Source organism: Mobula birostris, chromosome 3 (assembly GCF_030028105.1).
Source record: "Mobula birostris isolate sMobBir1 chromosome 3, sMobBir1.hap1, whole genome shotgun sequence".
Lineage (NCBI taxonomy): Eukaryota > Metazoa > Chordata > Chondrichthyes > Myliobatiformes > Myliobatidae > Mobula > Mobula birostris.
Genome location: NC_092372.1, coordinates 154,432,296 through 154,720,653, shown reverse-complemented (window position 1 = coordinate 154,720,653; position 288,358 = coordinate 154,432,296). Strand labels below are relative to the sequence as shown.

The 288,358-nt window shown below is 39.9% G+C and overlaps 3 protein-coding genes across 6 annotated transcripts in view; 2 read left to right on the top strand and 1 right to left on the bottom strand.

Moving 5' to 3' along the window:
- The window catches only part of tmem245 (transmembrane protein 245), a 115,993-nt gene extending 10,354 nt beyond the window's left edge, over positions 1-105,639 (top strand). The window contains exons 2-17 of the mRNA XM_072253527.1: positions 5,379-5,496; positions 7,476-7,571; positions 12,142-12,255; positions 23,889-24,110; positions 32,817-32,986; positions 54,697-54,801; positions 59,933-60,015; positions 62,204-62,294; positions 68,154-68,252; positions 68,686-68,817; positions 74,962-75,084; positions 82,945-83,090; positions 93,405-93,505; positions 95,120-95,294; positions 97,577-97,771; positions 103,177-105,639. Coding sequence (XP_072109628.1) covers positions 5,379-5,496; positions 7,476-7,571; positions 12,142-12,255; positions 23,889-24,110; positions 32,817-32,986; positions 54,697-54,801; positions 59,933-60,015; positions 62,204-62,294; positions 68,154-68,252; positions 68,686-68,817; positions 74,962-75,084; positions 82,945-83,090; positions 93,405-93,505; positions 95,120-95,294; positions 97,577-97,771; positions 103,177-103,222 — 2,016 coding nt within the window. The 3' untranslated portion in view covers positions 103,223-105,639. The remainder of the gene's footprint in view (positions 1-5,378; positions 5,497-7,475; positions 7,572-12,141; positions 12,256-23,888; positions 24,111-32,816; positions 32,987-54,696; positions 54,802-59,932; positions 60,016-62,203; positions 62,295-68,153; positions 68,253-68,685; positions 68,818-74,961; positions 75,085-82,944; positions 83,091-93,404; positions 93,506-95,119; positions 95,295-97,576; positions 97,772-103,176) is intronic.
- Positions 105,640-125,754: 20,115 nt separating this feature from the next.
- ino80c (INO80 complex subunit C) lies at positions 125,755-159,190 on the bottom strand. Of its 2 annotated transcripts, XM_072253525.1 has the most exons (7): positions 159,026-159,190; positions 158,178-158,276; positions 157,544-157,773; positions 145,356-145,466; positions 138,470-138,581; positions 136,116-136,183; positions 125,756-127,446 (listed from the first exon to the last, which is right to left on the bottom strand). In XM_072253525.1, the coding sequence occupies exons 3-7, from the start codon at positions 157,670-157,672 to the stop codon at positions 127,315-127,317; spliced, it is 552 nt and encodes a 183-aa protein (XP_072109626.1). In that variant the 5' UTR covers positions 157,673-157,773; positions 158,178-158,276; positions 159,026-159,190; the 3' UTR covers positions 125,756-127,314. The 2 variants fall into 2 exon arrangements, with proteins under 2 accessions (XP_072109627.1, XP_072109626.1); XM_072253526.1 differs by lacking the exons at positions 158,178-158,276; positions 159,026-159,190 and adding an exon at positions 150,669-150,823 and having other exon boundaries at positions 125,755-127,446; positions 157,544-157,629.
- On the top strand, positions 158,468-271,353 carry galnt1 (UDP-N-acetyl-alpha-D-galactosamine:polypeptide N-acetylgalactosaminyltransferase 1). Of its 3 annotated transcripts, XM_072253524.1 has the most exons (13): positions 158,468-158,985; positions 188,445-188,565; positions 188,649-188,855; positions 194,431-194,599; positions 204,158-204,324; positions 228,757-228,964; positions 233,009-233,179; positions 236,787-236,904; positions 240,680-240,860; positions 250,740-250,879; positions 260,412-260,510; positions 261,436-261,570; positions 269,981-271,353. In XM_072253524.1, exons 3-13 carry the CDS (start codon positions 188,717-188,719, stop codon positions 270,125-270,127), a joined length of 1,674 nt encoding a protein of 557 aa, XP_072109625.1. In that variant the 5' UTR covers positions 158,468-158,985; positions 188,445-188,565; positions 188,649-188,716; the 3' UTR covers positions 270,128-271,353. The 3 variants fall into 3 exon arrangements, with proteins under 3 accessions (XP_072109625.1, XP_072109624.1, XP_072109623.1); XM_072253523.1 differs by lacking the exon at positions 188,445-188,565; XM_072253522.1 differs by lacking the exon at positions 188,445-188,565 and having other exon boundaries at positions 188,646-188,855.
- Positions 271,354-288,358: the final 17,005 nt, after the last annotated feature.

The window sequence follows — 288,358 nt, the reverse complement described above, 5'->3', positions numbered from 1 at the left end:
GACTGCTCCAACTACCAGGGGATAACTCTTCTCTCGATCGCAAGAAAAATCCTGGCAAGAGTACTCCTGAACAGATTGGTGCCCATCATTGCAGAAGAACACCTCCCAGAGAGCCATTGTGGCTTCAGAGCCAACAGGAGCACCACCGACATGGTATTTGGTCTCAGGCAGCTCCAAGAGAAATGTAGGGAACAGAACAGGGGATTGTACGTGACGTTTGTCGACCTTACCAAAGTGTTCGACACCGTGAGCAGGGAAGGTCTGTGGCAAATCATGGAATGACTGGGATGCCCCCCAAAGTTCCTCAGCATGATCATCCAGCTACATGAGGACCTCCCATTCCTGAAGTCCACAATCAATTCCTTGGTGTTCCTGAAGTTGAATACAAGATTGTTGTTGCAACACCGCTCAACCAGCTGATCTATTTCACTCCTGTACACTTCCTCGTCACCATCTGAGATTCTGCCAATAACAGTTGTATCATCAGCAAATTTATAGATGGCATTTGAGCTGTACCAAGTCACATAGTCAAGGGTGTATATAGAATGAGCTGCAACCTTGAGGTGCACTGGTGTTGCCTGTCAGCAAGGAGGAGACGTTAATTTCAGTCTGTACAGACTATAGTCTCCCGGTGAGGAACTCAAGGATCCAGTTGCTTAGGTAGAGAGGCCCAGATTCTAAAGCTTGTTGGTTAGTACTGAGGGTATGATGGTGTTGAGCACTGAGCAGAGATCAATAAACAGCAGCCTGATGTAGGTATTCCTGTTGTTCAGTTGATCCAAGGCCGAGGGAGAGTCAGTGATACTGCATCAGCTGTAGACCTATTGATAGGCGCATTGCAGCGGGTCCAGGTCCTTGCTGAGGCAGGAGTTGATTCTGGCCATGACCAACCTCTCAAAGGACTTCATAACTGTGGATGTGAGTGAAACTGGGTGATAGTGTAAAGTCAGCGTACGTTGCTGTTCTTGCACACTGTAAGACTGGTTTTCTTTTAAGGCAAGTGGGATCCTCTAAATGCAGCAGTGAAAGATTAAAGATATCCTTGAAAACTCCTGCCAGCTGTTTGGGACAGGTTTTCCGTGCCCTACCAGTTACATCGTCAAGACCTGACGTCTTGCAAGAGTTCACTCTCTTGAAAAATGTTCTGATGTTTGAGACAGAGGCCGTGGAGTCATCAGATGCTGCAGAAATTCACACGTGTAGTTACCTCTCAAAGGGAACTTCTCCCTTTCAAAGTACGCTAAAGTACGCTTTCAAACTCTAACAGAAGGCGCCCGTTGTCATTGCAGTTTCCAACACCATGTTGAGCCCATCTGGGAATGAAAGATTACAGCTAGTCAAGCTGTTAGGTTTCACCTTGTAGGAAGTAATAGCCTACAGACCTTGCCAGAGCTGATGTGTATCCGGTCCTTCTGTAATTTAAATTGGAATTGTTTCATCTGTGGTGAGAGTAACATGCCCAGTAGCCCTCACTGGAAGCAGATTCTGTCCATTTCCATCTCACAATTTCCAATCAATTCTCATGTTTATCGACAAGATTTGCAGACTTTACATGATTCTGTGTGAACCATGCTTACTGACACCATCCCTAAATAATTTGCTTCTTCTCCCCTACTGCCAGGGTACCAAGGTATTCATAGTTTCTGCTGGGTTCTCTTAAAGCACACACCACCACCCCCCCTCAACAAGTTTGTAGATATTGCCAGCAGGATTAGAGGTCTTAGGCTGGCATTCTAAGATGCATACATTTCCTGCCTGAGTCTTCAGTGTTACAATGAAAATGAATATTTGGAAGATGCAATTGTCAATGCTTCTGGGAGCCTTATAGCCTCATAATTTGCCCTTCCTCAACTAAAAATTTTCCTGTCCTCTCTGATTCTATCCTTTTACATGATAATGCTAAAGGCCAGGGAGCGGTGGTCACTGTCCCCCAGATGCTCACCCACTGAGAGATCTGTGACCTGACCCGGTTCGTTACCTAATACTATTTTGTAGATCTATTATGGCATTCCCCCTAGTCGGCCTGTCAACATACTGTGACAGGAATCCATCCTGGACACACTTAACAAACTCTGCGCCGTCTAAACCATTGGAACTAATCAGATGCCAATCAATATTAGGGAAGATAAAGTCACCCATGATATTCACCCTGTTATTTTTGCAGCTTTCCAAAATCTGCCTCCCACTCTGCTCCTCAGTATCTCTGCTGCTACCAGAATACTCCCAACAGAGTAACTGCTCCCTTGCTGTTCCTGACTTCCACCATACTGACTCAAAAAAGGATCCTGCTACATTACCCACCCTTTCTGTGGCTGTAATAGTATCCCTGACCAGTAATGCCACCCCTCTTCCCTTTCTCTTCCTCTCTCTATCTCTTTTAAAACACTGAAATCCAGGAATATTAAGAATCCATTTCTGCCCTGGTGCCAGCCAAGTCTCTGTAATGGCCACTACATCATAATTCCATGTATGTATCCAAGTTCTCAGTTCATCACCTTTGTTCCTGATGCTTCTTGTATTGAAGTACATGCATTTTAGCCCTTCTACCTTACTACCTTTACATCCTTTATTTTGCTTCTCTTTCCTCAAAGCCTCTTTATATGTTAGAATTGGCTTTACTCTATGCACTATACCTGCAGTTCTCACATGACCTTTATCCTCCTCCACCTCACTATCTGCTGTAACACTCTGGTTCCCCTCCCCCTGCAAATCTAGTTTAAACCCCCTCGGGAGCAGCACTAGCAAACCTTCCCGCCTTCCCACAAGGATGTTAGTTCCCCTCCAGTTCAGGTGCAACCCATCCCCTCGGAACAGGTCCCACCTTCCCTGGAACAAGGCCCAATTGTCCAAAAACATTAAGCCCTCCCTCCTGCACCAACTCCTTAGCCACATATTTAGCTACATTACCTTCCTTTTTCTAGCCTCATTAGCACGTGGCACGCATGGCAATCCTGAGATTGCAACCCTGGAGGTCCTGTCCTTCAACTTTGCACCTAACTCCCTAAACTCTTTGCAGGGCCTCCTCCTTCTTCCTGCCCACGTCATTGGTCCCTACATGGACCACGACATCTGGCTGTTCACCCTCCCTCTTGAGAATACTGAGAACTCGATCCGAGATATCGCGGACCTTGGCACCAGGGAGGCAGCAGACCATCTGGGTTTCTCGATCTCTCCCACAGAACCTCTTATCTGTCCCCCTAACTATCTTCTACCCTCTCCTATTAGATTCCCCCTTCTCCAACCCTTTATCTCTTTCACGTATCAGCTTCTCAGCTCTTTACTTAACCCCCCCCCTCCCGGTTTCACTTATCACCTACTACCTTGTACTTCTTCCTCACCTCCTCCCCCCCACCCCAACTTTCTTGCTCTTTTTTCCCAGTCCTGGTGAAGGGTCTCAGCCCGTAACGTCAACTGTTTACTATTTTCCATAGATGCTGTCTGGCTTGCTGAGCTCTTCCAGCATTTTGTGTGTGTTGCTTAAAAATATACAAAAATATTACACTGTTTAAACTCTTTCTTGTTAATAATTGACACCAGTTTGTACAATATTCTCATGCAATAAAGATTCATCTAAGCAGAACAAAATTGAAATTTTACATAAACTTTTTAAAACAAAGAATTAATGGTCAGGCAAGCCAGCCAGTGGTGTACTGGCATCTGCACTGGACTTTGAGTTAAGTGGTTCCAGATTAGAATCTGGACGGCTACTTGCACGCTTTCCATCCATTCTGGCTTGAGCGTCCAGCTAGCAACTTGGCCTTGTAAAAAATCCAAATGCTGAAGAAATGGCAAGGTTGCCACCTGATGCGTCACAGATGCGGAGACGAACAACATACAGGACAACAATGTTCAAGTAATTTCAAACTAAGTCTCAGTCAAAATGATCTTTGTGAAAAATGCATACATGAAAAGCTATCAAAGATATAAGTTACTATTAGAAATGGGAATAATACCAAGCATTTGGCTTGTCTACTTAATGCAGTTTTCCATTGACCATATTGTGGACTCTGCTTTGGTAATTAACCTGCTGATGAAATTTTCTACATAGGAAACTGAGGGCCGGTATGCCATGTGACTGAGTTTTGTCCATCGTTCACCAATATTTTGACTGATCTACAGTATGATGCATTTCATATCTTGCTACTTTCTCATATCTAAGTAACTTGGTTAGCAAAAATCAATCAATCTTAAATCTAAAATAGTTGTTTTCTGTAGTTGTTGGTTCCAAACTTCAGTTGTCATTTAGGTGTGCACCAGATTTTTTTCTATATGAATTCCTGGAGGCCTTGACTGTTTTTTTAGATTTTGTGTCTCTTGTGGTCAATTCTTCATTCAGTGGATATTAATTATTTGTATAGCCAATTAATTCCCCCACGAAGGGTCTCGGCCTGAAACGTCGACTACACCTCTTCCTAGAGATGCTGCCTGGCCTGCTGCGTTCACCAGTGATGTGTGTTGCTTGAATTTCCAGCATCTGCAGAATTCCTGTTGTTTTCTTGAATATATTGTTCATATTACCCATTCTAAATTTCAGGGAATGCAATCCTATATTGTACCACACAAATAGAGCTCTGTAGAGGTTACAAAACAGAAAATGTTGGAAATAGTAGGTAAGATAGTTTCTGTGGAGAAAGAGTTAAAATTTCATGTCAATGATCTGTCCATTTTGCTCCATAGATATTAAAGAGGCATTTAGACAAACATACAGAGAATGGATGGATATGGAACACATTCAGAGAGATGAAATTAGTTTATTTTGATGTTATGGTTGACACAGATGTCATGGGCAAAAGGACATGTTCTTATGCTGTATTGTTCTCTTTAAACCCTTCCTATCTATGTACCTGTCCAAGTGCCTTAAAATGCTGTTAATATACTTGCCTCAACCAGTTCCTCTAGTAGCTTGTTCCATATACAAACCACCCTTTGGTAGTAAATTACTCTCACTTTAAACCTATACCTTCTAGTCCTCAATTCCACAACCCTGAGAAAAAGACTGCAGTCATCCTTTGTATATCTAAAGGATAAACACAGTTGTTACATACAAGTCAATATGGATGCTTGCTTGGCTATCTCAGCTGTAGCCATATATTGGAAGATATTTTGCTAAAGATTTCATATGATTAAAACTTGATAATTGATCATTTATATTGATAATACATAATTTCTTTCAGAAGGCCACCTCCGTTATTTGTAACCAATAACCTTTTGGCAAAAATGTATCTAAATCTTAAGGTCAAAAATGTTTCAAATCCAGTAAGTTCATTTAAAAAAAAGTAGAATTTTCATGGTGCTACAATATTGGTTTTGATTGTCCTGAACTGAAATACCTCTGATATTAACAAAATATTTAAAACAATTATTTTCATTTGATACAGGTCTGGACTCTCGTTGTTGGATATGTATTGGCAGTTTCATTTAAGTGGAATACAAAAACAGAGCGTTTTCTTAAAACAATCTCTGTTCCAGTTTGGACAGTGCTTCTCTTTTACCTAGGTAAGAAACCTTTCTATAAAAATATTTTTAAGTAGAGACTCCTGCAGTCACATCCTAACACAAAAATTTTAAGTAATCCTTAATTGGGAATGAAAAAACGAAATGGAGAGAATTGATGGTCTGTTATTGTTTCTCACAGGATATTGCACATGGTGATTATTCTGCCCTCGCTCAGGAGTTTTGCTTGTTTTGTCAAGCTAGACAGATAGATAACTTCAGTCCCAAAGTAGCTGTAGTTGAAGGTGATTTTATTATTCACCAATGCGTTACAGTATGCAAGGAGCCTGTGTAAAAGGCAGATTCAAATATTGATTGAAATTCCCCGACTTCTAACGAGTGTTTTTAACTACTAAATGAAATGTACAAAAATATAAAATGGACACCTTGATGATGAAAGCTAATTGGTTAACAATGTGATAATAAGTAATCAACAACAGCTGTGAACTTGCAAGTAGTGAGATATGGTAATAGAGATAAACATATCACATCAGGTAAGACGTAACAGTGATGTATATTTTCTTTGCCGGTAAATTCCAAAAGTACCTCAAAAATGTTAACTAAAATACTGTAGTATTTTAGGATAACATATGTAAAGAGAATTAGCTTTTTTTTAATGGAATCTGGTTTTGGGAAACCTATAGCACAATATAATCAAAATATGACCAAAAGCTCTATTTTCCATTCCATTTGCCTTTCTGTTAGCATGCTATATCTGTACATTTAATTTTCTGTGCTTCGTATGCAAAGACACACTGATTCCTCTGTATCGCAGCATTCTTTGGTCTAGATCAAATCCGAATACTCAGCATAACTTCACGTTTATCATTAACTGTTGTGGATTACACTGGAAGAGATTCTGTATTTTTTTGAAATGATCTTTGACAATTTCTCGATGTTGAAATGTCATTTTTTTATATTTTTCAGGCTCCCCATACCAGCAATATTGTTCATTCCTCTTTGGTTTCACATTTCAGCTGAACTGTTGAAACCTCAACTGCACTGTTCTTTTGTAAATATAACGAACTTATTTTTGTTTTTGAATAATTTCAATAGATAAGAACATAGGCCCAAACATAGGCCACTCAACGTGTTTTTCTGAGAATGGCATATAACTGTCTTCACAAGTATTGAATTCTCAATTTTAATTAAATTTGTTATCTTGTTTCACATCCAATCCAGGCTTTACACAAATGATAGCTAAATCCATCTTTCTTATAGGACTTCTACAAAGAAACTCTTATTAAGGTCCACTGTGAAAACCAGTATCAGTGGGAAATTACAATAGATTATGGGAATCTAAGGAAACTATTTAATTGAGTTCAAAAGCCGAGAGGTAATGTTACAGCTATATAGGACCCTGCTCAGACTCCACTTGGAGTACTGTGCTCATTTCTAGTCACCTCACTACAGGAAGGATGTGGAAACTATAGGAAGTGTGCAGAGAAGATTTGCCTGGATTGGGGAGCATGCCTTATGAGAATAGGTTGAGTGAACTCGGCCTTTTCTCCTTGGAACAACGGAGAATGAGAGGTGACCTGATAGAGGTGTATAAGATGATGAGAGGCATTAATTGTGTGGGTAGTCAGAGGCTTTTTCCCAAGGCTGAAATGGCTAACACAAGAGGGCACAGTTTTAAGGTGCTTGGAAGTAGGTACAAAGGAGATGTCAGAGGTAAGTGTTTTTACGCAGAGAGTGGTGAGAGTGTGGAGTGGGCTGCTCGATGGAATGCCGGCAACGGTAGTGGAGGCGGATACAAACAGGGTCTTTTAAGAGATTGGGGGTTAGATACAGGGAGCTTAGAAAAGTAGAGGGCTATGAGTCGCCCTACGTAATTTCTAAAGTATATGTTCACAGCATTGTGGGCCGAAGGGTCTGTATTGTGCTGTAGGTTTTCTATGTCTCTATCTCTAATTTCCTTAGTATCCTGAATCTATAATGAATGTCCAAGTTTGTTGATTAATGATTCATTTTCCTCACAGCATCAATTGCTGGAGCTTGGCAAATTCCAGTTTTTGTGGTGATCGTCATTCTGCTGGTAATGGGAGCATTTCAGGAAGGGACAGGGGATGGCACTGGTGAGTTGCTGTTGCGCAAAGTGATTTAAATTTATAAGTAAACATATATATTGAGATGTTTCATTAGATTATTAACCAATACTCACCCTATTTTGTGAGTAAACGTAACGGTATTTTCCATAATTTTGGAGATACAAGAGACTACAGATGCAGAAATCTAAAGCAATAAGCAATCTGCTGGGAAAAGTCAATGAGTTCTTTGTGCAGAGTCTCGACCCAAAATGTCGACAGTTCCCTTCGTCTCACAGATGCTGCTTGACCCACTGAGTTCTTCCAGCAGATAGTTGTTGTTCCATATCTTTGCTAATGCTGAAGCATGTATTGTTCTTCTATTGCATGGCTGGTTTTACTCACGGTAGACAACACGTCTGGGACACTAATTACAAACCAGAGAAAATCTGCAGATGCTGGAAGTCCGAACAGCACACACAAAATGCTGGAGGAACTCAGCAGACCAGGCAGCATCTGTAGAAAAAAGTACAGTCAACGTTTTGGGCTGAAATCCTTTGGCAGGACTGGAGTAAAAAAAAAAGCTGAGCAGTAGATTTAAAAGCTGGGGGGAGAGGAGAGAGAAACCTGGAGGGGGAGGGATGAGGTAAGGAGCTGGGAAGTTGATTGGTGAAAGAGACAGAAGGCCATGGAAGAAAGAAAAAAAGAGTGGGGGAGCACCTGAGGGAGGTGATGAGCAGGCAAGGAGATAAAGTGAGAGAGGGAAAATGGGATGGAAAATGGTGAAGGGAGGGGGGCATTATCAAAAGTTTGAGAAATCAATGTTCATGCCATCAGGTTGAAGGCTATCCAGACGAAATACAAGGTGGTGTTCCTCCAACCTAAGTGTGGCCTCATCATGACAGTGGAGGAGGCCATGGATGGACATATGGGAATGGGAATTAGAATTAAAATGGGTGGCCACTGGGAGATCCTGCTTGTTCTGATGGAGCAGTCAATTGAATTTGAGTACCTGGGGTCCTCGGAGGTTCCAAATCGAGAAGCTTGAAAATGAATCTGGAAACGATGTGGTATAAGCTGGTGGCAAAGACATGTTCCCAGAAAGGATACTTGCTCTAATACCGGGTCCGGATAAGCACATGGTCAAAGAGTCAGAGAGCAGCAGTGACCACAGCGGGGGAGCAGTGAGAGAGTTTCACTGAACTCCCGTCGAAGGAAAGATTTAAACCTTCAGGGTAGCCATCCCTGGGAGAGACCTCACAGAGTAGTAATCAAATCACTAACAAGAGAAAAATCTACAGATGCTGGAAATCCAAGCAACACACAGAACAAGCATGATCTTCCATTTGACCCTGAACCCTTAGTATACAGGTTTCCCTCACCATCTGAAGGTAGAACATTCCTATGAAACGGTTCATAAGCCGGAATGTTGTAAAGCGAAGAAGCAATTACCATTTATTTATATGGGAAAAATTTGTGAGCATTCGCAGACCCAAAAATAAACTACCAAATCATGCCAAATAACACACAAAACCTAAAATAACAGTAATATATAGTAAAAGCAGGAATGATATGATAAATACACAGCCTATATAAAGTAGAAATACTTCTCTACAATGATTGCCTGCACAGATCTCCGTAGCGAAAATCTCACGCAAGCGCTGTTGGCAAAAACACTCTCTCCGGTAACCTTTAAGCTATGAAGCTGCCAAATCACGCCAAATAACACATAAAAATACACAGCCTATATAAAGTACAAATAATGTATGTACAGTGTAGTATCACTTACCGGAATTGGGATAGCACCGAGCACACTGATGATGGTGTGTTAGACTGAGTCGTCGCAGGTTGGGGTGGTACAGTGGCCCCCACCCTCCAGGCCGCGAACCAATACCGATCCGCAAAGCATGCAGGGGTACAGCGGTAACCGGGACACATTCAGTACATCTTTAAGAAAAAAGCCGAAATAAACATGCTAATTAATTAGGTGCCGCCCAGCACGTAATTGTTGGCCCAGATCAGAGGCAACACGATTGGCAATCGTCTCTGACCTGGGCCGACATTTACGTGCTGGGCGGCACCTAATTAATTAGCATGTTTATTTCGGCTATTTTCTTAAAGATGTGCTGGGTGCTTCCCGCCTACCGCTGCATTCTCCGCGAATCGGTATCTGTCCGCGGCCTGGGGGTTGGGGTGGTGGGACACTGGGGTGTCATCTCATCGTCGATCAGGGCAGGCAGTTCATCTTCTCCTATGACTGCCTGCCTCGATGTCGAAGGTCGAGGTTCGTCATCTGCTGTGGCTGATGTGGAAGGCTTGCTTGACTGCTTAGCCTCGCGCATTTTTCTATCATACAGTTCTTTGTAAGCACTCAAACCATCCTGCAAATATGCCCTAAACTGACGTACCAGTTGTACTTTATCATTGCAGCGAAAATCTCACGCAGGTGCTTCATGTTCCGTTCCTGGACGACTTCACCTTCAGTCCGTTTGCTACTGTATTGGGTTTCGATTGTTATCCTTTCCTCTTACAATTGCATCAGCTCTTCATCTATCATTTCTTGGTCATGGGATGCCAAAACTTCTTCAATATCATCTTCGTCAACTTCCACAAGCCAACCTCACTTTGTCCTTACTTCATTCACCACGATCGAAATGCTTAATTAAGTCTAGTTTTATGCTAAGTGTAACACCTTATAAGCTCTTTCAGGCTTTTCCGATACCTTAGAACTCATCTTGCAAACGGCTGCTCACAGGCACATGTTTAAGCAATGCCAGCTAGAATGCAGTTCTGAATCCGGGGGAGAGCGGCTGCTCAGGGCGCGCGCTGCCTTTTATTGCGCGCTGATTTTTTTTCGTGCACTGTCTTTTTTCCTAACAGTGAAAACACCTTCTGTTAGCGAAAACAGGGAACTAATGTAGGTCTTTTGTAACAGTGAGGTTTCGTAAAGCGAACGTTCGAAAAGTAGGGGACACCTGTATAACTATGTGCCTCCCTTTTAACTATTGTAATTATTCGCCTGTCAATTTCTCACTCCAATTTTTGAGTGGCAAGCAAACAGCATTATGAAGGACCCCACACACCCCTCATACAAACTTTTCCCCCTCCTACCATCTGGCAAGAGGCACCGAAGCATTCTGGCTCTCACAACCAGACTATGTAACAGTTTCTTCCCCCAACCCATCAGACTCCTCAATACCCAGAGCCTGGACTGACACCAGCCTACTGCCTTCTACTGTGCTTATTGACTTGTTTATTATTTATTGTAATGCCTGCACTGTTTTGTGCACTTTATGCAGTCCTGGGTAGGTCTGTAGTCTAATGTAGTTTTTGTGTTGTTTTACGTAGTTCAGTGTAGTTTTTGTATTGTTTTATGTAGCACCATGGTCCTGAAAAACGTCTCATTTTTGCTGTGTACTGTACCAGCAGTTATGGTCGAGATGACAATAAAAAGTGACTTAACTTACTAATCTGTTAGCAATAATTATCAGTTTCACTTTAAATTTGTTAGCTTTTAAAAAGCATGCCATGTCATGTTCTGAAATTCTAGTAATAACATTTGTGCCTTTAACCATCACATCAGGTTTGTAATTTTTTAAGTGTACGGCTTCAAAAGAAGCAATCAGTAAAACGCATGAAAAACCTTTTGCCCACATATTTTGCCACAATCATTGGAGGTTAATGGACAGAAGTAAGCACAATGGATGGTGAGCATCCTCTTTCTGCTGCTGGTTGCAAAATTCCAGCCTTCAAATTTGATATTTGTGATTAGATTGCTGAAGTGTATTCCACTGGAACCCAGGTGAAACATTACCTTGCTAAGATTCCCCAACACTTAAGATGTGGAATCTGTACCACTCTGGACCTGATGAAGTAGTTTGCATATCCAGTGTTTGCATAGGAGTTGTAGAGCTACAAAAACATAAGGATAAAGTAAACAGAGTTTTAAAAAAATGTACTTTGAGGTTTTAAATCATTTAAGCATTCTTAATTGCTTTTAGTTGATTTTTGTTTGTGATCAATCATTTAAATGTTTAAATTTTATTTTTAATAATTTTATATATTTCTATTGTCAAAGGCAAATGTTCTATAATTTGACAGCAGACAGAGCTAGGACAGGTTGTTGTGAGCTATCAGAGTCTTCCAGAAGAATTTAATGTTTAGGGCTTGCTTTCACTATCACTATGCCCATTCCTGCTGCTCAGAGCTCCTGGTTGATTCCAAGATATCGACTTTCTAGATTCAGCTGTGGTGGGAAACAGAATATGAGGGGCATTTATAGCTGATAACCCTGTGGCAGAACAATCCAGACTACTAAGATGGGAAAAAGCAAGTTCTTTTATACGTACGTTCTTCCTGCTTAATAAGGTTTCTTTCTAATGTTTGTGAGAGGAATTGGAATGTGAAAGTATGTGTTTATAAGTCACTTTCAGTTTTTGGAAAAGCTTGGGCAAAGACTTAAAAGGGTTTAAATTTTGTTTTGTCAGTGCCTGTAAGTCTGTAGTTGTTGGCTACAGTTATTGATTTTATTTTATTTGTAAAATGTGCTTAGTTCTATTTTCAGTGTTGTGTTATGTTCAGGCTGCTAGTTGCCTTCTGATATGTTTTTTTTTATCTGCAGGTTTGGAGCTGCCAGGTCATGTGATTCAAATGGTTTTAGGCACTGTTAATATGGCAGTATCAATGATGGGATTCTCGAGTCATCAAGAGGAAAGTCCAGCAAAAAAATTATCAGGTGATTAATTGTACTCTGCCTATATGAATTGAGGAAAGAAAACTTGAAGTACGATTTCTTTTAGGATATTAATAACTAAATTGCACAGTAGCTAAGATATATTAATTATATACTGGTACAGTACAGTTCTACCCTGCAGAGTACTTGATCATTTTAGCACTCTATCCAGGGCCTCACTTGTGAATACATATCTCCATCAAACGAAGAGATCACTTAAAATTTTCATAGTTGGAGAAGTGCTAACTGAACCTTCAGCCAGGCTACAACCTCAGTAGTACTGTTAATAATGCAACTCCCGGGTGTACTATATTGCTGTAATGACTTCTTTTAACACTGACCACATAGATCATGTGGAGATACTGATATACTATATGTGCTCTTACAAATGTGTGCAGAAATTTGAACAACACTCAGTATATATTTGAAGTAAATATCTGACAAAAAGTCATCAATCTTTCGCAGGTGTTGCCTGACTGACTTAGTGTTAACAGCATTTTCTGTACTTATGTTGGATTTTCTACATTAACAGGTTTTTCATTTTCAAATATTTGAAGTAAATTAATATATACTATAACAGCATCTAATTGCCCACCCCTAGTTGTCTTTGAGAAGGGTGGTGAGCTGCCTTCATGAACCATTGGAGTTCTTGACATGTGGGTATACCCACCATGCAGTTGGGGAGAGAGTGCCAGGATTTTGACCCATAAACTCTGAAAGAACAACTATATATTTCCAAATCAGGATAGCGAGCGGCCTGGGGAGCAAATTCCAGGTGGTGGTGTTAATGGATTTTTGTTGCCATTGTTCTAGCTGTGTTTGGAAGGTGATGTCCAGCGAGTCTTGGTGTGTTGTTACTGTTCATCCTGTACTGTACCAACAACTTCTGTCACTGTGTGTTGGTAGTGGATGAGATGCCTATCTGTGCTGCTACATCCTATATGGAGTTGTGTTTCTTGAGTGTTTTTGAAGCTGCCTTATTAAGGTAAGTGAAAGAATATTCTGTCACACTCCCAACTTGAGCCTTGTAGATATGGATAGCGTTTTGGGAGTTAGGAGATGAGTTACTGGCTTCAGGATTTGTAGCCTCTAGTTTGGAGGGGCCACTGCAGAGAATTGGAAAAAGTTGCAGGAAGTTGTAAACTCAGTCAGCTGCATCATGGGCACCAGCCTCCCCATAATGAAGGACACCTTCAAAAGGTGATGCCTCAAAAAGGCAGCATCCATCACTAAGGAACCCCATCACCCAGGGCATTTCGTCTTTTCGTTGATACCTATAGTTCCACAGGAATGTGTACTTTAGATATAAAGTGAGTAGAGCCGGGGTGCTAAGTACTGCTGCAACACCGTATACAAGTTTGCTTGTTGTGGGCTGTATCAAAGGTGGAGATGAATCAGCATACTGGAGGAAGATTGAAAATTTGGCTGAGTGATGTCATAATAACCTCTCACTCAATGTCAATTAGACCAAGGAACTGATCGTAGACTTCAGGAGACGATCAGTAACTTTAAGTGCCTAGGTGTCACTATCTCAGAAGACCTGCCCTGGACTCATCATATAAATATAATAACAAAGAAAGCATGACAGCAACTCTACTTCCTCAGGAATCTGCAGAGATTTGACATTTCATCAAAAACCTTGGCAAACTTCTATAGATGCTGCACTATGGCCTGGTATGAGAATGCCAATGTCTTTGAGTGGAAAATCCTACATAAGGGAGTGGATTCAGCCCAGTACATCACATGTAAAATCCTGCCAACCATTAAGCACATCTACATGAAATGTTGTAGAAAAGGAGCATCCATCAACAATTCTCCTTGCCACCCAGGCCATGTTCTTTTCTCACTGCTGCCATCAGGTAGAATGTACAGGTGCCTCAGGACTCACACCCCAAAGGTTCAAGAACAGGGGTACTACCCCTCAATAATCAGACTTGAACAAATAGGATAACTACTCACTCTACTACTGGTGCTCTCATAACCGATGCTCTTGCTTTAAGGACTTTCATCTTGGTATTTCATGCTTGTTATTTATCGCTATTTATTTATGTCTGCATTTGCATAGTTGTTGTCCATTGGTCCTGTTTACAGTTACTATTCTATAGATAACATAGAACATAGAATAGTACAGCACAGTACAGGCCCTTCAGTCCACAATGTTGTGCCGACCCTCAAACCCTGCTTCCCATATAAGCCCCCACCTTAGATTCCTCCATATACCTGTCTAGTAATCTCTTAAACTTCACTAGTGTATCTGCTTCCACCACTGACTCAGGCAGTGCATTCCACGCAGCAACCACTCTCTGAGTAAAAAACCTTCCTCTAATATCCCCCTTGAACTTCCCACCCCTTACTTTAAAGCCATGTCCTCTTGTATTGAGCAGTGGTGCCCTGGGGAAGAGGCACTGCCTATCCACTCTATCTATTCCTCTTATTATCTTGTACACCTCTATCATGTCTCCTCTCATCCTCCTCCTCTCCAAAGAGTAAAGCCCTAGCTCCCTTAATCTCTGATCAAAATGCATACTCTCTAAACCAGGCAGCATCCTGGTAAATCTCCTCTGTACCCTTTCCAATGCTTCCATATCCTTCCTATAGTGAGGTGACCAGAACTGGACACAATACTCCAAAATTTGCTAAGTATGCCTGCAGAAGAATAATCTCAGGGTTGTATGTGGTGACATGTATGTATTCTGATAACAAATTTTACTTTGAACCTTGAAGTACAGGAGCCTGAAGGCAGGCTTTCAGTGTTTCAGGAACAGCTTCTTTCCCTCTGCCATCAAATTTATGAATGGACAATGAACCCATGAAAACCTATTTTTTTTTTTGCTCTCTTTTTCTATGACTTAATTTTTAATGTATATTTCTTAGTGTAATGTATAGTTTTTCTTTTTATTATATATTGCACAGTACTGCGGCTGCAAAACGACAAATTTCTCGACCTATGCCTGTGATATTAAACCTGATTCTCATAGCAGCAACTATGTTCAAATAAGCCCATATATATCCACAACTGTTGATTTAATTACTTTATAAATGCAAGTTGTTTTGAAAGGAAATCTCTGAGTTGATAAGTACATTGTTTATCACAGTAAGAACATCACAGTGTTGATAATATAATTCTGTGCTTGGTCTTACAGCTGAAGCTCTGTCATAAGAATAATAATTATGGGTGTATTATGCAGTGAAAGATTTCACAGGCTAATCTTGTTTCCCCTAAAACAGCAGGAATCTCCTTAATTGAAACGTACAAGATAATGAGGGGTCTTGGCAGGATGGACATGGAGAGATGCTTCCTCCTATGAGACGGTCTAGAACTAGAGGTGACTCCAGCCTTATAGACTACAATCAACACCTGGCCCTATCCTCAGCCTTTTATACTGTTTTGAAAGAATTTAATATAATCTGCAGAGAGTAAGAATGCTACATAGGCTAATTTTGGAGCTGATATTTCACCCAGTCACTTCCCAGTCATGCATGTTGTTCTGCCACCCTCACTCAGCCTCCATGAAGTCCATTTATCCATCACCTTTGGCCTTGGCACCAATAGCAAGGAAAGTTAGAAGTTTATAGCCCCAACACTCAAAAGAATAGATCTTGCTAAAAGTCACTACATTGGGTTATAATCTCACTGATATAGTGCTGCTTCCAAATTTGTTGTGAATTTGTATGGCCACTTTTCATTAAATAGACAATTATTCACTAATGGGAATAGCATAAAATAAAGATGTGGCCAAAAGGCTCCAGGTTGATCTTGGTGTTTTGAGAGACAATAATTAAGGTTTTGTGGACCTGAATGCATGATGTTCTACGAGATGGTAAATGTCAAAATACAGTGTTGTATCAAATATTTCTTGACCAAACTAAGTTTGATTCATGTGGTGGAATCCACTATAGTAGTTTATTTTATCAAGCTTGTTATCATTAAAATCCTTAAAAATGCACTCCTGCTTAGAAATTGTAAAGTATTTAGGAGAAGAAGTATGCCATTGACTTTATAGTTCGCTTTGCCAGTTCACTCCACAGTTTCTCTACTTGTGTTACCCACTGGAAAACTCAGCAGGTCATACAGCATCTGTGGGAGGAAGGAAAATGTTGACACTGCATGATCCAGAGTTCCTCCAGTACATTGTTGGTTACTCCAGATTCTACTATCTTCCATCTCATCAGGAGAATAACATCATTGGGTTGGAAATTCATTTAAGTCTTACAAAATTCAAGAATTCCTTTGTTAATTATCCCATACATGTTTACTTTTCCCCGTCAGTCATAAAGTAACACTGGACAACAAAGATTTTGTTTCCTGAATACCTTTGGGCAGTAGTCCCCAACCTCCAGGCCGCGGACTGATACCGGGCCGCGAAGCATGCAGGGGTGCAGCGGTAGGTCGAGTGCACCCAGCACATCTTTAATAAAAAAGCTGAAATAAGCAAGTTAATTAATTAGGTGCCACCCAGAAGCCAGTCTTCATTAGAGGAACTGAGGTGAAGAGGGTCAATAACTTTAAATTCTTCGGCATTAAGGATCGACGTTTCTCTCTCTGAAAAGTGTCAGAGGATCTGTCCTGGGACCAGCATGTAACTGTCATTACAAAGAAAGCACAGCAGCGCCTATACTTTATTAGAAGTTTGTGTAGATTCAACGTGTCACCTCGATCCTGACAGCCCTGTCTTTTCAGCCTGTCTGGACTGGCGTTTAAATTGACCAAACATTGGAACAGCTAAAGGCTCCAGCGTCCTGGAAAAAGGAGTGAACATCGCGTGGAGCAAATGAAATTGGCAATCGCCTCTGATCTGGGCTGACATTTAAGTGCCGGGCGGCACCTAATTAATTAGCTTGTTTATTTTGGCTTTTTTCTTAAAGATGTGCTGGGTGCGCTTCAGCTACCGCTGCACCCCTGCGTGCTTCGCGGCCCGGTATTGGTCCGCGGCCAGGAGGTTGGGGACCACTGCCTTAGGGTATATCTTGTGGAGTTTGGGCTGCTGATCATGAAAATTACCTTGAAATTTCCTTGTTACTCACCTTTTTTTTAATCGCCTATATTTGTTATTTCAATTCATAATTCGAGTCTGCTAAAATGTTGCCCACAATGTAAGCTGAAAGTTTTTTTTTATCTTGTTCAGGCATGCTTAGGCAGGGCATGATGCATGGCAGGACAGATTTTAGAAAGGCTGTAAAAGCATCATGCACACACTGTTTTATGCATTGTATTTACATGTATATCGGTTTGCGATCACATTGATGCGCCTGCTCTACACACATAGCATATTGTGTGTACTCATTATAATAAGGTAATTGTGTTTTCAGGACTATTTGCGATAGCAAAATGTCTCGCCAATATTCCAACAGCCGTGACCAAGGCAAAGCCTGGGCTCCCCACATTTGTTGTATAACATGCGCTCCGCTGTCGATCGTAGAGCTTGGCTCAGAGGTACTCGGAAATCAATCTCGCTTGCTGTCTTGATGGTGTGGTGAGAGCAGAAGGATCATGTGACAGACTGCTGCTTCTGCCTGACCAGTGTGTCTGGTTTCTCTGCTAAAAACAAGAAATCCATTGAATACCCCAATCTCCCTTCAGCCATGATACCTGTGCCGCATGACGATAGTCTTGCAGTACCGAAGCCACCAGAGACATGGAGTCTAGAGGAGGCAGATGAAGATGTCATGATGCACAAGCCAGGAATGGAAAATGATACTGATACCGATTTTGAACCTTTATGTTGAGTGAGCCTCATCTGATAACTCAATCTGAGTTAATTGACTTGGGTTTGTCAAAGGTGAAAGCAGAATTACTGTGTTCAAGACTGCAGTGATGGAATCTGCTGTCACCAGGCACAGATATTTTCATAAAGGATTTCATTATTTGAGACAGCTATTTCCCAGAGTAACTGATGCCAAGATTAAGGAAGTCATTTTTGTTGGTTCCCAAATCAAACAGGCCATCAACATCAGGCAATTCGAACAGCTTCTAGAGGGACTGGAGAAAATCGCAAGGAAGGCATTCAAGAATGTTGTTGAAAATTTTCTTGGCAACTACAGAGTACCAAATTACGTGCAACTGGTTGACAATATGTTTCAAGCAAACGAAGACTATGAAGTGCAACATGTCACTGAAGATCCATTTTCTGCATTCCCATTTAGATTTCTTCCCTGCATATCTTGGCGCTGTCAATGACGAGTGTGGTGAAATGTTTCACCAGGACATTTGATCAAGGAGAAACTGTATCAGGGCAACTAAAATTCATCAACGCTGATTATTGTTGGACACTTAAGTGAGAAGCCCCAGACACTGAATACAAATGAAAATCATCAACGAAACATTTTTAGCTAAGTTGAACTATTGCAAAGCGTCAGCAACATTATGCAATTAAATGCATTATATTCAATAAAAGTTAATTTTTAGTTTCTCCAAATTCCTATGTGATACAAGTAGTCTGAAATTATATTTTTGTTCAGCTTCAAAATCCACAAAAAAGTCTGAGGAAACAATAGTTTCAACTGGTGGCTGTAACATTAAAATAATGAATTTAACTTTAAATAAAATCCAGTCAAAATATATTAGTTTTCAGCAAACTTGTATTAAAGTTTCTCGTCATTTGAATATTTATATTTGCATGGTTACTGTAAATTATTTTTAAAATTTATTGATCGGTTCTGAGTTTTTATTTCACTGCTTCTTAAAAACTGCTTTATTGTCAATTTTTATGAAGCAATTGATGCACAAATTAATTACAAGGGATATTTTGAATAAACAACATTTGAGACTGCAGTATGTGGGGACCTTTTGCTTGTTTGGGCATTTATGCTTTTGACTTTGTGATAAGAATCTGTTCAACTTTCATGTGCTTCTGAGTTAACCTGGTGACCAGTTTCCGTTAGGCCTAATGAGAGAAAATTATAGCAGTTCTGAACTTCAATAAATATTGGGAGGAGAAAGGGAGTCAATGTTTTTTTACCTGTTTTTGAAAATTAAAAGCCAAATTTTGGCAGATGCAGTTGGGTCTTATAGGTACATGGAGCTTAGAAAAATAGAAGGCTATATGGTAGGGAAATTCTAAGCAGCTTCTTAGAGTAGGTTACATGGTGGGCACAACTTTAATGTGCCTGTAACGTAACGGGCTGTAGTCGTTTAATGTTCAATACTTTCAGGAAAAAAATTGCTGTCCAGTGTAATTGAGGTCTTCCATTATCACTATACAGGTGGCCCCCGTTTTCCGAACGTTCGCTTTACGACACCTCGCTGTTACGAAAGACCTACGTTAATTACCTGTTTTTGCTAACAGAAGGTGTTTTCACTATTACGAGAAAAGGCAGCGCGCACCCGAACAGCCAAGCTCCTCCCCCGGAACTGCATTCTAGCCGCCATTGCTTAAACACGTGCTTTATCTCAATTTATTTTGTGCATCCGTTAGCAAGTTGAGTTCTGAGGTATTGGAAAAGCCTAAAAGAGCTGGTAAGGGTGTTACACTTCGCGTAAAACTAGACATAATTAAAAGTTTCAATCGGCGTGAACGAAGTAAGGAAATTGTCCGCGTGTTGAACTTGCCTGTGTCCACCATTCATAGAAACATAGAAAATAGGTGCAGGAGTAGGCCATTCAGCCCTTTGAGCCTGCACCGCCATTTATTATGATCATGGCTGATCATCCAACTCAGAACCCTGCACCAGCCTTCCCTCCATACCCCCGATCCCCATAGCCACAAGGGCCATATCTAACTCCCTTTTAAATATAGCCAATGAACTGGCCTCAGCTGTTTCCTGTGGCAGAGAATTCCACAGATTCACCACTCTCTGTGTGAAGAAGTTTTTCCTAATCGCAGTCCTAAAAGGCTTCCCCCTTATCCTCAAACTGTGACCCCTCATTCTGGACTTCCCCAACATCGGGAACAATCTTCCTGCATCTAGCCTGTCCAATCCCTTTAGGATTTTATACGTTTCAATCAGATCCCCCCTCAATCTTCTAAATTCCAACGAGTACAAGCCTAGTTCATCCAGTCTTTCTTCATATGAAAGTCCTGCCATCCCAGGAATCAATCTGGTGAACCTTCTTTGTACTCTCTCTATGGCAAGGATGTCTTTCCTCAGATTAGGGGACCAAAACTGCACACAATACTTCAGGTGTGGTCTCACCAAGGCCTTGTACAACTGCAGTAGTACCTCCCTGCTCCTGTACTCGAATCCTCTCGCTATAAATGCCAGCATACCATTTGCCTTTTTCACCGCCTGCTGTACCTGCATGCCCACTTTCAATGACTGGTGTATAATGACACCCAGGTCTCGTTGCACCTCCCCTTTTCCTAATCGGCCACCATTCAGATAATAATCTGTTTTCCTATTTTTGCCACCAAAGTGGATAACTTCACATTTATCCACATTAAATTGCATCTGCCATGAATTTGCCCACTCACCCAACCTATCCAAGTCACCCTGCATCCTCTTAGCATCCTCCTCACAGCTAACACTGCCGCCCAGCTTCGTGTCATCCGCAAACTTGGAGATGCTGCATTTAATTCCCTCATCCAAGTCATTAATATATATTGTAAACAACTGGGGTCCCAGCACTGAGCCTTACGGTACCCCACTAGTCACTGCCTGCCATTCTGAAAAGGTCCTGCTTATTCCCACTCTTTGCTTCCTGTCTGCCAACCAATTCTCTATCCACATCAATACCTTACCCCCAATACCGTGTGCTTAAAGTTTGCACACTAATCAACTGTGTGGGACCTTGTCAAAAGCCTTTTGAAAATCCAAATATACCACATCCACTGGTTCTCCCCTATCCACTCTACTAGTTACATCCTCAAAAAATTCTATGAGATTCGTCAGACATGATTTTCCTTTCACAAATCCATGCTGACTTTGTCCAATGATTTTACCACTTTCCAAGTGTGCTGTTATCACATCTTTGATAACTGACTCCAGCAGGTTCCCCACCACCGATGTTAGGCTAACCAGTCTATAATTCCCCGGTTTCTCTCTCCCTCCTTTTTTAAAAAGTGGTGTTACATTAGCCACCCTCCAATCCTCAGGAACTAGTCCAGAATCTAACGAGTTTTGAAAAATTATCACTAATGCATCCACTATTTCTTGGGCTACTTCCTTAAGCACTCTGGGATGCAGACCACCTGGCCCTGGGGATTTATCTGCCTTTAATCCCTTCAATTTACCTAACACCAGTTCCCTACTAACATGTATTTTGCTCAGTTCCTCCATCCCACTGGACCCTCTGTCCCCTACTATTTCTGGAAGATTATTTATGTCCTCCTTAGTGAAGACAGAACCAAAGTAATTATTCAATTGGTCTGCCATGTCCTTGCTCCCCATAATCAATTCACCTGTTTCTGTCTATAGGGGACCTACAGTTGTCTTTACCAGTCTTTTCCTTTTTACATATCTATAAAAGCTTTTACAGTCAATTCGCACTATTTATACGCAGAGAAAAAGAATTTTGAAAGCTGTCGATGTTACTGTTGGTTCTGCTCGTAGCAAAGTGGTCTCTTAGTCGGCAATCCAATCTATTGCTTGAGTGGATTGATGGGTGTACAAAGCGTGGTGTTCCGTTAAGTTTTCTTATACCTAAGAAGAAATCAGTCAGTCTTTTTAATAAGCTGAAACAGAAAGCACTGAACGATGGTGATGAAAGTGTTGCGAAGGTGTAACTTAAAGGTAGTCATGGGTGGTTTGATTGGTTTCTGAGGCGAGGGCAGCTTCATAGTTTAACGTTTACGGGAGAGTGTGCTTCGGCTGATACTGAAGCTGCCGAAAAGTTCCCAGCAGAACTGAAGAAAATAATTACAGAAGGTGGTTACTGTATTCGTATAGCAAGCGTTTAACTGTGACGAAACTGCAATTTATTGGATGGAGTCTTCCCGATTCCGGTAAGTGAAACTACACTGTACATACATTATTTCTACTTTATATAGGCTGTGTATTTTTATGTGTTACTTGGTATGATTTGGCAGCTTCATAGCTTAAAGGTTACTGGAGAGAGTGTTTCTGCTGAGAGTGCTGCCGTGAGATTTTTGCTGCACTAGGCAGTGCTGCAGGAAAGTATTTCTACTTTATATAGGCTGTGTATCATATCATTCCTGCTTTTACTATATGTTACTGTTATTTTAGGTCTTATGTGTTTTTTGGCATGATTTTGTAGGGTTTTTTTTGGGTCTGGGAACGCTCAAAAAATTTTCCCATATTAATAAATGGTAATTGCTTATTCACTTTACAACATTCCGGCTTACGAACCGTTTCATAGGAACGCTCTACCTTTGGGTAGCGGGGGAAACCTGTAATGTACTGTTCATCCAGCGGTATTGTAGTTTCTGTATTGTTTAAGTCTAACCAAATAAATTTTGTACTTAAAGCTTCCAAGTCCATCATCGCTTTAATTTTGACCTACTTCCTCTGAAGATGTGGTAACCATGGATCTCCTTGAATACCCTATCTCGCTTACTGCTGCTCAATTTTAGTTCAGTCTGCAGCTACCCCGTTATTGGGATCTATGCTTTTGCACTCAATACTCAAGATAGTCCACCACAAATTTACCTGCTGCCTGATCCTTTCCGCTTTAGAACTTCCTTTATTCTTACTATGTGTGCCCCCAAATGCTCACAGTAGTTTGTACCTTCTCTAGCTTTCTTCATTCTGCTGCATCTTCTCCTCCTAGTTATTTTATATACTCAACCAAAACACCAATTCTCTAGGCAATATTAGTCTTGGTCTTTTTAAGCTGTTCAAATTGTATGAGTCCCTTTTGCTTCTTGACTGTTTTCAGTGTGTCAAGAATCCAAGTCCATCTATTTGCATTGTTTCTGCAGCCAGCATTGACTTCTCATGTATTCCTGCTTCCCTGTTCACTTCTATATGTCACCAGGGGTATGTAACTGCTTTCAAACTTCCTAGCTCCTAAAATTCTGACCCGAATGTGAAACAGATGTGAATCCTTGTTGTTGGTTCCAGTACAGAGCATGACTTCTGGCTCTTTTTTTTTTACATGTTTGGAAATGTTCATTGAGGCAAATGACAAATTGTTTGCTTGGTGACAAAGTTGTGCCAAAGGACACTGTTAAAACTAGGGGTAAGAATAGAATCACTTTAGACAAATATTGTTAGTTGCCATTAATACTATTAAAGTGAACTAAATAATTGAGTCATAATCAAATATTGTTTTTGGAAGGAGCAATAAGATAGTCTGAAAATGGGTAGTTTAGTTGATATTAAAAGAGTCCAAAGTAAGAAATCTGTATGTCCTCCCTATAGAATGCATGAATTTTCTCCGGGTGCTCCTGTTTCCTCACACAGTCCAAAGGTTAGTGGGTTAATTGGTCATTGTAAATTGTTCTGTGATTAGGGTAGGGTTAAATTAAGGATTGCTGGGAAGTGCAGCTCAAAGGGTCTATTCCACACTGCATCTCAATCAATCAATAAATAAATGGATAGACTTTCTTCCCTACAGAAAATCATTGTGTTTCACTTTGGTTTTCATTTGAAATCTGGCAGTTTTCTTGATTTAATTACTGCCTTGTTCTGAATCGTACTTAATAGGGGTATAACTTGGTCATTTAATTTTGTTAGTTCTTGCAGTGTTCCCATTGCTGATTTAATCAAACAGTAATGTATTTTTTTTCTCTCACTAGGGTCTGCTGAATCTAGAGACTTCAGCTCCTCGTCATCTGCCACCTCCTCTGCCTCCTCAACCTTGTTTACTCCAATCAGAGTACCAAGGCCTGGAATTGTGTCATTTGCCAAAAAGAAGAAAACAAGTGCAATCTACTTTGTGATGCTTGTTTGGGCTATTGCTATAGTGCAGATCTGGCTGAATCTTTGGATATTGGAGCTGCTTCCTGTTCCTGTAGCTGGTAATATATTTGACTCTCAGACAACTGGTTGATCTTGTTCTGTTAGATAAAAACACCAGAATGAAAATAATCCCTAACATCATTAGTCCATATGCCAGAAATGTACGTGCCAGTTAATAATGTCCTCTATGACTATTCCTTGTGCAGCTATCAACTGTTTATGAAGTTAATGTCTTATGTTAAATTTAGGCTAAATTAACATTTCAGCCCCAGATCCCATTTTCACCACCTTGAAATTCTTAGTACATAAAGCATTTGTGATATATGATCCCCAAATGTTTTATAGATCTTGGTCGTGAGGTATATGTTAAGGTGTGGCTCTGGTTTTGTGAGAGGGGAATGATTTAAAAGGCAATTTCTGCACAAAAAGGGTGATGTGTATATGAAACAAGCTTTTAGAGGAAGAGGTTAAGGCAGGTATAGTGACAAAACTTAAAATACATTTGGACAGTACTGTGTATGGATGGGAAATGTTTTGAGGGATATGGACCAAACACAGACAAATAGGACTAGGTTAGATGGCTATTTGCTTGGCATGGAGATGCTGGGCCAAAGAGCTGGTTTCCATGCTATAAAAATCTTAGCTTTTAGAAGGGAACTGTGGCAACAATTCAGGGGAGAAAACAATATATGTTGGGGCCCCAGAAAATCAAGCAGTCGACTGTACTTACTACTGTGCACAGAATGGCAAAATTCCAGAGCCGTCCTGAAAAAGATGGCTTTTTCCATAACCAATATCTTAAATTGCCCTAACCCCTCCAGCAATGTTTTCAGGCAACAAGTGTGAAATACTCCAGGTCCTGTTATACATCAAGGTCATTAGCACTCATTCAAATACTACTTTTTCATAATCCTTGCTTCTCACATTTTTCTCACACTACATAATGTACTAGTTGGGCACAGGAGTACATTCAGCCAGAGACTCATTCCACCGAGATGCAACACAGAGCGTCATAGGAAGTCATTCCTGCCTGTGGCCATCAAACTTTACAACTCCTCCCTTGGAGGGTCAGACACCCTGAGCCAATAGGCTGGTCTTGGACTTACTTCCTGGCATAATTTACACATTACTATTTAACCATTTATTGTTTTATTACTACTTAATTATTTATGGTGCAACTGTAATGAATTTCCCCCGGCATAAATTAAGTATGAATATGACTAATGTCACATTTGTCGCAGGATTCATTTCACCTTAGCTTTTAGTCTATGTTTTTCCTACTTTTCCTAGATGGTTTCTCTGATCAAATGTGGCCCATAAGACCCACTTCTTGCTCCCAGTATGCTACTGGTCCCTGTGCTAGTGGACATTATAACTTGATCTCTGTCTCTTGTCAAATTGCCCTTCTTTCACATCACCAGGCTTTTTAAATACATTAACCCATACCCACTTGGTCAGCACTATTCCAGACAAAAACTTTTCCCTTATCTGCTCAGTGATATCAGTGATTGACTATATTCAATGATCAGTACTACAGATTTACAATATAATAACTGCATCTGTTTTCTTGAGATATATTTTTAGCATATTTTTCCTTTTTGTTTTGTGCTTGCATTAATCTCCTAGCCGTAGTTAGGCTGAGAATCAAGGACTTCTTTGAAAAAAACAAGAATCTAGTACGTGCACAGAATGTTCGGTTTGGGGGAATGACTACACTAGGATCATTGTCTCACTGCTGGTGACATTGGTTGCAACAAGAATGCTGGCTGTACTATTTAAAGTAAAGGATTTTCTATAGTCCCTTTTTGATTTTCTGATTTTGTTCTTCAGTCCTTTACCTCTTCCACCTATTACCTTCCAGATTCTCACTTCATTCCCCATCCTCCACCCACCTCACCTGGTTTCACTTACCATTTGCCAGCTTGTACTCTTTCCCCTCCTGGCCCTCCAACTTCATATTCTGGCTTCTTCCCCCTTCCTTTGCAGTTCTGATAGATGGGCTCAGCTCAAAACATTGACTGTTTAATCTCTTCCATACGCGCTGCCGTAGATTGGCCAGGTTTCACATCCTTCGAGGAATGTAGAAATGATGACTATATTATACTTCTGAATCTTGGTGTCGCTGTGTAGATCATGATTGGTGAAAATGTGCTGCAGCATTTTTTTAAAGTAACTACTCTGTGCTGAAGGATCCTGTGACAAATGTCAGAATGAATTTTGGCTCTGAGATGGGTAGCTAGTGAGGTAACAGAAATGGAGTCAGAGAATAATAGAGCAAGTTGTCGATCTAAGCTAATCTCATTTGACTGTTTGGCCCATATCCCTCTGAACTTTCCCTATTCCTGTATCTGTCCATGTGTCTTTAGTGTTATTACTGTGCCTGCCTCAACTGCGTCCTCTAGTAGTTTGTACCATGTACACACAGATCCACTAAGTGAATAGTTGCTACTCAAGTCTCCTTTACATTTTTTCCTCTTGTCATAAACCTATACCATCTAGTTTTTGATTATTGTTCTCTGGGGAAAAAAAAACTGCATTTACCTTTTCTGTGTTCATGATTTTATACACTCTTAAAAAGGTCACCCCTCATCCTCTTAAGATCTAGGGAATACAGTCATAACCTGCTCAACCTTCCCTATAAACTGAGGCCCTTGAGTTCTGGCAACATTCTTGTAAATCTCTTTGCAATCTTTCCTGATTAATGATGTATTTCCTATATCAGGATAGCCAAAACTGTACACAATAATCGAGGTACAATCTTACCAACATCTTGTACAGCTGCAATGTAAATCAACTCCTATGGAGTCATAGAGCACTACAGCACAGAAACAGGCACGTTCCCCCATCTGGCCTCTTTTTCTACCGTGTCCCATCTACCTTCACCTGAACCGTAGCTGTCGATACCTTTGGCATCCATGTACCTCTCCAAATTTCTCTTCAATGTTACAATTGAACATTCATCTACTACTTCCATTGGCAGCTCACTCCAGACTGGCTCCACCCTCGGAGTGAAGAAGCTCCCCCCGTAGAATCCCCTTAAATATTTCACCTTTTACCAGAAACCTATGACCTCTAGTTCTAGTCTCGCCCAACCTAAGAAGAAAAAGTTTGCAAACATTCACTCTCAGTATACACAGTGCCCTGACTGAAGGTCAGCGTGCCAAGCACTGCCTTTACCACCCTGTGATGCCATTTTCAGGGAGCTATGTACTTGTATTCCTAGGTCCCTCTGTTCTAGAACATTCTGTAAGGCTCGATTGTTCATTGTAAAAGTTCTACCTTGATTTGACTTCCTAAAATGCAACCCTCATGTTTATTTGAATTGACAGTCATTTGCTATTACTTGGCCCACTTTACCTAGCTGATAAAGATTCACCCTGTAATTTTTGATTAATTCCTTTGCTGTCTATAATGTCACCTATTTTTGTGTCATGAGCAAACTTACTAACTATGTGTTATACATTCCCATCCAAATAGTTTGTATAAATGACGAATAACAATGGGCTCAGTACTGATCCCTGTGGCACACCATTAATCATAAGCCTCGGGTATGGAAATCGGCCTTCCACTATCACCATCTGCTTCCTACCATCAAGCCACTTGTATATTGAATTAGCTAGCTCTCCCTGGACCCCCATGAGATCTAACCTTCAAGACTAACCTACCATGGGGACCTTGACAAAGGCTTTGTTAATGTCGACACAGATTATATCCATCACTTTGCCTGTACAATCTTTCATGTTTAATGCTCTCCAAAGTCTCAGCAACTCTCAACAGTGATTTGAGGTTGGCCTTAGGCAGCCTTGTTGAGGACTTTGTTTTGTTTGATGTTGAGAGAAAACTTGAGGCTTCCCTAACCTGAGCAAAAAAGATACAGAATAGATTGAAAGCCGTTATCATTGTGCATGTGTCATGGGTATTCTGAAGAGGGCAAATATTTCTGCTCTGAAGATGAAGAACACGACTGAAGAAGTGATATGACCTTGTTTAATCCCAGTTGGAATGAGAGACTGGTTCATCTGCTGCAGCATGTTACAGACAACAGTATGGTCCACTGATCATGAAGAAGTCTTTGGACTTTAACTTATTTGGCGTGAAGCTATTCAGAAGACCGTCACAGTCATTGCAAATAAGTAAAAGTGCAATAGATCCAGGAAGATTGAGGTTATTGCTAATAAACATGGTGATTCCCCTTTCCAAGTTACAAGTTCCACTTGCAGTCAAAGTTTCTTTTCTAAGGCAACACTTCAAACCAAAGATGGGCTCATTTTCCTTAAGGAAAGCATAGCTGGATGGAAGGATACTTAGAACACTGTGCCATGTATCAGTACAAAAACCATCCCTCAATGCTCTGAAAGAGAACCTCTTGCTGACAATCTGACCCACCCCATTATCATTTTCCCTTAGACTCATCATCAAATCAGAGGGAAATAACTGGCACTGAATCTGGTATAAAGAAAAGATTCTAGCATTCTTGAGAAATTATTCCCTTTAAATAAGCATGTACCTATTTATCGATTTTTACCATTTAAACTGGTTAATGATTCATTTATATATTTAGGGATAACAATTACGAAAAAATATAAAGATTTATTTAAAGCTAATTTTTTTACCTTTAATTGATCAGATTAAACTGTTATTTACCAAATGGTCGCCAATCTCTTTGTCTTTGATTGGTCGGATTAATGCTATTAAGATGATCATTTTGCCTAAATTTTTGTATATATTCCAATCAGTTACAATTTTCATCCCAAAATCTTTTTTTGATAATGTAGATTCAAAAATTTCCTCATATATTTGGCAGAATAAAAATCCTAGGTTAGGTAAAAGGTATTTACAGAAGTCTAAAAAGGAGGGGGGGGCTTGCCCTCCCGAATTTTAGATTCTATTATTGGGCAATTAATATTCGATATTTAAAATTTTGGTTACGAGATCTGGACGTATCTTTAAATCCTCATTGGGTAAATCTTGAATCTAATTCATTACAAGGGCTTTCCTTGGGTTCAGTTTTAGGGCCTTCACTTCCTTTTACTTCTTTTAAATTATATAAACAAATGAATAACCCAATAGTTAAGCATACTTTACGTATATGGTTTCAATTTCGAAGATTTTTTGGGTTCAATCAATTTATCCTAGCAAGCCCTATCTTGTCAAACTTTCTTTTTCAACCTTCCACGATGGATCAAGCTTACTCTGATTGGAAAATTAAAGGTATAATATCTTTTCGTGATTTATTTATGGATAATTGTTTTATGTCTTTTGATCAACTTTCTAATAAATATAACTTACCCAGATCTCACTTTTTTAGATATTTACAGATTAGGAACTTTTTAATTACTATTTTCCCTAATTTTCCACATCCATATCCAACGGATATTTTGGAAAAAATTTTAGATTTAAATCTCTCAGAAAAGTGTTGTAGCAATCATATATGATATAATTTTGAATTTATGTCCTGATGCTTCTAATAAAATTAAAGCTGACTGGGAAAGAGAACTTGAGATTAATATACCGACTGAAAAATGGGAAAAAATTCTTCAGTTGGTGAATTCATCCTGTGTGTGTGCTAAGCATAGGTTAATACAGTTCAAAGTAGTACACAGGGCTCATATGTCCAAAGGTAAACTATCTCGCTATTACTCTTATATTAATCCAATATGTGACAGATGTCATTTCGAGATAGCTTCTCTAACCCACATGTTTTGGTCATGTCCCCTGTTGCAGAAATATTGGAAAGATATTTTTGATATTATTTCAACGGTTTTAAATATAGACTTACAACCACATCCAATTACTGCTATTTTTGGACTACCAATGATAGATTTAAATAATTTAACCTCTTCATCACGAAGAATGATTGCATTTCTTACTTTAATGGCTAGAAGGTCTATTTTGTTGAATTGGAAAGAGATTAACCCTCCTAAGGTATTTCATTGGTTTTCACAAACTATGCTGTGTTTGAATTTGGAGAAAATTAGAAGTGCAGTTTATGACCCTTCCATCAAGTTTGGAAAAACTTGGAGGCCATTCATTCAGCATTTTCACTTAATGTAATATCTTTATTTCCAAACCTATTTTATTTCTCTGTATTGTTGTTGGAGGGGAATGGAGTCGTCGGCACTAAGGTTTTCTTCTTTTTCATTTTTAAGTTTTTAAATTTGCCCAAGTCTTTTAGTTTAGTTGATTAATTTTGTCTTTCTTTTGGGTTGGGATTTTTTTTTTGGTTTTGCTTTTTTTTTCTTTTTCATATTTTTTTTAGTTTTTTTTTGATTTGTATTATCCGTTGTTAGTTTTATATGATTGGGAGCTTTGTCAAATTTCAATATTGGACTTTACGATTACTGTTTGTAAGTGTAACAATTTATCTCCTATTATCTGTATCATTGCTATGTTTTGTTTTTTTATATTCTAAAATTAATAAAAAGATTGATAAAGAAAAAAAGAGAAAAGCCAACATTGTTACAATCTTTAAAAAAGGAATTAAATAGGACTATAGAAGTTGTTGTGGCATTGTCTCCTTTTTTATAACAGGAAAATCCCTATTTCTGTATTTGTGAACTAATGGCCTACCATTGCTTAAAGGAAATCATGCCAGAATCTCATTGCAGATTATGATTAGCTCCTGGACAAGGGTGTGATCTTCAATGTCAGCTAAATCCAGGATAAGTATTTGAACAAAGTCACAACTTGTGTAGAGATTTTAAGAAGGCCTTTAAGTCAAAATAGAAATCTGAAATAAAATGGTGAAAGTATTATTTGGTTATTTGGCATCTTTGCAGAGAGGATGACAATTTCAGTCAGTTGTCCTTTTGCAATGTTTCCATCATTTTCTATTTTAATTTCATTTATGGTCTCCCCTTCCTGTTTATATTCTTGAATAAATTATCACATCTTAATCTGTGCTCATCTGCTCATATTTGAATCATTCCTGCCAAATCTCAATATTTACCAGCATTAAAAAAGCCCTATCAAAAGACATTCTCTTTTCTCGTGTCTGCATCCTTTAATCTAATTAACTGCAGCACTCTCTTCCTATGCCTTTCTGCGAGCTAAACATGATTTCCTTCGTTTTTTTTAAAGTTTAAGCAATCTGTATTTTAGGATGCTTATCTTTTATTGGTTTTGGACCCACTACTCTTGAGTCTGCGAGGTATGTTTGTACTCCTGTGTCTTATCAACATACCATGTCTTGTCAACATCATTTCTGACTTTGAGTCAGATTATATATGCATGCTGATAACATTTAGATCTACTTCAGCTGTCTTGCTTCTATCAGTGCTTCTGCTCAAACAGGTTATTTAACACCCTGTTCTAGATGTTTTGCATTTACATAGTTAAAATATCTGTGATTACTTTATCCTGGTCCTGAACTGCTGTTTCAGATTTAGCCAAATTGATTTCTGACTGCTATTAACTCAAAGATCCATTTCAATGTGAATATAGCCTACTTCTATCTTAAGAACACATTAACCTCCTCTATCTAGTCATAACCTATCTGTTAATCTGTCAACTTCTTGTCATCTATAGGGTCAATAATTCTATGTTTTTGTTGTAAACATCCTTCACTCTTCCACGGTAAAAGTCCGCTCACTTGAAGATTTATCTCTCAAGTCCCATTATGGACCTGTGATTAAAACAGTTAGTCGTGTGTTTAACTCATTTTATAGAGTCATTCTTCTGCTTGCTTGGAAACTGTGGTCAACTCTGAGAATTTTGCAGTCTCATTATTTGGACATTTTTGTTCCTACCTTTTTGATAAATAATGTATCTGTGAAGTATTCTGGGATGTATTTCTATTTTAAAAGTTCCGTAGAAAGTGTCTCAAGATGTACAGTGGATTCCGGTTAATTGGGACACATCGGAACCCATACATTTTGGTCCAGCTAAGCGGCTGCCCTATATTAGCCGAAGTTTTGTGGAAATAGGAAAAAAGCATAACAAAGACAAACTACTGTTTAACTGAGTACAAATTGTGCATTTAAATGAAATACAGAACAAATTAGAACACTACTGATACTACTCCAGTATTCTAAAACTGTGTATGAGTTCTCATAGTTATCGATGGAAGAATTCATCACTACAGTGTTCTTTTGATTGACTGTAAATGAACAAAATCAGCACAGACACTTAATGCAGATAATGGACTACCTTCATTGCCTTCCTGTATAAAGTCAAAATAAAAAACAAATAATCAAAAAATCACTGCTTTATCCACCATCAGTCCAAGTGGAGGAAATAACACTGACACATGCAACTGATGCTATTTAAAAACTTTTTACTCCTTATGTCTAATGGCCGTTTCTGGTGCTTCCAAACCCGAATGCCTGAAATCACAGTGAGCAAAACAGTTCTGAATTGTCTTACTGCTATTTCTCACCAACTATCAGTGACAAAAATCACTGCTTTTTGAACACAAACACACACAACTGACGCTACTTAAAAACTGTTTGCTATAAGCATGGCCACACAAATGACACTGGTTAGAAACTGTTTGGCAACAGTCTTCTGCCCCAGTTAGGAGGCATAGTGGCCCAAATAAACAAAGGGAATCCCAGCTACCTTAACGAGTTAGTTTTTGTTCTTTTAGTGTTGACCCAAATAAACAGCTGCCCAATTAATCGATGGCCCAATTAACGAGAATCCACTGTAATATGATCAAAATAGAGGTCTAGTTAAGCATTACAAAAACTGTCATTGTTGGATATTTTCCTATTCAATATGTTGCAATATGTTTATGAAGTATTCTTAATTTGTTTTGATGACAGTTTGGGGGCTTAAGAAATTGGTCCTACGTTTTGGATTAATAAACTTTGCAGAGAGACACATTAGTAGTTATTGGAAGATTCTATCGGCCTTTGTTAAAGACAGACAAGATGCTCTAGCTCCAGGACCCATACGAGGACTTGGAAGAATTGTTATAAAAGCTGACAGTAAGGTACATTTTACTGAACATATTATTCTAACAACGCTATTTTAGATTGTTTCCTTCTTTGCCTAGCTGACCAGTAATAGGGAGGCTGCTTCTGTTACTGCTCTTGATGAAACCACTTATTGAAGCACAAGAAATAAGTTCCTGATAACCTAGACTACCTGCAGGCAATGTTAATCATGAATAAATATTTGAAAATTAGATTATTTTCGAAATAAAAGATCTCCAGAAAAACACTAATTAAATTACATATGTGCATTTCAGATCTAGCTTTAGTTCAGCATTTGCTTCCCATTTTTATCTTTATTTGTTGAAGAAATTGATGCTGAGCTGTTAAATTTTACCTGGAAAAAAGTTAACATCACAATTAGTTTTGAGCTTCGTTCTTAAATCTGCTTTCTTGTGCCTTGCAAAATGAGTCTAATGCATTGAAGCATTTAGTATTGTTCATATTGTTCCAGCCAAAGTATCTTAACATATTCAATGAAATAATAATTTTAACAACTTATTTTAAATATTTGCCACTGATTCCTCTTTCCAACTTATTCAAAATCTCTAATAGGAGGCACTTTGAATTTGTAGATAAGACAATTTAACCATTCACATAACATTTTTGCATATGTGTGTATTCTAAGTTTAATACATCTCTGTATGTTGGATCTTTCTGTATTTTCTGTGTAATATTAACCTAAATATCCAAAAGAAACAAATACAAAACTTTATGCTTTCACCTTGATTCATCCCAAAAGTTACTGTTTTTCGGTTTCCCATTATCTTGAAGAGCAATCTATCACTTTGATACTTCCATACTGATTGCCATCATCACTTGATAAAAATAATTATATGGAAGCTAGACTTTTTATTTTCATTCCCTCAGTTTCAGGTTTACGTCATCATGGTAAATTTTCTAGCTTCACCTTACAGCCTCCTTTGTTGTAAGGTGAACAAACTTTTGATCTTTAATCTCTGCACAGTACCTGCGTGCCTTAAACTGAGTGTTTCCTTAGTTGCTGTTTTCTGTACTGTTAACTGAATGTGGATACCTTTATTGTAATGCACCACCCAGTCATCCCTGTTCTCAGTCACTTGTCTTAAGCTGTGTATTGCATTTATTTTGTTTATGAATACATATTTCAGATTAGGCTATTTGGCCTGTAAGTCAGCCCTGCCATTCAATAATCACTGACTTATTTTCCCTCTCAACCCCATTCTCCTACCTTCTCCCCATAACCATGGGACATAGGAGCAGAATTGGGCCATTTCAGCCCATTAAGTCTGCTCCATCATTCCATCATGGCTGATTCCAGATCTCACTCAACTCCATACACCTGCCTTCTTGCCACATCCTTTGATGCCCTGACTGATCAGGAAACAATCAGCTTCCGCCTTAAATATACGCACAGACCTGGCCTCCACCACAGAGCATTCCATAGATTTACTGATCTCTGGCCAAAAAAATCCCTCCTTACCTCTGTTCTAAAGAGTTGCCCCTCAATTTTGAGGATGTGCCCTCTCGTTCTTGATACCCCCACCATAGGAAACATCCTCTCCACATCTACCCTATCTGGGCCTTTCAACATTCAGTAAGTTTCAATGAGATCCCCCTGTATTCTTCTAAATTCCAGTGAGTACAGGCTCAAAGCTGCCAAACACTGCTCTTATGTTAACCCCTTCATTCCTGAATCATCCTTGTGACCCTTCTGTTGACTCTCTCCAATGACAACATATCCTTTCTGAGATATGGGGCCTAAAATTGTTGATGATACTCCAAGAGCAGCCTGACTAGTGTCTCATAAAGGCTCAGCATTATCTCCTTGTTTTTATATTCTGTTCCCCTTGAAATAAATACCAACATTGCATTTGCCTTCTTTGCCACAGACTCAACCTGTAAATTAAGCTTCTGGGAGTCTTGCACAATGACTCCTACGTTCCTGTGCATCTCTGATGTTTGAACCTTCTCCCATATAGATAACAGTCCGCAGTGTTGTTCCTTTCAACAAAATGCATTATCATATATTTCCCAAAGCTATATTCCATTTGCCACATTTTTGCCTATTCTTCCAGTTTGTCTAAGTTGTACTACAATCACCTTGCTTCCTCAGCACTACCTACCTTTCCACCTATTTTCATATCATCTGCAAACTTTGCCACAAAGCCCTCAATTCCATTATCTAAATCATTGACAATGTGAAAAGCAGTGGTCCCAATACTGACCCCTGAGTAACACCACCAGTCATAGGCAGTCAACCAGAAAAGGCCCCTTTTATTCCCACTGGCTGCCGCCTGCCTGGTAGCCATTCCGCTATCCATGCCAGTATCTTCCCTGTAACATAGGATTTTGTCTTGTTAAGCAGCCACGTGTGTAGCACCTTATTAAGCGCCTTCTGAAAATCCAAGTAAATGACATCCACTGCCTCTCCTTTGTCCACCCTACTTGTTACTCCCTCAAAGAACTCTAACAGATTTGTCAGACAAGATTTCCCTTTACAAGAACCATGCTGACTTTGATTTATTTTATCATTAGTCTCCAGGTACTTTGAAGCCTCATCCTTAATAATAGACTCCAACACTTTCCCAACCACTGAGGCTAGACTAAGTAGCCTGTAATTTCCTTTCTTTTGCCGCCTTCAAGCATGGAGTGATATTTGCAATCTTCCAGTCCTCCAGGGCCATGCCAGAATCAAGTGATTCATGAAAGATCATGTCCATTGCATCCATTATCTCTTCAGCAACCTCTCTCAGGACTCTGGGATGTAGTCCATCTGGCCCAAGTAACTTATCCACCTTAAGACCCTTGAATTTGCATATCTCTTTTTCCTTTGTAATAGCAATGGCATTCACTCTTGCTCCCTGACACTCATGGACCTCTGGCACACTGTTTGTGTCTTCCACAGTGAAAACAGGTGCAAAGTACCCATTACATTCATCTGCTATTCCTTTGTCCCCCATTACCACCTTACCAACATCATATTCCAGATGTCCAATATCTCACCTCCCTTTTACTCTTTATATAACTGAAATCTTTTTGTATCCTGCTTTATATTATTGGCTAGTCTACCCTCATATTTCATCTTTTCCTTTCTTATAGCTTTGTTAGTTGCCTTCTGTTGGATTTTAAAGCTTCCCAATCATCCAAATTCCCATTCACTTCGCTACCTTATATGCCCTTTCCTTGGTATTTTTTGCAGTCCCTAACTTCCTTTGTCAGCCATGGTTGCCTACTCCTGCCATTTGAGGGACATATCTGTCCTGCGCCTTGTGAACTATTCCCAAAAACTTCAGCCACACCTGCTCTGCCATCATCCCCACCATTATCCTCCTTCAATCCACCTGGGCAAGCTCCTCCCTCATACCTCTGTATTTCCCTTTTGTTCCATTGCAGTACTAATACATGTGAGTTATGCTTTTCCCTGTCAAAGTGCAGTATGAATTCAATCAAATTATGATCACTGCCTCCTAAGGGTTCCTTTACATTAAGTTCCCTAATAAGATCTGAGTTATTACACAACACCCAATCTAAGATAACCTTTTCCCAAGGTAGGCTCAAGCACAAGCTGCTCTAAAAAGCCATCTCGTAGGCATTCAACAAATTCCCTCGCTTGCGATCTGATACCAACCTAATTTTCCCAATCTCCTTGCATATTGAAGTCACTCATTACAATTGTATCATGACCCTTATTAGGCATTGTATCATGCCTTTTCCAGATCCCTTTTGTAATCTCAACCTCACATCTTGGCTACTATTTGGAGGCCTATGTATGAGTCCATAATGTTTTTTTTTAAACTCTTGCAGTTTCTTAACTCCACCCACAAAGATTCAATATTCTCTGACCCTATGTCACCTTTCTAAAGATGTAATTCCATCCCTTAACAACAGAACCACACCACCACCTATACCTTCCTGCCTATCCTCTTCGATACAAAGTACATCCTTTGATGTTAAGCTCCCAGCTATGGCCTTTTTTCCGCCACGACTCAGTGATGCCCACAATGTCATACCAACCAATCTCTAATTGTGCCACAAGTTCATCAACTTTATTCCAAATGCTATACACATTTAAATACAGCACATTCAGTCCTGCATTCTTTACTCTTGAATTTTGCCTCTGTGGTACGATTGAACTCTTAGCTCAGTCTGCACTTAACCCAATTGGTGGCTTCCTTACATTCATATTACACCCCAAATCTACTTGTAAACCCGCTGGCTTATCCTCAGCTCTATCATCCTGGTTCCCATCCTCCGACATATTAGTTTAAACCACTCCCAACAGCTCTAGTAAATCTGCCTTCAAGATTATTGTCCCCCTCAGATTTAAGAGCAAGTGCAACCCGTCCTTCGGTACAGGTCCCACTTGCCCCAGGAGAGGTCCCAATTATCCAGAAATCTGAATCCCTGCCCCCTGCTCCAATTATTTGCCACCTCATTCTCTTCCTTTCCTCACTGTTACGTGGCACAGGCAGCAATCCCAAGATTACTACCCTTGATGTCCTGCTTCTCTGCTTCCCTCCTAACTCCTTAATTCTTTTTTTCATGACCACCTCCCTTTTTCTTCCTATGTCGTTGGTATCTATATGTACTACAGCTTCTGGCCACTCACCCTCCCTTCACAGTACATTGCGGATGTCACCAGAAATATCTCGGAGCCTGGCACCTGGGAGACAAGCTACCATCCGTGTTTCCTTTTTGCATCCACTGAATTGCCTACCTGTCCCCCTGATTATAGAGTCCCCTCTTACTGCTGCCGTCTGAGCCACAGGGCCTGACTCAGTGCCAGAGGCACGGTCACTGTTGCTTCCCCCCAGGTAGGTCATCCACCCCTAACAGTACTCAAAATGGAGTACTTATTGTTGAGGGGGACAGCCACAGGGGTGCTCTCCACTATCTGATGTTCCCTCTTCCCTCTCCCTACCTATTTATCTGTCTCCTGTAGCCTTGGGGTGACTACCTCCCTGTAGCTCCTGTCTATCACTACCTCATTTTCCCTAACAAGCCGAAGGTCATTGAGCTGCAGCTCCAGTTCCCTAACACAGTCTCTGAGGAATTGCATCTCGATGCACCTGATGCAGATGTGGCTACTGGGGAGGCCGGGAATCTCCTGGAAATCCAACATCTGACACCCAAAACAGAACAGTATCTTCGTAGACATACTTCCTATTCCCTTTAGAGTTGAATAAGAAATAAGGAATGAACCTGCCTAGACTCCACCTGTTCTCGCTGAAGCCCTGTTTGAGCCAAAGCCTTCCTACTCTGACTCAGACTACTGTCATGATGACTGCTCCGCTAGCCAGTACCACTCTTTTATAGAGACTGTGTTTCCCGTCGAAAATTGTTGTTGGACCTACACAGGAATGCTGCTGTTGCGTCTGCGCAATAGTACAATCAATGACTTCCATCAAAAACTTGCTGCTTTTTCAGCTTTGACACCTTACTCATCAAGAACCTATCAGCCTCCACTTTAAGTATACCCAATGATTTTGGCAATGAATTCCACAGATTCATCACCCTGTACCCAAAGAAATTCCTCCTCATCCCTGTTCTATTCTTCTATTCTGAGGCTGTGCCCTAGACTCTCCCACTATTGTAAAAATCTTGTTCACATTCTCTCTATCGAGGTCTTTAAATATTCAGTCTGTTTCAATGAGATTCTCTCCCCTCCCCCGCTTTCTTCTAAGCTGCACATCACAGAAGTTGCCATCAATTTTCCTACATTATCTGTTGGCATGTTTTTAAAAGTGATACTGGAATCTAACAAATGTTATTTAACAATTACGTTTTTTTCTTGAGTCTATCTAGACCAATATTGTTAACCAATAATCCAAGATAACATCTTCACAAACCATACAAAGAGGCTGTAGGGTGAAAAAAGCCTGGAAGGAACAGGTGATTTCAAAAAGTTCCTTATACTGTACATTCTCAAGATTGGAATTTCCACAACTTTTGTCTAGGTCTGTTTGAAACTGATTAGCAGGGATGGTCAACAACATTGTTACTACTAGGATAGTAGAAAACAAGCTGTGTGCAACAAATCCTCTCTTCACGTCTCAGAAAAAAATTATTCTTTGGTCGCTCATGCAAAATGGGTGCAAGAGTGTTACCCATAGGCTGAACTCGTGGCTCTGCATAAGTACAATAGAAGATTAAATGGTTACTTTTAACCAGAAACATTCTCACTCATTTAGTACCAACCACCAAAGGTTATCACTTCTCCCATTTGTTCCCTTTCAAAGTGTTTCATCTTGTAAAAACTTTGATACTTTCACCTAACAGATACTCAGCTCACAGGCTTGAAGTTCTCCCTGGTTGTCTCTGTGCACAGTTTAGTTTGATGTTATGTGAACTGTTTGCCAATGCTGAGTTAATGCTCCTTTCTGCAATGATCCAACAAAAAAAAATGTTTGTGCAGGTTGAATAGGTAAGAATTTCATTGGCTTTTGACCTAAACTGCCTTTATTACGTTTTGTGTTGTGAATTTTTTTCATCAGTAACTCTCCAATTTGTTCTTCTTCCAAAAGCTGTGGCATTGGCTTAATAAGCAGGTAACTAGTAGGCTGCTGTTTCAGATTCAACGCTTGCTGCTTCAATCTGTTCGCTCATTAATTTAAGCATGGATTGTGTAGTTTTAAGATTTTAATGGATTCAATTACTTTTACATTGTTAGCAGCAAGGTTTCCAATTTCTTTTGTTAACTATCTTGATTTAAACCATGGGAGGGCAGGTTTTAGTATTTCTACCAATGAAACATTGTAGATGGCTGAAATTAATTTTAAAACAAAATATTTGCACCCAGAATTACTTCAAGACTTTGGCTGGCACATTTGTGTTCATAAATTTTTTCCAGCCTTGTGCTGAACGGTTTAAAAATATGTTTCTGTTAAGCCACCAATATTTTATGATGGATAATTGTGTGAACTTGGGTCAAATGTTTCAGGTCAGGTGAATCCTATAGCACTTTCAGAAAATTGTCTTGCTATTAACAGCCAGTTTCTCACAGGAGGGCATATATTAACAAACTAATTTTAATCCCTAACTGTTAAATGCGTATCGGCTGTAAATTCTTCAAGTTTCATTATAATGTAGATTTTTTAAAAACTGTTCTATTTTGAATAGTCCTGAGTCAGTGATTTATTTGAGAAGAAAAATAACAGCCGCCTTGCTTGGGAGGTGGATTTGATGTTTTCATCTACTACAGATTTTTACTTTTACTTTCTGCTTGCATTGCTGACGTGCATGAATGTTCCACATTTTTTAACTGTTAATTGTTGATGTTTGTCCCTTACATTCTAGCAGCCTTAAATGGTGATGGTTTGCTTAGTTTATGATACTGACCCTGATTCAACATAAAGAAACTTGTGCTATTTCAAAAGCAATTGAAGCTGCTGATTAGATGAAAAATATATTACAAATTTGTTTATACATCACAATCAAGAATAAGGGAAAACATTTGTTCATTTATTAATATTTATTAAGAAAAGTATTTCCATTAAGTTTCATAACATACTTAATTTGTATGTGGGAGAGAAGGGCATGTTAATTTGATGTGCTTGGCATGACTGTACAATATTTTAATTGAGGAAAAAAAAGAAAGCAACTTGAACTAACCTTGAAAGTGAAAGAGTTTTTCAGGTGTCTGCGAACTGATGTACTCTGTCGGTTTGCTGTACAGATCAGCCCTTAGTCTTGGAATGATGGAGTCTCTTTGGTGTTAGCCCCACTCTACTGACAACAAGGCGGTGGTCTGTGTGGCAGTTTGCACTGTGATAACTGTGAGTGCCAGGGACAATGTTCAGGTACCTGTGCCCAGTGATGGGTTGAGCTGATGCCAGTGGTGGGACTGTGTATGTCTCTAGGAGACCTTGTGCCATTCCTTACAAGGAAAATGTGTGTTGGTGATGCACAGTCCAGGATGGCAGCACAGCTCAAGCCATCTCTGCCCATTCTCGTTCACCTTGCTGATGCCATGATGGCCAAGGCAAGAAGGCTATGCTTTGTGGTCAGCTCCAACACCAGCATTGAAGTCTCCCAGCAGATACAATCTTCCAGTGCTTGGAATTCCGGATATTGCCTCATCCAGAGCTTCATAGAACTGGTCTTTGGTCTCAGGTGAATAACAAAGTGTTGGGGCACAGTTGCTTAGGAGGTTTATGGGGCAGGAAAGCAACATTAAGCAGAGAGCAAGGATCCTTTATGTTCCACCTGTTGGTGATTCCATGCTGGTGATCATTACATTCTGTAATGATCAATAAACCAAATGACCTTGCCTGGTGTCTCAGGGCTTGGTGTGTCTGCAGCGCTTCCATATATATCTAAGACTTTTGCACAGTACTGTGATAGCAACCACTTTCAGGATGCCAAGTAAAATAGAGGTACCCCTATCTATTCAAATGCAGACTTTGAAAGAAATGGCAAAGTGCTTAATTTATATTGCCCCAAATTTAGCTTACAGATGTCAGGAATTTACTGAGACGAAACATTTATACAAGACACAGAAACGTTTATTATAATTTAGTTACCTCAAACTTCACAGATCTAGGTTTATAGGTCCCTAGATGTATACATTGCACATTTTCAAATGTTTATTCAGGTATCTTTTAAAATAACGAGGATTTCTGTTTCCTCTTTTTTTTTCCAGTAAAGTCCAGTTCCATGTCACACTTCTAATGTATCTACCAAACCTTTGTGTTCACCTGGTCTAAAACCCTAATAATTTTTTTATATACTATAAATAAATGTTCTCGGTACCCTTGTTATACAGAAAATAACCTCATGCTCATTGATCTCTCCTCGTTGCTATAATTTGCTAGCCCTAGTGACATCATAAATGTGTTTAAAGCAATCGCATTCTTCCTGAGATGTGGTGACCAGAGTTAGAACTCTGGCTGTGGCCTAATTAATATTCTTCCCTACTCTTGAGCATTACACACATTCATTGCATTGGCCAACGGAGGGAATATCCCACGGGCCGAATGCCTCATTCTGCTCCTATGTCTTATGGTTTTATCTACCTATATTACTTTCTAGTATTAAACACTTAAAAATATCTATTTCTCTGGGTGAGTTAGTATGCTTCCATTTATCACACATTTTCTCAACAAATGCTCTCTCTTTTCAGATTGAATTATATTTGGCACTCTTGTATGTTTTGAAGCAGTGCCTGCAACCTAGAAATTTCTTCCTCACCATATGCAAATACTTCCATAAATGTTTTAACTAACAAATAATATTAAAATATTTTGAGTTATTCATTAATAACTGAATGCAATCTATTGTTTCATTAGTTTAATTATGGTTAGTGTTCGAGTGAACGTAGATATTTAATGAAATGGAAGAATTATAGGAAGTATATGCAGAGCAATACGATGTAGGTAACTGTAGAAAATAACCGACAATATGATGCAGTAGTGAGAAAAGAAAACGTAGTACATCAGGAAGGGAGGCTTAATTATTTCATGGAAACTGGTTTTTATGTTGGTTTTGGAGGAAAGAATTTGCTTTAGACTTCTTTCCCTATGTAACCAGGGTCTGTCTTTACTGAATTTTATGAAAATTTAACTGAACACAGACATTCTGTCAAAAAAAAGCCTCGACTCTTGTCCTTTGTTTTCTTTTATTGTGCCAAGTTTTAATCCAATTGTCTCATATTCTGGGATACATTTTCTTTGGGGACTGCGCAGGCGTATGACGGCAGGCAGTGAAGTGCGGAAGATTTAAAAGGTCAGAAATCCTGATTTGGGTTTAATTCGGAGAAGGAAGTCTGAGAATTGGAGCCGGAGTGCGGCGGGAGCCATTTTGATTTTTTCTTCTTCTCATTGGAGTTCAGAGAGGTAGGACTGCGCAGGCATGTGATGTCGGGCAGTGAAGTGCAGTAGATCTAAAAGGAACACAGCCTTATACAGCAGGCAGCGTCGTTTTGCGGGCAGCGGAGTGAGCTGGGAGCTGAGTGAAGGCTTAAGGGCTTTGGCTCAATGGGCTTAGGTGGAAACGGGCGAGGCAAAGTAGGTTTGATTTTCAATTTTTCTTGCTATTTGAGGAAAGGGGGAAGTATGAGTGTGATGGCAGCTTGCTGTTCTCGGTGTTGGATATGGGAGGTCCTGGAGTCCCCTAGCCTCCCAGACGTCCACATCTACGCCAGGTGCGCCGAGTTGCAGCTCCTAAGGGACCGTGTTAGGGAACTGGAGCTGCAGCTCGCCGATCTTTGTCTGGTCAGGGAGAGTGAGGAGTTGATAGAGAGGAGTTACAGGCAGGTGGTCACACCAGGGACACAGGAGGCAGACAAGTGGGTCACTGTTAGGAGGGGGAAGAGGACGAGTCAGGTAATAGAGAGTACCCCAGTGACTGTGCCCCTTGACAATAAGTGCTCCTGTTTGAGTACTGTTGGGGGGTGGGGGGAACAGCCTACCTGGAGGAAGCAACAGTGGCCGTGCCTCCGGCACAGAGTCCAGCCCTGTAGCTCAGAAGGGTAGGGAAAGGAAGAGGAGGGAAGTAGTAATAGGGGACTCGATAGCTAGGGGGTCAGATAGGCGATTCTGTGGACGCAGTCAGGAGACCCGGATGGTAGTTTGCCTCCCTGGTGCCAGGGTCCGGGATGTTTCTGATCGCGTCCAAGATATCCTGAAGTGGGAGGGTGAGGAGCCAGAGGTCGTGGTACATACAGGAACCAATGACATGGGTAGGAAAAAGGAAGAGGTTCTGAAAGAATATAGGGAGTTAGGAAGGGAGTTGAGAAGAAGGACCGCAAAGGTAGTAATCTCGGGCTTACTGCCTGTGCCACGCGACAGTGAGAGTGACAGGGAAAGCAATGAGGTGGAGGATAAATGCGTGGCTGAGGGATTGGAGCAGGGGGCAGGGATTCAAGTTTCTGGATCATTGGGACCTCTTTTGGCACAGGTGTGACCTGTACAAAAAGGACAGGTTGTATTTGAATCCGAGGGGGACCAATATCCTGGTCAGCATTGTAAGGAAGGTGGATGAGCTTAAAGCATGGATTGATACCTGAAAATATGATGTTTTAGCTATTAGTGAAACATGGTTGCAGGAGGGGTATGATTGGCAACTAAATATTCCTGGATTTTGTTGCTTCAGGTGTGATAGAATCGGAGGGGCAAGAGGGGGAGGTGTTGCATTGCTTGTCAGAGAAAATATTACAGCGGTGCTTAGGCAGGATAGACTAGAGGGCTCGTCTAGGGAGGCTATTGGGGTGGAATTGAGGAATGGGAAAGGTGTAGTGACGCTTATAGGGGTGTATTATAGACCATCTAATGAGGAGCGAGAATTGGAGGAGCAAATTTGTAAGGAGATAGCAGATATTTGTAGTAAGCACGAGGTGGTGATTGTGGGAGATTTTAATTTTCCACACATAGACTGGGAAGCCCACACTTTAAAAAGGCTGGATGGTTTGGAGTTTGTAAAATGTGTGCAGGATAGTTTTTTGCAGCAATACATAGAGGTACCAACTAGAGGAGGGGCAGTGTTGGATCTTCTGTTAGGGAATGAGATGGGTCAGGTGACGGAGGTATGTGTTGGGGAGCACTTCGGGTCCAGTGATCACAATGCCATTAGTTTCAGTATAATTATGGAGAGGATAGGACTGGACCCAGGGTTGAGATTTTTGATTGGAGAAAGGCTAACTTTGAGGAGATGCAAAAGGATTTAGAAGGAGTGGATTGGGACAATTTGTTTTATGGGAAGGATGTAATAGAGAAATGGAGGTCATTTAAAGGTGAAATTTTGAGGGTACAGAATCTTTATGTTCCTGTTAGGTTGAAAGGAAAGATTAAAAGTTTGAGAGAGCCATGGTTTTCTAGGGATATTGGAAACTTGGTTTGGTAAAAGAGAGAGATCTACAATAAATATAGGAAGCATGAAGTAAATGAGGTGCTCGAGGAATATAAAGAATGTAAAAAGAATTTTAAGAAAGAGATTAGAAAAGCTAAAAGAAAATATGAGGTTGCTTTGGCAAGTAAGGTGAAAATAAATCCAAAGAGTTTCTACAGTTATATTAATAGCAAAAGGATACTGAGAGATAAAATTGGTCCCTTAGAGAATCAGAGTGGACAGCTATGTGTGGAGCCAAAAGAGATGGGGGAGATTTTGAGCAATTTCTTGGTACAGGTTTCCCCCCCACCATCCGAAGGTGGAGCGTTCCTATGAAACGGTTCATAAGCCGGAATGTCGTAAAGCGAAGAAGCAATTACCATTTATTTATATGGAAAAATTTTGTGAACGTTCGCAGACCCAAAAATAACCTACCAAATCATGCCAAATAACACATAAAACCTAAAATAACAGTAACATATAGTAAAAGCAGGAATGATATAATAAATACACAGCCTATATAAAGTAGAAATACTTCTCTACAACGATGGTCTGCACAGATCTCCATAGCGAAAATCTCACACAAGCGCTCTTGGCAGAAAATCTCACGCAAGCGCTGTTGGCATAAACGCGCTCTCCAGTAACCATTAAACTATGAAGCTGCCAAATCTACCAAATAACACGTAAAAATACACAGCCTATATAAAGTAGAAATAATGTACGTACAGTGTAGTATCACTTACCGGAATTGGGAAACCAGCTTGCCGAGCAGACTGTTGATGGTGTGTTAGATTGAGTCGTCGCAGGCTGGGTGGTGCAGTGGCTCCCACCCTCCAGGCCACCGACTCGATACATTGCCGTGAAGAACGCAGCAGTAGCCGGGAGGCACACAGCATATCGTTAAGAAAAAAGCCGAAATAACCATGCTAGTTAATTAGGTGCCGCCGACACGTAATTGTTGGCCCAGATCAGAGGCAATGCAATCGGAAATCGGCACTGATCTGGGCCGACAATTATGTGTCGGCAGCACCTAATTAATTAGCATGTTTATTTCGGCTTTTTTCTTAAAGGTGTGCTGTGTGCCTCTCGGCTACCGCTACGTTCTTCACGAATCGGTACAGTGTCTGTCCAGGACCCGGGTATTGGGGTGGTGGGACACAGGGGTGTCATCTCATCGTCGATTAGGGCAGGCAGCTCATCTTCTCCTATGATGTCGAAGGTCGAGGTTGGTCGTCTGCTGTGGCTGATGTGGAAGGCTTGCTTGACTGCTGAGCCTCACGCATTTTTCTATCATACAGTTGTTTGTAAGCACTCAAACCATCCTGCAAATATCCCCTAAACCTACGTACCGTTTCAAGATTAAAGTTGTACTTTATCATTGCAGCGAAAATCTCACGCAGTTGCTTCACTTTCTGCATTCGGTTTCGATTGTTATCCTTTCCTCTTCCAATTGCATCAGCTCTTCATCTATCAGTTCTTAGTCATGGGATGCCAAAACCTCTTCAACATGATCTTCGTCATCTTCCACAAGCCAAACTCACTTTGTCCTTGCTTCGTTCACCACGATCGAAACGCTTAATTATGTCTAGTTTTACGCTAAGTGTAACACCCTTACTCTTTCAGCCTTTTCCAACACCTTAGAACTCATCTCGCTAATGGCTGCTCAATGCAACATGTTAAAGCAATGCCGTTCCAAATCCGGGGCAGAGCGGCTGCTCGGGGCAGAGCGGCTGCTCGGGGCACGCGCTGTCTTTTATCGCGCAGATTTTTTCGCGCACTGATTTTTTATCGCGCGCTGCCTTTCTTCGTAACAGTGAAAACACCTTCTGAAGGCGAAAACAGGGTACTAATGTAGGTCTTTCATAACAGGTTTCGTAAAACGTTCGAAAAGCGGGGGACACCTGTATTCACTAATGAGAAAGATATTGAATTGTGTAAGATAAAGGAAACAAGTAGGGTAGTTATGGAAACTATGATGATTAAAGAAGAGGAAGTACTGGCACGTTTAAGGAATATAAAAGTGGATAAGTCTCCAGGTGCTGATGGGATATTCCCTCGGACCTTGAGGGAAGCTAGTGTAGAAATAGCAGGGGGTCTGACAGAAATATTTCAAATGTCATTAGAAATGGGGATGGTGCTGGAGGATTGGTGTATTGCTCATGTGGTTCCATTGTTTAAAAAGAGTTCTTTGAGTAAACCTAACAATTATCGGCCTGTAAGTTTGATGTCAGTGGTGGGTAAATTAATGGAAAGTATTCTTAGAGATGGAATATATAATTATCTGGATAGACTGGGTCTGATTAGGAACAGTCAACATGGATTTGTACTTGGAAGGTTATGTTTGACAAATCTTATTGAATTTTTTGAAGAGGTTACGAGGAAAATTGACGAGGATAAAGCGGTGGATGTTGTCTATATGTACTTCAGTAAGGCCTTTGACAAGGTTCCACACGGAAGGTTAGTTAGGAAGGTTCAATTGTTAGGTATTAATATTGAAGTAGTAAAATGGATTCAACAGTGGCTGGATGGGAGATGCCAGAGAGTAGTGGTGGATAACTGTTTGTCAGGTTGGAGGCTGGTGACTAGTGTTGTGCCTCAGGGATCTGTACTGGGTCCAGTGTTGTTTGTCATACACATTAATGATTTGGATGATGGGGTGGGAAATTGGAATAGTAAGTATGTAGATGATACTAAGATAGGTGGCGTTGTGGATAATGAAGTCAGTTTTCAAAGCTTGCAGAGAGATTTGGGCCAGTTAGAAGAATGGGCTGAAAGATGGCAGGTGGAGTTTAATGCTGATAAGTGTGAGGTGCTACATTTTGGTAGGACTAATCAAAATAGGACATACATGGTAAATGGTAGGGCATTGAAGAATGCAGTAGAACAGAGGGATCTAGGAATAATGGTGCATAGTTCCCTGAAGGTGGAATCTCATATGGATAGGGTGGTGAAGAAAGCTTTTGGTATGCTGACCTTTATAAATCAGAGCATTGAGTAAAGGAGTTGGGATATAATGTTAAAATTGTACAAGGCATTGGTGAGGCCAAATTTGGAGTATTGTGTACAGTTTTGGTCACCGAATTATAGGAAAGATGTCAACAAAATAGAGAGAGTACAGAGGAGATTTACTAGAATGTTACCTGGGTTTCAGCACCTAAGTTACAGAGAAAGGTTGAACAAGTTAGGTCTTTATTTGGAGCATAGAAGGTTGAGGGGGGACTTGATAGAGCTATTTAAAATTATGAGGGGGATAGATAGAGTTGACGTGGATAGGCTTTTTCCATTGAGAGTAGGGGAGATTCAAACAGGTCATGAGTTAAGAGTTAAGGGGGAAAAGTTTAGGGGTAACACGAGGGGGAACTTCTTTACTCAGAGAGTGGTAGCTGTGTGGAACGAGCTTCCAGTAGAAGTGGTAGAGGCAGGTTCGATGTTGTCATTTAAAAAAAAAAATTGGACAGGTATATGGACAGGAAAGGAATGGAGGGTTATGGGCTGAGTGCAGGTAGATGGGACTAGGTGAGAGTAAGCGTTCGGCATGGACTAGAAGGGCCGAGATGGCCTGTTTCCGAGCTGTAATTGTTATATGGTTATTATATGGTTATAACCTCCTTAGTTTACTATTTCCAATATTCAGTCTTCCTCTTTTGCATCAAGTCTACTCTTTGTTGGAAGTGGACAGAATACTCATTTCGATATTTGTGTAGGTTCCTCCTTCACAGGAAGGCAACCTTTTTGACTCTCATGGGACCTTTCTTTTGTTATCCTTTATCTTTGCCATGAAAACATACTTGAGTGCATCCTAGATTTTTCCTGACAGTACTTTTTCATTTATCTTTCTTCATTTTTAATCTCATCCAACCATTCCATCTCTTCTAGGTATATGGCAGTTCTGAGCTCACTGTACAAATGCCCCCATGCTGTGCCAGCTTGAGAAACAGAAATTTGCCCTGATAGAATTCATGAACACTACCAGAAATTGGAGATATGAAATAAAAAATTTCCCACCGAATTTATGTCAAAGTAAATAAATCAACACAAAATGTATACTGCACTAACTTAACAAGGACAGAAGTTACAGACTGCCTGTGCACAGTGGGATGCCACATGAATGATTTGCTTTGGAAAATGATAAGGCAGCGATCTCTAATGATACTTGTCCAATGAAACTTTATCGAACAGTGTACATCAATTTCTATTTAATTACAACAACAACCTTCCTGCCTATAACACAATTAGAGTTTTCTTGCCTATAGACTGTGCACTTGTGGAAACATTACTTCTGAGAGAAAAACTTCCAGTAAGAAAGCAGCTGCACTTATTACATGGGATTTGGTAGGGAAAACGGTTTAGCAAAATGTTTCTGGAAATGCAACCTCTCCGAAACTTGGGGCTACAATTTTTGTTTATTGAGGAAAAGGCCCTACCGACCCTTCAAGGTGTTCCACCCAGCAACCTTCAGTTTAACCCTAGCATAATCATAGGACAGTCTACAATGACCAATTAACCTACTAACTGGTATGTCTTTGGACTGTGTGAAGAAACCAGAACACATGAAGAAAATCCACACATTGCATGGGGAGGATGTACAGACTCTTTACATTTATCAAATGTTTCTCTTCTTTTCTTACGAAGTATATACACCAACATTCAAGGGGATCTAGATTTGGAATTTCACTCTTTTTTTTTTGAAGATACAGTAAATTTGGTCTGAATTCTTACTGACTGCTCCTTGAATGTCATCTATTACTCTGATAATAATTCACCACCAAGTAGCTGCTTCCAGCTCATTTGATTTGCTTTCATTTTAATGCAGTTTGCTCAACCATATATTTTCATTACTGATGGATGGGCATGGGGATTTTAATTGTTTATGAATGTCGTATGGTTATGAACAGGTGGTATGTTACTTACAGAAATTTTGAAAGCATGTATCTTAGAATATTAATTGCAATCAGACTAGACACAGGAGTGAGTCAGACCACCAATTTTATTTTGAAAATTTCTTCAATGTACAAATTATTCGGTGTGGCAGAGGAAAGTTGATATTATAATATTGATCAAAAAGAAAAAGAGGGAAAAGCAGTTAATCAGTATATTAGATGATTTTTTACAATCCATATTTTGACATTAAGATAGATACTTTAATGATCCCAAAGGAAATTACAGTGTCACGGTAGCATTATAAGTACTAGAAGAGAAGTAAGAAAAAAATAAATAAGTTACCTTATAAATAAGATGTACAAGATTTACAAGTTTACACTGATAAGATGGTAGTGCAAGAATTACCATAATATAATACAATAATGGGTGCACATACACACTGTCCAGATAAGAAGTGATGGTAGTATTGCACAGGGTGTCTATGATAGCAGGGTGTGGTAAACAGAGGTTAATAACAGTTTAACAGGTGGTGGTCATCACTTCTCCAGCTACAGATTGACTCAATGTAGGCCTAATGGCCTCATATAGTACTCTTTGGAGCAGTGCAGTTGTCTTAGTCTGTTACTGAACATATTCATCATTGTGAGGTGTTTATGATTAAGAACAACAGTATTAATATATCTTGGAAACATTTTAATTAAGCGGGCATGTTTCAAAAGGTGATCATTATTTTTCAATAGGATGTAAGATTTTCTCATTGTTCTTTAAGGTGTTTCACAGGAAAGTTTTGCAGAAGTGAGATCTTGGTACAAGAGTAAATAAAGTAGACTGGAGAATGGGTTTGAAACAATAGGCTTGAATTCTTGATTTAGAGAAGAAATAAAAATGCTGAGATAGTTAGGGATCTAATTGAGGTTTGTTGATAACACAAGCAAAGCATCTGTAAATGGTTTTGGTGGATTAGGAAGGTAAAAGAAAACTGGATATTGGAAATCTGAAAGAAAACAAAAATGCTGGGGAAAAATTCAGCAGTTAAGGTGCTTAATTATTTGTAAGAGTACGTATAGAGTGAATATAGAGTATAAAGCTAACTGACATGGTAAGATAAGTCAGATATTGTTTGTTTTTTATTTAAGCCTATCACCCCTACTGGGCCATAGACTGCTGACAGCAGCTCACCACAGTACTCTGACCTGGGCCAGTTTAGACAAGGATCCTTACACTCTCAGGGATGAGGTCCTTGGAGCGCATATTAGTGTTTCTGTAGCTCTAGATTTTTACAGGATGGGGTTGCTAGCCCTGACCCAAACCTCCTCCGTTTGTCGCTGGGCTTGGGACCATCCATGGCAGAGTTACATCTGGTCTTGGTTGAGCATCCCATTACAAAGTAGCTTACACTATAGCATAGGTCAAAGTGATGGTGCACCACAGAGGCATTTAAAAAGTGTAGCTAATCCTGGAGCAGAGGTTCCTTTCAGGCTTCAATTCTGAAGATCCAAAATTCAAAGTAAATTTATTATCGAACTATGCATATGTCATCATATAATACCCTGAGATTCACTTCCTTGCAGGTATTCATATTCAAGGAAATACAATGGAGTCAATGAAAAACTACCAAAGATTGACAACCAATGTACAAATATAAAATAATATTAGTGATTATTGTAACTGAGAATATGAGTTGTAGAGTCCTTGAGAGTGGTCCGTAGGCTGTGGAATCAGTTCAGTGTTGAGGTTGAGTGAAGTTATCCATGCTGGTTCTGGATCCTGATCAGAATTGTTCATGATCCTGGAGCTGTGGACCTAAGGCTCCTGTACCGCCTTCCTAATGGCAACGTTAAGAAGAGAACATGACCCAGATGGTGGTGGTCTTTGATGATGGATGCTGCTTTCTTGTGGCATCGCTCCCTACAGATGTGCTCAATGATGGGGAGAGCTTTTGTTGTGATCGACTAGGCTGTATCTATCACTTTTTGTAGACTTGACCATTCTTATGCATTGGTGTTTCCCTACCAGGCCCTGATATAACCAGTCAGGATACTTTCCAATGTGCATACACAGAAGTTTATGAACTTTAGATGACCTGTTGAATATGCGCAAACATGTAAGAAAGTAGAGGTACTGCCACGTCTTCTTTGTAATGGCACTTACATGCTGGCCTTTGGACAGATCCTCTGATATGATAATATTTATTAAGGAATTTAAAGTTACTGCCCTCTCCACCTCTGATTCTCTGATGAGGACTGGCTCATGGATCTCCACTTTCTTCCTCCTGTCGTCAATAATCAGCTCTTTGGTTTTGCTGACATTGAGTGAAAGGTTGTTGTGGCAGCATACAGCCAAATTTCCAGTCTCCCTCGTATATGTCAATTCTTCACCACTTTTGATTCTGCAAACAGCAGTGATGTCGTCAGCAAATTTAAGTGTAAGGGGTTTCTTCTTTTATGTTACTGCATAGGCTAATCAAAATGGCTTCTTTGTTATGTTAACTGCGATGTAAGGAGTTCCCTCTCCCTCTCCCCCTCCCTCCCCCTCTCCCCCTCTCCCTCTCCCCCTCCCCCTCTCCCCCTCTCCCCCTCTCCCCCTCTCCCCCTCTCCCCCTCCCCCTCTCCCCCTCTCCCCCTCTCCCCCTCTCTCCCCCTCTCTCCCCCTCTCTCCCCCTCTCTCCCCCTCTCTCCCCCTCTCTCCCCCTCCCTCCCCCTCCCTCCCCCTCCCTCCCCCTCCCTCCCCCTCCCTCCCCCTCCCTCCCCCTCCCCCTCCCCCTCCCCCTCCCCCTCCCCCTCCCCCTCCCCCTCCCCCTCCCCCTCCCCCTCCCCCTCCCCCTCCCCCTCCCCCTCCCCCTCCCCCCCCTCCCCCCCCTCACCCACCCTCTCTCTTTGGGTTATATTGATAAGAGAGGGAACAAACCATTTGGGATAGATGTTATACTTTCTTGTGTGTCTGTAAGCTATTGTGTTGCGTGGGCTCTGGCGCAGAAGGCGCGATGGGGACCGAGAGAGGAGACGCAATGCTGTAAACCGTCTGGTCAACCACCGTGGTTGGTCCCAGACGGCAGGTCGAGTTGGTCGGAGAGAGATGGAAAGAGGACACCGTTACTTGAGCTTCAAATGTTGTGCACGAAGTGGTTGAATTTTGATAAGTTTGGTGCCTTTTACTTTCCTTTTATATTTTACCTCTATTAATTACATAGTTCCAGTAATATCTATAATGTATAATCATTTAATCGCATATGGTGTATTGTCTGTTATTTGGTGGGGTGGGGTACATCACACAGCATCCACACAAACTTAATTACCCAGTCTGGTGGGGCGGAAGGTTGTTCCCCCTAAACAAAAGCGAGTTGAGCGAACCTGAGGCTTACCAGGGGGCTACATAAGTATGGAATTAGAGCTATACTTAGTCTCACAGTCATAAATATCAAGAGAGTAGAGCTTGGGGCTAAGCACACTGCCTTGTGGTGCACCCGTGCTGATGGTGATTGTGAAGGCGTTGTTGCCAAGCTGAACGGACTGGGGTCTGCGAGTGAGAAAATTGAGGATCCAGTTGCTTCATGGAGATATCGAGGCCTAGGCCTTGGAGCTTATTGATTTGTTTCAAGGAGATGATGGTGTTGAATGCTGAGCAGTTGTCAGCGAAGTGCATCCTGATGTATACACTTTCACTGTCCAGATATCTCAGAGATGAGTGACGAGTCATTGAAATGGCATTGCTGTTCACCTGTTGTGACAGTTGGCAAAGCAATCACATTGAAGAAATCTCAGGAGGCAAGTAGGGAACTAACTCTTAAACATCACACAGAGTATTAAATTAATGTTAAAACCTAAAAATAAAATCATGAAATTCTAAAATAGTTTCAAAGAAGCCAGATTCTGGCATGTTCATTAAACAGTAATCATGTATTGGCAAATTTTTAACTTTTCAGTAACACTTTGTGTTACAGAGCAAGACAGTTTCTGGGGTTTTAAGCGGGAATAGTTGTTTGGAAACACAAGTTCTCAGGAGATTGCCATCAGAAAATTATGCCAGATAAGTAGATCCTGTTGAAGATTGGAGTCTTTGACAGCACCTACAGAAATTCAGTATTTACCGGCACATGGTGGCGGTGCAACTATTCAATTACTTCAAACTGAGTCTATTTGAGTCTCTCTAATAATTAAACTCAATTCCTGTTAGAGACTAGCCGTTTGACAACTCTTTTTAATAGGTGCAAGATCAGTGTGCTAGTGGATGTGGATGCTTTCATAGGGGACAGATTTCATCTCTGCACCATTTGTCTTATTTGGCTTTATCAGAGAACAGATTATTAATTTCCTGATTGCATTTGTTTTTGCACTGAGTGCTTTTGAATTAACTCTATTGAGCCTGTAACAGGTAGTGGGACTCTACTAAATAAATAAAATAAAGCTGGATATATGGTCACATACGTACTTTGTTAATAAATTTATTTTGAACTTTGAATACGCTCAGTAGATAAGTCAGTTGTATATTAAACCCCCTCAAGTTATGACTAAAGATTTATTGACTCACGTTTCTAGGTCTATGTTTATGGAAAAATGGAAAAATTATGACAGGTTTGGGTCATTTGCAAAAGTTGTACACTATATCTGATCTTTGTTACAATTTTGCTTAGAAACTTGAATGTAAAGAAGCACTTTTAATTCATTTTAATGTTCAAATTTTGATTTTAGTTCCTTTGAAAGAAAAATGTACACTCCAGAATTTTTGACTTTGATTTAATTGGTTGTGTTTCGTCTGCATCATGATTACAGCATTAACATCATTACTTCATTAGTCCTTCTACATTTGATGCAGTGCTTATCAGATTTATCAAAGGGTCTGCGCTTTCCACCAGCGTTATTCATTTATGAGAGCTGTAGAGGGTTTTGCCTGAACAGTTTACAACATGTTTAATACTCATGGCTGAATTATGTATTTATAGCACAAGTTTCTGCATGTTTCATAAGTACTTAAATTTTCTCAATAGTCACTGATCATAATACTAGTATTTTGCTTTATCTTTCAGATTATTTTTTGTCTGGAGAGATCATTGGATAAGTTGATCAGCGTTTTTATCATCTTTTTGTTGGTTATGGGAACGTTACTTCTGGCTCTGCTCCTAACTGCAAAGGTAAAGATGTGTACATTATTTGAGGAAAAAGAACATTGAGAATGTACGCTCTCCTAAGCTGATGTTTCCAAATAGTGACACAAATGCAAGATATCTTCTGGTGTTACGCAGGAGAAATAGTGCAGTGGTAGTTTGTAAGGTGTATGTATTTGTGTAGGTGGGTGGGGGATGAGGTGGGGATCGTAGAGAAGATGGCAGGGGAGGATGGAGGGTGAGCAGGTGATTGTGTGGTTGGAAAGATTGCAATGAGGTAGGCAGAAAATAATTGGCATTTAAGGAATTAAAATATAAACCATTTTGACAATTCAGTGGGACAGCTACTAAATCCAGAATAAAATTCCAATAAAAAAAAGTTGTTTGCTACTCATTTCCTTGGGTATATGGCATTCTGAAGATATAAGTAACACCCACAAAATGCTGGAAGAACTCAATATGCCAGGCAGTACCTATGGAAATGAGTACAGTCGACGTTTTGGGCCGAGACCCTTCAATGGGACCGAAGAAAAAAAGATGAGTAGAGTTAAAAGTGTTGGGGGGAGGGGTGGGATGGAGAAACACAAGACGATAGGTGAAACCTGAAGGGGCGGGGGGTGAAGAAAAGAGCTAAGCTGGAAAGTTGAGTGCTGCAAGAGATAAAGGGCTGGAGAGAGAGGTTTCTGATAGGAGAGGATAGAAGGCCATAGAAGAAATAAAAGGGGGGAGGAGCACCAGTGGGAGGTGATGGGCAGGCAAGGAGATAAGGTGAATGGTGAAGAGGGGGGGGCTATTACCGGAAGTTCGAGAAATCAGTGTTCATGCCATTAGGTTGGAGGCTACCCAGATAGATTAAAAGGTGTTGTTCCTCCAACCTGGGTGTGACCTCATCACGACATTGGAGGAGGCCATGGATAGACATATCGGAATAGGAATGGGAGTGGAATTAAAATGGGTGGCCACTGGGAGATTCTGCTTTTTCTGGCAAATGGAGCATAAGTGCTCGGTAAAGCGGTCTCCAATCTACGTCAGTATCACTGATATACATTCTATTTTTAGGTACTTAAATGCTTAAACTTTTCTATATTGAATCTATTTTTATTCACAGTAGTCCTGCAAAACCTGTATTTTATTATATGTCTTAACATTTAAAAGAGCAGCTTTCTTTCAAATTTATAGCCACATTCTGATGTCTATCATGATGTTAAGTGTAGAAAAAAAATCACTGGGTAAATCAGTCATAAGAGAATTTGCCTTAATTATTCACTGATGAAACCCTATCCAGGCTTCTATTAGGTATAAACTCAACTATTTGAATACTGTCTCGGGTGGTCACTGATCTTCAACACTATAATGAAAGCTCTCCCAAAACTATCCTGACTCTTTGAAGTCCTCTTTATCTCACTGATATCCCAGGTAAAAAATACAGGTGTTGTATCCTCCACATTTACCGGTGAAGTGCTAAGAAAAGATGGGTAGTGGAATTGGAAGGGAGGACTAAGGAGTTAAACTGTGAATGGTTCATAGTTTTCCAGACCACTTCATGATCCTTCCACTACCTTTCTCCATCTCCTGACACTTGACCCATGCTGTTGTAGTCTTGGTTCTAGCTGAACTCCTTAGCTAAATACCAGATACTCCCACACTATGCATCTGCTTTAACTACTTAGAGATTACTTATTCTGACTTTGCATTCTTTGGGATGATCACCTTACTGAAATGTCTTTTTTATCTATGACACTCCACCATATGGATGCACTATTGCAGCATCAGCTGTACCCCGGGCTCAAAACTTGGAATTTTGGCTCTTTCAGTTGAGGGTATTTTCTGCACCAATGGTGTCCGTACCAGATGTATCCTGATTTCCCATGACAAATTCAATGGGATGTCCTGCCGAGTTTCTATTACTAGAATAAAAATCAAACAGCAATCTCAGGTTTAATCTGTTTGTTTTTTTATCACTAGGCTATTTAATTTCAGATTAAGTAAATCATTGCCATATTCTCAATATAAATATTTTTAATATTTAAGAAAATGTTAGCTGATCTCTCCCCATTTTCTTAATTTAATCCTCCACCCTGTCTTGGAAGGTTTTCAGCATCTCACCTTACCTTGCATGACTTCTGCACATTCTCCCACTCTTGCTGCTTTCTGGCAGAAATATCTACCTGTTTTGGAGAAACAAGTTTCTGTGTGGGTCTTCAGATTTCAATAAAGTCCCTTCCTGGACGCCCCACTCTGGTCTTCTGCCTCCACTGGATCTTTTCATTGCCAACTGCCGACAGGACATCAACAGTCTCGACTTCACTCCTCTCTCCAAATCCAACTAAACTCCTTCCGAATACTCTGCTCTCCACTGTCTCCACACTAATCCTAACTTCACCATCAAACCCACAGATAAAGGAGGTGCACTAGTAGTCTGGTGGACTTACCTCTACCTTCCTGAGGTCCAGCACAACTGCCAGACACCTCCTCTTACTTACCCCTCGAATAGCATCCCAATGAGCACCAGGTCATTGTCTACCACACCATTGCTGACCTTATTAACTCTGGGGATCTCGCATCCACTGCCACCAACCTCATAGTTCCCTCACCCTGCAACTCCTGTTTCTAACCTGTAATCAAGATCCACAAACCTGCCTATCCAGGTAGACCTATTGTTCCTGCTCGTTCCTGTTCCACTGAACTTATATCTGCGTACCTCTGTTTTATCCCCCCAGGTTCTGTCCCTTCCTACATACATGACACTTCACATGCTCTTGATCTTTTCAATGATTTCAAGTTCCCTGGCCCTGAGCATCTTATGGATGTCCAGTCCCTATACAGCCCATCCCACATTCTCCCCCCCCCCCCCCCCCCAGGAAGGCCTCAAAGCTCTCTGTTTCTTTTTGGACACCAGACCCAACCAGTTCCTCTCCACCTCCGCCTAGTGGAACTTGTCCTTACTCTCAATAATTTCTCCTTCGGCTTCTCCTACTTCATTCAAACAAGGTGTAGCCATGCGCACTCACATAGGTCCCAGTTATGCCTGCCTTTTTGTTGTATGTGGAATAGTCTATATTCCAAGCCTACACTGGTGTCACTCCTCAGCTACATCAACATCTGCATTGGTGTTGCTTCCTGCACCCGTGCAGACCTCATCATCTTCAACTCCGCCTCCAACATCCACCCAGCCCTCAAATTTACCTGGTTCATTTCCAGCATCTCCCCCTGCCCCCCCCCCCCAAACTCTCTGTCTCTGTCTCTGGATACAGCATATCTACTGATGTCTGTTATAAATCTACTGACTCTCACCCTGGACTATACCTCTTCCCGCCCTGTTACTTGTAAACACGCTGTCCCCTTCTCTCAATTCCTCTGTCTTCGCTGCATCTGCTTTCAGGATGAGGATTTTCATTCCAGAACAAAGGAGATAGAAACAGAAACATAGAAGATCTACAGTATAATACAGGCCCTTCGGCCCACGATGCTGTACCGAACATGTACTTACTTTAGAAATTACCTAGGGTTACCCATAGCCCTCTATTTTTCTAAGCTCCATGTACCTATCCAGGAGTCTCTTAAAAGACCCTATCGCATCTGCCTCCACCACCATTGCCGGCAGCCCATTCCACGCACTCACCACCCTCTGCATAACAAAACTTGCCCCTGACATCTCTTCTGTACCTACTTCCAAACACCTTAACATTATGCCCTCTCATGTTCGCCATTTCAGCCCTGGGAAAAATCCTGTGACTATCCACACGATCAGTGTCTCTCATCATCTTGTACACCTCTATCAGATCACCTCTCATCCTCTGTCGCTCCAAGGAGAAAAGGCCAAGTTCACTCAACCTATTCTCATAAGGCATGCTCCCCAATCCAGGCAACATCCTTGTAAATCTCCTCTGCACCCTTTCTCTGTAGTTTCCACATCCTTCCTATAGTGAGGTGACCAGAACTGAGCACAGTACTCCAAGTGGACCAGGGTCCTATATAGCTGTAACATTACATCTCGGCTCGTGAACTCAATTCCATGATTGATGAAGGCCAATACACCATCTGCCTTCTTACCCACAGAGTCAACCTGCGCAACAGCTTTGAGTATCCTATGGACTCGGACCCCAAGATCCCTCTGATCCTCCACACTGCCAAGGGTCATCATATTTTGCCATCATATTTGACCACCCAAAATGAACCACCTCACACTTATCTGGGTTGAACTCCATCTGCCACTTCTCAGCCCAGTTTTGCATCCTATCGATATACCGCTGTAACCTCTGACAGCCCTCCACACTATCCACAACACCCGCAACCTTTGTGTCACCAGCAAATTTACTAACCCATCCCTCCACTTCCTCATCCAGGTCATTTATAAAAAAATCACAAAGAGAAAGGGTCCCAGAACAGATCCCTGAGGCACACCACCTGGATCCCATGCCTCCTTACTTTCTCCATAAGCTTTGCATGTGGGGTACCTTATCAAATGCCTTGCTGAAATCCATATACACTGCATCTACTGATCTACCTTCATCAACGTGTTTAGTCACATCCTCAAAAAATTCAATTAGGCTCATAAGGCACGATCTGCCTTTGACAAAGCCATGCTGACTATTCCGAATCGTATTATGCCTCTCCAAGTATTCATAAATCCTGCCTTTCAGGATCTTCTCCATCAATTTACCAACCACTGAGGTAAGACTCACTGGTCTGTAATTTCCTGGGCTATCTCTACTCCCTTTCTTGAATAAGAGAATAACTTCTGCAACCCTCCAATCCTCCAGAACCTCTCCCGTCCCCATTGATGATGCAAAGATCATTGCCAGAGGCTCAGCAGTCTCTTCCCTCGCCTCCCACAATAGCCTGGGGTGTATCTCGTCCAGTCCCGGTGACTTATCCAACTTGATGCTTTCCAAAAGCTTCTGCACATCCTCTTTCTTAATGTCTATATGCTCAAGCTTTTCAGTCAAATGTAAGTCATTCCTACAATCGTCAAGGTCCTTTTCTGTAATGAATACTGAAGCAAAGTATTCATTAAGTACCTCTGCCTTTATTCAATAGGATAAAAATAAATAAATATAAATTTGGCAGTAACTTAATTTACAAGAATAAGTGAATGAAAACGTATTTTATAATCCAGAACATTTTTTATTCGTTCTCTGGTTCTGTGCTTTTGTAGGTTCATGAGGAAAGTGTTCACATCATCAAAGTCACCAGCAATCTGATAAATGAGACTGTTGCTAACCATCCGGAATGGGCAAAGTAAGCAATAAAATCACTCATTGTTTGCTTACAATTTTTTTTAATGTAGTTTGCGTTTCATTTCTTTCTATTGTATCTGCATAATCCTTGATGCAGATGTACCAATGCTTTCTTATGGTCTCTACGCTTACACTCACTTTACACCTATGACTGTGTGGCTAAACACAGCTCCAATGCCATATTCAAATTTGCAGACGACATCACTGTTGTAGGCCAAATCAAAGGTGGTGATGCATCAGCATATAGGAGGGAGTTTGAAAATGGCTGAGTGTGCTGTAACAACAGCTTCTTACTCAAGGTCAGCAAGACCAAGGAGCTGATTATTGACTTAAGGAGGAGGAAACCAAGGGGTCTGTGAGCCAGTCCTCATCAGAGGATCAGAGGTGGAGAGGGACAGCAAGATTGAAATACCGATGCTAACATTTTGGAGGACCTGTCTTAGGCTCAGAGTGTTAAGTGCAATTACAAAAAAAGCACAGCAGCACCTCTACTTCCTTAAGAGTTTGCAAAGATTCAGCATGCCATCTAAAACTATTCTGAACTTCTTTAGCTATGTACTGGAGAGTATATTGACTGGCTGCAGCACAGTCTGTATGGAAGCACCAATGCCCTTGAATAGAAAATCCGACAAAATGTAGTGAATACGGCCTGGTCCATCACGGGTAAAGGCTTCGCCACCGCTGAGCACATCTACATGAAACATTGTTGCAGAAAAGCAGCGCATCCATCATCTGGAACCTCCACTACCCAGTCATGCTCTCTTCTCACTGCTGCCATCAGGAAGAAGATACAGAAGTCTCAAGATTCAGACCACCAGGTTCAGGAACAGTTATTACCTCTCAACCATCGGGGTCTTGAACCAAAAGGGGTAACTTCACTCACCTTCACTTGCCCCATCATTGAAATGCTCCCACAATCTATGGATTCACTTTCAAGGACTCTTCATCTCATGTTCTAGATATTTATTGCTTATTTATTAATATTTCTTTTGTATTTGCACAGTTTTTGTCTCATACACACTGGCTGAACACTTTCATTGATTTTATTTTAATTATTTTATTATGGATTTATTGAGTACGCCGGCAGAAAATGAATCTCAGGGCTGTATATGGTGACATGCATGTACTTTGATAATAAATTTACTTTGAACTTTGAACTTTAAAACAGATCTTTTGTAGAATTGAGTTAAAGGAAGGTGAAGTTCCAGGAGTAAATAATTAAGATGGCTGAGGCAGTAATGAAGAAATCATCATGATCTTAAAAAATTAGGTCTTATTTTGAGACTCTGCCGGACTAGAGAGTGGTAAAAGCCTGTTTTAAAAAAAAAGTGACAAATTGACCTGTATTTTGTATTACCTTTGTTAATAAGATGTTGGGGATTGCTAATTAGGAGTGAAATTACCATTTGTCCGGATAAAAGAGGAAATGAATGGCCAGCATGAACATCCAAAGGAAGAATTGTCATTGATAATTTCTCACTAACTTCTTTGAAAATGTAGAAATGTTACAAGGGAGAGATGTGTCGACACTTTGTGGAATTAAAATAATGAGTTGGACTGAAAATAAATGATATAGTGCATGTAAAAATTGGATATCTGCAACAAAATAAGGATCCATGCAGATTTTAAATGAGGCATCAGCTAGAAAAGTAAGAAAATTGTTAAATCTTTAACTCTGGTTAGATTTTGAATACAGTGTAGGATTCAACTCTGATCATAACCTGCTGTTAGCAAAACAAATTAGGATGCAGAGAATGAGTGGCTTGGCTAGTTAGAGATGAGAGACTTACACATGGCACTTATTTGGGTAGGGAAGGTAAAGGGCAGAATTAAGTGTTAAAAATCACGAAGGGCCTTTGCTGGTAATCAATAACTAAAGAGAGTAATATGGCTAAGAGGTCAGTCAGGTATAAAGTTTTTCGATGATATGGGAAGATTCAAGAGCACGCTGCCAAAGCAAAGTAAGAAGTGCAGGACAATTGATGATTTTAACAAATAATTTTAAATATTAAATGATGTAATATCACCTTGTTTTGAATAATTTTCTTGTAGTTGGTGAATGGACAGTGACCTTATTATGGATAATATGATTCTGCAGTGTACACAAAAGCCGTGCAATCCTGTTTGGATGTGTTAAAATTGCTCTTCTCTAACTTTCATGTCACTTTTTGATCATTGAATTGTTTCAGCTGGCTACCTGAGGCCCAGGTGATACAGAAGGCACTAAATTCTGCTGCTAACAATGTCTACCAGTATGGAAGAGAGTGGATAACCCACAAGGTGAAATTCTAATTTCTAATATCGAGAATTGATTTGCATTTAATTACATGAAAGATAGCCAGTGCTCATTTGTGTAGTAACGTGTTGTGGCAAAGAGCAGTGTTAGTTTGGGTTCCTGTCAAGAACATTAACTTTTGGTTATTTGGTAAAGGGAAAACAAAAAAAAAAGCTTAAGGATAGAACTCTAGGTAGTCTTAATCAGTCAAGGAGTAGAATATGGCACTTAAATCATATACTGTTCTTAAACTATTCTATTTTCTTTACCATGTTTGTTGTTCTTTACATTCCTCAAAAGCAGAATTAGAAGTAAATGTAGCATTATTTTGATGAAAGATTTAAGTGCTTTTATTGTCACAGATGATTCCAAATGGAATCAGAAAGAACCTTTATTCTATGGAAAGAGCAGAACTGACATCTTGGCCATCTGTATACCTCAATTTCTCTGTAATGCTTTAGCCATAAGCTTGGATAGCATGCATACCTTGCTTTTCTGACCATGTTGTCTACAAACAATTGGATAAGGATCTTAGTTACTATCTGTTCTTCAATCAGCTTGAGGATTTTGTATACCACATCGGTTTCCCCTCTCATTCCAAAGATATATGCGTTTAATTGGCCACTGTAAATCGTCCAAGTGAGTGATAGAATCTGGGGAGAGTTGAGGACAATGTGGGGAGAATTTTTTTAAAAAGTTTACTTTAACATAGTGGTTGCCAACCGGTCGGTCTTTGAGACTTTCCCAGTAGATCCCGAAAAAAATGAAAAATAAATAAATACACAAATACTGTTGTAATGTGAGCATTTAAAAATAAGTAATACTAATTAGGATATTGGTAATATAGCAATACTCCAGCTACTGAAAGCTGTTTGTAAAGAGAGATTGTTTCTGGGTTACGGGGTTTTAGTTCTGTTCTTACTGCCCAGTGCGCATGCGTGTATAGCTCCCCCGCCATGCACTGCGGTAGAAAAGACAGGAAGTAAAACCCCGCAACCCGGAAGCAACCTCTCTTTACAAACAGCTTTCTGTAGCCACATAGCGGGAGTATTGCTATATTACCATTATCCTAATTTGTATTAACTGATCTTTATAATGTTTACATTACAACGCTTCTCCCCCTTTAAATTCCAACATTACCCAAATGTAAATAACTGGGAAACAAAAAACAGTGGTGTCATTATCTTGCATACCTCTGAAACTTATACTAGTGTCTCAGTAACAGCTTACTGTTACTACAAAACACCTGAAAAACATGGCAGATTCAACATTCAGTGTAACAAAGGAAACTCCATTCGAATATTCAGTCTGTCAGGAGGTTTGTGAGGGCGCTGTGCTGCAACAGATGAAAATTATGACATCTAAGTACAGGAACTGTCTTACTGACAGACACCTCTCAGACTGGCTGTCTGTAGTTATGAGCCAAATTTCAGGGAACTAACAAAGTATTCAGCCCCAGTCATCACACTGAGTGCAACAGTCAATTTTTATTCGTTTACTTTTCGTGTTGAAATAAAATTAAATAATGAAACATAGAATTAAAGGTGTTGTAATATGAGCATTATAAAAATAAGTAATACTAATTAACATAATGGGAATATAGCAATACTTCCGCTACCGAAAGCCGTTTGTAAAGAGTAGTTGTTTCCGGGTTGTGGGGTTTTACTCCTGGTCTTTTCTGCCCGGTGCGCATGCATGTGACTAAACGATTTAGTAGGTCGATCTTGCCTTTCATTAAGGTCGAGGTAGGGGATCTTGGGCTTAAAAAGGTTGGCAACCACTACTTTAACACAAGTAGTATTAACAACAAGAGTGATTACCTTAGAGCACGGATCTGTACATGGAATTATGATGTGGCCATGGGAAAGGCTTTGCTTTTGCAAGGGCAGGAAATGATGGGCCCATTGTTATGGGTGACTTTATCTTCCCTAATATGGATTGGCAGTTCCTTAGTACATGAAGTTTAGATGGGCCAGAATTTGTTAGATGTGCCGAGGAAGAATTCCTGACATAGTACGTTGGCAGTCCTACCAGAAGAGAGGCTAGACTGGATCTATTAGTAGGAAGTGAATCTGGTTAGATGATAGATCTCTCTGTGGGAGATCATTTTGGAGATAGGGACTACAACTCCTCCAACCTTTTGGCATAGCCATGGACGAGGATAGGAGCAGACAATATGGGAAAGTATTTAATTGGGAGAGGGCTACTTATGATGGTATTAGGTAGAAACATAAGGAATGTAAATTGGAAACGTTCTCAAGGAAATGCACAATGGAAGTGTGGAGGTTGTTTAGGAAGTACTGGCATGGGGTTCTGGATAGGTTTCGGTAGGTTGAGAGAACCATGGTTAACAAGAGAGGTGGACATTTAGTCAAGAGAAAGGAGGAAGCACATTTAAGGTTTAGAAATAAGAATGAAACGGGACTCTTGAGAGTTACAAGCTAGCCAGGAAGGAACTTAAAGAATGTACTTAAGAGAGCTAGAAGCGGACATGAGAAGGCTTTGGTGAGCAGGATTAAGGAAATCCCCAAAGCATTCAATATGAACATAAAAAACAGGAAGATGACTATTATGAGGATAGGGCCGATCAGGGACAGAAAATGAAACGTGCCTGGAGGTTGAGGAAGCAGGGGAGGCCTGTAACGAACACCTGCTTCAGTGTTCCCTAGGGAGAGGAACTGTGACAAGTGTGAAGTCAGATATATTAGGTGTTGTGCTGGAGCATGTTGAAAGAGACAGTGTTCGAGCTTATGAAAAACATTAGGGTAGACATGTCCCTGGAGATACTGTTTTGCCTCTATAAAACTCTAGTTAGGCCATACTTGGAGAATTGTGTTCAGTTCTGATCGCCTCATTGTAGGAAGGATTTGGGATGTTTAGAGAGGCAGCTGAGGAGATTTACTAGGATGGTGCCTGGATTATTTCTTGTGAGGAAAGGTTGCACAAGCTAGGGCTTTTATATTTGGAGCAACAAGGAATGAGAGGTGACTTAATAGGGGTATTTAAGATTGAGAAGCAGAGATAGTGTGGGCAGCCAGCACCTTTTCCTCAGGGAGGCAGTGGCCCATATATTCTTTTAAGGTTACTGGACACAAGTTTAGGGGAGCTGTCAGAGGTCGTTTTTTAGCGGAGTGTTAAGTACCTGTAGTGAGTACTGCTGGGAATGGTGTTTGAGGGTGATACAATTGGGACATTTAAGAAATTCTTAGGGTTTTACATGGATGTAAGAAAATATGGCCAGTTCTAGGCTCTTTAGAAGGGACAGCTTAGATTAATTGTGGAGTAGGTTTATATAGGTCAGCACAACATCATGGGATCATGGGCTCGTTATTATGCTATGTTCTAAATAATAGGGGATTAGTGCAAAATAGGTAGTTGATGGTCAACATGTGCCAGTGAGCTGAAGAGCCTATTTCTATGCTATATCTCTGTATGACTCTTAATAATTACATAAGTAATGAAGTTGCTCAAGATCTTGGGTAGTTTACTAATCTCAAATTTGTCACTATTAAAAGTTTTCAACATGCATGGAAAATTGCCTTCTACTCCTTTCCCTCTTTCCCCTGTTTTTCTTCCTCAAGTGCTGGTCCAGATCACAGTCAACAATCTTTCTAGTTTTACACTCCACAAAAGTGATATTATTTCTCTACAAATTAACTGATCAGTGATTAGCTATGAAAGAAACAGTGTAAATAAATATGCGTAGCCTGTTATGCTAAATGATTCTCATGGGAAAATATTTCAGTAAATGAACTTATTTACTGCCCATTATGCCACTGGTGCTTAGGGCAGCAATGAAGGTCCTCCATCTCTGTCTGTCCTTGCCCATCTTCTCCATTGTGCTCCAGGTGTGCTCAGGGTCCTTATTTCTGCCTGTACAGTACTGGACTAAGTTGTCATAGGTCTCCTGTGTTTCCTCCGCTCTTCAAGGGTCCAATGAAGTGCTATCTTGATGATGGTCTCATCACGTACCCAATCCATCTCCAATATTTCCTCATGATGATGGTGGCCATGTCTTCTTGATGACACTGAAGGAGTAGGGCATGGTTGGAGTTCTTTCTTAGCCAGAAAATACAGAGGGTCCTGGTATGCAAATGACGATAGCTTGGCAAGGTTGCTGTCTGTCATGCACCGGCGTTCTGACCTGTACAAGAGTATGGACTGAACACAGCTCTGGTAGAGTTTCACCTTGATGTGGATGCTGTACCTGGTTATTCCTCATATGCTGAAAGATGCTGCCTGGGTAGGTGAATCTGCTGGTGCTGGGTAACTCAGTGCCATATGGCTTGATGGGAGGAAGAGACCCTACTTTGAGGGTTATGGTTGCAGTCTTTCTCTGCCTGACTCGAAGTCCAGGTTGTCCACCAAGGTTACATAAGCGCTGAGTTTTTTCCTGTATGTGCTGGTATGTACATGTGAGTAACGTGAGGTCATCCACAAAGTCAAGATTTTCTAAAGTAGGGAATAAAGTCCACCTAATGCCTCTCTGCTTATCTTTCATTGTTTGCCTCATAACCTGGTCAACCACCGGCTTAAATAATACCCCTGACATCACACAGCCTTGCCAGAAGTCTTGACTTCAAAGCTCAAATTGTAGTCCCCAACTGAGCAAGTAAAATTAGTATAGAAACTCTGGATAAACTGGACGATTTTGAAAGGATCTTGTATATCTGCGAATTCACTGGAGGCTCCCTCTGTGGGTGTTTATCAAAAGCCTTTTCAAGTCCACGAAATTCATACACAGTTGTCTCTGCCACACACTGCACTGCTGTATGATGTTACGCAGGGTGAAGATCCGGTTGACACAGATTCTGCTCTTCCTGAAGCCAGCTTGCTCTTTCCTCAAGCACACATTGATTGCATCTGTAATCGGTTAGACAATGATTTGGGCGAGGATCTTGCTGGGTACTGACAAAAGTGTGATGCCACACCAGTTGTTGCAATCACTTAGCACTTCTTTCTTGGGGATCCTAACAATGTCTCCCTTTGTCCAGTCCTTGAGTACTTGCCCCATTCCTAGATTATAGTAAACAGTGGTTACAGGATGGCTGCTGCAACTTTTGGTTCAACTTTGAATCATTTGCCCTTCAAATCATTATATCCTTCAATAAATACAGTTGCATGGAAATTGGTAAAAGGCTAATCAAGAATCAGAATTTATCCCTTTCCTAACCAACTTTGGAAATCCTCTTTTTGGAACAGTGAACACATCAGTCATGAAGGGTGAGATGAAAATCAAAAAGCTGCAGATGCTGGAAATTTGAAATAAAATTAGAAAGTACTGCAAACACCCAGCAGTCAGACAGCGCCGCTGTAGAAAGAGAAACAGGGCTTATGTTCCAGGTCCAACGCCCCTTGTCAGATACTCAATGGATCGGGTTCAGGATTTTAATATTTGCAAGGTTATTTTCTCTGTGTGAAGCATTTCTAAACTGTGGAAACATCCTAATTATGTACCTGTCTTAAGCAGTGCACATTTAAAATATCTATCGGACCATGAACAAGAAAGCATCCAGTTTCCCAGATTTGAATTTTGCCTGTTCTCCCTCTTTTTCATCACTTAGTCTCTATAATTTTTCCTCTTTTTGTCCCAACCATTTCAGAATTTGTGTCACAACTTTTAAATTATATAAACCAGGGGTTCACCATCTGTGGTCCACAGACACCTCTATTAATGCTAAGTCTCCATGACATTTTTAAAAAAAGGTTGGTAACCCGATATATAAACTCTTAAATTTCTTCCCTGGGTCATGCATTAGTTGGTTCCTGAAACTTTTGGTTGATTTTTAAATTACTTATATTCTCATATCTCAAAATTGATCCTATTCTGATTATCTTGTGTTTGTATCTTCTATCTTGTTTAGCTTCATAAGATGTTGGGAGACAAGGTGAACAATACAACAGTTATAGAGAAGCAAGTTCTGGAGCTCTGGGATAGGTTATATCAAAATTGGTTTGTAAAGGTGAGTGTTGGTATCAAATGTAACTATATAAAAATGCTCATAAATATGGTCAAGAAAAAGTAATGAAATATTCCACATCTGTGATTACGGTCTTCCTCCTCTATTAATCTGCCATGATCTCAATTTCTCCCATTGCCTTCTGTCTCTAACCTCGTCCCTCATCTATGTGTTTGCCATCCCCAGGGCCCTCCCTGTATCCTCTTGCAGAGCTACCCCACCCATTTCCACAGGTCTTTCCCCTCCCACAAGTGGTTCTGCCTCTCGCTGCCACTTCCTTGGGATAACATATATATTCTTTCAAAGTGTTCATTTGCCAGATAGTTGCGAAGTCTGTGAGTGATCTTTCCATGTGGTCTTGAGCTGTTGCTAACTAATTTTCACAATGTTGTCTGTATTACTTATTTTGACAATCTACTTTTATTTCTTTATCTAGAATGTAACTCATTCTGGAAGGCACAAGGGGCACAAATACACTATCAGTCGGCAGAATAGTTGGCTTGGAGATATGTTAGACTGGCAAGATGTTGTCTCCTTTATTCATGAGAACATTGAGACATTTCTTTCCGTGAGTATCTTGCATGTTAATAGTTTAAAACAAGTCCTTGTCTTTCATTTCATCTACACAAAGTAACAGCAGTTTTTAAAATTGGGATGAGCATTATGCATTGTCTAGTTGTCCTTTAATAATCATGAGGATGGATGACTTGAACTGGTGAAGGTGTTACTGCAAAGCCATGGGAGTTTCTGGGATCTTATCTCAGAATATTTTCAGAGTTTTGGACAGTACTAAAAGAAACTCAGATATTTGGGATGACAAATGAATGTTTAAGATTTTCTAATAGGTGTGTCCTCACTACTGAGTTGCTGAAATTGATGTTGCTTTGGAGAATATGTATGAAACAAAGAGAATTGATCAGGCAATTGCTGTTGATTCCTCTGGAGGGACTGGACAGAATTGGGCTTTAGTCTAAGATCCCCCATGATGGGGCATCTCTCTCCATTCACTATGGTCAACTTTGTAGGCCCAAATTGAATGTTATCTTTACATGAGGTACTTGGGAGCCTTGACCTGTTGGGCTATAACAGGTGCTGGAATTTGGGATTAGGCTAGATAGATCTAGGCTATACACAATGGGTAGAATAATGTATTGTGACAGAAGCATATTAATATTTGATGCAGTGTGAATACATTTGCCCATTCTGTCCATGCCAGGCAGAAAGAGATAGTTGGATTAGCACCCTCCGTATCTCTCAGCCTGTTACCCTGTTGTTGACACTCCAGGTGTCTTTTTGAATCAAATCAAGTTTAATCTGCCTTTCAAACCATACATGGAAACAGTCAAATGAGACAATATTCCTCTGGGACCAAGGTGCATAACATACATTCAAAATAGAGAGAGAGAGAGAGAAAGAAAGAAAAAAACACACACATTGTTACGCAAGAAAACACATGTATAGTCCAAGTGCCTGAGTGACATGCAAATGGATGGTATGGCTCCGGGCAATCCAACCTGTCATTCCACCAATTGAACACTGGAGGGCAGCATTTACAGGAGCGACCAGCTCCCGCCCATGTTACACCACCTCCAGCGTCGTCTCACCTGGACGGCAGCAGGCAAGCCTGCTGTTTGAGGCCTAATCCTCGCTACAACTGAGGCGAGCTGTCTGTCTCATTGTCTGTCTCGCCACCGAACAAGTGAAACAGGCCTGCAGCTTCTTATATTATCACTGTCCAACAGGGTCTTGCGATCACAAGAGAAACGTCCAAGACAATGACTACTTGCTGCTTTTGTGCACCAACTCCGATGTCTTCAAGTAGCAGACAGCAACACGGTCTGCACCCAGCTCAGCTCCTCTGAACCCTCTCTGACCTGTCCGTCGACTTCTCCGAGCCGAGCACCGGCTTCCCCTTTGACATCCCGGCCGGCTGCTCCAAACTAATGCAGTAGACCTGCTGAGCTCATTGTTCCTGGAGTCCAATATAGTCTTACAATCATAAAAAAAATTTTAAAAAGAAAAGTGCACCTTCGGTTGGCCCACTGAGGCCGCTGTCTTACCGGAAGATAAATTCGTTTTAAATCCATTGAAGATTTCTGCCTCTTTCAGGACATTTTCAATGCGTCACTACTTTGTGCAAAAATATTCTTCAGTTTTAATCCTATTACTATTTACCTTAATAGTCACCATTATATTGATTTTTATGCTAAGTAAAATAGATACAGATTCAGGCCTCTTATAAATGTATTCTCAGTCCCTTTATTCTATTGAAGATGGCCCTAGTCTTGTACCTGATACTTCCCACAGTTAGAGTTGTATAGCATAGAAGCTGGCCCTCTGGTCCACCCTGTGTTTGCTAGCTATCAGTGCTTATCTATGCCCATCCCACATGACTGTATTAACTACTTCCTCTAAGCCTTGCTCATTTAAGTTCCTGTTAAGATGCCTCTTAAACGTTGTTATTGTTCCTCCTTCCACAACCTCGGCTGGCAGTTCATTCCAGATATCATCCACTGTGTTTGGAAAAGTTTACCCACAGATGCTCTTTAAATCATCTCCTTAATCCTATGCCTTCTTTTAGACACCCCTACCATGGGAAACCAACATTGGCTATCAACCCCTCTCATAATTCTACATTTCTCTGTCATGTCACCTCTTGCCTTCTTTGCTCCATAGAAAACAAGCCTAGTGTATCCAATTTTTCTAAATAACTCAAGGCCCCCAAACCAAATAACATCCTTTTGAATCTTTTTTGTATCCTTTTGAGCCTAAACAAATCCTTCCTAAAGTGTGGTCACAAATTGCACACAATATTCCTGGCTTGGCAATATCCTCAGAAATCTTCACCTCTAAATTTACCAGCAAAGTACTGCCAATGGAGGTACAGCAGAAATTTGCAGGATCTTTGTTAGAAGATCAGATCACAAAACTTCAAAGTACATTTATTATCAAAGTTTGTCTGCAGTATACAACTCTGAGATTCGTGTTCTCCAGACAGCCACGAAACAAAGAAAACCATGAAATCCATTCAAAGAAAAACATAACATAACCCCTATGCAAAAAAAAACAAATTATGCAAATAACAACAATGTCTTTGTATAATGTTTCCATCTTGATGTCATGTTACATCACTTAGGCTGTTTATTCTGTCCCTCTGACATAGAAGTAAGTTTCCAGTAAGATACCCATCCTCAGTGATACTCTTAAGTATTTCTGTCAATGAATGCAGTTCATCTCTCTTCACTACCATTTAAAAAATTTTATATTTTCAGTTGACATTTAATTAACTGCCCTGTCCCCTTGAGTTTTGGTGATACATAGAATACAAACCAATTTTCTATGAATATGCTATAATTTCACCAAAATTTTGGATTTTCTCCTGTTTTTTGGTGTTAATAATAAAAGATTTTTTTAAAAACTTCATTTTAAAATAGTCTATGAAGATTTTTTAATGGTTCTGAAGAATCTCCTATGTTTCGATTGCATTTTACATTTATTTTGCATCATGTTTGAATATAATGATGCCAGTAGGGTGCAGCACATAGCTATAGCTTAACTTGATGTTATGTTTTAGATATGATTCTCATGTAATTCTGTAAATTCTACATTGTCATTTAATCACAGTTATTGCAAAAGCATATTAAAGCATTAGTCATAGATATTTGACAGCAGCCAATCAGAATGGAGTCTGATAGAAGAGGTGACTCAGACAGGTCGGCGAGTGTGCATTAAAGGCAGCACTTCATGTTTGAACAGTGGCCAATCAGAGTGAAGTGGTGACTCACAGATCAACAGGTGTGCATTAAAAAGTAGTGCTTTACGGGAGTTTCAGTGTTTGAACAGTGGCCAATCAGAGACTGGGATTCATTAGCAAGGGCAAATAAAAATAAGAAAAGGGCAAGTGGAGCAGCCGTTGTTGGAGTGGACAATGCTAGAGTAGGCATTTAAGGCTTCGGCAAGGAGAAGAGAGGCTTGAGTGATAGCAGGTGAAAAGATGCAGGTGGATTTTTTTTTGTTTATTCATTGTTTCCTTCTTTATAATTGCACAGGTAGAGCATTTGGGATGCCAGGCAGGATAGTTGAATGCTCCTCTTGCAGAATGTGGAAAAGCAGGGAGACCTGTGTCTCCAGGACTTTACCTGCAGGAAGGACATCCAGCTGCAGCTTCTAATACTCCGCTTTAAGGAGTTGGAGTTAGAACTGGATGAACTTTGGATTATTTGGAAGGCTGAGGGGTGATAGAGAGGTAATTACACTCAAGGTGCAGGACGTAGGAAATTGGGTAATAGGAGGGTGAAAGGGTTTATACAGCTAGTACCCCTGTGTCCATCCCCCTCAACAACAGGTTTACCACTTCAGTCAGGTCTCTGGCATTGAGTCCAACTCTGTGGCTCAGAAGGGAAGGATGGGGGGATTTCTTAGGGGAACAGAAAGGAGTTTCTTTGGACAAGAATGAGATTCCACAATGCTATGTTGGCTCCCGGGTACCAGGGTCCAGGACACATCAGATCGAGTCCTCGGCATTCTTAAATGGGAGAGTGAGCAGCCAGAGGTCGTGGTCCATATCGGTACCAATGGCATAGACAGGAAGAGGGTTGAAGTTCAACAGTGTGAGCTCAAGGAGTTAGGTGCTAAGTTAAAGGACAGGACCTTCAGGGTTGCTACCCATGCCACGTGCTAGTGAAATGAAAAATAGGAAGATCACATGGTTAAGGAGTTGGTGTAGGAGTGAGGGCTTCAGATTTTTGGATCATTTGGCTCTCTTCCAGGGAAGACGGGACCTTTACCAAAGGCATGATTTGTACCTGAACTGGAGGCGCGGGGGGGCAATACCTTAGCAGAAAGGTTTGCTCATACTGCATGGTAGGGGATTAAACTAGAGGTGCAGGGAGATGTGAACCAGAGTGCCAGAACAAATGGTGGAGTGATTGTAGAGACAGATATTGTTAAGGCCTCAGACAAAGACAGGAATCAAAAGGTTGAGCATGGTGAGACTAATTTTCCGAGCTGTGTATCTTTTAATGCAAGAAGTATTGTATGAAAGACAAATGGAGCTCAGGGCATGGATCAACACTTGGAATTATGATATTATAGCCATTAGTATGACTTGGTTGTATGAGAGGCAGGACTGGCAGTTCAATATTGCGGGGTTCCATTGTTTTAGACGTGACAGAGTGGAAGGAATTAAATGGGGAGGGGGGTCACATTACTAGTCAGGGAAGATGACATGACAGTGCTCAGAACAGACTGGAGAGCTCGTCTAGTGAGGGTTTATGGGTAGAATTGAGGAATAAAAAAGATATGACCGCATTACTGGGGCTATATTACAGACCACCCAACAGTCCTAGGGATTTAGAGGAGCAAATTTGTAGAGATATTGCACACTGTTACAAGAAACATAAGGTTGTAGTAGGTCATTTAACTTTACTCATTTGACTGGGACTCTTATTGTAAAAGGACTAAATGAGATACAGTGTGTCAAATGTGGTCAGGAAAGTTTCCTTAATTAATACATAGAAATCCCAATGAGAGAGTGTGTGCAATATTTGATGTGCCATTAGGGAATGAGACAGGGCAGGTGGCTAAGTTTATGTAGGGGAACACTTTGCATCTAGTGAACATAAAGATATTAGTTTCAAGGTATTTATGGAAAAGGATAGATGTGGAGCTCGGTTTGAGATCCTGAATTGGAGAAAGGCTAACTTTGATGGTATCAGAAAGGATCTGGTAAGCGTGGATTGGGACAAGCTGTTCTCTGACAAAGGTGTACTTGGTAAGTGGCAGACCTTCAAAAGTGAAATTTTGAGGGTACAAAGCTTGTATGTGCCTGACAAAATAAAAGGCATGGGTAATAGGTTTAGGAAACCTTTGATTTCAAGAATTTTTGAGGCGCTGATTAAGAGAGAAAAAAAGGAGGTGCATAGCAGTTATAGGCAGGTAGGAACAATTGAGTTACGAATGAAGATATCTGGGAATACAGATCTATAATTCTTTGAAAGTGGTAGATAGGGTCGTAAACAATGCTTTTGGCACATTGGCCTTCATAAATCAATGTATTGAATACAGGAGTTGGGATGTTGCAGTTGTATAACGCATTAGTGAGGGCTATTTGGATATTGTGAGCAGTTTTGGTCACCTGCCTGCAGGAAAGATGTAAATAAGATTGAACGAGTACAGGGAAAACTTAGAAGGATGATGCCAAAACTTGAGGACCTGGGATATAGGGAAAGGTTGAATAGGTTAGGACTTTATTTCCTAGAATGTAGAAGATTGTGGGGACATCTGATAGAGGCATACAAAATTATGAGCGGCATAGATAGGGTTGGCTGTGTTCTCCATTCTTTTTATTCTGTTATTGTAGACTAATACTCTGGAAGCTTTCTAGTGCTTTCAAAGTTGTGTGTGACCCTTAACTTATTGACTCTCTGTCTGGAGCCCACTTCTTTAATATTGGAGACAATGCATATTTATATAATTAGGTGAGTATGCAAAAGGTATAACATAGAAAGATGTTCTGATTGATTGTTGATTTAAATCTTTTAAACCAAAGGTCCTGTAGACTTTTGAATTTAATTATCCAATCAGTTCTGTAGTTTCAGCTTCAGCTGCACCATAAAATTGTGTAGCTGAATGCTGAGGCCTGTTGGATTGCTTCTATTATTAAGGGAAACGAAGCAAATATTTCTCACATTTTGTATTTGCATTCCCTTAGATACTGGAGTCTCTGTGGATTGTGATGAGCCGAAATGTGAGTTTGCTGTTCACAACTGCCACCACCTTACTGACGGTTTTGTTTCACAGCGGTACAGCGCTCCTCAACTTCGCCCTTTCCTTGGTGAGAAATTACTGATGAGTTGTTTCTAAAAATAGTACTGGAATGAATAAATAAAATTATACTTGTTCTATGTATCATAGAAAGATAATAGTGAAATATTTTCATTTTTGTTATCACAAGAACATTGTTTTCCAGTCCCGTGGATGGTTTTGCTGCATTGTACTAAACCATCGGAATAGTAACCCAGTTTCATAAAGGTGGTGCTCAATAGCATGCATGTAGCTGAGGGAGGAAATGTATTTTAACAAACAACTATGGTACATTTAAAACTGACCACCTGGTTTGGTTTATTAATGCTCCTTTATGACAGTTCTATCTATCTATATATATATATGTGTGTGTGTATATGTGTATGTATATGTGTATGTATATGTGTATGTATATGTGTATGTGTGTGTATATGTGTATGTGTGTGTGTATGTGTGTGTATATGTGTATGTGTGTATATGTGTATATGTGTAAATATGTGTGTATGTATATGTGTGTATGTATGTGTGTGTGTATGTGTGTATGTATGTGTGTGTGTGTATGTATATGTGTGTGTGTGTGTGTGTGTGTGTGTGTATATATATATATATATATATATATATATACACACACACATTCCTTACATGTGATTTTCTCCAGTCCTGCGAGAATAAGTTGTATGCTCCTTGTATTACAGAGCTTTTGATATAAAGATCACCATTCTTCTCGCTCTTTAACATTATTTTCAATGCTGTCGATAGTATTTTAATATTGGGCATAGTAGATGACCACCCCAAGTCTCTGTTTTTAGCTTTTCGTCATTTAAAAATGTGCTGTTCTTTCTATTTTTGTGTCCTTCAGCAATAACCTTGTGTTCACCTGCATTGGTATCCATTTGGGGTTGGTTTGCTCATTAATTCAATATATTGATATTTCTCTGTATATGGAAACATAAAATTATTCTGCTTATAATGAAACCATCCATGCCATCAGCTAATTTTGATTTGTGGCTTTCTGTCCTATTATGTATGTCATTTGTGAACGTTATCAAACATTTTAGCCCTGATGCAGACCACTAAAGAATGGCATTAGTCATCTTCTTACAATTTCAACACCTTTCCTTAACACCGGACAACAAAGATTTTGCTTCCCGAATACATTCGGGTGTATCATAGATCTTTGGGCTGCTGGTCATGAAAATCACCATGAAGTTTCCTATCACACATCTTTTTTATGGAATGGCCTATATTTGTTATTTCAATTAATAATTCAAGTCAATTAAAATGTTGCCCAAAATGTAGCTATAAAGTTTTCTATCTTGTCCAAGCAAGCCTGGGAGTGTTTTGGGTTGCCAGCATGACCCACAACAATGGCATCTTTGTATTGCTTCTTCAGCCTGAAAGCTGTGCTTCCATACAACAGCAGTGTCCACCCTTCAACACCAATGGGCTGTACAGTACACATGAAGATAACACCGAAATTTGTACGCCTTGTTGAAACACAAATAATGATGGAGGCAGCAGCCAGAGAACTGAATGATAATAAATGAATTGATCCACTTGACCCGAAACAGGAGTGTGTGGGCCATGGCAGTCAAAGCTCGAACTGGACATGGCACCTGATGATGATGTTGAAACACATACAGTACAGCGACTACAACTAGAACATCTGTGGTGATCTGAAAGTGTAGCACTGTCACTAGGAATGCAGCTCAGATACATGAAGTAATGTTGTTTCATTTGCGAATGGGACCACTATGCTAAAGAATCTCATTACATTAAAAAGGATTGACCACTCCATAAGCAGTTGGTTCAAGGTCAGAAAAGTATGGCACATAAGTCACTTGCAGACCCAACAAAGATATTTTAGCTCCCCTCCCCATATAAAACTGGGACTTAGGAAAAATTTTGTGAAAGCAATGACCAAGGAAGGTGAAGGATTTTGATATCTGAGACGTGTTTCCCAGAATAACTGATGCCAAGATTAAGGAAAGTATTTTTGTTGGGCCACAATTCAAACAGGTTATCAATGGTAAGCAATTTGAAGAATTCTCATGGGACTGAAGAAAATCACCTGGAAGGAATTCAAGGATGTTCTTGAAAATTTTCTTGGCAACTATAGAGCACCAAACTATGTGTGGCTGGTTGACAACATGCTTCAAGCATACAAATCCATGAAGTGCATTTTCTGCATTCCCATTTAGATTTCCCCTGCAAATCATAGCGCTGTCAGTGATGAGCAGGGTGAAATGTTTCATCAGGGCATTGTGGTCGTGGAGAAACGGTACCAGGGCAACTAGAATCCATCAATACTGGCTGATTATTGTTGGACAGTTAAGCAAGAGGCCTCAGACACAGAGTACAAATGAAAATCATCAACAAAACATTTTTAGTTCAGTGAACTATTGCAAAGTGTCAGCACCGTTATGTAATTAAATGCATTATATTCAATAAAAGTTAATTTTTTGTTTCTCCAAATTCCTATGTAATACATGTAGTCTGAAATTATATTTTTATTCGGCTTCAAGCAGTCTATCATAACCACAAAAAATACTGAGGAAGCAACACTCTCTGAAAAAAGTTTGCTGTCCAGGATAATACATTTATCATCTCTTGCCCTTAGCAAATTTCCTAAGCAGGTTAATGATTTCACCTCAGTTCCACAGGCTTATGCTTGAATTAACTGTTTCTTAAAGGTGACTTGCATATATATGTTCCTAGCAATAAACTTAAGAACAAGAGTCCCTCCCAAACAAGTGTCTTCAAGAAATGAACCAGTAAAATTTGCAAATAAATTTCTATTGTCTTTGATATGGAAGCATAAAAAAACCTTCCGGTAAGTACTTGGATGTCAAAGGTACAACTAGTGTTATGGGTCTTTGGAAAATAGTTTGAAGTTCAAAGTAAAATTTATAAGAGTACATACATGTCACCACATTCAAACATGGGATTCTTTTCTGTGGGCATAATTAGTAAATCTATAGAATGGGAACTGTTAACTGTAAACAAACTCTGCAAACGCAGATGATAAATGATCAGCATGAAATAACAATATAACAGAGTCCTTACGTGACTGGAGTTGTTCCCTTTTGTTCAAGAGCCTGATGGTTGAGGGGTAGTAACTGTTTTTGAACCTGGTGGTGAGTTCCTGAGACACCTATACCTTCTACCTGATGGCAGAAGTGAGAAAAGAGAATGGCCACAGTGAAGAAGATCTTTGATGGATGCTGATTTTCTACGGCAACATTTCATGTAGATATGCTCGATGGTTGGGAGGGTTTTACCCTTTATGTAATCCACTACCTTTTGTAGGATTTTCCACTCAAGGGCATTGGTGTTGCCGTACTAGGCCGCAATGCAGCCAATCAGCACACTTTCCACCACAAATTTGCCAAGGTTTTCTATGACATGCTGAACCTTTGCAGGCTCCTAAGGAAGTAGAGAGACTATAGTGCTTTCTTCACAATAATATTTATATGATGAGTCCAGGACAGGTCCTCTGAAATAGGGACACCTAGGAATTTAAAGTTACTGATCCTCTCCATCTCTAATCCGATGATTACTCCCTCATGGACCTCTGGTTTCCCTCTCCTGAAGTCTACAATCAGTTCCTTGATCTTATTGACATTGAGTGAGAGGTTGTTGTTATTACAGCACTCTGTGAAGTTTTCAATTTCCCTCCTGTATGCTGATTCATCACCAGCTTTGCTACAGCCTACGACAGTGGTGTCATCAGCAAACTTGCACATGGTGTTGGAGCTGTACTTAGCCACATAGTCATAGTTGTAGAGCAGGGGGCTAAGTACACATCCCTGTGGTGTTCCTGTGCTGATGGAGATTGTGGAGGAGATGCTTTTGCCAATCCAAGCTGACGGGTCTACAAGTGAGGAGATCCAGGATCCAATTGCACAAGGGAGTATTGAGGCCCAGGTCTTGAGGTTTACTGTTTAGGTTTGAGGGGATTGATGGTGTTAAATGCCAAGCTGTAATTGATTAAGAGCATCCTGATGTATGCATTTTAGTATTCAAATGTTCCAGGGTTGTGTGAAGAACTAAAGAGATAGCATCTGCTGTAGACCTGTTGCTTCAGTAGGCAAATTGGAGTGGAACCAAGTCACCATGTGGACAGGAGCTGATATGCTTCAACACCAGCCTCTCAGAACACCTCATCACTGTGGATGTCAGTGCCAATGGATGATAGTCATTTAGACAGGTTACCATGCTCCTCTTGGGCACTGGTACAATTGAAGCCTACTTGAAGCAGGTGGGCACCACACATTGCCGGAGCGGGATGTTGAAGATATCCATGAATACACCAGTCAGCCAGTTGGTTGGCATGGGTCTTCAGTACTTGGCCAAGTACTCCATCCAGACTAGATGCTTTCTTTAGATTCATGCTGCTGAAGGAGGCCGGCACATCATCTTCAGATACTGAGACCAAAGATTCATCGGGAGACATTGGGAGTGTGCGATGGTTCCACCCTGTTCTGGTGGTCAAAGTGAGCATAGAAGGCATTGAGCTTAACTGGGAGTGCAATTCTGCTGTCCACTATGTTGCAAGATTTAGCTTTGTAGGAGGTTATGGTATTCAAACCCTGACACAGCTGTTGAGCATCCCTCATAGATTCCAGTCTAGTTTGGATTCCAGTCCACTTCGCCCGAGAGATGGCTTTCTGGAGATTATACCAGTACCTGTAGCATTCTTGATCTCCAGACTTGAATGCCTCTGATCTGGCTCTCAGCAGGTTCTGGATTTCATTGTTCATCCAAGGCTGACTGGGGAAAACCATGAACAATTTTCTGGGGACACACTCATCCACAGCTGTTATAATGAAGTCTGTAACAACCCTGGTGTAGTCATTCAGGTTCTCAGATAAGTTCTTGAACACGGCCCAGTCCACTAACTCAAGGCAATCCTGTAATCGTTCCTCAGCCTCCCGCAACCACCTCTTGGTTGTCTTGAAATTATCCAGTGTAATTGAGTAATCAGGAAAACTTTAAACATACACTACAATTTATTTTACTTTTATTGCACCGGGTTATTCCTTTAAAATTTGAATGTTTTTATGTTATATAAAGTGATAGATATATAAAAATATTCTTTAAAAAAAAGAAACCATTTTGGTTTTTCACCATGTGCTATATAGTTATGGGTCCATTTAATTCCATCAGTTGGCATTATGAGAACACCTTTGTCTTTTGTCTCTTGTTTATTCTGTCTACAGTTCTGTGCAGAAGTCTTAGACTCATGTAAAAAATTCTGTAGAGCGAATATGCTTTGAAAAGTAATGAAATGAAATGTTTCAAAATGTTTTTAAAGATTACTATACAGAGCAGTAAATAGTTTAAAAAACACTTAAGTGTTACCACTCTTTACTTTTAAAACTGCATTAATTCTCTTAGGTACACTGTTGTGTAGTTTTATAAGAAAATCAGCTGGTAGGTTGTTCCAAGTATCTTGGAGGACTTGCCACAGTTCCTCTGCAGACTGTCTGCCTTGCTACCAACTGTCTCTCCAGGTAATTCCAGACAGCCTTGATGATGTTCAGGTCAGGGCTTCAAGGAGGCCATACCATCTGTTGCAAAACTCCTTGTTCTTGTTTTTGCTAAAGATAGTTCTTAATGACCTTGACCATGTGTTTCAGGTCATTGTCCTGCTGCAGAATGAAGTTGGGACTGATCAGACTCCTCCTTGATGGTACTGCATGACGGATGAGAATCTGCTCATACTACTTGCTGCAGACACTCATTCATGTAGTGTTCTCCACTCCTTCTACAGACAATTTGCCACCTGTTTGAACTGAAAAATTCTAATTTTGATCAGTCCAGTGCACTTACTATCATTGTGCAGCACCCTAGTCCATATGTTTCTGTGCTTAGGCAGGTCTCTTGGCTTTGTTTTGCACTTAGGAGAAATTGCTTTTTGGCAGCAATTCTTCCCTGAAGACCACTTCTGACAAGACTTATCTGGACTTTAGAGGAGTGTGCTTGGGTTCCAGTGGTTTCTGCGAGTTCAGAGCTGATAGCAGTGATGGACTTCTTTCCATTTAGAAGGACGTTAGTTTGATGTATCTCTCATCTGCTACACTCAGTTTAGTGGCCAATCACAGTGTTTCTGGTCCTCAACCTTGCTCATTTCTTTGTGCTCCTTCAGAAGAGCTTGGACAGCACAACTTGAAACTCCTGTCTGCCACAAAATGTCTGCTTGGGAGAGATCTTGCTGATGCAGACTGACCACCTTGTGTCTTGCTATGTAAGAATTGATGATTTGAAGGTTAAACTGTCACATCTGCCACACCTTTTAGTTTGCTTGTCCTTCATCCAAGTTGATTCCTTCTACACCCATTTCTGTTAATCAATTAGTTCAGCCAACTCATTATGTCATTGATCATTATTATCCTGTTTGTTATCTTTGTTTAATCATGCACTGGGCTATATACCTACAAAGTGATCAAGTTTTTATTTGAGAAGTGGTCTATTATCTAATATGTTACTTTCTTTAACAAAATACAAAAATTTCTTTGTAACAATTAATTTTTTGGAAAAAGAATGTTTGGAAATCTAAAATTTGCTCTTTTCTACTGCCACACTGATGGACACAACAAAAACTAAACATAAAAAACATATTGGAAAAACTGGGATGCCCAAGACTTTTGCACAGTACTGTATATCTTTTTTCATGTTTGCTAATGTAGTGTCTCCAAGAATCTCCTTAGTAACTAAATTGTGCCACTTAAACTCCTGACAGACACTATGACTATGGTGAACAAATTTAGCTTATCATTGCTTTAACCAAAAGAAAATCAGTTAGCTAAAAACAATTATTATTGTATATAAGTTATAGAGCTGGCTGTATTTTTGTGACAGTGCATACAAACTGATATATCATAATATTTAGGGCCATTATTTACTTGAGATTTTGTCACATTGTTCATCAAAAATTCCCAGTTCAAAACTCTCAAATTTTTTATCCTTCTTCCTGTCATCCCACCTCTTTCACCTTTGAGATACATCCACCAGAGAAAATTTGGAAATATTTCTGGGATATATATAAAGTTATGATAGCTGTGTAGTTTTAACACAGATATTAGGAGCAGCATTTCTCTCCATAACTTAATTACTGTGTAAAACTGGAAGCCCTGAAACTCCAGTCAGCTAATTGTTGCAGTTTTCCTGAATGCTGTATGATGTTGGACTCGTGAGGAAAGGGAGAATTTTAGGGACTCCCTCTACATATAGTGCAGAATGTGCTGGTGCACTAATTTCTCCATTGATTTAAGTGGAGGGTTAAATGCTAATATTTTGAAATTGTTTTCATTTGAGTTTGCTTTAATGTTTTTGTGTCAAATAGTTTCCATTAATTTTAAGGTTTCAAATTTTAAAAAAGAGTTCAAATAGTTCTTCAATGACAAGAAGAAAGCTTTCTCTGGGTTTGACAAGCACTGAAGCCTGAGGTGTGACAGCCGGCTGTAAAATATTTTTAAACATTATTTTGTGGCTGAACACTCACCGCTATCACCACTGCAACCCCCTGCTTCCCCAACCCTCTTTTCTACATTTCAATGTAAGCTTACAAGAAATGTATTACTGAGTTGTTCCATTGCAATACTTCGGACTAAAACTAATAAGATGAATCCATTGGATTTAAATCCTAGAATGTTCATTCCTCTTTCAGCTAATAACTGGGGTAGTAATGTTATCCAAAATGTGTAAAGATTAATTTGTATAATATCCAGTTTGCGATTGTACTGCCTTATTTTGGCAGGCTTATTCACAGTTTTGATTCTGATGTAATTTAGTGATTGTTTTATTTAATGCATCAAATTGTGGTTCAGTTCTGATACTCTTTTCTCCTCCCTTGCCCTTCCCCGCCCCCCAACTCCCTATCATACAGGTCATTTTCTTGACCACACTATTCTATCTGTTAAGTTCAAATGATGAATGCTACAAACCAGTGAAGTGGGTGATTGGCCTGACACCACTTTCCCAGCCAGGCCCTTCTTCCAACATTGTGGGGCAATCTGTTGAAGAAGCTATACGGTAGGAAGCCCAATTATCAATTTCATGCTTTTAAAAGCTTAATTAGTCAGATGACAATTCTTCTGACTATCAAACTAACTGTCCTGTTCAGTATCATTCAATACTTAATTTGTTTTCTCTTGTCCTTGGTTTAACAAACAACCACAATTGCTTAACAGTATTTAAATGTTGCTAGGTCTCTTTATGTTCAAATAATTTGCTTAACTGCAGCTTAGCATTTTCTGTGACATTGTGAGAGATGTAGCTATATGCTTTGAAATGTTTTTAGTAATAGAACCAATGTCAATAATTAAATACACTGCATGAGCATGTGGTTTCATTTGACTTAACCTTCCCTGTTAATTAGCATGCAGTTTTGTATCCTGGGTTGAATAAATCAAGCTCTCATTCTTTATCTGGAGTTCTCATTCTGCCTGCTCAGCTCTGGTGGAGGCATTGCACACTACCAAGTTGCATGTTGTGAGAGCCTCCGTGCAGCTTGGTGTGTGTGATACTTTCATGTGAGTGCATGCACATTGGTATGACTGCAGCTTGTGGAGATAGATAAATGCTCATTGCTCAGTGTTTTGAGAACCATTGTTAAAATCTATCTTTTTTATTTAAAAGCACTTTTGATGAAGCATTTTCATCGCATCACCATATGTCAGTTTTGTCTCAAAAATGATTGTTCTCTTAATTGACTCCATATTCCATTTGACTGTTATTAAAGTTATGAAGTTAACATTTTAATTGTAAATTCAGAAATACCAGAGTCATCAAACATTATATATCTTGCATGTTAATATAGACATGCAGTCCTGTTTTTTGCTTGGCAAACAATCCCATTTTCTCAATCTCTAATCCCACTTCAATTATATTTTCTATGGTTAAAGCCTTAGAGCTTGGGGTAATAAATTACAGATGAGTTTCTAGTCTTGTGATATAAAGTTTAGATCCAAATGTTAGCTCATCAAGTGACCTTTGAAATGTTTTAATTGGTTTTATCAGAATCAGATTCAGATTCTGATTCTGACCATTGGAATGTTTTAACTGGTTTTATTATAAAATCGGGCTTTGATAAAGTGACCAAATTTGCTAAGGATACAAGTGTAAGAAAGGAAATTGTGAAGAGGGTACAAAGCACTTTCAGAATAAAATAGATAAAGGTAGGAAAATATTTGGCAGATGAAAGTGAAATGTGGATGATAAAAACAGAAAAGCAAAATATTATTCACATTGCTGTAAGAAAATACCTAGGTGGCCTCCAAAATGAAAGACAAAAGTTAATATGAAGCTAATTAAATTGAATAGACTTTATTTCTTACATCCTTCACATACATGAGGAGTACAAATCTTTACGTTGCATCTCTATCTAAATGTGCAATGTGGAATCATAGTAATTTATAATAAATAGAACAGTTAATGTAACATAGCAATACACTCAACTCAGCGTGAGTTAATCAGTCTGATGACCTGGTGGAAGAAGCTGTTCCAGAGCCTGTTGGTCCTGGCTTTTATGCTGCAGTACCATTTCCCGGATGGTAGCAGCTGGAATAGACCATGATTGGGGTGACTCGGGTCCCCAATGATCCTTTGGGCCCTTTTTTCATACCTGTCCTTGTAAGTGGCCTGAATCATGGGAAGTTCATAACTACAGATGTGCTGGGCTGTCCACACCACACTCTTCAGAGTCTTGTGATTAAGGCAGGTACAGTTCCCATATTAGGCAGTGATGCAGCCAGTCAGGATGCTCTCAATTGTGCCCCTGTAGAAAGTTTTTAGGATTTAGGGGCCCATACCAAACTTCCTCAAATGTCTGAGGTGAAAGAGGCACTGTTGTGCCTTTTTCACTACACAGCTGGTGTGTACAGACCACATGAGGTCCTCGGTGATGTGGATGCCAAGGAACTTGCCAAGCTGTTTACCCTCTCAACCCCAGATCCATTGATGTCAATAGGAGTTACCCACAACTAGCTCCTTTTTGGCAACGTTGAGGGAGAGGTTTACTTGACACCACTGTGTCAGAGAGATTACTTCTTCCCTGTAAGTCACCTCGTTATTGTTTGAGATTAGACCAATCAACGTAGTATCATCAGCAAAATTAATTAGCAGATTAGAGCTGTGGGTGGTGGCACAGTCATGAGCATACAGGGAGTAAAGGAGAAAGACAAGTGGAATGTTTCCCTTCATTGCCAGTGGTTGAGTACAGTACATGATCTTAGGTTTGAGGGTTTTGGTGAGATTGTACCTCGGCTAATGTGTACAATTTTCGTCTCCTTTTTAAAGAAGTGATATACTTGTGTGGTCAGGAGAGCATTCATCAGTGAGATGAAAGGGGAATGTCTTGTATAGAACATTGGATCATTGTTGGTGTAGTGGCATTCTTAGTGGAACAAGATTCTTAGTGGAATCAATATATTCTAAATCAATATATTCTAAATCAATATATTGAGGGACCAAATAGAGGGGATGCAATATTGGATCTCCTGTTAGGAAACGAGTTAGGACAAATGACAGAAGTGTGTGTAGGGGAGCACTTTGGTTCCAGTGATCATAACACCATTAGTTTCAACTTGATCATGGACAAGGATAGTTCTGGTCCTAGGTTTGAGGTTCTGAACTAGAAGAAGGCCAAATTTGAAGAAATGAGAAAGGATCTAAAAAGCGTGGATTGGGACAGGTTGTTCTCTGGCAAAGATGTGATCAGTAGGTGGGAAGCCTTCAAAGGGGAAATTTTGAGAGTGCAGAGTTTGTATGTTCCTGTCAGGATTAAAGGCAAAGTGAATAGGAATAAGGAACCTTGGATCTCAAGAGATATTGCAACTCTGATAAAGAAGAGGAGGGAGTTGTATGACATGTATAGGAAACAGGGAGTAAATAAGGTGAACTTAAGAAAGAAATCAGGAAGGCTAAAAGAAGACATGAGGTTGCCTTGGCAGTCAAAGTGAAGGATAATCCAAAGAGCTTTTACAGGTATATTAAGAGCAAAAGGATTGTAAGGGATATAATTGGTCCTCTTGAAGATCAGAGTGGTCGGCTATGTGCGGAACCAAAGGAAATGGGGGAGATCTTAAATAGGTTTTTTGCGTCTGTATTTACCAAGGAAACTGGCATGAAGTCTATGGAATTAAGGGAGACAAGTAGTGAAATAATGGAAACTGTACAGATTGAAAAGGAGGAGGTGCTTGCTCTCTTGAAGAAAATTAAAGTGGATAAATCCCCGGGACTGGACAGGGTGTTCCCTCAGACCTTGAAGGAGACTAGTGTTGAAATTGCAGGGGCCCTGGCAGAAATATTTAAAATGTCGCTGTCTACAGATGAGGTGCCGGAGGTTTGGAGAGTGGCTCATGTTATTCCGTTGTTTAAAAAAGGATAGAAAAGTAATCTGGGAAATTATAGGCCGGTAAGTTTAACGTCGGTAGTAGGTAAATTATTGGAGGGAGTACTAAGAGACAGAATCTACAAGCATTTGGCTAGACAGGGACTTATTAGGGAGAGTCAACATGGCTTTGTGCATGGTAGGTCATGTTTGACCAATCTATTGGAGCTTTTCGAGGAGGTTACCAGGAAAGTGGATGAAGGGAAGGCAGTGGATATTGTCTACATGGACTTCAGTAAGGCCTTTGACAAGGTCTCGCATGGGAGGTTAGTTAGGAAAATTCAGTCACTAGGTATACATGGAGAGGTGGTAAATTGGATTAGACATTGGCTCAATGGAAGAAGCCAAAGAGTGGTAGTAGAGAATTGCTTCTCCAAGTGGAGGCCTGTGACTAGTGGTGTGCCACAGGGATCAGTGCTGGGTCCATTGTTATTTGTCATCTATATCAATGATCTGGATGATAATGTGGTAAATTGGATCGGCAAATTTGCTGATATTAACAAAGATTGGAGGTGTAGTAGACAATGAGGAAGGTTTTCAGAGCCTGCAGAGGGACTTGGACCAGCTGGAAAAATAGGCTGAAAAATGGCAGATGGAGTTTAATACAGACAAGTGTGAGGTATTGCACGTTGGAAGGACAAACCAAGGTAGAACATACAGGGTTAATGGTAAGGCACTGAGGAGTGCAGTAGAAGAGAGGGATCTGGGAATACAGATACAAAATTCCCTAAAAGTGGCGTCACAGGTAGATAGGGTCGTAAAGAGAGCTTTTGGTACATTGGCCTTTATTAATCAAAGTATTGAGTGTAAGAGCTGGAATGTTATGATGAGGTTCCATAAGGCATTGGTGAGGCCGAATCTGGAGTATTGTGTTCAGTTTTGGTCACCAAATTACAGGAAGGATATAAATAAGGTTGAAAGAGTGCAGAGAAGGTTAACAAGGATGTTGCCGGGACTTGAGAAACTCAGTTACAGAGAAAGGTTGAATAGGTTAGGTCTTTATTCCCTGGAGCGTAGAAGAATGAGGAGAGATTTGATAGAGGTATATAAAATTATGATGGATATAGATAGAGTGAATGCAAGCAGGTTTTTTCCACTGAGGCAAAGGGAGAAAAAAACCAGAGGACATGGGTTAAGGGTGAAGGGGGAGAAATTTAAAGGGAACATTAGGGGGGGGCTTCTTCACACAGAGAGTGGTGGGAGTATGGAACGAGCTGCCAGACGAGGTGGTAAATGCGGGTTCTTTTTTAACATTTAAGAATAAATTGGACAGATACATGGATGGGAGGTGTATGGAGTGATATGGTCCGTGTGCAGGTCAGTGGGACTAGGCAGAAAATGGTTCGGCACAGCCAAGAAGGGCCAAAAGGCCTGTTTCTGTGCTGTAGTTTTTCTATGGTTCCTAGATCTGGGGCCATTTACAGTAGTTTACAAATAAGGGGTTGACCATTTGAGATTGAAATTGAATTCTGTTTAGGATAGCAGACCCAAAATGTTGACTTTTCGCTTTTCGAAGGTGATGCCTAACTTGCTATTTTTAAGCATTTTCTTTTTTTGTGTGTGGTCCATTTAAAATGGAGATAATAAGGAAATTACCACCTCACAGATCCGTGGAAGCTGAATTCTGAGAATTATCCAAGTAGGGGTAGACTTTTACATTGCAGGAGAGTCAAGGGTTATGGGGATTAGGCAAAAAAATTGGATGAGGCCAAGATCAGATTAGTCAAGATCTTACTGAAAGGTGGAGTGTGTTTAAGGGGTACAGTGGCATGCAAAGGTTTGGGCACCCCGGTCAAAACTTCTGTTACTGTGAATAGCTAAGCGAGTAAAAGATGACCTGATTTCCAAACAGCATAAAGTTAAAGATGACACATTTCTTTAATATTTTAAGTAAGATTACTTTTTTATTTCCATCTTTTACAGTTTCAAAATAACAAAAAAGGAATAGGGCCTGAAGCAAAAGTTTGGGTACCTGCATGGTTAGTACTTAGTAACACCCCCTTTGGCAAGTATCACAGCTTGTAAACGCTTTCTGTAGCCAGCTAAGAGTCTTTCAATTCTTGTTTGGGGGACTTTCGCCCATTCTTCCTTGCAAAAGGCTTCTAGTTCTGTGAGATTCTTGGGCCGTCTTGTATGCACTGCTGTTTTGAGGTCTATCCACAAAGTTTTGATGATATTGAGGTCGGGGGACTGTGAGGGCCATGGCAAAACCTTCAGTTTGTGCCTCTTGAGGTAGTCCATTGTGGATTTTGAGGTGTGTTTAGGATCATTATCCTGTTGTAGAAGTCATCCTCTTTTTATCTTCGGCTTTTTTACATACGGTGTGATGTTTCCTTCCAGAATTTGCTGGTATTTAATTGAATTCATTCTTCCCTCTGCCAGTGAAATGTTCCCCGTGCCACTGGCTACAACACAAGCCCAAAGCATGATTGATCCACCCCCATGCTTAACAGTTGGAGAGGTGTTCTTTTCATGAAATTCTGCACCCTTTTTTCTCCAAACATACCTTTGCTCATTGCAGCCAAAAAGTTCTATTTTAACTTCAGTCCACAGGACTTGTCTCCAAAATGCATCAGGCTTGTTTAGATGTTCCTTTGCAACCTTCTGACACTGAATTTTGTGGTGAGGATGCAGGAAAGGTTTTCTTCTGATGACTCTTCCATGAAGGTCATATTTGTGTAGGTGTTGCTGCACAGTAGAACAGTACACCACCACTCCAGAGTCTGCTAAATCTTCCTGAAGGTCTTTTGCAGTCAGAGGGGGGTTTTGATTTGCCTTTCTAGCAATCCTACGAGCAGTTCTCTCAGAAAGTTTTCTTGGTCTTCCAGACCTCAATTTGACCTCCACCGTTCCTATTAACTGCCATTTCTTAATTACATTACGAAGTGAGGAAACGGCTACCTGAAAAAGCTTTGCTATCTTATAGCCTTCTCCTGCTTTGTGGGCATTACTTATTTTAATTTTTAGAGTGCTAGGCAGCTGCTTAGAGGAGCCCATGGCTGCTGATTTTTGGGACAAGGTTTGAGGAGTCAAGGTATTTATAAAGTTTTGAAATTTGCATCACTTGGCCTTCCCTAACAATGATTATGAACAAGCCATAGCCCTAACAAGCTAAATAAGGTCTGAGACCTTGGTAAAAGTTACCTGAGGGCTCAAATCTCTTGGGGTGCCCAAACTTTTGCATGGTGCTCCTTTATTTCCCACTCTAAAATTGTACATAACAAAAGTAATACACTAATCTTAAAATGGTGAAAAGAATGTTTCATCTTTAACTTTATGGAGATCAGTTCATCTTCTACTTAGATTATTAGATCATGAGGACACTCAGTCCTCGTTTATTGTCATTTAGTAATGCATGCATTAAGAAATGATACAATGTTCCTCCAGTATGATATCACAGAAACACAAGACAGACCAAGACTAAAACTGACAAAAAACACATAATTATAACATATAGTTACAACAGTGCAGAGCAATACCGTAATTTGATGAAGAGCAGACCATGGGCACAGTAAAAAAAAAAGTCTCAAAGTCCCGATAGCCCCAACATCTCACGCAGACGGTAGAAGGAAGAAAAACTCTCCCTGCTATGAACCTCCAGCGCCGCAAACTTGCCGATGAAGCACCCGACCACAGCCGACTCTGAGAACGTCGGAAAACGTCGAGCCTCCGCCACTGAGCACCATCTCTGCTGAGTGCTTCGACTCCAGCCCTGGCCACCAAGTAACAGGCAAAGCCGGGAATGTGGGGCCTTCCCCTCCGGAGATTCTGGATCTCACAGTAGCATCAGCAGCGAAACAGACATTTCAGAAGTTTCTCCAGATGTTCCTCCGTGCTTCTCATGTCAGTCTCCATCAAATCAAGATTGTGCACAGCATCCTACTTGACAGATAACAGATATTCCGGAGTGGCCGCTGCGCGCTGTGTCGCGCCGCCGCCATCTTCTCTTCTCAGATACTTAACTATTCACAGTATCAGAAATTTTAACCAAGGGTGCCCAAACTTTTGTTATGCCACTGTATATCGTCTTCTGCAGCTCCTACTTCTTATGCTCATAAGTGAGGTATTATGTGGCTCCTTGAACACCTGGTGGTCAGTACTCCTACCCATCAGGAGTGCCCTGAATAGCACTTAAACCTTTGGAGCTGACAATTCCCATATATGGTTAGTGAGCTCTTCAAAATTTGGCCATGACATGTATTTTAAAAATATTACAAGGCAGGGATCTATTTTAAGGTAAGTATTGAGAGCCTTCTGTTTCAGGATAACATTAACTTTGTAGCATAGACAAATGTATGTAAGCTTCTTAAGAACATATATTACTGTACAATGATAGAAAGAGGCATTTAGTAGACTTTTGGTAACAGGGCAAGTAGAAGGGTGTGTCTTGAAGAGGAATGGTGATGGTTATGTATTTCTGGTAATTTAACTGCAAAATTCATTAGGTTGACCATAAAGGACTGATTATACATTTGAATTAATGAAACTAGAAATTCTGAGTGAAATCCTGAGAAGAGCATTCAGAGAATCTTGTAAATATGTGTTTATAGTGGACTCTTCTGGTGAGTGAAATATGTTTAGCTTGATCAGAAGTTTAGTGCAGTGACAAGCTGAGACTAAGTAGCTTGGTAAATAAATTTAGGTAGAACTTAGGTAATCAACGTTAATGAACTGTATGCAGAATGCAAGGATTTTGCATGAATTTGTTTCTGAAGTTATTGGAGTCATGGTATGTTTATTGCAGCAAAGCATCTGTACTTTGTAGAAATTCTTTATTGTGGGAATTCTGGAAATTTCACTTCAAGAGTAGTGGCAGACATCACTGCTTCTTAAGGAAGTTTCTGTGAGGAGTGCTTGCAACTTGCAAGTAGGCAGTAGCATAATTTCCTGAGCTTGTGAAACAGTAAGATTGATCAACTGATAAGGTATCTAGGACAGTGATTCATAACAGATGTAGTGAATAATCCCCAGTAACACAGAGGAAATGATTTCTATTGATGATTAATCATTTGCCAGAAATCAATGATAGTGGAAGCTTAGTTACAAAGATAGATGGTCTTTTATCTAATGATAACTATATCTAATATGCTGCCATTATGATTGATTGGAGCTTGGGGGGGAAAAAGAGATCAGCTGGAAATTGTAATTTATGTCAGTGTCAATAACATAGGAAAGAAAAAGCATCCATTACTGGAGGAGGAGTTCTGGGGATGGAAAGTAATTAAGCCAGTGCTCCATGGTAGTCTCGGGTAAGTAGGCTGCTCCTTAATTGTATTGTTGATGATTCCATCCATCACCTAGTTGAATAATATTGAAAGGAAGCTGATGGAATTGTGATTAACCAGGTTAGATTTGTGCACGTGGTATTGCAGGGAAATTTGGGATATTATCAGGTGGTGTAATTGCACTGAAATAGCTCGGCTATGAGCAATGGATGTGAGGGTTGTGAGAAAGTATGTAAATAATTTCTGAGTCAATTATGGAAGCAGAGGCCACATCAGTTTTAAGATTAGGATAGATAAATGGTTGTCACCATTTTAAATGCTTTAGTATATTTGATACTGAAGGGTAGTTCATACCTTTATCTTGGGCTTTAGCATCACAAGTGGGATATTATAAATATACTGCACTCAAGTATTTTAATATCATATGCAGCAAAGAATTTACAATTTTGACAACCTTTTGTCTTATTTTCAAATGTTGAGTGCTCTGTACCACTGTTATTAACCACAGAGATGCATTTCCTATCTTATCAATGTTATTTACAAAAAAGTAAAAATGGGCCATTATTCTTTGTCCAAATTCTTTTCATTGTAATCTGCCTCCTTAGTGATAAGAACATTTTTTACTTTATTACATACCTTCAAAATTCTACTTTATACCCTCACTTCTTTCAATTTCATCATAAGCTCTTCTGAAATATACAACCAGAATTTTCCAAGAAATTTGTTACATTTTTACTTTATCTCATTGAACTACTTTGTTGTGTGGTGCCGTTTTGAGTTTGAATTTGTGGATATCTTTTTTATAGCTCTCATTAAGTGGCATTTCTTCTAAGATTTGATGTGAATCAGTTTGACCTGAATTACTGTGCTTAGAACATACCTTAACTTCTCTTCCGTACATTCTTTTCCAATTTTCTGTTAACTCTCTATCATTTCCTTTGGAACAATCCATTTTTATTTGTCAGTTTCTTGTTAAATGTATAATTTCATTTTCAATCTCCTTTATCTTTTTGTCTCCTTTGACTTCTCTTGCTTTTATTATTGTTTATTGGGTTCAGTGGGAATTTTTACAAACGTGTACATTATCTATAAAATGCATTCACTTTTTTTAATCTGCCCTTTTGTTTGAAGGTATATGTTTACGATTTTCATTTTTAAATGTTTTGAAAAGAATATTACCACTTCTGTTCCTAGAAGAAAAATGGGATTCTACCAATTCATTTAAATAAAGTAATTTCATGATAGTAGTACTACAAAATGAAGGCACTCGAGCAAGTAAATTGAACTGTTTTAGGTCTCTAAGATGGCCATCTTATACCACATAATGGAAACTTCAGATTAAGCATATCCAACTATGATAGACTAAACTATGATAGGTGCATCAGAATGAAATTTGAAAACTTGCAAGTAATTGGATACCTGGTGCCTTTTACAAGGAGAGATTTAAAAAAAACAAGCATGCTTCAGGAATGTGTCAAAATTACCTGACAGGATTGACTGTGTACTGTGTGATGACAGAACCATTTTGGCTCTGGCACCATTCTACGTTAACTGGGAAGATATTAACTAGTTTGCCCATTATAGTGTTTTGGAAGCTACTAAATTTAATTTCTTCAGTTTATTATCACAGCTTCATGTATTACATCATTAGTCATTTTCTTCATTAGACTTTCTGAATATATAAATGCCAAATACAAATAAACCAAATTTATGATTTTGTATCCTCTGCAGCGGTGTGTTTGATGCTTCCCTCAAGATGGCCGCTTTCTACGGGCTTTACACCTGGTTGACTCATACTGTATTTGGAATCAATATTGTCTTCATTCCATCAGGTATACTCATTGGTTTGCCTTTTTCTAAAATACAGTTTTGTAAACAATTTATCAGTTATAGTTGTAGTTCAGCTGTAATATTTTGCCGTGCTTGTATAAACATTCATAAATAATTACTCAAGAATTAACAGCTCAAAAATGAGAACTGGAACAAGGAATGGTAAAGCACATTCAACAAATGTAGACTTAAATGTAAGAGTGTCACCTGTGTTGCATGCAACATTTATTCTAACATAAAAACAAAACTAAAAATTGATGCATTTAGAAAATAGTATAAAAACCATGCAACTAATTTCTAGTTTTTGTTAAAAATATCAATTGACTTTGAAATCTGTCTGTTAAAAATACCAGATTGAGATCTTAGGAAAATGAAATTGATCTCTGTCCATTGGCAACCTATGGCCCACCCTAAATTAAAAAGTGTTTAACTTTATAACTATTACCAGAATGGAAACACCTTTGATACATCATACAGGCAGCATCTACATTCCAGTGTTGAGTGGAGGGGGAGTGTTGCTTTCCTACAGGATAGTTTGTTTCGCAATTTTTCATATCACAAAGCTGTATCACTGCATGTGTCAAGAATTACAAGTTGAAAAAGATAAACATGCTTTACTTACTTAGTCATATAAATTCTGTAAGAGTGAATTTCCATTCGATAAACAGATGTTATGCAGGAGTTTCTTGGATTATCTGTGTTGGAAAAAAGGGTGTACTGTAGCTATATGTTTTAGTTTGATATTTGGTTTTGGAATTACATTGTGATGTAAAATACTTAAAAGTATCTCAACCCTCAAAGCATCTTTTAACTTTTTCTTGACGGTTATGATTTTGAGAGCAAACGATTGACAAAAAAATATAAGATTGTTGTTCTTTGTACCCTTCACCTTCTCATTCCTATTCCTTATGCTATTAGACTTGTGTCTATGCCTCCCTCTTAGATTTACATATCCTTGCCTTCCAACTTCTATATTTCATCCTATTTAAGGTGCCAGAAATGAAATCGGATGCCACTACACTGGATATCATCTCTTCCCTTACAGCATTTTATGGGATCATTCACAAACAACAGCCTCTCCTCTTCCCCTCCCAACTCCTTCTCATGGAGATGTAGGAATTCAGCTCATCTTTTTACCTCATTTTCCACTACCCAGAACTCTGAATGAACTTCACACTTCAACTCAACACTACTATATCCTTTCACGGTCATCATCAGATTTAACTATTTTGGGTAATGTTTTATTTGTCTTTTACATCTCTTTTTTAATTAAATTGTTCCTTCACTATGCTTTTTTCTTTAAACCAATATTCAGTTTTCATTTAAAGCTTCCCACAATCCTTTCACAGACTATTTCCTTTATTCTTTCCTCCAACTTCATTTCCTTTACTTCAATTTCTTTTCCTTTGCTGATGAAAAATAGTCAGTTTGAAACATTTATTTTCTTCACTACTCTGATGCAGGCTGTCTGAATTCCTATGTCTGCTTTTATTTTGGATTTTAAACATCTGTGACATTTTGATTGTAGTAATCATTTACGAAAACTAACCTCAGGATATGGATCTTATTTTGCATTTGGACACCTTGTGGATAAACCTTTTTTTTCTTATTAATAGCTCTAGCAGCTACTCTTGGAGCAGTTCCATTTCTAGGAACTTATTGGGCTGCAATGCCTGCAGTGATAGACCTCTGGTTGACACAAGGAGAGAACCTTATGGCCATCCTCCTTCTCGTTTGCCATTTGCTACCAACCTATTTTGTGGATACAGCTATTTATTCTGATATTTCTGGGTGAGTGTTAAATGCATAATTTCCAGTTTTGTAGCTGTAACACACATACAAAAATGATTTGGCTTTGAAGTTGATTTATGCAATACTGTTGTTATTATTATAGTACTTGGTTCTGCAGAGTGTCTTTCAAAACGAAAGATAGAACGTAGGTAAACAGACATAACCCACTTGATAAAATGTTTTATCTAATATTAAACATTGTCATATAGGTGGGAGACTAGGTCGGATTGAAAATCCGTGACACAAAATTTCCCCATCGTGTTGCCGCAGATTAGGAGAGAGTTACTCAGCTTAATCCCATTTGACAGTGCTAGGTTCATGGCACTGCATGTCTTGGCTCTTTTGTACCATAGGTGGCGCAGTCATGTAGAGGTTATCATAACGCTTTATAGTGCCAGTTGTAAGATCAGGGTTCAATTCCTACCACTATCTATAAGGAATTAGTATGTTCTCCCCATGACCATGTGGGTTTCTACCAACATTCCAAAGACATGGGTGTTAGTGTTACTAGGTTGTGGGCATGCTACTCTGCCGCTAGAAGCAAGTCTGCCCGGCACATGTGCAGACTATGTTGGTCTGATTCAAAAGATGCATTTCACTGCATATTTCGATGTATATGTGGCAAGTAAAGGTAATCAATTTAAGAATTTGTGAAAATATAATTGGGATTTTTGACCCACTGCCCTACATGCATTGAAGTTGCAGACTCCCATCTTCCCTGTGCATCTCCTCTCATTTTCTACCAGTTACTTAAAAGTTATGCCATCTAATTTTTCATCCTCTCACCTCAGCTCAGGGAAATTGGTACCTATGTACTTCATCTAGGCCTTTCAAAATTTATAGTTGTATTTTCTCAATACCCTCTGTTCCAAATAAAACAACACTAACTTTTTCCAGTATTTTCTCAGAACTAATTTTTTTCCAGTGCTAGCAAAATCCTTAATTTTTGCCTACATTCTCTCCAGAGCGTCACATCCTTTCTATAATGTCCAAACAATACAGTACTCATGCTGTGGCCCAGTAGTTCATGTATGAAACTCAAGCACAACTTCCCTTTGCTTTTTATTAGGAGACTCCACCAATAAAGGAGAGAATCCTTTTAACCTTTTCCTTCATACTTCTCAGTATTCTCCCATTTATTGTCTTATCACCTTGCCTGATTGCATTTTCCCAAATGCGTTATGCACTTCCAAAAATGCTCACGCAGGGCGCTCAGACTTGTTCCAACTTGTGCACATTAGACTGTTTCATTAAAATGGGCCCTCTTCTTTTTTTGCTTTGTCCTTACTAACCCTTTAGTCAAATTAAGAATTATAAAGCTAAATCTTTTAATTGTATGTGGTGTACTGTCTGTTATTTCATGGTACTGATTTGTAACAGGATAACAAATCACACAGCGTCAATCTCCCACGTTTGGCAGGGCCGGAGGGTGTCTTCCCCAGACTTACGTGGCCAACGAAACCAGAGTGTTACATATTTGTAATTAGCTAGACTGAATAAAGTTTATGAGTTACGTACAAATATGAACAGTAAAATCATCCTTGTGGCAACTCTACTGACAACAGAAAACATTTATGCTAAACAATAGCATGTTTTCAATGCCTTTCTGCCGTACTGTGCTAGTGTTGTATTATCAATGCCTAATTTTCCTCTTTATCTAAATCTTTGAGTAATAGCAATATTCACTTGAAGGATTGATTCAAATGATCTTTGTGATTTGGATTCTCCAACAGCGTATTGTAGTGCTGTTTTATTTTACAAACTTGCATTCTTCTGATCTCCAACAATTTCACTGGAGTTTGTGGTCACCACACATTGTTTACTTCCAGTTAAATCCAGTTTGTCCAGGGTCGCTTTCTTTTCAATATAATTTCTAAATTTGAAGACACAAATTAAAGAAAATATTACAAATAGCAAAAGAGCAAACCATGAATAAATTTGCTGTATGTGTATTCAGTTGGCAAATGAGTTTCAAAATTCATGTCTTGTGGTCTTATGGTCTTATAAAGCAGATGTGATTTTGGTTAAAAGAATAAGAAAGTCACATACTGCTTAAGTGTCACAGATAATTTGCCATCCATTTTTGTTTTAGAAATACTTATGGTCTGGTATCTGGCTCACCTAGTTTATTCCTCTGTTCTTTGAAGTTCACTGGCATCTCACTCTGCCCCTCCCCTCAAAATTACTGGATACACTTGGGAAGGTGGGAGAGGAGAAGTAAAAACTAAAAAGAAATGCAGTTTGAACTCTTAAAATGTTATCTTTGTTATTTGTTTCCACAGGGGTGGTCACCCATATCTCACTGGTTTGGCAGTAGCAGGGGGAGCTTACTACCTCGGCCTAGAAGGTGCAATCATTGGACCTATACTCTTGTGCATCCTAGTAGTTGCCTCCAACATATACAGTGCTATGTTGATGAGTCCGTCAACTGCCTTACCGACTCCTTCCCAGACTCCTTGGCCATTGCAAATACATCGGTAAGTTCCTACTGGCTCATTAGGCCTTAATGGATCCTTATAAGCTGTGGGTATCAAAATATCCCCACAACTTCTTCAAACAAGTTTAGAATTTAAGACAATATAAGAGTTTCATTGAAGATGGTTTCTATTTAATCCTTGATATGCATATTGTGTCTCAGAAGTTTAATTGATTTCAATATGAGGTACATTGACTGATTAGTTTTCCAGAAGATCCATAATTTCTTCTCTTGGGTCCTGCGTGGACCAAAGGTTCAAAGGTTCACTTATTATCAAAGCATGTATCCCTACACAACTCTGAAATTCCTCTTCTCTAGATAGCCATGAAGCAATGAAAGAACATGAAAGTCATTCAGAGAGAAACATCAAACCAACCCCCCCCACAAAAAAGAATGGCATCCCAATTATAAACCTGCAAAACCCTCCTCCCCTGCACAGAACAGAACACAAACATCGACCCCCAAATGTAACCCCTCCTCTGTATTAAAAAAAAACTATCAGAACATCAAACTGCAAATCACCTCCCCTCGCACAACAAAATGGAAAAGGAACAGGCGATTTTAAGAAAAGCGTAATATATAAAACCGTAAGTCTGAAAATTTCACAGGCCATAAACAGTAATCCAATCCATAAATGCGGAATCATGATATCATCCTACAATATCACTGACGTTCATCAAAAGAGAGGGGCACCACTCGAGAGGCCTAGCCACCTGCCACAGTGAGCCAGACAGCGATAGGCCATTCACAGGCTCCTTCTCTGGCAGGGATCAAAACGAAGGCAGTCGGCACTGAACTCTCATTCACCTCGACGTTTCAATCTTCCTCAACGCTTTAATTGGTGATTAATGGGCGCTTTAAGTGGTAAAATATATATAACCATATATTAGAATGAAAGGGAAATGCTGTGTGTCTCCCATCCACTGCTACCAACCTTGTAGGTCCCACACCACACACTTCCCATTTCCACCTCCTACCCAAGATCCACAAACCTGCCTGTCCAGGTAGACCCATTGTCTCAGTTTGCTCCTACCCCACCAAACTCATTTCTGCATACCACGACACTGTTTTATCCCCCCTTGTTCAATCCCTTCCTACCTATGTTTGTGACACTTCCCACGCTCTGAAACTTTTCGATGATTTTAAGCTCCTTGGCCCCCACCGCTTTATTTTTACCATGGATGTCCAGTCCCTATATACTTCCATCCCCCACCAGGAAGGTCTCAAAGCTCTCTGCTTCTTTTTGGATTCCAGACCTAATCAGTTCCCCTCTACCACCACTCTGCTCCGTCTAGTGGAATTAGTCCTTACTCTTAATAATTTCTCCTTTGGCTCCTCCAAACTAAAGGTGTAGCCATGGGCACATGGCACTTTTCTTTTACTACATCAACGACTGCATTGGCACTGCTTCCTGCACGCATGCTGAGCTCGTTGACTTCATTAACTTTGCCTCCAACTTTCACCCTGCTCTCAAGTTTACCTGGTCCATTTTCGACACCTCCCTCCCCTTTCTAGATCTTTCTGTCTCTATCTCTGGAGACAGCTTATCTACTGATGTCTACTATAAGCCTACTGACTCTCACAGCTATCTGGACTATTCCTCTTCTCACCCTGTCTCTTGCAAGAATGCCATCCCCTTCTCACAATTCCTCCGTCTCCGCCGCATCTGCTCTCAGGATGAGGCTTTTAATTCCAGGACGAAGGAGATGTCCTGTTTTTGAAGAAAGGGGCTTCCCTTCCTCTGCCATCAACTCCACTCTCAAACACATCTCCCCCATTTCACGCACATCTGCTCTCACCCCATCCTCCCGCCACCCTACTAGGGATAGGGTTCCCCTTGTCCTCACCTACCACCCCACCAGCCTCCGAGTCCAACATATAATTCTCTGTAACTTCTGCCACCTCCAACGGGATCCCACCACTAAGCACATCTTTCCCTGCCCCCCCTTCTTTCCACAGGGATCGCTCCCTACGCGACTCCCTTGTCCATTCATCCCCCCCTCCCCCATCCCTCCCCACCGATCTCCCTCCTGGCACTTATCCTTGTAAGCAGAACAAATGCTACACATGCCCTTACACTTCCTCCCTCACTACCATTCAGGGCCCCAGACAGTTCTTCCAGGTGAGGCGACACTTCATCTGTGAGTCGGCTGGGGTGATATACTGCTTCCGGTGCTCTCAATGCAGCCTTCTATATATTGACGAGACCCGACACAGACTGGGAGACCGTTTTGCTGAACACGTACGCTCTGGCCGCCAGAGAAAGCAGGACCCCCCAGTGGCCACACATTTTAATTCCACGTCCTATTCCCATTCTGATATGTCTATCCACAGCCTCCTCTACTGTAAAGACGAAGCCACACTCAGGTTGGAGGAACAACACCTTGTATTCCGTCTGGATAGCCTCCAACCTGATGGCATGAACATTGATTTCTCAAACTTCTGCTAATGCCCCACCTCCCCCTCGTACCCCATCCATTATTTATTTATTTATATTCATTCTCTCTCTCTCTCTCTCTCTCTCTCTCTCTCTCTCTCTCTCTCTCTCTCTCTCTCTCTCTCTCTCTCTCTCTCTCTCTCTCTCTCTCTCTCCTCCCTCCCTCCCTCCCTCCCTCCCTCCCTCCCTCCCTCCCTCTCTCTCTGTCCCTCTGACTATACCCCTTGTCCAACCTCTGGGCTTTTTTCCCCCCTCCCCCATTTCTTTCTCCCTGGGCCTCCTGTCCCATGATCCTCTCATATCCCTTTTGCCAATCACCTGTCCAGCTCTTGGCTCCATCCCTCCCTCTCCTGTCTTCTCCTATCATTTCGGATCTCCCCCTCCCCCTCCAGCTTTCAAATCCCTTACTCACTCTTCCTTCAGTTAGTCCTGACGAAGGGTCTCGGCCCAAAATGTCGACTGTACCTCTTCCTAGAGATGCTGCCTGGCCTGCTGCGTTCACCAGCAATTTTTATGTGTGTTGTGTGAAATAAATGATGTCTTATCAGGGCTGTTTAGTGAATTATATCTCAAATGTTGAAAATCGGCACAACTCTGTCAAAGATGATTCTGATAATTCTCCGGGTTGTTATATTGTTGTTGCTACAGAAACTATTCTTTCTTAATCGATGTTTGTGCAGAAGCTTGGGTTAAAACAGTTCAGAAAATTTGAATTCAGCTAAAAATATTTTTCCATTGATAACCTACTCCCTGATTAAAAATCTGCTCTTGAACACTGCAGCTCTACTCTCCAAATGTGCCTAACATGATTTTGTGACTTGCTGTCATAATCATAATTAGCTGATATGAGGATGATCCAGAATAGCCTGTGGTTTGACGTATTAACCTGGACTAAGACTTGGCTGCAATAAAGAAAGGGGAAGAAATATACTCCCGTGTTTCAATGAGTTAAGTAAAATTACATAGGAATATTCAATACATTGCAGATCGCTGGAATCAAACTCTTTATTCTCTTTACTTCCTCCTCTTTTTGTCCTCTCCAGTACCATGCTTGCCTTGCTGTGGTGGTTCATGTCACTCAGTATACTGTCCTTCAGTCCACCCCTCCATTCCTGTGCTGCGTTAGCCTGTACTCCATCCCCATACGTTTCCAGTCCCAGCAATCTTACAGCCTTTAAAAAGAGCACTTTTTTTTTATATAGAAAATAGGTGCAGGAGTAGGCCATTCGGCCCTTTGAGCCTGCACCGCCATTTATTATGATCATGGCTGATCATCCAACTCAGAACCCCGCCCCAGCCTTCCCTCCATACCCCCTGATCCCCGTAGCCACAAGGGCCATATCTAACTCCCTCTTAAATATAGCCAATGAACTGGCCTCAACTGTTTCCTGTGGCAGAGAATTCCACAGATTCACCACTCTCTGTGTGAAGAAGTTTTTCCTAATCTCGGTCCTAAAAGGCTTCCCCTTTATCCTCAAACTGTGACCCCTTGTTCTGGACTTCCCCAACATCGGGAACAATCTTCCTGCATCTAGCCTGTCCAATCCCTTTAGGATTTTATACGTTTCAATCAGATCCCCCCCTCAATCTTCTAAATTCCAACGAGTACAAGCCCAGTTCATCCAGTCTTTCTTCATATGAAAGTCCTGCCATCCCAGGAATCAATCTGGTGAACCTTCTTTGTTCTCCCTCTATGGCAAGGATGTCTTTCCTCAGATTAGGGGACCAAAACTGCACACAATACTCCAGGTGTGGTCTCACCAAGGCCTTGTACAACTGCAGTAGTACCTCCCTGCTCCTGTACTCGAATCCTCTCGCCATAAGTGCCAGCATACCATTCGCCTTTTTCACCGCCTGCTGTACCTGCATGCCCACTTTCAATGACTGGTGTATAATGACACTTAGGTCTCGTTGCACCTCCCCTTTTCCTAATCGGCCACCATTCAGATAATAATCTGTTTTCCTATTTTTGCCACCAAAGTGGATAACTTCACATTTATCCACATTAAATTGCATCTGCCATGAATTTGCCCACTCACCCAACCTATCCAAGTCACTCTGCATCCTCTTAGCATCCTCCTCACAACCCAGCTTCGTGTCATCCGCAAACTTGGAGATGCTGCATTTAATTCCCTCATCCAAGTCATTAATATATATTATAAACAACTGGGGTCCCAGCACTGAGTCTTGCGGTACCCCACTGGTCACCGCCTGCCATTCTGAAAAGATCCCGTTTATTCCCACTCTTTGCTTCTGTCTGCTAACCAATTCTCCATCCACAGTAGTTCTTTGCCAAGTAGTTCTTTGTGTGTCTGGATTGACTGGACAGACTTAATTTTTCAGCCTAAAAGACAATCTATGAATAAGAATAGTTTACCCCTGATTTCTGATTCTTCATCTAATTTTATTTCAAATTGTATTTGTACATTTCGTTTTTACATTGTATCTTATTTCTCATGATAGCTACATATGAAAAGGAAATACAGTAAAGTTCTGATTCTCCAGATTATATGAATGTTCCTAGTTATCCAACACAGACCAGTATATTAAATTTTCTAGTGAACCAGGGGAATTTAAAAGAAGCGTGGAACATAAACAGTGTGAACCAAATCTTGAAATTTCAGGATTTCTTAAAAGCTCAATAGATTATTGGAGTTCTGTTGTAGTGTATTGTTGATGTAGTGCAGTGTATACCTTCCAGAGCATTTTTGAGAACTACTGCTTCAGAGCACAATTCAGTTGCTTATGTTTGAGGAATTTCTAACTCTAATAGTGCTGGTTCTTAGCTCACAAAACAACCCCTGCACCCTTTGTTAGATCAGGTATTTCTGAGTTGCTTAATTTTTGATGAAAAGTATAGTTTTTTTTACCATCAGTGTAAAGATCTTTTCAAGGTATCAGCTGGGCAGATTGGTCAGTCAGTCAGTCAGTTTGCATGTTGATAACTGATGTGTTTGTTTGCATTTCAGGCCTTTTGGGGATAGTGCTGAGGAAGTAAAGCCTTCTACTGAGTGACCATGTGCGTTTCCTTTTATTACTGAGAGGAGTGTTGGCTCTTCCATCTGTCGCTTTCCTGCACTGTTCAGAGTTGTGGCCTTCCTGTACATCCAAAGATGAATATTGTATTAGCTGCAATTGGCAGGAAGATGTCATTCATACCAGATGTGCATAAGGAATTTGCTTCACAATATTTTGCACATAACTATCAAGAACACAATTCAGAGTTTATCTTTGTAACTCCTGAACCTTAGTTTTCATACGATCTCCAGTTATAGTTCTTTTGCTGTATTTGATATGAAGAAAGGTTGAAATGTATTTTAATTTTATTCTTATGTTCGAAGTGCTTGCTGCAATTATTTGCAGACTTAAGTTGTTTTAAAAACGGAATGTTATGCCGGGTGCTGAAGTATTGAAAACATTTTGTATTGGTTTGTTTACTTTCATTTCTATAAATGTTCATAAAGCCTTGATAGATGGGCGGATGGCCTGATTGAGCCTTAAAACTACTTAGCTGAAGTAGTCTTTATATCCTTCCCCTCAAAAATTAAAATGCAACACCCTTGTGATTAAAAGTACACAAATAATATAGATACTTAAGTTACTAAATCATTCTCTATTTTGATGGCCTTTGAATTATTTCCCTCTTTGATATTCACTCCTTGGTTGCATGCTTCCTGTTGTTTGAAGTTATGCAGTGCTTCAGTTTAATCTACAATAATGATTTATTTGAAGTTATTGTATAATTCTAAGTTGAAGGGAGTGGGATGATGTAAATAGGTTTTACCAGAGATACTTAGGATATAGGACAGTACAGTAGGATTTCATGGTATTTTTGCCAGCCATTGGAAATGCCTTTAATTCCCATAGAGTGCACACTGAATTTTTTTTTGTCGAATACTCAGTACCACAGTTCCAGTGTTCTGGGTACAATCCTGACATCCAGTATTGCCTGTGTGAAACTGGCACATTCTCCTTGTAACCAGGAGGGTTTCTTCATGTTTCCTCGCACATCACAAATATGTGCAGATTAATTTGTCATAGTAACCTGTCCCTTTGTGTAAGTGAATGTTATAATCTGGGGAGAATAAATAAATGAGTACTTCATAGTTGAGGAGTAGATGGTCCAGTGTCTATGTGACATGCCTCTGCCTGAGCTCTGTGTCTCCCAAATAGAACAATTGAGGGGAGAAAGAACAGATTAAATTTGTGCAACCCTATTACCTATTTCAAGCATTTTAAAGAGCACATGTGGAAAGGGTCTTTCTTCAATTTCTCTCCATAGCAAGCTTACTGTTACAAATTCCATACCAAATGTGTATCACAATGAAATCTCTAACCTAGGCACATGACAGTGTCCTTGGGAGTTACATTTCAGAGTTAAAAGGTGGTGCTGCTATATATTGGATTGATTTCAAGTGATTTTCTTTCATATGCATTGGTTTAAATGTATTTCAGGCCACTTTTTAAGTTTGGATTCATATTGCCTTGAATTTGGTATGGAGCCAACAAATACATTCTCGCCAACTCAATGGGATGATAATGGGTGTGATCCTTATTTGTTTCAATCATAATTCCAGCACTACAGTGGAGGTACAGATGATAAAATATGCACTGACTTACAGTTCATTTTTAAAGAATTGACAAATTTTAAGACTATTGAATGGAAGGCTAGGAGGAGTTAGATTGAAATACCATTTGTTTTACATTTTATTTATAAATGTTGAAATATGAATATATTAATTACACAATAGACCAATGCCAATTTATTCTCTTGTCTATAAAGTTGTAAAAATAGGAAAAAGGTTTAATAAGCTAAACAGGTTATTCTATGATTTAATTTAGTAACTGTTAACTTCTGAGGGGATTTAACAGTCACAAATTGATTTGAGGATTACATGCAGAGATGTAGAGCTATATCTGAAAGGGGAAAATTATATTAACATTATTGGAAATATTTGTTACTCATCTATTGTTTTCTGTTTCTAGTCAGACAATAACTATAAAGACATAAAATCTGTAAATACATTATAATTTGGGGCACTTAACTCCTAATATGGTTGAATGCATTAATTAGGATATTGACGGAAGAACTCATTTCCACTGGCTGTTTTTTTTTATTAGCAAACTGTTCCAATTGGTAATTAATTTGTATGGTACACAATCTGAAAGTTTTGTGTAAATGTTTAAATGGTTCAATTTATATCAATTTGTTTTAAGTGTCAGGGGTTCCCAACGTGGGGTTCATGGACTGCTCGGTTAATGTTATGGGGCCATAGCATTGATAAAGGGTTGAGAGCCCCTGATATAGATGTTCCCTTCCAACTGTATTAGCAATGGATCTTGGCTGAGGAATTCCACGTGTGTGATACTGATACTTAATTTTGCTTGGTTCATATGTATTAATATATTTGTTATAAAGTTTTTAGATCATGGATTTATCATGGTTTCTCCAAATTATTTTAATTGTTTGATAAACATTATCATAGAAAAAATAAATTGTGTTATTCAGTTATCTTATTTGCAAGAGATTTGAGGACCTAGCTAACTGTAACCTGTTTAAACAATGGATTCAAAAATAAAATGTAAATGTAATTTTTTCCATGTTAAAGTATATTTATATATCCTGGGCAGCATTACTAACAGTCGTTTGCTATTATCCTTGAATTATGATGCTGCCTTGAAGTGATGGACAGGGCAAAACAGTCCTTAATCCTTTAACACAATGATGGCATTCTCAACCCCCATGATACGATGGGAGAACCATCAACAGAAATACTAGAGGGACTCAGGAAGATGGCAAGGGAAATTAGAAACAAGCAAACGCCAGCCTTGCAAGCACAATCCACATCATTGCAATTAAATCAAAGCTTTGTACATTTCAAATATCACTCCAGTCATTTACATACTTGTAGAAATTTGCATTTTGGCACATTTCTGTTCTTGCTTTTACAGTCTTTCCACTTTCAGCAAGTAATGAAAAGGCTAAAATTATAACAAAGTGTTTTAAAGGACTGCTGCTTTTTTAGTTACTAGAATTAATCCTGAAACATGACAACCAGTCTACTTGAAAGAAAGGCCAACTCTGGAAAATGTCTAACACAGGTATGCAGAGTAAACCTGATTAATTTATTTCTAGAAATAAATTACTAGGTCTACAGATGTCAGATATAAAATTAATTTTAATAACTATTACATCATCTTTTGGACATTATGACAAAGGAATGTATTGTAGCAGATAAATGAAGCCTGGAAATGCAAGCATAATGGTAAAATATTATCAATTATACTTTTGTCACTGGCAAACAAGTAATGTTCTCCAGCCAAACTATTCACACTATAGGACAAGCAGTACTTATTTTTGTTCCTGCCAGCTCAAGCATAGTACCATTGCCAACAATCACCAAGCATCACTTGTATTTCAGCAAATTACTGATGGCTTGGCCTCTGACTCCATAGCTAAACTGAAAACTTCCTTTAGCAGAGCCACAGATGTTCACTTATTTATTTAGAAGTACAGTATAGTAACAGACCTTTCTGGCCCACATAATTACACCCATGTGACCAAATAACCTACTAACCCGTACACCTTTTGGAAAGTTGGAGGAAACCAGAGCACCTGGAGGAAATCCATGGGATCATGGGGAGAAAGTACAAACTCCTTACAGGCAGTGGCGGAATTGAACCCAGGACTCTGGTCCTGTGTGGTGTTACACTAACCACGATGCTACTGTACCACCCTGTTCCAGGGTGCAATCGCTGTAAGATGAACGGTTCTCACTGGCTGTCAACATTATCTCTATTGCCACAGTGCTCAAAGACTCCATGAGGAAATGCAATGTCCCCACTGACAACCAGAAATCTCACTAGGATGGCATTGAAACCTTAGGAACCATAAACAACAGAAGCAGCACACCATCTCAGCGTCTTACCTGCCTGCCACATCCCACCTGTCCTGGGTCCTATAGGTGTTGAGGCCAGAACAGAAGGAAATTATTCAGGAACCAAGGTGATTATTAATATTTGCAAATGTCATAAATACTTAAACAGCTTCTCTGTATATATTTTTCACAGTAATTAGTATATATTTTTATTTATTTTTAATTTAGAGCACTGCAGTTCTCTGAATGGGTAATTTACACACTTCTTGATTTCCTAAACCTGGCTGCAGATGATTTTACTGCTGATCACACAACACATTTGGTCCATTTCCTACTTGAGCTCCATGTTCAGATATATGATTTATGTTGTCACAAACCTAATAATATCAGCCTGTGGAAATGATTATTTAAACCAATACATCAAATTTGTAGCCTGCTTTAAAACCTGGACAAAATTGGTGGAGAGTTTTTCTTTAACAGTCTGGCATTATTCAGATGCCAGCACCATGATATTTATCTCTCTTAAAACCAGCTTATGTTCATACACAAAAGAGATCCACAAAATGGTTCCCAACTAACGACATTCAAAATAACCTTTATTATATGAAATGTTGAAGGACATTTTAGGAAAGGGGAAAAACAGTAGAAGTTAGCAGAAGTACTAGGTAGAGAGAGATCTGTGCAGGCAGAAAACAGATGAAAGTGTTCAGTAGGACAATGCTTAAATCACCTTGGCTACAGACCAAATGCTGGTAAATGGGATAACAGGAGATAAAAATAAACACGAAAAAGCCTGCAGATGCTGGAAATCCAAAGCAACACACACAAAATGCTGGAGGGACTCAGCAGATCAGGCAGCATCTATGGAAATTAATGAACGATCCACGTTTTGGGCTGAGACCCTTCTTCAGGACTGAGAAGGGAGGGGGAAGATGGCAGTACTAAAAGGTAGTGGGAGGGGAAGGAAGCCAGCTGGAAGGTGAAAGGTGAAGCCAGGTGGGTGGGAAAGATAAAGGGCTGGAGAGGAAGTAATCTGATAGGAAAGGAGAGTGGGACCATAGGAGTAAGGGTGTAGATAAGTTCTTGAAGGTCAGCATGGAACATGGGTTGCCTGTATCACTCCAGGACAAGTGTCGCAAAGTCAGTGAAGTGGGAATACATGGCGCAGGTGAAACATGGAGATGGAATAAGTTAGTTTGAATGCTGCATTGTGTTCAAGTGTGATGCTCGGGACTGTGCACCATAAAGACAAAAAGACTCTGCTTGAAGGATACTAGGCAAGACTTACAATGGAGAGTTTTTGAGCAATCTTCACCATGTTTGAGCAGCATCATATACATGTTATGCACATAGTTTGTTGTTAAATTTTGCTTATGCTAAGCTGAAGTTCCAAATCATGTACAGCAGTTTCCAGTTAATTGCGCCATTGGTTATTCGGGGTAACTGCTTACTTGGGACAATTCTTAAAGAAGAAAAAACAACTGAGAAAATAGCCAGGATTCCTTTTGTTTATTTGGGACACTATGCCACCTAATTGGGGCAGGAGACTGCTACATTTTTGTACTGTTAGACACCACACTGTGCATGTTAGTGAACAATTTTGAAATAGCATCAGTTGCATGTGTTTGTGTTCAAATGCAGTGATTGCTGTCACTGATTGCTGTCACTGATTGTTAGTGAGAAATAAGCAGTAAGACAATTCAGAACTGTTCTGCTCACCGTGGTTTTGAGCATTCATGCTTGGTGATGCCAGAAATAGCAGAGTGAAAAATGAGATGTTTTCACTACTTCAACGAGTTAGGAACTGTGAAGGATTTGAAGATATAGACAATCATCTTAAATGTTACAATAAATGTTGAAGATTTGGAAGAGGCATTCATCGCTAGCATCCTATGAAGGAAGTACACGGCCTGAATTCCTCTGTTGATAAATATTAGGAACTAATACACAATTTATAGTACTTTAGTACTATTGATAGTGTTCTAATTGTTCTGTATTTCATTTAAGTATATAATTTGTTACTCAGTTAAACGATAGTTTGTCTTTTTTATTACCTTGTTAACTATTTCCATGAAATTTCGGATGGGCCAAAACATACTGGTCCCCATGTCCAGTCAACTGACATCCAGTGTATAGGGGCAGTACAGTAGAATGCAGTTAGTACAATTGCTTTATAGCACCAGCAACCGAGGTACAATCCCGGTCACTGTCTGTAAGGAGTTTGTATGTTGTCTCCATGACCGTGTGCGTTTTCTACGGTTACTCAGGTTTCTTCCCACATTCCAAAGCCAGACGGGTTAGTAGGGTAATTTGATCAGATGAGTGCTTATTAGACAGCACGGCCACATTGGCCAAAAGGGCCTGTTAGCGTTTGTATCTCTAAGTAAATAAATATCTGCCAGAAAAAACATAGGATACCATTACTCCAGAAGGTATATAGAATATTGACGGAGAACGCAGTTCCACTGAACTGAGAGGAGTCTGGAATATGTTCAAAACTAAGCTAAATCTGTTTAAATCCTGTACTGCCTGAAACATAATATGTTTCCGCAATTCCTCTCTCCATCACTCCAGTTTATGTTTAATGCCAGAAACTCAAATTGAATAAGATGAACCAACCTTGATATTCAGTTCAAGAGATAGTTTTAAGAATGAAAGCTGCCACAAACAGTCCTTCCGTGATCACATTCAAAATCTGTGCGTACCACGTGGGTTTCCATCCACATCTCAACTGCCCACAGCATATATGGGTGTGAGAGAACCAGGAGAGGGTTAACGTGTGTATGAAAGAAAAGGATACAGGGAAATAAGTGGGAGAATGTGAATGTTCAGAGGTAGCAGAGAGATGGCAGTCTGACTAGCCTCAAGTGTTGCAATGAGTGAAAAACTATCAAGCAGAATGCAGCACAATGCCAAGGTAAAATAGAATTCCATTTCATTTCACATCACATCCCTAAATACTCACAAGGCTTAGCATACAGAGATATACAGATGTATGCAAACAGCTACTTAAATAGGCTTATTGAAAATCTGAAAAAGTAAGTTACACAAAACAAATAGGTTATTTACTAAAGATTAGATTCAGGTTCACATTAAACCCACATGAATAAATTCTCACCTTAGGGAAACAGGTTTGGGAGCAGGCTGATTAACAAGACATGAAAAAATGGAAAGATGCATGTTGTTAACAGAGCTGATTTAAGTAGAAATCCCCAAGGACAACCTTATTAAACATTCCAAATAAAATATTGAAAAAGCTTTCTTCTATAAGTAGTACTCCTATTTGTGTTATATAAGCCGCAATTTGGTGAATTACAGGACAAATGCCCAGATTTGTTTTGCAAAATCTGGGAAACAATTAACTATTATGTGTGCAGCTCCAGTAACTGTCAATTTCCAGCAAATGAGTAGATTAAGCAAGAAATCCCATATTGCCATCTGCGATTTAAACCCTCCTCTGCATTGAGCCAATCAAAGACAACTGACGAGAATCCCAAGTATTTACAAATTAGACTCACTGCAAACTCCCTAGAGATACTATACTTGGTTGCACAAATTCCTCATGAATCTTTGAAGGCACAATTACTGCTTAGTAAAGCCTTTGGTTCTTAAATTAATAATTTGTGTGTATGAATTCTAAGATCCTCAAATGTTTCTATTTATAATAGGCAAAATTCTTTTCAAAAAGTTTGAAGTTTCACTTTATTACAGTCACATGAGTCAGCCTCAAAATAATTAACTGCTGAACAAGCTAATGATTTCATATTTGACGGACATGAGAGAGCTTTTGAAATGAAGCACAATAGCAACCATCCTCAGAACAGTGGGAGTTTCACACCACAGTGCTTATTATGTCTTTGTAAGCAGTTTTCCTCAAGATCACAGCAAGTGATATCACTCCACTGCTGACCATAAACTTTAGGCTGAGAAAAGGCATTTCCTCCAAAGCTTCTAAAGTACTTGCTCAGTTATAAATTGATTGTAGTTAACTTGATAAGACAACAAACTGTTGTGGCTGAAAATCGAAAACCAACAGATGTTAAGAAACTAAATAAAAACTGAAATTGCTGATAAACGCAGAAAGCCAGGCACTTCTATAGAAAGAAAAGCAGTGTTAACGTTTTAGACTTGCATGCTGGTGAAGGGTCCTTGACCTGAAACATTATCCACATATTTCCACAGATCCTGCCTGGCCTCCTGAGCGTTTCCAGCGATTTTTATTTTAATTTTATACAGGTGAGTGTACTATCATTTTGCAGCAAGCATTGTGTTGTTGACATTCTCATTAAAACTAAATAGTACAAAAGAGAAATTTAGCCTGAAAGAAAAGTTACATTAAGACAGCATTCACTTAACATTCTATGCCAATTAAATCCTGTAACCGCTAGTTGCTTTTCTTTTACATGTGATTTAATTTTAGATTTCAAGATGATAGTTAATAGACAGCCAATATGAAAGCTAATCACAGAACACCATTGTAGCTTTCTGCAATGAGATGAACATTATAATTTTAAGTACATTTCATTTCTGTGTAAAAGTGGGTCAGCATGAAGAGATAAACATTTGGTATAAAAGAGAAAAAAAACTGAAGATTTGGATTCAGTACTAGTTTAGTGAGGCGTGTGCTTAAAACATGAGCAGTAGTAGATGTTGATTAAGTACATGAGGATTGAATGAAGAAATGTTTTTTTGAAATATCAAAACAACAAGATTTCAACTTTTTCAGGGAACATGGAAAAATTTAAATGAATTGATTTAACAAGTGTGTGGTGAAGAGAATTAAGATATATGCATTCTGTACAAGTAATCAGAATGAAGGATATGGCTTGATGATGCATTAGGAATATCACAAATATCAAAATCAAAAGTAGCTAAAGGATTGATGACCTAGCAAGCCATTGAACTGATAGAAAAGAAGATGGATCCCTAATGTTCGGACAGGTGCTATGAGTTGAGAACAGACTGACTAAGCAAAAGCATAGACTTGATAACTTTATATATATATATATATATAGTACCTTGCTTGAAAACACACAGGAGGAAAGGTTTTCTAAAATTGAAACTATTAATTAGACAGTTGACCTACTCGAAAAAACCATTGCAAAGCACTATTATTGGCTGATCCATTGGAAAGAGCTTAATAATTTGAAATATTTGTATATATTTTTTCAAAGTTCGAAGTAAATTTATTATCAAAGTACTTAAATCTCACCATATACGGCCCTGAGAATTTTTTTTGCAGGCATTCACAGTAGATACAAAGAAACACAATAGAATCAATGAAAAACTACATACATACAGACAGACAAGCAATCAATGCGCACAAGACAAACTGCGCAAAAACAAAAATATATAAGTAGTGAATAAGTAATAAGTAATATTGAGAACATGAGTTGTGGAGTCCTTGGAAGTGAGTCCTTAGGTTGTGGAATGAGTTCAGTGTTGAGGTGAGTGTAGTTATCCACACTGGTTCAGGAGCCTGAAGGTTGAAGGGTAATAACTGTTCCTAAACCTGTTGGAGTGGGACTCAAGGCTCTTGTACCTCTTTCCTGATGGCAGCAGTGAGAAGAGAGCATGACCTGAATGGTGGGAGTCCCTGATGATGGATGCTGCTTTCTTGTGGTAGCTCCATGTAGTTCTGCACAATGGGAGGGGGGCACGTGGGGAAGGCTTTTCCTGTGATGGACTGGGCCATATTGTCAGCCGTTCTATATAAAAGCTTCCTTGAATTGCTTGGATAGTTGAAATGACTTGTTCTACTTAGAAAAGTAGAACTGTGGGGAAGATTTTTTTTTTATCTCAAAATATACTTTATTCAAAAATAAATATATACAATAAACCATTCAATAACTTTTCATCCTTTACATACGTTTCCATTATAGTCAGTACATATCCATATTTATAGCCACCCACGTGACACTCCAGTAGTTCAGCTTACCATATCATTGTTGAGGGGTATACTCCCCGCCCCCTGACACCTCCCACTCCCACGGGTGGAGAAACCTATACTGTGGTCTTTCCCCACCGGGCGTCTCTCAGCACGTACTCTTGTAACCGAGAATGTGCCAGTCGGCAGCATTCTCCCACAGACATCTCCATGTGCTGGTAGATCATCAAGTTTCAGGCTGCAAGTGGTTTGGGATTAACCAAGCTCACCTGGCTGGGTAGTTCAAACGATAGAGGATGAGAGGTGAACCAGTAACAACTTTACACTTCCAACAGGGCCAATGCAAATCTCCCAGGTATACACCTCACTATTCTCACTGCATGGAAGGAAAACACAAGGCTTAAGTTATGCTGCATTAACACTGATCCTTGCAGCTGAGGTTATCGATAAGAATTGAAAGCAGAGATACCCTATTTTGCTCTTCCATTTGAAACTCCACCATTCCACAAGACATTTTACTGCAGCTCCACTTTTTAAGCACCAAACCAATCGCACTCAAATCCATCAATGTATAAAAATTGTTCACTCTCTAATGTGAGCACAATCAGCAATTGAACCACTGCAGCCCTCTTGGACAGAGAATTCGGATAATTCATCAGCCTCTGGATGATGAAATGATGGGCTCCTAAAAATCCAACTCACAACAACCAATTTGCCCTCACCTGCACTCTTTGTTACAGCCTCAGAAAGTTCCCAAATTTGACAAACATGATTTCCCCTTCATAAATTGATGTTGATTGTGCTCAATGCTATTGTTTCTTAAGTGTCCCTTATCACTTTCTTAATAATAGATTCTACCATTTTTTCTACTGTTGTTGCCAGGCTCATTTTTCTACCATTCCCATTTTTTTCAATCCCTTTGCACTTAACTGGTGTTTTGAATTCCAAACAGATGTCAGAGGCTCCGTCAAGGTGGGAGACTATTATCAAGTCCATGCAGCTGACCATTTGCTCTGTGGAGGGCGTAATGGAGTCCAGGCACACCATAAAGCTCCAAGTACATCGAGTCCTCCATGTTCTAAGATCAAGCTCATTCTCAGTGTCACAAACAAGAGACAATCTGCAGATGCTGGAAATCCAAACAACACACATAATATACGGGAGGAACTCAACAGGCCCGAAACATCGACTGTACTTTTTTCCCCATAGATGCTGCCAGGTCTGCTGAGTTTCTCCAGCATTTTGTGTGAGTTGCACATTCTCAACATATTATATTTGCCATGTATTTCCTGCCATATGCCCTGCTCCCTATTGTAACCAGTGTCCTTAAAGTCTACAATACATACAGTTAAGATTATAATCGGGAGGGGATAAGATTATAAAAGGGTGGGGAATAAGATTATAAATTCCAAATTTACAGATTCAATATAATGAAATATATGCTGGATTGGGCGCATCAAGACTGGATCAGGGAGATTGTTAGCTAATTGAGCCTTAAAGTTTGAGGGGCAGTATTAACAAAGGCAATCAGAAAATATGCCAAAAGGCAGCTCACTTTGAGAAATGCTACCAAGAAGTGGCAGTCACTGTACATGCTCGGGTAAAGACACATGGAATGCAAAATCAATTACATGCACATCTATAGATCATAGGGAAACCAATTACATGTGAAACTTCAGATCATAGGAACTCAATGCTCCTGCACAACACTACCAGCTCCAATGTCAACTAATCGATTCTGTCAAAGGCTGCCTTCAACCATTTCCTGACAGGAAAGCTTTCACAGCTGAAACAACTACAAAAGGTAAACAAGTTGTTAAAAAACTCCAGCTGCTTGGAGCACAAATGGTGAGAGATCAGATCATCACAAGCAAGCCATACATACATAAAGTAACTTCTTTTTGTATTAATTACAGTTAGCTTAAGCTTCTCAAAACACTGAGAGGATGCTCTTCAGAAATTGCCATTGACATATATACTTGATAAATTATTTACTTTATACTGTATTGAAATATTTCTGGGAAATTAAAATATTTTGCACATACACACACACAAAATGACCCAACCAGGGTCTTGACCCTTTAAAAGAACATCAGGAGAGTAAATGAATGTCAAATATATTATTCATGCCCCTATTCAGAATTGCTTGCTTGCTTTTGGAAGCAAAGAAAATTAGAAATAGATTTAATTATTTTCTGTTTAAAAATATGGTGCAAAATATTAAAATACCAGATATATACAGTTTATATTAATACTGTGTATATAAATATGATTGGTTTAAAAGATGTACCTTTGTAGATATACGATTTACCATGCTCAATATCAAACCTCTTTAAATGTGTTTTGGGTCAGCCTCAAAGTAATCTTGCATTGCAGCAGTTGCTCCATTTAGTTTGCTCACAGTACTGAATCAATGTTTAAAGAGGTGTGGACAGAGCTCCTTAATGATGCACACACCTTTAATAAATTTGCCAAAGTGTTCTCTAAAATTATTTCCCAGTCTAACCATAGCAAGCATTTTGAAGATCTTAAGGTATTATATTTGCTGTCCCTGAATCCTCCTTCTATATGTTTTTGATTAAGGATTGATTGTTGTCCAATTTGTCTGCAGTACTTTTGCATAGCACTGAACGGTTTTTAGAAATTAATGGTCTCATGGGTTGAAACATCGTCTTGACCTTTGGCTGATAAGCAAGCTATTTTAAAGGAATAAGAGAGAGTTAAGTGCCCCTGTGGGAATCCAGATAACTATACAGTAATTCTTTGGCAATTGCACCTGCCCAAGGGAGTTCTTTCAGGCTTTCTATTGGTAATTGACTGTCAGTTTTTATATTATCTGTGTTTGATGTCAGTTCTGATAGCAAAAGTTTCATGTGAGCATACAAAAAGGATGTACAGCAGTAAATGAACATATTTGGTTCTACAAATGAAAATAATTCATCAAATAGTCATAGAGCAGGAGGCAGCTATTCAGCACTATGTAAAATAGTGAAACAGCTACGGTGCTACTCCTGTAGCCTTAGCGCTACAAACCCTCGTCTTTCCGATAGCTACCCTGCTCCCTTTTTGAACACTACTAATAGATTTGCTTTTACTACCATCTCTGGCAGTAGATTCCAGGCTCGGAATCTATTAATTTTAAAACTACTAATTACAAAATCCATGTATCAGTCAAAACAAAAGTATATCATAAATAGGTATGCATACTTTCCTTTCTTAGGGAGGGGCTGGTTGGTGATGAACCAACTACCTCAGGGCTTCTTACTAAGAAGTATCCATTCTGCATTCCATAGATTGAAAATGAAAATCCCTAGTTTTGGACTTCATGAGAAAGTCCCAACTGCAAATTAAATTTACTCCTGGGCCAAAGAAACAGGTTTAAGTAAGAGTCAAAGCTCAGACTCTGGAAGTTCAAACACAGTATCAATAACACCAAATTTTTAGATTAAAAAATTATTGAGAAAATTAAATACCTAATGGAACGTATACAATTCCAGAAATTGCAACATAACTATATTTCATAATCTGTACTAAGATATTGATGGTTTCTGTTACTCATTGGGCACGTTGCCCAAACACTTTAATGTACAAAATTGAAGTAATATCACCATGTTCCACACTCTGAAATCAAAAATTGAACATAGAAGTATAGCAAATAAATAAAATATATTTAAGGGTCTCTTCAAAGGAGTAGTTATTTGAAGAAAAGTGATCACTGTCCTTTGTCTTCAACTTCTAATACGTAATGTAAATTGGAAATTCTTTCCTATAGCACACCATTTCACAGACATTCACAGAGTTAGAAAATATCCACTGTGTTACTGCCAATTTACTTTCCTATCAAGTGCACATCTGGTTATAAACTCTTATTTGTGCAAATCATTTAAAGATTTAAATGAGTCATACAGCATGGAAACAGGCACGTTGGCCCACAGTATCCTCTCTGCTCGTCCCAGTTGCCTACGTTTGGCCCATAGCCCTTCAAGCTCTTCCCCTCCATGTACCTATCCAAATGCCCCCTAAACATTGTATTTTATCCACCCAACCAGCTCCTTGGACAGCTCATTCTGGGTATTCACTACCTGCTGTATAAAAATGTTACCTCTAGGTCCTTTTTAATTTTCTCCCCATTTATGTTGTATCTGTGCCTTCTGCGTTTGGACATCCCCAACCTAGGGATCATCCACCCTATCCATACCCCTCATGATTTTGTAAACTTCTGAGGTAATCCCTCAATCTCCTGCACTCCAGGGAATAATGATCCAACATGGTCAACCTCTCCCTATAACTTAGACCCTCTAGTTTGGACAGCATCCTCATAAAACTCTTCTGCACCCTCTTTTTCTTGACAATGCCTTTTTCATATAGCAGTGTGACCAAAACTCCAAGTGCAGTCTCACCAATGACTTGTATAACTGCAACATAATGTCCCTACTTCTAGACCCAATGCCTTAACTGAAGGCAAAGCATGCTAAATACCTTCATCACAATCGGTCTACATGCACAGCTACTTTCAGCAAACTGTGCACTTGTAATCCCGGGTCTCTCTGTTCCACAGACTCATCAATGCCTTGCCATTCACAGTATAGGTCCTTCCCTGGATTGACTGTCCAAAATGCATCACCTCACACTTATCTAAGTTGAAATCCATTTGCCATAGCTTAGTCCATCTCCCCTTGTAATTCATTGTAACTTGCTTCACTGTCAACAGGATCTGCTATTCTGGTATCTTCAGCAAACTTGCGAATTGTGCCATGTGCATTCACATCCAAACCTCTTCAAAAAACTCCAAAAGATTCATTAGACATGACCTCCAATGCACAAAAACATGCATCACTATTCTTGATCAGGCCTTGACTATCCAAGTGATGGTAGATCTTGTCCCTCAGAATCACTTCCAGTGACGTCCCGAGAACCGAAGTCAGACTCACCAGCCTGTACTTCCTGACCTGACCCAGCCACTTTTCTTGAACAATGGAACAACATTAGCCACCCCTCCAGCTTCTGGAACTTCACTGGTACATAACGACAAAGCAAATATCTGTACAAGGACCTCAGCAATTTCATCTCTGGCTTCATATAAATTCACACGTCAGGCTCTGGGGATTGCCCACCTTAATGTGTTTCAAGGCTGCAAATCCTTCCTTCTTCGTAATATGCATGTAATCAAATACCTCACTACTTACCCTCATTTCTTTGGCTTCCATGGTATTCTCGTCAGTGAACACCAAGGAGAAATAGACATTAAAATTCTCAGCCATCTCCCAAAACTCCACACATAGGCAAGCCTGGTAATCTTTAAAAGAAACTAGTCTCTCCCTAATCACTCTTTTACTGTTAATATAACTGAATAGCCTCTTGGGATTATCTGCAAATCTATTTCATTGACCCTCGTTTTGCCTTCTGCATTTCACTCCAAGGAGTGTGCTTAAATATCTTGGATTAGTTGAGGGATTCATTTGTACCCATCTGCCTAAAAGCAATGTCTCCTTCCTTCTTTTTCCTTACCAGTGCCTTGATATTTCTCATTAGTCATGGCTCTCTGAACTTGGTACGTCTACCCTTCCCCTAACAGGAACATGCTGTCCCTGGGCTTGATATGATATTTTAAAGCCCCCAGCTTTGTCAATTGCTCCTTTGACTTTAAAAAGAGTCACACAGTCAATCCCGGCAAGATCCTGCCCAATGCCCACAAAGTTGCCCCTACTCCAGTTTAGGACTTTAACTAGTGAACCTGCTCTATCTTTTGCCATAACTATTTTAAAACTAATAGAATTGTGGTCACTGGATCCAAAGTACGCCCCAACTACCATTTTAGTAATTGACCCACCTTGTTCCCTAACAGGAGGTCCAGTATTGCTCCTTCCGGAGAAATCAGAACCAGAATCTGGTTTGAGATTGCTGGCATATGTCATGAAATTTGTTGTCTTTACGGCAGCAGTACAATGCAATACATAATAATGTATTTACATTAAATAGTAAGTATATATATATATATTAAATAATTAAATTAAGTAAAAATAAAAATAAAGAATAGTGAGGTGGTGTTCATGGTTTTAATGTCCATTCAGTAATCAGCTGACAGAGGGGAAAATGATGTTCCTGAATTGTTGAGCATGGGACATTTACAAAGACAGGTGCAATAAAAGAGCCCGAAGGATCATTGGGGACCCAAGTCACCCCAACCATGGTCTATTCCAGCTGCTACCATCCAGAAAACAGTACGGCAGCATAAAAGCCAGGACCAACAGGCTCTGGGACAGCTTCTTCCACCAGGTCATCACACTGATTAACTCATGCTGATTTAAGTGTATTTCTATGTTACATTGACTGTTCTAGTTATTATAAATTACCATGATTGCACATTTAGACAGAGACGTAACGCAAAGATTTTTACTCCTCATGTACGTGAAGGATGTAAGAAATAAAGTCAATTCAATTCCGGCTTCTGTACCTCCTTCCTGATGGTAGCAATGAGAACAAGGCATATCCTGGGGGATGGGCATCTGCTTTTTGAGGCATTGCTCCTTGAAGATGTCCTGGATACTAGTGCCCATGATGGAGTTGACTATGTTTACAACCTCCTGCAGCTTATTTTCATCCAAGTCAAAGTTCAAAGAAAATTTATTATCAAAGTACATATATGTCATCATATACAGCCTGAGATTTATTTTCTTGTGGACATTCACAGTAAACACAAGAAACACAGTAGAATCAATGAAAGACCACACCAACAGGACAAACAAGGTGCAAAAGGCAACTATGCAAATACAAAAAGAAACAAAAATAAATAAACAAACAAACAAAGAAGCAATAAACATCGAGAACAGGAGAAGAAAAACCCTTGAAAGTGAATCCATAGGTTATGGGAACAGTTCATTGATGGAGTAGTTATCCCTTGACGCTTGGGGGTAATAACTGTTCCTGAGCCTGGTGGTGTGGGTCCTGAGGCTCTCGTACCTTCTATATATTGCATGACAAAACTGTCTTGAATGCACATCACATGAGCACATCAAAATGATTAATAATTTTGATAAATAACATCTTCACAAATAATTCAAATTAGGCATAGATTCTAGATACAAAGCTAATTTCCAACTTCCAATATGTGTTGGAAAATGCCTTAAAATATTCTAATAGAAATATAGAAAACATGGAAAACTACAGCACAATACAGGCCTTTTGGCCCACAATGCTGTGCCGAACATGTACTTACTTTGGAAGTTACCTAGGGTTACCAATAGCCCTCTATTTTTCTGGCTCCATGTACCCATCCAGCAGTCTTTTAAAAGATCCTATCGTATCCACCTCCACCACCATCACCGGCAGCCCGTTCCACACACTCACTACCTCTGCATAAAAACTTACCCCTGACACCTCCTCTGTATCTACTTCCAAGCACCTTAAAACTGTGCCCTCATGTTAGCCATTTCAGCCTCCGGACTATCCACATGATCAATGCCTCTCATCATCTTATACATCTCTATCAGGTCACCTCTCATCCTCCGTCGCTCCAAGGAGAAAAGGCTGAATTCACTCAGCCTATTCCAATAAGGCACGCTTCCCAATCCAGGCAACATCCTTGTAAACTTCTCTGCATCCTTCTATGGTTTCCACATGCTTCCTGCAGTGAAGTGACCAAAACGGAGCACAGTACTGCAAGTGGGGCCCGACCAGGGTCCTATATAGCTGTAACAATGCAATCTAGCTTTTGAGCTTTCAAATGATGAAATGAAATCAAATTTAGCTCCAAAATAGAAAATATATTAATAGTATACAAGAAAACTGGGCATATTAACAGAAGAAAGTAAGGACCCAGCATTTCCACTTCATCAGATTGTACAAACAAAGGATAATCACTTTTCAATACTTTCAGAAGTGGCCAATTTTGTTGAACCTTTTAAAAAAAATCAATATTTCATAATAATATTATTCAATCTTCATAGTTTGCAAATGTGCTTGCACTTATGTTATATGATGTATTTTGTAGGTGTATAGCAGTAAGCAATCTTATCTAAGGAGTGTAAGTTACTTCATTATCTTAAAAATAGCACCCATTCAAACAATATCCACGAATGAGAATATTATTTTTTTATATATATATCCCAACTATCTAATTGTGTAAAAATGAATTGGTAAGTTATAAGTAGAACATATTGTGTATCCCTTTTGCCAGTCTATTTATAGTTTTACAGAAATTCCATTGTATTGCTGTATTTTACTGTAAATGCCAGCAAGAAAATGAATTTCAAGACAGCATATTGTGAATACATACAGTACCCACTTTATTAGGTACCCCATGTATCTAATAAAATGGCCACAGAACTAATGCTTACTGTTTTTTCTTGTGCCATCCTCTGTAAATGCTAGAGACTGCTGTGCGTGAAAACCCCAGGGGAGCAGCAGTTTCTGAGATACTCAAACCACCCCACTGGCACCAACAATCATTCCATGGTCAAAGTCATTTAGAGATCACAATTTTCCCCCATTCTGATGTTTGGTTTGAACAACTAAATCACTTGACCATGTCTGCATGCTTTCATGCATTGAGTTGCTGCCACGATTAGCTGATTGGATATTCACATTTGAGGTGTACAGGTGTAACTAATAAACTGGCCAGTAAGCATATATCACCAAACATTGGGGAGGGGATGATAGGCCATGAAATGACAAGAGCTATTATGGTCACAGAGAATTAGTTACATTGCTGTATATAGAACATTCCAGTAATTGATCTAATAAACTAAAACACTGAAATGTGATTGAGTGCAATTTATCAATTAGAACGCTTTCATAATCCAGTTTAAAAAGCATCAGATGTTTTATGGTCACAGATCTCAAGTTCAAGCTATTAACTTGCTCCCTGCGGTTAAAAGACAATAGAAGATATTGCTTTTATGCTTATTGAGCAAACCATCAATAACTCCAATTCACTGAAATAACATTAAATATTAAATGATACTGTAATATTATCAATATACTGCTTTGAAGGTACAATTGAGGAAAATATTTAGTTGGGATCATTTAATTGTAATGTTAGCATTATTTCATAGGGTGTCCATACATCAATAAATGTGCTATTTATCCTTTCCATTTTAAATATTTAGCGTCCAAAAAAACATGTAAAAAATTTGAATATGAAAATAGATAATCTTAATACTTGCTTCCTATTAATTTCAAAAATGATTGTTTGGGGAGTTGCTACTGTAAATTTAGATGCAGATCAGGTTCCAGCAGAGCAATCTCAGAAGTCCTATTAACCCTCCTTACTTCCACATAGTTCTGTAACTTCGTTGATTCTTTTACCATTCATCTTCACTGAGAGTTAGTTTGCAGGAGACAATTAATATGCAGTATATCGTTAAGATGAAGGAGTAAACCAGTGCATCAGTTAGAAGCACATAGATGACTAGGAGAAAATGTAAATTACATAACTGTTCACAGCTGCACTAAGCTATCATACCAATTACATTTACTACAGAAAGCACCCAATTCCCAGCTTGGATTTGAAACTCTGGCAACTATGATGCTAATTTTAAGATTGTATGAACTTTCATTATAGAATTTTAATAACCACATATTTATTGGCATTCATTCTCATTGCACAGTAAAAAGGACAGCCAATTTTGACACAGCACAGCCTTTCTTTGCAGGAAGCTTCTTTTACAATACTATAAAATAAATTGATGAAAATTTCAGGAAAAAACTGGTCTTGCTGTAATCCCCACAAAGTGTGCTGCTTTTTCACACAAGGACTCAAATGAAATAAATAAGCAATGTCATTATTACTTTTAGCCTTGGGCCTAAATAAAAATGAGTCACTCCCTCAAATATTTCTGAATAATAATGTTTTTTTCCCCTCAATTGATATTTGTCTTGTACCTTATGCTTAAAATGTACTTTAATATTTAGCACTCTAAAATATTTATCATTTTTTTAAAAATTGGGCTTATCTTTAAATCTGCAGTCAGCTGACCAACTGCTCAGCCAGTTATAGCATTACAGGGGTCCCACTGAAATGATATCAACCAGTGTTGCAAAATGAAAGGAAATGTGTGTCAGAGATCTTATCTTTGTGTTCAACTCTATTTAACAATGAATGCTATCACTGGTCTTTACTCAAGCTGCTCTAGATTGGCTTTGTTCTCAGAGAAACAGGATCTGATGAGTCATAATCAACTTGATGTATAACTCCAGTTATTTTGCTTACTTTTCCACCAATGATATATAGCTTGGGAAAGAGGAAGGAAGCCTGAAACATCCATATATAGTTGTTACATTTAGCAACTTAAATCTGCAGGACAATTCTGAAACACTGCTGTCTTGTTTGCATCAGAGAAACTTAAAATGACATGCAGAAGAGATACACAATCCACATCTGAAGCAGTTTAGGAAAGTAAAGTAAAGAGAGGAAAATCCTTTTACCTTTGCCACAGTTTGTGACTCATTGTATTGTAATGGCAGAAAAAGTCTGCAATGATTTCCAGTCCTCTCAATTAATTTAAGACTACATGCTCCTGTATAAATGTCACGAAAAGAGAAGCTGGCAAAAGCATTATTGGGTCCTCTTGTTTTGTCTTCTACTCAATTGTCCAAATGAATAAAAGCTATGCTCTTCACAGTACTTGGTCTTCAGTAGAATTGTTATAAATCTTCATTATATTCACATTAGTAAGGCATGATAATAGCTTTAAATACATTTAAAATGTTTTTAGATTCATGTTATTTATCAGTGCAATTAAAATAATTCTTACAGAAACACAATTTAAAAGAAAGTAATGCCATTTCAATAGTGTGTGCAAAAGGGCTAGAAATATTAAAATGTCTTAAGTTAAATACCCAGGCTTATGTATACCAGATTATTACAAAAAAATAAGGACCAAAATAAAGGTCTATCAATTTTCCATGGCAACAAGATTAGTATCAGAGAACTGGAGGACTATTAACATGGCACCATTGTTTAACAAAAGGTATATTGAGCATTTGAAGGCCCATCAAGCCTAACAACAGTGGCAGGCAAACTAATGGAAAAAAAATCCTAAGGGACGATATAAATCATTATATAGAAAGCAAAGATTAATAAAGGACAGTGTCCGCTCTGATTAACAATGAAGTTTGACAAGGTTCCATGTGGCATAATGATCTGTAAAGTAGAAGTCCAGAGATCCAACTAAAGTTTCAATCTGATTCCAGGACTGTTAAGATTAGCCAATGGTTAATCAACTCTTGGTGACTGGAAAATAGCACCCAGACTCCACAGGTTGTAGTGCTAAGCCCCAGTTTTAAAATTTTCCTCTCCAATCATGATCTTTATTTAATCAAAACATACAAAAAATAACTAGATATGAAAATTAAAAGGAAAAATAGCAGAGCTTTGGCAAAAAAATAAATGTGTGAAACTAGTGAAGGCCACATTGGGAGCACCGGGTGCAATTGACAGCCCCGAGCAGATTCGCAGGTGAAGTGTTGCTTCACCTGGCACAGACTCAAATGGGCAAACTGCCTTCTTATGCTGTACAACAACAGGAATTCTGCAGATGCTGGAAATTCAAGCAACACTCAAAGTTGCTGGTGAACGCAGCAGGCCAGGCAACATCTGTAGGAAGAGGTGCAGTCGAGGTTTCAGGCCGAGACCCTTCGTCAGGACTAACTGAAGGAAGAGTGAGTAAGGGATTTGAAAGTTGGAGGGGGAGATCCAAAATGATAGAAGACAGGAGGGGGAGGGATGGAGCCAAGAGCTGGACAGGTGATAGGCAAAAGGGGATACGAGAGGATCATGGGACAGGAGGTCCGGGAAGAAAGACAAGGGGGGTGGGGGAACCCAGAGGATGGTCAAGAGGTATATTCAGAGGGACAGAGGGAGAAAAAGGAGAGTGAGAGAAAGAATGTGTGCATAAAAATAAGTCACAGATGGGGTACGAGGGGGAGGTGGGGCCTTAGCAGAAGTTAGAGAAGTCGATGTTCATGCCATCAGGTTGGAGGCTACCCAGACGGAATATAAGGTGTTGTTCCTCCAACCTGAGTGTGGCTTCATCTTTACAGTAGAGGAGGCCGTGGATAGACATGTCAGAATGGGAATGGGATGTGGAATTAAAATGTGTGGCCACTGGGAGATCCTGCTTTCTCTAACACTTCACCTGTGAGTCGACTGGGGTGATATACTGCGTCCGGTGCTCCCGATGTGGCCTTTTATATATTGGCGAGACCCGATGCAGACTGGGAGACCGCTTTGCTGAACATCTACGCTCTGTCCGCCAGAGAAAGCAGGATCTCCCAGTGGCCACACATTTTAATTCCACATCCCATTCCCATTCTGACATGTCTATCCACAGCCTCCTCTACTGTAAAGATGAAGCCACACTCAGGTTGGAGGAACAACATCTTATATTCCATCTGGGTAGGCTCCAACCGGATGGCATGAACATCGGCTTCTCTAACTTCCGCTAAGGCCCCACCTCCCCCTCGTACCCCATCCGTTATTTATTTTTATACACACATTCTTTCTCTCACTCTCCTTTTTCTCCCTCTGTCCCTCTGAATATACCTCTTGCCCATCCTCTGGGTCCCCCCCCCTTTGTCTTTCTTCCCGGACCTCCTGTCCCATGATCCTCTCGTATCCCCTTTTCCCTATCACCTGTCCAGTTCTTGGCTCTCTCTCTCCCCCTCCTGTCTTCTCCTATCATTTTGAATCTCCCCCTCCCCCTCTAACTTTCAAATCCCTTACTCACTCTTCCTTCAGTTAGTCCTGACGAAGGGTCTCGGCCTGAAACGTCGACTGCACCTCTTCCTACAGATGCTGGCTGGCCTGCTGCGTTCACCAGCAACTTTGATGTGTGTTTCTTATGCTGTAACCTTTTTGTAATTCTGTAAAGTAGACAAATTGTTTTCAAGAGTATGCAAAATGACTGCAGCTCTGAGAAGACAAAGCAGATATTGACTGTCTTGTCGGATGAACAGAGAGAAAATAAAATCAGCAAAATGAATTAAAGTGTGAAAAGCCTAAAATACATCTGGAAGGCAAACAAGAATGCACAATAAATAATATTGAGGTTTGTTGGAACAGAATGCCCTTGATATTTATGTTCACAGACCACTGGAAGGAGGACACATAAATAACATTAAGGCAGAGATTTTCTTTAGTTGATCAAACTAACGGATACAAAACTTGAAAGGTCAAGGTAAAACTGAATAAAATATTGGTCAGGCGATAAAAGGAATACCCTAGGGGAAGGTGGTTTTCATACTTGCCTTAAGTCTGAGTACATCCAGTATTTTCTCTTTTTATCTGTTTTAGAGTCTCTGCATTGTAGGGTACAAATCAATATAATTTTCAGCGTTGTCAGTAGAGTAACATTTAGGCTCCGAAAATGAATTTGTCTGGCTGGAATTGTTTTCTTTAGGAAAGGAAGAGCTTACAGAAAATTTAATTGCAGTGCACTAAATTGTGATAAACTGGAGTGGACGGTAAGGACCTGTTTCCTCTGGCTGTGAGGTCAATAACTAGGTAATTGGAAAGAGGTTTGCAAAAGAGTTGAGGAAATGCTTTTCCCACATACAATGTGCAAGAGATCTGAAACTTCATGCTTGAAAAACTGACAAGGGCAGAAACTTGATGCATATAAAAAGCATTTAGATGAGTGCTTGAAATAACCTACAGTACAATGGGCCAAAATCAGGAATTGGAATTAAGTTAATTGTCTGTTTCCTACACAGCAAGAACACTGTGGACTGAATGGATTTGTTCAGTGGCATAAATTTCTGTACTTCTACGTTCATAATGCTAATGGACCAAGGAATGAAAAAAAATTAACAGCTTGAAGTGTGTTTCTGTAGATATCCAGTACTCAGATCATTTCTCTAGTGAGCTAAAAATCTAATCATAGACATTTACATTTTTATTATACCACCTCATTTCATTGACTTTGCTCCAGAATGTGTACTTGGTTTCAACAAGTCTTTGATACAGGGCCATATAATGGAATTTTTGCCACTGATCACAACACAACTGGGCCTGGCAGGTGCTGAGATTTTTAAACAAGCTTTCCCATTTGAAGATCTTATGATAACAGCTTTCAAAACTAAACGGCTTACAGAAAAAAATTACAATATGAACCGTCCATTAAGCATATTTTATACTCCCAAGAGATTTCCACTCATGGATCTGTAGTTTGAAAAGGTATCTTCACATTTCTGTTATTAATTCACTTCAGGTCTTTGTTATTAAAACAAGTTACTTGAATTTTCAGTAGTGAACACATGAACTCCAAAATGTCATAAGTCACTGCAAATTTCTGGTATCTGAGCTTGTTTTCAGTTATCTTAAAAATATTCCATGTAATATTTCATGGTACTATGCTTGTTGCCTTCCTTAAAGCCAAATAACCAGTCACAATGTCTGAAGGAAGCATCCGGATATATGAAAACTCCTTTGTGCTGCTAAACCGAAGTTTGCTTTGTGGGTCTGTATAACTAGCCTGTAAGAGAAAAGCAAAATAAAATCACTTTACATGCCAAACAAACGAATGAAACACAAATTGGGTCACTATATTGAAAATTTTAACACACGGTGTGCACAAACATCATAAAAAAGCTGAAGATAGAATCATTCAGCTCACCTGTATTTAATTGATGGCCATTCAATACTGAGTAACAGTATTGCTCAGTTTTTGTTTCATTTTGTGGTTTTTAAATAATTCCATTTGTCAGTACATCTTGATTTTGGACAAGTGCTTACTTGATGCTTTGTAAAACTGCATTATTACAAGTTCACACCAGTCATGTCATTTGTTTTAAAATGAGAATTTAATGACAATTAGTTTATTTGGAGGTAGCATCTGTAGTACAATTTGCATGAATTAGCTGAAGGGAGTCAATGAGGCTTGTGTCAATGTTTTATGGATGTCAAATGAACACTTGCCACTGGGTGAGGTTTGAAAGTTTCAACTATTCTGACTCCAACGATCTTTAGCAGTGTAGTTGTGCGAGAACACAAATGACATTATTTTAGCACAAGCTTAACATATATAATTCATAGCTACCTCCATTTCTACATTCAGTAACTTTGATTGCTTTTTTCTCCTGTATTATTCTCAACCCCTTGCCACTGGCCTAATTCAACCACAGCCCTCTGCTACACAACATACGTAAACTGGTTGCCACCACTGCTTCACAGATCTCTTTTTCTTTCAACTTCCTGCTCAGATTTATGTGATTTTCTGCTCTACTCTCAACATGTTCTGTTATGTAGATCTTGCTCCTACTTCTCTGAAAGCAATAAACGCTCTCATCTGAAGTCCAAGCATCAGTCAGTTAATTGAACAAACTAACAGCCTGTAGCATGCTGAGTCTTGGGGTTCCAATGCTTTTGATGCAATGATTTTCCAACTCTCTTCTCTGTGTTGAAGTTGAACAGCCCTACTACAATGACACACCGCACTTCAATTCTTGGCATGAAGCTTCTTTATTCCTACAACCTCATGGCAAATTCACAGATGAAATTTTTCCTTGACCACTGCATGGAATGAATCCTACACTCGTTCATTCTTTGTCACGAGTTCCCCATTTGAACTGAGTGAATATTTCCAGCTACAAACTCAGTGTTACTTATTTGTCTTCCAAATATCAACACAGCAATGCCAATTTGCCAGATCTACAAAAGCCTTATTAAATGAAATTCAAACAACAGGAATTCAGCAGATGCTGGAAATTCAAGCAACACACATAAAAGTTGCTGGTGAACGCAGCAGGCCAGGCAGCATCTCTAGGAAGAGGTGCAGTCGACGTTTCAGGCCGAGACCCTCCCTCAGGACCTGACGTGAGTCCTGACGAAGGGTCTCGGCCTGAAACGTCGACTGCACCTCTTCCTAGAGATGCTGCCTGGCCTGCTGCGTTCACCAGCAACTTTTATGTGTGTTGATTAAATGAAATTGTTCTGTTGGCATTCATGTTATAGTTAATTTGTTCTATGAGTGGAGCTCCTGACATTGTCCTAAAAGTACAAAAATTTCCAGCATTGCTACATGATTGACATATTTATTGCTAACACTTAAAGTAGCACAATCAGAGCACAAATTCATCCTCACCCTGACACATTCATGGAGGTGTTCATTTTATTTACTGGAAGCCCCTTGTAGAAAATGGTCCACATCAGAAATTTTTGTAACACAAAGCCACATCTGTGCAAATATTATGAAAAGAGCTGGAAAAATAGATCTTGTATTTACATTTTAAATCATATAAATGCTGTGAGAGTAATCTTTTTATTCTGTAGTTCAAATTTTTTGGTAGTGACATATGTACAAAGGAAAATTTCTGTTATTGAATGGCCATGATACAGGGGCCACCTGTACTTATAGTCCAGCAATGTTCTTACAGCTCTTTTATGAGGAATTAAAAATTATATTATTCTGTTCTTTTGTTTATAGATCTCTGAACAAAAAAGCAGTAACGTATGGTAGTAAGTCCAATTGTATAAAAATTCAGACAACTTTCCAGGAGAGTGAATTATTCTTGCATAATTAATCAGCACTTATAAAGAATGAAAACAAGTCCTTATATGTAGTTGCAGACTCTCACAATCCTTGATTTGTACCATCCTCTGTACCTCTTCCCTCATTAAAAATTCACATTAATTATATTCTTACCAAATCATTTGTTGAATACACTTTATATACCTTGGCTCTATAATATGATTCTGTATCTACAGTGTGGCTCCTTCATTTGTTGTGATTGTTGTAATTCTACATGGACATAGGTTACTACTAGGGCCTTATAGGCATCAACTCTATTTTTGCACATTTGTCCAACATCCCTCAAGATTCTTACCCACCAACTTTAAAAGCACAAATTGACACAAATTCCAAAGCATTTTGGAGAACTTCTGGTTTAAGATGGCACTGGTAAAGTGCAGAGAATTCTTGCTGGCAGCAAAAACAACTATTAACTACTTTATAAATTACACTTTTTCTCAAAACCAATCATTACAATCAATAGCCTGTAACTTCCCTTTTGGAGCTGAACTTTTGATTCGCCTGCATGACTTGGCATTTTTGCGGTGTGAACTGAAGTCTCAAAGGTGCAGCACAGGTGCGACATGGCATTACAGGCCAAAATGAGGCAGTGGGGCCTGGGCCCTAGGCCCCAGAGCGAGGAACAAGCTGAGGTTTGTCTGCAGGAGTGGACTTGGAGGCGATTCGAAGCAGGAGAACTGAGGTGAGGCAGAGTCAAGGTGGCAGGCCCCAGGCCCAAGAGCCAAGAAAAAGCCGAGGTTTGACTGACTTGAGCGCTGGGCCAAATTGGAAAGGTCAGGTATGGACCAAATCAAGGCAGTGGGTCCCGGGCCCTAAAGCATATAAAAGGGGCAGAGCTCTGCTCGGAGTGAGAACAACCCATTATTTTGCCAATTTAAGTGCTGGGCCAGATTGAAAAGGTCAAGGCACTGAGGTCGGCGGTGAGGGACAGGCCGATGTTCAGCCTGCTCCTCCGTGAGGTTTACTTGCTTCTGTGCTGAACTGAGGCTGTGGCCTGCAACTAATGGGCTCCTGGACCAGCTGCTACTGGCTTCCTCGTTGTGGAACACACACAAAATGCTGGAGGAAATCAGCAGGCCAGCAAGCCTAGCTGTGGACTCACTTTCATGAACTTCAGTTCTGAATGTTATTTGCTTATTTTTATTGCCTGTAAGATTTGATTTTTTTCTGTACATTGGGTGTTTGACAGTCTTTGCTTTTACTGGGTTCTTTAGGGTTTCTCTTTTTTGTGGCTGCCTGTAAGGAGACAAATCTAAATGTTGTACATAGTATACATACTTTGAACTTTAGAAAGTTCTAAACTGATTGTATAAAAACAAAACGCTGGAAATATTTAGAGGTCAGGCAGATTTTGTGCACAAGAATCAAAAGGTTTCAGGTTGATGGTCATTTTCTCTTGGTCTCCACCTCATCACAGATGCTACTCTTTATCCAACAGTACAAGAGGCCAAACTGGGAGCATGATAGTATCTGACAGCTTAGGATTGTCCTTCTAGGCCGGACAAATGTTCTGGATACAGATAAGTGAAATGGACATATAATTGCATTCCCCAAGGTAAAGCAGCCCACACCAAAGCACGCAATGTAGAAAACTTTATTGAATATCATACAAATACAACACTGCTTCGCCTGGAGGAAGTGCTTGGGTGCCTGGATAATGGGAAAAGGAGGTAAACAGGCAGGTGTTGCAACTCTTACATTACAAGGGAAGAGAACATCTGTCTGGTTGTAGTATTACATGAAGAGAATGGAGATTATACAAGTTAATGTGCTGAATATGGAAGCTGGCAGGGTGAAATAAAGAGAGACTCTGCTGTTGTTCTAGGAACAAGTATAGGGGCGAGACCAGACATATGGAGTAATGGAACAATTGCGGCTTAAAGTCCTGTAGATTGAAATAAAACATGACATATTCCAGATTGATAATAAAAGCCAGAACTGATTGAATATAGAAAATAGAGGGCAAGTGAGAAAGGATATGAAAGTGAGAAAGAAGCTACAGGAAAACATACTAGCAGTTAACATGAAAGGGAACCTGAAAGCCTTTCTAAGAACAATTTTTACTGAATAAACAGGCAAAGTGTGGATACAACTATTGAGACGGTTGGGTTAAATTCAGCAAGAGGATAATAACTAGGTCTGAGTAAGAGAGGTAGAACTAGATGATATGCAAATTGACAAGGACAGTATACTGAAAATTCTGGTCATCATTACGGTGAATGAGTCACCTGGCCCAGACAAGTTAAATCCTAGATTGCTTAGAGATGAAGGTGTATACAAGTAAATCTTCCCACTATATAAAGGTGGCCTGAAAAAGTTACAGAATGACCAATGGCTACTTTTGGCATCTACCTCTTCACATATGCCCTCTATCCCCACCTGACTCGTCTTTACAAAGCAAAGCTCCATTTGCTGTTGCAACGGAAGGTAAATGTCCCAGAGGGCTGGACCACTGATGCAGAGATGAGCATGAATCCCTTCAAGGCAGCTGAGGTATTTAAATACAAGGATTAAATTTTAAAAAATGGAAATTTAAGAAAAAGAGGGCTTCAATAACAGCAGTAATAAAATTACTTAATTTTCAAAGCTCATCTGGTTCAATAATGTCCTTCATAAAAGTAAATCTGCCCTCTTTATCCACTTTGGTCAATAAACCGAGATCAGTGTGGTTGACTCTTTATAGTCCTTTAGTTCAAGTAATGAGAGATGGACGATAAATACAGACAATGCCTGTGATGTCCATTTCCCATGACCAGATTAAAAATGCTGGAACTTTGCTTTTAATACATATTAACAACCAAGCATGAATATTCAAGGTAAAATTTTAAAATTTACAAATGACAAGTTTGGATGTATGATAACAATGAGGTTATCAGTGAACATTGCTAACTGGAATGGATATGTACAGTACATAGATAGTGAAAACTCTTGTACTGTGATGTGATATATTAGGCAGGTAAAACAAGAGACTATTTGGCAAAATTCTAAACCAGATCCAATAATGAGAGGGAACAAGTGCTATACAGGAAGTCTATGAAGGACAGAATTTTAAAAAAAGCAAATGGCAACATGGACTTCGTAAACAGAAGTATAGGGTAAAAGAATGAAAAAGCTATGCTGAGTTTCTTAGATGATAAATCTATGTAAAATGACCATTTGCATCTAATTATGATTCACTCAACACAAGGTTGTAAAACGGAAGTATAACATATTTTTGCATTGTATGACTTTTCTGTGGCAGCTGGAAACATGCTGGCAAGATTGCTTTTTGTATACAGGTGTCCCCCGCTTTTCGAACATTCACTTTACGAAACCTCGCTGTTACGAAAGACCTACATTAGCTCCCTGTTTTTGCTAACAGAAAGTGTTTACACTGTTACGAAAACAGCAGCACGCAAAAAAAGGCAGCGCACGCCCCGAGTAGCCGCTCTCCCCCGGATTCAGAACTGCATTCTAGCCAGCATTGCTTAAACACGTGCCTGTGAGCATCCATTAGCAAGGTGAGTTCTAAGGTATCAGAAAAGCCTGAAAGAGCTCGTAAGGGTGTTACACTTACTGTAAAACTAGACATAATTAAGCATTTCGATCGTGGTGAACGAAGTAAGGACAAAGTGAGTTTGGCTTGTGGAAGTTGATGAAGATAATGTTGAAGAGGTTTTGGCATCCCATGACCAAGAACTGATAGATGAAGAGCTGATGCAATTGGAAGAGGAAAGGATAACAATTGAAACTGAGTGCAGTAGCGAACGGACCAAAAGGAACTGAATGTGAAGCAACTGCGTGAGATTTTCGCTGCAATGATAAAGTACAACTTTAATTTTGCAAGGGTACGTCGGTTTAGGGCATATTTGCAGGTTAGTTTGAGTCCTTACAAAGAACTGTATGATCTAAAAAACGCGCGAGGCTAAGCAGTCAAGCAAGCCTTCCAATCAGCCTCAGCAGATGACAAACCTCGACCTTCGACATCGAGGCAGGCATAGAAGGTGACCTGCCTGCCCTGATGGAAACAGACGACACCTCAGTGTCCAACCACCCCAACCCCTGAGCCGCGGACAGATTCCGATTCGCAGAGAATGCAGCGGTAGCTGGGAGGCACCCAGCACATCTTTAAGAAAAAAAGCCGAAATAAACAAGCTAATTAATTAGGTGCCGCCCGGCACGTAAATGTCGGCCCAGATCAGAGGCGATTGCCAATTGCGTCGCCCCTGATCTGGGCCGACAGTTACGAGCCGGGCAGCACCTAATTAATTAGCTTGTTTATTTCAGCTTTTTTCTTAAAGATGTGCTGAGTGCATTCCAGCTACCGCTGTACCACTGCATGCTTCACGGATCGGTATCGGATCACTACCCAGAGGGTGGGGGCCACTGCACCATCCCAACCTCCGACAACTCAGCCTAACACACCATCAGTGTGCTCAATGTCTTCCCGATTCCCGTAAGTGATACTACACTGTACATACATTATTTCTACTTTATATAGGCTGTGTATTTTTATGCGTTATTTGGTATGATTTGGCAGCTTCTTAGCTTAAAGGTTACTGGAGAGCGCTCGCGCCGTGTTTTTGCCGACGGTGCTTGCGTGAGATTTTTGCTACAGAGAACAGTTCAGGCAATGATTGTGGAAAAGTATTTCTACTTGATACAGGCTGTGTATTTATCATATCATTCCTGCTTTTACTATATGTTATTTCAGGTTTTGTGTGTTATTTGGCATGATTTGGTAGGTTATTTTTGGGTCTGCGAATGCTCACAAAATTTTCCCCATATAAATAAATGGTAATTGCTTCTTCGCTTTACGACATTCCGGCTTACGAACCGTTTCATAGGAATGCTCTACCTTCAGATGGCGGGGGAAACCTGTATATTTATTACGTGTGTGCGAGCTGCTGTGATTCCATACTTCAAGAGCTTTCATAGGCTGTAAAGTGCTTATCATTCCAAGTCATGAAAAGCATTATACAAATACAATCCTACTTTAAAAGCTGTTTTACATTAAATACGTCAGGCCCTCTTTGGTTGCAATTGTAGTGACAATCAAGGTCTTCAGGAGACAGAAAAATAAGACTGCATACATACACAATAAAGGCAGAATTAGATTCCATTATCTCCTTAATAATCTACCTGCTCACTTATCTTTGCACAAAAATATCCTGTAAATAGAATAAGAGTCCACACCAATGAAAACTGTTCATAATGGTAGCTATCAGAGATGATGGAAGAAAACTGGCAGAAACTTTTACAATGATTCACTCAATTAATGAATTTTGTTATCTCAATGGTGTTCTTATCTCCAATATGTATTATATAATACTCAGTGCCCACTTTATTAGCTACACCTATTCGGTAATGCAAATAGCTAATCAGCTAATTGTGAGGCAGCAACTTAGTACATAAAAAGCATGCAGACACAGTCAAGAGGTTCAGTTGTTCAGACCAAACCTCAGAATGGGAAGCAAATGTGATCGAAGTGACACTGACTGTGGAATGATTGTTGGTTACAGTTGCAGTGGTTTGAGTACCACAGAAATTGCTGATTTCCTAGGATTTTCACACAGAGCTTACAGAGAATGGTGTGGAAAACAAAAAATAAAATCCAAGGAGCAGCGGTTCTGTGGGTGAAAATGCCTTGTTAATGAGAGGTCAGAGGACAATGGCCAGACTGATTCAAGCTGACAGGAAGGTGACTGCAACTCAAATAACCATGAGTTATAACAGTGGTGTGCAGAAGAACATCTCTGAATGCCCAACACATTGAACCTTGAAGTGGAAGGGCTACAGCAGAAGACCATGAACATACACTCAGTGGCTACTTTATTAAGGACAGGAGGCACCTAAAATGAGGAGTAGGTCATTTGGCCCCAGTACTATTCGATTATTTAATAAGATTCTGACTGACCTGCCTCTAACCACCATATTCATGTCTTCTCACTTCCTTATTTATCAAGCGTCTCTATGCATTGCTCCCTTGAAAATAGTCAAAGGCACTGCTTCCATCTCATTCTGAGGTTAAGGGTTCAAAAACAACTATTTCACAGGAAAATACTGCTTACTCCGGTTTAAATGGATGATCCCTTACTCGTAAATGGTGATTTCTTAGTTCTAAATTCTCACATGAAAGCAAGCAAAATTTGTCAAGACCCTTCATGATTGTATGTATAACATCGCAAAGAAACATTATGACATACATTTTGAAGCTTATTCATCAATTAGTTACAAATCATAACCTTTTGCTTATATTTTTCATGTTCTCATTCCTCACTAAGCTTTTAGCTACCAGTGTCTATTTGATGTTTACTTGTGGCCATGCTATCAGTGAACCGCACCCCCCACCAGCTCCTTTAAATAATAATTTGGTGAAGCATTTGTTTTTTGTAAATGTCTATTTTTCCCCAGACATTTGAACTTTTTTTGTTTGTTTCAAAAGCACATTTTTTTTTATTTTAAAGGGGCCATATAATGAAAATTGTCACTACTTCATTATTCGGGAAAATATATCGAGCCTTTGAGGTACAAACAACGTGGTGTAGCCTAACTTTGGAGAATAGCATTGCATAAAAGATTGACCTTTTTCCATTAACTCAATGCAATGAAATAAAACAATGCACTTTACTTACAGGAAGTCCTGAAATATCTGAGTACTTTTTGGCTGGTTTAAAGGAAGGAAGAGCATCTATGCTGCAATCTGAAAATTCAAAAGAAATGGGAAATCAACACCTGACTAGGTGAACATGACATTTTTACAAACATATAAAAACACATGGGGTTATGTATTTTGAAAACACTAATAATCGCTCAAAAATATTATTTCTAGTAATATTCTAGGAAAGCCAGATTTCTGCACATCTTCAAACTATGACCACACCGCCAAAATCAAGACCACATACTCCTTCAATAAACAATTTCATTTCTCACAATAAATTGGGTTTTTACACAATCTTATTAACTTAGTCTAAAATATTAAAGCTTAAAATATTCTACTCCCAGCGTACTGGCAGAGTCTAAAGACCTCAGCACCAGTGGTGAGGACCAAGAAGGCATAGTCGTGAGATGGAGGAGTATTTATAGGACTGCTTTGAGTGGACTGGACAACATTCAGGGATTTATCTTTGAATCTGAATGAATACATCACAGTTGTCCCTGACTTTATCAATAGCTGTGTGGATGGTGTACCTGGTGGGATATGAAAACCTGTGCCAACTGGCTGGAGTATTCAAAGACATCTTCACTGCTCTCACTGCTGCAGCTGGAGGTTCCCAGCTACTTCAAAAAGGCAACAATTATACCAGTGCCCAAGAGCAGGGTGAGCTGCCTCAATGACTATCACCCAGTTGCATTCATATCTACTGTGAAGTGCTTTGAAAGGCTGGTCATGGTCAGACCTCTTGTCTAAGCAAGGACCAGAACCCGCTGCAATTTGTCTTTCGGCACAGTAGATCTTCAGCAGATGCAATCTTAGTTTTCTACTCGGCCTTGGATCACCTTGACAATGCCAATGACACAGCTATTGTTGGCAGAATATCAGATGGGGACGAAGCGGCATACAGGAGCAAAACAGATCAACTGGATGAATGGTGTTGCAAAAGCAACCTTGCACTCAACATCAGTAAGACCAGAGAATTGATTGTGGCCTTCAGGAATTGAAGTTGAGGGAACACACACCCACTCTTATCGAGAGACCTGAGGTGGAAAGGGTGAGCAGTTCCAAGTTCTTGAGTATCAACATCTCTGAAGATCAATCCTAGGCCCAACATACTGATGAAATTAAAAAGAAGGCGGGAAAGTGAATATATTTCATTTGGAGTTTGAGGATACTTGATATGCCACCAAAGCCACTCGCAAATTTCTACAGATGTACTGTGGAATTCATTCTAGCCGGTTGTATCCCAATCTGGTATGAAGGTGCCACCACACAGGATCTGAAAAAGCTGCAGGAAGTTGTAAACACGGCTAACTCCATCAGGGGTACTATCCTCCCAAGTACAAAAGACACCTTGAAAAAGGCGACATCCCCCATCACCCAAGATAAGCCGCCTTCTAATTGCTACCATCAAGGTGGTGGTACAGGAGCCTGATGATGCATGCAATGTTTCGGGAACAGCTTCTTCCCTTCTGCCATCAGATTTCTGAATGGACAATGAACCCATGAACACTACTTTACTATTTATTTTGCTCATTTTTGTGCTACTCATGTAATTTTTAAAATATATTTATTGTAATTCATAGTTTCTTTTATTAGTATGTACTGCGAAGTACTGCTGCCATAAAACAAAATTTCACTACATATGCCAGAGATATCAAATCCGATTCTGAATATCTGTCAATTTCATACAGCAGAATAACAGCACCGCTTATTACACTTTTGTGACAAAACTTCAACCCACAATTACAAAGTAGAAATACTACTAATTTATATGCTGATTGTAAAATGCAAGTAAGAAATTTCAGCATTATGGAAATTTTTCTAATAAAATAAATATCAGCAATGTTCTAAAATGAAAATTTAATTTTGCCATGTTTATAATTGATCATATTTTATTACTAAATCTAATATATCCATTATTCAAAAGCCTACGATTATAATAATTTTATTGTAGTCAACCCCGAGATGCTTTAATTAATCATATGTTCTTATGGTAATGCTTTTTCCTCAATAATTTAAAAACAAACTTTGCATAAGTTATGAAGATGTAAAAAGTTGTTAAATCATTCTGGAATCAGGTTAAAAAAACAGCTCTCTTGAATATACAAGAGAAGAAAGAACACGTGTTTGATTCTTATTTGATCTATTGTAGGCACCAAATTACAAACACAAGTTTCTCAGGGATTAGGGAAATTGCAGTGAAAATGCAGATGGAGGAAAATAAAAATGGTAGAACCTGTGTTAACAACAACTACAAAAATCTTGCCAGGCTTCAACGTACATTTTGGACATATTCTGAAAATGTAATAAACTGTCAAAGGAACTTACAGTTCGGATCGTTTAGCTTCCATGGTAGCATTCTCTCTGCTGCAAGAATTTGTTTCAGATTTTTCCAGACACGGCTCTTCTTGCCTGCACCTGCACCGCCAATGCCAGAATGCTAGAAATTAAGAGACCATTTCAAAAGAACTGCAATAGGCAATACACATTTACTGTGTTATTCTTGGAAATAACACTTGCTTCAACCTGTTCACATGATCAACAAACATTGGATTTATAGTTTCAAAAATATCACTCAGAACCTGCTCAGGAACAAATAAATTAAACCATATAAATGTCTATCTACTGCGTCCAAATAATGAAGAGAATCAAATAAAATACTAATATTTTCAAACTGCTTACTTGACACAGCACAATAAGAATAGCTTGACTACAAATTTCCCCAAAGGAAGCCCTGTTGAACTGCTAATTCCATGCTGAAAATACTAATATTAGCTAATTAAACAAGCCATGAAACAGCTCAGAATTAGTTGTAGTTGTAAAATGGTAGGTCAATATTCCAATGTACAGAAATTTTGGACATAACAGAATAGGATATAAAGAGGTAGAGAGAATGTCATGACTGCATTTAAGAGAGAACATTTTGGAGGGTTTGCTCAGCAAGGCCATACGGGTAAATAAAGATGGGGTTATACTATAGCCTTTGAGTAGGTATATAGGAGCTGGAGGAACAGACATGCAGGCATATCATGAAAGATGCAGAGACGCCTCACCAGAATACACCATTCTCATACATTCCTCTTCATCTTTAGCATTCTCAACATGAGCTGAGGGGTCAGAAATATCCTTAAACCAGAGGAACCATCAGAAATTAGAGGCTCAACTGGGCAGAATTTGTTTGGTGCTCCCAGGAGGGTTTCTTGAAACAATAACTGGAGATGGGACCATACTAGACCTTTAATGAGCCTGGCGAGGTGATCAAGGTTTCAGTGGGGGAGCATTCTGCAACAATGACCATAATTCCACAGTTTTTAAAGGTAGTTATGGAAAGGGTAAGATTGATTCTTGGCTTAAAGTGTCAAACTGGGGAAAGGCTCTTTGTGACCAATACTGTTGTATTGGGCACAAAGAGGAGAAATCTGATCAGAAGCAGTTGTTTGAAGGCAAGTCCACATCTGACACGTGGGAATCTTTTGAAGGACAGCTGATTTAAGTTTAGGACCAGCACATTCCAATGAGGAGGAAAGATTTTTTAAAAAAATCATAATTTTAGTTAAAAAGAGAAAGAAAGCTATATATTATTTAAGAAACTGAAATTGGGTAGTTCTTTAGAGGATAACAAAGAAAGCAGGAAAGAACTTAACGAGAAATTAGGAAGGCTAAAAGGAGCCAAGAAACATCCTTGGCAAATAGAATTCAGGAAAATCCCAGAGCATTTTATACATACATGTGGAGCAAGAACGTACCTAGGGAAAGGGAAGGGACATTTAAGGCATAGTGCCAGAGGAAATGGGAGACATACCAGAAGAGCAATTTGCATTGGTACTCTCCAAGGGGAACTATTTGGATGACAGTGAGATTTTGGAGGGATATACAGTATTAATATTCCAGGGCATGTTGATACTAATGAGCAATGTTGGGTGATGAATCCAGTGCCTGATGCAATTTATCCCAAAATTCTAAGGAAAGTAAAGGAGGAGATGACTGGTGTCTTGAGCATAAAAGTTGGCAAGTCATACCGTAGCTGAATAAAACTTTGGTTAGGCCACACTTATACAGTGGCATGCAAAAGTTTGGGCACCCCGGTCAAAATTTCTGTTACTGTGAATAGCTAAGCGAGTAAAAGATGACCTGATTTCCAAAAGGCATAAAGTTAAAGATGACACATTTCTTTAATATTTTAAGCAAGAAAACTTTTTTATTTCCATCTTTTACAGTTTCAAAATAACAAAAAAAGGAAACGGGCCTGAAGCGAAAGTTTGGGCACCATGCATGGCAGTACTTAGTAACACCCCCTTTGGCAAGTATCACAACTTGTAAACCCTTTTTGTAGCCAGCTAAGAGTCTTTCAATTCTTGTTTGGGGGATTTTCACCCATTCTTCCTTGCAAAAGGCTTCTAGTTCTGTGAGATTCTTCGGCCGTCTTCCAGGTACTGCTCTTTTGAGGACTATCCACAGCTTCTCGAATACGTTTAGGTCAGGGGACTGTGAGGGCCATGGCAAAACCTTCAGTTTGCGCCTCTTGAGGTAGTCCATTGTGGATTTTGAGGTGTGTTTAGGATCATTATCCTGTTGTAGAAGCCATCCTTTTTTCAGCTTCGGCTTTTTAAAAAAAACAGACTGTGTGATGTTTGCTTCCAGAACTTGCTGGCATTTAATTGAATTCATCCTTCCCTCTACCAGTAAATATTCCCCATGCCACTGGCTGCAACACAAGCCCAAAGCATGATTAATCCACCCCCTGTGCTTAACAGCTGGAGAGGGGTTCTTTTCATGAAATTCTGCACCCTTTTTTTCTCCAATCATACCTTTGCTCATTGCGGCCAAAAGTTCTATTTTAACTTCATCAGTCCACAGGACTTGTTTCCAAAATGCATCAGGCTTGTTTAGATGTTCTTTTGAACCTTTTCAATGAACTTTTTGGCCGCTATGAGCAAAGGTACGTTTGGAGAAAAAAGGGTGCAGAATTTCATGAAAAGAACTAAGGATAGTCCGGGTAATTATGGACCAGTGAGCCTTACGTCTGTGGTGGGAAAGCTGTTGGAAAAGATTCTTAGAGATAGGATCTATAGGCATTTAGAGAATCATGGTCTGATCAGGGACAGTCAGCATGGCTTTGTGAAGGTCAGATCGTGTCTAACAAGCCTGATAGAGTTCTTTGAGGAGGTGACCAGGCATATAGATGAGGGTAGTGCAGTGGATGTGATCTATATGGATTTTAGTAAGGCATTTGACAAGGTTCCACATGGTAGGCTTATTTAGAAAGTTAGAAGGCATGGGATCCAGGGAAGTTTGGCCAGGTGGATTCAGAATTGGCTTGCCTGCAGAAAGCAGAGAGTCGTGGTGGAGGGATTACATTCGGATTGGAGGGTTGTGACTGGTGGTGTCCCACAAGGATCAGTTCTGGGACCTCTACTTTTCGTGATTTTTATTAATGACCTGGATGTGCGGGTAGAAGGGGGGGTTGGCAAGTTTGCAGACGACACAAAGGTTGGTGGTGTTGTAGATAGTGTAGGGGATTGTCAAAGATTGCAGAGAGACATTGATAGGATGCAGAAGTGGGCTGAGAAGTGGCAGAGGAGTTCAACCCGGAGAAATGTGAGGTGGTACACTTTGGAAGGACAAACTCCAAGGTAGAGTACAAAGTAAATGGCAGGATACTTGGTAGTGTGGAGGAGCAGAGGGATCTGGGGGTACATGTCCACAGATCCCTGAAAGTTGCCTCACAGGTGGATAGGATAGTTAAGAAAACTTATGGGGTGTTAGCTTTCATAAGTCAAGGGATAGAGTTTAAGAGTCACGATGTAATGATGCAGCTCTATAAAACTCTGGTTAGGCCACACTTGGAGTACTGTGTCCAGTTCTGGTCACCTCACTATAGGAAGGATGTGGAAGCATTGGAAAGGGTACAGAGGAGATTTACCAGGATGCTGCCTAGTTTAGAAAGTATACATTATGATCAGAGATTAAGGGAGCTAGGGCTTTACTCTTTGGAGAGAAGGAGGATGAGAGGAGACATGATAGAGGTGTACAAGATAATAAGAGGAATAGATAGAGTGGATAGCAAGCACCTCTTCCCCAGGGCACCACTGCTCAATACAAGGGGACATGGCTTTTAAGGTAAGGGGTGAGAAGTTCAAGGGGGATAGTAGAGGAAGGTTTTTTACTCAGAGAGTGGTTGGTGTGTGGAATGTACTGCCTGAGTCAGTGGTGGAGGCAGATACACTAGTGAGTTTAAGAGACTACTAGACAGGTATATGGAGGAATTTAAGGTGAGGGCTTATGTGGGAGGCAGGGTTTGAGGGTCGGCACAACATTGTGGGCCGAAGGACCTGTACTGTGCTGTACTATTCCATGTTCTATGTTCTAACTCCTCTCCATCTGTTAAGCATGGGGGTGGATCAATCATGCTTTGGGCTTGTGTTGCAGCCAGTGGCACGGGGAACATTTACTGGTAGAGGGAAGAATGAATTCAATTAAAATACCAGCAGATCCTGGAAGCAAACATCACACCGTCTGTAAAAATGCCGAAGATCTACAACAGGATAATGAACCTAAACACACCTCAAGATCCACAATGGACTACCTCAAGAGGTGCAAGCTGAAGGTTTTGCCATAGCCCTCATAGTCCCCTGACCTAAACATCAAAAATCTGTGGATAGACCTCAAAAGAGCAGTGCATGCAAGACAGCCCAAGAACCTCACAGAACTAGAAGCCTTTTGCAAGAAAGAATGGGCAAAAATCCCCCAAACAAGAATTGAAAGACTCTTAGCTGGCAACACAAAGCGTTTACAAGCTGTGATACTTGCCAAAGGGGGTGTTACTAAGTACTGACCATGCAGGTACCCAAACTTTTGCTCCGGGTCCTTTTCCTTTTTTGTTATTTTGAAACTGTAAAAGATGGAAATAAAAAAGTTTTCTTGCTTAAAATATTAAAGAAATGTGCCATCTTTAACCTTATGCCTTTTGGAAATCAGGTCATCTTTTACTCGCTTAGCTATTCACAGTAACAGAAATTTTGACCAGGGACGCCCAAACTTTTGCATACCACTGTAATATTATGTGCAATATGCAATTTTTCCACACAGCAGATGAGTACAATTCATAGATTTAACAGGTTGATAACTTAAAGGGAGTCTGAGGGTGGTTGGTTTCCAGAAAGCACTGCCTGAAGGGGTGGTGGAGGCAGAAACATGTACAACATTTAAGTAGTATCTGCCTGAATTGTCAAGACAGAAAAGGCTTTGGGGCAAGGAAGGCTAAAAATGGGATTGGTATAGATGGATGCTCGATGGCTGGCATGGACAATGTGCCTTTTTCTGAGTGGACAAATTGGTATCTCTCTTACTGCAATATGCTTACAATTGCAGCATCATTCAAAGTCATTTACACTGGAAAAAAGCAGCCTTTGTCACACAAATATGGAGGAATATTGAGATGCACCCTTTGGTCACATAATACGAACAGTACAATTTTAGGATGGCACTGTTGTGTTACAATTCTATTTTTCAGGTTTCTTACTTGCAGCAAACTGTCAAAACATTGCAAGATTAAACAAATGTTTCATAATTACAAAAAAACTTAAAAATTGTAGGAGAATAAGGGTATATTTTAAATACAGCAAGCATCTTTCATCTTTTTGATTAAATGACACAACACTGCAGATGTTATTAATTGGTTATTTAAACAAACCTACAGGAATCCATGACAAAGGCAAATATAAAATTAATATTTATACACAAAAGTTATTTCTTCTTGTCAAATGCAATTATTCCCAGCCATTAAAATGGAAACAAATGATAAAGCACCACACACAAAATGCTGTAGAAACTCAGGTCAGGCACCGTCAATGGAGATGAATAAACAGTTGATGTTTTGGACTGAGACCCTTCTTCAGGACTGGAAAGGAAGGGGTAATACACCAGAGTAAAAAGGTTGGTGGGCGGGAAAGGAAAGGACAGTAGGTAAAGCCAGGTGGATAGGAAAGATAAAGGGCTGGAGAGGAAAGAATCTGATAGGAGAGGAGAGTGGACCACAGGAGATAGGGAAGGAGTGGACCCAGGGGGAGGTAATTGGCAGGTGAGAAGAGGCAAGAGGATAGAGTGGGAAATAGAGGATTTTTTTTTAAAGCAGGAGTAATCGATATTCATGCCATCAGGTCGGAGGCTACCCAGACAGAATAGGCGTCATCACCCCTTCACCCTGAGGATGGCCTCATCATGGCAAAAGAGGCGGCCATTGACAGACATGCCAGATCAGAAATCAGAATTAAAATGTTTGGCTACTGGGAAGTTCTGCTTTTGGTGGATGGAGGGGTGCTTGTTGAAGTGGTGCCCCAATTTACGACGGGTCTCACCAATGCAGAGGCTGTATCGAGAACGCTGGACACAACAGATGATCCAAGCAGATTCGCAGGTGAAATGTTGCTTCACCTGGAAGGCCTGTTTGGGGCCATGAGTGGAAGTGAGAAAGGAGGTGTACCACTTTGACCACTTGCAGGGCCAAGTGCCAGGACGGAGATTAGTGAGGAGGGATGAGAGGACAAATTGCATAAGGAACAATCCCTGCAGAGAGTAGGGGGAAGGTAAAGGTACGTTTGGTGATAGAATAGTGGAAATTGTGAAGGATGATGTGTTGGATGCGGAGGCTCAAGGGGTAAGGACAAGGGGAACTCTATTACTGTTAAGGCATTGGGAAGATGGGGTGAGCACAGATGTTTGGGAAATGGAGATGCTGGTGACGGTAGCAACAATGGTGAAGGAAGGAAACATCTGCTCTTTGAAGGAGGGCGGCATACCTGATGTCTGGAAAGGAAATCAGTATCCTTGGAACAGATGTGTTAGAGACGAAGGAACTAAGAAAAGGGAAGGATTGAAGACTATGTGAAACAGACACGCAAGAGAACCTTGGGCACTTAACCACGGTCATATTAAATGTTAAGGCAGATTTGAGACAGCCGGGTGGCCTACCCCTGCTTCTACTTCCTTGAGTTCTTCATGCACAGCCTTGCAGACCACACACAAGAGGTGAGAGTTGGGATTAACCAAAAAGCTCTGTAAGTTTCCAATTGTTCAGCCAAACAAAATCTATTGACAATTATAAAGCTCCTTGAAGAACTAGAATTCTATTTTGAGTGATGGAAAGGAAAGGCTACATCTGGCAGCCAAAGGTTAAAGAGCAAAGTGAATTACTACTAATGACAAAAGTACTTACAACAAAATTTGGATCCTTAAAGGCCAGAGGTTTTACTGCAGACTCTACATGTCCTGGACTAGAATCTGCAGCCACACTTTTATTCTCACCAATAGAATCCAATGTGGCAGTCTATAAAACAAAAGAAAAATTTGATTTCTCAGTAGTATTTAAAAAAAAACAACTGTTTCTTTCTAAATCAACAGTACAGGGACAAAGTTTGATCAATAATTTTCTTTCAGGCAAATCCTAATTGGTTGCATTGAATCTATATTTGCCACCCCAGTCTACAGCAAACATAGCTTTAATAGTTCTGCACTGGAGAACCTAGACAACCACAAACGCTGTGAATTTACTCTAAGGCCTATGTGAGAACATCCTTCAGAAGGGTGAACCCATGGAAAGCATCTGGCCTAGACAGTGAACATGGCCAAGTACTGAAGATCTGTACTAATCAACTGGCTGGAGTGTTTACTGACACCTTTCGCCTTTCACTTGGCAGTCTGAGGTACTCAGTTGCTTCAAGTAGGTTTCAATCATGCTAATGCCCAACCAGCACAACAGGTCAACAGCAGATGCCATTTTATTGACTCTCTACTCAGCTCGAGAATATCTGGTCAATGTAAATAAATGTATCGGGGTGCTCTTCATTGAGTACAGCTCAGCAATCAACACTATTGTCCCCTCAAAACGAGTCAATCTCCACGGCGTAAGCCTCAATACCTCCTTGTGCAACTGGATCCTCGATTTTCTCACTTGCAGACCCCATTCAGTTAAGATTGCAAACAATATCCGCTCCACAATCTCCATCAACACAAGTATCACTACAAGGCTGTGTACCTAGGCCCCAGCTCCACTCATCTTATGTTTACAAGTGAGGCTACGTGCAGCTCCAATGCCACATTTAAGTTTGCTGATGACACCACAGTTATTGGCCAAACCAAAGAAAGTGACAAATCAGCATTTATGAGGGAGACTGAAAATCTGGTTGAGTGATCTCACTCAACATCAACAAAACCAAAGAGCTAATTATTGATTACTAGAGGAGGAAACTGAAGGTCCATGATCCAGTACTCATTAGGGAATCGGAGGTGGAGAGGGTCAGTACACTCGAAATTCCCTGGTGTTATCATTTCAGAGGATCTGTCCCGAGACCACTACAAAGGCGGCACAATAGTACTTTTCTTCGAAATTTTCACAGATTCAGCATGGTCATCTAAAACTTTGATAAACTTCTACTGATGAACAGCAGTATCCTGACTGGTTGTATCATGGTCTGGTATGGAAAGACCAATGTCCAACAATGAAAAAGCCTGCAAAAGGTAGTGGATGCTGCTCAGTACATCACAGGGAAAGCCATCCCACCATTGAGCACAACTACAAGGAGCACTGCCACAAGAGCAACATCCATCATCATCAACACACATCAAAGTTGCTGGTGAACGCAGCAGGCCAGGCAGCATCTCTAGGAAGAGGTACAGTCGACGTTTCAGGCGGAGACCCTTCGTCAGGACTAACTGAGGGAAGAGCTAGAAAGAGATTTGAAAGTGGGAGGGGGAGGGGGAGATCCAAAATGATAGGAGAAGACAGGAGGGGGAGGGATGGAGCCAAGAGCTGGACAGTGGATTGGCAAAAGGGATATGAGAGGATCATGGGACAGGAGGCCCAGGGAGAAGGAAAAGGGGGAGGGGGAAACCCAGAGGAATGGGCAAGGGGTATAGTCAGAGGGACAGAGGGAGAAAAAGGAGAGAGAGAGAGAAAAAGAATGGGTGTATATAAATAACGGATGGGGTATGAGGGGGAGGTGGGGCATTAGCGGAAGTTAGAGGAGTCAATGTTCATGCCATCAGGTTGGAGGCTACCGAGACGGAATATAAGGTGTTCCTCCAACCTGAGTGTGGCTTCATCTTTACAGTAGAGGAGGCCGTGGATAGACATGTCAGAATGGGAATGGGATGTGGAATTAAAATGTGTGGCCACTGGGAGATCCTACTTTCTCTGGCAGACAGAGCGTAGGTGTTCAGCAAAACAATCTCCCAGTCTGCGTCCGGTGCTCCCGATGTGGCCTTCTGTATATTGGCGAGACCCAACGCAGACTGGGAGATCGTTTTGCTGAACACCTACGCTCTGTCCGCCAGAGAAAGCAGGATCTCCCAGTGGCCAAACATTTTAATTCCACATCCGATTCCCATTCTGACATGTCTATCCACGGCCTCCTCTACTGTAAAGATGAAGCCACACTCAGGTTGGAGGAACAACACCTTATATTCCGTCTGGGTAGCCTCCAACTTGATGGCATGAACATTGACTTCTCTACCTTCCGCTAATGCCCCACTTCCCCCTCATACCCCATCCGTTATTTATATACACACATTCTTTCTTTCACTCTCCTTTTTCTCTCTCTGTCCCGCTGACTATACCCCTAGCCCATCGTCTCATTTTTTTCCCTCCCCTCCTCCCTTTCCTTCTCCCCAGGCCTCCTGTCCCATGATCCTCTCATATCTCTTGCCAATCATCTGTCCAGCTCTTGGCTCCATCCCTCCCCCCCCTTGTCTTCTCCTATCATTTTCGATCTCCCCCTCCCCCTTTCAAATCTCTTTCTAGCTCTTCCTTCAGTTAGTCCTGACGAAGGGTCTCCACCTGAAACGTCGACTGTACCTCTTCCTAGAGATGCTGCCTGGCCTGCTGCATTCACCAGCAACTTTGATGTGTGTTGCTTGAATTTCCAGCTTCTGCAGAATTTCTCGTGTTTACCCATCATCATCAAATATGCCCATCTCTTCTCGCTACTACCATTGGAAAGGAAGATCAGGAGCCTTAGGTCTCACACCACCAATTTCAGGAACAGTTATCACACTTCAATCAGGCTCCTGAACAAGCGGGGATAACTTCAATCACCTCAACAATGAACTGACTCCATGGCCTATGGACTCACTTTCAAGGACTCTACAATTCAGGTTCTCAATTTTTTTTCGGGGGGCGGGGGTGCTTGCATCGGCACAGTGGTAGTTTGTCAATCTTTGTGTGTAGTTCTTGACTGGTTTATTGTATTTCTTTGTTCCACTGTGAATGCTCACAAGAAAATAAACGTCAGTGTAGTATATGATGACCTACACATACTTTGATAATAAATTTACTTTGAACTTACAGCAAAGCATACATCAAGCTGATTACAACTAAGCGTTCAACACAAATATCCCCTTAGGACTAATCACCAAGCTTCCAAACCTGCTCCACTTTCTGCTACCTCCTCTGCAAATGGATCCTCAACTTTCTCATCAGGAGACCACAGTCAGTGCAGTTCAGTAATAACATCTCCTCACTGCTGCACCTTCATGCTTAGTCCACTGCTCTATTCTCTCTACTGAATAGTGTTGTGACAACAATCTTGCAGACAATATCAGCAACATAAAGAATTGATTGTCGACTTCAGGAAGGGGACGTCGTGAGAACATGCACCAGTCCGCACTGTGGGGTCAGCAGTGGAAAGAGTGAGCACTTACAAGTTCCTGGCCATAAACATCGGAGGGCAGTCCTGGGTCCAACTCATTGATATGATCATAAAGAAAGCATACCAGCAGTTCTACTTTGTTCAGTGTTTGAGGACATTCAGTACAGTACTGTGCAGAAGTTATATTTCACCCTCTGAGTGAAGAAGTTTCCCTTTCACCCTTAACTCATGAACTCTAGTTGTAGTCTCACCCAACCTCAGTAGAAAAGCTTGCTTGTATTTACCTTATCTATGCCCCTCATAACTTGTATACCTCTTTCAAAATCTCCCCTCAATCCTCTACATTCTAGGGAATAAAGTTCTAATCTATTCAATCTTTCCTTCTAATTCAGGTCCTCTGGTTTTGACAACATCTTTGTAAATTTTCTACGTACTCTTTCAATCTTATTTACATCTTCCTATAGGTAGGTGACCAAAACTGCACACAATATTCCAAGTTAGGCTTCACCAATACCTTTTCCAACTTCAACATAACAACACAACTCCTGTTCTCAGCACTTCAATTTATGAAGGTTAATGTACCAAAAGCTTTCTTTACAGACCTACCTACCTGTGGCACCACTTTCACTGAATTATGGACCTGTATTCCCAGATCTCTATGTTCCAGCACACTCCACGTGCCCTTCTGCTCACTGTGCAACACCTCACACTTGTCTGCATTAAATTCCATCTGACATTTTGCAACCATTTTTCCAGGTGGTCCAGATCCCACTACAAGCTTCAACAGTATTCCTTGCTGTCCAGTACACTCCCAATCTTAGTGTCATCTGCAAATTTGCTGATCCGATTAACTACATTATCACCCAGCAATGATCCCTGTGGCACTCCACTAGTCACAAGCCTCCAGTCAGAGGGGCAACTGTTTACTACCAACATCTCCGGCTTTTCTCACAAAGCCAATTTCCAATCCAATTTACTATCTCATCTTGAATGCCAAGTGACTGAAAGTTCTTGACCAACCTTCCATGTGGAATTTTGTCAAATGCTTTGCTGAAGTCTATTGAGACAACATCAACTGCTTTGCCTTCATCAACTTTCCTAGCAACTTCCTCGAAAAACTCTATAAGATTGGTTAGAAATAACCTATCACGCACAAAGCCACGCTGACTATCCCTAATTAGTCCCTGTCTAACCAAATTCTCATATCTGGTCTCTTAGAACATCTTCAAATAACTTTTCCACTACTGACGTCAGGCTCATCGGTCTACAATTTCCTGGCTTATTCTTAGAGCCTTTCGTAAACACCGGAACAATATTAGCTATACTCTAACTTTCCAGTGCCTCAACTGTCACAAAGGATAATTTAAATATCACTGTTAGGGCCGCTGCAATTTCTTCGCGCCTCCCACAAGGTTCAAGGGATTTGTCCATCCTGATTTGCCTCAGGGTAGCAAACACTTCCTCCTCTGTAATTTGCATAGGGTCCACGACATCACTGCTGCTTTGCCTCATTTCTATAGACTGTCTACCGAGTAAATACAGATGCAAAAAATCCATGTAAGATCTCCCCCATCTCTTTTTTGGCTCTACGTATAGATTAGATAGATAGTTTATTGATCCCAAAGGAAATTACAGTGTCACAGAAGCATTATAAGTGCACAAATATACAAATATTAGAAGAGAAGTAGGAAAGAATAAAAAATAAGCTACCTCAAACAGTGTAATAGAAGGTGGTCATCACTTCCCCAGCTATAGCTTGACACATTATCCATATACTACTAAAACTCTCATGCTCTGTCTGTTTGTGATCCCCAACTAGCGCAAATGGTGCATTACAGCGGCACCTTTTTTTGGCTAAATCGAATTAAAATGCGCTAACTTACAGAATGCAGGCGAAGTTCAGGGTCATATATTCGTATAAAATTGCTCATTCGCCAAAAATCAACAGGCTGGCTTTTACCCGAGACCCGATCGGCCATCATGAAAATCGAGATGCGACAACCCGACGCCTGCTCAAGGCCAGTCTCAGCAGCGACACCTACCGGAGCAAAAAGGCAGGGCAGCTCTATTTCAAGGGGTTACATTTTGCTAATCATCATCAGCATGTGCAGGATTGGGACAGATCTAACTGCCACCCATCAATAAGAGATAATTAAATCTTATTGTAATGACGTACTTCGAGACACCCATAAAACCCTTTGCTGCAGTCAAAGGGCAGCGGTGACTATATCACATCCATTTAGGAGAGCGCCAACTGCATCATCAAGAATAATCAGTATCCTTTTGATAAAGTTTAAGGGAATGGGGGATTCTCAAGATTCCTGTAAACAATGGATTCAGTACTATGTCTGTGACTGCAGTGTGTTTGAATAATGTCTCATAGGTGCTTTCTTTGGAGCAAGATAAGGGTTAAAGTTCGCCCAGATCTACATAGATGTCTCTGGGCTTTTCACACCTTTTGATTTTGACAAAAAGCAGTACCTGATGGAAATTAGACAGAACATTCCTTTCTTAATTAAAGCATAAATTTGACAGACGTTCTTATCCTTGTAATTAAGTTGTGGCTCCAGCAAACCAGGTAGGACATTCTTTTCTTTAATTAAGGTGGCTGGAGTGTCTAACAAATTGATTGTACTTTTGTATCAATAGTGCATTGACTTGGCCAGAATAGTTATCAAACTGATTGTTCTCTGTATCAATAGTCCATTGACTTGACCAGAATGGTTATCAAATTGATTGTTCTTTTGTATCGGTGGCCTTATAACTTCTGACAATTCTGACATCGGGCAGTGAACTTGTAGAACCGCCGGGGAGATGAGAAAAGTTCTTTCCCTGATGTCCGGTCCAAGTTCACTTGCTGGCTGAGCTTGAAGAAATAAACAGGTGAAAAGATAAGTAACAATTTTCCTGTGCTGTCGTTATTTGATCTAGCAAAGTTACGTTTACACTTTGGTGTTGGTGCGTTATATCTTCTATCCAGCATTAGGGTAAAAAAAAATCCTCAGCCTAATTATGCCGCGTGGAAAGAGAAGGGGGACATTATGGTCAAGAGATGTCATCAAACATCGTCGGGAAGCGGCAAGAAGAGGGAGAGAACAAGAACCGGATGAGGCCAAGGCCACACGACTCCAGGATCAAAGAGTCAGGACAAAAAAAGATGAGAGAAGAAGAAACAGGAGGAGGAGAAGCATGCACGTTTCCAGAACGACAAAAACAGGCACAGGAGGAGGATAGAGGAAGAGACAAAGGAGCTGAGAAATGCACGTCTCCAGGATCAGAGACGAAGAACGAACAGAAGAGATGGGGGTTGAAAGGACTGCATGTCTCCAGGATGATGACAAGAGGAACGAGGGTGGCAGGTGTGACGACAAACCAAGTCATCAGAAGATTGATACTGATGAGAGAGATAAGGGAGAAAATGGAGACGTGTTCAAAATGTTAATGAGAGAGGAGAGAGAGATAACGGAAGAGAAACACAATTAAGAGTATTAACAGACCAGTTGCTTTGAACCTGAACTGTTTGAAGTTTGATGGACAGGCGATACCCCAGCAGGGGGATAAAAGGAACAGGTTCGCTAAGGCACGAGACACCACGAGATCACGAGACCCTAGAAGAGCGGTGTGTCCCCACAAGTTGGTGGGAGTTGGAGGTCTGGTCGCAGGAACTGACCATAGACGCACAGGGTAAAAAGGTACGATCGGCGGGAACCTGGTGTGTGTGTGTCCGCCCTTGCCTGGGTGCCGGGTTCACTTCGGAAGAACGGTCGTTTCCGGAACGGAGGGGTCACCGTCGGTGACCACAGAAGACATTAAAAGGGTTCGCCCGAAAGCTAACTGTGAAGAACAAAGGTCTGTCTGAATCAGATTTGCATATTATCTTTCTCGCTCTCTCCCCAACGGCACAACAGCGATTACTGCGAACTGTACTAAGCTGAACTGAACTCTGCGTCACTTGAGACTGATCATTTTACCCCTAGACTGCGATAGAGCTTGATTGATTCCTATTACCCTAGTTCTGTGTACATGTGTTTTATCATTGCTAACCTGTTGCATTTATATCCTTACAATTAGAGTACTGTGTTACTTATTTCTTTAATAAAGCTTTATTAGTTTCTGTTAAACCAGACTCCAACTAAGTGGTCCATTTCTGCTGGTTTGGCAACCCAGTTACGGGGTACGTAACACAGGTAAACCAGAAATGATGCCATCAAAAGTGTCCTTCGTTAAATGAGGAGGAGCTATATTTGCTTTGCTATGCATCATTCTTCTTTAATAACTGAGGTTTTCTACTTCAGTTTCCAAAGCAAAACGATACCAATAGCATTCAGGAAAATTTAATGTTCATTCTGGTCACATTAGACTGCACTACCCTTCTCTCAAAGGGTGCCCCAACGGGTCACCCCATTGTCTAGTAGAATCTAATAGCCAAGGGTAAGAATGTCCTTATACAGTGTTCTTTAGAGCAATGCAGTTGTCTTCGTATTACCATTCTGATCTTCCAGTTTTCCCGTGCAATTCTTTTGCTCTTAACATATCTCTATGCCATTTAGTCCTTTTACAGTATGGGAGTTCTACTCAATATGTGGGAAGTTAAAATCACCTGCTATCACAACCTTATGTTTCTTTCAACAGTCTGCAATCTCTCTATAAATTTGTTCCTCAAAATCCTGCGCAATGTTGGGTGGCCTAGATATAGCTCCATTAATGTGGTCAGACCTTTCTTATTCCTCAGTTCCACCCTTAAAGCCTCAGTAGACGAGTTCTCCAGTTTGTCCTGACTAAGCACTGCCATGACATTTTCCCTAATTACACCACCCCTCCCACTGTATCACACCTAAAGCAAAGGAACCCCAAAATATTGAGCTGCCGGTCCTGCTCCGCCTTTAACCAAGTCTAATGTGTTGATGAATTTCCTGAGCTTATCAGCCTTTCCTACAAATACTCCGTGCATTGAAATATATGCAACTCAGACTATTAGTCCCATCACGTGCTCACCCTTTTGACTCATGACTTTACCTGAGGTCTTAACAAGATGTCTCCACAACCACTCCACTCTGTTCAGGTATTCTGGTCCCCATACCCCTGCAACTCGTTTATATCCCCCCACCCCAGCACCATCTCTTCTGTGCAGATCCCACCTTCCCTGGAAGAGAACCCAATGATCAAAAAATATGAAGCCCTCCCTCCTACAACAAATCTTTAGTCATGTGTTAAACTGTAGGATCTTTCTATTACTGGCCTCATTCGTATGTGGCAAAGGGTAGCAATCCTGAGATCATTACCCTGGAGGTCCTGTCCTTTAAATTAGCACCGATCTCCCTGAACTCACTTTGCAGAACCTTGTCTGGCTGCTTACCCTCCTACTTAAGAATGTTGAGGACTCGATCCGAGATGTCCTGGACCCTGGCACTCGGGAGGCAACATTCTATTCAGGAATCTCATTCTCATCCAGAGAATTTCTTTTCTGTTCTCCTAATTAATGAATCTCCTATCACCACAGCTCACTTCTTTTCCCCACTTCCCTTCTGAGCCACAGAGCCAGAGATCTGACCACTGTGACTTTCCTCTGCTAGGTCATCCCACCCAAAAGGATCCAAAATGATATACCTGTTTCTGAGGGGAATGGCCACAGAGGTATTCTGCTCTGGCTGATAAACCCCTTTCATCCTCCTGACTATCACTCAGTTTCTTGTGTTCTGCACCTTGGATGTAACTACCTCTCTTATATGTCCTATCACCCCTTCAGCCTCCCGAATGATCGTTCAGTTCCAGCTCCAACTCCTTAACACGGAGTGTTAGAAGCTACAGCTGGATGTACTTCTTGTAGGTGAAGTCATCAGAGACACTGGAGGTCTCCCTGCCTTCCCACATCTCGCAAGAGGAACATTCAACTATCCTGCCTGGGATCCCGATTGCTCTAACTCTGCAATTACAAGAAAGGAAACAATAAATAAACTGAAAAAAAATCACAGAGCTTTTTTTTGCCTTCTCTCGCTCGAGTCTCTTGTTGCTGAAGCCTTAGAGCTAAAGTCTCAAATCCACACTCTAACACTGTCCACTCCATTTGCCCCTGTCTTATTTTTATTTGTCCTCACTATCATATTTGCTGTTGTGTGCTGGGGCAGCAGGCTGAGGGTAGCAGACATCAACAGAATCAACAAACTCATTCGTAAGGCCAGTGATGTAGTGGGGATGGAACTGGACTCTCTCACAGTGGTGTCTGAAACAAGGATGCTGTCTAAGTTGCATGCCATCTTGGTCAATGTCTCCCATCCACTACATAATGTACCGGGTGGGCACAGGAGTACATTCAGCCAGAGACTCATTCCTCTGAGATGCAACACAGAGCGTCATAGGAAGTCATTCCTGCCTGTGGCCATCAAACTTTACAACTCCTCCCTTGGAGGGTCAGACACCCTGAGCCGATAGGCTGGTCCTGGACTTATTTCATAATTTACTGGCATAATTTACATATTACTATTTAACTATATGGTTCTATTACTATTTATTATTTATGGTGCAACTGTAACGAAAACCAATTTCCCCCGGGATCAATGAAGTATGACCATGACTAATGAATTCTGATTTCTGATCGGCCTCTGTTCAAATGCCAAAAGTCCTGTGAAGTGCTGCATTTTAATGCACATTGTCCCCAATTTGCCACTGTGGGAAGGGGGTAGAGAGAGGGGAATCATGGTTGGAAAGCGGGGGGATGGGAGAGGGGAGGAAGCGGGAAGCACCAGAATCAAATAACCTTGCCTGGTGTCTCAGGCCTGGGTGTGACTGCACCTGCGCCATATCCCCGCCCTGGCACTCTGCCACCTTTCCCACACCTCTCCTGCAGCACTCATTTCTCACCATTCCAACATCCTTTTCTCCTGCCAGATTTACAAACTCACTCTCTGTTCCACATTGACAAATACACCAGTGTGCAAAACTCTTAGGCACCCTAGCTAAATATATGCACCCAAGACTTTTGCATAGTACTGTATATCACCAAAGACTCCTGCAAGTTTCTATAGATATAGGGTGGAGGACATTCTGACTGGTTACACCACAGCCTGGTACGGAGCTGGACTGCAAAAAGTTGCAGACTCCACCAGTTCCATCACAGGAACAACCCACCACCTTACTGGGAGCACTCATCAATAAAGACCCACATCAACTAGGGCATGCCACCTTCTGAAGCTATGAGTCAGAGGCAGCTTCTTCCCCCTTTGCCATCAGATTTCTGAATGGTAGCTGAACATTACCTCATTATTCCTTTTCTGCAATTTATAGTGATTTTATGTCTTTGCACCGTGCTGCTACAGCAGAATAATAAACTCCATGTCATACAAGTCAGTGAATAAATCTGATCCTGATTCTCTGTGCAGCATAAGGTATTCAGCATATATACATGTTAAATCATACAACATCGAATCAGGCTCTTCAGCCCAAAGTCTGTGCTAATCCTCAAGCATCCATTAGTTTGCATTTTTATGCAATTCCTACTGAACCAATAGGCTCATGATACTGGAAATCATTTTTTGAAAAGATCAGTCAATCAGTAGCAGATCATGTCCCAGATTGCCATATTGTTTAAAATTTATTAGTGTCAGGAATTTCAAAGGTTACACATTCATTGATTTTATTGAAATATAAAACTCTCATGGCATCTAACAGGATAGACACAGCAAGTTGCCTATGGTCTTGGATGTTTAGAAACCAGAAGCAAAGGGCCTTGGTTGCACTGTTACCTGCCAGGCTGAAGACAGCATGAGTAACAAAGGCAGACAATGAAATACAGCAGAATGAATGAACTGACTTTCATTGGGAGTAAATGGTGAAAATGTGGCTAGACCGCAAATTACACGTTCTCCACAAGGCTGCTTGATGGATATTACTAAGGCAGTAATAATGCAAGCAACTATTTGGCCCCAAATTAATATAATAACTAGAATAAATAGGAGAAAGTAGACCACATGGGCCCTTGACCCTGCTATGTTTTTCCATTATCTGTTCTTAGCTTAAAGAACTATTCATCTGTTTCTTCATCAACTCACCTGTCATTAAAAATCTGTCAACCCTAGCACTGGAATAAATGTGGTTTACATTCTATTTACATAACTGATCATATGGCCAAGAGCTGCTATATTAGAGGTGTCATGAAATTTTATTAACATCACAGCCGTCTTATTCATTATTTCTGGCATATGACAGAAGAGGAAAAGATGGATTTTCAAAAGATATTAGAACAGGACATTTCATTGTAAATGATGTTTTAAATCCTTACTCATACTACAAATATATTCACTGAAAATATAATAAAAACAGGTACTGGAAAGCTCATAAAACAAAATGTTGCAATCTCGAAACTGAGTTTCCAGCATTTTCTGTTTTTTATTTATATAGAAATAATTGGAAACATACTGCACAAACAGAAAATTCTGGAAATATTCACCAGGTCCGCAAGCATTTATGGAATATAATTAAGTAACGTTTTGGTCTTATGGCATTTGCATCGGAACTCTAGTCCTAACCTTTCCCAGGTAAGTTTGTCTTCCTGAAAAGTTCATCCCTAACTTTCTCCCTACTTTGCGTTGGAAGGTCTTTAGACTATACATTAACCCCATTTCCCCTTCTACAAAGCTAGTCTGACCTGTTGACTATTCGCCGCGTTTTTCATTTATTTCACGTTTGCAGCATCTACGGTGGAACTTGACTCCATAATACAGCCTCATATGCCCAGGCACCCACAAACATTCCTCTTCGTTACCTGTCCTGTTTTCTTCTTCTTCGCAGTTGTACTGCCACTGTTTCCTGGACTTGTCGGTCTCTTCTTATTACGGACCTTAGAGGGAGTGGAAGCTGCTACCGGCACAGGAGAGCCCGCCATCGCCGCCATTCTTTTCCCGTCACGTCGAAACCAGGGCAACTGTTACGTACTTACGTCACACGCGGAATATTATTAGCACGCGCAGTGGATTCAAGTCCAATTGTCTAATTCTAGCAGGAAATTAGAAATATAACAAAATAAGAGTTTATATGTTTTCATTTTTACTGTTCTATGACAAAAAGTAATTTTGCAACGGGTTAAGATGAGGCATTTTTTATTATTGTAATCTCAGAAAACTATATATGTTTTTATTCGTTTACCATTTTAACTATTGCAACGACCGTTGCTAATATAGCACTCTTCCATTTCAAGCAAACTGCAGTTCAGCCAACGCAATAACTTGTCAGTGATTTTTCTTTTTTGCTTTTTCTTTCCTCGTTGATTCATACACGTGATTTCGAACCCATGTATGTTCCGACATGTCAGGTTTTGGCCAGCGTCTCAACCATTTCAGGCACATTGTGAAGGAATTAAAGAACACCATTTTCTGTTACAGACACCATGCGAAACTTACCCTTTGTTTTGTTTGAATGAGGGAAGTCCCATTTGTTGCAAAGTGCTGCTAGTTCCATTAGATCTGCACGTGAGTACAGTCGTAGTTCGTTACTGTTTTCTGTTACAGATATACGAAAAAAATTATAATGAACGCCATTCGACTTGCTATAAATACACAAGTTAATCAATAAACAACCAGGATAGAGAGTTCAGTAATAAAGACATCAAACTTGGCCGCGTCGCGCCGCGCTGTACTGTGTGTGCAGTGACGTGGAAGCCGCCGCTGCCGTTTCATTTCCGGGTGGCGCAGCTGGTGTGTTTTCTCCATCGGGTGGAGCGCAGCGCGGCAGGGCACGGCGCGGCGCGGGTTGGCGCTAACGGTGAAGGATTCGGCACGGGGCGAGCGTCACAAAGGGGCGCGCGGCGTCAGCTAACCGACGCCATCGGGTCGGGCACACGGCGAGCCGGCTCGGCTCCGCTCAGCCGATGACACGGCAGTAATCAGCCCAGCGGCGGAATGGTGTGCGCCCGCACCTCTCGCACCATTTCTCTGCGCGCAGCTCGTTCTCCCCCGAGAGTGATCCCCGAGCGGAGTGATCCCAATTACCTGGCTGACCTGCTCTGCCTGGCACGGACATTGCCATCAGACAGAGCTCTCGCTGGCCTCTGAAAGGCGAAGGCGAGCGCCCTGCTCACAGACTAGAAGCGGATTAAGTGCTGAGCGCTGTGAATTCAGTTTTGCGGAGCGAGGTCTCTGTGAAAATGTGTCATTAAAAAGGAAAGGGGGCCAAAGGAGTCAGTCCGTTCAACCCGCACCCATCGAGACGGTAAGTGTCACGCGGGGCCCGACTATAGTAAGAATTTTACCTGAACACTAGAGTTGTTGAAAACAACTGCAGCATGTTTGAAGCCCTCAAAAGTCGACCTGGCCGACCTGCTTGGACAACAACTTGTGTTCTGCCTTCTAATTTGGGTACATGATTTTCTTCTCTCTGTCCGCGCTTTGAATGATTTGGAGCAAAGTATTTTGAGATCTAATCTGAATTGACGCTAACTAACACACACACACAGCCTAGCAGTCTTTCCCAGCCCAGCTTTACCATTATCACGCACATTATACATTGAGCAATGCATTTCTGTATCATCTGCAAGCTGTTACGATGAGATTTCACTTTCAAGCACCGTTTCCGGGTTTTAACTTTGCTTTTCAGAGTTGAATTGCCGACCATAGCCTATACGCTTCTATATTCCCTTTATCCAATTATGGTATTAGAGTAAACCTGCAGCTGCAATGTGTCACCAGGAACATTGTTTTACCACCCAGGACCATTTTTTGCGGTTTGCAAGTTTCTGCATATCTGAGCTGCCAGATAAGTACTGGATGATATTACCGTGTTAACATCTTTTAACATGATTAAGGAGTTTAATTGTTCATGGGTTTAATTTTATCCGTTTTGCGTCTAATTTTTGGTTAAAAGGGAGATTAAAACATTGTTTACACATTTAGTGATAATACGATATAAGTAAATTGTAATACTTAATTATATTTTTGTTTGTTTAATAAAAACTAATGTGACAAAACTAATGAGCATTATCACAATCTTGGTTATGTTGGACTTTAAGAATTTCTGCAACAGAGAAAAAAAGTAGCTTATTTGGAAAATGGCCACTGGGGGTGATTGCATGGCAGTTGATGCTAGTTGCGTGAACTTTAAACAATGTATTCTTGTTAAATTTTATCGTTATGAAAATGGATAAGCTGTGTAATTTTGGAAGCTGATGATACCAATGTACAGTTACTTTTACGAACAAACTACAAACGTATTTGCAACCACTGCATTTAGCAGATTTTCATATCTCCATGGTTTTTAAATTGTAATTTCCATTGCTTTTGTCATCACCAGTTTCAGTTTTAATAAAATCTGACTAAAATTGGCAGCTGATAGAAGCTTGTTTTGTGGATTAGAAAGCAAGAATTATGAGGAGGGACCAGGAAGCAGAGTCAAATTTGCTTTCAGTTGAATATTTAATTCATGCTTTTTTCTTTAGTTTTAATTCCATGGGTTCTGGCTACCAAAATTAAAAGTCTGTGATATTATTATAGCCATTATTGAGTTTTTTTTTACTGTTAATTGAGTCAGAGCTATAATTATATTGGAAAGGTTCTTGAACCTGTAGGATAACTTCAGTCAACTTCACTTGCTCCATTACATAGTCATGCAGTACTTTATTGATCCCGAGGGAAATTGGTTTTCATTACAGTTGCACCATAAATAATTAAATAGTAATATGCAAATTATGCCAGGAAATAAGTCCTATTGGCTCAGGGTGTCTGACCCTCCAAGGGAGGAGTTGTAAAGTTTGATGGCCACAGGCAGGAATGACTTCCTATGACGCTCTGTGCTGCATCTCGGAGGAATGAGTCTCTGGCTGAATGTACTCCTGTGCCCACCCAGTACATTATCTAGTGGATGGGAGACATTGACCAAGATGGCATGCAACTTAGACAGCATCCTCTTTTCAGACACCACTGTCAGAGTCCAGTTCCATCCCCACAACATCACTGGCCTTACGAATGAGTTTGTTGATTCTGTTGGTGTCTGCTACCCCAGCACACAACAGCAAACATGATAGCACTGGCCACCACAGACTCGTAGAACATCCTCAGCATCGTCCGACAGATGTTAAAGGACCTCAGTCTCCTCAGAAAATAGAGGTGGCTCTGACCCGTCTTGTAGACAGCCTCGATGTTCTTTGACCAGTGCAGTTTATTGTCAATTCGTATCCCCAGGTATCTCCACCATGTCCACACTGACCCCTTGGATGGAAACAGGGGTTACCAGTGCCTTAGCCCTCCTCAGGTCTACCACCAGCTCCTTAGTCTTTTTCACATTAATCTGCAGATAATTCTGCTCACACCATGTGACGAGAAAGTTTCCTACCATAGCCCTGTACTCAGCCTCATCTCCTTTGCTGATGCATCCAACTATGGCAGAGTCACCAGAAAACTTCTGAAGATGACAAGACTCCGTGCAGTAGTTGAAGTCCGAGGTGTAAATGGTGAAGAGAAAGGGAGATAAGACAGCCCCCTGTGGAGCCCCAGTGCTGCTGATCACTCTGTCGGACACCCAGTGTTGCAAGCATATGTACTGTGGTCTGCCAGTCAGGTAATCAATAATCCATGATACCAGGGAACCATCCACCTGCATCGCTGTCAGCTTCTCCCCCAGCAGAGCAGGGCGGATGGTGTTCAACGCATTGGAGAAGTCAAAAAACATGACCCTCACAATGCTCGCTGGCTTGTCCAGGTGGACGTAGACACGGTTCAGCAGGTAGACGATGGCATCCTCAACTCCTAGTTGGGGCTGGTAGGTGCACTGGAGGGGATCTAAGTGTAGCCTAACCATAGGCCGGAGCAGCTCCAGAACAAGTCTCTCCAGGGTCTTCATGATGTGGGAGGTCAATGCCACCGGTCTGTAGTCATTGAGGCCGCTGGGACGTGGCGTCTTCGGCACAGGGACGAGGCAGGACGTCTTCCACAGCACAGGAACCCTCTGGAGACACAGGCTCAGGTTGAATACGTGGCGAAGTACTGCACATAGCTGAGGGGTACAGGATTTGAGCACCCTGGTACTGACACCATCCGGGCCTGCAACCTTGCTTGGGTTGAGATGTTTCAGCTGTCTTCTCTCCTGTTCAGCTGTGAAGCCCACCGTGGTGGTTTCGTGTGGGGAAGGAGTATAGTCATGAGAGCAGGGTGGGGGACTGTGAGGAGGGGTAGGAGGGGAAAGTGGAATATGTGTTGGTTGGGGGCCAACAACAGATGACTCGTGGGGGATGGGCAGGGGCCACAATGTCAAATCTGTTAAAGAACAGGTTAAGTTCGTTGGCCCTGTCCACACTGCCCTCAGCTCCTCTGTTGCTAGTTTGCCGGAATCCAGTGATGGTCCTCATCCCCCTCCAGACCTCTCTCATGTTGTTCTGCTGGAATTTCCACTCAAGCTTCTCCTATACTTGTCTTTAGCCTCCCTGATCCTGGCTTTCAGGTCCCTCTGTATTGCTGTCAGCTCCTCCCTATTTCCATCTCTAAACGCCCTCTTTTTAGTATTCAGGATGTCCTTAATGTCCTTTGTTACTGAACTGTTCCCACAACCTATGGACTCACTCTCAAGAAATCTTCCTCTCATGTTCTCCATATTATATTATTATTATTTTTTTCTTTTGTATTTGTGCAGTTTGTTGTCTTTTGCACATTAGTTGCTTATCTGTCCTTTTGGGTGCAGTTGTAGGTTTTTGCAAATAAAACGACAAGGTATTTTATGTGAAGAAAAAACACAACTCATTTGTTGTACTCCAAGCACTGAACACAAAAGTGTGGTAACTGTACTTTACATGATCATGTCATCACATCGGATCAACCTCTTACAGTGAACTCCATCTCAGTGTTGGTGGTTGTGAATTGTGGTTCTTGGATTTCCTGCATATACCCCAAGAAAATGAATCTCAGGATTGTATATGATGACATATATGTACTTTAGTAAATTTCTTTTGTACTTTTGTAATCAGAAAACTTTTGGGTGCATCTTTTAATTTCAAATATAGGAAATGGACGTTGAGGTTATATGTTAAACAGAGATGGTCTCCAATATACTAATTATGTATTAATATTCTTGGAGTTCTAAATATTTTTCATTTCAATCAAAGTTGGATAGTTAACATTGTTATGGTATATATAGATCATTGCTAGGAAGTAGGTCTCTACAAATGACTGTTAATGAAAGTACTGTATTACAAAACAATACTTTAACCTTTTAAATATCTATGGGGGTTTTCTACAGTACTTCTATTTTCAATAGTGATGTCAGAATTGGATTTAATATTACCAGCATATGTCGTGAAATTTGTTAACTTTGCAGCAGCAGTACAATGCAATACATGATAAATATAGGACAAAATTAATTACAGTAAGTATATGTATATTAAATAGGTAAGTTAAAATAAGTAATACAAAACAGAAATTTAAAAAAAAGTAGTGAGGTAGTGTTCGTAGGTTCAATGTCCATTTAGAAATCGGATGGCAAAGAAGAAGAAGCTGTGTGTGTCCTTCCTGACAGTAACAATGATCAGAGGGCATGTCCTGGTGGTTGGGTTTTTGATGATGGACGCTGCCTTCCTGTGGCACCACTCCTTGGAGATGTCTTTGGTACTGCAGAGGCTAGAATCCATGTCGTGGAGTTTTGAGTCCAGAAACAAAATTGTTATTTTATTTTGCTAGAAATTTAGTTCTGATTCAATTCTGACATAAATAACTAAAATGATAACACTGAGGTGAGGTCTCATCATAGGTAATCCCTGTCATTTTCACTGAGAATGACCAGGCTGCACTGTTTTAACCTGTTCGGTTAAATACTCTCAGAGAATATTTAAGATAACGATCAGCTTGATTTTATGATGTGCTGGGGGCAGCCTGCAAGGTGTCACCATGCATATTTTTATATTTATAAAAGGAGAGTTTAGACAATTTAACTTGTGAGGGTGTGCTGCGGTAATATTATAAGCCGACAATATTGTGGGCTGAAGGGCCTATACCGTGCAGTATTGTTCTAGATTCTACTGCAGGGTTCCCAACCTTTTTTTTTGTGTCATGGACCATGTACGGCCTTTCTGTCAATTAGATATCCTTGAATGCTGCAAAGATTATATAAAAGGAATGCTGCGCACGCAACCCACGATGAAGAATGGCAGGTTTTAGTCCTGTTGTGATGGTTGTTCATCAATTACAAGGTAGCCAACAAAGTTCTGAAAGTGATGTCAAACTTACTACAGATGTTGCATTTCATTTTTTATGTTGATGGTTATTCAGTGGCTACGAAGTAGTTAGCAGGCTCTGAAACTTGTTTCAAAATCAGCTGAGATAAATTATGAAAACAGGAGACTGCCAATGCTGCAATCTGGAGAAATATGATCAGTTTTACTACCTAGCAAACATCAGATTGTATTTTGAAAGGGCAGAATCATTATTTGGTTATGCTTGTGTTTCTGAAATTCAGATAATAGGTTGAAATTTTCTGTACAGGTGTTGGAACATTGGAAAGCTGAGTCTTTGCTACTTCATGTTTCTATGACAACCATGGAACAAATTTGGGCACTCAGTTTTGCACATTCATTGTCGGATGTGAACTGCCAGTTTCTACTTCAGTAATGCAGGCCTTGGAAATTGAGGACATGTTTCAAAAACATTGCATATCATTTGGTAGCATGTAGATTTGCTGGAGAAAAGGGTAAACCTTTTGTTTAATTTGTCTAGTTGCTATCAAAATGCATTCCACTTTGTCATCTAGCCCAGACTGCTGTGGGTTTCAAGCACATATAAAAAGACCATGAAACACAATAGTTCTAGTAAGGATTGAATTTAAGTTGAATAAATAGTGCAGCAGGAAATAGACACAAAATTCTGAAGAAAGTCAGCAAATCAAATCAGGCAGCATCTATGAAGGGAAATGAACAGTCAAAGTTTCGTGCTGAGACCTGTCATCAGGACCTTTCATCAATTCTTAGACTAAAGCAAAGTGTCTGTTTATTTCACTGCCTGACTTGCTCAGTTTCTCCAGAATTTTGTGTGTGTTGCTCAAGATTTCCAGCATCTGCAGAATCTCTTGTGTCTTAGCAGGGACTATACATTGCATTTAAAAATAGCATTTGAATTGACTTTATTTCTTACATCCTTCACATACATGAGTAAAAATCTTTACGTTACATCTCCATCTAAATGTGGAATGTGCAATCACAGTAATTTGTAATAATTTATAATAAATAGAGCAGTCAATGTAATATAGAGTACACTGAAATCAGCCTGAATTCATCAGTCTGGCCTGGTGGAAGGAGCCTGTTGGTCCTGGCTCTTAGGCTGTGGTACCACTTCCCGGATGGTAGCAGCTGGAATAGATTGTGGTTGGGATGGCTTGGGTGCCCAATGATCCTACAGGCCCTTTTTACACACCTGTCCTTGTAAGTGGCCTGAATCATGGGAAGTTCACAACTACAGATGCGCTGGGCTGTCCACACCACACTCTTCAGAGTCTTGTGATTAAGGCAGGTACAATTCCCATATTAGGCAGTGATGCAGCCAGTCAGGATGCTCTCAATTGTGCCCCTGTAGAAAGTTCTGAGGATTTGGGGGCCCATACCAAACTTCCTCAACCGTCTGAGGTGAAAGAGGGGCTGTTCTGCCTTTTTCACCACATAGCTGGTGTGCACAGACCATGTGAGGTTCTCGGTGATGTGGAAGCCGAGGATCTTGAAGCTGTTTACCCTCTCAACCCCAGATCCATTGATGTCAATAGGGGTTCCTGCAATCCACAACCAGCTCCTTTGTTTTTGCGACCACTGAGGGAGAGGTTGTTTTCTTCACACCACTATGTCAGAGAGATGACTTCTTCCCTGTAGGCCACGTCATTATTGTTTGAGATAAGGCCAATCAATGCAGTGTCATCAGCAAATATTTAATGATTATTAAACATTATCTACCATAGAGCACTACAGAGTCTTGTCATCTTCAGAAGTTTTTGGATGACTCTGCCATAGTTGGATGCATCAGCAAGGAGATGAGGCTGAGTACAGGGCTACGGTAGGAAACTTTGTCACATGGTGTGAGCAGAATTATCTGCAGCTTAATGTGGAAAAGACTAAGGAGCTGGTGGTAGAGCTGAGGAGAGCTAAGGTACCGGTGACCCCTGTTTCCATCCAGGGGGTCAGTGTGGACATGGTAGAGGATTACAAATACCTGGGGATACAAATTGACAATAAACTGGACTGGTCTAAGAACACTGAGGCTGTCTACAAGAAGGGTCAGAGCCATCTCTATTTCCTGAGGAGACTGAGGTCCTTTAACATCTGCCGGACGATGCTGAGGATGTTCTACGAGTCTGTGGTGGCCAGTGCTGTCATGTTTGCTGTTGTGTGTTGGGGCAGCAGGCTGAGGGTAGCAGACACCAATAGAATCAACAAACTCATTCGTAAGGCCAGTGATGTTGTAGGGATGGAACTGGACTCTCACAGTGGTGTCTGAAAAGAGGATGCTGTCTAAGTTGCATGCCATCTCGGTCAATGTCTCCCATCCACTACATAATGTACTGGGTGGGCACAGGAGTACATTCAGCCAGAGGCTCATTCCTCCGAGATGCAACACAAGGGCGTCATAGGAAGTCATTCCTGCCTGTGGTCATCAAACTTTACAACTCCTCCCTTGGAGGGTCAGACACCCTGAGCCGATAGGCTGGTCCTGGACTTGTTTCATAATTTACTGGCATAATTTACATATTACTATTTAACTATTTATGGTTCTATTACTATTTATTATTTATGGTGCAACTGTAACGAAAACCAATTTCCCCTGGGGTCAATAAAGTATGACTATTAAGCAGAATTAAGATACATATAGACATTTCAGTATCTTTAATCCAGGGAATTAAATTTGCAGTTAGCATTATGTGTGTATTTAAATATACCACACGTGGGCTTCCATTAGAGACCTTATATATAACACCCATAACAAAACGAAGAATTCTTTTACTTATTCAGCTATAATATGTGAGATAAATAGCTGACAAATTTTGAATGTGAATTTGAACAAGTACGTGAGGAAATGTTAGAAACCGAAATTAAGGTGAAGAGGCAGAGAGGAGACATAGAAACATAGAAAATAGGTGCAGGAGTGGGCTATTCGGCCCTTCGAGCCTGCACCGCCATTCAGTATGATCATGGCTGATCATCCAACTCAGAACCCTGTACCAGCCTTGCCCCCATACCCCCTGATCCCTTTAGCCACAAAGGCCATATCTAACTCCCTCTTAAATATAGCCAATGAACTGGCCTCAACTGTTTCCTGTGGCAGAGAATTGCACAGATTCACCACTCTTTGTGTGAAGAAGTTTTTCCTAATCTCGGTCCTAAAAGGCTTCCCCTTTATCCTCAAACTGTGACCCCTCGTTCTGGACTTCCCCACCATCGGGAACAATCTTCCTGCATCAAGCCTGTCCAATCCCTTTAGGATTTTATATGTTTCAATAAGATCCCTCCTCAATCTTCTAAATTCCAATGAGTATAAGCCTAGTCGATCCAGTCTTTCATCATATGAAGGTCCTGCCATCCCAGGAATCAATCTGGTGAACCTTCTTTGTACTCTCTCTATGGCAAGGATGTCTTTCCTCAGATTAGGGGACCAAAACTGCACACAATACTCCAGGTGTGGTCTCACCAAGGCCTTGTACAACTGCCATAGTACCTTGCTGCTCCTGTACTCGAATCCTCTTGCTATGAATGCCAGACCTATGGAGACTAAACCCCCGCAGTCTCTGTGCCAAAGTATGACTCTTGCGCTGTACATTCTTTGTTGAAAATTCATCAAATTTAGAAGTTGTGATTATGTTTACAAATCATTCTTTTGTCTCACCTGTTTCTTTCTTCTGCATTTGATTCTGAATCCCAATCCACACTCATCACTCAAACTGCTCTGACATGCTCTTTTTCCCTTTCTCTAATTCTACATTCAGTTATAGAGTTATGAGTTGTCGGTCTGCCAAATCTATTGTTTTTCACTTTCCCTCATGTGGAAAGGTTGCATTATTCTAAGATTTGGACAAAGTTATAAAAATATTGGTGTACTGACGGTTGGTGATAATTATACAAATAAGTGTGAAGCTCCGTATAACGAGTAACTATGGACTGCTGAAAGGCTGCTAAACATGAGAATTCACAACTACTTTTGAATGGTACCTTTTTTTAAAAAAAGCATGTCTTCATAAAGGCTTTGTTTTCAACTAAAATGTTTTAGTACCAGGTTATTCCAGAATAATTGTTAAAGTACAAAGTAATACATAGAATTTTCTCAAACTCAAATCACTGGTTAAAATATCACATCAAAGCTTTAAAGTACAATTGCTGTCTTATTTGCCAGGACTAATTGTATCACAAGATTGTAGTTGCAGATTTATATCTGTTCATACAAAGGCTTGATTAACTTTGAGGAAGCTCTAACTTGCATTTCCAGGGAGGACAGGAAAGATGTAATATCTCCTCTAAATGAATGTTGATAGAAAGTCATAGAACACTACAGCACAGAAACAGGCCCCTCGGCCCAATTAGTCCATACTGAGCTACTAATCTGCCTTGTCCCATTGACCTCCACCCAGACCATAGCACCCCATATCCTTCCCATCAATGTACCTCTCTAAGTTCCGCTTAAATATTGAAATCAAGCCAGCAACTACCACTTCTGCTGGCAGTACATTCCACACTCACACCACATTCTTAAGTGATGAAGATCCCCCCCCCTCCATGTTCCCCTTAAACGTTTCACCTTTCACCCATAACCCATCACCTCTAGTTACAGTCTCACCGAACCTCAGAGGAAAAAGCCTGCTTGCATTTACCCTATATATACACCCATCATAATTTTGTATGCCTCTATTAGATCTCCCCTCATTCTTCTACGGTAGGAAATGAAGTCCTGATCTGTTCAACTTTTCCCTATAAACACAGGTTAAAGCGGGTGGGAATGGTGTGCTGGTGAATTTTAAAAGGTATGTTGGGTCAAAGGTCTATTGAGTTTAAAAGGATGATTGAGATAGAACCAAGTGAGCCCAATGCCAAACTCTTGGAATCTATGTAAAATAAGATAGTGGATTATCAAGAGTTTTTTTGCATAATATTGGAGCATTGTTTCCCTTTTCCTAGTTGATGTTAATCTTGTCTCCAAATGATACTATTTGTGGCAAATTAATGCAAGTCAGTTGATACAGTTCTTGGTTTCAATAGTTACACAAAGTATTTTGGGATATCCTGAGAGGTGCTTTATAGATACAGCTCCTTTCTGTTACATTGCAGCAAAGCAACAATAGAGGAACTCACAAAGAAGACTGTGCCTTGACTTCATTCGCAGAATTTAGATGTAACTTGCTATTAGGATTTTTTTTTACATTTGAGCTGGTATTGCTTATTTGAAGGCAAGTAGATCATTAGTTGTAAAGTGACAAATGTATTACTCACAAATTCTAGCAAAATCAATATTGATTTTTGATGGATTATTGGAGGATTGAGTACAAGTGTTGGGCCATATTGTAACAGCTGTACAAGATGTTGGTGAGATAGCACCTAGAATACTCGTGTAGTTCTGATTAACATACTATAGGAAGAATGAGATTTAAAGTAGAGAGGGCACAAAAAATAAAATCAGAAGTATCTTGCCAGGACTGTAGGGCATAGCTATAATGAGAGAATGGATATGCTGAGATTGTTTTCCCTGGAGCAAAAGAGGCTGTGGTTTAAAAGTAATGAGGGGTAGAGATAAGGAAGTTGCACAATCATTTTCCTAATGTAGGGGAGTCTAAAACTGGATGGAATATATTTAAGGTGAGAAAAGAAAGATTTCAAGGGGATATGGGGATAGGTTTCTCCACACATTGTGGGAATGTGTACAAATACAATAATTAAAAGATATGTGGACATTTTCATGGGCAAGAAAGGTTTAGAGGGAATATGTTCCCAATACAGGCAAATGGGTCTAGTTCCAGAGGGCATCTTGGTTGATAATGGGCAAGTTGGGCCAGAGGACCCATTTTTCCATGCTGTATAACTCAATGTAACTCGAGCAACAATTTGCTATGCAGTGTTGTAGGTATTTTTACTGGTGTAATGATTTTTAAATAATTTTTTATAAGAAGTGTTTTTGTTTCAGGGTGGCTGATGTATCTTTTCACACTTTTCTGAAACCTTGGTCTTTCAGTGTTATTAATTTTCTGTTGTAGCAAAACTGACTCTATTCATCTACTGACAAGTATTTCCTACTTAGATGTTAGCTTATTTATGTGATGCTTTGCACTTCTACTGATTTATATGTTATCTTTCTAGCTTTATTAATTTGAAAAAATATCATATGGAATGTTTTAATTAAAGCAATGAGTGCTTGATTGGCTCAAGAAAAACAAGTTTAAGCATCATAATAGGTAGTTGCACAGTTCAGACTGAGTATGCTGTTGTTTCAAGCTGAATGGTTCACTTACTTGCATTGTACTGAAACTTGCAACTTCCTAATCTTCCCCATCACCTCAACTAGCTGCTTCCACCTTCATAATATCTGTCCTTGCATAGCTCATCTATGCCTTTGCTACCTCCAGACTGAACTACTTCAGTCCTCTCTTGGTTGATTGCCCACCTTGCATCATTGTGGTAACCCTGCTAACCTGTTACTTAAACCAAACCCATTTCTTACTAATTTACAGTAGCTCCCTATCTAAAAGTGGCTCAGTTTTAAGTATTCTTTCCTTACTTGACTATGATCTTGTCTTCCCTTTCCTCTGCAAACTATAAAATGTTAATGTTTCCAATCTATACTGACCTTCAAAATTGGTAGCCATAGCTTTGGTTTCCCCAAACCCCAAGCTTTGAATTTCACTTCTCAAGCCTGTCTGTTTCTTGTTGCATAATATCCGATTCCTTTGGCCTAGTTTTTGGTCATGTATCTCCTTTTGAGTTCACCTTTATCTAATGGTGCTTGACTCCAGTAACTGTTATGTTGAGTCCTGCAAGATAGTTTATTGAGAACTGCATCTCTGAAGACATTATTTACATAGGTATGGAAAATTTCCATCACTGTAACTAAGTTTCATGGCTGATGTTCCTCTCTGTTAACCAACAATAGGTGCATGATCATTTCATGCTACTTTTAGTCATAGTTAATTAGGATTTGTGGTGTTAATGCCAATTTTTGTCACTATATCAACCATATATTTGGTTGAAGGGTCCAAGCTGGGTCGTGGGAGTGGAGTCAAAATCATAGGGCATGCAGATGAAACTTCTGAGGTGAGCTAAGGTAGTTAAGCAACTTTAACTTGCAGAGATCCCAATGGAGAACTGCCTCACTAAAGTATAGCTCTCTTTGGACAAGATCAGGTTCCAGGACATTTTAGATTAAGATCGTTAAAAGAGAATCTAAAAAGAGAATGATATAATGATTTTGCAACCCAACAGTTCTCAGCCCTGATGCAGGAGACGCCCTGAGCCCTTTCTGCTGGCATCCGTATGCAGTACATATGGCAATCGGGGTCTGCAAAAGCCAACACAGGTGCCTGTGTCAGCAGCTCCTTCAGTGACTGAAAGGCTCTTCACATTTTGCATCCTACTTTGGTCCAAATGGCTCGAAAGGGCTAAAATACTCTTTACCCCCCTCTCCTTTGTCTTCCTCCCTTTCTTCCCCAAGGGAGGCTAACCACACAGAAGCTGATTTAGAGGGTGACTCACTTTCCTGTGGCCCTTCATGAACCTCTGATAGTATCCACAGAACCCAAGAAACAAGCGCAAAGCACTCACAGTCTGGAACCTTGGCCATGTGGTCACCGCCTCTATCTCAGACAGATCTGCAGCTACTTCATCCCATGAGACTCTGTGTCTGACATAGCTGACAGATAGTTTGCAAAATTGGCACTTGTCCAGGGAAAGTTTTAACCCTTCAGCTTTCAGGCGGCCCACCACCTTCAGTAGCCTTGCTTCATGTTCGTCCTAGGTGGACCCAAACGCTGAGGTCATCCAGATACACCAATACCTCAAGCAAGTTCATATCCCTGACCATTTTCTCCATGACAGGCTGGAAGATCGCAGGGGCTCCTGATATGCTGCCCTGGGGCATCCTTTTGAATTGGAAGAATCCCAGTGAATATATAAATGCAGCCTTCTCATTGTCAGCCTCACTCATGGGAATCTGGTAATATCCAGTCCTCAGGTCCAGCACACTGAAACGCTTCGCGCACTCAGACAGACCAGTACGTCTTCGATCCTCCGGACTGTATACTGATTGAATACGGTACGCCTGTTCGGAGTCCTATAGTCTACAGGCATCTGTACCTTCCAATTCCCATTCCTCTTTCTGGCCACTAATATTGGGGACACATAGGGGCTTCTGGACTCAGTGATGATCCCAGCTTCCTTCAGTTTACACAAATGCTGCCAAACGTCTTCCACCTCTGCTGAGGCTAGTCGCTGCAACCTCTCTCAGAACGGAGTGTCCTCAGTCATCTGGATAGTGTGAGGAGTGCTCTTGGAACAACCCACATCAAACTCGTCAGTGGAAAAGACACCTTCTGGCGTCAACATCTCTTCTATCGACCTCCTCTTCCAACCTGCAGGTACCGAGCAGTCCCCAAAGTTGAATGACTCAGCAGTCAATTTTCCCCCTTTTGCAGATAATTTCTCCCCACTTGTCTCACAGGACACTAGACATTAGAAGAGATGCGCCAGGGGCATCCCCCACTTGAAGTTGACCTCCCTCTTCATAGTGTTCTTGACAATCACTGCCATCCTGTTTGCATGTACAACCGAGGGCTTCTGCAGTTCGGGCCTCACCAGTACTGCAGCAGGCATGCCTGACTCTTTTTTGTGGTCTTCCAGAGTATCCACCAAGAGGGATTTACCCTAAGGCATTCTGGGAAATTTGTGGTTTCCCATTACTGTCACTACTTCCCCGGGCCATAACACAATTGGCTTGGACTGAGTGAACCACACAGTCCCTTGTCTAAACTCGTTATCTGGCCCAGTGCAGCCACACACTTCCTCAAGAGCAGCTCAAAACACCGGGTGAACAGACAATGTTCTCTGGAAGCTTTCTCCTTGCAGGCTTCCATGAGCCTCCTCACAATAGGAATGTTGGTCCCCACGAAAAAGTGAAATCCTGCCGTTATCAACAGGAGATGCATAGGGGCTTCTGGACTCGGGGACAAACCAGCGCTAATGTAACAAGGACCTCAGCCACTCTCACATCGGCTTCTGAAAGCTCCAGCTTCACTGACAACTAACCACCATGTGGATAATCCCCACAACCAAGACCCCAGATCTCTAGTGCACTGAATGGTGTCAATGGTAAATATATCAAATACTGGTTGTAAAATAAACGGCACAGCAAAGTGAACTGCGACCCTGTGTCAAGTATGGCTCAAACATAAATACCCTCTCTCAGGTGATACACTGGAGCTTGGCCCCACTAAGCCTTCAGGAATATGGTTTTTCGCTTTAGGGTGTTCCTTGATATATTGCTGGGAATGTGTTTCCCCCGATATGCCAGGCTGTCCCCGCACTGGGTCTCTTTTAAGTTTTCCAACGTCTCTCTCTGCTTCGATACTTGCGGGCTCACTCTCCAGGGGGTTTCCCATCGTTCACACTCCTGTCTGAAGTGTTCCTCTTCACAACAGTTATAACAGACAATACCGGCCGTTCCCCTTCTCGTGGGAGCCTGGCTGCTAGCAGCCCTCCGCATAGTCTGCCCCCTTAGGGGATCTGCCTCTCTATCAGCTCCACGGCTTCATCATCCGGGGGGGGGGGGCGGCAGAGGAGGTGGTGGTGGCCACACCTACACTTACTGATAATAACTGGGACATCTCAGTTCTCAATTCTGCCATGATCTCCTCTACCACTACCGAGGACTGTACCCTGCTGACAGAGGCCTCCCGCGCCTCCATTGCGTTCTCCTCCTCCTCGTACTTCTCTGATCAGTTCAATAAACGTGGGGGGGAGGGGGCGTGTCTTACGAGACAGTCAGAAACCCCAAGCGATCAGGTTCTGGGACTGGGCGCCTTTCGCTATTTGGTCCATTCTTAACTGATCCACCTCAGCCAACTGAATGGCCCCTCTGCGCTGCAAGCAATTTAGCTGCCTCTCCAGCAGAAAAGTGTCGGCAGAAAGCTTCTCCCTGTCCTCCTGACACGTTCTGAAACTCACTTCTTGCTGGGGGGTTAATCAGACATTCCAAATCAGACCACTCCTTCCCCTTGCTGCGCAGAAACACAAGCACCCTGTCATTGAAGTCTCCGCCCCCAGCTACGGGAGATTCAACTTGCGATTTGGCCCGCTCCCTTACACTCTCCTTCCCCAAAGTATGGACAGTCCACGGCGCACCCCTCCCCCTCTCCTGGGGCCCCAATAGTACCAGGCAGTTCCACCATCATTATGTTAGTGCTAGTCTGAACTAAAACAAACTCTGTGCCCACCACTTTATCAAACCTCCGCCCCACAATTGTAACTTTCCCTACAGCTTTAACGGTACTTTAAAGTCGAATTAACAATTCATCAGAAGTACGAATATGTACCCCACTCAACACACATGCATTCATTACCAGTAACCCCATGGATTCACACCACCGCTCAACCCCGGCAGCCTCCATACCCACGTATTGTAATCACTTTGCTGGACAATAGTTTAGCACACAACCCACTGGATCAATGCTCGGGGCAATCACACAGCATCCAACGAAATCAATCCTGAACGATACCCAACAATTGTAACCCTCAGGTTCCGTCGGCTACGTAAGTGTAGGGAATACAATCTCTGGCCCTGCCAAACGGCTGAGATTGAGATGCGAGTCCACCCCGAAACCGCCCCGTTTGTGTGGATGCTGCATGATTTGTTCCCTGTTACAATTCAGTACCATGAGATAACAGACAGTACACTGCATACAATTAAACAATTTAGCTTTATAATTCTTAATTTGACTACAGGGTTAATGAAGAAAAAAGCAAAAAAAGAAAAGGCAAACAGTCTAATGTGCACAAGTTGCAGCTCAGTTTCCCCTTTGTTGATCCTCCTTTGGTTACCCCCCCCCCCCCCCCGGGGCTTTCGTCGGGTCATGACCCCGCTTCGGTGTCTTCTCTTTTCACCTCCCGCTGAACAAAAGACTCAGGCACACAGCACGAAAACACCTTTCTGTGATTGGACAGCTCACGTTCCAAAGCACCTGTTATCTCTAACCATAACCCAAATACTGCTTCTACAGAAAGACCACTACATTAGCAGTGAAACCTTTCCCAGGGTGTTACATATATAGCTAGGGTGCCTACGAATTTTGCACAATACTCAATATTATGTCTTTCCAGTTACTAAATAACACTTAATACCACTGAGGTAATACTAAGTACTCTTATTCCTGTTTTCCAGCCACCTTCCTATTTTAAACAATGTACAGTACTGTAGTGTCAGAAATATAATCTTGGATGGGATAATAAAAGGAGGCTCCATTATGTTGGGTGATGGAATTATCATTGGTACCTTGATGATAATTACCCTATTATCAGTATCATTAAAATAGTGTCACATTGTTGTTTGTGATGGTCACGGGTACTATGCTCAGAATCAGGTTTAGTATAATTGGCATATGTCGTGAAATTTGTTGTTACTAATCAGTTACTACATTATGACATTTATTACATTTGAAATGTACTTTTAACTGTGTTTAGTGAATTGTGCTTTCATGAAAGACATTTTTTGAATACAAATTAAAATATTTTAGTTTCATATGAAATGTGATTTTTATTTTGGGTTTTTTTATCATATTGCAATCACAATGAAGGAATGTGGGTTGTGTTTCTGGCATCTGAAAATTGCTTTAGTGAAATGAACATGGACAGCTGTATCATGGTTCTGAGTAGATAACATTCTATAGTAAAAGCTTCAGTTTGGAATGTTAATTTTCACAGAATTAGAAGTGTTCACTTAGAACTGAGATGAAGTTCCTTTTGTTTTTTAAAAAAAAGAGAGATTGAACCAATGCACACAAATGCTGAAGGAACTCAGCAAGTCAGGTAGCATCTATGGAGGGGAAGAAACAGTTGACATTTCAGGCCAAGGCCCTTTATCAGGTCCTGATAGTGACAGTGCAGTAAGGGCTATAATAACATTCATTCAGATTAGATTTTTAATCAGTATTTGAAGGTTATAAAGTGTCTCTAGAGTATTCCTACCAAAGAGTCAGTTCAGGTAGCTGAATGATCTCCCATATATATATTCTGTGGTGGTAGAAGTATATTTAGTGTTTAGATTTAATTGAGAAGTTAATGGTATGAAGCATTAACGTGGACTAGTTAGATTAAGTAACTCGTGTTGCAAATTTGTATGAACTGTTTGAAAATGCTACGCAATCTAATAGTAAATCAAGTTTTGCAGTCTTTAATACTTTAGATGAATTATGTTCCTTCATCATTTTTCAGAAGCCAAAATGATCCAGATTTTCAGTTTTAAATTAAGATGTATCTTGAAGTATTTTTAATTTCTTCCTCATTGAGATTCAGATTGGGAATAAACAATACATTAAACCTTTGACCACCCTATGCAATAAACAGAATGTTTTGAAATAATATCATGCAGTTATTTATTACCACTAAGGTAATAAAAACATCCCACCAGAATCCCTGGGCATTTTTAAGCCATGCAATGAAATTTTCAGACAGATGAAACAGTAATAAAGATGGCTTTTAAAATAGAGTAAGAAGGCAGGACATTTTAGGGATGGATTTCAAGTGATTCTGTGCCTTTCTATAGCATTATTTCCAATGTTGGAGTGATGAACTTGGGCCTCTGTACCTCTCTCTTCAAGTGGATCCTCAACTTCCTAACCGGAAGACTACAGTCTGTGTGGATTGGTAATAACATCTCCAATTCAACACTGGCATACCTCAGGCTTAACACACTGCTTTATTGTCTCTATACCCTTGACTGTGTATGGTTAGGCATAGCTCAAATGCCAATCTATAAATTTGCTGATGATACAGCTATTGTTGGCAGTATCTCAGATGATGACGAGAGGGTGTACAGGAGTGAGATACACCAGCTAGTTGAATGGTGTCTTAGCAATAGTCTTGCACTTAATTTCAGTAAGGTCAAAGACCCATTTGTGGACTTCAGGAAAGGGTAAGATGAGGGAACACACAAACCTTAGAGAGATCAGAAGTGGAGAGAGTGAGCGATTTCAAGTTCATAGAGTAAGAAATTGTTGTTGTACCACTAAGCAAGATTTTCAATCTCCCTCCTATATGCCGATTCATCACCACTTTTAATTTGGCCTAAAACAGTGGTGTCGTCAGCAAACTTGAATATGGCTTTGGTGCTGTACTTAGCCACACAGCCATAAGTGAGTAGAGCAGGAGATTAAGCATCTCCTCTACAATCTCAATCAACAAAGGAGCATCACAGTGATGTATGCTTAGCCCCCTGCTCTACTCGTTTTATACCTATGACTGTGTGGTTAAGTAGAGCTCCAACATCATGTACAAGTTTGCTGATGACATCGCTGTTGTGGGCTGTATCAAGGTGGTGATGAATCGCCATACAGGAGGGAGATTGAAGATGGTGTAGTAACAACAACCTCTCACTCAATGTCAAGACCAAGGAACTGATTGTACACTTCAGGAGACGGAAACCAGAAGTTCTTGTGCCAATAATCATCGGAGGATCAAAAGTGGAGAAGGTCAGTAACTTTAAATTCCTGGGTGTCACTATCTCAGAAGATCTGTCTTGGGCCCATCATATAAAGCATGATAGTGTCTCTTCTTCCTTAGGAGTCTGTGGAGATTTGGCATGTCATCAAAAACCTTGACAAACCTCTATAGATGTGTTGTGGAAAGTGTGCTGACTGGCTACGGGAACATTCTACAAAAGGGAGTGGATTCGGCCCAGCACATCATGGGTAAAACCCTCCCAACAATTGAGCACATCTACAAGAGATGTTGCCGTAGAAAAGCAACATCCATCATTGAAGGTCTTCACCACCCTGGCCGTGCTCTTTTTTTGGCTGATACCATTGGTTTAAGGCATAAGTGCTTCAGGACTCACACCACCAGGTTCAAGAGCAGTTACTACCCCTCAACCATCAGGCTCTTGAACAAAAGGGATAACTACACTCATTCTACTTCTGATGTTCCCACAACTGATTGTCTCACTTTAAGGACTCCTTTACCTTGTTATTTCATGCTTGTTAATTTATTGGTATTCGCTTATATCTACATTTGCGGTTTGTTGTCCATTGATCCTGTTTACAGTTACTGTTTTATATATTAACTAAATATGCCCACAGAAAATACATCTCATGGTTGTATGTGACAATATGTATGTGCTCTGATAATAAATTTTTCTTTGAACTTTAGCCTCTGTATGTAGGTAGAAGGACAGTCATGTGATCAAATTTACCGAAATATGTTCTGGGATAGGAAAGATAGGTAGGCATTGCTCATCTTAGTATACACTGGTGTAATGCGTTGAGACCACTGGTGCTACAGGTTGTATACTGATGGTTTTCTTCAAACAAACCTGGTTTAAGTACCCAACTATGATTTGAAATGCATTGGGTTGGACTGTTTCTTGTTGGAGATGGCATTTTGCAGTATCTCGATTATAGTCTGCCACTGTGGCCAGAACTATGGAAGAGAAGAGAACTCCCTAAGTCAAGAGAATGGATGTCATTTGACCATTAGGTGTTCGAAGTCAGGGGAACACATTCTTAGCAAAACCGCCACATTGGAGCATCACTGAGAGTTTACCATGAAACACACACCACCACCTATTGTTTTTACCACTGCCAACAAACACTTCCATTGACATAAAAAACTAGCCCTCATTTGTGTTGTCATATCTCTTCCCTTTACATAAAAGGGACGTGTATTGTCTAATTTTTAATATTTTAATAGCATTTTTATGGAATTGTGTCAATGATGAGCAGCTAAGATAAAAATGCTTTAAGAGCATACCCATATCTGTTCCACTTGGTGAAGGATACAATATTCTTATTGAATATAGAGGTTAGGAAAGATAATCTAGTTATTGGTCAGAATCAGGTTTATTATCACCGGCATGTGACGTGAAATTTGTTAACTTAGCAGCAGCAATTCAATGCAATACATAATCTAGCAGAGAGAAAAAATAATAATATAAAAATAATAAATAAGCAAGTAAATCAATTACTTATATTGAATAGATTTTTTTAAAAACATGCAAAAACAGAAATACTGTTTTTTTTTAAGTGAGGTAGTGTCCAAAGCTTCAATGTCCATTTAGGAATCGGACGGCAGAGGGGAAGAAGCTGTTACTGAATCACTGAGTGTGAGCCTTCAGGCTTCTGTACCTCCTACCTGATGGTAACAATGAGAAAAGGGCATGCCCTAGGTGCTGGAGGTCCATAATAATGGATGCTGCCTTTCTGAGATGCCCTGGATACTTTGTAGGCTAGTATCCAAGATGGAGCTGACTAGATTTACAACCTTCTGCAGCTTCTTTTGTCTGAACTAATGTTGATATTGATTGTTTTTTAAAAATAGTAACTGTAGTAATAATCATATTTGCAACCACTTCAATAGCACTGAATAAAACTTCATCTGTGTAATAACATTACTGGAGTATATTTTTGAAGAAATGCACATATTATAAGTTGGCAGTGGCACTCTAACATGAAAATTAGAATATAAGCAAAAAAAGTAAGTTCCCATGGCCTCAAAAAGGGGAATAATCTGGAAAATATACCAAGTGGTAAGATATTCAAACAGTGATATTTTGAAATGCAAACAACAGGAATTCTGCAGATGCTGGAAATTCAAGCAACACACATCAAAGTTGCTAGTGAATGCAGCAGGCCAGGCAGCATCTCTGGGAAGAGGTACGGTCGACGTTTCAGGCCGAGACCCTTCGTCAGGACTAACTGAAGGAAGAGTTAGTAAGAGATTTGAAAGTGGGAGGAAGGAGGAGGGGAAGATCCAAAATGATAGGAGAAGACAGGAGGGGGAGGGATGGAGCCAAGAGCTGGACAGGTGATGGGCAAAGGGGATATGAGAGGATCATGGGACAGGAGACCTGGGGAGAAAGACAAGGAGGGGGAACCCAGAGGATGGGCAAGGGGTATAGTCAGAGGGACAGAGGGAGAAAAAGGAGAGAGAGAGAAAGAATGTGAGTATAAAAATAAATAACGGATGGGGTATGAAGGGGAGGTGGGGCATTAGCGGAAGTTTGAGAAGTCAATGTTCATGCCATCAGGTTGGAGGCTACCCAGACGGAATATAAGGTGTTGTTCCTCCAACCTCAGTGTGGCTTCATTTTTACAGTAGAGGAGGCCGCGGATAGACATGTCAGAATGGGATGTGGAATTAAAATGTGTGGCCACTGGGAGATCCTGCTTTCTCTGGCGGACAGAGCATAGGTGTTCAGCAAAGCGGTCTCCCAGTCTGCGTCAGGTCTCGCCAATATATAGAGCCTACTGACTCTCACAGCTATCTGGACTATTCCTCTTACCCTGTCTCTTGCAAAAATACCATCCCCTTCTCGCAATTCCTCCGTCTCCGCCACATCTGCTCTCAGGATGAGACTTTTCATTCCAGGACGAGGGAGATGTCCTCCTTTTTTAAAGAAAGGAGCTTCCCTTCCTCCACCATCAACTCTACTCTCAAACGTATCTCCCCCATTTCACGCACATCTGCTGTCACTCCATCCTCCCGCCACTCCACTAGGAATAGGGTTCCCCTGGTCCTCACCTACCACCCCACCAGCCTCCAGGTCCAACATATTATTCTCCATAACTTCCTCCACCTCCAATGGGATCCAACCACTAAGCACATCTTTCGGTTCCCCACCTCTGCTTTCCGCAGGGATTGCTCCCTACGCGACTCCCTTGTCCATTCGCCCCCCCCCCCATCCCTTCCCACTGATCTCCCTCCTGGCACTTATCCTTGTAAGTGGAATAAGTGCTACACGTGCCCTTACACTTCCTCCCTTACCACCATTCAGGGCCCCAGACAGTCCTTCCAGGTGAGGCGACACTTCACGTGTGAGTCGGCTGGGGTGATATACTGTGTCCGGTGCTCCCGATGAGGCCTTCTATATATTGGCAAGACCCGATGCAGACCGGGAGATCGCTTTGCTGAACACCTACGCTCTGTCTGCCAGAGAAAGCAGGATCTCCCAGTGGCCACACATTTTAATTCCACATCCCATTCCCATTCTGATATGTCTATCCACGGCCTCCTCTACTGTAAAGATGAAGCCACACTCAGGTTGGAGGAACAACACCTTATATTCCGTCTGGGTAGCCTCCAACCTGATGGTATGAACATTGACTTCTCTAACTTCCGCTAATGCCCCACCTCCCCCTCGTACCCCATCTGTTATTTATTTTTATACTCACATTCTTTCTTTCACTCTCTCTCTCCTTTTTCTCCCTCTGTCCCTCTGACTATACCCCTTGCCTATCTTCTGGGTTCCCCCCCCCCCTTTTGTCTTTCTCCCCAGGCCTCCTGTCCCATGATCCTCTCATATCCCCTTTGCCTATCACCTGACCAGCTCTTGGCTCCATCCCTCCCCCTCCTGTCTTCTCCTATCATTTTGGATCTCCCCCTCCCCCTCCCCCTCCCACTTTCAAATCTCTTACTAACTCTTCCTTCAGTTAGTCCTGACGAAGGGTCTCGGCCTGAAACGTTGACTGTACCTCTTCCTACAGATGCTGCCTGGCCTGCTGCGTTCACCAGCAACTTTGATGTGTGTTGAGTGATATTTTGAACCTGAAGTGCACTTTGAGATGATATTTATTATAAAATGCAGTTTATTTCTCCTGCTTTTTGTGGACATAATACCTTCCTTGCATTTAAAAATATTTAACTTTTGCTCAGAATCTAAGTTAGTAACAAGAAAAAGTTAAGTGTGGGCTTTAGAATTCTATGTACAGTTGCAAGAAAAAGTTTGTGGACCTTTTGTAATTACCTGGTTTTCTGCATTAATTACTCATAAAATGTGATCTGATCCTGATCTTCCTAAGACACAATAATAAACAAGCACAATCTGCCTAAACTAAGTAACACACAAACAATTGCACTTTTCATGTCTTTTTTGAGCACATTGATTAATCATTCACAGTCCAGGCTGGATAAAGTATGAACTGTAGTATTTAATAACTGGTAGAACCTCCTTTAGTAGCAATGACCTTCACCAAAAGTTTCCTGTAGCTCCTGATCAGACTTACACAACAGCAAGGAGGAATATTAGACCATTCCTCCATACAAAACTATTAGTTCATCAATATTTCGGAGATATCATGCATGAACAGCCCAGTGCAGGTTATGCCATTGCGTCTCAATTGGGTTAAGATCTGGACTCTGATTTGGCCTTTCCAAAACACAAATATTCTTTTTAATCCATTCTGTTGCTGGTTTCGGATTATTGTCTCATTGCATCATCCAACTTCTATTAAGCTTCAGGTGACAGACCCCTGCCCTGATGTTCTCTTGTAAAATGTCTTAATACAATTTTGAATTCATTGTTCCTTCAACAATTGCTGGCTGTCCAGGCCCTGAGGCAGCAAAGCAGCTCCAAACCATGATGCTCCTTCCACCACGCTTCACAGTTGGGATGAAGTTTTAGTGTTGGTGTGTAGTGTCCATTTTCCTCCAATCATAGCAGTGTGAATTTCTGCCAAGAAAGTTCAACTTTTGCTTCATCTGACTACAGAACAATGTCCCAGAAGTGTTGTGGAACATCCAGGTGGTCTTTTGCAAACCTGAGACATGCAGCAAGTTGTTGTTTTTTTTGGATATCCTGCCACAAGCACTATTTTTGTTCAGTGTTTTTTTTTTATATAGAGCCACGTGAACAGAGACTTTAGCAAGTTCTGGAGATTTCTGCAGGTCTTTTGCTGTTACTCTTGGGTTCTCTTTCACCTCCTTCAGCATTGCACGTTGTGCTCTTGGTGTGATCATTTGCAGGACACCTACTCCTAGGGAGAGTATCAACAGTATTGAATTTCTTTGATTTGCAGACTATTTCTCTTAATGTGGACTGATTCACACTCAGGTCTTTAGAAATGTCTTTGTAGCCTTTAACAGCTTCATGTATTTCTACAATTCTTCTAAGGTCCTCTGAAAGTTGTTTTGATTGAGGCATGGTGCACATAAAGACATCTCCCTTGAGAAGAGCAGGCTCTGACAGTAACCTGATTTGTGTGTCTTTTTTGTAGGGCAGGGCACCTCTACAACCCACACCTCCAATCTCATCTCATTGATTGGAACACCTGACTCTAAATAGTATTTGTAGAAGTTCACTTACTTTTTTGAAAGTAGACTGTGATTGTTTAAATGGTGTATTCAGTGTTGACCAGAAGTACAATTGTCTGTGATTAGTTTAGGCTATTAGTGTTTGTCTATGATTGTGACCTAGATGACAATCAAACCGTATTTTATGAGTAATTAACACAGAAAACCAAGTAATCGCAAAGGGTTCACAAACTTTTTCTTGCAACTGCATGTACTTCGGTAATTTACTTTGAACTTCGGCGATATGAAGTTGGCCAATTAACTGCACAACTATACTACCTCTTCAAAACTGTCCACCTATTAAGATATATATGCATAGAAGTTCTGAAGTTCAGAAAAAAATTAGTGTGATCTCATTTTAGTGTTTCTAATAAAGATACTGGCAGAAAAGATGCTGAGAGGCGGTTTCATCTGGGTAGAAAGCCAATGATTATGGATTTGGGAGTTTAGACTTGAAATGACACAATGAGAATTTTCTCCTCAAGGATTATTTGATTTTTTTTGTGTAGTGTTCAATCAACCTCATTGATAGAAAAATGTGGGAGTTAGATGACATTTGCTTGACATGTACACACAAATTCTAACATGAGTTGTAATTTTGGACACTTGGGAAATGGATACATGTAGAGAAAATGTGGGAAAATGCTGTTGAGTAGGTCTGTCATGATTTGTGTTAAAGTGTAGAGCAGGTTTGAAGGGCTACATTTCAAGACATGATTTTAATTATTGGGTTCTTACTGTTTGTAACAGTAACAGCCAAGTTATTGGTTTCAGGTATAAAGTACTTATTGTGCTTCATTGCATCTGTGATTTAAAATTAAACTTGCTACCCATCTATCATCCTGATTTCCATATGTAGATGTTATACATATTTTTAACAAATTTATCCAAATGTATTGTGAATAGCTGACGCTACATCAATAATCCTTACAGCACCTCACCAGTTACAGTTTCTCAATCCATTTATTGCCACTGCTTTCTATCAGTTAGCCAATCTTCCATCTGTGCTTGAGAGAAAGGTGTTGGATCTATAAATACGGGCCAGGAAGTGACAGGGATAATTTCCTGGACTGTAAATCATGAATTTCACTAAGGTGATGAGAATATAATATTTCAGTCTCCCAGATGACAGAGAGAAATGTTTGGCTTTTTGGCATTAGCAGAGAAAGGAACTAAGAGACAAAGTTGCTCAGGAAATATTGCATCAAAAAGGAAACCTTTGGTTAATTAAATCCTAGGCATTAGGAACAAAGCAAAAGTTTTTCTTTCAACTGTATGTCATACCCTACTCTAATAAATTCATTTCTACCGCCTCTAAGGGTACCCAATAATAGGCATACAACAAGCTTTCATATACTAACAACATAAATACAAACCCAGATGGCTGTTTGGCTCTGATTCAAGGAACAGGATTTTGATTTTATTTTTTCTCCCTATGTACCTTCCCTCTTTAAGCTTTATTCTGATAAGAAATTTTTCATTCCATTACTGCGACCTCCATATTACTGATTGTTAAGAACACCAAATGCTATTCCTGTCAAAGTAATAATTTCTTAGAAATAAAATCATTAAGCAACAAAGTAAAAACATCCTTCCCATCCACTTTTACTCTAGAATATTCTTCTTTGAGCCTTGGGAGCTGGGAAAATTGAAACAGGAAGTCACTATTGTAAGATATTTTGACGCCTTTATAAAATCATTACTTTCCCTTTTGTGCTTATTTTACATTTATAGAAGAATATCCAGATTTTGAAATAGAAAGGAACCTATGTACTTCCAAGTGTTGTTGTTATTTAGTTTGCAAATTCATCTGCAGCTTTTGGATTTTTGTAAGCGAAGGAGAGGAGCTGTAGCCCACATGTTTTAATGAAGACAAGATGAGAATTTGAGATGTATTAACTCTGTAGATGTTTCCAGAATCTTACCTCCTTAAACAAAAGCAAAGTTAATTGCAGAACTACTGTAACCACAATCTACTACCATTTCATTAATGACTATCATTTATTTTTATTCTGTTATTTAAAATGAAAAAGTTGCATTTGGAGTGAAAAATATTGCATCCATGAAACAAAGGCTGAAAGCAGCATCTTTACTGAGTGCAAGATTGTATTTTGATCTTATATCCTCCGATACCTTTGGGGTTAGCTTCAGTTTGACTTTGCATGGGGTACACTGATAATCATTTCTAAATAGTCATTGACATTGTTGTCGGATTTTCCTGGTGGTGGCTGATGGAGTAACAGCAATCTGTCGTTGCTCCAACTCTAATTATCTTACTATTTCTAACCTGTCTGGAAACTTTTTTAAGTATGATATTCTTTCATTATGACTGGAAGGAGTGCCAGAGGTACTAAAAAGGATGATCTCCCTGCTGCTTTGAATTATGGATTTGCTGCAAAGTCATACATGAGAAGCCTCTGAGAAGTTTCAACAAATCAGCTCTGAATTTAGACAAATAGATGGTAAATCGGATTCTATTCAACAAACTTTTAATGAACACGATAAACATATAAAAAATAATGAAGCAATTTTGTCATCTCTGGAAACAGAAGTGGATGAATTGCAAAAGCTTTGTGAAAAGCAATCGAAGTCCAACGAAAAGTTAAGATAGGAGATGATCAACCTAGAAAATAGAAGAAACAACCTATGGGTTCTGGGTCTCGAAGAATTAATCGAAGGTCATCATCCTATGGAATTTTTTGCAAACTTCTTGCAAGAATTATTTTGGAAATTTTGATGTCTTTGCCTATGATTGATCGAGTTCACAGATCTTCTGTGTTTAGACCTGGGGGGAGAGACCAAGATCAGTAATAATCTGTTTTAATGAATTTAAAACAAAGGAACTGTTAATTTGCAAATCTCGTCAAAGAGGCATGATTTACTATAATGGTCGTAAGATTAGAATCGTCGAAGATTACTCACCTGAGGTTATGCAGGCATGTGCTAAGTTCAAAGAAGTTATGTCCATGTATTTTAACAGGAGTTTCAACCCTTCCCTTCTCTACCCAGCCCGACTCAGAATCACACTTAAAAATGGGTCTTTCGAATGGTTTCGTTCGACTGTTGAAGCACAAAGGTTTTTAAAATCCGAAGGCTAGCTGTTTAATTTGTCTTTACATGAATACACAAGATTAAATGAGAAACTTTCATTCGTAGATCCTGTCGAAGGGGCATGATTGGTTATAGGTTGGAATATTAAGATCCTCGAAGATTATTCGTTTGAGATTATTACTGGAGACGAGGAATGTTCCTTTAGACAAAATTAAGAATCTCTGGGAACAAGATTCACAGACATCTATCTGAGGAAACTTGGAATGAAATTTTCAAACTGGGTTAATACTTCATCGTTATGTGCTCCCCATTCCCTCATACAATTTAAGGTGGTACATAGAGCCCATATGACTTAAGGATGAGCTATCTCGTTTTTATTCGGATATATCTCCCTAGTGTGACAGATGTAATAATGGAGAAGCTTCATTAATTCATATGTTTTGGACTTGTCCGAGTTTTGAAAAATGTTGGAAGGAAGTTTTTCAAACTTTTTCTTTACTTTTCAAAGTCAATTTTAAGCCGAATCCTCTGACGGCTCTATTTGGTATTGTTGCAGGACAAGATATTAAGCTGAGGACATCTGATTTACATATTGGGCCTTTAGCTCTCTTATAGCTAGGAGGGCGCTTTTGTTTAAATGGAAAGATGTTTTTCCTCCTCCTCATGCTCAATGGTTATACGACGTTATGTCATGCATAGATTTAGAGAAGATTCGCTGTTCAATTTCCGAATCTCGTCAAGACTTTCAAACATTGTGGGGACCTTTTCTGAATTATTTTCAAAATCTTCAATTCGTTATTTAAATTCAGATGTTGGCTATTATTATTTTTTATTTATATAAGAAGGTATTTTACCTTTTTTCTTCTTAATAAACAGCTTTGGTCTTGGTAAGGGTTAGATTCTTTGTAATAAATTAGTATATTTCAATATAACTATTGATTAACTTGCATGAATACGGGATAATGAGATCGTTATTATGAATAGATATAATGTAATTGGTAGTTTTAATCATTGACCTTTTATATATACTTTCTTATAACCATATATAACCATATAACAATTACAGCACGGAAACAGGCCATCTCGGCCCTTCTAGTCCATGCTGAACTCTTACTCTCACCTAGTCCCACTGACCAGCACTCAGCCCATAACCCTCCATTCCTTTCTTGTCCATATATCTATCCAATTTAACTTTAAATGACAACATTGAACCTGCCTCAACCACTTCTGCTGGAAGTTCCACCTCATGTTACCCCTAAACTTTTGCCCTTTAACTCTCAACTCATGTCCCCTTGTTTGAATCTCCCCCACTCTCAATGGAAAAAGCCTATCCACGTCAACTCTATCTATCCCCCGCATAATTTTAAATACCTATATCAAGTCTCCCCTCAGCTTTCTACGTTCCAAAGAATAAAGACCCAACTTGTTCAACCTTTCTCTGTAACTTGGGTAACTTTCTTGTACTCTGTATTCTTCTATGTAGAAACTAATAAAAATATTGTACTCTGTATTCTATGTAGAAACTAATAAAAATATCGAAAGACATATATTAAAATTTTAGCTGAAATATAGAGGCAGATCTTTGGTTGCCCAGTTATTTTGCTGAGTGGCTGCAGTGCACCCTTGTCTTAGTGGCCTGGTGCAAATAGCTGACCTCTGGGGAACCCCATCCGTACGATCACCACCTGTCAAAACTGTCAGTGCTTAAAACGATCTTGAATGTAATACACTACCCAACAAATAAATGAATACCCAACAAATTGGAACCTCTTTGGGGGGGAAATGTTTACTGTTGAACGAAAAATATGTCCGCATTCAAAATGTACACAAAAGTTATGAAATTTTCTTGATTGGTTAGGGCATGAAGGGATATGAGGAGAAGACAGGAGATTGGGGCTGAGCATGATGAAATGGTGGAGCAGCCCCAATGGGCCAAATGGCCGAATTCTGCTCATATATCTTATGGTCTTAAATAGTAAATGCCTCCATGCCTTTTGTTTAGCAGCCAGTTTCCCCCCAATAATTTGCATACTAGCGCTTAGTTTAAATTGATACAGATGTCCTATCTTTAAGAGCTACAGTGAAATAATGTGTGAAAATTTTGTTTCCCATTTTATTCCATGAAGAGTTTGCAGTTCAATACTACTGTAGCTCACAATTGTTACTGCTGGCTGGGGTACCTGGCTAAGTCTGGTATTGGGGCCTGTATGGAAATGTTTGTTTGTGCACAAGATGTTGCATGGGATGTAATGCAAGTTTGGACTTAATCTTCCTACATTGATAATGCAAAGGAATATGTATGAAATAGCAGTAAGGAGATTCCAAAAATCTGATGCGGATTTGTACTTTTTTTTAACTGCAGTGAAATCTAGACAAACATGGAAATTATTTCTTCTTTAGTTAGAAGCAACAGAACAGAAATAACCTTGGCAAAATCATAATATTTTAATTGAAAGCTACTCCTTTACAGGATTTTTTCTGCAGTAAGTGATTTTTAAAAAAAAATTTAAACTGCAATTACTCATCCAAGGTTAAAATATTTATTGTGGTATCTTTGTCTTAGCAGTCACCGTAGCAGTGCCGCCTGGCTGGTTGCCAACTCAAATCGAATTCTGCACTATCTGAATCAGTACCATGAGAAGGTTTGCATATTGTAAGGTGGTTTTGGCCACCTCTTTGGTCTGGGTGCTACTGGATATGTTCCTACTCCTTTACTTCAGTGAATGTAACAAGTGTGAACAGAAAAAAGAACAAGGTCTACCTGCTCGTGAAGGTAAGACAAATCCCACTTAGATTAAACAGTCTTTTTGAAGGTGGAACACAAAATAAGTCAGGAGAAAATGTTATATGACTAAGCTTTCAAATGTAAATGAAATATCACTGATTATTCCAGAAATTGATCTGAGAGGTGGGGGGAGAGGATTGAGAGGAAGGGGAGCTCCACCTTATTCTGGCTCCACCTCCACCTTATTTTGGCCCCTGCCCCTCCATCCACCTCCATATTATTTTGTCTCCTCCTACCCCGGCCCCGTCTCACTGCCTCAACCCATATAACCATATAACAATTACAGCACGGAAACAGGCCATCTCGGCCCTTCTAGTCCGTGCCGAACTCTTACTCTCACCTAGTCCCACCGACCTGCATTCTGTCCATAACCCTCTATTCCTTTCCTGTCCATACAGCTATTCAATTTAACTTTAAATGACAATATTGAACCTGCCTCAACCACTTCTGCTGGAAGCTTGTTCCACACAGCTACCACTCTCTGAGTAAAGGAGTTCCCCCTCATGTTACCCCTAAACTTTTGCCCTTTAACTCTCAACTCATGTCCTCTTGTTTGAATCTCCCCCACTCTCAATGGAAAAAGCCTATCCATGTCAACTCTATCTATCCCCCGCATAATTTTAAATACCTCTACCAAGTCCCCCCTCAACCTTCTGCGCTCCAAAGAATAAAGACCTAACTTTTTCAACCTTTCTCTGTAATTTAGGAGATGAAACTCAGGCAACATTTTAGTAAATCTCCTCTGTACTGTCTCAATTTTATTGACATCTTTTCTATAATTCGGTGACCAGAACTGTACACAATACTCCAAATTTGGCCTTACCAATGCCTTATACAATTTCAACATTACATCCCAACTCCTATACTCAATGCTCTGATTAATAAAGCCCAGCATATCAAATGCTTTCTTCACCACCCTATCCACATGAGATTCCACCTTCAGGGAACTATGCACCATTATTCCCAGATCCCTCTGTTCTACAGCATTCTTCAATGCCCTACCATTTACCATGTATGTCCTATTTAGATTAGTCCTACGAAAACATAGCACCTCACATTTTTCAGCATTAAACTCCATCTGCTATCTTTCAGCCCACTCTTCTAACTGGCCTAAATCTCTCCACAGGCTTTGAAAACCTACTTCATTATCCACAACTCCACCTATCTTAGTATTATCTGCATACTTACTCATCCAATTTACCACCCCATCATCCAGATCATTAATGTATATGACAAATAACAGTGGACCCAGTACAGATCCCTGAGGCACACCACTAGTCACCGGCCTCCAATCTGACAAACAGTTATCCACCACTACTCTCTGGCGTCTCCCATCTAGCCACTGCTGAATCCAGTTTACTACTTCAATATTAATACCTAACCATTGAACCTTCCTAACCAACCTTTCATCTGGGACCTTGTCAAAGGCCTTATTGAAGTCCATGTAGACAACATCCACCGCTTTACCCTCATCAACTTTCCTAGTAACCTCTTCAAAAAATTCAATAAGATTTGTCAAACATGACCTGTCATGCACGAATCCATGTTGACTGTTCCTAATCAGACCTTGTCTATCCAGATAATTATATATACTATCTCTCAGAATACTTTCCATCAATTTACCCACCACTGACGTCAGACTCACAGGTCGATAATTGCTAGGTTTACTCTTAGAACCCTTTTTAAACAATGGAACAACATGAGCAATACGCCAATCTTCCGGCACCATCCCCATTTCTAATGACATTTGAAATATTTCTGTCAGAGCCCCTGCTATTTCTACACTAACTTCCCTCAAGGTCCTAGGGAATATCCTGTCAGGACCCGGAGACTTATCCACTTTTATATTCCTTAAAAGCTCCAGTACTTCCTCTTCTTTAACCATCATAGTTTCCATAACTTCCCTACCTGTTTCCCTTATCTTACGCAATTCAATATCCTTCTGCTTAGTGAATACCGAAGAAAAGCGATTGTTCAGTATCTCCCCCATCTCTTTTGGCTCCACACATAGCTGTCCACTTTGATTCTCTAAGGGACCAATTTTATCCCTCACTATCCTTTTGCCATTAATATAATGGTATAAACCCTTGGGATTTATTTTCACCTTACTTACCAAAGCAACCTCATATCTTTTAGCTTTTCTAATTTCTTTCTTAAGATTTTTTTTACATTCTTTATATTCCTTGAGCACCTCATTTACTCCATGCTGCCTATATTTATTGTAGATATCGCTCTTTTTCCGAACCAAGTTTCCAACATCCCTTGAAAACCATGGCTCTCTCAAACTTTTAACCTTTCCTTTCAACCTAACAGGAACATAAAGATTCTGTACTCTCAAAATTTCACCTTTAAATGACCTCCATTTCTCCTCTTACATTCTTCCCATAACACAAAGTGTCCCAATCCACTCCTAAATCCTTTTGCATCGCCTCAAAGTTAGCCTTTCTCCAATCAAAAATCTCAACCCTGAGTCCAGACCTGTCCATCTCCATAATTATATTGAAACTAATAACATTGTGATTGCTGGATCCGAGGTGCTCCCCAACACAAACCTCCATCACCTGACCTACCTCATTCCCTAACAGGAGATCCAACACTGCCCCTTCTCTCATTGGTACCTCTATGTATTGCTGCAAAAAACTATCCTGCACACATTTTACAAACTCCAAACCATCCAGCCTTTTTACAGTGTGGGCTTCCCAGTCTATGTGTGGAAGATTAAAATCTCCCACAATCACAACCTTCTGCTTACTACAAATATCTGCTATCTCCTTACAAATTTGCTCCTCCAATTCTCGCTCCCCATTTGGTGGTCTATATATAATACACCCCCATAAGAGTTACTACACCTCCTCCATTCCTCAATTCCACCCATATAGCTAGCTTCCCTAGACGAGCCCTGTAATCTATCCTGCCACAGCACCACTGCAATATTTTCTCTGACAAGCAATGCAACACCTCCCCCTCTTGTCCCTCCGATTCTATCACATCTGAAGCAATTAAATCCAAGAATATTTAGTTGCCAATCACACCCGTCCTGTAACCATGTTTCACTAATAGCTACCGCATCATACTTCCCTGGTACCAATCCATGCTTTAAGCTCATCTACCTTTCTTATAATGCTGCTAGCATTAAAATAAATGCATTTAAGAAATTTTCCACCTCTTACTCTCTGTTTATCACTAATGGTGCAAACAACTTTACTATTTTCTTTTTCTTCCTTCTCCCCTACATCTGTTCCGGCACTCTGGTTCCCCTCCCCCCTCGTATCTAGTTTAAATCCACCGGAGCCTCTCTAGCAAACCTACCTGCAAGAATATTTGTCCCCCTCCAGTTCAGAAGTAGACCGTCCTGCCAGAACAGGTCCCACCTTCCCCGGAAAACTGCCCAATTATCTATAAATCTGAAGTCCTCCCTCCTGCACCATGTCTTCAGCCACGTGTTGATCTGCGCTATCTTACTAGTTCTAAACCCGCCTGCATGTGGCACTGGTAGCAATCCTGAGATTACTATCCTGGAGGTCCTGTCCTTTAACTTGGTGCCTAACTCCCTAAACTCACCTTTCAGGACCTCCTCACTCTTCCTACTCACGTCATTGGTCCCAACATGGACCACGACATCCGGCTGCTCACCCTCCCTCTTGAGAATACTGAGAACTTGATCCGAGATATCGCGGACCTTGGCACCAGGGAGTCAGCAGACCATCCAGGATTCTTGATACCTTCCACAGAACCTCTTATCTGTCCCCCTAACTATCGAATTCCCATATCAGTACAGCTCTCCTCTTTTCCCTCCTTCCCTTCTGAGCCGAGGGTCCAGTCTCGGTGCCAGAGACGCAACCACTGCAACTTGTCTCTGGTAGGTCGTCCCCATCAACAGTATCCAAAACGATGTACTTATTATTGGTGGGGTGCTCTGCTCATTCTGTCTATTCCCCTTCCCTCTCCTGACAGTCACCCAGCTACCTGTCTCCTGACTCTCAGGGGTGACTATCTCCCTGTAACTCCTCTCTATTTCTGCCTCTGCCTCCTAAGTGATCCGAAGTTCATCCAGCTCCAGCTCCAGCTCCAGTTCCCGTTCCCTAACTCGATTTATCAGGAGCTGCAGCTGGATGCACCTTTCGCAGGTGTAGTTATCAGGGATGATTGTGCTTGCCCTGACTTCCCATATCCTGCAAACTGAGCACTCAGCTGCCCAAACTGCTGCCTCCATTACCTACTCCTAAGGTAATTAGATTTATTAAAGGAACTTACCTGGCCTTACCTCACTTAGAGTGAAGCTCTTCCTCAACCTCTACTCGCCAAAGCCTCAGGAGCCAAAGCCTTCCTACTTGTCTCCCTCTACTCCGTCGCCTGCTACAATGTCGCCATCTCCGTTAATCTGCTCTCTTTTAAATACTCCTGCTGCCTCACGGTCCGACTTGCACGCGTTTGTGCAGTCGTGCCCCGTTCAACTGCTGAAGAAAATGACCAACTTCCATAAACTGCTCTCTTTTAAATACTCCTGCTGCCTCACGGTCCGACTTGCACGCGCTTGTGCAGTCATGCCCCGTTCAACTGCCGAAGAAAATGACCGACTAACACAAACTGCCCTGTCTTGCTGCCTCAGCCCCGGCCCCGTCTCGCTGTCTCAATGGAATGGGGTTGAGAAGGTTAATAAATTCGGCATGATGAGCCAAGTGGCCTAACTCTGCTCCAGTGTCTTATGGTATACTGTGAACTGTGCAACTGCAGAAAGTCTATGTAAAGTGAAACATTGTGCAATTGGCAAAGGAAAATAAAATAGCCATATGTCAGTGGATTATTTCTGCAGGGAAATGTCATGGCACTTCTAAAGGATAGCTTGATAGAATAGTTGGTCAAAAAATGCTCCCCTGCTAGTGGGTGAAATCTCTTCAACTAGGTGAAATTCTTTTCTCATCACAAGATGGTAAAGATCACAAATGTGGCTTCTGTTATCTAACTTATAGATGTAAGTGAATGGATGCTTTAAAAGGAATTTGGTCCAACTGATACTAAAGCTTGTTAGTGAAGGAAATTACTGGAAATCTTCTTGGGGACTGGGTGAGAGAACATTGCTACTCTCCAGTCCAGAGAAGTAGTTCCAAAGTGGAGAGAATTTTCCTTTTTATCAAGTGATGTCTATGCTCTTAAAGCATGTTGCTATCATATATCATACAGTACAGGAACAGTCCATTCGGCCATGGTGTCTGCACCAGAGATTTTACTATCTCTTCTTTCAGTTAGTCCTGATGAAGGGTCTCAGCCTGAAACATCGACTGTACCTCTTCCTAATGATGCTGCCTGGCCTGCTGCATTCACCAGCATTTTTTTGTGTGTGTTGCTAGATCTATATATGATTGCTTTTCAAATAAAAAGATAAGAGTGCTGTAATATAATTGGTTTGTTGATGGTATAAATTAAATTATTTGCTTCAAATACAAGGTTTTAAAATATTTTTAGCTAACATTTTAGAAAATTTGCAGTTACTAAACTTGTGATTTTTTTTTTCAAAACCACCTTAAAGCTGGGTTGCAATTAATAAAGCTTTTCCATATTTCAGATGTGATACAGAAGCCGCAAGAAGGTCCTGGGGAGATGGGGAAGCCTGTAATAATCTCCAAGGAAAATCAAGAAAAGATGAAGGAGATGTTTAAAATCAATCAGTTCAATTTGATGGCCAGTGATATGATAGCACTCAACAGAACTTTACCTGATGTTAGGTTAGATGGGTAAGTATTCCTTTCTAAACAATTTTTCTTTATTTTGGTGCAGATCCTAAATTAAATGAAATTTCTACCCACTAATATGTATAAATCAAAAATGTGCTGACACCTTCTTGTCCCCGACTCCGCGAGCTAACTGGCATGTTACATCTTCATCCTTTCTTTTTGAGCAGAAGCAAGAAGCAGGTGCCTTCATCCAGTAAGAAGAAAGATTTTTTTCTTTTGTTCACATTCTGTATGTACATATTATTGTCCATTTCCAATTAGTTTAAAGTGGTGGAGAGCTATCATCTTACACCACTGAAGTTGTGATGATGCTTTCAAAGTTGCTTTACCATTTTCAGAAGGAGGTTAAGAGTCAACCAGATTGCTTTTCCTTGAATGAAGGCAAGACTAGATAAAGACAGTAGTCTTCATTTAAAAGATTAGTGAACCAAGGTGGATCTTTAGAACAGTTCAATAGTTTCTTCAGTTGTTACTTTTCAGTTATATTTATCTATATTCCCATTCACTCATCTCTAAAATCAGTTATCATTCTCGTAACTCTGATTAGATCAGTTTTGGTCACTCATTATGGGAAAAGTGTGGAGGCTTTGGAGAGGGTGCAGAGGAGATTTACCAGGATGTTGCCTGGAATTAGAGTGAGTGTGGTATAAGGAAAAAGGCTAGGGCATTTTTCTTTGGAGCATAGGAGGATGAGAGGCAATTCATTAGAAGTGTATAAGATGATAAGAGGCACAAATAAAGTGGACCGCCAGTGCCTTTTTGTTCCTGTTGGCAATGGCTAACACTAGAAGACGTATTTTTAAAGTGATTAGAGGAAAGTATAGGAGGGATGTCAGAGTTTTATTTCAACCAGCATGGAGCGCATTGCTGTAGGCAGATACATTAAGGATATTGAAGGGACACTTAGATAGGTGCCTGATGGGGAGAAAAAAATGGAGGGCTATGTGGGAAGGAAGGGTTAAATTGCTCGAAGAAGGTTTAAAGGTTGGTACAGTATTGTGGGCTGTACTGTTCTATGTTTAACAACCATTAATTATGATACTCTTTTCATCTGCAACCCCTGCCTTCACTTTATCTAAGTGGGTGTCTCCATTGATTTCTAGCATTGCAGATTTTCTTTTGCTCCTTATTCTACCACGTTTTTTTTAACCACTAGTGAAGTTTGTAGGTTACTAGAGCTACTCACCAAGTCAAATCCCCTTCCTTTCTGCACACTGATCCTGATGTTAAATTTATCTTTGGACTTGCTTTCACTACTTTCAAGGTACCTTAAGAGCTACAGATTCACTCACTGGTCATCTGATTAATGACAATATTCCCTATTCTCCTTTTCTCCTGTACACTTCATTGGTTACCTCACCTTCCTTAACCTCTTGTTCCATCCCACTTCCTCTTCATTATTTTTCTTAAATCCTCTCTCCCTCTGCCCTTTCCTACTTCTGTCCAAATTTTGCCTCAATTCATTTGTTCTCTAATCTTAATTTGTTAGCTCCTGTTTTTCCTTGTCCATTAGCAGAGATTACCTCTAGTCTATGCTGGACTGCTTTTTACACTTATAACCTTTTTATTCTATAAATTTTTGATTTGACTGAGCCTAAAACTTGTTAACAATTTCTGTTACATTTCAAAAACTGAAGGAAATATAGATGGGGAGAGGACAAAGATAGCGTTTTCTGTTTGTCATCTTGTGCATGCGATCAGATACCAACATAAATGACGATTCATTCAAAGTAAGACTTTGTTATTGGAAAATTAATTCATAAGCTGTAGTGTGTAGAATTAATTTGATGTGCCCAGAAATGTGTGCAGGATCCATATGTTATACCAGCATTTTCCTAAAATTTCCTTGAAGAAAATTTCCTCAAAGTTTCCTAAAAGGAACCTTTTGTGAATTAGTGTGCCATTCTGGCACATTTCTCTTCCACTGCATATTAGAGTTATGGTGAGGGCTGGTGAAACTGTAGTGAGGGTTATGAGTGAATAAATGCTGCCTGATAGCACATTCTGCAATACTTACTATAATTCTGTTCATGACTGAAAGTACACATATAAATTGCAGGACTGAATGTACTGCTGTAGTTGTACACTAGATGAAAGTGCTATACTGTTCTGTTCTATGACTGTGTGACAGTCATTCCTACTCTCATGAATGTATGTATGAGCTGAAGTGAATTTGGTCAAAGTTTGTATTATTTCTTATATTTTTTAATACAGTGCAGAATAGGCACTTCTGGTCCTTCAAGCTGCGCCACCAGCACCCCACTAATTTAATCCTAGCCTAATCATGGAACAATTTACAATGACCAATTAATCTATTAAATGCTATGTTTTTGAACTGTGGGAAGAAACCAGAGCACCTGAATGAAACCCACGTTTTCACAGTAAGGACATACAAACTCTTTACAGATGATGTTGGAATTGAACTCCAAACTCTGCCCTGAGCTGTAATAGCATTGCACTAACGGGCTATGCTACAATGTTCTGTTGCTTCTTTCACTGACTGCAGTAGACCCTGTCTGTCAGGCTAGATCTGTTATTAGCGGGCCTATCAAACCCTTCTTGGTGATGAATATTGAATTCACTTAGGCAATTGTTGAGATATAATATGATTGACTAAAGTTTTGGTGAGAGCAGAATGCAAGTGTTTTTGTAGCAAGTCTTCAAACTGGCTCTCCACTTTTTTTCAGTAACTCCATTAGGAATTAAACAGGTTACAATGGTATGACTTGCTAGTCTGCTTTGGTGACCAGACCGAAGGAAAAGGCCAAAGCTGGGGCCATTTGATTGAGAGAAACAATTGATGTTTCTACTTTTGCAAAGCTTTTTTTTGTACAAAATTTGTAAGTACTTGAAGAAGTAATATCCATTTCCACTTGGACAGAAATACTGCCAAGAAAAGAAATTCAGGAATAAGAACAATGCAGTCAATTTGGAATAACTGATGAAAAATTAAATTTAGTTTAAAATGGTTAATACCAGATTATGATTCAGTCAAAATATTTAGAGGTTTTATTGTGTCAAATCTGAAGACAACTTGGGTACATGTTTGGCATGCATTTTTGGTACACAATGTTTTGATCCAGAGTTATTTCAAATGTTAGAAGACTAATGAAGTAATTGGTACTAAGTCTAAAGAAACAAGTTTTACAGTTTAAACATTTTGCACCAGGGCTTTTGTTATCCTGAATGGTTTCAGTTAGCAGAAAATGTAGAGGATTTTTTCCCAAAAACTGATGTTCTTTCTATTTTAGAGGTGTATAAGATGATGAGAGGCATTGCTTGTGTGGAGAGTCAGAGGCTTTTTCCCAGGGCTGAAATGGCTAGCACAAGACAGCACAGTTTTAAGATGCTTGGAAGTAGGTACAAAGGTGATGTCAGGGGTAAGTTTTTTCGCAGAACGGTGAGTGCGTGGAATGGGCTGCTGGCGATGGTGGTGCAGACAGATACGATAGGATCTTTTAAGAGTCTCCTGGATAGGTATATGGAGCTCAGAAAAATAGAGGACTATGGGTTACTTTATACTTTATTGTCACCAAACAATTGATACTAGAACGTACAATCATCACAGCGATATTTGATTCTGTACTTCGCGCTCCCTGGAGTAATTTTTAATCGATTGTAAATATTAAAAATTTAAATTATAAATCATAAGTAGAAAAGGGAAATAAGGTAGTGAAAAAAAAACAGAGAGGTAAGTCCAGATATTTGGAGGGTACGGCCCAGATCCAGGTCAGGATCCGTTCAGCAGTCTTATCTCAGTTGGAAAGAAACTGTCCCCAAATCTGGCCATACGAGTCTTCAAGCTCCTGAGCCTTATCCCGGAGGGAAGAGGGACGAAAAGTGTGTTGGCTGGGTGGGTCGTGTCCTTGATTATCCTGGCAGCACTGCTCCGGGGCCTGGGTGTTGGGGTGGTGGGACATGGGGGTGTCATCTCATCATCGATCAGGTCAGGCAGCTCATCTTCTCCTATGATGTCGAAGGTTGAGGTTCGTCGTTTGTTGTGGCTAATGTGGAAGGCTTGCTTGACTGCTGAGCCTCGCGTATTTTTCTATCATACAGTTGTTTGTAAGCACTCAAACCATCCTGTAAATATCCCCTAAACCTACGTACCCTTTCAAAATTAAAGTCGTACTTTATCATTGCAGCGAAAATCTCACGCAGTTGCTTCACGTTCAGTTTGCCACTGCATTCAGTTTTGATTGTTATCCTTTCTTCTTCCAAGTGCATCAGCTCTTCATCTATCAGTTCTTGGTCATGGGATGCCAAAACCTCTTCAACATCATCTTCGTCAGCTTCCACAAGCCAAACTCACTTTGTCCTTGCTTCATTCACCACGATCGAAACGCTTAATTATGTCTAGTTTTACGCAAAGTGCAACACTCTTACTCTTTCAGGCTTTTCTGACACCTTAGAACTCATCTTGCTAATGGCTGCTCAATGCAGCACTTCTATATAAAAAAAGTTTAAGCTCTTGAGCTTCAAATGGGCCATAAAACAGCATTTACCTGCTTGAATGGATATAAAGTTTCTGTGAAAGGAGTGAGTTTGCCAATATTGATATTACTTCCTCAACTGGAAGTACCAAATAGTGCAGATTTTGTATTAAGAATAATGGAAGTCAACAGTGCTCATCATTATTAAAGAGCAAATGGGTTAGCAATACAGAAGTAATCTGTTGATTGTAAAGAGCTTTTGAGTATCCAGAGCATATGGATAACTATATAATGCAAGTTTTATTTTTCTATACTATTTTTATTGCTGGTTTTAAGGAAAATTAGAAACGTAGACTGATGTATCCTTATAATTCTCTTCTGTTAACTGGAACTTGCCTACAAGCTTCCATGCCTGTAGCTAAATAATGGTCACTTTTAAATTTCACCATGTACAATTTTAGAAGAATGATTCACATGTGAACGCATTTGGGAAAATTGTCCCATTTAATGCATGTGATAGAAGCAGCGACTTCAATTTCTACTGCACCTGCCAAGTGGAAAGGCATTGTATATGTTTTATATGAGAGCAGGATACCAGTTACAGTTTACCAAGGTCCACTCTGACCTTGATGTTAGGAACTATGGTCTCTTTCTACACTAGAGGATTGAGCTTAAAAGTGTAGGCTGACAGTCTAGTGCTGTACTGAGGGAATGATGTATTGTCAGAAGTTACCACAGGTGGATGAACTGTGGAGTTGAGGTCTCATTTGGATAAATAACAATCATATTAAATAGCACAATACATTTGAGGGGTGAGTAGCCTAATCCTGCTTCAAATGTGTTTCTTGTGTATCATCCAAGGTCCTTTCTGCTGTCAGATTGACTTGGAAGATTCTTTATCAAAGGAGAGCAGAGGACTTAATACCTGTGTAGTAGCCAGTATATTAGCCATCAACCTACAAACTTTAACTGCTGCATTTGCTACATAAGAATGACTACACATCAAATTACTTCCTAGGCTACATCCTTGGATTATGAAAAATGCCCCATCATGATTTTAGGGACATCATTTATTAGTTGGAGCACTTTTTATGCAATTCAGTCAAGAAAGATTTACTGTACATAAAATGAATGCTGGACGAATATGATACTTTGATATGTGTATTCAAAACATGTTTTTATTTTTTTATATAAGTTTTGACACAGAAATAGTCACTTAAATGAATTCAAGTTATACTAAAGTAATATTCAGTTTTGAGTCTCTTTATAATGACTTGGGATATTTAAATGCTTATTTCTTGTGAGTACATTCTATTTGACAACAACTTTAATTTGTATTTTTCCACTGTGTGACCATATTACTGTTTTAGTAACTGGAGGAGGATCATGGTGTCATTAATCTCATGCAAGTTAATATTATTAATTGCTAGGGAGAGGAGGATCTCAACATGACTAAAATAGACATTGTATTCTGATCTACCTTTTATCAATATTAATTTGGAAGAACAAGTCTAAAATGTTACAACATAAAATATATCCATTGCTTTTTCTGTTCAGTAACAGAAAGATGAAAATTGATTTTAACCGGAGTAGAAAGTGTTTTTGACCATTTTTAGGCCATGTTGCATTATGCTTGAAACTCAGCCAAGCATATTGAGTTGCAATATGTACATGTGCCAATAACATGTTTTTGATGTTGGACATGCACCCAATGATGGAAATTCACATGCAGCACCATTTCAAGAATTGCCAGTCGAAATTAACTGATATTGATTCAAAACACTGAATTGTTGGGTTGCTTTCTGTAACATTGCTCTCTCTCTGCTATCTACTTAAAGACCCATTCACTTTGAAAGTTCAGTCTTCTATAATCTACTGTAGAATTTTTTGGAGGGTGATGACACATTCTGGGAACAGTCCCTAGTGATCACAGAGATTTTCTACTGTCATGCAGTTGCTTAATACTCTAGTAAATTGAACTGTCTCTTCTCCTTAGTGAAGAGGGAGGCTAATCAAGTGGGTGGATTTAACAGCGTACTAGTTTCCTGAATGCCCAGACAGTGATGCACTGCATTTGGCTGATATTTGAGTCTCTCCCTCAGAGCCCAGCGATCTTTGTGAACCAAAAGAGCTTTTACTCCCTCAGTGTTGAGCCATAGCTGAGAATAGAAGAAATCTTCTCACAGTCAGCATCAGATGTCTTAGAGGTTTGCATGAGGCAATATGACATAGGGAAAGAATTAGGTTATTTGGCTCATAGAGTCTGCTCTGCCATTCTATTATGGTTGTCTTTTTTTCTTCTTTCAAACCGATTTTCCTGCCTTCGCCAATAATCTTTGATATCGTTACTAATCAATATCCTATGAACCTCTGTTTTAAATATACCCAATGACTTGGCCTCTATAGCCATCTATGGCACTGAATTTCACAGATTGTCCATCCTCTGACTAAAGAAATTCCTCCTCATCTTTATTCTAAAGAGATATCCTTCTACTCTGAGGCTGTCCCTTCTAGTCCTGGACTGTCTCACTATTGGAAACATCCTCTACACCTCCACACTCTCTAGGTCTTTCAGTATCAACAAGTTTCAATTAGATCCTCCTCCTCATTCTTCTAAATTACAGTGAGTATGAGATCAGAGTCATTAAATGCTCCTCATACATTAACCTTTTTTTTCCATTCTTGAGATTATTCTTGTGAACCTCTGGACCTTGTCTAATGCCAGCATATCCTTCCTTCATTAAAGGACCAAAAACTGTTCACAATACTCCAAATGCAGTCTTACCGGTGCTTTATAAAGCCTCAGCATTAAATCTTTGCTTTTGTATTCTAGTCCTCTTGAAATGAATGCCAACATCACATTTGCCTTCCTTACCACAGGCTGAACCTGGAAGTTAACCTTTAGGGAATGCTACACAAGCACTGCACTCCCAAGTCTCTTTGCATCTTTGATTTCTGAATTCACTCCACATTTTGAAAACAGTCCATGCCTTTATTCTTTCTCCCAAAGTGTATAACCATACACTTCCCTACACTGTATTCCATCTGCCACTTATATATGCATTTTCTTAATCCAACCAATCCCTTCTGCAGACTTCCTACTTCCTCAACATTGCCCACCCTTCCACCTACCTTTGTATTATCTGCAAACTTGGCCATAAAGCAGTCAGTTCTGTCAAATAGGTCTTTCATATATAACGTGGAAAGTTGTGGACCCAACACCGTCCCTGTGGAACACCACTAGTCACCAGCAGCCAGCTAGTAAAGACCCCTTTTATTCCCACACTTTCCCCCCCTGTCAGTTAGCTAATCTATCTATTCTAATATCTTTCCTGTAATACCATAGCTGTTATCTTGCATAGCAGCATCTTGCCAAAGGCCTTCTGAAAATCCAAATAAACATCCACTGACTCTCCCTTGTCTATCCTGCCTGTTAATTCCTCAAAGAATTCCAATAGAATTTGTCCGGCAAGATTTCCCCTTGATAAAACCATGCAGACTTTGACCTGTTTAATCATGTGCCTCCAAGTACACTGAAACCTCATCCTTAATAATGGACTCCAGCATCTTGCCAACCACTGAAGTCAAGCTAATTGTCTTGTATTTCCCTGTCTTTTGCCTCTCTACCACCTTAAAAAGTGGAGTGACATTAGCAATTTTCGAGTTCTGAGGGAATCCACTTATCCAAATATCTTTTGGGTCTGCCACTGCCTCAATGGCTGGGTTTTGGTGAGTAAGAGCTATTCCTTCCTTCCCTGGCTTCTGAACCCTGTACATGCATCAGCTCCAGCTTAGTCACTGCCTTGAAAGTCGTCATGTTGCAGTCTAGTAAAAAATTACATGAACAACTCTAAACAGAGATTCTCCACTTGTAGTCCAGGGCTACAATTGTACAATGTCTGTCTTAGTTTGTCATTATTTCCTGTATTCTGAATGACTGAGCTTCTTGGAGAACTTAACTCTTCTCTGAGTGACCATGCCAAGAGGAGGAACTCTAGAAATAAAGGGTGTGCTTCAAGAGTAAAAAGATAACAAACAGAATCTGGCATAACTCGTGTCAGTGTACTAGGAACTTGTAATGCACTGTAAAACTGAGGTCATGATATTGCAGCCATATGTTCTTATTTGGCAAGGTAACATGAACATTATTCTCTTCACTTACAGTAAACCTAACATACTATCCAAATAAAACCTTCAGTGTTGTTAGACGACATATGGTTTGAGGCATCACACATAACTGCAGATAGTGCCAGGGAGATTTCATTCATGGATTTTCTCTGCATTATTATTCTTTTTTGGTACTTTCTAAACTTGGCTAACAAATCTCCTGGCTTTGGGTGTTTCCTGATTCACTGAAAGCTAGAAAAATACTAAAAGTCAAGATATTTGATTCAGTAACAATAAAGTGAAATGTAAAATTTAGCAGAAAGCTGTGTAGGTAGGTCAGGGAAGAACCTTCACTCAGAGCTTTTGTGGATTAAATAGAATCAGTGTTCAAGGTAGATGGTATCGTGGTCATAGAATTAAATTGATTGAGTTGAGCAATTTTCTTTTTCCATTCTTTCTTTGTAATTAAATTGACATCTATAAAATGATCAATGTACTGGGACTAGTTTTACTTACACTATTGATGTGATGAGGTAGATGGAGAAATGAATATTTTTTTTCTATGACGGAGAACTTTTATTTATTAAGAACGTAGGTAATCCACAGTCAGGAAATCGTTGCAAGCCTTTGTCTACAGTAATTGTACCTTTCAGTACCATGTTCTGTTTCATTACGTTTTAAAACCTGATTGTCTTCAGATAGACTGCACAATAAAAATTATATTCTGCAAAAACGCAATGGATGTTTGTGTAATGAGTATGTTTTCTAGTGGCAGAAGACATTGCATTTCTTTCATCTTTATTGGTCTTTTATATCGGTTCATCTCAAAAAATTTGTAACAAAATCATCAATACTTTCTGTGCACCTGATGATGAACTTGCATTTTCGTTATATAAAACTCTGCAATTCATCTTTTATCAAAAACTAAAGTACATAGCAAAGGTTGTGTGGAAGATGAAATGTATTTTTAAAAAATCACTTTATGCACATTATCCTGTAATGTTTCTGTTTCCTTTAGGTGTAAAACCAAAGTATATCCTGATGACCTGCCAAAAACCAGTGTGGTGATTGTTTTCCACAATGAAGCGTGGAGTACTTTGTTACGCACTGTGCACAGCGTGATAATAAGGTCGCCAAGGCATTTATTGGAGGAGATTATCCTGGTAGATGACGCCAGTGAAAGAGGTAAGCTAACATTTCAAATTTAAGGGAAATAGCTGTCAGCAGTTCCTAAAAAGAAATATTAAGGATAAAAGTTAGAAAAGGAAGTGGTCATACACTATGTTTCCAGAACAGAGATTGTTGTCTTTAAATGGAAGCAGACAGTTAAAACAGAATGTCCTTGAATGGATTAAATTTGGCTGGTATTTCAACAGGGAAATGAAACCAATGTGGTCAAGGCTATACAAGTGTGCATATTTTAATATTATAAATAATTCTGCAAATTTTTCAGAACCATATTTTGAAACATCCAATTATTAGAAGCAATCGGTGAAAGCAGTCATACATCTTTCTCTTAAATTACTTCTATGTTGCATTGTATCAAAAACGTCTGCAGGTCCATTTTCAGATACCGGACTTAATGTTCTAAAATGAAATCTCATTGTGACAGGCAGTGAAGCTAAATTCAATAATGTGACCACATGTGAACTGACCTGCAAAAAGAAATTAACGATAAAAACAGGTGAATTGCCATGACCTGCTGGGCCTATATCTGACTTCAGTCTGACACACTGTTTTACTGATTTCTGAAGTAATCCATTAAACCACTTTGTTATAACCAATAAAGACCTAGCAGAAATCTATTGGAGAATCATTTTTCATTAATTTCCTTTTATAATCCAACTACAATTGAGCTTTCTAGGTGGTTTAAAATGTCATCGCTTTTGAACTCATGGGACGAGAGCACAGAAATCAGAAGCACAGTTATTTCTGGAGAAAATGCAGTCTCATTTTTTTAAATAAAGAGTTCATTTTTTCAAGAATGTGACTATCAATTAGAATTATTGATCTCCACATATTGCAAAATAGCTTCAGTGATGTAGAGGGGAAACAGACTCTTAAAAAGTCCTGCAACAATGCAAAACATACTGCATCTATTTTTGCCTCAAACATTGATTTCATCCTCTGGGTATTTTTTGTAAGGAGATTAATGCCAATATAAGAAGTACAGTGGCATGCAAAAGTTTGGGCACCCCGGTCAAAATTTCTGTTACGGTTGAATAGTTAAGTGAGTAGAAGATGAACTGATCTCAAAGTCATAAAGTTAAAGATGAAACATTCTTTTCAACATTTTAAGCAAGATTAGTGTATTATTTTTGTTTTGTACAATTTTAGAGTGAAGAAAAGGAAAGGAGCCCCATGCAAAAGTTTAGGCACCCCAAGAGATTTGAGCTCTCAGATAACTTTTACCAAGGTCACAGACCTTCATTAGCTTGTTAGGGCTATGACTTGTTCACAATCATCGTTAGGAAAGGCTAGGTGATGCAAATTTCAAAGCTTTATAAATACCCTGACTCCTCAAACCTTGTCCTAACAATCAGCAGCCATGGGCTCCTCTAAGCAGCTGCCTAGCACTCTGAAAATTAAAATAAATGATGCCCACAAAGCAGGAGAAAGCTATAAGAAAATAGCAAAGCTTTTTCAGTTAGCAATTTCCTCAGTTCGTAATGTAATTAAGAAATGGCAGTTAACAGAAATGGTGGAGGTCAAGATGAGGCCTGGAAGACCAAGAAAACTTTCCGAGAGAACTGCTGGTTGGATTGCTAGAAAGGCGAATCAAAACCCCCATTTGACTGCAAAAGACCTTCAGGAAGATTTAGCAGACTCTGGAGTGGTGGTGCACTGTTCTACTGTGCCGCGACAGCTGCACAAATATGACCTTCATGGAAAAGTCATCAGAAGAAAACCTTTCCTGCGTCCTCACCACAAAATTCAGTGTCAGAAGTTTGCAAAGGAACATCTAAACAAACTTGTTGCATTTTGGAAACAAGTCCTGTAGAATGATGAAGTTAAAATAGAACTTTTTGGCCGCAATGATCAAAGGTATGTTTGGAGAAAAAAGGGTGCAGAATTTCATGAGAAGAACACCTTCCCAACTGTTAAGCACGGGGGTGGATCGATCATGCTTTGGGCTTGTATTGCAGCCAGTGGCACGGGAAACATTTCACTGGTAGAGGGAAGAATGAATTCAATTAAATACCAGCAAATTCTGGAAGTAAACATCACACCGCCTGTAAAAATAAAAAAAAGCTGAAGCTGAAAAGAGGATGGTTTCTACAACAGGATAATGATCCTAAACACAGCTCAAAATCCACAATGGACTACCTCAAGAGGCGCAAGCTGAAGGTTTTGCCATGGCCCTCACAGTCCCTGGACCTAAACATTATCGAAAATCTGTGGAACTAGAAGCCTTTTGCAAGGAAGAATGGGTGAAAATCCCCCAAACAAAAATTGAAAGACGCTTAGCTGGCTACAAAAAACGTTTACAAGCTGTGATACTTGCCAAAGGGAGTGTTACTAAGTACTGACCATGCATGGTGCCCAAACTTTTGCTTCAGGCCTTTTTCCTTTTTTGTTATTTTGAAACTGTAAAAGATGGAAATAAAAACATAATCTTGCTTAAAATATTAAAGAAATGTGTCATCTTTAACCTTATGCCTTTTGGAAATCAGGTCTTGTTTTACTCGCTTGGCTATTCACAGTAACAGAAATTTTGACCAGGGTACCCAAACTTTTGCATGGCCCTGTAGAAGCAGAAGCCAGATCCTTGTGTCTGCTCAACCGTAAATTAGAAACATGGCTCATCTATTATCTGAATAGCACTTTTTGCATAAATTCCATATCTTTTGATTTCCTATCTCTTTTCTTTAACATATTCAAACAAAGATTCGTTATTCTCTGGGTTAAGAAATTTCTTATCTCTGTCCTGAATGGCCAGCCTCTTTGTTTTAACTCTCGGTTCTAGACATCCCAACCAAATGAAGTGTTAATTCCATCCTGAAGCCCTATGTGAATTTTGTATATTTCAATGAGATATAATCATGTTCTTCTGAACTTATGAGTGGAAGTGTTTCACGAAGGGTCTCGGCTGGAAATGTCGACTGTACCTCTTCCTATAGATGCTGCCTGGCCGGCTGTGTTCCACCAGCATTTTGAGTGTGTTGCTTAGAGGGAGAGTTGTGGTTTTGTTGTCATTCTTCATGTACAAGTTATTTGCTTTCCCATGTGTTTCTAATGCCTCTTTGTGCTGCAGTGTCTTTATTACCTCTACCCCTCAGTCCAGCCAATGGATCTTAATCTCATTGATTTGGCAAGCAGTAAAAGGACACTAGGTACCTAACTGTTTCCTGTACCTGCGTGGGTTATGCAAAGAAGAACACTTCATTCTCTCCAGTTTATCCCATGTATTTTTAGAAAATTTACACAGACCATTAATTTCAGTAACTAGTAATTTGATTTATAATAAGGTCAAGACAGCAGCATTATGGCAGGAGAAAGCATATCTTCTGTCAGCAATCTCATGAAAATTTACAAAACTTCATGTATCATAACTGGTTTGAAAGTGTCAACATAAAAAAATATTGAGTTAAAAATAGAGAACAGGCTGAGTGGTCAATAGGTAGATAGGCCTAGATTTTTAGTGAATTACTGTTCAATGTTCATTCAGAAATCTGGCAGAGGGGGAAAATATCTTCCTGAATCATTGAATGTGTACCTTCAGGCTCTTGCACCTCCTCCCTGTTGGTAGCAAAAAAAGAAGAGAGCATTCCTGGATGATGGGGGTCCTTAATAATGGATGCCACCTTTTTGAGGCATTGCTCCTTGAAGATGGCCTGGATGCTGGGGAGGCTAGAGCCCAAGAAGGAGCTGAATGAGTTCAAAACTTACTGCAGCTTATTTTGATTCTGTGCCGTGCCCCCTCCCAAACAGATGGTGATGCAGCCAGTTACAATGCTCCCCTCAGTACAACTGCCAGTGTCTTTGGTGACAATTCAAATCTCCTCAAGTGCTAATGAAATATAGCTGCTGTCGTACCTTCCTTGTAACTCCATCAATATGCTGGGACCAGGAAATCGCCTGAATTGGATGTTTCAGCAATGATGGTGGTCTGGATTGATTTTTTTTTGAGCAGAGGAGGCAGAAAGAAGGCTTGATAGGGGTGTACAAAATTATAAATGGCGTAACTGGAGTAGGCAGTGGAAAACCCTTTTCCCCTTTACAGAGGTTATGTAAGCCCATAAGGTATAGATTTAAGGTGAGAGGTATGAGGTTCATGGGGGATCTGAGGAAGAGTATTTTCATCAAAAGAGTGATTGCAATCTAAAACACATTCCTTGAATAGATGGTAGAAGCAGGTACTCTCACATTATGAAGGAAGCAAATTACTAAGCACTTAAATTTCCTAGGCATAGTAGGCTTTGGATTAAGTGCTAGTAAGTAGATCTGAACATGAAAGTTAATGTGTGGCAGGGTGAATCAAACGGCTTGTTTCTGTACCGCATGACTCTTGTGACACTATGGTTTGATAAGTCTTTGGGATGAGTAGTTACAATTGGTATAACTAATTTCAAAGTGCAATTGAGGATATTGATAACTAAATAGTGAAATAAAATTCAGACATCATGGGGGGAAATAATTCAACTTGTCTTACCTACTAATGTTTTACTCTTGCTCTTCTGTAGCAACTGATTATTATACAAGTTGTTAGGTTTATAAAATGATGAATTGAGTAAAATGAGAGGTAGAGGACTACATCTGGTTATATTTATGACGTTGGAAGTATTAAGTGATCGAATAAATTAATGTATGTAAGTATACTATAGATAAAATATTCACTCATGTTGGGCTGGGTGGTGTTTGTGCAACTGCCTCCCTCCGCCTGCTGCTGCTTAGTGCATCTTTGACTTTCACAGTGAGATCAGATGCTGGTGTATCTGACCTCCCACTTTGCATCTGGACTCACCATATGGCTGCTCAGCTTTATGGCAGCTGCAACTACTGAATAAGCAGCAGCTTCATTTATTGGAACGGGTTACTGATACTTAGTTTTTTTCATTTTTGTTTCATTTTTTTTATGTTTATTTAATTTACAGTGTTGTGTATTTAACTAAAATTATTGTGTTTTTTTCTCTTTTAATCCACTTTAACTGCTTTGGAAAAAAAACTGAATTCAATGTAGTTCTAGGGCTACAGGCCAGTGCTGAGGTGTTCTTGTCAGTGTGTGTGGCCTCCTCCACTTGGTAGAACGTCATGTAGTGGAGGCATCCATCATAACCATTTGCATTGTTGCATTCTGCTGGGTACTGCTGTCATGGAAAGTGTAGTCAAGGTAGTTTTCTCCCAAAATGTGGGGAGCTGGTAGCTAAATTGACAACAGTGTGTAGAAAGTGGATGAGGAATACAGTTATGGGAATGTGAAGATAATAAAACTGGTTAGGGGATTATTATTGTAAAAACAAGTATTTGATTGACAGCACAGCTTCAGTGGGTCAAACGGCTAGTTTTGATATTGTATCTTACTATCACTCAATGACTAACTGTATCCTCTTATGATAAATCTTGTTCGCTTTTTCAATCAATTCATTTGATTATCTTTAACAAACAAATTTGATCCAGAATAGCATAAATGCTTAGCAGAACAGGTTTTGAATAATTTAACCAATGGTTAGTCCAAGGTATCATTTTTTAAAATCTGTTCTGTAATGTGGATGGTTATAGAAATTTTCTTGATATGCTGACAAAGAATTAGATGATTTCTCCTGCCATAATGCTACAGCACTGAGCCCACTATCAATCACTTCAGTACATATGGACATGAGTGTTGATGGTGCAGATCCTCTTACAACTTGTTGGATATGTAGGGAGTTGTGAGTTTGTATGGGGAAAATATTAAGCCGTTCCCATGAATTCTTTTACTATATGTCACCTATGCATAAACCACCTTAAAACTTGTTAATAATGGATTCCATTTCTAGAATCTCTGGCTTATAATTGATCAATGGGGTCTTTGTTGAAAATGAATGGCCTGCCTTGATTGTTAGTACATAGATTTATTTTTAAGATATCGCTGTTGAGTTTGTTCCAAAATTTTAAACCAACAAGTGACATGCACACACATGAATAAATTTCAGTTTATGACCTTTAGATGGAACTAGTAGACATTAGAAAATAAACATGTTTTATTTTGCAAAAGATGAATGTTATCATGTATTATAATGATTGAGTGCAATCAATCTATCCAGTCTTCCCTCTTGTAACTAATGTATAATCTGTATGTCATAATATAGGGTAATTTAATCCTTTGCTTGAATATTTGGATAACGTTTGATTTGGAAATTACTTAATTACAGCATCAGTTTTAGGTGAATTTCTTCAAGGGTGAGTAGAATCATGGTTTTCCTAATACATCACAAGATTTTCAAAAATTATATGTAATGCAGATACTGCAACACATACCATAGCAGTATCATATGAAGAGCGGATAATAGTGCTGAAGATGAGGTAGCCGGTTTACAAACAGATGTAATGTGTAGTGAGGAGAGGCTGTTGGAAAACTTTTAAAACCAACAGAAGGCAACTAAAAAGTCATTAAGAAGGTAAAGGTGGAATATGAAAACTAGGTGATTAATATTAAAGTGATACCAAAATTTTCCTCAGATACATGAAGTGCAAAAGAGGCGAGAGTGGATATCAGACAGCTGGAAAGCGATGCTGGAAAAGTAGTAAGGGGGGGACAACGAAATGGTGGGTGAAGTTACTGTAACTAGAGAGAAGGTTCTGGGGGAAATTGAAAGGTCTGAAGGTAGATAAGTCGCCTGGACAAGATGGTGTACACCCCAGAGTTCTTGAAAGAAGTGGCTGAAGAGATTATGGAGGCATTAGTAATGATCTTTTAAGAATCACTAGATTCTGGAATGGTTCTGGAAGACTGCAACTGTTACTTCACTGTTTAAGAGGGAGAGAGGCAGAAAAAATGAAGCTATAGGCCAGTTAGTCTGACTGCAGTGGTTGGGAAGATGTTGGAGTAGATTACTAAGGATGAGGTCTTGGGGTACTTGGAGGCATATGATAAAATAGGTTGTAGTCAGCTTGGTTTCCACAAAGGAAAATCTTGCCTGACATATCTGTTGGAATTTTTTGAAGAAGTAACCAGCAGGATAGACAGGAGAATCAGCTGATGTTGTGTACTTGGATTTTCAGATGGGCTTTGATAGGTGCCACGCACGAGGCTGTTTAACAAGCTACAAACTCATGGTATTACAGGAAAGATTCTAGCATGGATAAAGCAGTGGCTCATTGGCAGGAGGCATAGAGTGGGAATAAAGGGAACCTATTCTCGTTGGCTGCTGGTGACGAGTGGTGTTCCTCAGGGGTCTGTATTGGGACCGATTCTTTTTATGTTATATGTCAGTGATCTGGATGATGGTATTGATGACTTTGTTTTGAAGTTTGTAAATGATGTGAACATAGGTGGAGGGACAGGCAGTTTTGAGGAAGTAGAGAGGCTACAGAAGGACTTGGACAGATTAGGAGAATGGGCAAAGAAATGGCAGATGGAAAACAGTGTTGGGAAGTGTATAATTCTCTCCTTTGGTAGAAAAAATGAAAGGGTTGACCGTTTTCTAAATGGAGAGAGAATACAAGAGATCGAGGCACAAAAGGACTTGGGAGTCCTTGTGCAGGATTCCCTAAAGGTTAATTTGCAGGTTGAGTCTGTAGTGAGGAAGGCAAATGCAACGTTAGCATTCATTTTTACTCCTCACGTATGTGAAGGATGTAAAAAAAAAAGTCAATTGAATTCATTTCAAGAGGACTAGAATATTTAAGCAAGAATGCAATTTTGAAACTTTATAAAGCACTGCTGAGGCATTACTTGCAGTACTGTGAGAAGCTTTTGGCCCCTTATCTTAGAATGGATGTGCTGAAACTGAAGACCATTCAAAGGAGGTTCGTGAAAATGATTTCAGGATTGAATGGCTTGTCATATGAAGAGCACTTGATGGCTTTGGACCTGTATTCACTTGAATTCAGAAGAATGAAGGGTGACCTCATTGAAATTTATTGAATTGTGAAAGGCCTCGATAGAGTGGATGTGGAGAGGATGTTTCCTGTAGTGGGAGAATCTAAGACCAGAGAACACAGCCTCAGAATAGAGGGGCGTCCTTTTAGAACGGAGATGAAGAGGAATTTCTTTAGCCAGAGAATGGTGAATCTGTGGAATTCTTTGCCACAGGCCGCTGTGGAGGCAGAAGTTGATGGATTCTTGATTGGTCAAGGCATGAAGGGATACAGGGAGAAGGCAGGAGATTGGGGCTGATTGGAAAATTGGATCAGTCTCAATGAAATGGCAAAGCATACTTTGTGGGCCAAATGTCCTATTTCTGCTCCTATATCTTGTGGTCATATGTTATAGTGCTGTTATATGAGACTGATTTTCCAAGAGAGTTATTGGATAAGAATTAGGAATAGATATTAGCAGGTCATTTCTTTTTTTTTTTTTTTGCATCATTTTCAGAACCCAATTCTGTAAGAAATTCAGAACTTTGAACAGCACGTCACTGTTCTATACCCCCATGTTTTCAGTAATATGTGGTTTTTGAACAGTTGATAGCACCCTGTTGGAAAATATGTTAAATTATTTGAATGCTGATACCAGACAGTGGAAGAGATGAACATTGACACTATATAGTCATTTTACATGCTAAGCATTCCCTTTTATTTCCTATGTTGCCATTACCCAAAGGTTTTGAGTTATTGTTTCCAAAGAAAAGAAGCAAACATACAATATATGTCTTCAGATTTTTTTATGCCGGTAGATTCAATAATTCTGCTTAATGCCTGACATCGGCCTCCTGGAGCAGACTACTTCACCGGAAGAGAGTAGAGGAGAACCATAAAACATTCAAATATACTTTCAAAGCTCCTTTAGTAAAACGTAACATCCCCATTGAAGCTAGGGATTCATGACCTGGCCTGCCAAATTGGAGGAGGAGAATTTGGGATGGCAATGAGAACATGGGGAGTACACAGAACCCTGTGTAGGCAGCACACCATCCCACAAGCGAAACCTCCGTTGTGTCAGGCTTCTGTTGCCACCTATGTGTAAGAGTCCACAGTTCCCACATTGGCATCATCAGCCATTGAGAACCTATAAAACTGGAGTGGAAACAAATCTCTCTCTCTTTTCTCATTGCTTCAGTAAAACATAACAGATGTAATCAAAGACCCCATCTGTTATGTTTGCTAACTCCAGAAGCTAATTGAAAGAGTAGCAGAAGAGCCCGGGGGTAACTCGAGTACATTTTCTTTAGGAAGGTGCGCATTTATGATGTGGTGGTGTGATGACATGTCATTCACGTACCTTTACATGTAACCTGTAATGCATTTTGTAAACAAAGAAAGCTTAATCAAACAGTATATTTACAATATTCTTCGAATATTACTGAAATATTAATACACAACATACTCCCTACTTAGCTACAAACTCCAACTCAATATAGAATGTATTGTCTATAACACTGGCAAAGAGATTTATTGCTATGATAGGCTTGTTTTTGAAGTAGCATCTGCACCTGCACTTTGGCAGAAAGCAATGGACCAGGTACTGCAAGGCTGCCCAGCCACTTAGTGTTACCTGGATGACATCACTGTTACCAGTGAGGATAACAAGGATCATCTCAAATCTCAGGACAGTGTTAAAAGGATGAGAAGATTATGAGCTCGGAGCATGATGTAACAAGTGAGAATTCTTTAAATTATATGGCATACAGTTTATAATAGAAACATTACTATCTTGACATCCACAGCATAGTAAATTTTAAATTATCCCATTCAGGCCTAAGGATTTAATCACTGTGGAGGGTTTCTTACTCTTGGGAGATAATGTCTTTCCTGACAAGGAGAGACTTGTGGCTGTGAAACAACTTCAGGTCTGGGGTCTCCTTTGTGGTGTTTGTAGAAGTTGATTCTGGGACTGAAGGAAATGGTTCCTGCAGTTCTGGACACCTTTCTTCTCTAACATTTGACTCTGCTCTCCTCAATTGATTAATGTATTGTCTCCAGATGGTATCAGTTATAATCCTCACTGTAAAGGAGAGTGGTCCAGTTCCATCCTTAATCTTTCCAAGTACCCACTTTTGATCACTTCTGTAGTCCCTCGCCAGGACTACATGTCCAGGAGTGAAACATCAAATCCCCTTGTTTGAGGAGCCTTCATTTTGCCTCAGCTATTTGTCCTTCATAGTCCTTGTGAGATTAGGTTTGAGGAGATACAAGTGTGAGCACAATTGACGACCCAGGAACAGCATAGTGGTGAGTTGTAAGTTGTGAAGTGTGCTACATTGCAATATGCAAGGAGGAAATTGACAAGTTTCTGATTCAGTGCAGTGTGTTTTCATCTGACGTTGCTCACACTGCTTTATTTAGCCTCTGGATAAACATTTCTGCCAAGCTATTTGTAGCTGGGTGATACGGTGCAGATGTAATGTGTCTTATTCCATTCATTTTCAGGAATGACTGAAACTGTTCCACAATAAACTGTGGTCCATTGTCACTGACTGAGTGCTCTGGAACACTAATCCTTGAGAAGAAGTTTCTCAACACATCAACAGTACGTGAGGCTGTTCTGGAGGTTGTTGGGAACACTTCTGGCCACTTTGTAGCGCATCCACCACTATCAAGAAATTTGTGCACTTGAATAGTCCAGCAAATTCCACATGAATCCTGTGTCAGGGAAATTCAGGCCATTCCAGGGGATGGAGAGGTGCTGCTCTTGGTATCTTCTGGGTGTTTTGGCATCATTAAGAGTGCATGGCAAGCTGCTTGATCTGCTGATCTATCCCAGGCCACCAGACAAAGCTTCGAGCCAACGCTTACATTTTGACCATGCCTCAATGACCAGCAAGTATCTCCTTCAGCACTCTAGCTCTCAGCTTAGATGGTACAACAACTCACAATCCCCACATAAGGCAACCTCTATTAACGGCAATTTCATCCTGGCGCTGATAAAAATGGAACTGAAATTTCTGCAGCACATTCCAGAGATTTTGAGTGGCCATGTAGATAGACACTTTTTTCCTGGTTTCCCTTTGGATTATCTCTGCTGTAATTGGGAGATTTTCAATTGGCATTAGGGAGAATACATCAAGAGGAGTGTCCTCTTTTGTAAATTTTTCAGCTATTTCCCTTTCTGAGGGTAAACAGGACAATACATCAGCATTTCTATGATTAGTTGTCCTCTTGAATTTGATCTTGTAATTGTGTCCTCCAAGAAACCGAGCCTGTCTCTGCATTCAAGTTAGTGGAACACCCTTCTGTGGATTGGAAATGGGCATTGGTGGTTGACGATCAGTAATAAGGGTAAACTCTCTTTCTTACAAGTATTGGTTGGAAGATTTTGCACCCCAAACCAGATTCAAGGTCTTTCTGTCAATGTGTGCATAATTTTTCTCTGCAGTGGTATAGGAATGTGGTGCAAAAGCTCTGGGGTGTTCACTTCCTTCACTCATAACATGTAACATGACTGCACCTATTCCATAAGGTGAGGCAAGTAGGCTTCACTGGATAATAATGTGTGAGTACAGAGTCTGACATCACACTTTCCCTTGACTTTTTGGAAAGCCACCTCACACTGCTTTACCCTTTGCCATTTCTTCCCAATCTGTAGTAATCCGTCCAAGGATTGGAGCACAGTACCCAGATTAGGCAGGAACCGTTATAGTATTTCACAAATCCTAAAAAGGACCACAACTGTGACATGTTCTTTGGTCTTAGGGAATCTGCCACTGCTTGAATTTTCTCAGCACACGTGTAATCCTTGTGCATCAGTAGTGTGACAACAGTAAGTGATGCTTGGTTTAAAGAATTCACACTTCTTGTATCATGCTCTGAGCCCATAATCTTCTAATCTTTTTAGCGCTCCTTTGAGATTTTGGAGACATTCTTCATCATCCTCGCCAGTAACAATGATGTTTTCCAGGTAGCACTGAGTGGCTGGGCAGCCTTGCAGCACCTGATCCATAGCCTTCTGCCAGAGTACAGGTGCGGATGCTTCTTCAAAAATAAGCCTATGATGGCAATAGATCCCTTTGTGAGTGTTTATAGTGAGAAATACTTTGGAATCATCTTCCATCTCCATCTGTTGGTAGGCCTCAGCTTTGGTGAAATGTTTCCCTCCAAAAAGCTTTGCAAAGATATCCACAATCCTGGGCAAAGGATATTGATCTACTTTCAGTACTAGGTTGATGGTGACCTTAAAATCACCACAGATCCTGACAGACCCACTCCTCTTGGCTCCTGGAGCCACTGGTATTGACCAAGGGCTTCATTCAAACTTGGAAAGAATTATGTCAGCCTCCATGCGATCTAGTTCAATGGTTACTTTTATCACGGATGGTATAAGGAATCAGACAGGCTTTGTAAAGCTTGGGTGTGGCATTTTCATTTAACACTATTATTCTTGATATGTTAAAGTTTTCCAGTGTCATCCTTAAACATTGCTGTGGCATCATCCAGTACGTTTCTTAACTTGTTTTCAGTTGACTCTATTGCGGGGGGTGTGGCATGCACATGGTGGATGGATCTCCAATCAAGTTGTAGTTGTCTCAACCAGTCACATCCCCGCAAAGTTGTCCCTTCTCTTTTTACCCTATACAAGCCGGAAGTGGCTTGTTGATTGTTGTATTTCACTGTTACAATGGCATTCCCACAGGAGTTATAATTTCTTCAGTATAAGTTGTTATTTAGATATCTGTAAGCTTCAGAAATGCCATTCAGACTTTTTTATGGAATGACCGGAACAGTTGAACTGGTTGTTTTCACGTTTTAAATCTCAAGGCTACTCAGTCCTGTGTCACTCTCATCATTATCAGATTTTTCATCAGTAGCATGCGGATTAGTGTTCTTTTTGAAACTGCAACTCTACTTTTTATCAGAATCTGGTTTAATATCACCAGCATATATCATTTGTTAACTGCAGTAGCAGTACAATGCAATACATGATAATATAGGGGGGGGAAACTGAATTATAGTAAGTGTATGTTTGTGTATGTATAACAAAAGTTAAATAAACTAAGTAGTGCAAAAACATAAAAGTAACAAAATTTGTTCATACAGGAAGGTTTCTGTTTGGACATTGCAATTTTGTTCACACTTTCATTCCTGACTGTGACTCAATTGCGTCTTTGGCTGCAGTTTCCATTGATACAGCAATTTAAGCTGCACTTTTAAATGTACTTCACTTAAAATCTGTTTTTGAATGCTTTCTTGTACGATTCCGCAAACTAAATGGTCTCTCAGTGCATCACTGAACTGACAATGCTTAGACAATTTCTACAGTTCAGCCACATACTACGAGTTGGCCTCTGCTTTCATTTTCTTTCTTTCTTTTTCAATCTTTATTAATTTCGAAATACAGAAACAAAACATAGCAATAATACAAATAATAGGAGATATATTGTTACACTTAAGAAAAGTAATTGTAAAGTCAAATAGTGTAAGTTAACAAAGCTCCCAATCATGTAGAACTGACAACGGATAATACAAATCAAAAAAAAACTGAAAGAAAAAAAAACAAAACCAAAAAAAAACCCATCCCCAAAGAAAAACAAAACTAACAGCTTAAAAATGGAAAAGAAGAAAACCTTAGTGTCAACGACTCCATTCCCCTCCAACAACAGTACAGAGAGATAAAACAAGTTTGGAAATGATCAAATTAACATCAAGTGAAAATGCTGAATAAATGGCCTCCAAGTTTTTTCAAACTTAATGGAGGGGTCATAAACTGCACTTCTAATTTTCTCCAAATTCAAACACACCATAGTTTGTGAAAACCAATGAAATACCTTAGGAGGATTAATCTCTTTCCAATTCAACAAAATGGACCTTCTAGCCATTAAAGTAAGAAATGCAATCATCCTTCGTGATGAAGAGGTTAAATTATTGAAGTCTATCATTGGTAGTCCAAAGATGGCAGTAATTGGATGAGGTTGTAAGTCTATATTTGAAATAATATCAAAAATATCTTTCCAATATTTCTCCAACAAGGGACATGACCAAAACATGTGGGTTAAAGAAGCTATCTGGAAATGACATCTGTCACATATTGGATTAATATAAGAGTAATAATGAGATAATCTTTGGACATATGAGCCCTGTGCACTACTTTAAACTGTATCAACCTATGCTTAGCACATACAGAGGATGAATTCACCAGCTGAAGAATTTTTTCCCATTTTTCAGTCGGTATATTAATCTCAAGTCCTCTTTCCCAGTCAGCTTTAATTTTATTAGAAGCATCAGGACATAAATTCATAATTATATATAATTGCTACTACACTTTTCTGAGAGAGATTTAAATCTAAGATTTTTTCCAAAGTGTCCATTGGATATGGGTGTGGAAAATTAGGGGAGACAGTAACTAAAAAGTTTCTAATCTGTAGATATCTAAAAAAGTGAGATCTGGGTAAGTTATATTTATTAGAGAGTTGATCAAAAGACATAAAACAATTATCCAAAAATAAATCACGAAAAGATATTATACCTTTGGTTTTCCAATCAAAGTAGGCTTGATCCATCGTGGAAGGTTGAAAAAGAAAATTTGATATAATGAGACTTGCTAGGATAAATTGATTAAACCCAAAAAATCTTCAGAATTGAAACCATATACGTAAAGTATGCTTAACTATTGGGTTGTTCATTTGTTTATATGATTTAAAAGAAGTAAAAGGAAGTAAAGTTCCTAAAACCGAACCCAAGGAAAACCCTTGTAATGAATTAGATTCAAGATTTACCCAGTGAGGGTTTAAAGATGCGTCCAAATCTTGTAACCAAAATTTTAAATATCGAATATTAATTGCCCAGTAATAGAATCTAAAATTTGGGAGGGCGAGCCCCCCCTCTGCTTTCCTTTTGATTCCATTCATGAAACCTAAGGCATTCTGCAATCAACATTGATTTTGGTTCTAAATGTTCCTGCATTATTGTCATAATATGAGCAAAGCTCTTTTTGGCTGGTTTGGTTGGAGCAGTCAAACTTCTAAGCAAACTGTATGCTTTCTTACCTATTGCAGTCAGTAAAACAGGGATTCACTTTTCATTGGCTTTTTTATTTAGTTCAAAACACTGCTCAATTTGTTCAGTATATATTCAGTTATCTGTTATGCAATTAAACACATTTATCTTTCCATTGTAGCCACCCTTTTCTGCATTTTTAAATTTATGATAATCATAAATAATAATCAGTTTATGAACCGGGGAATTTTGTCTATTTTCTGTCTCTGTTTTTACTCAACTGTCTCTGTCTGCTTGTGAAGAAACACGTGCTTCAGTTTTTTTTAAAAAAAACTTGTACAGCTCTTTCTCCCTTTGTGAAGAGAAAAACAGGTTATGCATTTTTTAAATTATCTTGAACATCTCTTTGTGTTTCAACAAGTAGGTACTCGTCTTGAGTTCATTTTAAAACTCTTCGTTGTCACTTATCTTTTGTCTCTCCAGAAACTAAATGAAAGAAAAATACAGGAGCCCAGGGCCCTGGGGTAACTTTTGTATGTTTAGTTTTTCTTTAGTAGGCGTGCACTTATGATGTGGTAGCATAATGACGTATGCCATTCACATACTTTTACGTATAACCCATAATAAATTATGTAAACAAAGAATGCTTAATCAAACAATATATTTACAATATTATGCAAATATTACTGAAATATTAAATGCACAATACTACCCACCCTAGATATTCTCTCACTTCTCCCCTCCCATCAGGCAGAAGATCCAAAAGCCTAAAAGCTCCTACCACCAGCTCAAGAACAACTTTTGTCCCACTGTTATAACACTATTGAACAGTACCCAGTATCAAATGGATTCTTGACCTCACAATCTACTTTGCTATGGTGCCTAATCTTATTGGTTGCCTGCAATGCATTTTCTCTGTAACTATGACACTTTATTTTGCATTCTGTTTCTGGTTTCCCCTTTTACTTTACATAAATGTCCTGATTAATGAAATTATCTGAATGGATGGCATGCAAAACAAAGGTATTTCACTGTACCTCAATACATGTGACAATAATAAACCAATTCACCGAGAAAAGGATGATGAATGTAGTAAGACACTAAAGCTTATTTTTCCTGACACAAATATGAGGTTTTAGAGAGTTTGCTGAATATGTTAATTGGTAAGGATAAACAGCTTGAATTTTCATCACACATTTCATGCATGAAAATATTCCAAGATACTTAACAAGAAATCTCATTAACTGAATTTGATACTATGGTACAGAGATGTGAACAAACAATCAACAACTTCCTCACAACTAGTTCTGACTTCACAAAAGATGAAAAAGAAGGATGGCACAGATAATCTCCAGATTTTGCCACTCACTTACACACTAATTCAATCTATTGTTGCCAATCAGGGTACCAAACCATATATCTTTAGTACACAGGAAAGAACTGGAGCAGCCAGAGGAAACGCGTGTGGTCATAGAGTGTGTAAACTCAACATAGACAGCATAGAGATTATGATTGAACTTGGATCGCAGATTCCCACAGCTTACGAATACCTTATGATTTTAGTCCCTGAGACTGACATGAGAGCACACTTCAAAAGGGTGAACTCAAGGGGAGCATCTGGCTCAGATAGTGTACCTGGCCGAATACCAAATACCATTGCTGATCAGCTGGCTGGAGTGTTCACTGATATCTTTAACCTCTCATTTTGGCAATCTGAGGAACCCACCTGCTTTAATAAGGCTTCAGTTATACAGGGCCTAAGAAGAACATGGTAACCTGCCTCAATGTCTGTCGTCCAGTCGTACCTGCATCCACTGTGATGAAGTGCTTTGGGAGGTTGGTGATGAAATTCATTAACTCCTGCCTGATAAGCAACTTGGATCCACTCAAGTTTGCCTATCATCACAACATGTCCACAACAGATGCCATTTCATTGGCTTTTCACTCAACCCTGGAACATCTGGACAGCAAAGATTCGTACATCAGGATGCTCTTCAATAACTGCAGCTTGGCATTCAATACTATCATCTAATCAAATCTATAAGCTTCAAGATCTTGGCGTCAATTACTCCTTGTGCAATTGGACCCTCGATTTCCTTACTTACAACCCACTTACAAAAACATCTCCTCCACAATCTTTACGTGTTTTATACTTGTGACTGTGTGGATAAGCACAGCTCCAATGCCATATTTAAGTTTTTTGATGACACCATTGTTGTTGACTGAATCAAAAGTGGTGATGAATCAGCATATAGGAGGGAGATTGAAAATCTGGCTGAGTGGTGCCACAACAACCTCTCACTCAATGGCAGCAAAACCAAGGAGCTGATTATTGATCTCAGGAGGAGGAAACCAGAGATGCTTGAGCCAGTCCTCAGTGGGGGGGATCAGAGTGGAGAAGGTTAGTAACTTTAAATTCCTCAGTGTTATAATTTCAGAGGATAAGTGCCATTACAAAGAAACCACTGCAATACCTCTACTTCCTTAGAAGGTTTGTGAAGATTTGGAATGACATCTAAAATTTCAACAAACGTCTATAGATGTATGGTGGAGGGTCTATTGACTGACTGTCTCACAGCCTGGTATGGAAACACCAACACCCTTGAAATGAAAATCCTACGAAAAGTAGAGGATATGGTTCCAGCCCATCACAGGTAAAGTCTGCACCACCATTTAGCACACCTATATGAGGTGCTATTGCAGAAAAACAGTATCTATCATTGAAGACCACCCCCCCCCCCCCACCACCACCATCCAGACCATGCTCTATTTTCAATGCTGCCATCAGGAAGAAGGTACAGGAGCCTCACAGCCCATATCATCAGGTTTAGAAACAGTTATTACCCCTCTACCATCAGGCTCTTGAGCTGGAGGGGATAACTTCACTCAACTTAATTCACACCATCACTGAATGCTTCCCACAACCTATGGACTCACTTTCAAGAACTCATCAACTCATGTTCTTGATATTTACTGTTATTATTTATTTTTCTTTTGTTTTTGCACAGTTTGTTGTCTTTTGCACATTTGTTGTTTTTCCGGCCTGTTGACTGCAGTGTTTCATTGATTCTATTGTGTTTCTTGGATTTACTTTGTATGCCAGCAAGAAAATGAATCTCGGGGTTATATGTGATTTCATTTGCAGTTGCAAGAAAAAGTTTGTGAACCCTTTGCAATTACCTGGTTTCCACATTAATTACTCATGAAATGTGGTCTGATTTTCATCTGGCACAATAATAGCAGAATCTCCTTAATACCACACAAACTATTGTACTTTTCATGTCTTTATTGAACACTTTGTTTAATCATTCTCACTTCAGAATGGAGAAAGTATGTGAACCCTTGTATTTAATAACTGGTAGAACCTCCTTTAGTAGCAATAACCTGTACCAAACTTTTTCCTGCTGCAGCTGATCAGACTTGCACAATGTTGAGGAGGAATTTTAGACCATTCTTCCATATAAAACTGTTGCAATTCATCAATATTTCTGGGATAGCATGCATGAATAGCCCTCTTCAGGTCATGCCACAGCATTTCAATTGGGTTAAGGTCTGGACTCTGACCTAGCTCTTCTAAAACATGAATTTTCTTGTTTTTAAACCATTCTGATGTCGATTTACTCTTGTGTTATTGTCTTGTTGCATCATCCAACTTCTATCAAGCTTCAGGTGATAGACCACTACCTTGACATTGTCCTGTAAAATGTCTTGATATAATTTAAAAATCATTGCTCCCTTGACTATTGCAAGCTGTCCAGTCCCTGGGGCAGCAAAGCAGCCCCAAACCATAATGCTCCTTCCACCATGCTTCAGAGTTGGAATGAGGTTTTGGTGTTGGTGTGTATTGCCGTTTTTCCTCCAAATATAGTGGTGTGCATTTCTGCCAAAAAGTTGAACTTTTGTCTCATCTGTCCACAGAACATTGCCCCAGCAACACTGTGGACAATCAAGGTGGTCTTTTTCAATCTTGAGATGTGCAGCAATGTTTTTTTTTGGAGAGCAGTGGTTTCCTCTGTGGTGTCCTTCCATGAACATCATTCTCAGTCAGCATTTTTCTTGTAGTGGATACATGAACAGAGACTTTAGCAAGTTCTGTTGATTTCTGCAGGTCTTTTGCTGTTACCATGGATTCTTTTTCACCTCTTTCAACATTGCACATTTTGCTGTTGGTGTGATCTTTGCAGGATGCCCACTCCTAGGGAGAGTAGTGACAGCACTGAATTTCCTCCATTTGTAGACAATTTCTCTTACAGTGGACTGATGAACACTCAGGTCTTTAGAAATGCTTTTGTAGTGTTTTCCTCATACATTTCTACAATTCTTCTAAGTTCCTTTGGAAGTTGTTTTGATTGAAGCACGGCACACATAAACAGATCTTTCTTGAGAAAAGCAGGCTCCATCAGTAACCTGATTTGTGTGTCTTTTTTGTAGGGCAGGGCACCTCTACAACCCACACTTCCAATCTCATCTCAGTGATTGGAATGCCTGACTCTAAATAGTATTTGTAGAAGACATTACCCCAGAAGTTCACTTACTTTTTTGAAAGTAGACTGTGATTGTTTAAATGGTGTACTCAGTGTTGACCAGAAGTACAATTGTCTGTGATTAGTTTAGGCAGATAGTGTTTGTCTATGATTGTGACCTAGATGAAAATCAAACCACATTTTATGAGTAATTAATGCAGAAAACCAAGTCATCGCAAAAGGTTCACAAAATTTTTCTTGAAACTGTATGTACTTTGGTAATTTACTTTGAACTTTGTCGATATGAAGTTGTAGGTCTATTACATGCACAATTATACTACCTCTTCAAAGCTGTCCACCTAGTCAGGCATATGTTCATAGATGTTCTGAAGTTCAGAAAAAAAATGAGTGTGATCTCATTTTAGTGTTTCTAATAAAGATATTGGCAGAAAAGATGCTGAGAGGCAGTTTCATCTGGGTAGAAAGCCAATGATTATGGATTTGGGATTTTGGATCTGAAATGACACGATGAGAATTTTCTCCCCAAGAGTTAATTTGAATTGTTTTATTTTGTGTAGTGTTCAATTAACCTCATTGATAGAAGAATGTGGGAGTTAGGTGACATTTGCTTGACATGTACACACAAATTCTAACATTAGTTGTGATCTTGGACACTGGAAATGGATACATGTAGAGAAAATGTGGAGAAAGTGATGTTGAATGGAAGGTCAGTCATGATTTTTGTTAAAGGGTAGAGCAGGTTTGAAGGGCTACATTTCAATACATGATTTTATTTATTGGGTTCTTACTGTTTGGAACAGCAACAGACAAGTTATTGGTTTTGTGTATGAAGTACTTATTTGTGCTTCATTGCTTCTAGTGATTTAAAATTAAATTTGCTACCCATCTATCATCCTGATTTCCATATGTAGATATTATACATATTTTTAACAAATTTATCCAAATGTATTGTAAATAGCTGAGGCTACATCAATAATCCTTACAGCACCTCACCAGTTACAGTTTCTCAATCCATTTATTGCCACTGCTTTCTATCAATTAGCCAATTTTCCATCTGTGTCTGATAGAAAGGTGTTGGATCTATAGATACAGGCCAGGAAGTGTCAGGGAGAATTTCCTGCACTTTGAATCATGAATTTCATTAAGGTAATGAGAGTATAATATTTCAGTCTCCCAGATGACAGAGAGAAACGTTTGGCTTTTTGGCATTAGCAGAGAAAGGAACTAGGAGACAAAGTTGCTCAGGAAATATTGCATCAAAAAGGAAACCTTCGGTTAATTAAATTCCAGGCATTAGGAGCAAAACAAAATTCATATTTTTCAATTAAAGTTATTATTTTCACTTTTATAAGGAAGATATTCCATTCTTCTATTTTGCATACATAGTGGTAAACTTGGCAAGAATAGTGATGTTAAAATTTTTTGCATTTGCATGTAAGTGTTAAATTGATAAAGTTGCATGTCTAGAAAGAGTTCTCTTGGGTCTTACTTTGATTGTGCAACTTTTGAATTGTATTTTAGTATCTCTGCTCTCAGTTTTTGATATGTGGAGCTATGAAGTTCATGTTCAGAGCAAAAGCTGCTCCCGTGAGTAACTTTTCCAAGTTTAGAACTGGTACCTGGTTTAATATTTATAAAGAAATAAAAGGATAGGAGGATATATAAATTCACAGCATGCCGAGATGTTTTAAATCCAGAATTAGTCTACTTTGTTTTTTTTAATGACTAATGTGAATTTTTTGACCACATTGTTTTCATTGAGGATTGGAAATATCTTTTGCATTAACACCTGTTGGCTTCATTTGAAGTTCAAAAATAGAAAACTATTATAACCTTAAAGGCTGCACCAGCTAGGATGAACCCTGTTCACTTTTCCTAATGCAGTACTTGGCAGTTCTCATATTGCATACAAGTTAATTTCCATATAAATTAGAAATGCAATGCAGCAGCCATCCCACACCTGTATGAAATTGTTTTGTTACTGTGTAAACAAAAGCTACATCTTTAAGATCACTCATCCAACTGTTTGTATGATAGGGAATTTAAATGATCTGCTATTGCCTGTCTTTGCTATTGTTTTATAGTCCTTAGAGTTGCAGGTGACTTGTTTTCAATCCGGTTTTGTGGATTCTGAGGTGCTTAATGGGGTGGAAAGCCTAGTACATTTGGTGGGGTGTATTCCTTATGTTGTTACCTTGAGCTCAGTTGCCCAATGAATAGACTTTATCTTCTCAATATCATTCAGAATGCTACTCCTCCATTTTCAGCAATTTGTAGTCATTATATAAGGTGTAAATATGTGTGTGTGTGCATACTAATATGTATAAATGCACATATTAGAGAAAGTTTCATCCGAGGTTAGTTGTTGCATTTGGCTGAAAAGATGCGTGTGATTTTAAGAGATACAAAGAAATTGTGTGACTATAGATGACCTTCAGTGTTATGTTCAGATTGCTTATAGTGCAGACTTTTAATATTACCTCTTTTTGCATGTCTATCTTACACAAATCATTAAAATTGGGAAGGCAAGTTGCAGAAATAGAAAACTGAGTTAATTTCAAAGCCTTGTAAAGCATGTGATGCCCAAGATGTATGCTACTGAACAGACTTTACAAGTACAGTGATGCAAAGGATATCAGTAAGAGTAGGGTAAAAATGGTGTATAGTTTGTGGGAACCAGACAGATTGGTAGAGATTAGCTGGACAATGTTGAAACTGGGTGTGTGGTCAGTGTGCAAGTGGCACCACAGATTGATAAGAGTTGGACTGAAGGTTAGAAGGATAATTGGATCAAGAGGTTAATGGTAAAGGTGTTAGGTTGGGACTTGCAAAGAAAAAAAAAGAAAAGGGGGCGAGACAAATGGAGAATCAGTAACTAGTGTGAACCTATTAATCGTAGATCTCAATGCTGTACTTTGCAAGTCTTCATATTGAATTCATGTCTGCTTCTCTGATTGGTCACACCATCCTTCAATGCATATATAGATGAAAACCGCATCAATAACATTCACAATTGAACACCATTGTGCATGTTTGGGGTGTCCCATTAGATAAATGGAGGCCTTGAAACAAGACATTATATTACTCAGAATAAATAACTGATTTTTTCCTTTTAGTCATTCATATTCTATTGAAATTTAATTTGTAATATAATGTTACACCATCGTTTTCTGGCAATTGGAGTCCTCTGTTTCGTGACTGAGTGTTTTTTAAATAACCTCTAAAGTAAGGAGATGATTCCTTAGAAGTTTGGGGGAAAATATTTGATTAGACCAGAATTCAAGGATTGTTGTTAAAGCAGAGTGCCAGAAATGTTGAACAACTTTTAAAGAACAAATTATTGGCTGCGATTAAAATGCAGTAGCACGCAATGGAAAAGTTTCATTAATTACATAGTTATAAATTGGTAAGAATTTTTCTGTGCTTTTCACCTTTCATTATTTAGATTGCGATGATTGAAATATTATAAGCAGGGGATAAACAGTAGCAATGCTGTTGAAAGCATTTTGTAAATGAAGAAATACTGCTTTTCCTTGATTTATGAAAATTAATTTTATTCCTTTACCAAAAAGTGTCAAGCTATGATGTGATGTGACAAATATGTAATGTGTAGTATCATTTTGCTCTGCATTTAAGTGCTTAGAATGTATACATACTTAGAAATAATTATGTAACGTCCTGCTGAGTAATTTGAAACAAATTTCACATTTCTGATAGTGATGCTAGGTTAATTTGTAATGGATTTTTCAGATGATTTGTTCATTATGAAATGCAGTTTTATCTTTGAAAACAATTATTGTTTTCTAACTTATTAAGGAGTTTCTAATTTGTTTTAATTCCTCCATAACGTATGCACATTACTAACTGTTTGCTGTCTATCTATATGGCCTCTGAACATTCAACAGTTAACACTCAACACATCAGTGAGGTTAGAACCAAATAGAAGCCGAAGAAGGACAGTTTTCCTTCCCTGAAGGGCCTTAGTGAGCCATGTGGGTTTTCAATCACTATTTGGTAGTTTCATGGTTAACATTATTAAGTGTGGGTTAAATTAGGGTATATAGTATTTTTTCATACACATGATAACGATAATGTGATATGACTAACGTGTACTTATTGAAGCATTAATAAATTTGGCACAGTTTGTGGGTATTACGGCTGAAAGCATTTCTGGCTTCATCTGTTACTCTATGAAAGGTATTTATAAAAAAGGGAGTTGCCAGATCTCACATGCATCACAGACCCTGGGTTTACTGACTTCAAGGTGAATCGAAGTCAGTAAACCCAGGGTGAATCACAGGCAAAACCTTCAGCATTGAGTATATTTACATAAATGGCAACCACAAGAAAGCAGCATCCATTATCAAAGACCCCCACCATTCAGGGTATGCCTTCTCGCTACTACCATCAGGAGGTACAGAAGTCTTAGATACCAGGCAGTCAGATTCAGTTACTACCCCACAACCATCCAGCTCCTAAATCAACATGGATAACTTCAGTCACCACTAATTCTACAACCTATGGACTCTCTTTCAAGATTTCTACATATTATGTTCTCAGTATTTTTTAAATTTGTCTTATTCTCTTTTGCACATTGGTTGCTTCTCAGTCCTTTTCCTATTGATGCAGAGTTTTGTACAATTCAATGTAAATGCATGCAAGAAAACTTTGAGTGTAATATAGAACAATACATTACAGAACAGTTTAAGCACTAGCAAATGTGCCTGTATGTTCCTAATAAGTATCAATTACAAATACATTTTCATTTGTAAACTGGATTGAAGAAATTGTTCGTTTATTCACTGGCAATAGAAAACTGGAGCATTAAAGTAAATAACTGTATACATCTGGCAATATTAGACAATACAAAATAAATGTAGTGGCACAGCTTATGAGCATTTTGTTCACTAATTTCAAGACCGAATTGAAGAAATTGCCAGCTCAGCATTTTAAGTGAGTGTTGTGCTTTGCTTTTTAAAGATAAAATGAATTGCATCATTGTGACACAAATGATTTGACGATATTATTTTTTAAATGTAATTTTTCATGATTGCTGTGCTTTTTAAATTTTCAAAGGTAATATATACGCAATTTTAGCTGAAAAAATATTGTTGTTTTCTAGATTTTTTGAACAAGCCCTTAGAGAAATACGTGAAGAAATTGCAAGTACCAGTTAGAATTCTACGCATGGAACAGCGCTCAGGTTTGATTCGAGCAAGACTGAAAGGGGCAGCAGCTTCTACTGGACAAGTTATCACTTTCTTGGATGCACATTGTGAATGCACAGTGGGCTGGTTGGAACCACTACTAGCAAGGATTAAAATGAACAAGTAAGAATAATTTTGTATATAAGTGTTGTGGTTAAGTTTTCAATCACTTCAAATATTTCTAAGAGTTTTGAGCAGGTATACAGAATAAAAGAAATCAGTATACTTCATAAAAATGAAATTAGTTTTGAATTTTACCATCATGTACAGAACTAGGCTTAATAAACAGTAAACAAAATGAATGGCTAGCTATTTATATTGGGGCTGATATTAGCCATGACACTGTGCTAATGTTTGAGCTTTGCCAAGGAATTCTGAAAGAGTGTTGTGTAGCATTTCATGCAAAAATAAAATGTATTCCACGCTGCTCCTCTTGGTATAGCATTAAAGGTGTCTCAGTGAGATATTTGTATGATGCTTGAGTTGGTCAGAACCTATTAAGGCTGCCATCTGAGTTGAGCTGAAACTTCCTTCTAACTTACTTCGTAAAGTTGGCTTGTAAGACTAGCAATTTGTAGTTGGTTATTAGTTATTGTATATAATGTGTTGAATAGGAATGTTGTGTTAGGATCAGGAATGGGCTGTCTATCCTTCAAGCCTAATGTGCCATTCATTAATCATCTATCTCAGCATTTATTTCAGTATCCCTTGATTGCCTCAATATCTAGAAAATTACCCACTTCTGCTTTGAATGAACCCTTTGACTAAGCCTCCACAGCACCCTGGGGGTGAGGAATTTCAAAAATTAACAACCATCCTCTGTGAGTGAATAAACTTTTCATCTCAGTCTGGGGTGCCCATTGTTTCTTTCTGATTCTGTGATCCCACCTGTACGCTGTGCCGTAGTCAAGTCTTAGAATAATTCTTGGAGGCTTTATTAAGATCTGGAAAAGATCATTAGCCCAGTACACAATTTCAGGGGTTCCTTCCTATGGAATAACATAGTATGTTTAGCAAATTATTCAACCTGTCACTCTTTTAATAGCTTTTTGAGGAATTTCTGTATTAGTTGAGTGATGAGCAAATTCACTTGTTAAGAGTTGGTGGCTGTTCAACATCTGCTTTTGATGTGAATAAAACTGTGACTTCCTTTAAAATGCATAATGTTTAAAGGAAAGTTCTACGTTTTATCATCCTTATGTAACTGTTTAATTCTATCAGTCATTAGTACAGATGGATTTTTTTGGTAATTGATTTCACCTCTTCCTCTGAAGGCACAATATAAGATGCTCTGAAAACATTGAAGTAATTCTGGTAACCTTTTTGCAGGTGTGGCAGCTTCAGAAACTGAACTGTAAATATTTTGGGAGAGGCATCCCACCTTTTGAGTGAGATTGCTCACATGGGTGGACTAGTTGGATTCCACCAAAATTAACAATCATGTATTTGGTCACGATTGTTAGTTCATGAGTTCAAATGGAAATTGGTCCTCTGGTTAGCTCTTTAACTAATAGTGCCTGCAGTAATGTGGCCCCATCTTCAACCCTAAACATTCATACTGTCTACCACCAGCACACAGTGGCTGCTCTGTGTCCTGTCTACAAACTGCTTCCAGTTGGTCCTCGGTGCTTCTTTGACAACACTTCCCAAGGTTTCAGTCTTTATCACCAAGAAAGACAAAAGCTTCAGCTACATTGGAATGTGAATGACTGTAGGTTTCCCTCAGAATTTCATATCATCTGACTGGGAAATATATTACTGTTCCTACCACCAAAAACGTAAAAAGCAGAAGCAAGAGCTGTGACTTTATAATTCCTCAAGTATTAAGTAAAATGGTTAATCATGCATAATCTCCACTTTCCTACTTGGTTCCTTTAATGTCCAAAAAAATCTGTCAATCTCAATTATTTTTTGTCTGAATTTATAATTTGATTTTGTGTACCCTAGCCAAGACTCTTCATGCATAAGCAAGAGTCATGCAGTTTCTTAACCTCCTTAATCCATCCATTACCTTTAGTTTCAAGGGAATCAACTCTGAATTCCCTAAATTCCAATGAGAATAATAATGATTTCTTGGCCTGTCCCTCTAGGATAGGCACCCAATCCAAAGAATTGAGTAAACTTTTACTGGATTGAATCTATTCCTTGTCCATTCTTTTGGCAAAAATCAAAACATAAATAGGTGAATCCCCCTCCTGGTTCTATCCACCTACCATCCACACATTTCACCCACTAAATCCCTCTCTCTCTTCCCCCCTCCAACAGCCTTGGTCTCTCAAATCCCTCCCCCTACTTGATACCATCTGTCCTTCATCCTTCACCAGTCCTCAGTCCACCTATTGCCTGCTAATCTGTTTCTCACCACTTTCCCTCCTTTTTATACTGGCTGTTTTCCCTTTCCACACTCAGTCCTAACACAAGGTTTCCCCAAAATGTTGAGATTTCCTCCCCCCCGCCCCCACGGATATGCTGTTCAATCCACTAAGATCCTGCAGTAGATTGTTAGTTGCTGCAGATTCCAGCAGCTGCAATCTCTTGTGCCTTTTGCCAACTCCAATGGGAGTTCAACATTATGTTTGACTTTGAAATGGCTTGTTGTACCTACATATTAATTTTTTCTATTTCATAAGTCAGCACAACACTTAGTTATTTTCACTTTTTGACAGAACATCTGTTAGTGTTCTTTCTATTAAAATGAATATCCTTACTATTCCTTTATGTAATATGTTGCCAACTTTCTTAACCGCTATTATTGAAGATTCTAGAGCTCTTTGCAATTTTCTGAAGTATCTTTGTATTGCTGTCCATTTTGATTTGTTGCATTGTGCTTTCTCCTACCACTATACTTAGTGACCATCCCTAATTGCCTCACACATTACTGTGAGAAGCTGAGAGGCCAGTATAAATTTTGGTGGCATCTGGCAGTGGTTACTTCCCTCAGGTCGCTATTAAATTATATTCTTCTGTTAGAGTACAATGCTGGCAAAAGAAAGCCGTATGATTGGATAGACTTGAGTAAACAACCTAGAGATGAGAATTCAAATACTTTTTTAAAAAAAATTCAAATACAAAAACTGGCAATTATATACTTTAAATTCATATTAATAATTTAGAATTAAAGAAAACTTGTCATTAGCAATGATGATGCAATGTTACCAGTTTGTTTTAAAAATTTATCTAGTTCACTCATGTCTGACAGGGAGAGGAAATCCGTATTAGCCTGATTGATTACCTTTACAGAGCCCTCCAAAATAGTCAAGAAGGTCACTTAAGAATTCCAACAGATTTGTCAGGCAAGATTTTCCCTTGAGAAAACTTTGCTGACTACGGCCTATTTTATCATGTGCCTTCAAGTACCCCGAGACCTCATCCTTAACAGTCGACTGGAACATCATCCTAATCACTGACGTCAGACTAGGGAGGGAGGGGAAGAGAGGAGGGAACGTCGACTCAGACCTTGAGAGGCCTGCGTCGGGCATTTTCATGCCTTACAAGGCACAGATTGGAAGTCTCTGTGGGGCACCACTCCTCGCACAGACACTAGAGCAATGTGTGGTTAAGTGCCTTACTCAAGGACACAAACACGCTGCCACAGCTGAGGCTCGAACTAGCGACCTTCAGATCACTAGATGAACGCCTTAACCACTTGGCCACGTGCCCAACAGACTAACTGGCCTATCATTTCCTTTTTTTTTCCTGCCTCTCTCCCTTCTCGAAGAGTGGAGTAACACTTGCAATTTTCCTATCTTCCAGAACCATCCAGAATCTAGTGATTTTTGAAAGGTTACTAATGTCTCCACCATCTCTTCAGCTATCTCTTTCAGAACTCTGGGGTGTAAACTATCTGGTCCAGATAATTTCTACCAACCTTCAGACCTTTCAGTTTCCCAAGAACCTTCTCTCTAGTTATGGTAACTTCACGCACTTCATGTCCTCTATTGACTGGAATTTCCAGTATATTGCCTGTGTCTTCCACAGTGAAGACTGATGTCAGGACTACCAAAGGACTATGAAAAATAAATGTGCTAGGTTTTCTAAAATTAACTCCTCCTACCTTAGGCCACAAACTTATCAATCAACCCTCGTATCTCATCACTGCCACATCATTTCAATGGAGTTGTAGTTATTATCATACATGCTTGCTTAAAATGACTTTTGTTCCACCAGGAGTACTGTGGTATGCCCAATAATTGATGTGATTAGTGATGACACATTTGAGTATATGGCAGGATCAGATATGACTTATGGTGGATTTAATTGGAAACTGAACTTCCGTTGGTATCCTGTACCTCAGCGAGAGATGGATCGAAGGAAAGGAGACCGAACGATACCAGTAAGGTAAGTCCAAGTGATTTTTTTTTCCCAGTAGATGGGCATAGAAAATAAGGGGAAGTGTAGCAATAAAATATTATTGTAGTGCTGCTTTGTGTTGTGGTTTCATAATTCTGTGAGACATGATCTTAGTCTAAATTGTTCCTTTATTTATATAAGAAGGGTGCTGGGGGAAAAAAATAAAACCAGTTTATGTAAAACAAGATGTTTCATGCTTACTAGAAAACTAATAAATAAGCTGTTTACCATTTCCACTAAATGACTATTGAGTAATCCTGTGCATTAATCAAGGCTTTTTTTGTATAATCATCCAATTGATTACAAGTATATACAACAGCCAAGGTTTAAAATCTATAATTTTCTCTTGAAACTCTATTTTCTCATCAAATAGGAAGTACGCTTGAGTATGATATTATATTGGACTCTTGTAACTTATCTGATTAGAATTTTATATTACATTAAGGGCATTATTTAATCTGTGATAAAATTCTCCATTTTATGCGTAGTTTGACACCAAGTTATTCAAATTGCTAATATTACTGTATTAATGTCAGTGCAATAAGGGTTGCTCCTTTTCACTTCAAATTCTGAATTTAAAATGCTTCTGAATATTCTTTTGTAAAGGTCATAGTTAAAAGATGTTAATAAACAAGGTAACATTTAAAAATAACCTGCAAATTTTGAAGTTTATTTTGAAACAGGCAGATTTTTGATGCTCCTCTTCTACTTGAATATTTTTTGCCTAGATACAGTTCTTAGGGCAACTTAAAGTGCCATTAAGTTTCTTTGCCCAATTCTTTTTCTAAGGCCCTGACCACCAGTGAAAGCCCCCCGAGTCACCATAGCCAGGTCTTGTGCATGACAATCTTGCACAGATTTTTTTTGAGGAGGAGGGAGTGCATGAGCATTACTGGGTGACAATGGGGTGGACTTGCTTGTTACACTCTAAAACAGGTGAGTAAAACGCATAAAATGCTTGAGGAACCCAGCAGGTCAGGCAGCATTTATGGAGACGAATAAACAGGAGATATTTCAGGCTGAGAATCTTTATCAGTACTGGAAGTAAGAAGAGAAGGGTAGGATTTTTCAGTGGCCAAACATTTTAATTTCACTCCCCATTCCCATTCTGAAATGTTGGTCCATGACCACCTCTACTGCCATGTTGAGTCCACTCTTAGGTTGAAGGAGCAACTTCGATTTATCCAACTCCCAATCATTTCTTCCCCCATCCCCTTTTCTCATTTTCCATTCTCCACTCTCGTACCCTGTTACTCCTTTTTTCCCCGGAACCCCCGCCCCCTCCCCTTCTCTCTCCCTGTCTACCCCCTCCCTTTTCACCTATCACCTCCATCTTCTCACTTCAACCCCTTCCCCTTCACCTCACTTCACCTATCACATGTCAGCTTGTAGTTCTTTCTCTCCCCTCACCTTATTCTTGCTTCTTTCCCCTTTGTTACCAGTGCTGATGAAGGATCTCAGCCTGCAACATCAACTGTTTATTCCTTCCATAAATCCTGCCTCACCTGCTGAGTGTCCAGGCATGTTTTCGAGCATTTGCAGAATCTAAGATAATCCTCAGGTACATTTGTTAAGGTGTCAGTGCAGATGCAGAAACTTGCATTCTTTCATGTACATTTAGAGAAATCAACTAAAATATATAAGTGGTTAGGTTGTTAAAGTGTAAGAAAACACCTTTAATAGAGTACAGTCGGCCCTTCTTATCCGCGAGGGATTGGTTCCGGGACCCCTCGTGGATACCAAAAAAATGCGGATGCTCAAGTTCCTTATTCAACCTGTTTCAGTGCGGTGGACCTTAGGACCCAGTGGAACCCCAGACCTTATTTAACCTGTCTTAGTGCGGTGGAAATTAGGACCCGGCGGCGGAGCTCTGAATCTGCAGTGTTTCTGTTCACGAAAATAATCACGATCACGATTGAAAATGAAGTGGAAATAATAAAGCGATTGGAAAGAGGTGAAACGCCATCGGTCATTGGAAAAACATTAGGCTACAGTCGGTCAACGATCTGAACAATTTTAAAGGATGAAGTGAGAAAGGACCTGCCCAGATGAAAGCAAAAATTATTACTAAGCAATGCAGTGGTTTAATTATTGGGTTTTGGGTTTTCGATCCTCCACATCAACCCGGCTTGGGAGCGGTCTGTCACTGGATCAAACTCGGGAACTTCCGTTCGCAAGCCTGGCACTGAAACATACGTTTCTTAAGTGTTTTATATGCATAGAAAGGTAAAATATATACTAAGACAAACGTTTGACTAACTGACGCTAAATAATACCAGATGTACCTGTTCCGACTTACTTAGTAAGAGAACTTACGGGTTTTTTTCAATCCCAATCCACGATGACCTACACACATCCTCCCGTATACTTTAAATCATCTCTAGATTACTTATAACACCTAATACAGTGTAAATGCTATGTAAAATAGTTGTTATACTGCATTGTTTAGGGAATAATGACGAGGAAAAGAAGTCTGTACATACCCGAACAACGAGTGCTGGAAGAGCACTTCCGGGTTTTCTAGATTCGCGGTTGGTTGAATTCGCGCATGTGGAACTCACAGATAAGGAGAGCCGACTGTAGTAATAGAAGCTTTACTTTAGTAGTAAAATCCTTGAAGGGTTTATTCAAAAAAAATGAGATTATTTGAGGTAAGAAAAATATTAATAAACAAATGAGAGCAGTTAAAGGTGACAATGTACATATAATGAAGATAGGAGACAGATGAACAAAGTGGCTAAAAATTTTCCAAGTGTACTAGCAGAGGTTCCCATTGTTCACAGTCTATGAAACTGGAAAGAACTTTAGAACTTTTGCATATGCATTAACTTGACAACAGTCAGTGATTTGACACATCCCCACAGGTTGTGCTATTTGTGACATTCACTACAGTAATCAAACTGAAATTGCTATACACATAGGAAATTAGGCTATTTATAACCTACTCTCACTTAAACTGAAATCTTGTTCTTGATTCTATGAGGTGTGAATTTTTAATGGCATATGTACCAATCCTGCAATTTAGCAAGCTATCTTTTACTAAAGGCTCGTTTTGCACATGTAATTCCCTTGCATGGATATTTTGAAAATAATCTGATTTACACTTCTCTTGTATCAGCTTATAATTTAATAGTGTGTATATTCCAAATGATCACTCTTCGTATGTTTAGTTATTTAGCTATTCAGCCTTTTTGATGGCATCATATTCTCAGATTTCTGAAAGAAAGGTCTCACCACAAAGTTTAGATTTTTGTAGGAAGCCTTTATTAGGAATTTCAAAAACCACTCTTGCTTCACTTCTGAATGCAATTTCTGGTCTAGTGCATGACCTAGAAAGTCCAGTAAGACTTCAATTGATTGGACATTTTGTATCACAGTAGAAGTACAGAGCATTAAAATTGATACATATTGGGAAGATGATGTTGTTCAGAAGACACTTTTTTTGGCAGGAAAACAAAGATGATTGTGCTTGCTTTAACAATCCTGAGATTTTTATGCATCTAAACATGCAGATGAATATTATATTGTTGTCAACTATTAAAAAAGACAACTTTGGTAATCTTGGCTATAATCTTTCAATCTTCTTTGTTTATAGAACACCCACTATGGCAGGAGGACTTTTTTCAATAGACAGAGATTACTTTGAGTTAATAGGAACATATGATGCAGGCATGGATATATGGGGAGGAGAAAACCTGGAGATATCTTTCAGAGTAAGTACTTAATTATTGATTTTATTTGTTTTGACTGGAAGGCAAATTATTTAAATCTGCTCATCTAGTCCACACCAAACTTTTGATCTGCCTATTCCCCAGGGAATAGAGAACTAATCTATTCAACCTTTCCTTATAACTCAGGTCCTCAATGCCTTGCAATATTCTTGTAAATTTTCTCTGCACTCTTCAATCTTACTTGCATCTTTCTTGTGGTTAGGTGACCAAAGCTGCACACAATACTCCAAATTAGGTTTCACCAACATCTTATAGAATGCCACAGTACATCCCAACTCCTGTATTCAAAATTCAAAGTAAATTTATTATCAAACTACATATATGCCACCATATACAACCATGAGATTCGTTTTCTTGTGGGTAATCACAGTAAATACAAGAAACACAATAGAATTAATGAAAATTGCATCCAACAGGATGAACAGCAACCAATGTGCCAAAAAGAAAGGGAACTAAAAAAAAGTAATAAATAAATAAGCACTAAGTAGTGAGAGCATGAGATGAAGGATCCTTGAAGGTCATTACATATGTTCTGGGAATATTTCATTGATTCTGTGAGGGAAGTTATCCCCTCCAGTTCAAGAGCCTGATGGTTGAGGAGTAATAACTGTTCCTGACCCTGGTGGTGTGGGTCCTGAGGCTCCTGTACCACCTTCTGATGGCAGCAGTGGAAAGATAGAATGGCCTGAGCGGTGGGGATCCTCAATGACGGATGCTGCTTTCCTATGACAGTGCTCCGTGTAGATCTGTTCAATAGTGAGGAAGGCTTTATCTATGATGGACTGGGCCATTTCCACTACTTTTTTTAGGCCTTTCCTTACAAAGGCATTGGTGTTTCCTTACCAGGCCACGATGCAACCATGGTAGCGGTTAGTGCAATGCTATTACAGCTCAGGGCATTCTGGAGTTCGGAGTTCAATTCTGATGCCATCCTGTAAGGAGTCTGTACATCCTCTGTGGAATGCATGAATTTTCTCTGGGTGCTCTGGTTTCCTTCCAAAGACAAACCGGGTAGGTTAATTGGTCATTATAAATTGTTCCATGATTAGGTCAAGGTTAATTTGGTTGTGGGGTTGCTATTGATGGCATGGCTGGAATGGCCAGAAGGTTACTGAATCACTAAATAAAATAAAATACTCTCCATTGCACATCTATAGAAATTTCATCAAAATTTTAGATGACATGCTGAATTTTCGCAAACTTCTAAGAAAGTAGAGGCGGTGCCAGGCTTTTTCATTCTTGCCTGCTGGGTCCAGGACAGATCCTCTGAAGTGATGACACCAAGGAGTTTGAAATTGCTGATCCTCTCCACCTCTGATCCCCAAGTAAGGACTAGCTCATGGACCTCTGGTTTCCTCCTCCTGAAGTCAATAATCATCTCCTTGGTCGCTGATATTTAGTGAGAGGTTGTTACTGGGGCACCACTCAGCTAGATTTACAATCTCCCTCCTATATGCAGATTTGTCACCATCTTTGCTTCAGCCAACAAGAGTGGTGTTGTTGGCAAACTTAATGCATTGGAGCAGTCTTAGATATAAAGCAAGACAAAGAAGGTCGCTAAACACATTGTGGTGCATCTGTGCTGAGTGAGAGTGTGGAGGAAATGTTGCCAATCCAGACTGTCTGTGATCTGCAAGTGAAGAAATCGAGGATCTAGTTGCCTATTTTTCCAGCTGATTCTGGTCCTGCTGCTAACTTTAATAGTCTTCTTCGCTGTCCATTACGCTCCCGATTTTGGTGTCATCTACAAATTTGCTGATCCAGTTTATCACATTATTATCCAAATTGTTGATTTAGATGACAAATAACAATGGATCAAGCATCGATCCCTGTGGCACACCACTAGTAACAGGCATCCAGTCAGAGAGGCAACCATCTACTACCACTCTTTGGCTTCTTCCACAAAGCCAATATCTAATCTAATTTACTACCTTATCTTGAATGTGTGACTGAGCCTTCTTCACCAACCTCCCATGTGTAACCTTGTGAAAAGCCTTGCTGAATTCTATGTATACAATGTCCACTACCTTGCCTTGATCTACTTTCCTGGTAACTTCCTCAAAAAACTCCTCAGATTGGTTAGATATGACCTACCATGCACAAAGCTATGTCGACTATCCCTAATCAGTTCCTGTATCCAAATACGTATGTATCTGGTCCCTTTGGATACCTTCCAATAACTTTCCTACAATTGATGTCAGGCTCACTGGCACCTCACCCGTTGCTAAGGATGTTTTAAAAATCTCTGCTGACGCCCTTGTAATTTCTGCACTAGGGTCCCACAGGTTCTGACGGAACACCTTGTCAGGCCTTGGGGATTTATCCACCCTAATTTGCCTCAACATCAAACTCCACCTTCTCTGTAATCTGTATAGGATCCATGACCTTGCTGTTGTTTTGCCTCACTTCCACAGACTCTGTGTCTGTCTCCTGAGTATATACAGATGCAAAAATAATCCACTTAAGATCTCCCCTATCCCTTTTGGCTCCATGTATAGATTACCATTCTGATCTCCCAGAGGGCAAATTTTGTCCCTTGCCATCCTTTTGCTCTTAACATATCTGTAGAAGCCCTTGGGATTTTCCTTCACTTTGTCTGCTAAAGAAATCTTGTGCTTTCTTTTAGCCTTCCTGATTTCTTTCTCAAGTGCTCTCTTGCATTTCTTGTACTCCCCAAGTACCTCATTTCTTCCTTCCTGCCCGTGCCTGTTATAGAACCATAGAACACTACAGCACAGAAAACAGGCCATTTGGCCCTTCTAGTCTGTGCCGAAACTTTATTGTGCTAGTCCCATTGACCTGCACCCAGTCCATAACCCTCCAGACCTCTCCCATCCATGTATCTATCCAATTTATTCTTAAAACTTAAGAGTGAGCCCGCATTTACCATGTCAGATGGCAGCTCGTTCCACATTCCCACCACTGTCTGAGTGAGGAAGTTCCCCCTAAACTTATCCCCTTTCACCCTAAAGCCATGTCCTCTCGTATTTATCTCTCCTAATCTAAGTGGAAAGAGCCTACTCGCATTTACTCTCTCTATACCCCTCATAATTTTGTAAACCTCTATCAAATCCCTCCTCATTCTTCTACACTACAAGGAATAAAGCCCTAACTTGTTCAATCTTCCCCTGTAACTCAACTCCTGAAGACCTGGCAACATCCTAGTAAATCTTCTCTGCACTCTTTCAGTCCTACTGATATGCTTCCTATAGTTAGGTGACCAGAACTGCACACAATACTCCAAATTTGGCCTCACCAATGTCTTAATACAACCTTACCATAACATGCACCACCTTCTTAATGAAGCTTCAGGGTGTTGTGAGGGCAGAGTTCCATGTTGGAATTTAGATCATTTGCATTAGGATATAGTCAGTTAATTGCACACTTTGCATTTTTAACTTGCTTTGGAGATGTAAAATACATTCTCTTAACTCTTTAGCTTTTCTGAGAACAATACATGAATTGCATTACTTTAACTGAAACCTCTTAAATACTCAACGAATACTCAAGCAATGTTTATTTGGGTTACTAACATGTACAATTGTCTCAGTTTACAACAATTTTGTGTCACAACTTTGTGTTGGTTGCATTATGTTGCCAGTGCATTAATTAAATATGTGATATAACAATATGTACATTTTAAAACCATGTGCAGCTTTACTTTAAAGCAATAAATAAAGTTTGTACTTGTTTCAAAAACACCAAAATGTCATAAGGTTGTGAAATGTGCTTTGTAAATGCATATTGTTTTGTTTAGATCTGGCAGTGTGGTGGTACTTTGGAAATAGTTACGTGTTCACATGTAGGCCATGTATTTCGCAAAGCTACTCCTTATACATTTCCTGGAGGCACAGGACAGATTATAAACAAGAATAATAGAAGGCTTGCAGAGGTCTGGATGGATGACTTCAAGAATTTCTTCTATATTATTTCTCCTGGTAAGTACCATTGACTAATTGTACAGGAAATATCCCTTACCCTCCAAAAACAATTGCATTTCAAATCATTTTTCAGTTGAGGGTACTTCATTGAGCTCACATCACATAAGAGCAGAACTTCAGATATCTGCTTGTTGATCCAATGCAGTAAAGATCATATTTCCCAGTTGTTTGGTTTCAATGTTTCTGCTAGTTTGTAGGAACTTCCAATGAACTTCAGTGATAAAAATCAGGCAGTCTTAACAGTTACTGTTGGTTCAATGAGTGGTAACACAATAAAATTTTATGACACTTTGCAAAGTGAACACTTTAAACAACAAAATTTAGTGAGAACATTCTGGTACGTTATTGGACTATTTTATTTCATGTCATAGAATGGAAGATAATACTTATTGTGTTCATTTGAGTTACCAGTTCAAGGCACTCTACTTGGGAGAGACAGGCGTGCAGGACCACGGAAGATTGCATTGATCTTTAGCATCGAAGCATTCAAATGGATATCTGAAAATGATTTATTAAACAAACAAAAATTATTTTAAAAATAAAAGTTGCTAATTTCTGTTTACAAGTACACCTGGAATAATCCTAGAGGGAAAAGATGTGTGGATCACATTCATATCTACTCCTATTTTCCCTTTTGAAGTAAGACGTCAGTTGCCATTCAGGAGACGCTGCTGCCTCAAGTTGGAAATCATCACCTCATCAGAACTAAAGAAAATGGGAGTCCATAACCTGGTCCTTTTGGTTCCTGAGAGAGCCACCAATTTCAGGACTCTTGGATCAGTGCAGAGTCTGGCTGCGCTCCACCACTGATTTTCCTGTTGTTCCAACATTGGTCTCCACATGACTCGCAGCAGAAAACACACTTGCTGAATTCACCATCTGGGGAATTTTTCTGATAAATATGTACCAGGCTTGCAAATGAATTTGGATAGTAAGGAATAGTGGTGAGAAAGAAAGGATAAATATAAGCAAAAATACAATTTTCTTTGATACAATTTTCTTTCCCCGCCATCCAAAGGTAGAGTTCCTATGAAATGGTTCGTAAGCCGAAATGTTGTAAAGCGAAGAAGCGATTACCATTTATTTATATGGGAAAATTTTGTGAGCGTTCACAGACCCAAAAAAAACCTACCAAATCATGTCAAATAACACATAAAACCTAAAATAACAGTAACATATAGTAAAAGCAGGAATAATATGATAAATACACAGCATATATAAAGTAAAAATACTTTTCCACAATCATTGCCAGCACTGTTCTCCGAAGGAAAAATCTCATGCAAGTGCTGTTGGCAAAAACACTCTCTCCAGTAACCTTTAAGCTATGAAGATGCCAAATCATACCAAATAACACGTAAAAATACACAACCTATATAAAGTAGAAATAATGTATGTACAGTGTAGTATCACTTACCAGAATTGGGAAAGTGCGGAGCACACTGATGATGGTGTGTTAGACTTGTTAGATTTTGGGTGGTGCAGTGGCCCCCACCCTCTAGGCCGCCGACCGATACATTGCCATGAAGCACGCAGGGGTGCAGCGGTAGCCGGAAGGCACACAGCACATCTCTAAGAAAAAAACCGAAATAAACATGCTAATTAATTGCCTGCCACCCAACACGTAATTGTCGGCCCAGATCATTGCCAATTGCAACACCTCTGATCTGGGCCAACATTTACATGTTGGGCGGCACCTAATTAATTAGCATGTTTATTTCAGCTTTTTTCTTAAAAGATGTACTGTGTGCTTCCCGGCTATCGCTGCATTCTCCGTGAATTAGTTTCCGTCCGTGGCCTGGGGGTTGGGGTGGTGGGACACTGGAGTGTCATCTCATCGTCGTTTGTTTCCATTAGAGCAGGCAGCTCATCTTCTCCTATGACTGCCCGCCTCGATGTCGAAGGTTGAGGTTCGTCATCTGCTGTGGCTGATGTGGAAGGCTTGCTTGACTGCTGAACCTCGCACATTTTTCTATCATACAGTTCTTTGTAAGCACTCAAACCATCCTGCAAATATCCCCTAAACCTACGTACCCTTTCAAAATTAAAGTCGTACTTTATCATTGCAGCGAAAATCTCATGCAGTTGCTTCAGGTTCATTTCGCTACTGCATTCGATTTCGATTGTTATCCTTTCCTCTTCCAATTGCATCAGCTCTTCATCTACCAGTTCTTGGTCATGGGATGCCAAAACCTCTTCAACATCATCTTCGTCAGCTTCCACAAGCCAAACTCACGTTGTCCTTACTTCGTTCACCACGATCAAAATGCTTAATTATTTCTAGTTTTACGCTAAGTGTAACGCCCTTACGAGCTCTTTCAGGCTTTTCCAATACCTCAGAACTCATCTTGCAAATGGCTGCTCACAGGCACTTGTTAAAGCAATGCCGTTCCGAATCCCGGGGAGAGCAGCTGCTCGGGGCACGTGCTGATTTTTTCCGTGACAGTGAAAACACCTTCTGTTAGCGAAAACAAGGTACTAATGTAGGTCTTTCGTAACAGTGTGGTTTCGTAAAGCGAACGTTCAAAAAGCAGGGGACACCTGTATTTTAAATTGTTTTAAAGTATTTTTATACTGTATATCTAAGGTGTAGGATGTTATGTTTTCATAAATCCAAAACATAAAAAACTAATTGAAAGGAAAACAAGTGAACTGGAAGATAACTTGTATACATTGTTTTACTTTAAGCAAGTGCGCCATATGACGTGGCATGACAACATATTCCATTCACATATTTTTACATATAACTCGTAATGAATTATTTCAACAAAGAATGCCTAACAACATATTTGCAGTATTACTCAAATATTAAATGCACAATACTCCACCCTGCTTAGCTATCAATTCCAACTCAATGTAGAATGCATCTCCACTATATACATAGTATACTATATATACAGTACACAATAGAGTACAATTGCTATACAGACATCACAACATTATAATTTTAAATTGTCCCATTCAGGCCTAAAGTTTTAATTGCTCTGGAGGCTTTCTTTCTTTAGTGGGATAATTTGTTTCCTGACCAGGGAGATCACTCTGGCTGTGAAACAGGTTGTGGGGCCTCCTTCGTGGTTGTTGTAGGAGTTGGAAATGGTTCTGACAGCTCTGGCCACCTTTCTTTCTTTTCAAATCTTTTTATTATTACTATTATATTAAAAAATAACACAAGTACATCGAAGTAAACAACACTTACAATGTCTCAAGGAAAAAAAAACATTATTTTAAGGATTGAAAATTTTTTGGTGATAATAAAAGAACCCTACTAAGCAGAAAAAGTTGAGGGGGCGACCCATTAGGTGTACAACCCGGAGCCATGTGTCATACAAAAAGCTTCTAAAGATAAACATCAAACCGCCAGCAAGAAAAAAAAAACAAGAATTTACAATTAGATCTTAGAGGAAATCTATCAATTAATTCAAATAATAACGAGCAAATGAACCCCATCTTTTCTCAAGATCAAATAAAGGTTCAAAGGTTCGACTTCTAATTTTCTCCAAACTAAGACATAGCATCACTTGAGAGAACCATTGTGACAAAGTGGGAGTTGATGTATCCTTCCACTCCAACAAAATGGCCCTCCTAGCTATCAATGTAACAAATGCAAATAACACGTTGGCCAGACAAAGAGATACCACGGATATTTTGAGGTATTACTGGAAAGAGCACAGTTAATTTGTTAGGTTGTAAATTAATTTTAAGTGCATTAGAAATTGTCAAAAAAACTGACTTCCTGAACTGTTCCAGTATAGAACAAGACCAAAACGTGTGTCAGTGTAGCTGTCTCAGTTTTACATCTATCACAATAACTATCAACATTAGGAAATATTTTAGACAGTCTCTCCTTTGTCAGATGGTAACGAAGTACAATTTTAAATTGAATCAGTGAATGACTAGCACAGATCGAAGAAGAGTTAACCAGCTTCAGAATCCGCGTCCAGTCCTCCATCATAAAAGTCAAATTGAGTTCCTTTTCCCAATCTTGTTTAATCTTAAATAAAGGACGCTTATCCCATTGTAATAATAGATTACAAATTCTTCCAATAGAGCCCTTCGTTGAAGGGTTCATACTCATAATAGTATCTAACAGGTCAGCTTCCAATATATAAGGAAAGTTACTTAAGTATTTTTGTAAGAAATGTCTAACTTGAAGGTATTGTAAAAAGTGTGAGAATGAAAGAGAATATTTATCAACTCATTGTTCAAAAGGCATCAATCTAGCTTCTTTAAATAAATCCAAATTCACAATTTTTAACACTACGCAAGAAGTGGGGATCGATTATAATATAATCAATCCTCGAATATTTTTATAAACATGTGAAAAAAAAGAATAATCTCTGTTATTGGGGTGCAGATACCTCCATAATTCGATCAATCCAAAATCAATCAAATAGGAGTTAATAAGTGACGCGGAGCAATTTGGAAGTCGCTGATTGGTTGAGCTGTTGTCAGTCATAGGATTTAAACAACAGTTAAAATCCCCGCCCATTATCATCATATATTCATTTAAAGGAAATACCTTTTTAAAAAAAGGATCATCTAAGTTAGGACCGTACAGACTGACCAAAAACAACTTTTCTGTTACAGATCACTCCTTTAACAATTAAAAATCTACCATTAGAATCTGACTCAATATCCTCTTGAATAAATATATTGGATTTAATAAAGATGGACACACCTTTAGTTTTACTCTGAGAAGTAGAGTGGAACTGCAAATCTCTCCACCATCCAAAAAATCTATTTTGATCTCCTGCCCTGCTATGTGTGTCTTGAGCAAAAATTATATCAGATTGGAATTGGTTAATAATTTTAAACCACGTACATTCCAACTTATTACATTAATCCATTTAAGTACCATACTATAATTTTATTCTACTTTATACATGCGCAGAGCACATACCAATACGGGATGATCAGAAATGGCGGTGATGAAGAATACAACCACATAGAAAACATGCTTGCTCCAGAACCACCCAATGGGGAAAAAATCCTAACTCTATAACCCCACCCACCTTCCCGAAAGCGGGAAAAAAAAGGCAAGCAAGCTATGATAGAATACGAAGCCAGGGACCGCTCTGTCTGAACGGAAAAAAAATTTTTAAAGGATTTTCTTTCCCTCCCCCAGTTAATAAAAAAAACTGAGTGACCTTGTAAGAAAAACAATAAGGTCTCAACAAAGGAAAGTATTTACATTCCAGCATCTATTAAACAAGAAAGAACCAAAATAATGTTATCTCTTAAAAAGAAAAATCAGCACCATTTTTAAGTTTAACATTAAATCCCTAAACATTAAATTGGTTATAAGACACTATAATAAAGCAGAGAAAAAGTTAATAGCATATTTAACCCAGCTAAATTTTCAAAAATACTAATTAATAATACCATAAGTAATTAAACCCTCCCAAATATATATATGAAAAGAAGCCCCATTAGTGGGAAAAAACTACCAATTAGTTAATTAAGAAAGAAACAAAAAAAAAACAAACCAGATATTAGGTTAAAGAAACAAATCCCTTTATCTTCTTTTCGCAGTCGAATGTCCGAGTAACCATTTAAACAGTCATACTTGAACCATAAATCTTCTTTCCAAAAGAAAACCAATAATATGCAATAATGAATAAATCTTACCTTCTTTTATTAGCTTCTCAATGGAATATCCAAGTAACCTTCATAAATCTTCTTTCTGAAATGCGAATAATATACAGGTATCCAAACAACCTTTCGGATGGTTCATTCGGTAGCGGCGGCAGGTATAGTTTGAACAAACTCCAGTGCAGCTTTTGGATCAAAAAATGTACGAGGAGGAGAGTTAGGAGGAAAAACTTTAATTCTTGTCGGGTAATGCAAAGAAGGAAAAAGTTTGTTATCATATGCCTGTTTCATTACCAGAGCAAATCTTGATCTTTGTTCCATTACCTACTTCGGATAATCTTCATAAAAACAGAGCTCAGATTCCTTAAATCTAAAAACTCTGTTTTCTTGCCTGTCGCATTATTTGATCTTTAATTTTAAAATAATGAAAACAAACCAAAACAGATCTTGGTTTATTTGGATCTTTAAATTTCAAAGTAAAAGCTCTGTGTGCTCTTTCTCTAGCAGGCGGCTGTGATACTATGGTAGGAAATAAAGTATGAAAAAGCTTACTAAAGTAAGCAGTTAAATCTCCATCTTCAGCTCCTTCTTGCAGCCCAACAATTTGTATATTCCTTCGGTGAAACCTAGTTTCCAGGTCTATAATCTTATTTTAATATCTTTCCAAACGGGTGTAGCTTCAAACAATTTTTGCTTAGTTATCTTCAATTCCTCTTTGTGTGTAATAACTTGAGTTTCCAAGTCTTTAAGTTTTCCCAGAAATGACTTCATTTCATTACTATTCTTTTCTAGTTGATCTTTAATTGACCCATTCTGATCTTTAATTGAATTCAGTGTCCAAACAATATCTTCAGCCTGTGTTGGCATTTCATCAGATCTTTCCTTTCCCATTACCTTTTATCAACTAGGTTCAGACAAGTTCTTCCCACTCCTCCTAGACATAGACATATTCTTCCCCCTCGAGAATCAGCAAATAAAAATTTTTAATTTGAAGTTTAAACTAGGGGGAGAGAGACAAAACTAAGAGCAGCACAAGATTGCTGCTACTCCATTTGCAGACAGGCGAGGTCTCCCCCTGGCCACTCTTCATCTGGATGTGTTGCCATCCCAAACAGTGCATGGCAAGGTTCACTGGATAATGTTATTTATGTGTGAATACAGTGTCTGACTTCAACAAATCCTTTATGCTTTGGAAAGTCACCTCACACTGCTTTGTCCATTGCCATTTCTTCCCAATCTGTAGTAATGAGTTCAAGGGATCGAACACAGTAGCCAGGTTTGGCAGGAACCTGTTTCAGTAATTGACAAATCCTAAAAACTGTGACATGTCCTTTGGCCTTAGAGCATCCACCACTGCTTGAATTTTCTTAGCACACTTGTATAATCCTTGTGCATTGGTGGTATGATCACAGTAGGTGATGCTTGATTTAAAGAATTCACTCTTGTTCTGAGCCCATAAACTTCTAATCTTTTTTACACTTCCTTGAGATTTTGGAGATGGTCCTTGTCATCCTAACCAATTACAATGATGTCATCCAGGTAACACTTAGAAGCCTGGACAGCCTTGTAGCACCTGGCCCATAGGTTTCTGCCAGCGCCTAGATGCAGATGCTACTCCAAAAATAAGCATATTATTGTGGATGTTTATGGAGAGAAACACTTCTATTTACATCTGTAGGTGGGCCTCAGCCAAGTCCAGTTAGCTGAAGTGCAAAGGTTTGCAAAGTTATCTGCTATCCTGGGCAGAGGGTAATGATCTGCTTTCAGTACTTGGTTAATGGTGACCTTAAAATCACCAGATTCTGACAGACCAATTCTTCTTGACTATTGGGACCCCTGACATTACACATGAGCTCCACTCAAACTTGGAAAGAACTCTTTCAGCCTCCATGAGATCTTGCTTACTGGCTGCTTGATATGTTTGAGTTTTCCAGTGTCATCAGTGAACACTGCTATGGCATCATCCAGTACATTTCTTAATTTGCTTCCAGTTGGCTCTTAGATCTCTAATCGTCTTCCTTTTGATCCCGCTTATGAAACCTAATACATTCTGCATGAAGCCTAAAGTTTCTGCATTACTTTCATGATATCAGCAAAGCTCATTTCGGTTGGTTTGGTTGGAGCAGTGAAACCTCTAAGCAAACTGTGTGCCTTTAAATCCAATGCACTCAGTAAAATTGGCACTCGCTTCTCATTGGCTATTCCATTTGTTTTAAAATACTGCTCAATCTGCTAAATATACAGTATCCAGTTATTGTGTAATCAAACATGTCAATTGACATGACTGACACAGCATGTCAATCTTTATCTATTTAGCAAGATATTTCTGTTGTATTTTTATGATTACTGTATTATCAGCTGGTACTTATTGTTTATGAACTGGTGAATTCTCCTGTTTTCTGTCTTTATCTTCATCGTCTTTCCTTACGCGAAGAAAATGTGCTGCGCTTTTTTTTTAACTCGACCATTTCTCACTGGTGCTTTTTTTTTTACTTGAGCAACTCACTGTTCAGCAGGTAGGTAGTTGTGTCAGGTTCGTTATAAAAATACCTTGTCATCACTGTTATGTTTTGTAATTTAGGATATTGTCTCTTGCTAACAAGTTAACATGCCAACAAGTGCATGCAGCTTACCTCTGACAGCAGTTTCTGGTCCTCTGTATCACTGACGAAGGAGATTTTTACCCCAATCTGTAACACTTGAACCCTATATTTTGGAAGAAATTAAAAGGCAGAATTGGCCTATTTGTGTTTTTTCTCTCAGTTGCCTTTGATGTAATAATAGTGGCATCTCTGACTACCACAGAGACCAAAACACAGCCTCTCTTCAAAATTTTCAGCTAGAGTTACTGATATATGAACTGTATAGTGTTGAGGGGGGAGGGCAAAAAACTGCTTGTGTATATCTTGTAGATGGTACATGGCACTGTTGTAGGAAGGGTGAGATTTAAAGCAAGATTACTGATTTAGTATCCTGGACGGGGGAAGTATGACTCTTATCTTGTCCTTTTGTCACTACAGTGTCAAAGTGGATTCGTAAGAATACCAAGGACACTGTCATTACAAAATGATTTGAAGTAGGACCTTGCCCAAGTTGTGAGGGCCAATTTTGCAAACTTTCTGCACGTGAGAGTTGGGTAATGAAGTCTTCTGGGAGTATGGTGCAGAGGATCTGCTGTCACCTTCCTGAATGCTTTTGACGGGCTTCAGCAGGACTGAGCCTAGTCTCTCCTCAGAGGCCTGTTAACAATTTTTTTAAAATATCTGACATTCAGTGTCAGTTAAAACTATTAAAACTGAAGTAAATTATTTAAAGATAATTGAAAGAGTTAATTCAAAACACAAAATCAATAGGAAATAATTAAAAACATTAAAGTAGACTTTTTAAAGTTTCATTTTGCTTCAATACCCCAGAATGCTGAGGAATCCCTTGGGACTCCATGTGGAGTGATGGATCCAGTGTTGTCTTAGTCTATCTCTTTCCACTGTGTGAATGCAGGGGTCTGAGTTCAAATAGATAATTGCCAGTGATGGATCAGCTAGCAATACTTGACCCAGTAATTAGGCACAAAGACACACAGAACAGAATGGGCTCTTTGGCCCAACTCGTCCATGCCAACCAGGATTTCCATCTAAATTAGTCTCATTTGCCTGTATTTGGCCCATATCCCTTTAAACCTTTTCCGTCCATGTGAAGTTTTATATTTTGCTAATGTACCTGCATTAACTACTTCCTCTGGCAGCTCATTCCATTTACTTGACCCCCCTTTTGATTTGAAAAAGTTGCCTCTTAGATTCCTGTTAAAGCTCTCCCTTCTCACTGTGCAAATCTCTAACACCTAAATGCTGTAAGATTTATTACCTTTTTATCATAAACAAATTGATTTGTGCATTATTCTGAATTTGTGCAGCCTAGTCTAATCTAGTTATTTCAAAAATAATAATCGCCAAAAGAAAACTTCAGTTGCTTGAAATCAGGAGCAATTAATCTTGCAGCTTATTGTCTACCTGTACTGCACTTCCTCTATAACTCTACCTTGTACTATCTCAATGCACTGTGTAAAGAATTGATTTGCATGAAGATTTTGTAAGACAAGCTTTTCACTTTTCCTTGGTACACATGACGATATTAAATCAATTCCAAATTCATAAAGCAGTAAGTGTTGGAAATATCCAGCAGGCAAGTTAGTATTTGTGGATAAAGAGATAAGTTAACATGTTGAGTGTAATTGTTTTTATTGTTACCAATGATGATGTTTTTGTTTTGTGATTTATGGTAATTCCATAGGTGTTACAAAGGTTGAATATGGAGATATAACAGCACGCAAAGCATTAAGACAAAAGCTGTCATGTAAACCTTTCTCTTGGTTCCTGGAAAATATTTATCCTGACTCTCACATTCCACGACATTATTTCTCCCTGGGAGAGGTAGGATTTCTGAAACTGACTTGAATTTTAACAATACATTTTTAGTCGAATTAGCTTTTATCGCTATTTTCATTTAGCTCATTATATTTTTCTCTGTTTGATAACAATCCAAATTGTGGAATTATTGAGTGCTGGTTTTATTGATTGATCATGTGTATGCTATAGCTTTTTGCAGGAAAGGCCAGGTTGAAAATCCAAATAATTTCTTGTGAACACAGGAAATATACATTCCCTGAAAAGCTCGTACTGTTGCCATTCTGACTGTACTTCAATATTAGACTGTGTTTCCGCAGATCCTCGGCAATTTCCCAATAGTTATGCTTGGAAATCTGTGCACTGTATATATCCCAGATTAAAAATGAGTACTCCCCACTTGTAATTGGAGTTCTCTGTAGCTCATCCGCAAGATTGGAAAATGCAAAATAATTTTCTTTATAACTGCAAACTCACCTAACATTATTCTGTTGTTCTGACAATATAAAATAGAGTAAGTTATTTTCATTCCAATTGAATTTCTGTTGTCACCTTCATGACAAGTCTGTTCTTCTGATTCTTGTACAGTATATGTTTGACAATTGGCAGATGTGACTTGAAATTTCCATTTTCATCCCTCTTTATTTTAAAAATGATCTTTTTGACTAAGCTTTCAATCACCCGAAATTGTTTTTGATCTATTTTTTGTGTATATGACTACATTTCTGTGAAGCACCTTGAAAATTCTGTGTTAAAGTTCTACTGTTACAAGCTGTTAATAATAGTGAAACCATTATCAGGTAGGTATAAATAAAATAGGTATGTTGACTAATTGTGTATTATGTGAAAATCTTTTCCAAATTTGTTTTTTCAATCTGCCAATACAAGCCAAAGTTGCCTTTCAGCATCATTACCCCTTAATATGCTTTCAAGAACACATTGATTAAAATAAAAATATCCTTTAAAGAAACATTAAAGTCTGGTTTTTGATAAGAGTAGTAGTCACCTTTTAAATAAGAGAGTCCAAACTTTCCTAAGAATTAAAACAGCTAATACTTTATAGGTACCGGCAGAGAAATATCAGAGAATTCAAAATATTGAAAGAGAGCTTATATCCCTATTGACTTCACTTTTCATATGGAGATGCCTCAATTCTAATTCAGTCTTCTTCCCCATTTAGTTTCACGTTCTTTTACAAATAACTGTCTAATTTGCATTTCAGTAATATTGTTGGTCCTAATAGCTATGCCTAATTGAGTATTTTTGTTTTTACTAATTTCATACTGAATAAAATTTCCATTTTCCTTTCTATTCTTTGTTTTATCTACTCTGTGATACAGTTAATTAACCAACAGAATAGTTTTATTCTTCAGCTTTTCAAATCTTTCTATAATAGAAACCTGTGGAGCCTATTTTCTATTTTCCAGTGCTAAGCTTGATTTTACAAATGTCTTTCATAAACATACAGTGTTCTTGTATCATTCATATGATTTTTATTGTATTATTTCTCAATGCCTCATGAATAATCCTACAGTGATTACAGGTACATAGTTTTGCCTGCAATTATCCAGGAATAGAGTGATCAGTAACTAATGCAAATTCAGGTAGAAAATTAAAGGTTCCAAAACTCCTTCATCAAACAACAATGTAAGTTCTTTGTCCTGGTTTTAGATTGAATAAATTTGTTACAACATTAGTTTTTTTTTTCAGAAAAGGGTAATTGATAGGCATATGTGGAATTTTCTTGCATTTATTTGATCCATGCAAAATTGCAATCAGATGTTTCAAGAGTAATATTTTTAAAGTTTTAAAATTCAGTAAACATGTAATACTCAGTTTTATCAGAAAATTTCCTTTTTCAATAATACTGTCTAAATAGAAAATTTACCGACAGTGCCTTGAAAAAGTATTCAGCCCCCAATCCTTTGTTCACATAACTGAGATTGCAAACTGGAATTTTGATCAATTTAACTGAGAATTTTTATTTTTCAATCACTTGCTCTTTTTTCCCCCACAGTGCCCAAAAAAAAACAGGCAAAGTTATAAAGCATGAAAAACTTAAAATACAAAAACTGAAAAGCACTCCCATAGCATGATGCTACCTCCATCATACTCTACAGTAGGGATGTTACCTGGCTGATGCGCACATGTACTGCTTTTAAAAAAACATATTCTTGCCTGTAAAGACTTTGAAAAGTGTCACTTCAAAGATACTGTAAAGATATGGAAGAAGGTCTTGTCGGATGAAACTGAGGTGGAACTTTTTGGTCTCAGCATTAAGCTGTACATGTGGCATAAATTTAATACTGTATATCAGCCAGGTAATGGCATCCCTACAATAAAATATGGTGGAGGTAGCATCATACAATAGGGATGCTTTTCAGCAGCAAGGACTGGAAATCTGGTCAGGATTCATGGGAAGGTGAACGCTGCTAAATACACAGAAATCCTGGATAAAAACGTACTAGCCTCTGCCAGGAAACTAAAACTGTCGAGGAAGTTTGTCTTTCAGCAGGGTAACAATCCAAAGCACACTGCTAGAGCAACCACAGAGTGGCTTCAAATGAAGAAAATTGATGTCCTTGAGTGACCTAGTCAGAATCCTGACTTTAATTAACCCAATCAAAAGTCTGACAAGACCTCAAGATTGCTGTGCACTGCTACTCCCCAACTAACCTGGCACAGCTTGAGCAATTTTGCAAGAAGGAATGGGCAAATCTTGCTCCATCACATTGTGCAAAGCTACTAAAAGCTTATCGAAACAGGCTACTGGCTGTAATAGCTGTGAGAGGTGGTTCAACTAAGTACTGAGCAAAGGGGGATATATACTTCTGAACTGCTGACATTTCAGTTTTTGAAGTTTTAGTTTTTTATGTTATAAAATTTTCTGGTTTTTTGGGGGGAGGGAGCTCTGCTGTGAAAAGAGGATGAGCATGTGATCCACAAATAAAAATTCTCAGTTAACTTGGTCAAATTCCCTAGTTTATAATGCTCAGAGAACAAAGGGCTGTGGGCTGAATACTTTAAGACACAATATCATTTAAGTAGCTGTAATAAAATTGAACTTTAAAATGAGTCAAGCTTATTATAAGGTCAAGATATTATAAGGAAAAGGTAAATAGGATGATTTAAAATGTTTCTTTTTATAGATTATAAGAACAGGATATTATACTGAAGCATTTTAAAACAATAGTCATAGCTTGAATACAGCATTCCATTCAGGTAATAAAACCATAAGACATAGAAGCAGAAGTAGGCCAGTGGCCCATCAAGTCTGCTCCATCATTGTCTTTCTCCCCCCTCTTCAGCTTCACTCCCTGTAACCTTTGATGCCGTGTCCAGTCAAGAACCTGTCAATCTCTGACTTAAATACACCCAATGACCTGGCATCCACTGCTGCCTGTGGTAACAAATTCCAAAAATTCACCACCCTCTGGCTAAAGAAATTTCTCCGCATCTCTGTTTTAAATGGATCTATCCTGAGGCTATACCCTCTTGACCTAGACTCCCCCACCTGGGAAACATCCTTTCCACATCTACTCTGTATAGACCTTTCAATATTTGAAAGGTTTTAATGAGATCCCCCATCATCCTTCTAAATTCCAGCAAGTATAGACCCAGAGCCATCAAACGTTTCTCGTATGATAACCCTTTCATTCCTAGAATCACCCTTGTGAACCTCCTCTGAACCCTCTCCAATTCCAGTACATCTTTTCTTAGATGAGGAACCCAAACTTGTTGATGTTATTCAAGGTGAGGCCTCACTAGTGCCTTACAAAGCCTCGGCATCACAACCCTGCTCTTATATTCTAAACCTCTTGAAATGAATGCTATAATTGCATTTGCCTTTCCTACCACCGACTCAACCTGCAAGTTAAACTTTAGGGTGTTCTGAACAAGGACTCTCAAATCACTTTGCATCTCAGATTTTTGGATTTTCTCTGTTTAGAAAATAGTCTGCACATTTATTTCTTCTACCAAAGTGCATGACCATGCATTTTCCAACATTGTATTTCATTTAGCACTTTGTTGCCATAAGACCATAGGGGCAGAATTAGGCCTTTCGGCCCATCGAGTCTACTCCACCATTCAATCCTGGGGCTGATCCAATTCTTCCAGTCATCCCTACTCCCCTGCATTCTCCCCATACCCTTTGATGCCCTGGCTAATCAAGAACTTATCTATCTCTGCCTTAAATGCACCCAATGACTTGGCCTCCACAGCCACTTGTGGCAACAAATTCCACAGATTTACCATCCTCTGACTAGAGTAATTTCTCCGCATCTCTGTTCTAAATGGATGTCCTTCAATCCTGAAGTCATGCCCTCTTGTTCTTGACTCCCCTACATGGGAAATAACTTTGGCATATCTAATCTATTCAGGCCTTTTGACATTCGGAATGTTTCTGTGGGATCCTCTCTCATTCTCCTGAACTCCAGGGAATACAGCCGAAGAGCTGCCAGACGTGCCTCATACAGTAACGTTTTCATTCCTGGAATCATTCTCGTGAACCTTCTCTGAACCCTCTCCAATGTCAGCATATGCTTTCTAAAATAAGGAGCCCAAAACTGCACACAATATTCGTGAGTGTGGTCTCACGAGTGCCTTATAGGGCCTCAACATCACATCCCTGCTCTTATATTCTATACCTCTAGAAATGAATGCCAACATTGCATTCGCCTTCTTCACCACCGACTCAACCTGGAGGTTAACCTTTAGGGTATCCTGCACGAGGACTCCCAAGTCCCATTGCATCTCAGAACTTTGAATTCTCTCCCCATCTAAATAATAGTCTACATGTTTATTTCTTCCACCAAAGTGCATGATCATACACTTTCCAACATTGTATTTCATTTGCCACTTTGCCCATGCCCCTAAACTCTCTAAGTCTCTCTGCAGGCTCTCTTGTTTCCACAACATTACCTGCTCCTCCACCTACCTTTGTATCATGGGCAAATTTAGCCACAAATCCATTAATCCCATAGTCCAATTTATTGACATACATCATAAAAAGCAGCGGTCCCAACACCAGCCCCTGTGGAACTCTACTGGTAACTGGCAGCCAGCCAGAATAGGTTCCCTTTATTTCCATTCTCTGTTTTCTGCTACCAACTCCCCTGTAATTCTGTGGGATCTTATCTTGCTAAGCAGCCTCACGTGCGGCACCTTGTCAAAGGTCTTCTGAAAATCAAAGTGCACCACATCTACTGCATCTACCCTGCTTATAATTTCCTCAGAAAGTTGCAGTAGGTTCGTCAGGCAAGATTTTCATTTCAGGAAACCATGCTGGCTTTGGCCTATCTTGTCATGTTTCAAAGGTACATTTAATGTCAGAGAAATATATACAATATACATCCTGAAATGCTTTTTCTTCGCAACCATCTATATGGTGTGCCCCAAAGAATGAATGACAGTCAAATGTTAGAGCCCCAAAGTCTCCCTGCCCCCACTGGCAAAAGAAAAGCATCGGCACCCACCACCGAGCACTTAAGCGTGAGCAAAGCAACAGCAGAGACACAGACTTGCAGTTACCCCATAGATTTTGCATTTCACCTGGTATTCGACATACCTCTCTCTATCTCTCTATCTCTATTTCTCTCTCTCTCCATTTCTCTTTCTCTCCCCCCCTCTCTCCCCCCTCTCTCCCCCTCTCTCTCCCCCTCTCTCCCCCCCTCTCTCCCCCCCTCTCTCCCCCCCTCTCTCCCCCCCTCTCTCCCCCCCTCTCTCCCCCCCTCTCTCCCCCCTCCCTCCCCCCCTCCCTCCCCCCCTCCCTCCCCCCCTCCCTCCCCTCTCTCCCCTCTCTCCCCCCCCTCTCTCCCCCCCCTCTCTCCCCCCCCTCTCTCCCCCCCCTCTCTCCCCCCCCTCTCTCCCCCCCCTCTCTCCCCCCCCTCTCTCCCCCCCCTCTCTCCCCCCCTCTCTCCCCCCCTCTCTCCCCCCCCTCTCTCCCCCCCTCTCTCCCCCCCTCTCTCCCCCCCCTCTCTCCCCCCCCTCTCTCCCCCCCTCTCTCCCCCCCTCTCTCCCCCCCCTCTCTCCCCCCCTCCCCCTCCCAAATAAGGGAGAAAGAGGTGTTTTCGTTTTCACAGTGAGTGGGGAGACATAACAAACAACTCGGTGGTTTACGATGTTAAAAGTCTGCCACGTCGCTTTTTCTGAGCTCTGTGCCCAAAAATCACGAGTCTCTGGGTATCCTGTAGATATCCTGACTCCCCCGACGACACATGGGTCTCCTATCATGACACCGACCCTTGATCGACCCGTTTCCCCGAGCCCCGACATCCTAGGCTTCCAAATCCGAGCTGAATACTTGGGCTGAGCCCTTGATGTTCCGCGTAATGGCCAGTCATGAAACCCTGAGAGTGGGTCCCATTCCTGCAAAGAACCGGAGTCAGCATGTAACTCAAGGTTAGGATCTTCAAAAGAACCTTGAAAGGGAAAAATAAAGATATTAATGATGGAAATAGAGCAGTTTATGAAGATGCAAGCAAAGGAGTTGCCATTTAGTGACATCATCACTCTGCTTCACCATGTGCCTCCAGGTACTCTATATTCTCATCCATAACAACCGATTCCAACAACTTCTCAATCACTGGTCAGGCTAACAGGTCTATAGTTTCCTTTCTGCTGCCTCCCACCCTTCTGAAATAGTAGAGTAACATTTGCAATTTTTCAATCATCTGGTACAATGCCAGAATCTATCGATTCTTGAAAAATACCTCCACAATCTCTCCAGCTACTTCCTTCAGAACCCAAGGGTGCATTCCATCAGGTCCAGGAGATTTATCCACCCTCAGACTATTAAGCTTCCTGAGCACCTTCTCGATCATAATTTTCGCTGCACATACTTCACTTCCCTGACATTCTTGAATGTCCGGTATACTACAGATATCTTCCACTGTGAAGACTGATGCAAATTATGCATTCAGTTCCTCTGCGTCTCTTATTACAATATCTCCAGCGTCATTTTCTATTGGTCCTATATCTACCCTCGCTTTTAGTGTCTTCTTTGACATTGGTCATCAGCTTCCTTTCATAATTCATCTTTTCCTTTCCTAATTCTTAGTTTTCTCCTGCAAGTTTTTAAAAGCTTCCCAATCCTCTATCTTCCCACTTGCTTTGGCTTCCTTGTATGCCCTCTCTTTTGCTTTTGCTCTGACTTCACTTGTCAGCCACGGAGTGTCCTTCTTCCATTCAAAAATTTCTTCCTATTTGGAACATATGTGTCTTGCACTTCCTTCATTTTTTTCTGCAGAAATTCCAGCCATTGCTGCTCTGCTGTCCTTCCTGCTAGTGTCTCTTTCCAGTCAGCCTTGACCACTTCCCCTCTCACGTCATTGTAATTTCCCTTATTCCACTGAAATACCGACACGTTGGAATTTAGTTTGTCCTTCTCAAACTTCAAAGTGAACTTTATCATACTGTAATCACTGTTCCCTAAAGGTTCCTTAACCTTAAGCTCTCTTATCACCACCACATCATTGCACAACACCCAGTCCAGCACGGCCGATTCCCTAGTGGGGTCAACAACAAGTTGTTCTAAAAAGCCATCCCTTAGACATTCTACAAATTCTCTCTTTTGAGGTCCATTACTGGCCTGGTTTTCCCAATCCACTTTCATGTTAAAATCCACAACAATTATCATGACTTTGCCCTTCTGACACACCTTTTCTATCTCCTGCTGTAATTGTAATCCACATCCCAGCTGCTATTTGGAGGCCTGTATACAACGGCCATTAGGGTCCTTTTACCCTTGCCATTTCTTAACTCAACCCATAGAGACTCTACACCTTCTGATCCTATATCATCCCTTTCTAATGATTTAACATTATTTCTTATACACAGGGCCACACCACCCCCTCTGCCTACTAGCCTATCTTTCCGATACACTGTATATCCTTGGACGTTCAGCTCCCAATGGCAGCCATCCTTTAGCCAAGTTTCAGTGATGGCTGCAATGTCATACTTGGTAATCTGTAGCTGAATTTCGAGGTCATCTATTTTATTTCTCATGCTGCGTGCATTAAATATAACATTTTCAGTGCAGTAGTTGTTGCTTTCTATTTTAACTGCACCACACCTCTATTGCCCTGTAACTCATCCCATTGGCTGTGACTATGCCTCAGCTCCTGCCTGTCTTTTCTGTTGCACGTCATCTTCGATTGATTTCTGTTTCTTCCTTCCTCAGTCCTGTCACTCTGGTTCCCATGCCCTTGCCAAATTAGTTTAAGCTCTCTCGAACAGTGCTATTAAACCTGCCTGCTCATATATTGGACCCCTTTGGGTTCAGGTGTAACCCGTCCTTTTTGTAGAGGCCCCAATGATCCAGGAACCCAAAACCCTGCCCCCTACACCAGTCTCTCAACCACGCATTAGTATGCCTGATCATGCTATTCTTGCACTCGTTAGCATGTGGCACAGGCAGCATCCTGAGATTACTACCCTGGAGGCCTTGCTTTTCAGCTTCCTACCCAACTCCCTTCAGGACCTCCTCCCTTTTTCTACCCATGTCATTGGTACCAATGTGTACCAAGACTTCTGGCTGTTCACCGTCTCCCTTCAGAATACTCTGCACCCGATCCGAGACATCCTGTACTCTGGCACCTGGGAGGCAATACACCATGTGGATATCTCTATCAGGCTGACAGAACCTCCTGTCTGTTCCCTTCACTATGGAATCCCCTATGACTACCGCGTTCCTCATCTTCTTCTCTCCCTTCTGCACCATGGAACCAGGCTCACTGCCAGAGACCTGATCACCGTGGTCGTCCTCTGTCAGGTCACCCCACACCCCCCTTGCCTATTCTCCTAATCTAAGTCCTTCTGCAGCCCCCCTGTTTCCTCAACACTGCCTGCCCCTCCTCCAATCGTCATATCATCCACAAACTTGGCAACAAAGCCATCTGTTCCATCATCTAAATCATTGATATACAGCATTAAATGAAGAAGTTGCAACACCAACCCCTGCGGAACACCACTAGTCACCGGCAGCCAAGCAGAAAAGGATCCTTTTATTCCCACTCACTGGCGTCCCCTTGGGAGTTCATCCCTCACAACAGTATCCAAAACTTGTTTCCATGATTTAAACAAAATGAAATGTATGGTCTTATTACCAATTTTAAAATGAAATTTACAAACAACACCTGTTACTAAATGAATCTTTTTAATATTTCAGTAATAGTTTTGGATCCTCCTTGCAATTCATTTTTATGAATTCTTAATAGCTTTTACCAAATTAGTATTTAGTATTTCTCACATTTGTGTAAAAATGATGACATTTGGATTTTTTTAATTTTATATTTTATAGTTTTCTTTGATCACTTAGTCATTTGTTTCTCATAAGAGCTGATATATAATAATCAATATCAAAAACACTAAATTCCATTCTACAGCAATTAGAATATTTCCCTGGATTAAATTACTTAACAGACAGTAAAAATCGAGACTTTGGCCTTCACATTGGTACAATTTGAATGATGACTGGGCAATTGAGTTAAGATTCTAAAGGATTGTATGTTTTCAAATGTGTCTCAACCGGTTAATTGTAATCTACTTCCTCTTTCAGATCAGAAATGTAGAGACAAACCAATGTCTGGATAATATGGCAAGAAAGGAAAATGAAAAAGTGGGAATATTTAACTGCCATGGTATGGGAGGCAATCAGGTGAGCTGCTGTCCTCCTTTTCATAGTCATAGTCATACTTTATTGATCCCGGGGGAAATTGGTTTTCGTTTCCGTTTAGCTGTTTTCAATAAGTGGTTGAACATCACAGTAGCACATATTGAGCTTTGAATATTTCCATAATTAACACTTGTTCTACTGATTTTTAACTTGTATGAAGTAATAACTAATAATAATAGTTCTGCCTTTGTGGTTACCTACATAGCAGTAAATTCCTTTTGATGAATTTGTACATGCATTCTTGACTCCAGACAAAATTTCAAAGACTGGGTTAATATAAGTGATTGTAAGGCCTTGATATTAATGTTTGGCTGTAAACTCTGGGCTCTAATTGACATCAAGAAGATAAATATTTCAGGAACATTGTGAGAGTTTGCATTGTGGTTATGAGATGTGTGCTTTGTGTTTTTTTTGCTACTGATAGTTGGAAAATCTGAGCTACTTGAGCTTTTATAAGTTTCTCTGGGGCATTTGGTGGACGAATAAGTTCACGTTAGAGTTCTGAAAATGGAGGATAATGGAGAAAATATGTTTGGAAATGTATATGGAATGAAATATTGAATTTTAATTTTTGTAATTTTAGAACGATACAATCTGCAAACCAACAAAAAAGTTAATGGAAAATTATAACTGAAAATATATCTAGAATATGCCTATAGACTTTGTAGCACTAACATTGCAATAAGGAGAATTAAAACTTGGAGCCCATTAAAGCAGTCTACAACAAGTTTGTGTTTTAATCATCTGTTCAGGTGCAGCATTTGTTTAATCAAACACTAGCTCTTAAAAGTAAATTGAAGATAAAGTGCAAAAAAAATTCTTAAAACATATTGTAAAATATCTCATTTTACATGTGAATTAGATTTTTATTCTTAATCTAAAATTAACCTTTTTTTATATTTTCTAGGTGTTCTCCTACACTGCAAACAAAGAAATTAGAACTGATGACTTGTGCCTAGATGTGTCCAAACTTAATGGTCCTATCATGATGCTGAAGTGCCACCATCTAAAAGGCAATCAGCTTTGGGAACACGATGCTGTAGTAAGTGCTGTCTTTATGATAAAAGGAAGGTTAAATTAGTTTTTCAAGGAACTTAAAAATTTGCTGCGCACATTTGACAGCAACTTTGGAGCTTAGAAAAATGGAGGGCTATGGGTAACCCTAGGTAATTTCTACAGTAAGGACGTGTTCGGCACTGCATTGTGGGCCGAAGGGCCTGTATTGTGCTGTCGGTTTTCTATGTTTCTATGTTTAAGTCTCTGTCTATTTACTTGGCTAGTCCTAACAGTTGGTTCAATGTTGAAACTGTTTTGTAGCTGCTGTAACCTTACTAAAATAAACAAGCAAAAAAAGTATACAGAGAAATTAACTAGTTTACCAAAGACAATATCACAGGCTCCCAGTTCACAGGTGGAGGCCACTTAATGGATTTGCTATGGAAAATACAAGGCAATCTCCTACTGATACTTGCACAATGATAATTTATCAAACAATGTAACATCCATTTCTAGTTAATTAAAACAACAACTCTTTTTCTTCTGCCTCCAATACAATCGAATTCCCTCGCCTGTGCATGGAGCATTAGTAATTGAGAGAAGAATTTTCCAGATTCATGGATTCAATGGGGCAGGTGGGAGTGACAGTGGAAGAATTCAAAATGCACAAAACTGCAATACAATCAGTTTGCTAGGAATGCAATCTCTCTGTAATGCGAGGGTATAAAAAACCTTTTCTCTGTAAACTATAATACTCAATAATCCTCTCTTATAAGCCCTACTGAATGGACAACTGAAAATGGCTAAGGAAAAATGGTGAATCATATCACCATAATGAATGTTTCATTTCTCTTGGCTACAAATATACACAAATGTGATGGCTTAGCACTGCTAATGTAACCACTTCTGGGCAGCTCTGCAGACTAATAGAATCATATTCAAAACTTGTTGTACCATTGGAAATGCTAGATCAGAGCTTGATTAGCTGATGATCTCCCAGTGTTTATTTTACTCTGGTAGTTACTGGTTTGGCGCTGAGACACTGATCTTCTTTCAATAGGAATTAGAATAGGCCATCCAGCCCCTCTTCTCTGCTCGACCATTAAATTTAATCATGGCTGATCCTTTCATTCAGGCTTACTTTATTGAACTAGCTCCATATCTCCTGATTCCCATCATATGTACAATTCTGTCTTGAATATACTCTACACCAGGAATTCAACAGCCTCTTCTGTAGAGAATTTCAATTGCTCACCTGTCTCTGCGTGAAGAAATTTGTCTTTGATGCAGTTTGAAATGGCTGACCTCTCGTATTGAGACCATAGCTCCAGGTTCTAGATAATGCATTAAGGGGAAATAATCCCACTTCAACACTGTTGGATAAGTACAAAGGCTTGGGCTTCTCCATTGCTACTTTCTGGAGCCCCATGTCTGTCACATTCATGGTCGTCATCCTGTTTGTTGGTACTGACCTTTTCTGCAATCTTTATATAATAGGTCTGACTGGTTCTTAGAACAGAACTTCCAGCTCTTTTTCTGCCTCCCTGATACATGGCAATGTGTACGCCTGGGACTGGAGGTCATCAGTTCCAAGCCATCTTCTTCAAACTGCGTTCTCCCACTTCGGGAGTGTACATTATGATTCACAGTGGTTTCTGCCTGTTCCCGCCTGGTACTGCTCCAACACACCATCTGCCTTGATATTTATTTATTTATTTATTTAATTCACTTAATTTACTTAGTTCCATAAATATGAAACTATCTTTCCTCTCGCGCAGAAATCCCTTATCAAAGTCTGTGCTCCATAGACACTACTTGCTGTCAAGATACACATACTGGACCCACAAATTTGAATTCCTGGGTAATACTAATTTTGAGTCAACTGACTACAGTCAGCCTGTTCCAGTTGATTAACTGATTTACCTGGGGGTGGTGGACTGCATACTCTTGTGTTTACTACTCCAAATTAAAACTGCAGGAACATTTACTGTAAGAAAATCTAAGAGTAAAGCCAAATGAAACTGGTAAGTATTTAAAATGAAGTTACCTCCATACTCACTAAAGTCCACACACTTTATATACTGGGCACTATACATCATTGCTTTTTCACACTTCTGGCACCAGATTCTACTGGCTTCTGTTCCACCTGATGCTCTACCAATAGATGCTATTTTCCTGGTTCTCTGAAGTCATTTGAATCAGATTGTAGCAACACACATAAAAGTTGCTGGTGAACGCAGCAGGCCAGGTTGTGCTCCTTTGGTGTTGACTGAACTTTCATGTAGTTTTGATTCTATTGTATTTCTTCTACCATTAATGCCTGTAAGAAAATTAAATTCAACATAGTGTATGGTGACATATACATTTTGAATTTACTTTGAACTGGATTTCAATCCTTCTCCAGTGTCTGATCAGCTGTTTTGTTGCTGCTGGTTTCAAACCGATCCTTTGTTCTCCTACCAGCCACTGATCTGATTTCAGTCATCTTTGGACTTTTTGATTCACTTAAACCATTCTGTGGCAATATTTCAAACTAGAACAGAGAAGTTATTCTCAATTACATGTCAATAATTGCCCTCCAGAGAGCTTCACTATCATAACTTACGAAGTTGCTGTTTGAGGAAGCTAATTACACAGAAGTTGGCTGCTGCATTTCTACAATGTAGGTAGCTAGTCATATGTAAAAAGATACTTGAAAATCCAAATTCTGCAGATACTTAAAACAGGGTCCCTCCATTGGAAGGAGTCAACCATGGATATTGCATCCTAGCTGTCTAGGTGTTATGCAAGCCAGGGGAGTATCATATGGAGAGCAAGCCATTGTCCATCCAACAGGGTCTCTCTCTCCACACAGTTGATGAATCCAAAGGAATGGTAGAGACCAGTACAGTTTGGCAGCAACAGCATCGCAGGAGTTACCAGTCAGCGTTGAACTCAGTGTAGGACTGCCTTAGGGACTCTAGCTCTGGGGTTTACTCCTGAAGCCTTCCACATGAGTGGATATAGCCACAAGGCAGTAGGGGTTTGAGGTCAGTGTTTTCCTTCTAGATGAGCTGCCAACCACAGCTGAAGAACCCCATCTGCCCAATGCGACTGGTTTTGACCCTTCTCCTGTCAGTAGAAACGGTTCTGCTGGGCTTAGTAGCTAAGCCACATGGGAAGGCCAAGAATGGGGCATGGGTGTCAGAGGCTATTTGAGATGCACGTGATTGGGAGCATTTAATAGGTAGAGGGAAATTATCCCCACTATCTCCCCTGGCTATGATGACCTTAAGGAACCTGGCTATGATGACCTTAAGATATTTGAATCCTGCAATAAAACAGGAAATAAATACTCAGCAGGGAAACTAGTAGGGATGAAATATTTCTCTCTCCATAGTTGCTGCCTGACCTGCTGAACCTTTAATAACATTTTCTGTCTGTTTGCAAAAGCACTTAATTACCTGTAAAGTGCTATGGGATTCTTGACATCATGAAATGTAGCTGTATATATGCAGCTTTCCTTTTAGTGTTGGGCACATGGCCAAGTGGTTAAGGCATTTGTCTAGTGATCTGAAGGTTGCTAGTTCGAGCCTCAGCTGTGGCAGTGTGTTTGTGTCCTTAAGCAAGGCACTTAACCACACTGTGATTGCCCTACTAGACTTCCAATATTGGCCTTGTAAGGCATGAAAATGCCCAACGCAGGCCTCTCATGGTCTGAGTCGATGTTCCCTCCCTCCCTCCCTTCCTTTTATTGATGGACTGCTTTCCTGAAGTTCCTTGGTTTAGGAGAAGGAAACCTGAGGTCCATAAGCCAGTCCTCATCGGAGGATCAGAGGTGAAGAGGGGTCAGCAATTTTAAATTCCTCGGTGTTGTTATCTCGGAGGACCTGTCCTGAGTCCAGCACATAAATGCAATTACGAAGAAAGCACGCAGTGCCTGTTCTTCCTTAGGAGTTTGCAAAGATTTAGCATAACATCTGAAACTTTGACAAACTTCTATAGATGTGGAAAATATATTGACTGGCTACATTGCAGCCTGATATGGAAACACCAATGCCTTTGAACGGAAAATGGTGCAAAAAGTACTGGATAGAGTCCAGTCCGCCACAGATAAAGCCCTCCTCGCCATTGAGTACATCTACATAAATGCTGTTGCAGAAAAGCAGCATCCATCTCAGGGACCCTCGCCATCCAGGTCATACTCCGTTTTTACTGCTTACATCAAGGAGAAGCTCGAGGAACCTCAGGACTCGAACCATGAATTTCAGAAACAATTATTACCCCTCAACTATCAGGCTCTTGAACCAAAGGGAATAACTTCACTTAATATCACTTGCTCTGTCATTGTAATGTTCCCACAACCTACCAACTCACTTTCAAGGATTCTTCATGTCAAGTTCTCAATACTTATTGCGTGTTTATTTATTATTATTATTATTATTATTTCTTCCTTTTTGTGTTTGCACAGTTTGTTGTCTTCTATGTATAAGCAAGGCACTTAATCACACATTGCTCTGCGACGACACTGGTGCCAAGCTATATGGGTCCTAATGCCCTTCCCTTGGACAACATGGGTGTCGTGGAGAGGGGAGACTTGCAGCATGGGCAACTGCTGGTCTTCCATACAACCTTGCCCAGGCCTGCGCCCTGGAGAGTGAAGACTTTCCAGGTGCAGATCCATGGTCTCACAAGACAAACGGATGTCTATACTTTATGTGCTGGTTGCCTGGAGAGTGAAGACTTTCCAGGCGCAGATCCGTGGTCTCGCAGGACTAACGATGCCTTTACTTTATTTATGTGCTGGTTCAACACCCAAGTTGGTGGTGGCCTTTCATTAATTCTATTATGGATTTATTGAGTATGTCCACAAGAAAATGAACTTCAGGGTTGTATATGATGACACGTATGTACTTTGATAATAAAATTAATTTCAACTTTGCTTCTCACTAATTCTAGATGTTGGTCCCTAGACATTGAACTTGGTTTTTTGTGCAAAGCCTTTGTAACATTTACAATGTCCACAGAGTGGTGGAAACTTCTGTACTTGGATGCAGTTGCAAGAACACTATGAAAACACAGCAACATCTGGTAGCACAGATCATGTAACAAATACCCTTGCATTGAATGCAATATCCACACTCTTCATCGTTCTTATACCTTGGTGGGTCTGATATGCTGTTGTGGTCTACAGGTTAGCAGGGTTTTTTTTGTGACAGCATCTCCCTTCCTGCAGCGTTACCATTGAGAACGCTAGAAGTAGAAAATGTTATGGGAAGATCAATCTCACCCAGGTTGTGCACCATCCATATTTGGCCACATGTTCCTTGGTTAAGAGTCTAAAGCTGCTTAAATAGCAGCATAGTGGAAGTAACATCACTATTTGATTCGAAAGCATAACTGCCATTGCTGGGCTATTAAATTCAATGATAAGCAGGGGGCAAGAATATGAGAATTTTATTGGGACTGCAGGAACTTTAGAGCAGGCTGGAGGTGAATTCTTGACTCAATTGATGATTTTATTTAACTCTGGTTTAATACAGGATGCTGCTAATTTGGGATGAATAGAGGGAAGATTCTTATTAAAATGTAGGCATCAGTTTTGCTGTATATTATATTTCCAGAGAATAGTGAGAAAGTAATTTGGGGGTAACAGGGACAGAATCGTGTCCTTATACTCAATGTCAGCTACTCGCTAAGAATGAAATTAAACATGGCTGATGATCTACAGGACCATCAAAAAAAGCTTAATAGATTCCTGAAAGAACAGAACATTTGTCATAATTAGGGTTAACTTGCTTGTTCCAGTTGTAAGGAGTTACTAATTGCCATAGTTGTTCATTGAATCGATGAAAGGATTCCCTTATTTGTCCTGAAATACAGCAAACTACTTTTACCTCATTTCTTAATCATCTAAAGGATTGTGTGGTTTGAAATGGGCCGTGGTCTATACAGTTACACCATCTGTAACTGAATGGGGCCTTACATTCATAATACAATGGGAAACATACTGTCCATACAAAGTGTAACAAGATTCATTGATATCGATGTACTGTCTTGTGTGTGAGCCATGAGGGGCAGGTCGGGAATGATGCAACAAGCTGGGAGGTAATGTATGGAAGTACATCAAATTTGCAAAACGCACTGCAAGTTGCAGAGGGAAATGACTGATCACCTTGCCTATCTGCATAAGCAGAAGTTCACTCTGATCAAGTTCTCAACTGCATGCTCTATTTAATAAATTCTCTGAAAAACATCCTTCTGTGAACTTTCTTTTAGGACAGCACATTTTATTTATATTAAATGCAGTGATTTTTCTTTGGTCTTTTTGGCAAAGTCATGCTGATCACAGCTTCTTAAATTTTTTGAGAATGCTTTTAGCAGATTCGCCTTCAGTTTTGAGCCTATTTGTATGCTTTAATGTTCTCCCCTCTTGTGTACATTTCTGTTATGTTTTAAGTTCAACTGTTCAACATTTATTCCCTTCATTATTTCTGCATGATCCCATTGAGGTCTCTCTCTGATATTTCACTTTTTAAAAAAATGTTCATAATATCACAAAACATCCTGGTACCTTATCTCCTTTCTAAACTTCAAATCAGATAAATCTATGTCATCTATTTTTAAGTACTTTGCTAAGGGAAATTTACTAATGTCACTCCACTCTTTAAGAAGGAAGGCAGGCAGAAGAAAGGAAATTATAGGCCAGTTAGCCTGACTTCAGTGTTTGGAAAGATGTTGGAGCCCATTTTTAAGGATATAGTTTTGGAGTACTTGGAGGCACATGATAAAGTAGGCAAAAGTCAGCATGGTTTCCTTAAGGGGAAATCTTGCTTGACAAATCTGTTGGAATTCTTTGAGGATATAACAGACAAGATAGACAAAGGAGAGTCGGTGGATGTTGCTTGCCTGGATTTTCAGATGGCCTTGACAAGGTGCTGCTTAACAAGAGCCCATGGTATTACGGGAAAGATAGTAGAATGGATAAAAGATCGGCTAACTGGCAGAAGACAAAGAGTCAGAATAAAGGTTGACTGCAGGTTCTGCAGTGGTTGGTGTGGAACCTGCTTTTCACATTATATGTCAGTGATTTGGATGACAGAATTGATATCTTTGTGACCAAGTTTGCAGACAATACAAAGGTAAATGGAGGTGCAAGTAAGTGTTGAGGAAGCAGGGAGTCTACAGCAGGACTTGGACAGATTGGGAGAATGGACAAAGAAGTGGTAGATGAAATATAGTGTAGGAAAGTATATGGTCATGCACTTTGGTAGAAGGAATAAAGGTGTAGACTATTTTCTAAACAGGAGAAAATTCAAAAATCAAAGCTGCAAAGGGACTTGGGAGTTCTTGCAGAGGATTCCTTAAAGGTTAACTTGCATGTTGAGTCAGTGATCTGGAAGGCAAATGCAATATTAGCATTCATTTTGACAGGACTAGAATATAAGAGCAAAGATGTGATGCTGAGGCTTTATAAAGCATTGGTCAGTCTGCATTTGGTGTATTGTGAGCAGTTTTGGGCCACTTATCTAAGAAGAGATGAGAGTCCAGAGGAGGTTCACAAGAATGATTCTATTATTGAAAGGGTTAAAGTATAAGGAGTATTTGATGGCTCTGGGCTTGTACTCACTGGAGTTTAGAAGAACGGGGGTGATCTCATTGAAACCCATCGACTATTAAAAGACCTTTATAGAGTGGATGTTTTCTATAGTGGATGAGTCTATGACCAGAATAGATGATGCCCATTTAGAACAGAAATGAGAAGGAATTTCATTAGCTGGGAGGTGGTGAATCTGTGAAGTTCATTGCTATGTATGGCTGTGGAGGCTAAGTCATTTAAAGCAGTGGTTGATGGGTTTTTGGTTAGTCAGGGTGTCGAAGGTTATGGGGAGAAGGTAGGAAAATAAGGTTGAGAGTGATAATAAATCAGCCATGATGGAATGGCAGTGCAAACTCGATGGGTCAAGTGGCCTAATTGTTCTCCTATGCTTTTTTGGAATTAGGTCCTCTTATTTAGTCGTACTTCTATGCACCTCCACTTAGTCTCAATTCAGCTACTTCTGTTCCAAAGGAAATAACAATTCCATATCCAATTGTTTCTTATAATTTTCTTCACTCGTCTTCTCTGTTCTCTGTCCATGCAATCTTTCAATGTTGTGACCAAAAATATGCAAATAAGTCAAAGTGAGGTTTACCTGGTGATTTAACAGTAGTACAGCATTTCTGCTCCTAAATTCTGTGCTTCTGCTAGCAATGATGAGGTGAGCATTTTATTGAGCTTTAAGGATTTGTGCAAATATCCTTTGTTCCCTTAAAATGTAAGAAATAAAAGTAGAATTAAGCCTGCTGACATTTAGCACATCTGACTATGCCACCTGAATTGCTTGAAGATATTTTGTATATTTGTATCTTCATATTAAAATGATAAGTGAATTTCTCTGATAGGAAAGTAATAACAATATTTTCTAATGTTTCAGAAACTGACCCTGTTGCATGTGAACAGCAATCAGTGCTTAGATAGAGCCACAGAGGCAGACAGCCAAGTACCCACCATGAAGGATTGTAATGGAAGCCGCTCACAACAGTGGATTCTACGCAACGTCACACTCCCTGAGGCTTTCTGATTGGTCAGCTCTGAAGATATAATGGGCTACCTCTGTGCACCTTACTGCTAGATCCATACTTAAAATGAACTTTCATCTAGGCAGCGAATAGGTTCCTCCTACGAGTATATAGACAGTTGAAAGGATATTACAAAAATCTGTATTCCTTATTGGCGGTTTGAAACCGTAGACTTTGGAGAAACTGTGCACACTGATGTTTACATTGTTCCGAACTGATTTAAAAAAGGGGAAGGTGGAGCTGTCGAGATTGTTTAAATCTTAGTGAATGAACTTGCACTGTTCATTAAGAAAATATAATTTTAATGAAGTGGTCCTAAAACATCACTGTTTTTCTGTTAGCAGCATATCATAGTAATTTAATTGCACAATTTGACTGAAAGCGTGGCTTAGCCCCAGAAATGTTCATAATATTACAAAACATTTTGGTTTATTTGTGGTAACCAATGTTACATAATATCAGTGCAAGAAGTCAATGAACATGTATCAAAAGTGCATTCAAATCACTTTTTTATGAATAAAAAAAATCTATTTAACTGGGATAGAATTCATGGAAAAATTAATATTACAATTATGAGGACTTTAATTTTGTGTAGATTTTTATACCTCAATGAAGAATTAACCAGCTCTGATTTACAATTTTTGAACATTATTTTCCATGGAATTGTTTCAGTTAATTCATTCTTAATATCGGTAAATTTTAAAGAAGTAGAGGCCACATAGAGATGGGGAACTGAAGGAATGTCATTTTTTGTCAAGTATCTTACTTGTTTCCTCTTTGCAATTTCTTGTCCTGGTTCTGTCGGCTATTAAATATTGTTTTGGCTCCTTCCTGAATTCTTCTTGAATTATTCTCAAAGTACTGCTGCTATGAACCAGTTAAGGAGCATTTCATTAAGCAGCTTCTGAAGTACAATGAATCAATGTTTCTGTATATTTCAACTTTGTGTTCTTGATGAATACTCCATTTTCTCATAATGTTAGAAATGTGTGTGGCCTAGGTTCAATGGGATGTAGATTTTTTTCCCTTTTTATATATTTTGTTTTATAAACAAAATTCACTGAAAATTTCTCTTTAATAGGCTGGGCTGTATCTGGAGTTTTTGCAGGATGAAGTCTCCATTCCATCCATAAAACTATCCTGCTACTTCACTATTTGCGTAACTATACTAGATTCTGTGAAATACTGGTGATTGCTTTTTTTTTTCTAATAAAATTTTTGAAACTGATTTAATTGTGTGTTTTCTACCTATCCATTTCGTACAGCAATAAAATGCCCTTTCAGTATAAATCCTTAATTTTGTATGTCTCTATTTTCCTTCAATCTATGCATTCCAGTGCCTATTTTAGTTGATCTTTTTGGGTGTTCTCCTTGAGATTGACTGCTGTTATATTACTTGGCACAGAGAACATCGTGGTCAGGTTCTGGCTTGTACTCAGTAGGCCACATTTTCACAACTTTCCAGCAGGATCCATTGTGAAACTTTATGATTTCCTTCATAGTGGACATTAAACACTTCAATTGCCAAACTGATGGCTCAACACAAAATGAAGACAAAACGGTCTGTAGCTCAGAATTGAAGTTTCTTTAAGTTTCTCTTACTTAAGCTGTACTTGGCCACACAGTCTTGAGCGTCGATAGAGTAGAATAGTGGGCTAAGCATGCACCCTTGAGGTGTCTCTGTTGGTAACTAGCAAAGAAATTTTATTTCTGATCTGGACTGACTGTGGTCTCCCAAAAAGGAAGTCAAAGATCAAGTTGCAAAAGAAAATACAGAAACCCAACTTTTGAAGCTTGGTTATCGGTACTGAAGGAATGATGGTGTTGAGCCGTAATTGATAAAAGTCAAATCAAATTTATTAATATAGCACATTTAAAAACAACCCACGTTGACCAAAGTGCTGTACAGATCAGAGCAGATAGCTAAAATCACAAATACAAGAAACACAGATATAACCAACAAGGCAAACAGCTTCTGGCACGAAAGAAACAACACAAGGGCCTGGGCACAAACCAAAAATCAGCCACATCAGGAGGATTCAAGCGCTAGTGAATAAAAGTTTTGAGCCTGGATTTAAAAGAGTCGATGGAGGGGCTGGATCTGATAGGGAGGGGAATGCTGTTCCACATCCTTCGGGAGGACAGTGTCAAGGGGGCAGGTTGCAGGTTTCATGGTGGACACCGTCTTTGTAAGGAAGGGGAGTGTGATGGGTTGGAAACAGTCCAGTTTAGATGAACAAACCAGTGAGACAGCTAGGTCACAGGTGGGGGTGGGGGGCGGTGGGGAAATGTTCTTTATAATGTCCTTAACTTTGCGGTCACCCCTGAGCTTAAGCCAGGAGCTCCATGTCAGCTGACCTGAGGGACCTGGAAGTAGAATAAGGGGTTAGAAGGTCTGTAATATAAGGGGGGCCGGCCCATTTAGGGCTTTTATAAACAAACAGGAGAATCTTAAAATCAATTCTGAACCGTACTGGCAGCCAGTGGAAGGAGGCCAGGATAGGAGTAATATGGTCCCTCTTCCGGGCACCTGTCAGGAGCCTAGCTGTGGCGTTCTGGACCAGTTGCAGACGGGACAGGGACGACTGACTACTCCCAGTATACAGGGAGTTGGAGTAGTCCAGGCTGGAGAATATAAGGGCGTGGATGACTTTCTCAAGGTCTTTGAAAGAGAGAAACTGCTTGATTTTGGCAATAGTACAAAGCTGGAAAAGACTGGCTTTTACTACTGCATTAACTTGCTTGTCAAACTTAAAGGTGGAATCAAATATCACACCAAGGGATTTAACATGGGGTTTGACAAGGGTGGACAAGTTACCAAGACTGTTGGTAATCACTTTGATGGAGTCAGGGGGACCAAATGGGACAACTTCAAACTTGCCTTCATTCAGCTGTAAGAAGTTTTGTGCCATCCAACCCTTTATTTCCTCAAAGCAGTTCATTAGGCTGGCTAGTTTTGACTGGTCGTTTGGTTTCAGGGGCAGGTAAAGCTGTGTGTCATCAGCATAACAGTGGAAAGAAATGTCGTATTTTTGAATGATTTGGCCGAGGGGAAGCATATATATATATATAAAAGAATGGGACCTAGGATGGAACCTTGTTGGACCCCGCAGGAGAGACTAGCTAGGGGAGAAGAAAATTTGCCTATGTTGACGGAGAAGCTTCTATTTTTGAGGTAGGATGTGAACCAGTTCAAGGCAGTGCCATCAACACCAACCCCGTATTGGAGACAGTCTATTAAAATGGCGTGATCCACAGTATTGAACGCTGCGCTGAGGTCAAGAAGAATTAGAATGACAGAGTCACCTGAGTCGATAGAGAGGAGCAGGTCATTGTACACTTTCAGCAGGGCAGACTCTGTGCTGTGATAAGCCTTAAAACCTGACTGAAATCTTTCCAAGATGTTGTTTTGCTGTAAGTAGGGCAGCAATTGACTGAGAATAACCTTTTCGAGAACCTTTGACAGGAGTGGAAGTTTAGAAATAGGTCTGTAGTTACTAGGTAAGGTAGGGTCTAAGTTGGGATTTTTCAGGAGGGGTTGGACCACGGTGCGTTTGAAGCAGGTTGGAATGGTACCAGTGCCCAGGGAGCTGTTAATAATAGAGAGGATGCTGGGACCAGCTATGTCAAAGACATCCTTCGGGAGGACAGTGTCAAGGGGGCAGGTTGCAGGTTTCATGGTGGACACAGTCTTTGTAAGGAAGGGAAGTGTGATGGGTTGGAAACAGTCCAGTTTAGATGAACAAACCAGGGAGACAGCTAGGTCACGGGTGGGGGTGGGGGGCGGTGGGGAAATGTTCTTTATAATGTCCTTAACTTTGCTAATGAAGAATTTTAAAAATTCTTCACACTTAGCAGGGGACACATCTAAGCTGATACTAGGGGCGGACAAATGACAGAATTTATGGTACTGAATAATACCCTGAGATTATGAGAGTTGTTAGAAATGAGGTCAGAAAAGTATTTTGCTCTCACAGCTTTAACTGCTTACTGATATTAGTGAAGATTGTTTCTCAAAATTTCAAAAGAAATTTGAAGCTTATCACACTTCCACTTTCATTCGGATATTCTGCACTCCCTCCTCAGGGCTCTGGTGGTGTCATTAAGCCAAGGCAAACCTTTAGGCTTAGGCATTTTCAATTTAAGGGGAGTAACAGTATTCAGAATAGAAGAGCAGGTGGTATTAAATAAGGAAGAAAGTTTCTCAGTGCTGAGATGGGGAGGAGAAGCTTCAATCATGGAGTGTTGAGAGCCTCAGAGAACTTACTGGCAGTCAAAGAGTTAATATAACGAGAATAACGTACAGGAAGATGAGATTTAATAGAGGGAAAAGGCAGAGATACATCGAACATAACAGCGCTATGATCCGACAGACAAGCGTCAATTATTACTGCATTGAAGATCGGAAAACCAGACGATAAGACTAGGTTGAGTGTATGGCCTAGCTTGTGAGTGGGTCGGGTGATAAGCAGAGCAATAATCCTTTGATCCTGCACAATTCCAAAGCCTGAGTCTCATATAATCAACTTGTAATTAAAATCTGAAGCATATGTCTGTGTCTCTGCAAACCATTAAACTCTAGCACTTTCAGATCTTATGGTTAACAATGATCATTTCAATTGAATTTTTAGCTCAGGCCTGTACTTTAGAAGCCTCAATCAACTTAACTACCTAGAGGAGACCAAGGCCAGAATGGCAGGCTGATCTTGCTCAAGGACAAAATGGCATGCTGTCTCTTAAAGTCAATCATGCTATAAATTCATGAGCATTCTATTCACTCCAGGACCCGAGCAGCATCCACTGCCACGACAGCACCCACCCACTTGTGTCCAACATGTGGGCGAGCCTTCAGGGCCCGGATTGGCCTCATCAATCACCTCCGGACCCACAGCCACCAATCTCCCATTTGACTTTGAAGCCATGGTCATCTTCGACTACGAAGGACGAACAACAACAACATTCACTCCACTAGCTCCTCTCTACAACCGTCTTTATGTACAGTCTGTATAGATACAGACCACTCTTTTAATTGATTTTAGATTCTCAAGGTTGATTGCTGTTATACTATTTGGCACAGAGAATGCCATGGTTAGGGTTTGGTACGTGCACGGCAGACCACACTTTCCCAAACTTTCAGCAGTGTCCATTGCCATGCACCCAGATTTTCTTCATCTTGAACACTAAAGAGAATTGTTAACACCTCAGCTGCCTACCAGATGCTTTGGAGCACCTAGGAGACTGCAAGACATAACAGGCTGCTGTTTTATCAATTACAGCTCAACACCATCATTCCTTCAGCACCGATAACCAAGCTTTAAAAGTTGGGTTTCTATACTTTCTTCTGCAACTTGATCTTTGACTTCCTTATTGGGAGACCACAGTCAGCCCAGCTTAGAAATAAAATTTCCTCGCTGGTTACCAACATGGTCACCTCAAGGGTGTATGCTTAGCCCACTGCTCTACTCTATCTACACTCATGACTGTGTAGCTAAGTACAGTTCAAACACTCTCTCTCAATTTACCAATACCAGAGCTGGTAGAATCTCAGGTCATGATGAGGAGGCTTATAGGAGTGAGATAGATTAGCTAATTGAGTGGTGTTGCAACAATCTCTCAGTCAACATTAACAAAACCAAAGTAACAAAGTTCAAAGTAAATTTATTATTAAAGTACACTTACTGTATGTCACCATACATTACTGTGCAATTCATTTTCTTGTAGCCATTCACAGTAGAAAAAAGAAATACAATAGAATCAGTGAAAAGCTATGCACAAACAAAGACTGACAAGCAACCAATGTATAAAAGCTTGACAAGGAACTGAGGAAGAGAATCTCAGAACGCTTGCCAGTTCTCATTGAAAGGTCAATGGGGGAAAGGGTGTGCAGCTTTAAGTTTCTGGATGTCAGCATCTCATAGGAACTAACCTGAGTTCAAAACACTGATGCATTTTCTTTAAAGAAGCAAACTAGTGGCTCTACTTTCTTAGGAGCTTAACAAGATTTGGTATATCAACAAAGACTTACAAATTTCTGTAGATGTACAGTAGACTGGTTGCATCACAGCCTTGTATATAGGCTCCAATACAGAAGATCACAAGAAGCTGCAGAGGGATTATATACAGAAGCAGCTACTTCAGAGGCACAACCCTCCCCAACATCAAGGACATCTTAAAGAGGCGAAGCCTCAAGAAGGCAGCATCCCTTGTTAAGGACCCTCATTTATAAGACTTAGGAGCAGAATTAGGCCATTTGGCCCATTGAGTCTGCTCTGCCATTCCATCATGGCTGATTTATTATCCCTTTCAACTCTGTTCCCCTGCCTTCTCCCCATAACCAATATATCCAATGATTTGGCCTGCACAGCTGTCTGTGATAAAGAATTCCTCAGATCTACCACCTTCTGGCTTAAGAAATCCCTTCTCATCTCTGTTCTAAATGGATGTCCCTCAATTCTGAGGCTGTGCCCTCTGGTGCTAGAATCCGCTACTATAGGAAACATCCACTCTCTCCAGACTTCTCAATATTTGATGTTTTAATGAGATTCTCACCCATTCTTCTAAACTCCAGCGAATACAGGCCCAGAGCCATCAGATGCTCCTCATATGTTAACCCTTTCATTCCTAGACTCTCTCCAACACCAGCACATCCTTTCTTAGAGAAGGAACCCAAAACTGTATAATGCCTTATAAAGTCTCAGCTTTACATCCTTGCTTTTGTATTCTTGTACTCTCAAAATGAACGCTAACAATGTATTTACATTCCTTACCACTGATTCAACCTACAAATTAACCTTTAGGAAATTCGGCATGAGGACTCCAAGTCCCTCTGCATCTCTGATTTCTGAGTTTTCTCCTTATTTACAAAATAGTCCACACCTTTATTCCTTCTGCCAAAGTGCATGACCATACACTTCCCTACATTATATTCCACTGGCCATGTCTTTGCCCAAACCCCCAATTCTCCTTCTACAGACATCCTGTTTCCTCAGCACGACCTTCCCTTCCGCCTATCTTTGTAGCATCCGCAAACTTGGGCACAAAGTCCTCACTTCCTTCATCCAAATTATTGACATACAGCATCAAAAGAAGTGATTCCAACACCGATCCCTACAGCACACCACTAGTCACTAGCAGCCAACCAGAAAAGGTTCCCTTTTATTCCCATTCTTTGCCTTCTGCCAGGCAGCCAATCTTCTATCTATTCTAGTTCCTTTCCCCTATTACCACAGACTCTTATCTTATTAAAAAGCTTCATGTGTGGCACCTTGTCAAAAGCCTTCTGAAAATCTCAATAAAGAACATTCACTGACTGTCCTTAGACTATCCTGCCTGGTATTTCGTCAAAGAATTCCAAAAGATTTGTCAGTCAAGATTTCCTCTTTAGAAAACTATGCTGACTTTGGCCTATTTTATCACGTGCCTCCAAGTACCCCGAAACCTCATCCTCAATAATAGACATTTTTCCAACCACTGAAGTCAGGCTAACTGGCCTATAATTTTCTTTCTTCTGCCTCCCTTCCTTCTTAAAGAGTGGAGAGACATTTGCAATTTTCCAGTCCTCGTCATCCATTCCAGAATCTAGTGATTCTTGAATGATCATTGCTACTGCCTCCACAATCTCTTCACCTATCTCTTTCAGAACCATGGGGTGCAGTCCAGCTGGTCCATGTGAATTATCCACCTTCCGACTTTTCAATTTCCCAAGCACCTTTTCCTTATGTAATGCGCTGGTTAAGATCTCTACTGCTATGCTGTGAGGTATTTTTATATTAGCATTTTCCTGCAAAAGCAGTATGTCCAGCTAGTAAGGGTGTTCTGGCTTCAGCTAAAGATGAGGAGTCATGTAACTTTCTGTCCAGTGGGATGATGTCATGGAGCATTTGAGAGAGCTAGGCAGGATCAGGTTTCTGAAGGACAATAGACTAGTTTGGTTCATTTGGCAGGAGCTGTGAAGTGGGGCACAAAGGAAGATGCCTCCCAAATGCCATTCAAAGGAGAGACCCCTTTGTAAGAACTTTGTTCAGATAAATGGTTTCAAGAAGGAAGTGCCAATACTTCTGAGATCGCCAGTTCGTTCAAGACAGTCTTCAAGGGAAGTTCCAACTGTGACTGGTATCTGTCATGCAGAACATGGATTAGTGTGTGAGTAAAGCAATACACCTGACTACTCCAGAAATGAGCTCCAATGTTTATGTGCATATTTAGACTGGTTTAACTGTAATGGGCCCTTTTTTACTTTTCCGGTAAACTGTATGATAAAGTAGAAAAATTGGTAAATATACTTTCTTTATAATTTTATGCAGGTGTATGATCTGTCATTTCTTGGCAACGGATACAGTACTTGTATATGGGCAGTATGTACACAGCATTCACTACAACCCATGTTCCTTAATTGGGACATCCCAACTTTCCTGTTTGGTTAAACCCCAAATCATACCGACCTTAGGAGTATATTGCTTATGAAAGGTAGCTTTCTCACTGCTGTGTCACGTGGTTGTTAGCACAGTTAGCTAATGAGCCAAGTTTGCATACGAGCCCAGTGAGAAGGATGCATTGTGGGGTGTTCGTCCAGAATTCAGGTGCTGTGTGATGCTGTACAGGCATTGATTTAGTGGTTTATTTTTGTGTTAAGCCAGGGTTTAAACTAGTGTTGGTGAAAAGTGAGGTGTGTTGTAATTAAAGTACATTGTTTTGGATGCTGCAGGGATTAAAGTCTTGTGCAATTTGAAAAGGGTATCCACACATAATGCTTGCATTCTGAGCAGGGTGAACGTCCAAGTTCCCGACAAACTGCTACTTAAAGTGTTGAGTTCTGTACAAGTATTGGGGAAAGTGATGCTAACTGAATGGCGTTTTGACCAATCAACTGGTAATGATGTCATGTTAGTCCAGACTACCAGCTGCCCAATAAGATAGGGGCATCTGGAGAGGCGGAGCCATGGCCATTTCCTATCTCAAGAAAGTGTGAGGGGGGGATGTAGCAGAGAGTGAAAACTTCAAAGATAAGTTGTTCTCGTTTCTACAAAGTGAGGTAAGGAGTTGTCTAATAAGTCCTTTAGCTGTTGATTTAAATTCTGAGCTTGCTTTGGCTATTGCATCTCTGGCTGATAAATCCAAAGTGTACCTGCAGAGAGCCAAAGTTATCATAGGCCAGGAGTGTTCTCTGGGGTCAAGCCCACACCCATTTGGGAAGAAGAATCTGAGGCTTAGGCTGAACAGTCATCTCAGTATCTGGATGAGTGGCAGTGCTCAGATAAAATGAGAAAACAGAGACCGGCAGAGAGTTGAAAAGGTCCAGATGCTGAAAGTGTGAGGCCCTTAAGGGCAGAAAACCCGTCAATCATGTCTGTGAACTACATGCAAGCATTAGAAAATGTTCTTAGCATGACAGGCAGCCCAGCTGATCTTGTGATGAAGTTCAGGCACACGTTCCAGGAGGAAGGAGAGAAGCTGTCTGCCTACCTTTTCAGCTACATTGCTTGTAAAGGGGCCATTCAACTGGCTGAGATAAATCGATTAAGGATGGAGCAAATTGTGAAGGGTGCACTGTCACATGACATGACTGCTCTACGCATTTGAATGAGCCACAAGATACATAGCCCTCCCTTGTTTGTTGAGCTGCTTTCTTGTAGATGTACTTAAAAGTAGGAAGGACTTTTCCTGTGATGGACTGGACTGTATCCATTACTTTTTGTAGGCTTTTCTGTTCCCAGGCACTGATGTTTCCATACCAGGCCGTGACACAACCAGTCAGGATACTCTCCACTGTGCATCTATACAAGTTCGTCAAAGTTTTAGATGACAAACTTCTAAGAATGTAGAGGCACTGCTGTGTCTTCTTTGTAATGGCACCTGTGTACTGGTCCCAGGACAGACCCTCTGAAATGATAATTCTGAGGAATTTAACAAAACCTAGGCCTCTGTACTTCCCTCTGCAATTAGATCCTTGACTTCTTCATTGGGAGACCATTATCAATGCAGACTGCAAATAACACATCCTTACTGACGATCAACACTGGCACACCTCAAGGATGCATGCACGCCTAGCCCACTGCTCTACTCTCTCTACACCCATGACTGTGTGGCCACACATGGCTCTAACACCATCTATAAATCTGCCAATGACACAACTATTGATGGAAGAATTTGTTGGTGATGAAGAGGCCTCTTGCCCACCACCACCAGTTTTCTGAATAAACAATGAATCCATGTACACTACCTTACTATTTTTGCTCTCTTTTTACACTAATTAATTAATTTAATTTTTAATATATCTTTCTTGTAATTTATAGTTTTTTATTACTATATATTGCAATGTACTGCTGTCGCAAAACAACTTATATCATGACATATGCCGGCGATATTAAACCTAATTATGATTCTAATAGATCAGCTGTTTGAGTAGTGTTGAAACAACAACCTTGCACTCAATGTCAGTAAGATCAAGGAATTGATTGTGGACTTTAGGAAGGGAAAGTTGAGGAAACATACACCAGTCTTTGTCAAGGAATCAGCAGTGGAAAGGGTGAGCAGTTTCAGCTTGCTGGGTGTCAACATCTCTGAAAATCTATCCTGAGCCCAACATCTTGATGTGATTACAAAGAAGACACAAAAGTATCTACATTTCATTTTGAGTTTGAGGAGACTTGGTATGTCACCAAAGGCCCTTGCAGATTTATACAGACGTACTGTTGAGAGCATTCTAACTGGTTGCGTCACCATCTAGTATGGGGGTGGGGGATGGGGGAAGCATTGCAGAGGAGCAGGAAAAGCTGCAGAAAGTTGCAAATTCAGCCAGCTCCAACATAGGCACTAGACTTCTCAACATCAAGGACACCTTCAAAAGGCAAATCCTCAAAAAGGCCTCATCCATCATCAGGGACCCCCATCACCCAGGACATGGCCTCTTCTCATTGCTACCAACAAGGAGGAGGTACAGAAGCCTGAAGACCCACACTCAACATTTTAAGAATGCTTCTTCCCTAGCATCATCAGATTTCTTAATGGACAATGAACCCATGTACACTACCTCACTATTTTTATGCTCTCTTTTTGCACCACTTAATTGATTTAATTTTATATATATATTTCTTCTTGTAATTTATAGTTTTTTATTATTATATATTGCAATGTTCCTCTGTTGCAAAACAATATATTTCACAACATATGCCAGTGACATTAAGTTTGATTCTGATTCTGATTTTCAATCTCCCTCCTATATACAAATTCATAATCAGGTTTGATTCAGCCAGCAACAGTGGTGTCGTCAGCCAACTTATATATGGCATTGGAGCTGTATTTAGTCTCACAGTTGTACGTATAAAGCAAGTAGAGCAGGGGGTTAAGAACACAGCCTTGTGGTGCACCTGTGCTGATGGAGATTGTGGAGGAAATGTTGCCGATAAGAACTGACTGGGATCTGCAAGTGAGGAAATCGAGGATCCAGTTGCATGAGGAGTTATCGAGGCCGAGGTCTTGGAGCTTATTGATTAATTTCGAGGGGATGACAGTGTTGAGCTGTAGTCAATGATTGCTGATGTATGAGTCTTTGCTGTCCAGATGTTCCAGGGCTGAGCCAGTGAAATGGCATCTGTTGTTGACCTGCTGATCAGTTGTGCCAGTAGGCAAATTTGAGCAGATCCAAGTCACTCCTCAGGCAGAAGTTGATACTTTTCTTATTAAGTGCAATCGTGAACAATAGCCAGATCAGAAATGCTGATCAAGTCAACTAGTTCCCAAAGAGAACTCTGATAGGCCAATCAGATGGTTCACTGCTGCTCAGCGATAGAACACAAAACAAGCACAAGTGTCGCCAGCCCCCGTACCCCAGCAACACACCTGAGTGGTGCAGCAGAGGTATGTGCTATGCATGACCTGATCTGAAAGCATCATGTCGACTCATAACAGATTGTGTTCACAGTGGAACAACTTGGTCAAGGATGGGGTGATCAGCACTGATGGACAAATTATACCTCCACTACCCCGAAAATGTTTCAGGACCAAGCTCTCAAAGCACTTCATCACAGTGGACGTACGTGCTACTAGATGATAGTCACTGAGGCAGCTCACCACATTCTTCTTGGGCATAGGTATGATTGAAGCCTGAAGCAGGTGGGTACCTTGGACTGTCAAGGCGAGAGGTTAAAGATGTCAGCACACACCAGCTAGTTGATTAGCACAGGTCTTCTGTACTTGGCCAGGTACACCATCTGGGCCTGATGTTTTCCATGAATTCACCCTCCTGAAGGATGGCCTCAGAGACTGAAATCACAAGGTCGTCAGGAGCCGTGGGAGTTTGTGAAGGCACCTCCATGTTTTGTTGGACAAAACAAGCATAAAAGGCATTGAGCTCATCTGGGTGCAAAAGCTTAATGTCACATACTGTATATCACCTGTATTTGCTTTGTAGGAGGTGATAGCATTCAAGTTCTGCCACATCGGTCGAGCATCCTTCTATCATTCAAGTTTGGTCCGGAATTGTAACTTTGCATGCGAGACGGATTTCTGAAGGTCATACCTGGACCTCTTGTACTTTCCTTGGTCACCAGATCTGAACACCATCAATCAAGCCCTCAGCAGACTGCAGATCTCTTGATTCATCCAGGATTTTGGTTGGGGAAGACTCTGAATGATTTTGTAAGGACACATTTGTCCATGAGTTCTGAATGGCATAAATACTTACATGAAACAATTGAAAACTCTTCTGAAAAGTGAAAAGGTTAGCTATCTAATTTGGTTCAATTGTGATCTGCTTTTCAATTAGCTTTTCAGTTTTAATGGCTAGTCACTGGTTTATTCCACAATGTCACTTAAATCAGGCCAGAGGAATACTTCCTTATGAGCTCTAACTGGTGTTATACAAAGAGAACTGTTACAGTACAATTTGCTACATCTTGGCATTATTTTCAAGGAAGTATAAAATGTGCTTCCTTTCTGGGAGCAAGTTTTCTACAATCCTCTTTGAGAACTATTTCTGTGACAATAGACAATAGGTGTAGGAGTAGGCCATTCAGCCCTTCGAGCCAGCACCGCCATTCACTGTGATCATGGCTGATCATCCACAATCAGTATCCAGTTCCTGCCTTATCCCCATAACCTTTGATTCTGCTATCTTTAAGAGCTCTATCCATCTCTTTCTTGAAAGCATCCAGAGACTTGGCCTCCACAGGCTTCTGGGGCAGAGCATTCCACACATCCACCACTCTCTGGGTGAAAAAGTTTTTCCTCAACTCCGTTCTAAATGGCCTACCCCTTAATCTTAAACTGTGGCCTCTGGTTCTGGACTCACCTATCAGCGGGAACATGCTTCCTGCCTCCAGAGTGTCCAATCCCTTAATAATCTTATATGTTTCAATAAGATCCCCTCTCAGCCTTCTAAATTCCAGAGTATACAAGCCCAGTCGCTCCAATCTTTCGACATATGACAGTCCCGCCATCCCGGGAATTAACCTTGTGAACCTACGCTGCACTCCCTCAATAGCAAAAATGTCCTTCCTCAAATTTGGAGACCAAAACTGCACACAGTACTCCAGGTGTGGTCTCATCAGGGCCTTGTACAGCTGCAGAAGGACCTCTCTGCTCTTATACTCAATTCCCCTTGTTATGAAGGCCAGCATGCCATTAGCTTTCTTCACAGCCTGCTGTACTTGCATGCTTGCTTTCAGTGACTGATGTACAAGAATACCCAGATCTCATTGTGCTTCCCCTTTTCCTAACTTGACTCCATTTAGATAATAATCTGCCTTCCTGTTCTTACCATCAAAGTGGATAACCTCACATTTATCCACATTAAACTGCATCTGCCATGTATCTGCCCACTCACCCAGCCTGTCCAAGTCACCCTGCATTCTCATAACATCTCCTCACATTTCACACTGCCACCCAGCTTTATGTCATCGGCAAATTTGCTAATGTTACTTTTAATTCCCTCATCTAAATCATTAATATATATTGTAAACAGCCGCGGTCCCAGCACTGAACCCTGCGGTACCCCACTGGTCACCACCTGCCATTCCGAAAGGGACCCATTAATCACTACTCTTTGTTTTCTGTCAGCCAGCCAATTTTCAATCTATGTCAGTACTCTGCCCCCAATAGCATGTGCCCTAATTTTGCCCACTAATCTCCGATGTGGGACTTTATCAAAGGCTTTCTGAAAGTCCAGGTACACTGCATCCACTGGCTCTCCCTTGTCCATTTTCATAGTTACATCCTCAAAAAATTCCAGAAGATTAGTCAAGCACGATTTTCCCTTCGTAAATCCATGCTGACTTGGACCGATCCTGTTACTGCTATCCAGATGTGTCATAATTTCATCTTTTATAATTGACTCCAACATCTTTCCCACCACCGACGTCAGGCTAACTGGTCTATAATTCCGTATTTTCTCTCTTCCTCCCTTCTTGAAGAGAGGGACAACATTAACCACCCTCCAATCCACAGGAACTGATCCTGAATCTATAGAACATTGGAAAATGATTACCAATACATCCACGATTTCTAAAGCCACCTCCTTAAGTACCCTGGGATGCAGACCATCAGGTCCCTGGGACTTATCAGCCTTCAGACCCAACAGTCTATCCAACACCATTTCCTGCCTAATATAAATTTCCTTCAGTTCATCCATTACCCTAGGTCCTTTGGCCACTATTATATCTGGGAGATTGTTTGTGTCTTCCCTAGTGAAGACAGATCCAAAGTACCTGTTCAACTCATCTGCCATTTCCTTGTTCCCCATAATAAATTCACCCGTTTCTGTCTTCAAGGGCCCAATTTTGATCTTAACTATTTTTTTCCTTTTCACATACCTAAGGAAGCTTTTACTATCCTCCTTTATATTCTTGGCTAGTTTACCTTCGTACCTCATTTTTTCTCCGCGTATTGCCTTTTTAGTTACCTTCTGTTGCTCTTTAAAAGTTTCCGACTTCCACTCGTCTTTGCTATGTTATACTTCTCTTTTATTTTTATACTGTCCATTACTTCCCTTGTCAGCCACGGCCTCCCTTTACTCCCCTTAGGATCTTTCTTCCTCTTTGGAACAAACTGATCCTGCACCTTCCACATTATTCCCAGAAACACTTGCCATTGCTGTTCCACTGTCATCCCTGCTAGGGTATTGTTCCATTGAACTTTGTCCAGCTCCTCCCTCATAGCACCATAGTTCCCTTTGTTCAACTGTAATACTGACACTTCCAAGTTTCTCTTCTCCCTCTCAAATTGTAGATTAAAACTTATCATATTATGGTTACTACCTCCTAATGGCTCCTTTACCTCAAGGTCCCTGATCAAATCTGGTTCATTGCACAACACTAAATCTAGAATTGCGTTCTCTCTGGTAGGCTCCAGTACAAGCTGTTCTAAGAATCCATCTCTGAGGAACTCCACAAACACCCCTTCTTGGGGTCCAGTACCAACCTGATTCCTCCAGTCTACCTGCATGTTGAAATCCCCCATAACAACTGTAGCATTACCTTTGCGACATGCCAATTTTAACTCTTGATTCAACTTACACCCTACATCCAGACTACTTTTTAGGGGCCTGTAGATAACTCCCAAATGAAGCAGACCACACAGTAGACATTGTACACATTCGGATGAAAGATCTCAATCCAAGATGCCAACAGTTTAATTTCCTCCACTGATTTTGCCTGACCTGCTGAGTTTCTTCGAGGTTTGTTTCTTCTCGTCTCCAGATTCTAACATCTGCAATATTTTGTGTCCACACAACACATGTTAAGTCACTATTCATTTTGGGGATACGAACAAGGCAATAACAACAGTGGATTAACAGTAATGGCTACTTGGGGCAGCCACTTATTTGGGACAACCCTTAAGGAACAAAAAATAAGGGAGAAAATAGTCAGGAATCCCTTCATTTATTTGAGACACTGTGCCACTTAATTGGGGCAGGAGGCTGTTGCCAAACAGTTTCCAACCAGCATCAGTCACCTACATTTGCATGCTATTCAACACAACACCATTCTTTGAGTGAACAGTTTTTAAATAGCATCAGCTGCACGTGGTTGTGTTCAGAAAGGAGTGATTTTTGTCACTGATATTTGATGAGAAATAAGCAGTAAAATGAGATAGAACCGTTTTGATCACTGCAGTTTCGAGCATTAAGGCTTGGAGATGTCAGGGAAGGCTGGGAGTGAAAGTGAAACGACTTCACTACTTCAATAAATTAGAAACTATGAAGAATTTGAAGGTATCAACAAACATCATGAATGTTACAATGAAAATGAGGATTTGGAGGATGGAATTATCTACAGCATTGCATGAAGGCAGCCCATTATCTGCACAAGGTGTCTGCACTGATATTGTTCATTCACATTAAAAAAAGAATGTGATGTGGATGAATTCCTATGTTGATCAGTATTAGAAACTAATCCAGTTTTATAATGCAGTAGCATTGGTGGCGTTCTAATTTGTTCTGTATTTCATTTAAATATATAATCTGTTACTCGGTTTGTCTTTTTTCATACCTCTTTAACTATTTCCATTAAATATGGCTAATTTGGGCAGTCACTTAATTGGGCCAAGATGTGTTGGTCCTGATATGTCCCAATTAGCTGGAATCCACTCAATCTGAGGCACATGACCTTGTTAGCTACAAATTACTTAACCAATATCATAAATCAGCCCATTTCCAGGGTGGACAGATTATGTAAATAAGGCTAATTGGTGTGTACAAGTACACTTGTAGGCTATTTTGCCTGTTCCAGCTCCCTAACAGGGAGGTTTCAATTTATTGAATGACCTGTTCCTCTGACAGTTTCCTCTCAAAGATCTTCTGTTAAGACCCTTTTTTAAATCTTACACTGAATGAATTGGGCACTTTCAGTTATAACCAAAACTGAATCAAATCTAGACTGAATGTCCATTTTACACGATAAGAGAATTATCCTTCAAAATGGTTCTGTTAGGATTTAGCTCACCAGGGAAATTAGACTGAACAAACAATCTATAAAAAATATTTTGACATGTTTTGGGTATTAATTGGATGTGGTTGGATAAGGTTTGTATAAAGTGGATCAGTAGTGACAGATGTGTCATTTCAAAATGCAGATCTTCTGTTTAATACCCTGCAGTTTTCCTCTGTTAATATTTTTGCACATTAGACTAAATTATGATCCAGGTTTAGAAGTTAGTTGATATAAACTTAAAGAAAGTTAAGTGTAAAAGGAGGACAAAATTGAAAAGGGTAATGAATACAGGACTGAACATGTTATATTTGAATACACACAGTATACGGAATAAAGTAAATGGTCTTGTAGTGCATTTAACAATTGGCAGGTATGACGTTGTGGGCATCACTGAACTGTGGCCGAAAGAAGATTATAGTTGGGAGCTTAACATCCAAGGATACACATTGTACTGAAAGAGCAGGCAGGTAGGCAGAGGTGGTGGCATGGCTCTGTTAGTAAAAAGTGAAACTAATCATTAGAAAGAAGTGACATAGGATTGGAAGATGTAGAATCCTTGTGGGTAGCGTTAAGAAACTGCAAGGGTAAAAAGACCCTGATGGGATTTAAATACAGACCTCCAAACAGTGGCCAGGATGGGGGCTACAAATTATAATGGGAGATAGTAAAGCATGTCAAAAGGGCAAAGCTATGATAGTCATGGGGGATTTCAATATGCAGGTAGATGAGGAAAATCAGATTGGTGCTGGATCCCAAGAGAGAATCTGTAGAATAGGGAATCAGCTATTTTAGTTTTTTATAATGAACTGGATTTGATTAGGTTAGGGAGCTTAGGGTAAAGGAACCTTAGGAGTTGGTGATCATAATATGATAGAATTTACCCTGCAAGTTGAAAGGGAGAAGCTAAAGTCAAATGTATCAGCATTACAGTGGAGTAAAGGGAATTACAGAGCAATGAGAAGGGAGCTGGCCAAAGTTAATTAGAAGGGGTTACATGCAGGGATGACAACAGAGCAGCATTGGCTGGAGTTTCTGGGAGTAATTCAAAAGGTGCAGGATAGATACATCCCAAAGAGGAAAAGATATTCTAAAGGCAGGATGACTCGACCGTGGCTGACAAGGGAAGTCAAAGCCAACATAAATCAAAAGATAAAAACATAGAAACATAGAAAATAGGTGCAGGAGTAGGCCATTCGGCCCTTCGAGCCTGCACCGCCATTCAGTATGATCATGGCTGATCATCCAACTCAGAACCCTGTACCAGCCTTCCCTCCATACCCCCTGATTCCTTTAGCCACAAGGGCCAAA

What these genes read in the sequence shown, in the direction of transcription:
- ino80c (XM_072253525.1), bottom strand. Translation starts at nt 157,672, where the DNA reads ATGGCGGCGATGGCGGGCTCTCCTGTGCCGGTAGCAGCTTCCACTCCC. An exon ending in AGAAGAAGAAAACAGGACAG is followed by an intron (nt 145,467 to 157,543) that starts GTAACGAAGAGG and finishes TTTGTTTTATAG; the next exon opens with ACTGCCACATTGGATTCTAT. An exon ending in CAGATATTTCAGGACTTCCT is followed by an intron (nt 127,447 to 136,115) that starts GTAAGTAAAGTG and finishes TTTCTCTTACAG; the next exon opens with GCTAGTTATACAGACCCACA.
- galnt1 (XM_072253523.1), top strand. Translation starts at nt 188,717, where the DNA reads ATGAGAAGGTTTGCATATTGTAAGGTGGTTTTGGCCACCTCTTTGGTC. An exon ending in GCAAGGATTAAAATGAACAA is followed by an intron (nt 228,965 to 233,008) that starts GTAAGAATAATT and finishes TTGTTCCACCAG; the next exon opens with GAGTACTGTGGTATGCCCAA. An exon ending in GACCGAACGATACCAGTAAG is followed by an intron (nt 233,180 to 236,786) that starts GTAAGTCCAAGT and finishes CTTTGTTTATAG; the next exon opens with AACACCCACTATGGCAGGAG.